The sequence below is a fragment of the Mytilus californianus genome, unplaced genomic scaffold (assembly GCF_021869535.1).
Source record: "Mytilus californianus isolate M0D057914Y unplaced genomic scaffold, xbMytCali1.0.p SCAF_6, whole genome shotgun sequence".
Lineage (NCBI taxonomy): Eukaryota > Metazoa > Mollusca > Bivalvia > Mytilida > Mytilidae > Mytilus > Mytilus californianus.
This window is the reverse complement of record NW_026262712.1, coordinates 51,784,387-52,023,302: the sequence shown is the minus strand read 5'-3', so window position 1 is coordinate 52,023,302 and position 238,916 is coordinate 51,784,387. Positions and strand designations below refer to the sequence as shown.

Below are 238,916 nucleotides of genomic sequence, written 5' to 3'. Positions count from 1 at the left end.
AAGTCATAGAAGATCTTAGAACAAAAAGTCACAGGACAAAACTCCAAGACGATATCGTAGGTCTTTTTTCTTTTTCTTTAACTTCATCTTATCTTACTTTTACCAAGAATTTATATAGTATGATATCTTACTATATAAATCCTTGCTTTTACCATGTTTACTTTTATATATATTGAATAACTTTGTACACATTTTTGTTATAAAGACAGATGATAATTTATTGTCAAAATTATAATATTTATCAAAAAATATTAAGTTAACAAGCCTGTCTTGTTAGATCTTGTTGATTGACTGGATTCGTTGTTCAAACAACTTGAAATCTATTATTTGAGTGATAAAACGAATTTGATAAATCATCATGTATCTATGCTAGTGAAATTCAATACTTTCTAACTGACTGAGTGTAAAATGAATATTTATCTTGAGCCAGCAAGCTGCATAATATGACTCTGTTAATCCTGGATGAATAGTATTAAATTTGTATATCTTTTTCAAGCTGTTTACCGGTTATTTATTTTTTTTAAATGGTTTGGGGCATAAAAGGGAGGGGACAGCTTGTCCTAATCGGAGTATCAATAAAGCTATGTAGAACAATGAGTCGTTATCTCAGTCTATCAGGTACTATGATCAATTATACTTGCTGGGATATTATTTCTCCAAACGAAAACAAAATCTATGATTCCTAAAAAAAATGGCTTTATAATTATTTAGCCGTTATCATTTGTAAGTTTTATTGCTTAAGGATGTTGATGTTCAAAGTCCAAAGCAGGGTTCATATTCATATCGCATTAAGAAGTTCTTCTCTTATAAATATGCATTTAATTTGTCACCGGACGTTAAACAGCCATCCATTATCAAACTCAGACAGTTGGTGACGTGTATTGAAATTTGAATTATAAAGTGTCTGATGAAAACTTTTTGAAAAGAGGGTTTACTTCCTCATACATAATATAACTAATGATGTTGATGTGCACGAATATAGCAGACTTTGTACATTTTTTTTCCTGGTCAATCGTGGACATCATGGATTCAGCTGCTTAAGGTTGTGCGTATATGTTTTTTTTTTATATTAACCTTTAGTAAATATCTTATCTGCGGGAAGTGAAATACAGCACTATATTTTATTGAGGCCCAACAAAATACATATATAATTGTTTCCTGTCTCCTGGCGGAAAAAAATAAAGGAAAGATAGGTAAGTAATATTATTTTAAACTTTAACGGTGCTTAACCGAAAATGCATATAAAATGTGTTAAGCTAGATACGGAAATTTACAGTAGGTAGGGAGGCAGGAAACAGGCCGGGATTTTTTTTTTGCCTGACATGCATGTAACAGCAACAACAAAATTATCAATATAGAAAAATAAAGAATCTTGATGATGTGCTATTTTTTGCAAATATGCAGATATGCTTTACTGAACGTGAAAGATCGTCTGGAAATTCAAAAAGCTTCCTGTTTTTTTTATGCCCCACCTACGATAGTAGAGGGGCATTATGTTTTTTCGGTCTGTGCGTCCGTTCGTTCGTTCGTTCGTTCGTCCGTCCGTCTGTCCCGCTTCAGGTTAAAATTTTTGGTCAAGGTAGTTTTTGATGAAGTTGAAGTCCAATTAACTTGAAACTTAGTACACATATTCCCTATGATATAATCTTTCTAATTTTAATGCCAAATTAGAGTTTTGACCCCAATTTCACGGTCCACTGAACATAGAAAATGATAGTGCGAGTGGTGCATCCGTGTACTATGGACTCATTCTTTCTTTTTTTCCTACATAAAAGTTATTGTTTAATACTGATAAATCATCAAAAAATAAGGTTCCAACTCAACAAGGCAAAGTTGACCTTATATTGATTTGGTTATTCTTTTAAGGTCTCTTTTGGTCATATAGCTCCTGACGTGTTCAGCCTGGTATTTAAATTTTTAGGTTTGTAGTTCAGTCACATGATTTGCGCTAAAAATATTTAAACAACGATAACATTGCAACAGATTTTGTGTCCGGATTATCATCTTTTTTATTATACTAAAAGCCTACCAAGATAAAAGTATTGGAAAATGATGAACTTGGGGTCAAATCAATGTTTTTTTAATGAAAAATTATTTTAAATATTCATATTATAAATGAAGCATCATCTTTTATCCCAATGTAACTTTATTTGAAACATCACAAATATTGTATAAGGAAACTGATAATATTTCCTTAACAGAAATTTGCATTTTGAGGCAAAACTAACTAAAGGTATTATTTACATGAAATCTCAGAAAAAAGGAAACCGGAAAATTTGTCAGATGTTATGCAAGATAATATAAATATTTTGTTAATATTTCCAAGAGTATATACTTGATAAATTTGAATTTTGTTTTGATAGTCCTTGATAAAAATATTGATATGCAAGTCAAAAACATCCTTATTTCATCGTGAAAAAATCATTGCAAGCAGGAAATTTGCATTATCTATTTAAAAAATAATGTCGCATACCTCTATGATTATATATATGTCAGCACACACTAAATAGAATGAAAATACCTAAACATAGTTCTAAAAGTTGTCAATGTATGCTTAATATGATATTATTACTATCTAGGTATAACCCAATCTCCGGTGACCTATTTGTGACATGAATAACACATGTGTAATCTCAATCTCAGCTGCGATCGATCGATAATATATAAGACCAATATGACATCTTATGTTGCACAATCTTAGTTAAGATATGAAAAGACTGTAATTTATTTAGATTTAACTTAATCAAACAAGATTTTTTTCTGGATACGGAATAAAAATTTGACCCTAGACGAAATATGAACTTGAGAAAACCAATTTTGAATAAACTGACCAACTATATTTTACATGTTTAAGTAAGCTATTATATAGATTTTAGCAATGACTTTTCAAATGTTACTAGATCACGCCACATAAATGATAGACAACAGTGATCTATTGTCGATTTAATAAATGAAATCCACGTTAAATTAGATGGGTTACTGGTATACAACTCAAAATCTATAAGCCTCTAGGTTTTCAAGTGAAGAATGCTGGAGTCTTCTGTTATAACTTGGTGATGGTGGTCATATATCTAAAATTTGATATTTCACAGTCTTATGTTGGAGGAGAATTATGTTCTATACTGACGTCTGATGCAACAGATGTTTAATGAAAATGAAATTAGTTTGTGTCTTTGTATCCATGTTCAGGGAAAAGATACAAAACTTTATGAAAGTGTTCATGTTTCACAGATTGTGCACTGAAGAATGGGTTATACTTTTTTGACACCCAAACTAGTAATTTTAAATCCTTAATATATAATAATAGCTTTTAACGGTGGTTTAATCATTTTATATTATATTTAAAGTGATGCCGGTTTACTGTTAAGAAATTAGATTGAAATCTGCTGCAATATTTTTATTTTTTTTTATAAATAGATACATTTTATTTGATTTTCCAGTTTAAGATGATTTTTTAAAGGAACTTTTTGACTAGGATATCAGAAATATTTTTGTCATAAGAGATTTTAAATATTTCAACTTATTCAGTATATATACTTTGGATAATACAGACAACAAAGTTGTTAACTTACATTTGACATAATTTTTCGGTTTCGATTTTGGGAGAATTGTGATACGAATCTAATAGCTTTTAGCTCTAAATGCTAATTTCTGGTCATGCAATTTTTCAGTTTCCTTATATAATCGAGTTTGGGATGTTTCAAATGAATTTTTCTGGTTTACTGTTTTCTGAGATTTTACGATACATATCATAGATTTTGCCTCAAAATACTTATTTCTGATCATGAAATTTTGTCGGGGTCCTTCTACAATCATGTTTGTGATGTTTCAAATAGAGTTACATTGTAATACAAGATGTTGCTCCATTTATATAACATAAATATGAAATTTCCCAGTTTTCATAAAAAAAAAATCTTATCAAAAACGATGATTGTAAACCCCAAATCATCAGTTTCCACCACTTTTATCTTTGTAGACTTTTAGTATAACGAATATGATGACAGCTTAGACACAAACACACTCAATTTTTTTTCTGTTGCAATTTTATGATGTCACAGCATTTTCTGCACTGTTTAAATGGGATATAATAGTATTTATGTGTCAATGAAACGCTGTCTTTTTTGAATAAATTAAAAGAGCATTTTTTTCTATATAAAGTAATAGCATAGCTTAATTCGAAGAGACTAGAAGCGTTGTCGACGTTCCTATCGACAAATTTCCACTTCTTTCGTTGTATGAAAAATTAAACCGTGATACCAATGACAAAAAATATAATCTGAAGAAAAGAAGACAACATCTTGGCATAAAAAACAACCATCCAGGCATTTAATAATACTTAAAAAATGTTATACAAATTTAAAAATGTTTATATTTCTAACAGGTGATTGATGGTGGTAAAGATGAAAAACAGCGTTCATGACTGAATATTTTGGGTCAAAGTTGTTCTTCAGAGGCTCTAAAGATTTATAATGACTTCACAACTTACAGAAGAAGAAAGAAACTTCGCCAGATTTTTCCTCATCAACTTTAAAGCATCACCCGACATTGCCAGGCGATTCTTTGATGGGGTTTTTCCGCCAACACACCTAGCCAAAACTATTAACAGTAGTATGCGTGCCATTATCAATTTAAACAAATCAAAAAGAATCAATGCGACCCAATTAGAAATATTAAGGTGTATCCCAGGAACAGTATGGCCATCCTATCTTCCTCCGATGACTGTTGGAACAAAAAGTAAATATTTATAATATAGTTGATAGTTTTTCTCATGCATTCACATTCCGTTATTAGATAGGCGTAAAATAGTGAGCCAAACTTATATGATTGTGAAAAAATAACCTTTGTTATTGTACCATAATAAAGAATCAGTACTTTTCTGTGTAGATCATATGAAATGTTATGATCTACTTAAGGTAAAATATATATACAATATATGTACATTGTCGGAAAATATAAGATTTATTTGTATGAGCTTTAGAAACAGGACGAAAAGCGAGGCTGGCCGAGCTTTTCTCCTGTTTCGCAGCGAGTACAAATACATTTTATATTTTCCGACAATGTACATATATTGTTTTTATCCTGAAATTTACACCCAACACTTGAAACTTTAGTTGTTAAAATTTAAACCATTGTCTCTAATTTTTCAAAGAAATCGACATAGTTTAAACGCGGACCGCGAAAGGGACCCCAAAATGAACTGGTACGCAAAAAGAAATATCCACATTACTGCTTGCTCAACATGGAAGAGGGGTAACAGGAGACTTTATTTGTACAAGTACAAATAAAGCAAAAATTTATTTGTGTACCTGTTATTTGTACAATAGTTGGCTGATTGGAGGATAAAAAAATATTGAAATATGGCTTGATTGCCAAAAAACAAATATCCACCAAAGATCAGATGAAAACGATATAACCATGCACTTACAGGTCACCGTATAGCCTTCAACAATAAACACAAAACATACCGTATAATAAACTATATAAAAGGCCCCACAATACCAGATTGCGAACCAATTCAAAAGAGAAAACTCACGGCCGAATTTAGGTAAATAATATTGAAGGAATCGGGATTTAGGACAGATTGCAACTAACTACAACCACTGGATTACCTGCTCCTGATTTTGGGATAAAGGCACACACACATTTTGGCGGGGTTCAACATATTAATGTCATAATAAAAAAAATGGCAAAGCAGTCAAAGTCTTATGGAAATTGTTATTAAGTGCCTGACATTAAGACCCGAGTTAGATGGAACAATCGCACATCATCAAACACACTGACAATAAACAAGAAGAAGAAGAAGATGTTTTAGTTTCCATTAAATGGACTCACGAAGAGCATATTACAATATTATTTTAGATAAAAAAAAAACAATAATCAAGTATACATGCAATGACGTTACGCACAATGTTGGTGGCGTTTTCTGATTTCATGTACCTTTGACAAAAAATCAGCTTTAAATAACAAAAATACAAGACAGATAATTGAATTTTGAGTATAAAACCTTTAAAGCACTTAAGAATTTAAATTACAGATGGCTTATTGTTTTTTATTCGGCTTTGTCAATCAGCTGTCCGAATACTAACGAGAAAAATCTTATATTTTCCGTGTAGACGGGTAACATACTAATGTTGTTCTTTGAGTATTCCTCCTATTTTCGGTTACTTATAAGTATATGAAATATAACAATGCTATACCACTTGGAAGAGTAAAATTAGGGCTTTGGGATAACATGTGTTTAATACGGAAAAACGCAATTTTCGAACTGAGTAGACCTTGAAAGAAGTCATTATTGATTGTAGACACCACTGACAGATATCACTCCCTTACCGCACAACAGTTCATAGTCCATGTATAGCGGGAGATTTATGTTATCAAATTCAGTATAGCGCATATCCTTTTGTAAAACAAGTTCGGAAAACTCTTCGAAAGCAAAGAAATCCAATGGAAAAGAGCAAATCCCATGAATACTTCGATATCATTACCAAAATCCTAGCCCGAAGTACACTGTCACAACAACGTTTAAAAAAACTGTTGTATTAAGAAATTATCAATATTGAGTAAAACTGTGCAAAACATTTCATGTAGTCAGAAAATTTAGCATGCCTCCTAATCTATAACATTTGAACAGCATTTATTCGGACGTCAATCTCATTTTTAGCATTAAACCAAGAAATACTAGGTATATGAATTCTCAAAGTCTCCCGTCACAAAACTTTTAACCAACGTTTAACGTTAGTAATTCCGGGGTGGGTTACAGAAAACAATGTAAAATAATGTGTTAAACATTTTAGCACGGAGAAATAAAACCAGTATGATAAATTCCAACTAAAAAAGAAAATATTAAATGCATTCAATTATATTTTTATCGATTAGTATCGAATATCAATGCGTTGAAAGGGTGTCTACCAAAATGTCACAATGCTAGCGTCATCATTTTTGCTTTGAATTATGAAGGACAAGTTATTACAAGTCTTCAAAAAAGAGTGAAAACAACATCAGTTGTTTGAAAAAAATAATCATAACATCAAATTCCTTTGCAAAAGGAACCTTTCGATATATTTGAAATAAAGATTAATGCATAAATCACCAAAATAAAGCGGTCACATGGTGGTCTACCAAAATGTCACAGCATCTCTAATTTGACGTTTTTGACGTTAACTATATAGGCAACGTATGTTCGCATTATGGTGTATTTGAAACGTATCTATACTAACAAAAGAATACCTAATGTATGAAATTAGAATATATATTTTTCATTTCACCTCGTTGAAATGGTTCCTCTTTTCAATATAACATTTATGTTTAATAAAACGTGATATGGGTACATTTCAATGAGACAGCAACTCAATACATATTTACTAAAATCTTCCAATTACCAAAGTAGAAATCAAATATTACTTACATCATATACAAAATGTAAGTATAATATTCATATTAATTCAAATGTTGATCGTTTTAACTTATAATAAATTAAGCCAAACTTGGGTACAACTGCAATAAATCAAATTCGGATTTTTTTTAATAACTATAACAAGTTACAGTAAAATTACAAAAAAAAACGTAATAAAAGATATACTAGTATTCCATACGTATTTGTTAGTATACAAATAGGCTAAACCCCGTACAGTGACCGTTTCCGTTGTGGATCGGAGCTGGAACTGCCGGGGAATTTGCAAATAGGCTTACGGTACATATCGAGTTAACATCGGTAAAATGCGTGTGGGAATACTATTATTCATTTATATATACGAAGAATGTTTTTTATTTTTTATGAGTTAAACTAATGAAAAAAATCTGCGAGACAACACCTAACTTCGCCCCCAACTTTCAAATAGTTGCCTAAATATCTTCAAAGTTAAATCACAAAAATACTGAACTCCGAGGAAAATTCAAAAAGGATAGTCCCTAATCAAATGGCAAAATCAAAAGCACAAACACATCAAACGAATGGACAACAACTGTCATATTCCTGACTTGGTACAGGCATTTTCTTATGTAGAAAATGGTGGATTGAACCTGGTTTTATAGCGCTAAACCTTTCACTTGTATGATAGTCGCATCAAATTTCAAGGGGACTTAAGTTAATGAAAAGTCGACATTTGACTTGATTTATCTGTAAACTTTTCTTAGAAAGAGACACAATGAATTTAACTGAAGAAGAAAATGATATAATTTTAGAATGTGCGAGTGTGTTGTACTGTTTCACCACTGTCCCACATTAAGGGAGGGTTTGGCATCAGCAAACATGTTTAACCCAGCCAGATTATATGTATGTGCCTGTCCCAAGTCAGGAGCCTGCTATTCAGTAGTTGTTGTTTGTTGCTGTACATCATATAAAATGTGTATTTGTTTATTGTTTTGTACATAAATTAGGCCGTTAGTTTTCTCGTTTGGATTGTTTTACATTTTCCATTTCGGGGCCTTTTATAGCGTACTGCGCGGTATGGGATTTGTTCATTTTTTATAACTTTTATAATTGTTGAAGGCCATGCATACGGTGACCTATAGTTGTTAACTTCTATCTCATTCGGTCTTTGGTAGGGAGTTGTCTCGTTGGAATCATACCACATCTTTTTTTTCCTGTTATTTCCGAGGCCTCGTTTGCTGAGCGATCTAAGAAGTTTATCTACAGTAATCAATAGCCTGTCAACATTGAGGTTGTTAATTCGATGAACCCCACTCGAAGCAATGGTGTTCTACTCCGATCCTTATTTACTACGATTGCCAGTCGGTCGGTTTTCTATCGAACGTCGGTTGTTTTTTCCGGGTACTCCGGCTTCCTCCACCAATTAAAAAAATGGACACCAATTTGGTTTTTTTTTTGTTGTTGTCTAAAATAATGCCTTATATTGTAATATACTCTTCTTTAAGCCCATTTGATGGAAATAAAAGATCGTCATCTGCTTCTATAGCAAATAGCACTGAGAGTGGCGTGAAATACCATCAATCAATCAATCAATATTCAAACATTTTCCGTTTTATCTCGTGTTACAGACAAAATGAGAGTACTTGCATATTATTCCTAGCAATACTGTTTATTAGTTTAAAAAGATAATTTTTTCAATATTTTACTCATCCGTTTACTATTTAATGAAGCGATTAAGCAATAAAATTGAGAATGGAAATGGGGAATGTGTCAAAGAGACAACAACCCGAACATAGAGTAGATAACAGCCGAAGGCCACCAATGGGTCTTCACTGCAGCGAGAAACTCCCGCAACCGGAGGCGTCCCGTTCAGCTGGCCCCTTAACAAATATGTATACTAGTTCAGTGATAATGGACGTCATACTAAACTCCAAATTATACACAAGAAACTAAAATTAAAAATGATACAAGACTAACAAAGGCCAGAGGCTCCTGACTTGGGACAGGCGCAAAAATGCGGCGGGGTTAAACATGTTTTTTGAGATCTCAACCCTCCCCCTATACCTCTAGCCAATGTAGAAAAAACAAACGTACAACAGTACGCACAGTAAAACTCAGTTTAAGAGAAGTCCGAGTCCGATGTCAGAATAGGAAACAAAAGAAAATAAACAAAATGACAATAATACATAAAAAAACCAGACTACTTGCAGTTACTGACATGCCAGCTCCAGACCTCAATTAAACTGATTGATAGATTATGTCTTCATCATATGAACATCAGGCACAATCCCTCCTGTTAGGGGTTTAGTATTATACCATCATAAAATATATGAGAAGAACACAACCCGTGTCATGCCAACAACTGGTTTTAGAATAAATATGTTTAATTCCGATGCAAAGACCCTATTGTATGCACTGCTTGCAATTTCAAGGCAAACTCAGTTATATTTTGTTAAACATAGTCTGCACTATATAACCTTCCCTTGTTTGAAAAATAATTCTTTGCTTATTCCGCACTCCCTTATTTAAAACATACTTATTCCGTACTGTGCACTTTGTATTTTTTTTTTCGATATTCGTTTTGGAAATACATGGTAAAATCCTAAAAAAACATATATAAAAACGCAAAAGTTTGAGCTCAAACTTCTACCAGTCTTCCATACAGCTTTGAAAAAACTGTGAATAAGTTTAAAAAAAAAAGAAAAAAAGAAAGTCAATTTATCCGAAAATTTCAAAATTAACGGCTCTACTTCTCTTCACTCTTCTCTTAAAAAATTATGTAAAATGAATGCCAGACCGTGAACTTTGATGTGCGTAAATATAGTTTATCCATGTCTATATTATAGTTCCACAATTGTTGGTGTTCGGACTCAATGGAAGAAGTACGTTCTTTTTGTCTTTATTCTATAACCATGATCTCCGGTACTCATATATTTTATAAGTTCTGACTTTCTCAAACACATATAAATCGGTCAGTCAAGATAAAAATTAAAAAAATATTTAATATAAAACTACGTTTAAAAAATACACTTCTTTACGGCTTTTAGAGTAGGATTTTCACAAACCATGTGTTGAAAGACGCAGCATTGCCTGAAGTGTAGTTGTTTGTTTGGTCATATTTTTTTCTTCAGTTATTTTTTTTTCTCCTGATGAGAACAAGTATTGAATTTATTTACAATTTTATTTGGTTGGAATATATAGAAAAAAAATTCGGACAAATAATAAAATGATGTGTTTATATCATCAGAAATTGGTAATTAATGTTTCACAACAAATATATTACCACTAAAACGTATGACAGTTCTGCTTCTATTGGTATTAGGTTAATTAAAATCCAACCAGAAATGGCCCCTCAATATTTTTTTGAAAAAAAACCACATCGATTTATACGAGATGTATAGCAAAATTTTTTAGGTGACGAATTCTTATGGCCATGTACTCACACGGTATATCCCACATATTCTTTCATTCAAAGAACACAATACGTATTCTATACATTTCTTTTTACTACAGAACACAAACTGTATACCTATAGCTTATTTTAATCACATAAAACAATGTATAAAAAAGATATACTGAAACGCAATATTACAACACGTCAATATTTATATGCTTTTTACGTTAACATTCGACGTTACCAAAAGTGACACCAATATCGTGCGTAACGTCAAAGCAGTTTGAAGATGTATACGTTTGCAAGTGTAAAAGCTCCTTCTGAGACACACCCCAACATGAAAAGTGCTTTTAATAATTGGCAATTTAGTTGATATGTAATTTAACTTCAAAAGCCACCAAGGGATGGTGCTGCTTGGCAAAGTGGAATATAGACGCACATGGTATACATGTATGTAGATAGACAATTTGGTTAAAATATTATGAGAAGTTACACATAACTGGCATGTCATCCTCGTGCCTAATGCAGTAATATAAGAACTCTTGGTTAAACCAAAGTAAGTTGCAACCTTAATGCGGTATACATATTTTATCTTTATCTGTCAGAAAAATTTATCACATTTAGAAAAAATCCTCTTTCTTCCCCATAAATGTTTACTTCAAATATTGCCTAGATTCAAGACAACAGTAGTTTTGTTTGACCCCAAGGCCAACTTTTATACGTTCCCAGTTTTTTAGTTATTTGGATTTTATCAAAGTTTTGGAATCAACTGTGTTGAAGTAACTAGAACAACTTTGGGAGTTTGGGACATATTTTATTGAGTTTAATTTTATGAGGGTCTGGGTGGAGTTTATAGAATAGAGAATAATGGGCCAATGCGGCAGAAAATCAGTGGTTCAAAAAAATAAAGAATAAAGAAAAAAAGGACAAAGATATAAAGAAAAAAAGAATAATGGTGCTAAAACATAAAAAAACAGAGAAAAATTACATAAAAATGAAAGAATACAGAAATGAAGGACCACCACCCATAAGTCTTGAAAACTCATTGATATGGTCATTCATAAAACATGATTTACAAGTAAGAAAAAACAAAATTTCTATTTTGACTTAAAAGCATTTCCAATCCCACCCGAATATGTTCTACTTAGTGGTCATCACTAGAAAAATACATTTTTCGGTATTCAACATTGCTGTTAAAACAATTTTGATGAAATACTACAAAATTTACATGGTTTAATTGTAAAATTTGGCTAAATGGAAGACACCCATACTTTAATGAATGAATTTGTTTTAGAAGGGCGATATAGTTACTTCCGAAACAAATTTTATTTGGTTAAGAATGTCCTCACGAATACTCGAAGTTTGACGAAAGCTTTTAAAATTGCAGTTTTAATCCATATTTAGTTGCATACAACCTAACTACATGTTCAGAAATACGAATTATGTTGTTACTACGTACCTCAAAATACATTTAATGGTGTGATACTGTAATTTATTTTTAAAGATAAACCATGGAGGTTCAGAAATCAAAATTTGCTTTCATTATATGTGTATGCCTTTTCTATTTCCATTTATTATTATTTGCATGAAACTGCATGTTTTTTATGTGATAGTCGGTTCAGAAATTAAAATTTGCTTTCATTATATTTGCATGCCTTTTTTATTTCCATTTATTATTATTTGCATGAAACTGCATGTTTTTTATGTGATAGTCGGTTAAAGAGCTCATTTTTTATATGATAGTCGGTTTAAGAGCTCATTAGAGCTCATGTTTTCTATGTTATTGTGTACATATATGCCGACGTGAAACAAAATTTACTTACTTAAAGACGAAGAACTTATTGAAAATGGCACAAGCATGACGAATGTGAAATAATTCCGTGATTATTGACCCTTCCTATTTTCGTCCTTCATTGTTTTATTTCTAGCTACCTCGTCTAAGGACTTTGATTTGACTATGATGATATGTCTGCTGCGCAATCTAGGAGGTTTATTAACACCCTCCAATGGATGGGATCAACTTCCGCATCCGAATGATACGTTACCAGGAGCAGCCTTGGCAACATTGAAGTGGTACAGAAATCAATTAGCCCATACGACTCTTACTTCTATGGACAACAATGAATTCACAGACAAATGGACTCGAGTTGAAAAGGTACATTCCGAAAATCAAAGCATTTGTTCAGATAATAATACTTGTAATTTAGACATGAAATTAAGTTTTGGAATACACAGGTGGCCTCAGCTGGTATACAAGTGGTTCAAGATTAAGTCATGTCCTGAGAAAATAAAATACCTAATATTCTTCTCACAGCTAAGGCGGTGGACTATAGACACACTGTGTGAAGTACCTGTGAGGGGTATAGATTCTGAAAACAATCTAATGATAAATTTATGTTAATTGTACATCTTGTATCATATATACAATACACTTTAAACAAGGTCATAAGAAACAAACAATTAGTTGATTCATCATAATTTACTAAATGGCAAACTGTAAACAATTCATCATACATATAGAAAATATGATTATTATTTGACAAGTTTTGGTCAATTTTAGCAATATTGTTTGAAAGAAGGGACATTTTGTTACACATTTATATGTTTATCAGTAGCCATTCTATTTTGAAATAGTATAAAATGACGGCAGGTGGCATATGGTGACTGTAGTTGTTAACTTCTATGTCATTGGGTCTCTGGTGGAGAGTTGTCTCATTGGCAATCATACCACATCTTCTTATTTTCATATTAACGTCACGAAGAAGAATAGTAGAATGGCTGATTTATGGATATACCTAATGTCTTTTCAAGTTACAAACACAAAATCTGTGTAATGAAATGTTTAAAAAGTCACTTGAGAGAATATATAATAATAAATTTTATTATACTTCATGTCAAATGATTTTGGCTGGTTATTATGAGGGAGATAATTTACTTTATTCCACTGTATGTAAATATTGATAATAAAAAGGATATTCGATTGGTTCAGACTATCCCACGTGACGTTGAACAAAACTTCATATTCCCTTCTGAGTATCATATTCCCCTTTGAATGTCGGGAATTCCTTGTGCGACGTTATCCGCGGTTAATGAACACAACGTTGTTTTTTTTATAGCGATAGTATAGTAATTTTCGTGATCAAAATTATTTCAGACATGAAAAAAAAATAGAAAGAATAATCAACTTTTGATCGGTACTGTTTATCAATGTTTATGTCGAGTTTAGTTATTAAAACAAGCGGATAAGAATTTATTTAAATTAATAATTTATGTTCGGATAATAGGCAGTGGAATAAAACATTCATTTCCCTTGGCTTAGGGAGATATGAAGTTTTGTTCACCCTTAAAAAGTCATATTTCCCTCGGGAACAAGACGTCATAGTTTATAACTTTGAATTTGAAATTTAATAGACAGCAATAACAGAACTTTCAGTATAATAAATTAAATAACACATATCTGAGAGGGTGATAGAGCAGATTGTTACCCCTCGAAAAGACATTGTCAACTTTGGCTTCACCTCAGTTGACAATGTTTTCACGGGTAACAATCTGCTCTATCACCCTCTCACTATGTGTTATTTATATAGTACACTAGCTCTTCTCATTTTAGGCATTGACATCTTTAAATAATGGTCAGAAACCACATGAGGTCACTGAAATTTTGAATTACGATCTTGCTGGAGAACAAGCAAAAACATTAGCAAACGCAGAACTGAAGCAACTGACAAAAGAATACCTAGATTGTGAAAAGGAAAAAGAACAGATAGAAAATGATTTCTCTCATTACAGGGAAGGAAATCTTCCCAAAAATATTGCAGGTTTGTTTCAATTTTATCAATAGAACCAGTTTAAAATTTGAAGTGACTAAACACAGGTTGGGATACAGTTCCATTCATTAATTGAGTATGCTTTTATATTAAAATTTCAACACGATCAGGATGTTAGGAGCTGTTGAACACTTAAATTTATAGATTTCTTATTTATTGTTTCAGATAATTTATAACCTGAATAATTTGGAAAATATCCTTATTTAGAGTTTCTGCTCAATACATCAATAACAATTATACTGATTATATGTAGAGATGGTTTTTTATTTACAGACGCGAATGCGACTTTTGTTGAAACATGGCTAAAAGATGACGAAAGTTTTTACGAGACAGAGGGATCGAAACTTGTTTATGGCAAAGTACAGGATTGCAATTGTATTCTGGTGACATCAAATTCAGGATTAGGAAAGACAGCCACCATCCGACATATCGCATTAAAATATAAACTGGAAGGCTATGAAATTGTTCCCGTAGAATCCCCAGAGGATATAATCAAATACAAAAAAAACAAAAAACAAGTGTTTATAATGGATGATGTCCTTGGTAAATACGATTTAAGTCCGACCTTGTTGGAAGAATGGGAAAGAATAAACGAAAAGCTAATGAATTGCTTTGAAACCGAATTAGATTCAAACAAAATATTGTGTACCCTGAGAATACAAATAGCACGCCATAAAAGATTTAAAAATGCATCGACAATTTTAAACAAAGGGGTGATTAATTTGGAGCACGAGTCTAATGCTCTTTCAAAAGAGGACAAACTGAAAATATTAATGAAACATCTTAAGAAAAATAACTTAGAAACGGAAATTAAAAGAGAGGAGGTTGAGATAATGTGTGAAACGAATTATGCGTTTCCCCTTCTTTGCAAATTAGTTTCAAATGACGAGGAAAGATTCAAAAACAGAATCGCATTCTTTAGGCAACCATTATTACTGTTAAGGAATGAACTTGACAAGATTTGTAATGAAAATAAGAAGCTATATTGCATTTTGGTGATATGTATGTTGTATAATGGTTCATTTAGTAGAAGTATATTTGATATTGACTCAGTTGAATGTGATGAAAAAATAGACAGAATAATGCAAACTTGCGGACTTCAAAGATACATGTCTAAGAAAGAACTTGAGGATAGCGCTGTGTCTGCTTTAGGATCTTATTTTGTTAAGGTCAGTGACATTTTCCGGTTTATTCATGATTCTCTTGAAGAAACTGTCGGCTATCATTTCTTTACGTTCGATCCCAGAGTAATTTTTTCAGACTGTGGTATCTTGTTTATAAGAGATCGAGTCAGAGTTCATCCCTATGAAAACATGAATGAAAATGTCGATGAAAATATCGTGATTATTCAGGAAGTTGAATTGAATGAGGATCATCTTACAGCGTTGTACACTAGAATGTGGACTGAATTAAACAATGGAAGATTTTCCAGTTTGTTGATGAGTCACCTTTTTAAGAATAGGAAATTTGTTCATATATTTGGAACCCATTTTAAAAATAATCAGAGTATTCTTGAATCAAAAAATACTTTTTGGAAGACTGTTAGTTCCGAGCGGAGAGAGAGCAGCAATCAGTCAGTGTTTGAAAATATGTTAAAAATTCTATCCAATCATGGATTAGAAGATAACAGAGATGCAATTAGTCGAGTTATAGATACTAATTCGACTTTCAGAAGTACATTTCTGTACTGGATTGTGGCCTTTGGCTGCTATGAGTTATTTCAATATGCATGGAGTAAGATGACAACTTTTGATCGTACTTCGATTCTGGGTATTGATTTTATATTCAATTCCTTACCCCCATGTGACAAGCTTAAGTCCTTCTTTCCTCTAGCTGTTCTAGGAGGTAGCTTAAATATTGTAGTACAGTTAATGCGTTCTGGTGCAGATGCTAACTGTTTTTCCGAATGTTGGGAAACACCTTTATATATAGCAGTTAAGTCAGGTCGCCTTGATTTGGTACGCTTACTTTTGAAAAATGGAGCACAAATAAACCTCCGAGGATGGTTTGGAATGAATATCCCAATTTCTGTCACTTCAAACAAACACCAATTAACTAGTTTAATTCTTGAATGTGATTTGAACCAGACTGAGCTTCATGAAGCAGTCCGACAAAACAACTTAGAAAAATTGAAATCAAATATTCAATCAGAGAATATTGATTATAAAACAAAGAGCGGATGGACAGTCCTGCATTACGCTGTATCATTAAACAATTTGGAAGCTGTGAAGGTTTTACTCCATGCAGAATTGTCCGAAAATGATGACTCCTATTTAGACTTTACGATAGATGACCAAAGAGAATTGGTGGGAAAAGAGCCGACACCAAATGTAAACATAGTTGACAATAATGGACTCACCGCTGTCCATCTAGCGGTTATAAACGATAATATCGAGATACTAACTCTTCTGCTTCGTAATAAAGCAGAAATAAATGTTCGTGATGTTTTACATAGAAACCCTTTACATTACATAAAGAGTGAAAGTGCAACACAATTATTGCTAACTCATAGCTCTAGAAACCAGTGTTTAGAGACTAATCCAAACGCAGAAGAGGATGGAGAGAATGTAAAAATACCAATGTCAGCTTTCAAGACCATGTGTTTTAATATTGCTCTACAAACTTCTCTCAGAAATGTTTGTCGTGACTGTGTAAACATGCCAGATAGAGATGGTAACACCCCCTTACATTCTGTTATAATCAGACGCCTTCTAAAAGAGTTAAACAGTAATTGTATAGATACGTTGCTTGCGAATGGGGCAAATCCTTATTTATTTAATTACCGTGGCGATTTAGCATTAGAGTTAATTGAAAACAGTTGTGATACAGTCAAATACATAAACAATAGTGCAAAACATAAACAATCAATCGAGAAGACTTATAAAGTATTTGCTTTATTCATGTTCTTCGTAATGGGAGTGACGTTTTGCCTATCAATACATCTTTCCTCTGTTATTAGAAAGGAAAGTCAAAATGCTTTTTTTTGCGTTGGACATGTCGCCGAATCTGGTAATATTACCTTGGTGCAGGTGACGAGAAGCATAAACGTTATATTACTCGCGATTGTACTTCTATGGGTATTATCAAGAACGTTTTACATGAGGTTTTCAAATCTGTTTTGGCGATATTTATATTTGTTTTTAGTATTGATACTTCTAGGGTGTGTTTTTTTAATAGTTTTTGGTCCATTTGCATACATTCAAATCATATACAGGGTGATGTATGCAATGATTTACGGTGGTGTTATGTTTTCGATATTGATAAAAATATTTGAAACATTTTTACATCTTAGAGGATATTTAGTTTTTCTTATGTTAGGTTTCCCTCAAATCCTTTGTTTTTTCTCACCGTTGGTTTTAAATTACACATCTACTGGTAACCTACTAAAATTCAATAATTTTAATTCCATGCCCAATATAAATACACTGAACAAAACAACTTCAAATTGTACAGAACTTAGTTCTGGAAATATCTCATGTACAAGTTTAGCCTTTAATATTACTTATAAAAATGGTGCCGATTTCTCTGAACAATGTCGTACTGACCCAAATATTACAAGTTATAATAGTACACATGGAACGCTTACAGTGATATCAGGACTTATAGACTGGCAAGAAATATGCCTCGTGTCTTTATTTTGCTTTAATCTTTCGTTACATGCAACATGTGCCTATTGTTTTTTACAGTGTATATTAGTACTTTTTATGAAAATATTCAAAGGGAAAAACACTTTCCTTTTACTTAATTTAGGGGCAATGGTTGTTTTATATTTTGATATATCTTTTCAAATTTTTAGGTAAGTTTTGTCTTGTGTTATGGCAAATGAAATAAAGATTGAAACAATAACTATAAGGACGATTTATAAATAAGTCATGTGTAGTACCTAGGAGTCAAAACTGGAAGGAGATAATAAGTGTTCCAGTAGTGTTGCATCATAACTTGCATAGGAATATTTACGAGAATAGTAGTATTAAAGTCATACTTCACCCCTCTCTTGACACGTTACAATTTTAAAACATCACAGGAAAATCCTTGTCTAACTAAAGATAAACCATGACATGTTTATATAACTGGTTAAACATCACAGGAGAATCCTAGTTTTACTAAATGTATACCTTGACATGTTTAACTGATTGGTTAAACATCACATTATGATCATTATTTCACTGAAGGTATAAAATGACATGTTTAACTGACGTGTATAACATCCCAGGAAAATCTTAGTTTCACTAATGGTATACCATGTCATGTTTAACTGACAGGCATTAAAATGAATATTAGTTACACTTAAAAGATACCTCCATATGTTTAACTGAATTGTAAAATCTGTGCTAACTTGAGGTATACCGTGACATGTCTAATAAACTGATAAAACATCACAGGAGAATCCTAGTTTCACTTAAGATATACCTTTAAGAGAAGCGCAGATACCAAAGGGATATTCAAACCCATAATTTGAAGACAATCTGACAACGCCATGGCAAAACAAAAGACGAAAAACGAGCAATAGACAAAACACAACATAGAAAACTAAAGACTGAGCAATATGAATCCCATCAAAACCGGGTGTGATCTCTGGTGCTGCGAAAGGGTAAGCAAATCCTCTTCCCGTCGTGTTGCTCATGTAAGTTAATATTCGGTAATGTTACATTCCAATGTGATGGTGGTTATCCTAATTTGAACACCCGTCGTCATCATCTGTGAAACAGATATTTCTATAACGGTCAACAAAGTAATCCGTAAAATGTTCGAAGGGATTACTTCAACTTCACTACTTGGAACCCTCGGTTGTATGCCTAGCATGTAAACAGCAACCAAGGAAATCATGATAGGAAATGCAACCTCTAGAAATCATATCAACTGGGGAGATATATACTCCATATGCAGGCGCTGCTGGTATGTTACTACATAGAAATGGAAAGATCGCAATTGGGAAGCTGAAATTATCTTTTTTGTCGTAAAGGTTTTACTCAACCGACACTCATTGTCAATTTCTAGATGTAAGTCAAGATATGAGGTATAAGTAACTGTATAGGAAAGCTGAGTTCAATACAGTCACAAAACTTTGAATCATTTATTTCTATATAGCTGAACGTGAAGTTAAAAAATAATGCTGGCTTCTTTTTGTTCTTCCAAATAAGATTCTTTTTGAAGTCTGCCTCATATGAACAAGTTCCTATAGTTTAACTAAAGATATACCATGACATTTTAACTAACTGGTAAATTTCACATGCGAATCGAAGTTTTACTTAATGTATACCCTGAAATGGTTACCTGACTGGTAAAACATCTGAAACATCACTAAACCCCTTCCTGTTTCTATCGGTACTCTCGATAGAAAAGAAATCTTTGTTTCACTTCAGATATGCCTTCAAACGTTTTGAATAATTGTAAGACATCACAGGAAAATCCCAGTTTAACATAAAGTTTACCCAAGAGAATCCTAGTATCACTTAAAGATATATCATATGTTTTGCTAACTGGTTAATCGTCACAATAGAATCCTAGTACTTTAGATATGCATTCAAATCTTCAACTGAAAGGAATAACATCAAAAAAGAATCTTACTTTCACTAAAGTTATACTATGACATCTTTAACTAATTAGTAAAACATCACAGGAGAATCATATTTCACTAAAGGTATACCATGACATATTTAACTTACTGATAAAGCATACAGGAAAATCCTTGTTTTACTAAAGGTATACCTTGATATGTTTAGCTGACTGGTAAAGCATCACAGGAAAATTCAGTTTTACTAATGGTATACCTTGGTATGTTTAACTGACTGGTTGAGCATCGCAGGGAAATTCTAGTTTAACTAAAGGTAAACCAAGACATATTTACACGGGTAGTTCTTAACGTCGTCATATCGATGTGCGTTTAGTATAGTGATTTTGTCATAGTTTTGTTAAGTTGGACATGATTGTGTTAAGTGTTTTTAATGACAAACAATGACACAATATAAACATTCTGATTTTTTACTAAAGGAACTTATGAACATAACTTCAAGCTGGTAAGTATCTTTGTTTATAGCTAATATGTTAGTACACTAAAATTTGTATCATATAGTTAATAATTTGACACAGAATAATGCTTGCGTATGTCAAATTTTCAAAAATGCTTATTCGTTTCTCATGCTTAAAAAAGTGATTTGATTTCTGTCTGTTACATTACATTACATTTTTCGTTATAATATAAAACTGCCGTCCATTATTCTGAAAAATAGTTACATTTGCACACAATTTGCGATTACTAAAAATTTGGTGTCATGGTTTGGTTCTTGTTCGACATGGTTCACTTCTGTGATTCCTGTCGTGTATGATGGAAGAGTAACGATCAAAATAGACGTTATACAACTATTGAAATACTGTTAAAAATAATTGTTGCCGATACTTTTTTCCCGCGTTTAACACATTCTATACTATTTCGAGGTAATATATTGTCTCCGTTTTCTAATGTTGTTGTTTTGTTCCCGTACGAGTAGATATACGTTTCACATATTAACGTTGATCTTCTACGTATATATATCGCTCGAGAAAATAAGTCGTCTACCGTAAATTTAAGATATTATCATTATAGTTATCTTTATAGAACACGCATGTATAAAGAAATCACGAGGATAATGTATTAATGCATTTCATTGGAAATTTTCTTTAAAAGTAGTTTATTTGGAATACAAAAGGACCTAAGAAACCACATAGTAATATATAATAAGTAGATATGGTATGATTGCCAATGAGACAACTATCCACCGGAGACCAAATGACGTAGATGTTATCAACTATAGGTCGCCGCACGGCCTTCAACAATAAACAAAACCCATACCTCTTAGCAAGCTATAAAAGGCTCCGACAAAATTAAATGTAAAACAATTCAAAAACCAACAGCCGGATTTGTGTTAAAAAAAATAAGCGAAAAACAAATATGATATACAATAACAAACGACAGCCACTGCATTATAGACTCTGGACTTGGGACAGGCACATTTACAGAATATGGCGGGGTTAAACATGTTTGCGGGTTCCCAACCCTCTCCTCGTCTTAACCTGGGCAGTGGTGTAACAACACAACAAAGAAGAACAAACTGTCAAAATCAATTGAAAAGGACTTGACTCATCAGATCGATAAAAGAGAAATAATCAAGTAACATAAACACCAAAGATACAAAGAACCGATCTGTGAGTGATCGCATTTACTGGAAGCTAGTTCCAAGCCAATAACAACTAAGAGAAAAGTCACGAATCCAAGACAAAAAGTAACTTTTTTTTTAAATTTCAGAATGGAATTCTGCTGCCAATATTCATCTTCATCCGTCTGATTCTCTGCTATTAAGAACGATGATTTCTTGTCTAGTCGGGTCAAAATTAAGGTCGTTCATAGTTTAAACGTACTTGTACCAAACAAAATAACGCGTGTATCTTGGAATTGTTTTCAATCGCTTCAAGTAATGTACAATTACTCATACTAAATACTAGATCGACAGAGCTTTTTCTGATATTATCGAACCTTTATTGCCTAAAAGAAAAAAGCTTAAACGGGTTAAGTGATACGACACAATACATTTATACAATACGACAAAAACATTATCATTTTTATTCATTCGTAATAATAATTGATAAAAATGGACATTATATCGACCTAATTCTAATTCGAAATTGTGATCTTTCATATATTTAAATTCGGAACGTCTTTAACCATTTGTCTAGTGACGCCGCTCACGATATCCCGGACAGAGTCCATCATGGACATACGAAGAAAAGATTCTAGTTGAAACAGAAGCAACGCTTTCAGTTTTTGTAATTTATTGTTAAAAAGAGCAGTGGCTATATAAATAATAAATTAGGATACACACGAAAAGTAAAAATCTTTAAGGTAGTGGTTTTATGCCGATTACGCCCACCAAATTTTTCACAAGCGCCTCCAGACAAACTATCACTATTAAGGTGAAACAAATATGTATTAATTTGGATCTAAATCATGACAAATTTGTTCAAAACCATGACGAATTTCTAGACACTTAACTGAACCATGTCAATCGCTTAACCAAACCATATCAGTTTTGATATTTTGCTTATTCTGCATTAATATCTTAAAAACAACAATTTCAATGTAGATCGTTTGAATTACAATATAGATTCAAAGATCGTACATGTATTTGCTTTATATTTGCTCATTTGAAAAGAACTGAGGCAATCGTTCTGGGAAGTAACCTAACTAAACCATGACCAAATTAACCACACTATGACTATATCACTGTACTAAACGCTCCTCGATATGACGACATTACTACCTGTGATTTAACTGGGTGATAAAACATCACAGGATAATCATAGTTTCACTAAAGGTATACCAATGCATATTTGACTGACTGGTAAAACATCACAGGAAAATCCTAGTTTCACCTAGGAGGTATACTTTACTTCCTAAATATTTTTTTTTTGAGAATCTACAAGTAATTACTTGGTCTTGTAGTCGATCAGTTCAAAAAAAGTTTCCAAGTGACAGTTACCTTTTGGAGTAGGGCTGTCCAATCAGCTTTGCAATACTACTATCCATCACAAAAGGCAGGTCAAGTAAAACTTTATACTTTTGTCGCAATATTACGTGTATCTATGGTTCTGGTCGGTAAATTAATTTAGATTTGAAATAGCACCATACATAATTGCATCATTATAACCTATCATGAAAAGAAAGTCAAGTTCGATTTTCATTTTCTCAATTACAAATCCGAGTTACGCCATTTTAATTGTCTCAGAAAAAGTGGTCTTTCAAGAATAACAAGTTTCTCAGCGCTATAGCTTATAATTTGTTGCATTATTGTGGAGCATGGAATTCGTTGCTTCGGAAGCATCTGATGGCTGTGCCAGCTCTGTGTATCAATAAACTAAGATGTTGAATACTAATACATCAATAAGACAGCAACCCAAGGCATGAATAAAATAGCCCACGACTTGATGGGTTGTATAGACATAAAATATGTGAAGTTCTGAATCGTCAGGTATAAACAAATTAAAATAAACAGATATGCCATCAACACTAGTTCCCAAAATAAAAAGAAAACGACCCAAAACCTGTTACGATCCGACCTAACACAACCACTGATGAGGCTCCTGACTTAAAGATAGGCATATTTAGTATCGTGAGATCTCAATTCTCCCCTTTTAATTTTGATCATAAAGTTAATAAAAGAAAGATTTTTTACAGTTTGTTCTTATGTTGTGCTGTTACACCACTGTCCTATGTTAGGGGAGGGTTGCTCACAAACTTTATTAACCCCGCCGCATTCTTTGTGTGCCTGTCCAAAGCCAGGAGCCTGTAATTAAGTGGTTGTCGTTTGTTTATGTCCGTCATGTTTGATTTTCGTTAATTGAATTGTTATAAATAGGAACATTAGTTTTCTCGTTTAAATTGTTTCACATTTTTCATGTCGGAATGGTGACCTATAACTAATTAAATTCACATCAATTGATCTCTAGCGGGTAGTTGTCTCATTGGCACTCATACCTACTCTCCTTATTTTTATATAAAATAAAAATCAGCACAAGAAAAGCACTTATCTCTGATGCGGGTTTGTTTGGGTGTGTTTGCTTTTATGACTATCATTGGTTCTAAGCCTTGAACTTGTTAAACGCATTTTATTTTCAAGAAAGAAAATGCTGTTTATTGTTAACCATTAGCTAAAAAAAATTCTTTGGATACAACACGTAAAATAATCTAAGAGGGAATATATTATGCTTAACAAACGTGACTATAGATTGAAAAATAATATTGTATAATTATCTTTGAAAAAAATTAAAACAACCAAAATACCGAACTTCAAAATTCAAAACGGAAAGTCCCTTAACAATTGGCAAAATCAAAAGCTCAAAACACATCAAACGAATGGAAAACAACTGTCATATTCCTGACTTGGTACAGGCATTTCCTTATGTAGAAAATGGTGGATTAAACCTGATTTTAAAGCTAGCTAAACCTCTCACGTGTATTACAGTCGCATAAAATTCCATTATATTGACAAAAATGTGTGAATAAAACAAACAGACATAATAGGTAAAAATGTCAAAAATAGGGGTACAGCAGTCAACATTGTGTTATAATGAAAGGCATGACTGTTACGTTTTCGTTTGCAACACGTTTGCTAAAACCAAAGTATTACAGGTATATGATAAATGTCAATCAAACAATATAGTATACATCGATGAAACACCAACCCAACAATTCCAGTTATTCAAAATAACTTTGATATAGACAAATAACCATATACAATTGACAGTGATAAACACACGCCTAAACCAAATGCTCAGCGCGAAATGGTCCTGAGTATGGAGAAGTGTAAATGCATTCACTACAGTTCCTAAGATCTAACACCAATACCATATTTCTAAATCAAGATGCTGATACAATCAATGATGGGTTTTGCTGATTTTGGTAAGCTACATAAACATGTGGTAGAGTTAAAATATTTTTAGAGAGATATATATATATTATGTGACAGCTGTGGATAGTAAACTAGGAATTGATGGTAAAAAGTAAAATCACAAAAAATACTGAAATCCGAGGAAAATTCAATCGGAAAGTCCCTAATCACATGGCAAAATCAAATGACAAAACACATCAAACGAATGGACAACAACGGTCATATTCCTGACTTGGTACAGGCATTTTCAAATGTAGAAAATGGTGGATTGAACCTGGTTTTATAGCGCTAAACCTCTCACTTGTACGACAGTCTTATCAAATTAAATAGTAAATACATATTATTTCTAGAATATTTATGTTAATGTAACATAGAAAAACGCTAAAAAAAATTTAAACAAAACAAAAAATAACGGATTAAAGGGAAAAAAAACAGGGAGGGCAAAAAATATTGTCCTGTCCCCAAGAATATATGTATAAAATGAGTCAATGTTGGTCATTGCAGCATCTGTACTTGAGTGGCATATTACAATTATGATTGAAGTAAAATTTCCCTCTTTGCTAAGTGGACTGTGAAATGATTATTACCGTTGTATACGGCATACTCAGTGCTGGATCCGGGGTCATAGAGGCTGTACGTTCCCCATTTGATCGCCCAAAAAATAAAAAAATATCATGTATTCATGATATATATTAATTTTTAGTATATAACCATACCAAAAAATGTCTATACGCTCCTCTTTCAAAAATCCTGGATCTGCCCCTGATACTGCATATTAAAAAGGTAACAATTGTTTGCCAACTAGTCATATCATGAGCAAGTATAAAACAAAAGAATGACTAAAAAACCTGTTTGACCAGTTTGGACATATATATTCAATAGCTTATAAGGAAAAAAGTATTAACAAAAATACGGAACTCCAAGAAAAATTCAAATGGGGGAAAGTCCATAAAACCCGACAAAATCAAATTCTCGACTATATCAACAAAAAAAAAAAAAACGAATAGAGAACAACTGTCCTGACTTGGTACAGGCTTTTTCTGAAGAAAATGGTGGGTTAAACCAATGCATAAAATGCATGATTCATATGACAAACAAGCAAACGTATGCATGAAGTACAGTATTATACATCTATTGAATAGTTATGAGGGTAATAGCAAGTTTGTTGTCCCTGAGATACCAACTATTGCAAGAGGCGAAGCCGAAGGCAATAGGTAGTATCAAAGGGACAACAAACTTGCTATTACACTCATAACCAGGCTTTAAGTGTTTTATTATACCGAACAAAACAACTTTCTGAAAAGACTACATACATCACTTGGAAAAAAAAAACAAATAGTCACATAAACATGCACAAGATGAACTATCAGGGTTTTTTTTTTGCCCATGTGATATTTTGTTTAAAAATTCCCGTGCATATAATAAACGCTAGCTAAAATATATTACCGAACATCAAAGCAATCACAGATTATGAAGACGACGACAGACCCATACCATACATTTGTTATGTTTTAGTTATTGAAATATGACGCGTATATTTTCTCTTTCTTTTTTAATTTCTTATGGTAAGTAATGTATCAATTTGAAATTATGACGACAGACACATACATATTATGCCGTTTACGATATTTCAGAGTTTAACGTTGCCAAGCAAAATAGTCAATTACGTCATTGTTGTCCAATGAAAAATTAGTATGAAAAAGTACGGGAAATATGTTTACAAGACTATTGAGCCTATAGTCTTTGAAACTATTGACTGGGAAATAGTCTGTGTAATGAAATATCACAAATATTTCATTCTTTTTTATATAGAAAAAACATACTGAGGTATAATATGGCAATATTATATATTTTACCAAAAACTATATATGTACACCAATAAAACTATGATATTTTCTTATTGAACACACAAAGAAGATTTAAGAAATAATTCTTTCATGCCATGCTCTATGCTCATTTTAACATGGAAAGGCATTATTTTTGTCAATTTCTTTACACCGAGCGTTAACGAGGTGTAAAATGTTGACAAATATAATGCCTACATTACAACGTACATCCAACGGACGAGTACCACATAAAACGGACACCTTACGGAAGCGTACCGGATAAAACGGATGAACAAGATAAGCGGAAAATTAAAAGCGATAATAATAATACATATCTTTCAGGACTAAAAATGATATTGCCCTCCTTCTCCTTTGATTTCTCCTCCTCCTTTCGACAAATAGTAGGTTTATATTTTCAATATTTAAGTTCAGTCGAACCTGAATAAGAGCTGCTTGATAGTGAAGACATGCTCTTACACCAAGATCCATCATGAGTAATAGACGTTCATGACACTCAAGAAATCTGACATATGTAATGTACCGACAGTAAATAGGTGAAATTAGGAATTACACGCAATTACTAAACAATTCATTAATACCTGTGATTACTTAATTGTCATTTTTACAGCTATTTACTGACTTGATATTTTTGTTTCAAAATTTTAGACATAATTCAAGAAACCAAATGAGAAACTAAAGGGGTAGGGATTGTCGAGCTTATTTTAGGGTTAAGGAATCAAAGATCCTTCAAGACTGCATGCTCTTTATTTACATTGTATTGAAACTGGAAAATGGCTGTTTTATAATTTTGAAACTCACTGAAAATCATTTGCAACATGCAATACAATGTAATAAATTCATGCAACGACAATGTTTAATTCACAAATTATCTCAACCAAACATGCATGTTGTCACCAATTGACATAGAATGAATGCCTATTTACACAATGAATGCAAATTACTTATCATGACATCATGAATAAAAAAAAATGAAAACTTTATTATAGGGAATATAACTAATACAAATTGTATTTTTTTTCATTGCAATTTTTAAGACATCTTGAGTTACACAAAACGTAAGACTTGACATATTTGCCGCATATCTTTCGTACACAACCTGTTTTGCATGCACACTTCACGAATTCGCATCTCCGACTGACTGTAGGCACGCTGCTTCCTTAACACTTTACTCGACCTTGTTATTTGCATCTTGCAAAGCCAACGATTGCTGAGAAATGAATAAATTCCTAGAGAAAGATCCACTTACAATTGAGCTTGAATTGGTCATTTGTCTGATCATGTTCCAAAACTAAACACAAAAGATTTCTTGGATCCCAACGTCCTCTATCGACACTAGGAATGGGAAAAGTGGGAAAAATTACGTAATCCCGGACTCAAACAGGTCGAAAATTTGTGCGATCTTCTACAGAGTCACTTTGAGCTTGTGATGTCAAGTAATGAGCCTTCTACATCAGAGGTCTGATTGTAATCTTCTCTTGTCTTTTTGTTGTTGTTGTTTCATTTTCAAACAAAATGTTCAATCTACTGATTATATTGTTCAGCTTCTCATTTGGCTTTAAGACTCTAAATACATTTTTTATTGTACAATTGGAAAAAACCTCCTCAGTTAATATTTTTTTCATCGGCCTTTCTCAACAAATATGTTTAAGACAGATTAACATCAAAGTATATTTAAGGATGATAACTTTTTAATATTACACCATTGTTTTAACGGTTAATAAATAGGTGTAAACATTCATTTAAAAATTACTAATTACTGGTAATAACTGGACAGTTTCAGGAATAACATTTAATTCCTAAATTTTAGTAATTACGAGTAATTCCTAAATTTAGTAATTACATGTACGAGTAATTTCCTAATTTCACCTATTTACTGTAACATATACACTACATCCAAAGACTAAATAATTTGAATGATACATCTATCATAATGTTATACAGATGAAAATATTTTTTTGACGATACCAGAGACATATAATACAACGTTTTATATGTCTCTGACGATACTAAATGAACAGATAATAAAGGAGTGAATATACATGTAGCTTCTTTCAAATATTTACTGTACTTACATTATTGTGATATATTACAGTTTTAACCTAATTTACAGGAAAAGAATGGTAAAACTGTGCATTTGTATCTACAAATTCAAAAGAGGGATTTATAAAAAAAAAATTGGATAGGAATTTAATATATTGCAAATATAGTCTATAGAAGTATATGTGGTAATTTTGTAGCCTGATTTATGTACAAAATGATAAACAAAAAAATTATATACAGCAAAAAACTACAACCACTGAATTCTTGGGACAGACACAAACAGAATGTGGCTGCATAAACAAGTTTGCAAGAACCCCTTGTTTTGAACTTAAAGCCAACTTATTGCTTTAACTCTATATATAGTATGCACAGTGTTGAAGTAGCAATCATCAGCTGCATGTAGTGTAAATGTTTTACCAGATGGAAATATAAACATTGAGCTTTGTATATAATTACACCATCATAAATAGGGGCACTGCTTCAGATTAAAAAAAAATCAATTCATATACCTTCAAATTTAAAGAACTCTTCTGTTATGCAAACAAAGTACTTCAATTCATATAACTTTATTAAAAAAAACCAATCACTTCAATTAAAAAAAAATAAGATTTTTGTCTCTGAGAGGCTTTATTGAGGAAAGCACTTTAAATAAAACCAGTTCATAATGTTTCTTTTTATCAGAAATAATACAAGGAACCTAAGACAATATTTGTGTTTATTTCCATATCAAACTTTAGAAAATATTTAAACAAAAAGTCAATCACATTCATTGCATTGCTATTTTATGTTCTTACAAGGATTGCATCCACATGTTCAGATTAAGTAAAAAAAATTTTAATAAACTAATTTTCCTTCAAAAATAGTTATTTGGTTCTCTAAGTTTAGTCAAACAAAAAACCCAAATTAACATCTGAAGGCTGATAAACTGGCATAAAATTATTCAATATACCATGTTTATCAAATATTTGTGCAGGAAAATCTATTTAGATAATTAAATAGCATACGGTAATGTCTGACAATTTACAATATATGAATAAAATATCAAAGTCATTAAAAGAAATGTCCTATCATTTCTTCGATTTCTTCTCCGTTCTCTTTGTTGTCTTATCAACTCCCAATAAAGTCCTTTCTTTCTCCTTAATTCATCATGTGTTCCTTGCTGAAATATAAAGTTGAAATAGCTGTTCAGGTGAATTAATATTCTACAACTTGATACTTTGTACAGTTTAATAGTAGCAAAAAGATAACCATACTCCTAAGACCAGGTAAATTCACTATTTCAGATAGTAAATAAACTCATCATAGATTATATTGTCTTACAAAAAATGAAATCTGTATCCTAACAAGAATTAAAATTTCACTCAATTTGTAGTAGCTGCATGTGGCCTTGGCTTTGTAATTATAGAGCTAAAAATCAATAGTGATCTCCCCCTCTTTATTTTACCATATATTTACTCAAAATTAATAGTGATCTTCCTCTCTTAAAATCAGACCATATATGTAAGTTTGGTTCTAATATGTGACCCGTCATGACATTTCCAGACTTATGGTGGTAAACGTCATAGTGAGAAAACGTCGATGTAAAACTCGTAATGTAATCGGGGCACCTGTTATAAAATGTCCAATTACATCATGCGGTAAAATAAAGTTTCGTTTTTTTCTTGACAAGTAGATATTTTACGTATAAATAATTTAGGTTAAAATCCCGTTTAGAATGGCGTTCGAATTTCGCATAATTTATCTTTTAAATTTCATTGTGTAAATCATTTTTTGCTGCATCATTCATATGTTTTTGATCATATACAAAACGGTTTAAATTATATCACCATTGCGATATATTATTTAGAAAAATAAGGTACCGAAAAATTATAACTGTCTTAAGCTGTGGTCACACCTTACCGAATAGCTCGAATGGACGCCGAACGGATGAAAAAAAAAGTTTACCGTTGACAAAATTTGTATCCGTTGGGTGTCCGTTGGTATACTGATCAAATAAAACGGACGGGTAACAAATGCCTAACGGACACTCACAGGATATGTAACGTACGAGAAACTGAAACGTACCGGACAGTACGTACATCCAACGGACGAGTACCGCATAAAACGGACACCTAACGGAAGCGTACCGGATAAAACGGATGAACAAGATAAGCGGAAAATTAAAAGCGATAATGATAATACATATCTTTCAGGACTAAGCAATGATCTTGCCCTCCATCTCCTTTGATTTCTCCTTCTTCTCCTTTCTACAAATAGTAGGTTTATATTTGCAACATTTAAGTTCAGTCGGACCTGAATAAGAGCTACTTGATAGTGAAGACATGCTCTTACTCCAAGATCCATCATGAGTAATAGACGTTCATGACACTCAAGAAATCTGACATATCATTGGTATTTATCCGTTTCACATTCGGTAGGTATCCGTTATCCTTCCGTTCATGTCCGTTTCCCATCCGTTCATCATCCGTTCTATCCGTTATACGTCTAACGGATAAGAAAGGACGTCTTACGGACACGAATGGATTGAAAGAAAGTTATCCGTTCGGCATCCGTTTGAGCTATCCGTTAAGGTGTGACCGAGGCTTTAATTTATTACAAATGCAGATTGCAGCATGAGACCCAAGTATTTCGAGTAAATCTCATTGTTTGTAAGGGAAAATATAAACAGTATGGACATATACCGGTACATGTAAATCAAGCTAGATATGCCTGCCCATTAGGATCCCAATAATGTCTCATCCCATGTTCGTTCCTAGGTTTCTTTTTATCTATGACTCTCTTAGAACTACCTAAACAAAATGCACGTGTTGCAGAAAGTTTTCTTACATCCCTTTCACCAATATGCCCTAATATATTTGATCTTGGTATTTGACTGTTTCATCTTACTCTGCATTAACATATTTTTGATTTATTCACTTTTTCAAAATACATGTACAAAATTTATTTACATTAAGATAATAGATGAACATAAGAAAAGCATATTAAATAATACACAGCCCCTTGATGGTTAATTATATATCTTGGTATTCATGTCTTAGCAGATTCCGGTCCATTGTTGTAATGGCAACCGAATGGTTAATACAGAAATAAAGTTATTTAGTTATTAAAGCTACAATTTCATTTCACTTCATCAAGAAAGACTAGAGCCCCCCCCCTTCCAAAAAAAAAATGACAAGTTTCAAAAATAACTATAATAGATGAACTCGAAATAAATTGAAAATTTCAGATAAAATCGAAACTAAATAAATGACCATAATTCTATTATTTTGCAAAATCTATCAAAATAAGATGCCAGGGTGTTTAGAACTATGTATGCTTCATAAAAATGCAAAAAAAACCTCATTTTTACCCTGGTACCTCCATAAGCCTGAAAATCTCATGGCTGGTCACATATTATGTAAGGTAATTCAGTTATAATCTATAACTCCATTCCTGTGCAAATTTAACTTCATTTTCAGTAACTATGACCTTGAACTTACTTCTTTGAAAAAATGAGTTTTAAAAGAAGCCAATATGTAGATAATAAATATCTTTATATTTTGATTTGAGCCCTTCACAGAATTCTTGATTCTGTAAATATGAGCAAACAAAGAAATTAAATTAAGAACTTATTTAGCATGTCACATGTCAGTTTGAGTAACACAGATTTATCCATATTGTTTGCATGTCAATAGTTAACAAAATTGAATTGCGGATTTTCTTTATACAGTCAATACTTTAATTAATCATCACAATGATGATTCCGTTTTCATCAGAGGTTGAAGTTAACCAAGTTATTTTCTTCATTTTACCAAAGGAACCAAATTCAAATTATGAATTTAATTGGTTCGCACGAAAACTTTGCAGGAGTATTTTCTGTTTAATTACATAAATCTTAGGTTTATAAGCTTGAAGTCGCAAAACACGTGTAACTGTATCAAAACTTAAATCAATAAAACTAACCTCAACAATTTTTCCATTAGAGACAACAGCTATAGCATCAGCATGCCACTATCAGGACAGTTCTACTTACAATTTACAATGCATTGTGGGTAAAAAATGTTCAATAAGAACAAAAATAATAATTTATAAAGTCATACTGTAAAAATATAATTCTATGATTACTATAGTTTTAATAACATTATTCAATGCCTCCTTTTCTATTCTTTCCGATTCAGCATCAAGTGCACTGAAACATTGCAAAAAAAAAAACAACATATGTATGTAAATAATCTATAATTCTGGATTACATATTGGGTAACATTATAATTGTATATATACATGAATTACTTACGGAAAGATTTTGCTAATTTTTTCGCATATTTTTCTTTTTCAGACAAACTTTCTTTGCTTTTATTCACAAATACATATTGTATGCACTTTTGAATTCTCAATTCTCCCAACAGTAGAATATAAGAAATTCTGTGACGTCACAAGTATTCATACTTGGTACTTGGAAGCATAGACAAATCCTATTATTTATGAAATTGCATAATATTTAGTTCTTTAACCAAAATATGATTTCCCCTGTATAAATAACCTAATTTACAATATCCTAATCTTGAAAAAAATAACTCATAAGTGTAATAACGTATACTGACTGACTTTAAAAACGCAACACTCATTTTGTTGATTTTTTTCCCACATCATGTTTGATTCCCATACAACTTCTATTAATGCTTACCATACTTCTTTCTCTTAAGAAAAAATCAACATCTGACTTACCTGTGGTTATTGAACATACCGGATTTTTGAAGTCGCACGAATTTCTTAAAGCAAAATTTGGAACCCATTAAAGATTTTTTCAGTTTGTTTTGCTTCGTGAAACAGTTCTTTCAATCCTTTGCCACACTTAAATCAGTTAAAAAATGTTGCATCTCCATATTGCCAAGACTGAGGAATAAAAAACTGAATCAGCCCATAAGAATACTGCAAACAGGAAAACGTGAACGTGCTGTAACCATACAGTTTGACTTCAGAAACTCGTCTTACTGTCCTTCCGACAACGATACAGGTAGACGGGTTTGTTGCTGACCATCAATGACCAGATCAACATGTAGTGACAATGCAACGTCTATAGAATTTGATTACACAACGTCATTTCAACTGCTTATCAAATTGCAGAAAGCCATTGCGCACAGATTCATGCCATAAATGTTTCCCATAAACTGAACTGCCAAAGAATCGACTGAAGAAAAACATTTAAAGCCCTGAAGTTTCAACCGCATAATTGCCAAAACCCATTGTAATGGGCGGAACAAACGCATATTCAGAAGGTGTAAGACAGAACCCAAAACATGTGGAACAGAATTGGTTGATCTTTCTGACAATCATTTTGGCATTTGTTACAGGCAGTTATTGCTTTTGACGGTGCCCCATTCATTCAAAAATTTAAAAAGAATAATCTAGTGTTGCGTTTCTAAAGTAGGTCAGTATATGTTACTAAAATAATCTCTTGATTGTATAAACATTTTAACCACTTTCCTGTAAAAAAAAAAAACATATCATGTGTAATTATCAGTTTCTGTCTACTTCAAATAAATAAGACAACAGTCATATCAATGAGCATTTTCCATTTAGAATTTATTTTTGCAGTGTTCCTTTAATGTTTTCCCTGTGTTACTTAATCTCAACATTTGTCCTACATTGTTTCAACTTTGTCTGACAGTAGCAAATGGTTATGTTAAAAATTGCATTTTATGAATTTTAAAACACAGCACATGGTAGACAACTCATGCCAGATTAAAATTTAAAAAAAGGTTTTTGCAATTAACAGTTTTATTTGTGAATTTTTTTGATAAAACCAAATACTGTGGATTCATTATAAATTCAGGACGGACGCACAAACGGACGGATGGACGCCCGGTATGTTCATGTCCCCCGCTAGGCGTTGCGCAAGAAACAATAAAGAGCTGCGCCATGAGCGCATGATACGCCCGTTGCTTTTTCAAAGAATAAAGTTCCATAACTCCCCAATGTCATATCAGAAATTTATAAACAAAGCTAAAGGGGGGTTATTGTAATAGATATAAACAATTCACCAAAGTTTCATGAAAACTGCTCAAAGCATTTTTGAGCTATTGTCCGAAAACTGGAAAATCCCTCTTTTTAATGAATAAAACCCCATAACTCGGAAACGTAAAATCTATTTATCAAAATCAAAAGGGAGCAAATTGGTTAAAGCGTTTTGGGGTTATTGTCCGACATGTTGACGACGGACGGACAACGGTATACCATAATACGTCCCGGAAACGGGTGTGTAAAAAGGGTTTCATCGGCCTTATTTTCTAAAATAAAAACACAAATTGTCCTATCAAATTCTGGGCCATGATGGATCCAAATCTTTAATATCTTCTCCATATAATGTAATCTTTCCTTGACCAACTTCATAAAACCTCAAGCATTTCAATATTATGTTTATTGATAAATAAACAGATTAATATAATATGGACACTTTAGTTCAGAAAGGTTACTTAGGATGTCACTTTGACCTCATAAACATGTCGAAATTTACATATTTGACCTAAAATGGCCATTTCACGCATCATTTTTGGTCAAGATATATATGAGCAATATTTTGCCTAAAAAGGTGTTTTGAAAACATTAACATCTTTGTGAAATAATTTTTTTTGGGCCGGGGGGGGGGGGGGGGGGGGGGGGGAGGGAGGGGAGGGGTAAAGCTGTTGCTCCTATCTAAATATCAATAAAAAGGTCTCAAATGAGGCAATTTTGCCAGTTTTTGTTGTTTTCCAATAGATATAAGAATAAAGACAACATTCAAAAATATAAATACTGATATCTGACATTCTTGCGAACATCTGAAGAATGTGATTTGATAGAAGATTTATAAAACTTATGGATTTTTCGAATTCTAGGGACCAGAAAAATTGTCTTATCATGCCATCTCCTTTCTTTATTATACAATTATTATATTAATGTATGCATTTGTAGATTTGGATCTATGTGGATCATCAAAGAAAAAATAACAACATTTATTTGACAATAGTTTGGGGTAATACTAGGAGGTAGCATTCTTGGAACAACCCCACTAAAAATTCAAATGATTTAGTTACCACAAATGTGAATATATTTTTCAAGATAGCTTCAGTTCAGTCTTCAGATCGCTGAACTGTTTGTACAAATAAATACAAATCTGATTTCATAAATAAAATGTAATCACTAATAACGGTTCAAAATTAATTGAAACATATGAATTCAGTTTCTTTGACTTTTACCCGATTATTGGGAGACTGATTTATTGATCTTATGCAAGACAGGTCACTTGTTAAAAAAATTATATAATGGACTTGACCAAACAATTTTCAGTTTAAACATATGATTACAGTTTCCCTGATTTTCAGTCAGTTTTAATCATTTAATTATTGGAGACTGATTTAATTTTACCTTATAGAAAAGAGGTCACTAATTGTTACAAACAGTTTATAAAATGAACTAGACCAATGTGGAACAACATTTTTTGTAATGGACTGGACAATAAAAAAACAACTCATTCTTGGCCATATATACCCTTTTTGAAATGGAATGGACTTTTATTTAATTAGTAAATATATTAAATTAAAATTCCGATAATTAGAAAAAAAATTATTGATCAGCAAATACAAAGTTAGACTCTGTTAAAACTCACAGACACTCATAGGCATTTTGATTACACCATAATAGGTACTTCTATAAGTAAACATGAAAATTAACTATAATAATTTGCATATCATATGATAATCTGGCCCAATACCTTACAGGGTAGCTGTCATCAATACAATTTAGCATAGCATAGTAATGGACTTTTAAAATGGGTTTAACCAGTATGAGCAAAATCTACACATTTTTAAACAAATAAACACAGTCAGATATAAAATTAATGAATCGCCCGATCAGCTTGAAACTTTAAACATTTCATAACAAATATTAAACTTATAAGGGGTCAGGACTTCCAATTGTTTGCATGTATTCCTAAGAGTGCCATATACAACTTAGTCATGTAGCGAACAAATTAGCAGAATGATAATTATTTTATCTAGATTAACCTAATTATATTCCTTTGTAACCCTGCCAAAAAAAAGACATGGTATTGTATGAACAAACAAGAAAAGACCTCAACAGAATATCAAAAGAATAAGTTTTTTTTCTAATTGATTTTTTTTTATTTCTTACATCTTCAATGGCCCAAAAATGATAAATGCCATGTGATCATATTTACATTACTGATTAAATCTTCACTATTACTACGGCAAGAATTAAAAAAAAATTATGGTAATATCACCTGAGGCTGAATCTGCTGAACCTGAGAAAAATTGATTTAATACTGAGCAAATATTAAATACAGTCAAACTTGCTATAAGGGTCCCTCCCCTCTTTTAAGGGTTAACATGTATCAATGATCATTTTACAAGTGGTTCCCATTTGACTGACACACATCTTTTGGAAATCACAAACTTTTAACATTTAAACTATGCAAAAGATTCAAAATCAATAAACCATGACTGAGGGTGAAGGTCCATATAATCTCTATTGATATATATAGATCTGTGCCATGAGTGCATGATTCGCCCGTCGCTTTTTCAGCGAATAAAGTTCCATAACTCTTCAATGTCATATCAAAAATTTACAAAGAAAACTAAATGGGAGTTATTTTAATAGATATAAACCAGTCACCAAAGTTTCATGAAAACTGCTCAAAGCGCTTTTGAGTTATTGTCCACAAACTGGAAAATGCCATCTCTTTTATGAATAAAATCCCATAACTCAGAAACGTAAAATCTAAACTTTATAAAAATCGAAAGGGAGCTTATGTTTATAGATATAAACAATTCACTAAAGTTCAAAGCATTTTTGAGTTATTATCCGGAAACTGAAAAATCACTCTTTTTTATGAATAAAACTCCACAACTCGGAAACGTAAAATCTAAAATTTATAAAAATCGAAAGGGAGCTTACGTCAATAGATATAAACAATTCATCAAAGTTTCATGCAAACTGGTTAAAGTGCTTTTGAGTTATGATCCGACATGTTGACGACGGACAGGCAGACGGACGGACAGACGGACGGACTGACGGACAACGGTTTACCATAAAACGTCCCGTAAACAGGCGTATGGAAAAGTGTTAATGCTAATACAACTGCAGACCAAATATCATTGACTTACCATTACCTTAGTACCATTGTACTGACATAATCACAAATTAAAACATTAAAACTAAGCAAAAGTTTCAGGCCAATAGATCTTGACTATGGAGGATGGGGCCAAAATAATCTCCATGGAAATGAGATGTGCCAATGATAATACAACATTATAACAAATAGCATGGACTTTAGTGGTTCCCCTTAAACTGGCTTAATCATAAACTTAAATATATTGTTTAAGTTGCCACTGCCCTGATATATCTGCTTGATATAGCAGGCCTAAATCTGAACTCAGAAATTTTGCTTAGGCGAAACACATATTGTCATTTAAATGCAATTACTCCAACAAGCAAATCAACTGATTGACTCAGTAATCCTAACTCGAATAATTCAGTCGTTATATTCCACTGCTCTACGATGGCTACATTAACACCTCGCGAGTGGGAGAGTCGATCACGGGGAGGGTCTGAATTATTCGGGTTACAGTAATCCTTGCCCAATTGTAAATCTTGTATTCATGTAAAACTATATATTTGCTCTTCCCAACTTTCACTTATGTATTCTAGTTACCATATACATTAGCCAAAAACATGAAAACTGGAAGAAATTTGTCATTTAAGGCCAATAATTCCTACAAGCAGACTTCTGATAAATTGGAGGAAATGGAAAGAATGTTGACCTTAACAATCACTTTTCTCTTTAGATAATTTATCTTTTTAGCCATGATGATCTTTTGGTCTTGTATAGATAGACAGAGAAAGCAGAAACTTTATACTAGATTTTCAATGGAACATTCAGCAAAGTTTATTGAAATTTATATTGCATGTTCTAGCAGTATGATTTTAAATTTATCGTAAAATCAGGTTTATAATAATATATTATATCTACAGGTATACATCATTTAAATTTTTATTGATTACCTGGATCGATTTATCAGGTATAAACATGTTCTAAATAACATCCTGCTATGGCAATATTATGGAGGAAGTGACAGAGAATAAAAAAGAAAGTACACAGATGAAGTGATATTTACCAAATAAAGAGGTACATAGTAGAAAAACACTTTACCCGTTTTTTAATTTATACTGTAAATGTTTGTACATGCTTGTTTATTACAACTAATATTCTGAGAGGGGTACCGGTTATATTCTTAATCTTAGGCAATAATCAAACAATCTCAGAAAGAAAATTGACCAAAACTCCTACAAGTACCTTTTTTGTATGGCAATACTCAAACAAGAGTGGACACACTAGAAAGTCATGTCGAGGAATAATAGACACCAATAATCCTTCAATAACACTTTTATTGTAAGGTCATATTAAAACAAGAAAGGACACATTGACATAGTATGTCTAGAAGGATAATATTCACCAATATTCCTTCAATAACACCTTTATTGTAAGGTCATACTAAAACAAGAAAGGACACATTGAAATGGTATGTCTAGAGGGATAATATTCACCAATATTCCTTCAATAACACTTTCACTGTAAGGTAATACTAAAACAAGAGAGGTAACATTATACAATTACTGTCTTTTGATGAGGTCAACGCCTGAAGTGAATGAACTCATCATAGATTTAGTTTTTCAAAAGTCAATTAACCACATACTGGCATATAACAAAGCAAAAGACAGTAGTTGTTTTATTCCATATTTAGACCGAGAGAAAACTGTACTTTTATGACAATTGTTATCCAAAACCAACTGTATATCAAAACTTTAACCATAATTGCAGTGTCTTATCTTCAAGTGAATATTCTGTTTTATTCAAATTTGTATAGAAAAACCTACAAAAAATATTTAATATGAAATATCCCTACAATAAACTTACAATGTATGGCAATACTAAACGAAGAGTGGACACACTTTAATTTCATGATGTCTTAGTGGAATCATACTAATAGTCTTTAAGATTAAGATCTTCTACAGACAGCACAAAAACAACATTGACTTGAATTTCTGAAAATGAGGTCAATGTTTGCTGAATCATATCAGGCATTAATATGCACTTCGCCATGATTCTATTGACCAAATATAGCTAACATATTACAAATATATAGTAACGCAGAAATGGACTTTAGCTACAAAACCTATTATAAGTTCATTGCTGAACCATTTAAAAAAGCTAAGCTCAAGTAGCTTTTGTAAGGTGGCCATGTATACTTTAAAATGATTCTATTGACCAAATATAGTAAAAAAAAATATTCACAAAAAAGGGGAGATTTAGAACATGACATATTGCAAGACAACTGTCTATAATGTGTAAATTTATTTTTAGATGTCTTTTCTTTTTTTATATAGCTGTCACATTCGCATTGATGTTTACCAAATACTAGTTTTATTCATATACAACATCTACATGGGTAGTTACACAACTTCTTTATTTAATACAAATGTGTCTCCGTAGGTCGCCTATCCCTACACGCACTATTGCATTCTATATTAAGTGAATGAGGAAATATGGGTCAAATTCTTAATTTGGTTAAACTTTTGGTTCTTTTTTATTATCAGCTTTTCAATATTGGTATAAGATTTGGACTTTCAAATATTTTGGCTTTAAGCATCACTGAACATACATGAATTGTATATCTAGTGCATTGAGATTGGTACTAAAATGTAATTTCTACCACTGATAAGATACCTCTGCTGGTGGATTGTTTGTCTCCACGGCTTCCAATAGCCCAGTAGCATGTACCTTAATACTGACAAGATCGTGAAAATATCAATAGTAATTTATTTGCTGTTACAAAATTTTGGAAATCTTATTTAGTTAGAAATATATTTCTTTCATGCTTACCTCTGATTCCTTATCAGGTTTTGGGTTAATTTTTCATACTTTTAGGTTTAATCAGTTCTTCAACATTTGTATTAGGTTTTGGATTTAAAAATATTTTGGCTTTGAAAATCACTGAAGAGACATTAATTGCTGAAATATGCATTTAGTGCAGTATAATTTTTGCTTTTAATGAAACTGGCATATATTTTAAATAGTTTATATAAATTTACAGAACAGACAGACAGTTAGACAAACAAATGAATGAATGAATTGATGGACTTATGATGCACAGATCAGAAAACTATTATTGTAAACAGGGCACAAGAATAAGGAGATGTAGTATAATTGGTATGATAATGATAAAATAACAAGATGTAACCAACAACAAGGCAATGCAGGAATCCAAAAATGTGCAAAACATATATCAATTACCATATATGGTAAGGAAGTGGACTCCAAACAGCAAAAATATTGATCATTGAATCATGATAAGACTACGTCGGATAGAAATCAACATTATGCATACATGTATAATACTTTTGATAGATTTTGAATATTCAAATACAAAATAAAAGATGAATTTTTGTCTGTTTTGAAAGGTTTTTATCACAACTTAACTTTCAAACAGCTACAGACTTACAAAGAGATTTTTTTCAACCTGAAATATTTTAACAGATGTATTCATATTCATTCGCATAAGGTCGATTTCTATCCAACACAGCTCATAAGATATCAGTGATGCAACTCCTGTTAGATCTACATTAACACCCTACAATGATTCCACATATGGCTTCTAGACTCAAATTTTATGGTTCCCTGACATAAACTCATGCATGACTACTACGATCAAAATTGTTTCATTATCAGGTCATTTTTTCTAACCCGTCCTTAGGTCTCTGATGGATAGTTGTCTCATTAGTGATCATACCACATCTCCAATACTTTTATATTATGTCTTCAAGTAAACAATGTAGACCTTCCCCATAAGGCACTATAATGTATGTATAAAGTATAAAGATAACTTGCATCAAGTCTTGAATAAACCGAATACCATTTTGAACCAGCCCATGAGGCAAAATATCTTATGATTTGTTTATATTTAGGTCATTGCTGAACCATGAGAACTGTGCCAAGCAAGCTGAATAACTTATGATTTATATATGCTTAGGTCATGGCATCCAGTAAACCTATACCATGTGGACCTTGTCAACAAGCAGCAGTAAACGTAAAGGCTGGCATCTGGTGTTACAACTGTGATGAAGGATTATGTTCAACATGTTTAAAACATCACAAACAATTCAAAGGAACACATGATCATAAGACAATTGATATAAAAAGTTATAAACCATCCATTGGAGCTATAAAAACAGAATGTGACAAACATGGTCAACAATTCAACTTGTATTGTCCTAGTCATTTAATGCCTTGCTGTGATGTATGTATTTCCATGACTCATGCAAAATGCACTGGAATAAAAAGTCTTGCTAGTGTAGTAGAGAATACCAAAATTGAAAAATCTAAGGAAATTGTAGAGAGAGACATAAATTATATCTTATCTTTTTTGAACAGATTAGGACGCAAAAAATCTAAAAACATAAGAACAGGAGAAAATCAGAATATAAGCATAAAGAAATCAATTGGAGAAATTCGAAAGAAAATAGATAAACATTTAGACCACCTGGAGAATAAACTATGCCAAGAAGCAGATACAATCTGGAATCAGGAAAAATCAAAAGCAACAGAATTCATCTCTGTAGTGAAAGAGAAAATGAAAACCATGAAGGAAATGAAAGAACATTTGCAAACAGTCACAACACATACTTCCAAACTCGAATCATTTCTAGGTGTACATCAGATTGAACATAGAGTACATCAATGTCAAGGATATGTCGACGATCTGGAAAATGATGAGAGGACCAACGAATTTGACATCACAATGAAGCAAAATGATGAAATAGAAAAGACACTTAGCAAACTAGTATCAATTGAATCTTTTGGAGAAGTAATGGTTGTTAGGACAGAAACAGACTTGAACAGAGTAGCAAGTGTCAGGAGGGAAGCACAAGTAGAATCACAAGAACAATCTAACATACAAAACATGACAATGAATATTGAGACAAAGATAGAGATTAACATAAAGAGGTTTATTAGAGACATGATTTGTCTGATGGATGGAAGAATTATAGTAGTGGAACAGAATGGTAAAGTTCACCTACTGAATGATGATGGAAAACATGAGAAACAGTTAAAAAGTTTAGTTGGAGCCAATAGTGTAACGCAGATCAATCATAACACTATTGCCGTAGCTTATCCTTCTGTGAAAAGTATTACGACCTTCAATATGGAGAATGAAAGATTTACCAACGTTATAACATTACACAAAGCATGCACATGTTTATCATTTTCCAATAATTCTCTTGCCATAGGTTTGAATCAGGATGAAATTTGTATTACAGACTTAGAAGGTAATACAATGAAGACAATCCAAGTTCAGAATTTGTCAAACATGTGTAACCTTGTTTACTGTAATGACAGAGTAATATATAGTAACTGTGATGGTAATGCAGTATACTGTTATGATGGATCAGGTAATAAGATCTGGCAATACAAACAGGATTTATTAGGACCAGAAGGACTTTGTACAGATACTTATGGTAACACTATTGTAGCAGACCATGGATCTCATAGAATAATAGTAATATCAAAAGATGGAAAGCACAGTAAAGTACTGATTAGTATGGAGGATGGACTGACGTCTCCTCAGTGTATTAGTTTTAAACACAATGAGTCTTCAGGTTTTATTTGCAATTACGCTGGCACATATTTGACAAAATTTAATTTATTTTATGTATAACATACACACTTAGAATTTTATGGCATTAATTGCCTATCCAATAATGGAGGAAATAACCAAGGCTCTGTGTTTAAGGCCGTACTTTGACCTATAATGGTTTACTTTTACAAATTGTGACTTGGATGGAGAGTTGTCTCATTGGCATTTATACCACATCTTCTTATATCTATATATATAGTGGTGATATTTTGTGTGAAGTTTGAAATGAAAGGAAATGTAGGCACGACTAGTGTATAGATGTATAGATGTATATATGTATTGTATTGTTGAATACTGTCTAATGAATGTCCACCTCACATATCCTGTATTTCTCAGCGGTGATATTTGATGTGAAGTTTGAATGTGAAAGAAATGTTGGCAAGTGTATAGATTTATGTTTTGAATATCTCTTTGGAATCTTCCACCTCCCACTAATTGTATTGTTCGGTTAGTGTTTAATAATGTCCACCTCACATATCAGATAAACCCAGACAGATTTTCATGTACCTGTTCTAAGCCATGAACCTTGTAAATGGCTGTTTATTTGTCATACCTTAATCGGTTATTTTTTTGATTTAGGTAATTAAGTATTAATGACTTACCTTTGACATTCTTCCTTGCATTTGCTTACAACATATCAAGACTTCAGCCATTTAGAGCCTGATATATCATTACATATCTGATATGACAATTGTCTTTGTTGAAGACTTCGTTGACCTCTAAATGTATTGTTTTAAACAGTTAGGAAAATAAACCACATTACTGTTTGACATCTTTGGTCTACATGAGTCTTTAAAATGATTTTCATATTTGTGGATTTAAAAAAAATTCAATGCAATTTATAGCATTATATAATTCTATTTTTACTTTCATTTAACTTGTTAATACATATCATAGCCTTTTATTTATTTATTTTTTCTAAATAAGTCATTGCTGGGTGGCAAGGGAGAATAACTCTATTATCATGATTATAGAATAGAAGAGCTTGATTTACCTTAGTATGTCGCTGTCTTCAAGTTAAGGCGTTGTAATAAGCATAACTTTAGAAAATAAAAACAGTAATGTTTAAAGTCACTAATATACAATTATATATCCCATATTCTTTGCCGTTCAAAAATAATTGTTTAATATTGAATGCCTTTAAATGAGGAGTTAAAGGAAATTCTAATAATTTGTAAATTTCACAGAAATATGCTTATAAATATAGCTTAAGGAGAATCATCGGTATATATTTCTTTAAATAGAATTTTCTTATCTTTGCCAATCTTTTTGCCATTACAGTATTACATATAATAAAACGTATGGGTCACAGTGTTAATTTTAAAGCTACAAGTCGTGCAAAATTCCCTAGTTTTGCATAGATTGTTCATGACAATACGCTTTTGTGAATAAAAAAAAATCTATAATATAGAATATTGAAATAAAATATGACAAGATAGTTTTTATCATATGATTTATGAAAAAAACTCAGAAAACATGGTATCACAGACCATGTTTTCTTGCTAACTGAAGAAAATGAAAATTTCATTAACATTCCAGGTAAAAAAAATTACCATAAGGCTACAATGAAAAATTGAATTTAACAAAATAAATATTTTGTATTTGTTATAACAGTCTAAATAATGCAAAATTCTCTTATTTCTCTTTATTTAAATAAACAGTGTTACACATTAATTACTAATTTGTCTAAAACTTTGCATATTTAAGCAAAGAACTAGACCGATTGTGTACTGCTTTATCACAAACCAATATGTCGGTATATAGTTAATCTACCTTAAATGCTCAGGAAATTTGTTTTATTGTGTTAAACACATGTATTTTTTTCCTATGAAATGGAAGTGTTACTATGTACCTCCCTTACAGGATGCCAAAATTATTTTTAGAACATACTCACCACTTTTATTTATTTAAGTTTTATCATTGTTTAAAAAAAGCAATTTTCGAAAACCTTAATTATCCATCATTATGTATGTTTTTTATTTAAATGAAGGATTTTGAAAAAAAAAAGGTTTTATTTTTACCTGCATTAGACAAGAACTCTTTTTTTTTATCCTTTTTTGTTCTCACAAGATTTATCTCAGTGCTACTTCATTCCATCTGTTGAAAACTTGAAATGACCATTAAATACAATTTATTGTAATGGTCGTTGGTCGCTAAAGTTAGATTTGATTTTTTAATTTTATTGTAGTAATTAAATCATATGTTAAGACGTCAATTTTTTTTAATTATTTATATATTTTGCTAAGAAATTTAGATTATTATTTATATTATTTAATATGTTTCAGAATTGTTTCCCTTTTAAATAGAAATTGTTTCATCCCAAGAAGAACAAGTCTTAAAGGGTATAATAGGTGTGTTAATGATGACATATTAAAAGTGTATTAAACTTCCTAAAATTTGAAAAAGAGCTTTATGATAAGTTTCTACAGATTGAAGGTTTCAACTATAAATACGTTATTTAATTTCATATATTTTAAAACTAATTGCTACTTGATAGTCAGTTATAAACATTTATTATTTTTGGATTTGGTCATGGTCAAATACAGATGAGAATCTTTAAAAAAAAAGAAAAAAAATGTTTTTTTTATGTTGCATAGAATTTCTAGTTACTAAAATTAGTTGGAACCTTCATAGCATTATTGTTGTGATAAGTAACTCGGTTAAGGGAGTAAGGGTTCAATCACTGAGCCCTCTGTCATAAAACGTGACTCAGTACTCAGAGTAAAAAATTACTCGAAACACAAAATCCAGTATTTTGATTGGCTAATTTCTGAGTCTGAGATCAATTTTCGTGCACAAAATTTTTATGACCACAAGGATGGTTTACAAAGCTGGAAAAATGGTGTATCATGGTTTCTTCATAAATACATTTGTGTGTACTATCCAACACTTCCATAATTTTATTTTGAACCACTTTTTCGACAGTGAAAATAGTACTAAAAGTGTGCTATAAATTCAACTGAGATTCATATAATATCATATACATTTTTTTTGTATATGCTATCAAAAATGAAATTGTGTTTAAAAATTTTGTAAATTCATTTGAAATTCAAATATCATATTACTATCAAAATTCTGTTTATTTCGTACAAATGAAGATGTATATACTATAGTTGTGTTTGAGGAATTTATTGCCACAAATTGATTTTATAAGACAATCCAACTGACTCCACGCTCTGTAAAACATTTATATTTGACCTCAATCCAAACTATTTTCAATTAATTGTGTTGTGCAACATAATACATAGTATCAATAATTTCAGTCTCAAACTGAAATGATTGTCCAGAAAGCAAAGCAACTGAACAAACAGTGCCAACATTTTGTTGGTCTAAAACCAATGAATAGTTGTTAGTATATACATGTACATGTATTTATCCAAAAATAGAAAAGACCCGAAATCACATTAATAACTATATTGTGGTCTAAAACCATAGTAATAGTTAAACTGCTGGGTATAGATACCATTTAAAATCAAAATTAAAATTAAAATTGAAATTCATTAAAATGAATTAAAATTAATATTAAATTTTTTTTTGCAATATTAATTTTCAGAAAGCTAAAGAAAAATAATGATAAAAAAACTAGTTAATCTTAAAATTAGTTAAATGAGATATTACAATTAATTTGAATCCTACAGTTCTTATTTTTAGGACACAGTTATATTTTTTAGGTTGTTAAATTAACGTCTTATTATATGATGTCAAACCAATTTTGGTATTAATTTTATTAATGGTATAATGTACAGTAAAGGTGGTACAAAATTGCACAATATTGTACAGGATGATATTTTTCAAAGACTGGTCACTGACTTCAACTTTAATGTTTTTATAGATACTTTTAAAACCTTATTGATGGACTTGAAATCGTAAGATGTTAAGAAAGTTGTTATGGTTAAGTTGTTCAATAGATTGAAACCAGGAGTTTCAATGTTTGTCTATGGATCCAGAAGAGTGAAGTTTTAAGATAAATATGGAAATTGTAAATTTGGCAAAAGGAAAATTTAAAGATTTCTTTCTGTATTACACCACAAAGAGATTCACATCTAAATTTGTATTGACAGAAGATGGCGTCCATTTAAAAAAAGGAAAATTTATATCATATTTATATTCCTTGTAACATGTGTAAAGAACTCTAAGACATGTTTGAATATAAATAAGATGTTTTGAAGTGGTGTATATTAATACTTTTGACATTTTTTTATAATAAAAAAGAGAGACTATTTTTTGTCACTTTGTATAGTTTGTTTTAAAATTTTAGTGTGGAGTGGTTGGTGGTGGTTGAAATATATTTTCATATCAATGTGGGGTAAACATTTTTTCTCAGCTTGTATAACTAGTTACTATATTTCAGGAGGGGAGATATTTATAATATTAGTTAGGACTACCAGGATCTTACACACGGGACCAAAAGGAAGTTTCGATAGTAGCGGGTTAACTTGCACATGGTATAAGTTAGATATGCGGACATATCTTTTTCAGTGGGAAGAGGTGATGTAACATTTTTGGTTCGTTAAAGTTAGGTTTGTTTTATCTATTTAATTAATATTTACTTAGTTCTAAAATGTAAGATTTATTATTTTATTACTTTGAGAATTTTTATTCGTCAATCTTGATGAGTGACGTAAAAAAAACTTGCATTAGCATTAAAAAAAGGTATCCACCTTCTCAACAAATCAGAGATCAATTAATTTCACGGGGAAATTTAGCTCGTGCAGTGATTATATATAATTATCTTCTGGGAATGATTCCAAGCTCAAATTTAATTTTTCATGTGTTTAGATGTATGTAGGTAAAGAGAGAAATTTCCACCATGTGCGTGATTTTTTTTAAAGTGGTCTCGGTGAGAAATCTGCCGGAATTTTTGTTTTATATTCAATGTATTTAAGAAAACGTGTATTTCAACATTTTCTAGGTAAGCAATCCCCTGATCAATTTGATGTATATTTTGGTTGACTAAGACTTAACACTTTTTGGTCAGTGTTTGCATTGAATTTAAAACGAAAACTTTGAATATTTAAATATTGAGGATGAGTTTATTTAAAAGGAATTCACTGATTAATTGAGTAATAATGAGCCCAGTTTAAATGTATTTTTTGAAACTCAATAAAATATGTCAGTCAACAAATAAAGAGATTCTTTTAACTGTTAAGCTTGTCAGCCATTTGGTGTAAAATAAATTATAGATCTGCTCGAGTTGATTAAAGATCAGGTTCATTATTTGTTGACATTTTCATACAAGTCTAAAATCTATGACTTGAACTACAAAGGCAGAAATTAAAAGGCTTGAAATAAAGTTTTAAATGGAAGCCCGGGGCAGAAAGTCAGAGTGAGTCTTGAAAGAAAATTACAGGTGTTGAATAATAAAACTTGCGGTCAGATATTTACTTGAGACATTGCAAAATTATAGACTGCTGGTGATTTGTCAATGAATTTACACCTGAAGTTATGATACTTAATATTTGTATTATTATCTTTATTAATATTGTGTTGTTTAATAAAAACAGTATTTTATGGATTTATTTCATAAAAGCCTTGTCCCTGGAGTAATTTTTTGTCTCGCCTTGACGGAGTCAAAAAGCGAGACATAGGTATGCTGTTTCCGGCGTCGACAGCGGCGGCGGCGTCAACATTGTATTAGTTTGTGATTAGGTCTAGTTTATGGTGAACCACTAGTGGTAGGTCAATGATATTTGGTATGCAGTTGTATTAGCATTGGCATATTTCATTTCCATGAAGATTATTTGGCCCCGCCCCTCAGTCATGGTCTATTGACTTTGAAACTTTTGCTTAGTTTTTATGTATTAGTTTGTGATTAGGTCAGTTTAAGGGGAACCGTTAGTGGTAGGTCAATGATAATTGGTATGCAGTTGTATAAGCATCAGCACATCTCATTTCAATGAAGAATATTTGTCCTTAATCCTCAGTCACGGTCTATTGGCTTTGAAACTTTTGCTTAGTTGTTATGTATTAGTTTGTGATTAGGTCAGTTTAAGGGGAACCGTTAGTTGTAGGTAAATGATAATTGGTATGCAGTTGTATAAGCATCAGCACATCTCGTTTCTGTGGAGAATATTTGGTCCTTACCCCTCAGTCACGGTCTATTGGTTTTGAAACTTTTGCTTAGTTTTCATGTATTAGTTTGTGATCAGGTCAGTTTAAGATAAACCACTAATGTTATGTCATTGATATTTGGTATGCAAATGTATTGGCATTTGCAAGTTTCATTTCCATGGAGGTTATATAACCCCACCCCTCATTATCGTTCATTGACTTTGAAACTTTTACATAGTTTACAAGTTAGTGTTTGTGTTTAGGTTTGTTTAAAGGGAACGACTTATGAAAAGTCAATGGTATATGTATTAGAATTGGCACATCTGATTTCCATGGAGACTGTTTAGCCCTGTACCTTCAGTCATGGTTCATTGACATTGAATATTTGCATAACTTACATGTTAAAGTATTGCTGATTTAATTTCAACATTTGCATTATCAAAATAACAAATATGCGAGACATATCTCTGTGTTAACAGTTTATGTGATTCAAGTAACCCCTGATTATTTCCCTTTGTACATAAATTATTCAGGACCTCATTTTTTTTTTGGTCTGATAGCTTTTTCTTGCACTTTCATAAAGTTGGGATTTTGATTTGAGAAACAGACACATATTTCACTATCAGTAGGTTGAGTTAGCTATATTTTGTCTGCCCGTCTGTTGCATCCTTTATCACTGTAGGAACTACAACCCTAGACTATAAAATTGAGGAGATGTGGTATGATTGCCAATGAGACAAATGTCCGCCAAAGTTCAAATGAAGTGGATGTAAGCAACTATAGGCAACCGTACGACCTTCAACAGTGAGAATGGTCGGCTTTAAAAGGACCCGACATGAAAAAAATGAAACAATTCAATTGAGAAAACTAAAGGCCTAATTTATAACAAAACAGTTTACGAAAAAAAATTATGACAAATATGAACCAACACTTGAACTACAGGCTCCTGACTTGGGACAGGCCCATAAAGGATGTGATGGGGTTAAACATATTTGTGAGCGCTCAACCCTCCCCTTAACCTGGGACATTGGTGTAACAGTACAACATAAGAACAAACTATAATCAAAGCGCGATGAAAAGGCAGTTAATTACAGGTTGTGTGTAATTTTAGTCCAGCATTATATGAAGGTGATTGTTCTAATTTGTTTATGAACTAGTGCTTTATGTCCAGTATGTACCCTGTTTATCTATGTTTATAGTCAAATTCTGTTTGATATAGTTGGGCATTTTCTTTTTAGGAATAAATACCAGTTATCAACTGTATTTTATTCAACTTTGCAAATGTGGTTTGTTACTAGTAAGCATGGATGATAGTTGTTTAATTGGCAATCATACCATATCTCCTTATTTGTATAATGATCTATATTCAACAACCTGAGGTACGAAAAAATAAATGTGAATAGTGTCCACATGTGGACACAGATGATGCCCCCGCTTGCATATCATATAGTTATACAGGGACATAACTGAAGAACGGTAAAAGTGACGCTACCCAAATTTGAACTTGATCTGAGTTTTGTGGTAATAAGCATTGTGTGTAAGTCTCATAACATTTGGTGGAGGCTAACTTAAGTAGAGAACAGAAACTAACAAACTAAAGTTAGAAAACGGAAACAAAAAAATTGTACTTGATCTTAGTTTTGTGGTAATGAATATTGTGTATAGGTTTCATAATGTTTGGTTGGGGCAAACTTAAGTTACAGAATGGAAACTAAAAATTTTGCAATCTTTCGATATATAAAGGGGCATAACTCAATAATGGTAAAAGTGACACTACCCAAATTCAACTTGATCTGTGTTTTATCAGTGGAAGTCAAAATTAAACATTGCATTGTATTAAGCATTGATTGTAGTTGATTCGACTATAATCATGAACAAAGGAATTTTAATCAAAGCGCGAAAGCGCTGTAAAGGCAGTTAATTACAGGTTGTGTGTATTTTTAGTCCAGTTATATCATTATCTTGCATAGTACAGTGTACTTATCAAAGATGGCTTTCAGTATTTAGGATTAAGAGTTTTCTATTGATATTGAACAAGTTTTATGAATGTCATATTCTGAGCACTATATGAAGGCGATTGTTCTCACTTGTTTATGAACTAGTGCATTATGTCCAGTTTGTACCTTTTTTATCTATGTTTATAGTCAAATACTGTTTAAAATAGTTAACATTTTTTAGTAATAAGTAAATGTTATCAACTGTATTTTATTCAACTTTGCAAATGTGGTTTTTGACTGGTAAGTATGGATGATAGTTGTTTCATTGGCAATCATAACACATCTCCTTATTTATATGATGATCTATATTCAACGACCTAAGGTACAAAAAAAATGTATGTAACTAAACTATGATGGGAAACTTTTGACTTCTTTCTTTTATATACACTTTTGATTTGGTACCATAGAACGTTAACTATGTAGAATAAATGTACATTGCAACATGTCAACTCTTTCAATGACAATACTTTTTTTAGAAACTATAACTCCAAGCAAAATTATATTTCCAAGTATAAAGTAATTTATGAATGAAAAAAGGAGTTCTTAATTAAGAAATAAACTGATTCGCTGAGTGCAGCTGGATACACCTGCAGAGGTCCAACCCTGAACAGTTGGGGCAAAAATTGACACAATATTCAAGCTTGATACAGGTATGAATTTGGATTGTAATCAAATATTTGACATATTATAGTTTCTGAATAAATGTAGTCAAAGAACTTGAAATCGGTTATATGAATTGAATTTATATTCAATTAAAGATTTCTTGCTGTTGTGCAATACACTGTGCTGTTGCGCAATACTTAATAAATCTGTTGCCAGACTATAAACAAATAAAGTTCAATTTCTTCTCAATGTCATATTTGAAATTTATGAAAATCAATAGGGAGATTACATCAATAGCTATAAATAATTCACCAAAGTTTCATGTGAACTGCTTAAAGCATTTTTGAGTCGTTGTCCAAAAACTGGAAATTCCCCCCTTTTTTAATGAATAAAAACCCATAACTCAGAAATGTAAAATCTAAAATTTATAAAATTCTAAAGGGAGCTTACGGATTAATAATTTAGTCTTAGATGCAAGATTTTTATATCAGTTGTTAGTGGCTTTGAACTACATTTTGTAGCTGTCAGTAACTCTCAGATCTGTACTTAGTGTCTGTTTGGATGTACAACTACCAGGCCACGTCCACTTGTATTTGTATTTATCCATCTGATGAATTAAGCCTCTTTCAACTGATTTTTATACGACCGCAAAATGATTTTGTGGTCGTATATTGGTATGACGTTGGCGTCGTCGTCGTCGTCCGGTGTCGTCGTCGTCGTCCGGCGTCATCGTCCGAAGACACATTGGTTTTCGCACTCTAACTTTAGTTTAAGTGAATGGATCTCTATGAAATTTAACCATAAGGTTCAATACCACAAAAGGAAGGTTGGGATTGATTTTGGGGGTTATGGTACTAACAGTTAAGGAATTAGGGGCCAAAAAGGGGCCAAAAATAAGCATTTTTGTAACTTCCAGTCATAACTTGTGTGTTAGTGTATGGATCTCTCTGACATTGTACCACAAGATTCCATATCACAAAGGGAATGCTTGGATTGATTTTGGGGGTAATTGCCTTAAAATTTTAGGAATTAGGGGCTAAAAAAGGGGCAAAAAACAAGCATTTTTCTAGTTTCATGACAATAACTTGTGTGTAAGTCTATGGATCGTTCTGAAATTGTACTACAAGGTTCCATATCACAAAGGCAAAGCTGGAATTGAGTTTGGGGATAATTGCCTAAAACGTTTAGGAATAAGGGGTCAAAAAGGGGCCAAAAATAAGCATTTTTCTAGTTTCCAGACAATAACTTGTGTTCAAGTGTATGGATCTCTCTGAAATTGTACTGCAAGGTTCCATATCACAAAGGGAATGTTTGGATTGATTTTGGGGATAATTGCCTCAAAATTTTAGGAATTAGGGGCCAAAAAAGGGGCAAAAAACAAGCATTTTTCTAGTTTCAGGACAATAACTTGTGTGTAAGTGTATGGATCTTTATGAAATTGTATTACAGGGTTTCATATCACAAAGGGAAAGCTGGGTTTGAGTTTGGGGGTAATTGCCCTAAATGTTCAGGAATATGGGGCCAAAAAGGGGCCCAAAAACAAACATTTTTCTAGTTTCCAGACAATAACTTGTGTTCCAAGTTAATGGATCTCTATGAGATTGTAATGCAAGGTACCATACCACAAAGGGAAGGCTGGGATTGAGTTTGGAGGTGATGAATCATAAGGGGGTTAAAAAAATTGGGGGGGGATTTTTTTTTTCCTTTACAATTTTCCATTTTAAATTGGTTATATCTGATTTATATATAAAAGCAAATAATAATGATATGGTTTGAATTGGTAAATTAAAAAATTTTAAGTTCTTAGACCACATTCATTCTGTGTCAGAAACCTATGCTGTGTCAAATATTTAATCACAATCCAAATTCAGTGCTGTATCAAGCTTGAATGTTGTGTCCATACTTGCCCCAACTGTTCAGGGTTCGACCTCTGCGGTCGTATCAAGCTGCGCCCAGCGGAGCATTTTATTATAGTTCGTTCTTATATTGTACTGTTACACCACTGTCCCAGGTTAGGGGAGGGTTGGGATCCCGCTAACATGTTTAACCCCGCCACATTCTGTATGTACATGTATGTGCCTGTCCCAAGTCAGGAGCCTGTAATTCAGTGGTTGTCGTTTGTTTATGTGTTGCATATTTGTTATTCGTTCATTTTTTGTACATAAATTAGGCCGTTAGTTTTCTTGTTTGAATTGTTTTACATTGTCATTTCGGGGCCTTTTATAGCTGACTGTGCGGTATGGGCTTTGCTCATTGTTGAAGGCCGTACTGTGACCTATAGCTGTTAATTTCTGTGTCATTTGGTCTCTTGTGGAGAGTTGTCTCATTGGCAATCATACTACATCTTCTTTTTTATATTTACATTAACAGATATAAACAATTCACCAAAGTCAAGGTGAGACAACAAAACTTAGTTGTAAGATCTCTGAAATTTTTTACCGGTACGAGTTTTTCTCATTGTTGGAGATTGTACGGTGACAGTAACACCTGTAACTGCTTAAACCCATTTCTTATGCACTTTGGTTCGATAAACTCACTGAATATCATACCACATCTCCTTATTTTTATATGCATTACAATTTACATGTGCATGTAGTTGTAAATATATATATATATATATATATCAGAACAAAATTCATTGCGTCACTTTTATTTATGCATCCTTTGGCACAATACAAGTTCTAAAATTACACAACATAAAACAACTAAATGTTATTTCAGATGAAAGTTTTGTTTCAGTTCCATTCATAGGATTTATTAGAATATTTGTATGTTTTGCCAAGTCCAATAATTCGCTCTATGTGCACGTGTTAATTGGAGACTTTTCTATCCCGTATAAGAGTTTTGGAACTAATTCTGTTTCTTTTTTTGAAAAAAGTTAGCAAACAAATCTTGCACATTTAAACCTTTGTCTGCCATTACATTGTCATCTGGATCACATAATTGAACTATTCTACTATTCTACATCTTTCAACTATTTCACAGTCACTGGTACAACCATCATATGCATTAGAGACATAGTTGACTAAACCACCAGGTGTCGAACATACAAGTATTTTCAGTGTTTCTGTTTCTATATGATGAAAAGGTTGCCTGAGCTCTAGGAGCTATAGGTTTTATCACGGGATATTCTGTGCTGTCAATAATAATCCAAGTTGTAGGAAACTTTAATTTGAAGTTGGATGGCGAAAAATGCCTGACTAAACCACTAGATGGCCAAGTGTTAGCCTCACACCACTGTTTAGACATAAAAACAATCCATGTATACACAATATTCTTAACACTAGATTCAATCTAGAATCTAGACAGTTCGAAGTTGGTTGTATAATGCCTCAATTTCATCAAAGTCATAACAAAACTGATTTTCAACTGACACCCTATCAATTTGAAAATATATGTATCTCAAACAATGTGCTGATGGACCAAGTGTGGTCAAAACAAATAAAAATTTAGTATACAACTCTAAACCGGTATAAAAATGCATGGCTGTGTCACGTGTCTTCATTTCAAAATTCTCTGCTGAAAACATAGACATTGATGGTGTTTGCGTAATTCCATCTGTGAAGCTCAACATTAGCTCGGCAGTTGCTGGTGGACAGTCATTAATCCTTTCTGCAGTATGAATGACTTCTTTAGGAAAACCAACTTTACAAACAAAACTTTCCTCTAGATTTCTACTACAATATTCATCAAGTTTAGTTCTTTTTTTCACAGGAAACTGCCCTGATTTTTCTTTTTGCGGACGATTCAGTCTCTTGCTTGGTCCAGGAAAATAGGCTGGGAATGGCCGTAGATTTAAGTCTCTGTATGGTGGGTTTGCGCCCTGAAAAAGGTTATAAAACATTAGTTTTTTTATAATTAAATGAACTTCCATTAGCAATGTATACTTTGTACTACCTGGCAAAATATTAACTAAGATTTATTCATTACAATGTGGATAAAACTATGTTTGCCTGATTCAATGTATGTTATGTAAATCCAAAGGACAAACAATGAGAGACTTATGCAACAAACGTACATTGTTTGTACCTAAATAACTATAATATAGATGAGAGCATGTCATTGTTTTGTTCCTGTTAACATTGCCATTGATATTTTTTTCAAGAAAGTCTATGAGGCATAGCTTATGCATTCCTGTCATTACTACATTAGCATAATTACTGCTAAAATAATTTTCAGTATGATATACATCTTGTAAGAAATCATTATAATTGTAGCAATCACCAAAAAATCTCAAACAGATCACATTGAATCGTAATCCAAAAAATTATGACGTTTTTTATTAACCACCCCCTTTTATTCTAAAATGATAATTGCGGTTGTAAACAGACTTTGGTTTATTCGCATGGCGATTACATATATAACTATATATTTCAAAAAGAAAATAGAGTTTTAGCATGAATAGTTTCCTGCACGTAGTCTTTTTCAGTAAAATGTGCCTTGCAAACAACAGCTGATTGAGATGGACTCCACGATTTCATCGTGTTCTCGTCCAATCTGCGTATGGGCCATGGCGTTGATCCAACTTTTCCTTCTTTTTAAGTCATTTGGAAATGCATGTCCTCCTCTTAAATGACATCCAGGTACACAACAACAAGTACTTGGCATCGTTAATTAAAAATGTAACTGGAATTGTTGCACTGTGCAGAAACCGGAAGTTGAGGAACAGGATCAGCTACCACGGTGCCACCTATTCAGGAACGATAATTTGCTACTTTATATAACTGCGAATAACAATAATGTTAGACGGGTTCACGTGCATAAACAGAAATGTGCTTTAAATTGTATAATATAATTCATTTTCAGTCGACCTTTAATTACTATATCAACGACTGAAATGATTTATAATCATCTAGATTGCAGATAACACTCGAAATTAACCCGACCTCTTTCCACACGGAATTCAAATAATTCTAGTTTGTCAATCGGTTTACTGCTTATAATGCAAAATACAAATATATCAAAAGTTTTTAAAACTAACAAAACACAATGATCGTTTCTTTATTTCCCAATGTAAATGAAATGAAAGAAAAAACATTTTATATCACAATAAGAAGAGGAGAGAATTCAACATTTCCGGATCTACTTGGAGCCTAATGACCCCCCAGGTAGATAAGTTGGATATCGCGGACGGAAAGATTAACCCGGCAACCAGAAAGGCATTAAAGCACTGCCTTTAAAAATTACTAGTTTAATTTGAAGAAAATAAAAATTTTGCAATTTTTCCATTTCTAAAGGGGCATAACTCTACAACGGTTAAAGTGACGCCACCAAAATTCAAACTTGATCTGTTTTTTGTGGTAATTAGCATTGTGTATAAGTTTCATTACATTTGGTTGAGGCAAACTTAAGTTAGAGAACGGAAACGAAAAATTCAGCAATTTTTCCATTTATAAAGGGGCATAACTCAAGAACGGGTTAAGTGACGCCACCAAAATTCAAACCTGATCTGTTTTGTGGTAATAAGCATTATGTATAGTTTTCATAACATTTGGTTGACGGCAAACTAAAGTTAGAGAACGGAAATGGTAAATTCAGCAATTTTCCATTTGTTAAGGGCATAACTCTAGAACGGTAAAAGTGACGCGCCTCCAAAATCCAAACCTGATCTGTGTTTTGTGGTAATAAACATTGTGTATAAGTTTCATAACATTTGGTTGAGGCAAAGTAAAGTTAGAGAACAGAAACCAATTTTGGGACGTACGTACGTACAGACGGACAAGGGCAAAACTTAATGCCCCCTCCGCTACGGCGGGGGCATACAAATATATGTCACTAAACATTGAAGGGAAACCTTTGACTTCTTTCTTTTATATAAACTTTTGATTTGGTAGCATAGAACTATGTAGAATACTCCTGTTGAACTTATCGTGCATAGATGACGTTGTCTATCTATCATTTTATATATGTATGATGGTATCTACCTGCTATCCTTGTATTCAACAGCTTTAAGAATATGGTGAACACTTGTTTATTTGCCATGTATATGCAATAACTGTTTGTATTTCAAAAAGAAAATAAAGTTTTACCATGAATATTTTCCTGCACGTAGTCGTTTTCAGTAAAATGTGTCTTGTAAACAACAGGCTGAACAGCTGATTGAGATTCGTGTTCTCGTCCAATCTGCGTATGGACCATGGCGTTGATACAATGCTTAATTCGACTATGGTGCCGTTTGAACAATATGAGTTCTAATCGGTTAAACAGAAAAGTTTTTATATGGGCAGACATTATGAGTATAAAACACAAGTGTATAAAAAATTAGAATTTTTATGTAACGAAAACATTTTTTGAGAGTAATGCAGAACATTTGTGTAACATTACAGAATATGTTCACAGTACCACAGTTGTCAATACTATTATGTCTAAAATGTTTAGAAAATATGTTGAACAGTGGCAGTGCAATTTACAGTCAGAGAAAGCTTTATCTGGCAAAGGTGGTAACAACTTCGAACATATAATTTATTTAATAACAGTCTTGAAACGGAAACTTATTGTACAATTCCAATGTCATTTTCACAAAGGAGTTCTTTTGTCAAATTTCGATGTGGTGTAGCACCACTAAGAATCGAAACAGGGAGATTTAAAAAATTACTTTTAGAAGAGCGAGTCTGTGATAGTTGTAAGGATATTTAAGAAGATGAAGCCCATGTTATTTTATCGTGTCCTTTATATGAAGATTTTAGAAAAAAAATATTTGATGAAGAAACACATTTTAATAGTGATTTTATGTCTTTTGATGATAAACAGAAATTAGTGTTTTTATTTACAGATGTAAATATGATTCGTAGCCCTGCTAAAGCCTTTTGTTAGAACTTTTTTTATATTTTCTACTATTAATATTTTCAAACTGTACATTGATGAAAACTAACTCGTTGGGTTTAATGGATATTTACCTGAAGTTAATTAGCATTATTTTTTGACAATCTAATTTGATGAATTCCTTGTTTATTCAACTATTCCTTCCATTCCTACATGGATTTCTTACAAATGACATACAAGATCTTAGGAGGAATAAACCATTTAATTGAATCATACCTTGCATAATCAGATGGCAATTAGAATTCAATCAATTGACAATTTTGTAAATAGTTGATTATTTTGAAATTTATTAACAGAAGTGGGAGAACAAAATTAATCTTAATAGTGTAATTGGCGTCGGTTAAATTCATCATGTCAACTTTTTATTATAGAAGAAGCCTTTTTTTTTATAGAAAAACATTTATTTATAGAAAATCATTTTTTTTTATGGAAAAACTTTTTCTAAATTGTTTTTAAAAGATTTTTATAAAATATAGTTAAGTATCTCAAAGGTCTCCAAATATAAAATAATTCTACCAAATAACAAAAAAGTTATGATCATTAAAGAAATTTATATCTCATCCGGTCAATCGTCCTGGCATTAGAATGATTAGTGTAGCCCGAATTATAAAAAATAATATAATTCTGAATTATTAGTTTTGAATTTTGTATAGTAATTCAATGTTCTGTGGTATATTTTAGTAGTTTTATTGTATTTTGTGTAGTTCGGTGGTATATTTTGGGTGTTCTGTGGTATTATGTGGTGTTCTGTGGTATTCTGTGATGTTCTGTGGTGTTCTGTGGTAAAAAGACGCTCCGATCGGTTGACTGCTAATAATGCAAAATACAATTATATCAAAAGTTTTTAAAATTAACAAAACACAATGATCGTTTCTTTATTTCCCAATGTAAATGAAATGAAACAAAAAACATTTTATATCACAAAAAAAAGAGGAGAGAATTCAATATTTCCGGATCTACTTGTGGTCCCACGTAGATATGTCTGATATCGCGGAAGGAAAGATTAACACGGCAACCAGAAAGGCATTAAAGCACTGCCTTTAAAAATCAGCTTTTTTTATGTGGAACCTTTACTCTGAGACTAACTGCAATGATTATAAAATTTGTTCTTTATATTTGAATAAGAAAAACACACAGAGAAAAATGACTTCAGAGATAAAGCTTTGATACTTGTGGCTTGGACACTGATGAGATATATAATTCACTGAAACTTGAACGAGTTCACTGATGTTGCGACATCACTTGTGATTTCACAAACTACCATCAGTAGCCTTTTGTTTTTAATATAGCAGGGTCTTGTTTTGTCCCTTGATTGTAATTAACAATATTTAATTATGAAATATTGGTATGGAAGAGAGGCGAAAAATACCGAATGGACATTCAAACTCATAAGTCGTAAATAAACTGAAAATGCCAGGGCAAAAAAAGGACCAAAAGACAAACAACAGCATACAAAATACAAACTAGAAAACTAAAGACTGAGCAATGCAAACCCCATTAAAAACCATGAATGAACTCAGGTGATCAGGAAGGGTACACAGATCATGTTCAACATGTGGCACCCGTCGTGTTGCTCATGTTAATTCAAATCCGTTGAAAAGACTAATTCGTAAGGTCACATTCGGGGAAAAAGAATATTAAGTGTGGTAGTCAGGATATAGCCAAATCAAAGGTTAACATTTGGTTATAAAGAGCTGACTAGTAACTCTATACATTAGCAGTTTGCTTAGTGTCCTGTAAAATGCATTTAACATAGAGGATACTAAGGTATTGGATCACACAGATATTTATATAACAGACACAGGATTAAAACACTTATTTGGTGGTATAAACAGGTAAATAACATATCTAATAAAGCTTTAAACTTTTAGAGACATAGGTAGGTATAAAGTCCTAGAGCAAACTCATAGGCCAGAACCAACCTTAGAATTAGAAATGTTGTTGGGTTGCTGTCAACAAGATACATGTATACAAAAACCCTATTGAAGGTGTGTAGACGATACCAACCATATTAAGGTTTATAAAATGCTCCGCTGGGCGCAGCTTGATACGACAAAGTTTAATGTTGGAACCTTTGGACATCAATATGACCAATTTAATAATGGGGTCCAAAATCAAAATATAATAACACGATTAGATTCAACATATTAAAGAACCCCAAGAATTCAAGACTTTAAATTAAACCTTATTGAAATCCTTCTAAAATAAGCAAATTATACAAAGTATTAGAAAAGTATTGTTTTTGGCCCCTTTTTCTTAAACATCAGAAGTCGTTACCTCCAAAATCATTCCCATCCTTCCTTTTTTTGTATGGAATCTTGTGGTACAATTTCGTAGAGATCCATAGAGACTTATACACAAATTATTGTCCGGAAACATGAAAAACAATCGTTTTTTGCCCATTTTTTGGCCCCTAATTCCTAAACAGTTTGGGCCATGACCCCAAAAAGCAATACCAACCTTTCTTTGGAGGTATGGAACCTTGTGGTAAAAAGTCATAGAGATCCATACACTTATACACAAGTTATTGTCCTGAAACAAACAAAATGCTTGTTTTTGGCTCCTTTTTCCTAAACAGCTAAAACAATAATACCCAAAATCAACCCCAGCCTACCTTTTGTGGTATGGAACATTGTGGTATAATTTCAAAGAGATCCATACACTTATAATCAAGTAATTATCTGGAAACCAAATGCAGACAACGTGATAACATTATACGAATGCAAAAATTTTGCGGTCGTATACAAAGTAATGTTTTTGCCTCTTTTTCCAAAACGGTTAGGGCCATAACCCCCAAAAACATTTCCAACCTTCTTTTTTTGCTATGGAACATTGTGGTAAATTTCATAGAGCTCCATAGATTTATATTCAAGTTAATTAATGTCTGGAAACATGAAAATCCTAGTTTGTGGCCCCTTATTCCTAAACGGTTTGGGCCAAAACCCAAAAAATCAATCATTTTGAGGTATGGAACCTTGTACTGAAAAAATTGAAACTAAAAGTAAATCACATTAATGGCATTGCTATTTTATGTTCCACATGTTCAGTTACACAACATTTTAATAAAATTATTCCTGCAATAACAGCAGGAAAATCTATCTAAAACCTTGTTTGTGCAATTAAAATAGCACATGGTAATTTTTGACAATTTTAAATATAAAAATGAAGTATCACAGTCTTTAAAAGAAATGTCCTTTCATTTCTTCAATTTCTTCCTCAATCTCTTTTTGCCGTATCAATTCCCAGTAAAGTCCTTTCTTTCTCCTTAATTCATCATGTGTTCCTTGCTGAAACATAAAGTTAAAGTAGCGGTCTCATGTATTAATATTCTACAAGTGACAATATTTACCTACACTTAGCCGTGTAACCATAGCTTTTATTGTCCTTATATTTTTTCTTGACAATTTATGGACCATAACAAATTGTCAAAAATATTAAAACGACCATAAAACCTACAGTTACATAGCTAACCAACACTATGCTTTGTACGGTACAGTCTACGTTAACGGATTACTTTACTCTAAATACCATTCATGTTCACTCGTTCAGATTGTTATATTTTCTTACAATCAAAGCGTAGATGCGCTGTAAAGGCTCTTACCTACAGGTTTTGTGATTACATTTTGTTATTTACACTCAGAAACATGCAATTGAATGTTAAGGGTCAATTTTGGTTTTCACTTTTTGTGGTTATTCACATTTCAAGTTTAAAAAAACATTCAAGTTTATCATGATGGCTTGGTGCAAATTGATTTCAAGTATGACACCAAGAAATGACCATGTCAGGTCACCAATTATTGTTTGTGATTGTCAATGTCCAACTCCGATAAAAAATGATTCTAGCATATTTTTGTTATGTATGAAAGTCTGGTAACTTTAGAAGGATGTCAACTGGCTTCAGATAGTGATTGAATTCAAAGTATGGTTGGATTATGAAAAGACCTATATTTGTACTAGTGGACGTATTTCCCCACTATGGATTTTACCATGTACTTAGGTTTACTTGAAAAATATATAAATACCAACTTCAATATTCAAGCCAAATAACAGTGATGTAATTTTGGTGGATTAAGTAAAATTACTTTTTTAGGACACAATTTCAGTTGAGTTATATACAAGGCTGAGCATGTCTTCATAAATATTTAGATCTAGGTTAAGGCGCGTCCAATTATGCCTGGATAGCAAGAGAGTCAAGACAGAAAATATAATTTTACGACAGAGATGGGTATACATGCCTGTGTTTGTGTAAGATGAACATTGTCTGGCATGTCAGCAATTCTACAGGAAAATGCATTGTATACTAGGTAACTAAATGCCCTAAAATAACATGCATATTCATATACTTCACATTTGTAACAGTTAGACTTGACCCAGTTTGGCATACATGCCTGCTGCAGTGGTTTGTGTTGTTCCCGTTGTTTAAACAATTATATAGTCAGGAAGTGGTAAAAACACATTAATTATTCATGAATGATTTGATCTTATAATTATGTAATTGTCATTTATTACACATCTCTGTACAAGAGATATTAAAAAATATTAAATATGGTATATCGTTCTTTTTTTTTCATTGGTTATTACGATAATGTGCAGTTCAAGGATTTAGAGAAAAAAAGGGGGGGTCTGGCACTGACAAGCCAACGTTTGGAGTGATACTTGTTTAAAGTCTATCCATTTATCATATATGAAGCTCTATAAGCCCCCTTTAAATCCGCCACTGTAAATTGATTTGAATATAAATGTTTGAAATATTTTTTCAAATGAATATCTCCTCTAATGAAATATGCATCAAAGGCACAATTCTTTATCGTCTTCTTTTGATATGTGTATTCATAAAATTATTTAATAATATTTGTTATTCTCGTCGGATTTTGTCAAATGTCTTAACGTCTTTTCTGTTATATTCGTGTGTTATGGTAAAGATAATTAATCACCCCCTTCGTTTATTAGATTTTAGTTTGGTTCAACGAAATTTATACGATATATTTGGTTTACAGTTTGATTCAGAAGAAACACCGACATAGCTAGATAATACAATTTATTATCTAATTACTACCACAATTTGATATTAATAAGTATTGTAATTTTCATTGTTACTAATAAATGTAATGTCAGTATTACAAATCTAATCTTGAATCAATCCTAATCCTATCTTATTTTTGGGAAATATTTTTACAAATTCAAATGAGACGTCACTTTGTGTGTTTTTTTTTAGAATTTCAAATGTGACGTCACTTTGTGCGTTGAGGCTTTGGCTAACTCGGCTGTGTATTTTTATGTGTTGGATTAAGTTGTTTTATGTAATGTATCCGTTTTTATTCTGTAGTTAGTCCCCACTTCGGTTTTATCATGTATATCTATTATATAGTCATTTTATAAAATTTACTGTTTGCAAAATTATAGATTATTCTAAATAATAAGGATGTTCTTGTCCCAGGCAGAAAACCCTGGCCGTGTTAGGCACAACTTTTTGGAAGTTTTGGTCCTCGGTGCTCTTCAGCGTTGTACTTGTTTTGGCTTTCAAACTTTTTCATCTGAGCGCCACTGATTGGTCTTGTGTGGACGAGACGCACGTCTGGCGTATTGAATGTTAAGCCTAGTACCTTTTGTTAGCTATTATTCATTTGTTTCTTTGTCCTATATGTTCTCCCATTTATTTGTATTGTGGTCCTGTCATGTGATGTTGTCGTTTTGGTGTTGTGTTTGACGTTGCCATAAAAGTGGGAGGTTTGGCATGCCACAAAACCAGGTTCAACCCACCATTTTTTTTCTTAAAATGTCCTGTACCAAGTCAGGAAAATGGTCATTGTTATATTATAGTTCGTTTCTGTGTGTGTTACATTTTAATGTTGTGTTTTTGTTGTGTCGTTGTTCTCCTCTTATATTTGATGCGTTTCCCTCAGTTTAAGTTTGTAACCCCGGATTTGTTTTTATCTCTATCGATTTATGAGTTTCGAACAGCGGTATACTACTGTTGCCTTTATTTGAAATATAAATCAAATAAGTATAATGTTTATCCCTTGTAAATATGTTTTTAAATTGAGGCCAGATCAATATGAAAGTCTTATTATATTTTCTTTCACTGCCTTACAAAAACTAAAAAAAAATCTTCAAACAAAGTGTATCACTACCATATACATGATGGACTCAGATCTGGTCAGGAGTTCAAACCTCAGATCAGTTGGTTTTTTTGTAAAAAATTTTGGGGTTTGGGGCGTAATTGTAACTGTCTAATGTCTAAATTGTATTTTTTCTTCAGTATAGTCGACCTTGCATTATTATTATCAACGACTGAAACAATCTTAAAAATATCTTAAGATTGAAATACCACTCGAAATAAACCTTAACGCTTTCACATGGATTTTTAAGTAATTCCGGTTTGTCAATTGGTTGACTGCTCATAACGCAAAATACAACTCTATCGAAAGTTTGAGAAACTAACAATAGACACTGATTGATTCTTAATTTACTGCCCAGCGTCAATGAATTACAATAAAAAACACAGAATATCACAAATAGAAGACGAAAGAATTCCACTGTTGAGGATTTTTATGATGACATATTTACTCCTCACGTAGAAACAAAATGGCTTTTGCCTGATACCATTAAAGCCACTAAGGCACTGCCTCTTAAAAATCATATCCAGTTGACAAAAATTTCCCTTAGTTTGTAGTTACTGTGATCTTGACTTTGAATATATAGAGCTTAAAATCAATAGCGATATCCCTCCCCTTCTATTACCATAATAATATTCAAATTTGGTTCCAATCACAAGCCAGGTCCTGGAGTTATCATTTATTATAAAGGAAACCGTTATTTTAGTTTATTAATAGTAACTATTTCCTTGACATATTGACCTCAGAATCTAATAGTAATATTCACTTCATTAGATGAGACCATATAATGCAAGTTCCGTCCACTTTTTAGTAAATATGACCTTGAAAAAGTACTTCATAAAGTGAGGTTTAAAAAGTAGCTTATATGTAGAAAATAAATATATTCATATTTTGATTTTAGCTCTTGACAAAATATTTGATTCTTTAAAATGTATTTAACATGTTACAACGTATTTTCTTCTTCATACTCCAGGTAAGGAACCAAATTCAAATTATGAATTTAATTAGTTCAATTTTACGGGAGTATTTTCTTTTTTTCCCACATAAATTTTAGGTTAATTAGCTTGAAGTCGCAATACATATGTAACTATAACAAATCTTAAAATCAATTAAACCAACCTCAACAATTTTTCCATTAGAGACAACAGCTATAGCATCAGCATCTCTTATAGTACTCAGTCTGTGTGCCACTATCAGGACAGTTCTACCTGTAATTTACCATGCATTATGGGTAAAATTGTTTAATTAGTACAAAAATAAAACAGTCTTTCATTGTCTTTCAAGACTAAAAAAGGAATGCCCACCCAGCAATAATATTAGTGAAATTTTATTATCTTACCCTTTAACCAATATGGGACCAGGATTACATTTATCAGGTAGAGTTCTACAAGTGTATGATGTTTCAACAATATATGTTTGGCCATTTTAGAGGAAATGCGCTCATACATGGACAGACGGAAAGAGCAGACAGACAGACTGGTGAATTTTATAATATATACCCCTCTCCCAATAATAAAAGATAATCATTGTTGCTGGGGTATAATATCTTTACAGAAGTTTTCAGTACACCAAACATAGTTGACTTACACGAATTAAACCAACCTAGTATAATATTTTTTTATCAATTAATTTAATTATCAACCAACATTTTGTTTTTAAAAGATAGGAATTTTTTTTTTTAAATGTTGATGTCTATTTCATTAAGGCAATGGTCTTCTGATAAATTTTGTTATATATCTGTATGCTCAATTTTTTTTAAAACATATTTTTATTCTAATGATTTATTATATCATAGTTACACATAAACAACATAGGATTCAGAAATTCTGAACAAGTGAAACTGCGAGCTACTGCTCACTGATGATGCCCCCGCCCAAATATTTCGGTAAACAGGAAGTTGTTAAGTGATGAAACGCATCACACATAATAGCTGACTTATATAAACCCTGAAACCAAATTTCAGAAATCCTTATGATGTAGTTCCTGAGAAAGCTGCGACGAAAACATATTCATGGGACGGATGGACGGACTGATGGATGGACGGACGGACGGATGGATGGACGGACAGACAGAGGTAAAACAGTATACCCCCACTTTTTTAACCCGCCCAAATATTTTGGTAGACAGGAAGTTGTTGAGTGATGAATCTGAAAACGCATAACACGGTATAGCTGACTTATATAAACCCTGAAACCAAATTTCAGAAATTCCTATGATGTAGTTTCTGAGAAAGCTGCGACGAAAAATAATATTCATGGGACGGATGGACGGATGGATGGACGAACAGACAGAGGTAAAACATTTTACCCTCACATTTTTAAAGCGTGGGTATAAACATTCAGTACAAAGCATATCAAACTGTCCTTTTTTAGCAGGTACAATTAACAATATAATGAACATAGCATGCAGTGTGACAACTATATGAATAAGAAAGACAACAATACAATACATTAAGGAGATAATATGAATTGCAAATTTATTCAATAGTGAATAAACAGATGCGCCAGGAGCGCATGATTACCCCTGAACGTCATAGCAGAAATTTATAAAAAAAACTTCAGGGAGTTTATTTTAATATATATAAACCAGTAACCAAAGTTTCATGAGAACTGCTGAAAGGATTTTTGAGTTATTGTCCGAAAACGGGAAAATTCCCCCTTTTTATGAATAAAATCCCATAACTCATATATGTAAAATGTAAAATGATAAAAATCGAAACGTAGTTCTTACATCAATAGATATAAACAATTCACCAAATTTTCATGAAAATAAGTCAAAGCGTTTTTGAGTTATTGTCCAACATGTTGACGACGGACGGACGGAGGTATAAAAATAGTTAAGTCAGTAAAATATTGCAATAAAAAAAAAATGTTTTCTTTTACAAAAATATCTGTTGTTCTGTTCTGATATTAAAATTTCTGTCCCAAAAAAATCGATACCCTGAGATCTAAGATCTGAGATGTTTACTTTCTTATCAAGTGGTTTTTGGTTTTTAGTTGTCTCATTGTCGCATAATTTTCAGTTTATTTAAAGCTAATTATAATAAATATAAATTGCTTATGACTTTTTTTCTCCTTCAATATAAGAATAAGGAGATGAAGTATGATTGCCAATGAGACAACTATTCACCCAAGTTCAAATGAAGTTGATGTAAGTAATTAAAGGCAACTGTACTGCCTTCAACAATGAGAAAAACCCAAACTGTATAGTCGGCTATAAAAGGCCCGGACATGAAAAATAAGAAACTGTTCTATTGAGAAAACCATGGAAGTAATATGAAAATAACGGCCTGATTTATAACAAAACAATTTACGAAAAAAACAAATATGACAGACATGAACCAACAACAACCACTAAATTACAGGCTCCTGGAAAAAAAATATGACAGACATGAACCAACCGCAACTACTAAATTACAGGCTCCTGACTTGGAACAGACACATAAAGGATATGGCGGGGTTTAACATGTTTGTTAGCGGTCAACCCTTCCTTAACCTGTGACCTTGGTGTTACAGCACAACATAAGAACAAACTATAAAAATCAGTTGAAAAGGCTAAACTAATCAGATTGATACAAAGCAGAAAAATATCTATCAAAAACACAGACCAGACGTGGCAGGGTCTTCATATATCCATAACAACAAAAATAACAAAAAGTAAGATCTGAGAGTACTCGCAGTTACTGACAGCTATTTCAAAGCCAATAACAACTAATAAAAAAAAACATGTACCTAAGGCTAAAACATCAATCAGTACACATCCAACATCCAATGGATTTAGTGTAGATGTCATTAAAAGTTAGAGAAAAACATGATCTTGTGCAATAACAAAATATATATATCGACATATTGTAGGACCGTGAAAGTGTATACGCAGTACACTACAACTTACTTAGGGTGCCCATGTTTAATCTGGGTATTTAAATTTTAACTGACAAAAACATTTCTTCCAGAAGGGACAGTTTTCATTTGTTATTACTGGGAATTATGATAAATAAATTCGTAAAAATTTATAATCTGTACTGTTTTTAAATTATTCACATTTCGTCTTTTTCTCAATTTATAAAGTCATACTGTAAATAGATAATTTTATAAAAACTTTACCTTTAATCATATTATTCAAAGCTTCCTGCACTATTCTTTCTGATTCAGCATCAAGAGCACTGAAAAAATGAAGAAAACAATATATGTTTGTATATATTTTAAAATTTTAATAACATATTTGATATAAAAATATCAATATATATATCTATAATAGTAATAGAATAATTAATAACATATTTGGTATAAAAATATCAATATATATCTATAATAGTAAAGGAACAAATTTATTGATTTTCTAGCATTACTAATTTTTCCTCTTATAGAATGTATAGACAGAATTTCTTTGTGTTGATTTTCAAATGCATATTGAATGCACTTTTGAATGCCAAATTCTCCAAAGAGAAAAATAATCTTGAACTCTTTATTTTGTCATGTGATCTGTTTCATGACCAATCCTTTTGCTCTGAGAGTTGGTTCAGCCAAGATTGTTTAGTGTAAACAAAGGTAATGGTACTTGCATGGATGCTCATTGAGATCATATCGTCATATGTAGATAGAGCGAGTGTTAGTAAAGTAAATGAGGATCTCTATCATGCTTTATAATAAAAATCATTGAAATCATTGAAATCATTGAAATTCTAATTTACTAACAGTAATCGATAACCTAGCTCCTATTGGGTTGAATAAATGACTAACAGTTAAACAGGTTGTGATGATCAACCTTAGATTATATTTACATAACAGTGCAGGCAATGTTGAAATATTTTAATGTTCCAAAATCAACACCATCCTCAGCGGTTTCAGAATCTGATGCATTGTGGAGAATGAAAATCTAAATCTTATTGATGAAAATTGTTATGTTTTTGCAGATAATTATTTTTAAAAAATTTGAATCTGAAATAATCTTCATTTATTTTGATTTTATACAAGACAATTATACATTGTAACACACAAGGAACATGTGCGCTTGAAACTGACATATATATATATAATTTAAATTGCCTTTAGACTTGCATTAAGTATCAGTCAACACAACAAAATAAGTGTCTAAGAAAAACCTCCATCAATGAAAATCCTTGGTAACTTTGACATGACCAAGTAAAAAATACTAACTTATAGATTGCACTTTGTAAATACAGCTGTTTCACAAACCATGCCTCTTTTGGGGAGATATATAATATTCATAGATATTTTGTTTTGTTTACCTACTGGTTCCCGGATGTGATTTCTATGTTTCATCTTGTAGATATTTTACTTTGGAATGTTACCAGTATAAATACACATGGATAGCAGCTAGATTGAATTCTAAGGAAGACCCAAAGTGAAGGGAGGGGTAGTACAGAATTTTGATATAAGTTTAAGCTTTTAGAAGTTCAAAGCATACAAAGTTGAAAATATGCTGCAAAGCCCTATATTTTGACCTTTGAAATAATTAGTAGTGCATATGAACTTTCCATTATAGGATATGATTTTTTACGAAACTTCATAGTAAAAGTGGAACAGTTTTTGCCTTAAATGAGTTTCTATGGGAAATTGCATTGTCTATATTTACAGAAGTGCAACCTATAAAATTCAACCTTTTCTTCCACCATTGTAAACTTGCAGCAATGGAAAAACGTATTAGCAGCATACAATTTTACCTTGTAGCTTCATCTAGTATTAATATTGATGGATTTTTAATGAGAGCCCTGGCTATGGCTATCCTTTGTTTTTGACCTCCCGAGACAGTGACACCTATTTCTCCCAGTACAGTTTTATATCCCTCATGAAACACTGTGATGAAACTGTGAGCATTGGCAAGATCAGATGCCTCAAAAACCTGTCAATATGTAAAACATATTAAAGAGCACATTCATTATAGACTCTCGTTAGCTAGTTTCTTTTCTGTAACAGAATATTTCAAACAATAGGTAACTACTTTATTCAGCAATTTGTTGTCTTTATCCTACTCTATTAAAATCATTGTGAGCATATACTGTAAATTCAGAAACTATTGCATGCATTTATTATTGTGAATTTTTAATAGAGGACAAAAAGCAAGATTAGGAAAATCTTCATACAGAATGAGATATATGTATCGTTTATCAGAATGCAAGTTCTTATTATTGCGATACTCACACAGTTGCAATATTTGCATTATCATAAAAACCACACAATAATTTCTGAATTTACAGTGCGTAACAGCTGTGATATTTAAAATATTAAGTTTCTAACTTCTACTTCATTTGGTTTGTGATGGAAAGTTGTCTCATTGGCAATCCTACCACATCTTCTTTTTTTATACATGTTTTTTTTTTATTACAGAACCATTGGCCTGTTTGACATGATTCTGCTTTCCCAAACGTTGACATCTTTTTAATCAAAATTTAATCAGCATTCAGAACATGTAGCCATTTATTTCTGTGGCGAAGTTTTCCAGTGGATATTTTTCAATAAAAAGGAAACTGGAAGGTAAGTTAGAGCACCTGAGGAGATTTAAAGTATCCTTAAAATCATAAAACAGAAAACCTTTCATCAACAAGTCCAGTAAATTCACAAATTAATGCAATGCTTTATTCAATGCGAAAAAGTCAACACAATGAATGAACACTGCAATCACCAAAATGTGTTTAGCTAATAATACTGTGGATTAATTAATATTCGTTGGATACCAATTTCCTTGGATTTCGTGGGTACAGTATAACTACGAATTTTAATATTCAACGAATTACAAATTTTCTAAAAGAATGTAGTCAGTTATTGCCAAAACAACAAAATTAAATATCCATGTAAATGCTAGTTTTCCTCAATCTACGAAAATTGGTACCCACGAAAATAAATGAATCCAGAATAGACTACTGTAATATGTTCATAAATAATTGTTTAAATGTCTGTAGACAAACATTCAAACCAGTACATAAACGAAATAAAATCTGAATTATACCACAAGAGGTGACAATTAGAAATTTATATGATAAAACAGAATACAAAAATGTTTAAATGCTTTGAAACTTTTTGTTACTGGTACTTAAATAATCATTATTATGCCAATACCTTTAAGTCTGTAGCATCTGGTCTCCCATATCTTATATTCTCCATTACACTGGTGGCAAATAATACTGTTAAAAGTGCTTATGGTAAACTTTTTATGATTTCACTATATTCATTTAAAGCAAAGCTGTGTCAAATATATACCTCAATCTGGATTTTTTAAGCCAAATTCAACATAGATTTAACTTGTCACATTTCATACAAATACTGAGACATCTTGATGTACTGGTATATTGTGTATATTTTCAAAGGTATAATAAAAATATGAAAACTCTTTTATCAAGCAACAAATGTCAGCCTTTGAAGAAGTTATTCCCCAGTCATTATATAAAAAGCACATAGCTGAGAGGGTGATAGAGCAGATTGTTACCCCGAGAAAAACATTGTTTACCACTGCGAAGTTAATGTTGACAATGCCTTTTCGAGGGGTAACAATTTACTTTATTATACTGAATGTTCTTTTATTACTGTCTGTTTAATTTCAAATTCAAAGTAATAAAATATGACATCTTGTACATAACACTCATCCATATTTAGTAAAGCGCACACATGATCAAGATTCTCTGTGATGGGTAATAGAGTGTTTGCCATGGGATAGACTAAATTGTCTCCCGCATATCAACCAATCAGAACCTCATCTTGACATTGAAGAATAATAATTCATATTATCCCTTGATTTCTTCCATACATCATTTGTTCCTACATGTTATTAATGAGTATCGACCTTACATTGATACTTTAAGCTAACTTGATATAAATGTATTGTTTTTACTGCCTAGTTCAAGGTTGAAAACTTTTCAAAAATGTGATAAGAGACCTGTTCCTTTGACACTAGCTTATTTCCAGTCTTTCGCTGTATTATTATATGTGGTATACGTTAATCATATATACTGTAAAAGCAGAAATATTCGTTAAAGTTTTTATTTCGTTTATTTCGTGGGTATATAATATCCACGATATTAAAACCCCCCACGACATTTAATTTAGCCTACATAGAAAAATACATTTACAAACTAGAAAACTATAAAAATCAATCTCAATGAAATCCATTTAGAGACGAAACTACAAAAAAACATTAGTGGTTTTACAGTACATTCAAATTGTATCCTATAGATGCATGTATACCTTTTTTTTTTAAAGGAGGTAACTATAAACAAGTACGAATGAACAAAGAAGACCAGGGGTATAAGTTAATGAGATAGCAACCCAAGGCGAAAAATAACGAAATGAAATTAGTATATTTTATGTTATATTGAAAGAAGAACAGCAATGAAAACACTAGCTGTTCCTTTTATAAAAGGTTGTTTCCTTGAACGTTATTTTGTCTCATGTTTGTGAGGTCATTGGTGAAAATTATCATTTGTTGCTGCTCTGCTAAGTATGTCACTTAATTATGACAGCATTAAAACCTACTTGATTGATAAAGCCTATAGCTCTGCCTCTGAGCCATGATGGATCCAAATCTTTAATATCTTCGCCATCTAATGTTATCTTTCCTTGACCTACTTCATAAAACCGTTCTAACAGTGCAGCAACTGCAGATTTATCTAGATAAAAATAATATTCAAGGCTCATGATATTGATAACAACTTATCAATCACATTCTTTGAAAAGCATCTATATGTCTAGTTGAGTTTACTCCCTTGTCATACAGGTTACTTTGCTACCCATAACGCCAGTAGACATGTAAAGATGTTTTCTGTGTCAGAATTCGGCCACTAAAATTAAGACACATTTTATGCACAGATTTTCATGATTTGTTTTGTAACTGGTATCAATGTACAAACAGCTGTGGTAACATATATTTTCACTTATCTATCTCGTCAACAAACAATTTAAAAAAAATTTATCATAAATTTTCAGTAAAATAACTAAAACTCCAGATTCTGAGTCTTTTTTTTCTCCTGAAAACTATCAAAATGCTGTTTTCAAGTTGAACGTTTGCATAGATGTCAATTTTACAGATTTTTGGGACCATATTTTTTTAACTATGAAAGGAGGAAGTATGATAAGAGCCATACATTGGACCCTAATATCACAAAATAGTAAACTCATTCAAGCCTTTCAAAATTTTGTTTATTGATAAATGAACAGATTATTATGTGGAAACTTAAATTCAGAAAAATCACTTGGGATGTCACTATGACCTAATAAACATGTCGAAAATGCATATTTTACCTAAAATGCATTTTCACACATAATTTTTTGGTGAAGATATATATGAACAAGAGCTTTACCCAAAAAGGTATTTTGAAAACATTAACATCATTATAAAACACATTTGTTTTTGTTGGGGGGAGGGGGTTAAGCTGTTGCTCTTATCTAAATATTTATGACAAGGTCTCAAATAAAGGCAACAGTAGTATGCCGGTGTTCAAAAGTCATAAATCGATTGAGAGAAAACAAATCCGGGTTACAAACTAAAACCAAGGGAAACACATCAACTATAAGAGGAAAACAAAGGAACAACAGGAACACTGAAGTGCAACAAAAACAAACGCCAACATACATAGAAACGAACTATTTGATAACAACTGCCATATTCCTGACTTGGTACAGGACATTTTAAGAAAAAAATGGTGGGTTGAACCTGGTTTAATGGCTAGCCAAACCTCCCCCTTCATGACAATGTTAAAAAATATCGCAAAAATGACAACACTACGTGACAGAAATACAGCACCAACACACGTCAGAACATTCATCACAGAGAAATGCACAAACAAATGATATAATAGTCGACACAACATGCAAACCGCAGAACAACAACGAACATATTCCATCAACGACAGACACCACAGGATATCAAAAACAGTGACGCGCTTACGTAACTAACATGCAATCTCGAACTTTATACAATTATTTTCACTATACTCGTCCTAACAATTTTCATGACAATGATGGTATTGAAAGGCAATTTTATAATTATTTGGACTACAAACGACAAGACATAACACATTATCCAACTGAAACCATAACAGAAACATCAAAAATAAATACATGAATGTTGAATGTACAAAACACCGAGACACGTCGTATAGCAATGCAAATTAACACTCGGTTTAACAGTCATATTCGGGAATAGGTCACGTTCGGTACTTAGCAGACAGACAACATAGATGTTAAACCACAATCTAAGACGTGGTGAAAATGTCATTCGTTAGTTTAGACACAGACACATCGTATAGATCAACCAATTAGTGATGGTGTCCATAAAATTTACGGAGTGTCATTTTTAATCTTTTCCCCTCATAACTCTGTTGGAGAAGTTTCTGCGTAGGGAGCACACTCCTGTATATGAAGTCCTTATAGTGTGAACATGCACGAGCATAACGTATCAATTGAGATATGTAAAAACCATACGACGGAGCAGAGGGTATGTTACTGCTGAAAAATGGGAAATTGATGATTGGGAAGTTGAAATCATCCCGTTTGTCATAGATTTTAGTGTGGAGTCGTCCATCTGTGTCAATATTGAGGAAAAGATCAAGGTATGAAGCAGTCCTTCTTGTATCAGTAGTATCCTTAATTTCATGTTCACTGGGATATATGAGATGCAAGTACTGACTGAAATATGGGTTATTCAGTGATAGGACATCATCGATATATCTGAAAGTAAAATTAAAGAATTTTGCAAGGTGCTTTTTCTTTTTGTCTTTTAGAAGGTTCTGAATGAACTCTGTTTCATACGAGTACAAAAACAAGTCGGCCAGAAGGGGTGCACAATTAGTACGCATTGGAATACCGACTGTCTGTTGAAATATCAATCCTCCAAACTCAACAAATATATTGTCGATTAAAAAGTCCAGCATTTTGATAATATCATTTCACTGTATTTGCTGATAGAATCAGTGTGGTTCTTCACAAAATAAGAATTATTATAACTCAAAACAAGAAATTTATATCTACGATTCCCATTTTTATAGAAAAAGCTCTGTTTAATGAGATGATGAAGTCGATCTTTCAGTTGAGCATGGGGAATAGTTGTGTAAAGCGTAGAAAAATCAAAGGTCTTGATGTTGCTTCAAAATTGCAGAGATTGTGATCCGAGATTTAGCAGTAGATCGTTAGAATTTTTTAGAATCCACATCTGATTGACACCACTGGTGAAAGAAAAGTAGTCAACCCTTTAGAAAGATGTTTAGTCGAACATCTTGATGAACCAGCTATGTATCGTTCTTTATACGGAGTTTTGTGAAGTTTTGGTATCCAGTATAATGACGGTAGATTTTCTTCGTTTTCTTTGATGTTAATACCAAATGAAAGATTTGTGATTTTGTAAAATTTCATCCTTTGTAAATGATGTTAAGGAATATGTAGGATTACCAGTTGTACTGTTTATTCCAAGCTCTTTTGTGAGACATTGCTAATAATGGTTTTTACATACGAGGACAATATTATTCTCAAATCAGGCTATTTTAAATTTTGGCAGCTTAATATAAGAAGTTAAAAGCCTTATGCCAAGAGGTAAGACAAAATGCAACAAAGAGCTGCGCCATGAGCGCATGATACGCCCGTCGCTTTTTCAAAGAATAAAGTTCCATATTTCTTCAATGTCATTTCAGAAATTTATAAAAAAAAAACTTAAGAGAGGTATTGTCCGAAAACTGGAAAATCACCCTTTTTTAATGAATAAAACCCCATAACTCTGAAACGTAAAATCGAAAGAGAGCTCACGTCAATAGATATAAACAATTCGCCAAAGTTTCATGCAGATTGGTTAAAGCGTTTTCGAGTTATTGTCCGACGTGTTGACGACGGACAGAAAGAATGACGAACGGACAGACGGGCGGACGGACGGACAGACGGACGAATTGACAACGATATACCATAATAAGTTCCGTAAAAGGGCGTATAAAAATATAAATACTGATATCTGACCATTGGCAGATCCAAGGAGGGTGTTCCGGGGTTGCAATCACCCTATTATTCGATTTAATAAAGAAATTTAAATTACGATTCATGGTGTGCCCGGGTTGAAACCCCCCTTTTCAAACTGGCTGGATTCTCTTCTGACGACAGTCTTGTGAACATCTGAAGGATGTGATTTGATAGATGATTTGTAAAACTCTCTGATTTTCAATTTTCAAGGGGCCAAACAAATTTGCCTTATTGCACCTTCTCCTTTCTATCTCAAGTCCAAATATAAATATTATATCAATGAATAACTATGCAGATGTGGATCTATTTGGATCATCAAAGAAAAAATAACAACATTCATTTGACAATATATTAGGGTTATACTAGGAGGTAGCATTCATGAAACAAGTTATCAAAAATAAAATGATTTAGTACCAGAAATGTGAATACATTTTTTAAGATAGCTTCAGTTCAGTTTTCAGATCGATGAACTCTATGTACAAATAAACACAAATCTGTAATCACTAACAACGGGTCAAAATTAATTGAAATCATTTTCAATTCAAACATTAGTTTCTTTGACTTTTATTTAGCTCTAAATCATTTTATTATTGGAGACTGATTTATTGATCTTATAGAAAAGAAGTCACTTGTTAAAATATTTATAAACTGGACTTGACTAATAAGGAGCAACACTATTTTTAATGGACTGGACCATAAACTGTTGACACAGAGATATGTCTCGCCTTTTTGTAATTTTAATAATGCAGATGTTGATATTAACAGAGCAACACTTAAACATTTAAGTTATGCAAATGTTCAAAGGGATTGAAGTTAAAATTTTGGCATGGTAGCCCACAGCCAATATATATAGTTCAATACAAGAAAAGCAGAAATTTTAGTAGCCCACATCAAATTTTAGGGGTCCAAAATGTCCAAAGTCAATGAACCATGACTGAAAGTACATGGCTAAACAATCTCCATAGAAATGAGAAGTGCCAATGCTAATGCAACTGCATACCAAATATCATTGACTTATATTAAGTCGTCCCTTTAAAACACACCTAAACACAAACATTAACTTGTATACTATATAAAAGTTTCAAAGTCAATAAACCATGATGAGGGGGTGGGGCTATATATAATTTCCATGGAAACGAGACTTGCAAATGCTAATAAATTTCAAACCAAATATCATTGACTTAACATTAGCGGTTCATCTTAAACTGATCAAATCACAAACTAATACATGTACACTAAGCAAAAGTTTCAAAGTCAATAGACCATGACTGAGGGGGTGGGGCCAACTATTCCCCATGGAAATGAGATTTGCAAATGCTTATACAACTGCATACCAATTAACATTGGCCTAGCACTACTGACTCCCCATAAACTGGTCTAATCACAAACTAATACATGTAAATTTCATTTACCTACTACTAGTGGTTCTCAATGAACTAGACTTAATCACAAACTAATACATTGTTGACGCCGCCACCGCTGCCGCCGACGCCGGAAACAGCATACTTATGTCTCACTTTTTGAACCCGTCAAGCGAGACAAAATAGGAACAGCCGATTCTTGGCCAGATATACTCTTTTTCAAATGGAACGGACTGTCTTCAATTAGTAAATATACTAAATTAGAGTTGTCTCATTGCAATTATACCACATCTTCTAATTTTTATAAAACTAAAATTCAGATTGTTTTTTCTTTATTGGTCAACAAATAAATAGTAAGACTTGAAAAAAACTCACAAACAGACAATCAAAAACATTTTGATTATACCATAATAGGTACTTCTATAAGTAAAGTTTGTTTTTCTAATTGATTTTTTTTATTTCTTACATCTTCATGCAATGGCCCAAAAATGATACATTCCATGTGATAATAATCACAAACTAATACATGTAAACTAAGCAAAAGTATCAAAGTCAATAGACCATGACTGAGGGGGCAGGGCCAAATAATTTTCATGGAAATGAGATGTGTTAATATAACTGCATAACAAATATCACGGACTTAACATTAGTGGTTCCCCATAATCTGACCTAATCGTAAACTTAAAACTAGATATGGACGATGCCCCCCTCTGCTCTGCCACATGCATGAGTATAGTTCCACATGCTTTAGATTTGACAAACAGCGTTGTTGAAGTACAAATTGAAATTGTTGTGCCGTCTGTAAGACACAAATGATGTCCTGTCTGACTATTAGGAATTATAAATTTAACACTATGTATGATAATTTTTTATTTATATTCTGAATGTCTACACTTGCAGGACTCAATGTCCAGCCAAAAGGCTTCAACTTTCCAGTTTCAGTAGTCACCAAGTTCAACTTTCTATTTCCAGTGTTCACCAAGTTCAACATCCCTGTATTGATTAAATATTTGACAATACTAAAATATGTTATTTATTGCATTAGGGACATTAAACTGTAGAAGTATAAACCATGTTTTCAAATGTATAGCAAGTGAGAAGGAAGAAGTCCAACTACCGATTTTTGTGAATATGTAACATCCTCCTTTCTGACTTTTAGTACAAGAAAAATGACTAAGTTTGAGACTAGGCTTGTAAACGGAAAAAATGGAGTGAAAATTTGATCGGTTTACTTCCGTTGATGGTTACTACCTTACATGTAATGAAATGTTATATGAAATTTTAACTGTAGTATTGGACAGGATAAAACATCACCCATTCCAAATATTTCTTCATTTGAAAAAAAACAAACTGCACATTTTTTTTTAAATGCCAATTTAACAAAGACTAGTAGGGAAAAACAATGGTGGAACATGTATTACTCCTCAAAACCCTATTTATTTTTGTTCCTTTTTTATTTTATTAGCTCTTCAATATTTATATAAGATTTGGACTTTCAATTTGTTTGGCTTTAAGTATCACTGAATATACATTAACTGTCGAAATTTGTATCTGGTCCAGTAAAATTAGTACCGTAAATATCATTAATACCATTGATAAGATACCTCTTCTGGTGGACTGTTAGTCCCCATGGTAATCATCAGCCAAGTAGCCAGTACCTTGATACAGGTATGAAAGATCATTAGAATATGAATATTGTTATATTGAAATTTGCTGTTACACACAAAAAATGCATAAAATTGTGGAGTTCTTTTTTAAATATAATTCCCTCATGCATACCTCTGATTCCTTATGAGGGTTTGGGTTTACTTTTAGTACTTTTTTGTTTAATCACCTCTTCAACATTTGTGTTAGGTTTTAGTTTTTAAAATATTTTGGACTTGAACATTACTGAAGAGACATTAATTGATGTAATGTAAATCTAACACAGCAAAATTATTGCTGTGAATGAAACTGTCATATATATCAAACAATTTACTCTATAATGAAAATATGTACTAAGTTTCAAGTTAATGTGGCCACAATCAACCTTAAACCAAAACTTTTCCTGATATAAACAAACGGACAGACAAATGGAGGAATGAACGAATGAATGGATGGACAAATGGCACAAAGACCAAAAAACAGAAAATAAAAGAGTTCTAATGTCCCCGCGTAACACATATTTTATCTGTCAAAGGGCAATAACTAAAAAAAACAACTTTTTGTTTGTTCTTTAAAATGTTTATGAATATCTTAGAGAAATGAAGGCTACAGAGCAAATGCAATGCAATTTCTGATATAATAAATATTTCCTATCAGGATTACTCTTTTAAAAGTATTTGTTTTGCACTGATTTTTGTTTCCAAGACATTGCTGATATAAATTTGTACAAATCTTGCATAAATGATACAGGTGAGAGTGCTTACAATGCAATTTCCATCTAATCAATATTTCCGAGGGACATAACTCTTCTGAAATTATTGATCAGCACTGATTTTCAAACTTGTTCCAGACATTGCTGATATAAATCTATGATATAAACTTCATAAAAATCTGGAAAGAATTGTTCACATAAGAGCGCTAACAACGCAATTTTCCATATAATCCAAGGGTCCTTACTCTTTTTAAATTGTTGATCAGCACTAATTTTCAAACTTCTGCCAGAAATTGATGATAAAATGTGTAAGGGGTTCTACAGAACCCGATGTCTCGCCTACGATTGCTGCTTAGTGTTAAAGTGTAATGTTGACTTAAAAAGGGAGTCCATTTATCAGTAAAATACAGAATGTTAAAAAAGATTCAAACTTTCTCTTTAGATACTATTTCTTGGTCTTTAAGATTAGCTTCTGTCCAAGTTTTATAACAATCCATGAAGGTTAAAAAACAAATAATGTCCAAAAAAAATTAATCCCAGACTGTCAGTAAATGTTAAAACTGTAATAAAAAGTCCATCTATCAGAAAAATAAAATACGGTAAAAATGTAAATAAATATTTTCAACATTTTGCTCTGGATACTGTATTTTTGTCATAAACAAGCTTCAGTCCAAAGTTCATCAAATTCCGGTACCAGACAGATGGGTGCCCGGTATTTCTATGTCAGTCTGCATCAGACCACCATGTACTATAAAATGATTCTACATATGGGATATGTCAGTTGTTCTCGACTAAAATTTTATGGTTAATTTACATAATAATGCATGACGGAGATCATAATTTTTCCTTTTCAGGTCAGTTATTTTAACTCATCCAATTGGTCTCTGGTGGTAAGTTGTCTTATTAGCGATGATACCATATCATCTCCTTACTTTTATATTAGGTCATCAAATAAACCATGTCGACCCTCGGAACAAGGCTATATAATATATGCATACAGTACTAGTACAAAGACAATTTGCATCAAGTCTTCAATAAAAACAAATACCATTTGAAACCAGCCTAGCAAGAGTAATGCTCTAGGAAATACTATTATATCAGGAAAATGTACATGTATTACGATTTTTTCATATATAGATAATTGGTGAACTATGAGGACTGGGCCAAGCAGGCTAAAATAACTTATGATTTATATATGTTTAGGGCATGGCATCTAGTAAACCTATACCATGTGGACCTTGTCAACAAGCAACAGTTAACATAAAAGCTGACGTCTGGTGTTACAACTGTGATGAAGGATTATGTTCAACATGTTCAAGTCATCATAAACGGTCCAAAGGAACACGTGATCATAAGACAATTGATATAAAAAGTTATAAACCATCCGTCCGAGCTATCAAAACAGAAAGTGACAAACACGGTCAACAATTCCTCCTGTACTGCCCCAGTCATTTAATGCCTTGCTGTGATGTATGCATTTCCCTTAGTCATTCAAAATGCACTGGAATAAAAAGTCAAGCAGGTGTAGTAGAGACAACTAAAATTGAAAAATCTAAGGGAACTGTAGAGAGAGACATTAATTCTATCTTATCTTTTTTGGACCAATTAGTAAACAACAAATCAAAAAACATAAAAACAGTAGAACATCAGAATATGAGCATGAAGAAATCACTTAGAGACATTCGAATGAAAATAAATAAACATTTAGACCACCTGGAAAAGACATTATGCCAAGAAACAGATACCATTTGGAATCAGGAAAAATCAAAAGCAGTAGATTTCATCTCTGAAGTTGAAGCGACAAAGAAAAACTTGATGGAAATGAAAGAACATTTGCAAACAGTCACAACAAATACTTCAAAACTTCAATCATTCCTAGATGTACATCAGATTGAAGAAAAAGTTCATCAATGTCAAAGATATGTCGACGATCTGGAAAATGATGAGAGGATCAAAGAATTTGACTTCAAAATAAAGCAAAATAATGAAATAGAAAAGATACTTCGCAAACTAGTATCAATAGAATCTTTTGGAGAAGTAATGGTTGTTAAGACACAAACAGACTTGAACAAAGAAACAAGTGTGAGGATGGAAGCACAAGTAGAATCACAAGAACAATCCAATATACACAACATTACAATGAATATTGTGACAAAGATCAAGTTGAACATTATTAATTTTATTAGTGACATGATATGTCTGATGGATGGAAGAATTATAGTATTGGAAGAGAAGGGTAAAGTTTATCTACTGACTCCTAATGGAAAACTTAAGAAACAGTTAAAAATATTAGATAAAGCCATCAGTGTTACACAGATCAATCAAAACACTTTTGCCTTAACTTATCCTGATGAGAAAGCCATTAAGATCTTCGATATGGAGAATGAAACATTTATCAAAGTTATAACAATACACAAAGAATGCAGAGGTTTATCATTCTCCAATAATTCTCTTGCCATAGGTTTGGATCAGAATGAGATCTGTATTATAGACTTGGAAGGGAATACACTAAAGTCAATACAAGTTCACAGTATATCAAACCTGTTGAACCTTGTTTACTGTAATGACAGAGTAATCTATAGTGACTATCTTGGTAAAGCAGTATACTATTATGATAGATCAGGTGAACAGATCTGGCAATACAAACAGGATTTATCAGGACCAATGGGACTTTGTATAGATACTTATGGAAACACTTTTGTAGCAGACTATGTATCTAATAAAATAATAGTAAGATCAAAAGATGGACAGGACAGTAAAGTACTGATTAGTGAGGTGGATGGACTGATGTATCCTAAGTGTATTAATTTTAAACATATAATGAGTCTTCAGGTTTTATTTGTGATGACACTGGCAAATACTTGACCAAATTTGATTTATCTTATGGATGACATACACAATGAGAATTTTATGGCATTACTTGCCTATGAAACTATTAATATATAACCAGTGGTGATATTTGGCGTAAAGTGTAAGGGAAAGGAAAGGTAGACAAGTGTATAGATGTATATATGAATTGTTGGGTTACTGTCTAATTAATGTCAACCTCACATATCATTATATTCCTGAGTAGAGATATTTGATGTGAAGATTGAATGTGAAAAGAAATGCAGGCAAGAGTATAGATGTATGTTTTAAATATCCCTTTGGTATCTTCCACCCCTCAATTAGTGTATTGTTCAGTTACTGTATACATAAGAAATGACCACCTCAAATATCATTATATATAGAATAACCATACATGATACATTGTCTCGAAATATAAATTTAATTTGTACAAGGCTTAGAAACAGATAGAAAGCGAGGCTTTGCTGAGCATATCTGTCCTGTTTTGATCCGAGTACAAATAAAATTCATATTACAACACTTTTGAAATTTTAAAAGAAAAGAGTCTTTTTTGTCACTTTGTGTAGATTTTTTTCAACATAACTTTTCGTGTGGAGTGGTTGGTGGTGGTTGAAATATATTTCATAATTTTTGTGTTACATTCAGTGAATTTTAAGAAAATGTGTATTTCAACATTTTTTAGGAAAGAAATCTCCTCTCCAATTAGATGTATATTTTGGTTGATTAAAACTCGCTTCTCTTTGATCAGTGTTTACATTGAATTTTATAGCATAACTTTGAATAGTTATATATTGAGACATAGTTTATTTAAAAGGATTCACTAGCTATTTGAGTAATAATGAGCTGAGTTAAATTTGTCAGTCAGCGGATAACAAGATGTATTTTACTGTTTAGCTTGTGAGTTGTTTGGTGTTTAGTTAATTATAGATCTGCTGGAGTTAATTAAAGATCAGGGTTATACTTTGTTGACCTTTTCATACAAGTCTTAATGTAGGATTAAATATTGTCCGCCATGAAATTATGTGCACCAGACATTTTTTCACAGTAAAATGTGTCCACGGACATAATGTAAATTATGAAATATCGCCCGGACGATATTTACCTATGAAATCATGTCCATAGATGTGAAAAAGTGTCCTTCAAAGAAAGGACAATATGAAAAAGTGTCCTTCATAGAAAGGACAGTATTTCATGTGAAAAAGTGTCCTTCAAAGAAAGGACAATATGAAAAAGTGTCCTTCATAGAAAGGACAGTATTTCATGTGAAAAAGTGTCCACTCTCAATACCTAGGCTACAAAATGTATACATAGCTTCAGTTCTTTATCTTAATTGAAGTTTTAAAATTAGCATGGGGGTTTTGTCTCAATCATGTACACTGGAGTATTGAATTCATACAAAATGTGATCATCACTATAGTGTTATTAAACAGTAATACATTTAACAGAACTTAATATGAACTATGTGAATAATAATACATGTAATTCATTTCAATTTACAAAATCATGCAATATTCAAGAATAGTACTCATAAATACTTTTCTTCCTACATTTGACCTGTCTTGTTCTTTTAACAGGGTTTGGGACAGGAATATAAATGCTTTGAAATTCAACACCTTCCATTTTTGTTTATATCAAATTATAACTGGTTTTTAATTGGTTTGTTTTAGTATTAGAAAATTAAATATAGCTAAAACATTTCAATTACTTTTTTATTATCTCCCTTTAAGAAACACTTTTTACTGTGAAAGAGTGTCCTCTTATTGAAAATCAACCTTTACAGGACATAATTTAATAGTATATTATGATGAAATTATGTCCGATTGAATGGATACTTTTTCATAGCATCGGACACATTTAAATATACCTTTTCTGTGAAAAAGTGTCCTGGTGGACACTTTTTCACAGGACACTTTTATGGCTCACATTAAATCTATGACTTGAACTAAAAGGCAGAAATTTAAAGTCTTAAAATATAGTTTTATATGCAAGCCCTGAGACATTGCAAAATTATAGACTGCTGGTGATTTGTCAGTGAATTTATTCCTAATGTCATGAAACTTAATATTTGTGTTTTTGTCTTTATTGTGTTGTTTAATAAAAATCTTATTTCATGGATTTATCTAATTACATATAAAAGCCTTGTCCCAGGTCTAAGTTAATTTTTGTGATTAAAGGTATCCCTGATTATTTCCCTTTGTATGGAAATTATTCAGGACCACTTTTTTTAGTCTGATATCTTTTTCTTGCACTTTCATAAATTTGTGATTGCAATTTGAGTTGCAAAAACATATTTCACTATCAGTAGGTCGGTGTTGGGCAAGCTACATTTTGTCTGTCTGTCTGTTGCACCCTTTATCACTGTAGGAACCACAACCCTAGACTAGTTTACATGTGGAAGCTCTCCTCTAAAACTTACTGTAAAGATAGATTGAAATGGAATATTCACATTTGAATAAGAACTAAACACACAAAGAAATATGACATCTGAGATATAGTTTTGATACTTGTGACTAGATAACTGATGAGATAGATAATTTACTGAAACTTTGAACTAATACACCAGATGTTGTGATATCACTTGTGATTTCACAAACTACTATCAGTAGCCTTTTGTTGTTAATACAGCGCTGTCTTGTTTTGTCCCCTGGTTTTAATTAAACAATTCGTAATTATCACATATTGGTATAGAAGAGAGGCGAAAGATACCAAAGAGACATCCAAATTCATTAGGAGAAAATAAAGTGACAATGCCATGGCAAAAAAAAAGGACCAAAAGAAATACAACAGCATACAAAACACAACATAGAAAACTAAAGACTGAGGAACACGAACCCCATCACAAACTGTGAATGAAATCAGGTGCTCAGGAAGGATAAGCAGATCATGCTCGACATGTGGCACCCTTCGTGTTGCTCATGTTAGTTCAAATCTGGTGATAAGTCTAATTTGGTAGGTCACATTTGGGGAAAAGGAACAAGTGTGATACTCTGAAAGTCAGAATATAGACTAAGTCAAAAGATAACATCTAGTTATAAAGAGCAGACTTATAACTCTATACATTAGCAGTTTGCTTAGTGTCCTGTAAACTGCATTTAACATAGAGGATAATAAGGTATTGGATCACGCAGATATTTATATCGTAAACAGACACAGAATTAAAACACTTATAAGCTGGTAGTTGAAGCAGTAATTAATAACACACATAATAAATCTTTAAACTTTTCGAGACATATGTATATAGGTAGTGATAAAGTCCTACAGCAAAATCATAGGCCAGAACCAACATTAGATTTTGATTATAAGAAATGTTGTTGGGTTGCTGTCTACTAGATACATGTATAAAGAAGCCTATTGAAGGACGTTTCATTACATCCCTTTTATTAACCATGTTAACACTTTAAAGTGAACTCATATTAAGGTTTGATAAAATGCTTCACTGGCCGCAGCTTGATACTACCGCACAGGGTGAACCCTGAACAGTTGAAAGTATGGACACTACATTCAATCTTAATAAAGCTTAATACAGCTCTGAATTTGGATTGTGATTAAATATTTGACACAACATACCTTTCTGTCACAGAATGAATGTGGTCGAAGAACTGAAAAATTTGAAATTGGATTTACCTATTATGGTCCAATATCCAAAATTAAAATACACAATTAGATTAAGCATATTCAAGTACATAATATCCAAATACACCAAAAATTTAATTAATTTATTTATAAATGGACAATATAAGCGAAGTTTTTAAAAGGGTTCACTTCATAAAAAAAATATATATAGCATTCTGAAAACAAATTTATACATCATAACAAATTAAACTACCATAAAGTTATTCAAAAAATTTTTAAAAAAAATCAATTTTCAAAATATCATTAAAAAATCGGAAAAACTTACCTTTATTTTTCAAAATATCTACTAATGAATAGTAAATTTCAAACTATATTTATACATATTTTCTAAATTTAAAATATGATGCGGTATCTATTTTTAATTATGAGTCTACTTTTAATATCTATTAATTTTGCAATACAATTCTGAATTTGGATTGTGATTAAATATTTGACATAGCATAGGTTTCTGACTAGAAAATGAATGTGGTTTAAGAACATAAAAATTTGAAATTGGACATATACCTTTTATAGTCCAATATCTAAAATCTAAATAGATGGTTAGATTCAGCATATCAAAGAACCACAAGAACTCAATTTTTGATGAAATCAAACAAAGTTTAATTTTTGAATCTTTGGACCTCAATGTGGAAAATTTGATAATGGGGCCCAAAATCAAAAATATGAAAACATGGTTAGATTCAGCATATGAAAGAACCCAATATATTCAATTTTTGTTGAAATCAAACAACGTTTAATTTTGGACCTACTTGAAAACAGGGCCCAAAATCAAAAATCTACATACATGTTTAGATTTCACATATCAAAGAACCCACAGAATTCAATTTTGTTAAAATCAAACAAAAAGTTTAATTTTGGACACTCTGGACCTTAATATGAACCAATTTGAAAACCTTGCTCAAAATCAAAATTCTAAATACATGGTTAGATTCAGCATATTAAAGAACCCCAAGAATGCAAGACTTTGAATTAAACCTTATTGAAATGTATCAAAAATAAGCAATTTATACAAAGTATAAGAAAAGGGTTTTTTTTTTGCCAGTTTTCTCAAACATTAAGGGTCATTACCCCAAAAATCCATCCCAACCTTCTTTTTTTGGTATGGAACCTTGTGGTACAATTTCATACAGATCCATAGACTTATACTCAAGTTATTGTCCGGACACATGAAATCCTAGTTTTTGTCCCCTAATTCCTAAACAGTTTGGGCCATGATCCCCAAAAGCAAAATGAACCTTTCTTTGAAGGTACGGAACCTTGTGGTTAAATTTCATAGTGATCCATATACTTATACACAACTTATCGTCCTGAAACAAGAATAATGCTTGTTTTTGGCTCCTTATTCGTAATATATATATAGACAATTGGTAGAGCTCAACATTTTAAACATTTTTGCTTCAGTCAGATTTTCTCTATTTATAATGGTTTTCAAAATATTAGACAAAACTTGTATTTTACCCCTATGTTCTATTTTGAGCCATGTCTCCATCTTGGTAGGCAGGCGGGGTCATCGTTCACAATTTTTATACTAAATAACCCAATGATGATTGTGGCCTAGTTTGGTTAAATTTGGCTAAGTAGTTTCAGAGATGAAGATTTTAATAAAAGTTTACTACTAAGGACTACGACAATGACGGACAACGAACGCCAAGTGATGAGAAAAGCTCACTTGGCCCTTCAGGCCAGGTGAGCTAATAATAAAAATCTCCGACACGATTTTTGTTTATTTCAATACAAAAAATCAGAAAAAAATTGAAATAAAAAGTAAATCACATTTATGCTAATGCTAATTTATGTTCCACATGTTCAGTTACACTTTGATAAAATCATTCCTGCAATAACAGCAGGAAAATCTATCTAGAACCTTGTTTGTGTAATTAAAATAGCACATGGTGATTTTTGACAATTTACAATATATAAATAAAATATCACAGTCTTTAAAAGAAATGTCCTCTCATTTCTTCAATTTCTTCCTCGATCTCTTGTTGTCGTATCAACTCCCAGTAAAGTCCTTTCTTTCTCCTTAATTCATCATGTGTTCCTTGCTGAAACATAAAGTTAAAGTAGCTGTTTCAGGAATTAATATTCTACAAATGACAATATTTACTAACACTTACCTGTGGAACCATAGCTTCTATTGTCCTAATATTTTTTGGACAATTTATGGACCATAACAAATTGTCAAAAATTAATATATGGACCATAAGACCTACATTTACATAGCTAACAAACACTGTGCTAAGGTACGGTACAGTTTAAGTTAACAGATTACTATACTCTAAATACCAGGCAAGTTCACTCTTTCAGACTGTTATATTGTCTTACAATCAAAGTGTGAATGCACTGTTAAGGCAGTTACCTACAAGTTTTGTGATTTTATAGTCCAGATTGATTATAATCAAACATATTCCTTTTCAGGAGAGGCTAACAATTACAGATATTTAGACATTTTTCAATTATTATGGCATGTAAATGGTAATGCTAAATTGCATTTCCAAAGAACATATCATATTATGAGTATATTAATGCACTTATGTATGTAAGTCTGGTAACTTTAGAAGAATGTAAAGTTGCTTCAGATAATGATTCAAAGTACGATTGGATTATTAAAAGATCTATATTTGTACTAGTGGATGTATTACCCTACTTTGGATTCTCCCATGTACTTAGGTTTTCTTAGGAATATATAAATACCAACTTCAATGTTTAAGCCAAATTAAAGTGATGTAATTTTGGTGGATTAAATAAAATTACACATTTTCAGTTAAATTATATACAAGGCTTGAGCAGGTCTTCCGAAATATTTACTTTATTTGAAAGATCAAGGTTAAGGCGCTTCTAATTATGCCTGAATGGCAAGAGAGACAGGACAGAAAATTTAATTTCATGACAGAGATGGGTATACAGGCATGTGTTTGTGTAGAAGGAACATTGTCTGGCATGTCAGCGATTCTAAAGGAAGAGAGTAGGGTAAATGAATTGTATACTAGGTAACTTACTGCCCTAAAATTAAAGAACCTTAGTGAGCGCGCTCACATACCCCACGTCCCCACATTGTCATTGGAGAAATAAAATAAGTGTAAGAAAAAAAAATTTAATCATAATTTCCTGTCAATATGCACATCTACATAGTATGTCCTTATTATCTACAAAGTTTCATGAAATTCTGTTGTGTGGTTTCAGAGGAGTTGCGATGACAAACTGTTGCAGTAGTACATTAAAGCAAATAAGTTCAAAGGGGCACAACTCCTAGAAAAAAATTGAATCATAATTTCCCGTCGATATGCACATCTACATAGTATGTCCTTATTATCTAACTAGAGGCTCTCAAGAGCCTGTCTCGCTCACCTGTATTTACTGATGCTTTAATTTGGAAATCATGTAAAATAAGGTTAAAATCATCATTAATAGTATTAGATATTAGATATTATAATGATATCTAAGATAATAACAAAAAACTGCAAAATTTTTGTAAAATTACTAACTCAGGGGCAGCAACCCAACAACGGGTTGTCTGATTTGTCTGAAAATTTCAGGGCAGATAAATCTAAATCTGATGAACATTTTTGCCACTATCAGATTTGCTCTAAATGCTTTAGTTTCAGAGATATAAACCAAAAACTGCATTTTACCCCTATGTTCTATTTTTATCCAAGTCGGCCATGACGGTTGGAAGGCGGGGTCATCGGACAAATTTTTTAAACTAGATACCCTAATAATGATTATGACCAAGTATGGTTTAATTTGTCTCAGTAGTTTCAGAGAAGAAGATTTTTGTAAAAGATTACAAAAATTTACAAAAAATTGTTAAAAATTGACTATTAAGGGCAATAACTCCTAAAAGGGTCGACTGACAATTTTGGTCATGACAACTTATTTGTAGATCTTACTTTGCTGAACATTATTGCTGTTTACAGTTTATCTCTATCTATAATAATATTCAAGATAATAACCAAAAACTGCAAATTTTCCTTAAAATTACCAATTCAGGGGCAGCAACCCAACAACAGGTTGTCAGATTTGTCTGAAAATTTCAGGGCAGTTAGATCTTGACCTGATAATCAGTTTCACCCTTTGTCAGATTTACTCTAAATGCTTTGGTTTCAGAGATATAAGCCAAAATCTACATTTTACCCCTATGTTCTATTTTTAGCCAAGGTGGCCATCTTGGTTGGTTGGCGGGGTCATCGGACACATTTTTTAAACTAGATACCCTAATGATGATTGTGGCCAAGTTTGGTTAAATTTGGCCCAGTGGTTTCAGAGGAGAAGATTTTTGTAAAAAGCTAACGACGACTGACGACGATGACGACGACGACAACGACGGACGACGGACGCCAAGTGATGAGAAAAGCTCACTTGGCCCTCCGGGCCAGGTGAGCTAAAAAGGTTTCATGAAATTCTGTTGTGTGGTTTCAAAGGAGTTGCGATGACAAACTGTTGCAGTAGTACATTAAAGCAAATAAGTTCAAAGGGGTGCAACTCCTAGAAAAAAAATTGAATCGTAATTTCCTGTTGATATGCACATCTATAAGTATGTCCTTATTATCTACAAAGTTTCATGAAATTCTGTGGTGTGGTTTCAGAGAAGTTGCTCTGACAAACTGTTGCAGTAGTACATTGAAGCAAATAAGTTCAAAGGGGCGTAACTCCTAGAAAAAAAATTGAATCGTAATTTCCTGTCAATATGCACATCTACATAGTATGTCCTTATTATCTACACTTTCATGAAATTCTGTGGTGTGGTTTGAGAGGAGTTGCGATGACAAAAGGTTGCAGTAGTATATTGGGCAAATAAGTTCAAAGGGGCATAACTCCTGGGAAAAAATTGATTCGTAAATTCCTGTCGATATGCACATCTACATAGTATGTCCTTATCATCTGAAAAGGTTTCATGAAATTCTGTTGTGTGGTTTGAGAGGAGTTGCTATGACAAGAAACAGGACTGCCGCTGACGGACAGACAGACGAACGGACGGGTCAAAAACATTATATCCTTTGCAAAAAATTTGCGTGGGGTATAATAACATGCATATTTATATACTTCACATTTGTAACAGTTAGACTTGACCAAGTTTGGCATTAAAGCCTGTTGCAGTGGTTTGTGTTGTTTCCGTCGTTTAAACAATTTTATAGTCAGGAAGTGGTAAAAACACATTAATTATTCATGAATGATTTGATCTTATAATTATGTAATTGTCATTTATTACACATCTCTGTACAAGAGTTATAAAGCCTGAATTATATTTTATTCACTGCCTCTGCTCCTGTTTACAAAAACTAAAAAAAATCTTCAAACAACGTGTATCACTACATGATGGACTCAGATCTTGTCAGGAGTTTAACCTCAGATCAGTTGGTTTTTTATAGAATTTTGTTGGTCGTAAATGTAACCATCTGATGTCAAAATTGTATTTTTTCTTCAATCTTCCATCTGAATGTAATATATTAATGTGTTTACAGTAGCATTGTAGCCTGTCTATTTGAATGATATCAGTGAAAAGAATTAGTGAGAAGATTTTGTTTCTGGTTTTGTTTTTGATAGTTGATTGTTGACTGCTCGTAGATAATGTTCTATAATTCAACCTTTCCTTTGAGTAAAAAGAGAAAATTAAAGCATAGGTTTTTATTCATGCCTCCATCTTTTTTATTTTTATTCATTGTCATTGGCATAGATATATGAGAAAGAAAGATGCTATACATTTACAACATGATAAATAGATAAAAAATTAACAAACAATAACATTAGTTATGCTTGGTTTTTAAGCATTATTAAAGTCATTTTTCTAGAAAACTTAAGACTGTCATTGTTTCAAACACTTTAAAATATATTAGCTATAAAAGCACTGTCTTTATTATGGAGCAGGATCTCTTCCGGAGCACCTGAGATCACCCCCAGTTTTTGGTGGGGTTCGTGTTTCTCAGTCTTTGGTTTTCTATGTTGTGTACTGTTGTTTGTCTGTTTGTCTTTTTCATTTTTAGCCATGGCATTGTCAGTTTATTTTCTACTTATGAGTTTGAATGTCCCTTAATTTGGTATCCTTTGCCTCTCTTTTACATTGACCAATGTTATTTAATAGCTTAAGCATTGCTCTTGTAACACTGTGTCATGTAAGAAGTACAAGTCAACTTGGCTGCCTTTAATATACTAGACTCTGTACTAAAGTAATCCTGATCCTTGTAACAGTTTGTGTAACTATTTATCTAAACACTGTGAATTGTCAGTTCGGGGAACTTCTTAAGCATGCTGAAGGTCCTTTGATGACCGCATTGGAGTGTGAAATAGTGAGCATTTCTTTGCTGATTTGAAATTTTATTAAATGCTTTTTCGGCTATCAAAACCTTTCGATCAATGTGTTGACAACAACATACCACTTTTCGATCCGCTATTTACTTAAATCATCTTTGGTGTGTGCCATAAACAGAAGCCAAATCGAGAAATCAATATTCGAACACCTGTTGATTGTTCAATCAAACTATTATCACTTGTTAATTAAAAGCATTGGACTAGGGTAAAAATCAACACAAGTTGCGTAATGTCAGTTAAACCGGATACGTTCGATACACTCGGGTTTATACATCTTCAAGTTATAGAGGTAAAACCAAAGTGTATCGAATTTTTCACTGATTCCCTGGTGTCAACTTTGGCACTGATTGTTTCAAAATTAAAGAAAACTTTTATCAGACCTAATAGATCGAAATTGTTTACCTGACAAAGGGTCTGACATGATAGCTAAGTCGGAACAGTCAGACAATTTTCAACAGCTCTTTTTTTGATAATTTCCAGATGGATTTTGATAATGGCTATTACCTGATACCATTAAAGGCACTTAGGCACTGCCTTTAAAAATCAAATCAAGATGACAAAAATTTGACTAAGATTGTATTAACTGTTATGTATAGAGCTTGAAATAAATAGTGGTATCTCTCCCCTTCTATTACCATAATAATATTCAAATTTGGTTCCAATCACAAGCCCGGTGTCATATGGTTTTTGAACCCCATGGAAAATTGACACCGGGGTCAAAATACCGCTATGGTAAATTGAACCCCCCTGTTTTTTTTATATTTTAGATAATTATTAGACCATTATACATGATTTTAAAGCTTATTGTAGATTGAAAATCAGACATACAAAAAGGGGAAGTCAATTTTCCATGGAAGGTATATAAAAAATACCATGGCTTGGTATAAGTGCTCTGAAGTCTTTACCAACAAAATTTCATTCAAAATACTTATTAAAGCATTATTAACTAGACCATGTAGCTTGAATGCTTTGATTATTTGAAATCTTAACATATAAAGGGAGTTAAATTTTTCATGGTAAAAAAGGGGGAGGGGGTCAAATTACCATGGATCAGTTAAATAGTCAAAATAGTCTTTACAATATGTTTTATAAGTACCATATATTTATTAGAGTATAAAAACTTTGAAAAGTAGTTTGAAATAATTTGATTTTTGAAATTGGAGGTGCATAGACAAGGGGGTTCAATTTATAATGGCAGGAGGGTCAAAATACCATGGCTAAGAAAAAGTGTTAACAGATCTTTTCCAACATGTTTCATATATACCAAATACTAGTTACAGCATTATAACTATGTAAAATAGTTTGAATAGATATGATTTTTGAAATTGGAGGTGTATAGTAGGGGGTTCATGCATCAATATACCATGGCAGGGGGGGGGGGGGGGGGTCAAAATACCATGGCTAATGAAATTTTCCAAACATCTTTTCCAGCATGTTAAATACATATCAACTACTTATTGGAGTATTTTTACTACTGATGATTCATTTATTGTCATGGATACCAATTTTCGTGGATTAAGGGAAAATTGCATTTTCGTGGATATTTAATTTCGTGGTTTTGCAAAATTGTGTATCAATGCCAATAGAAAATTCGTTCTTCGATGAGCATTTAATTTCGTGGTTTACCTATACCAACGAAATCAAAGAAAAATTAGTATCCAACGAATAATAATGAATCCACAGTATGTAAAGGAGTTATTATTTATTATAAAGGAAACCCCTATTTTGTTTTATTATTTGTTACTATGTCATTGACATTTTGACCTTAGAATCAATAGTAATATTCACCTCATTAGATTAGACCATATATGCAAGTTTCCATCCAATTTTTAGTAAATATGACCTTGATAAAATACTTCATAAAGTGAGGTTTAAAAAGTAGCCAATATGTAGATAATAAATATATTCATATTTTGATTTTAGCTCTTGACAGAATTCTTGATTCTGTAATATGAACAAACAAACAATTAAAAACAAGTTGCTTTCTTTAAAAAAAAGAAAAGCAATATGTGAACCCGAGACAGCTGACTTGTCACCAAAAACATGTTGCTGATTTTTTTTTTTTTGGCTTTAGATTTGAAATAATTGACTGAATAGAATAAGGTACTTATGATGTTAAAACATCTTTATTGAAAATTTGTAATTGTGTGTAGATTCTTACACAATTAAAAACATTGTTGGATTTTAGTTGTAAACAGAAAAGTGTATACAGCTACTATATGAATTTACATTTTAAGGCTTGACTATTTTATTTATTACTTGGGAGTGTACACCAGTTTTTCTTCGTGTTCAATATACATACAAAGTCCTAATCCTATTCAATTCTTAGTTTCTGCAAACTGAATGTATAAAGCAAATTGCACAGACCAATCGCAATATAAATTTAAGCACTCAGTTTGCTAAAATAATCTGGATGTATTCATTTCATCTGTCATATCTTCATATTTTGTTTCATTGGTCGCTTTAATTATTCTTATAATCATTATTGAAGCTGTCGTCTTTACTCAAGGTAGATTCTGTATAAAGAGAAATAGAAAGTCCAATTTCCATGTGAAGTGTAACTCTGTGGCATGCAACTTATAAGACGGTTTTGTATTTTGTTTTTGAGAGTAACACACCAGCTCCATTGGAACCTCTTATATACTGACAATTATTTTGGTCTTTTAAAACATCTCAAATTTTAAGGATTTCCTGAAGTTACTTTAATCAATCAAAATATTCTAAAGGAAAAAATTAGTTCTGAAGAAGTTTTATGAATTCCTGAATATGCTCTCAAAAAAAACAATTAGTATAAAAAAGATATGTACCCTATGTAGATATATAGATTGTATAGATACCAGGATTAAAATGTTTTACGCCTGACGTGCATTTCGTCTACAGAAGACTCACCAGTGACGCTCGAATAAAAAATATTGAAAAGGCCTAATAAAGTACGAAGTTGAAGAGCATTGAAGACCCAAAATTTCAAAACAAAGGTTTTGCCAAATACATCTACGGTAATCTATTTATTCCTTGGGAAGAAAATCTTTGGTATTTCGAACATTTCAAAGTTTATAGTAGGACAGTCACTCAAAAAAAAAAAGAAAATAAAAAAGAGAAACAGCTAGTGGTCAGAATAGCGTAACTTATGATGACCATGATTCAATGTCACATGTCCAGCTCTTACTACCATGTCCTGAATTTAGATAAGAAAGACAAAAATTTACAGTCCGCGAGTGAAATTAATATTTATGTATGCACATGGTTTTCTTGCGCAGCGCAAGCAATAGTAATTGGAAAGCATACGCACTGATACCGTCTGGATTATAATATGCATTTGCGTCATCACGTATATTTATTCTAGGCTGAAATCTAATGCTAGTTGAATTCGGATGTTAAACTTCCTACCTCAAGTGGTTTCACTCTGGATTCATGGGCATTTAATCCGAAATTTATGTAAACGCAAAAAGATGTTATATAATGAAAATAAACCGAGACGGGTGTATGAAAGCTGGTCAACACAATGAATACACAATTTTCAAAATCGCACCATATTGAAAAGATTAAGATGCTATAAGATCAAACTATTAAAAACAAAACAAAAAGAATTGAAATTTAATCAACATACATTCCTGTTAATGAATCATTTCCGAAATTTTTAAAATATAATATCAATAAAAATAAACATCAAGTATTTACTGATGGACATTTTATATATTAAATCAATCCCTTCTTCAACTCTATATATTTCCATTATATGAATATATTGCTATACAAAATATAAGCAGATACTTATAAAACCATATTAAAACGAAATTATAAAATTAAAGGGAAAGTCCGCGATTTTTTACTTATCATCTAAATATGTTCATCTTAACATAAAAAACACATTCACAAAGTTTTAAATTTATATTTTTTCTAATAACGGAGAAAATCAAGTATTTGTAACTTTTTTGGTTGACCTACGTCACTGGGTTGTGACGTTTTAACCCGATTTGTTGAATCATGGGAAAAAATAAAATATGTTAGTCTTAATTGCTTATCAGAATTTTACGTAATTAAAAGCGCACAGATGACCATTGGTCGTAGTTAATAACCACAATATAAGAATGAAAGAAAATGAATATGTGTGTACCGTTTTGTATTGATTGAAAAAAACTTCCTATATGAAGTTTTCTAAATATAAATATTTTCGAATTAATTTCATAAATTATTGAGATTTTTTCATAAAATATCTAAAGAACATTTTTACTGATATTGAACAGAAAATATTTTAAGTTTTATTTACCGTTATAACTTTGATAACCATTTCAAAGCAAAATATTTGTGAACAGAGTGTGTATACTATTTTGTAAAGTCATTGTTTATTTCTCGATTTGAGGAGAATTCGTTTGAACTTTACCTTGCAGCAATTTAGCCTCAGGCGTACACAGGTGTGAATTCAAGCGTACACAGGTGTGAATATTGTCATGTTGAATGGATTAACAGACAGAGTATAGCGTGTTTAATATACCCAGATGAAATACCCGATAAGAATAGAGAAACAATAATTAAATTGCATAAATTAATTAAAATTTAACCTTCAACTTTTAATTCCGGAAGTGTTACAATATTAAAATGGAACAATTTTCGGTTACGTTCTATGCAATTAGCATAAAGTTAAGATATGAAGTTAAAAGAATAGTACTTTTAATCTTAAAAATTAAATGTTACATTTCCCAAATAATAATCATTGCACATCTGTTTAATTTACTTTTCCGGAATTCTTTAACTTGTATTTAAATCTGGCGATGTTTAAATGCTAACAATCGTAAAACTATCGCAATTTTAAAGTTTTTAATTGAAAAAATACAACAGTACAACATGCATGATTTTTTTTAATTTTCTTATTAACATTTCATTCTTACATAATTAAATTCATTTGACAATCACTTAGACAAATTATTTGTGAAAAGAATACCAATTATCGTTTATTTCATTAATGAATATACATACATTATAAATCTAAGCTAATACATTAATGTGTTTGAGCATTTTTTTAGGATAGCCGTCATTAATCCAAATTAGTAATACAGTTGTTGTAATTGAAGGCATATCTTAGTAATGTATTACTGATATTGACGATTTTAGAACAGTTCCTCCCAACTTCGTTGTTCTTAAAACAATCTTTACTAGTATACTTGTAAGTTTCCTGACGTATAAGCGCCATTGAGGATGAGCTCCAGAGATAGCAGACTAGTAGCGTATTTGTTTGTTGGGGCAGGAGAGGCCATGCAACCACTTGTACAGATAAACAAGTTTATGTTGTCAACACTATCAGAAAGAGTTCCCATCGTCGGATGGGGTATATGAAGGTTCCAAGAATGAACTATTGACATGTCTGACTCTGAACAGTTAGTAAACGGACTTAACAATGATATATAGACATCGACCGCTTGTTCTTGATATTTGAAACTGCATGCATATATACGTTTATGAAAGTGATTATTTATCTTGTGTCTGACGAAAACTAAATGCCTGCATGGTTATATCTTGCCATACGTTTGTATTGGTTTGGTGGGTGTTCACTCAAAATCGTAATTCAAAATTTGTGTTTGTGAGATGTAGATTCACTTCAATACCGAATTTCGTCTATATATTTCACAAGTGTATACCACGGAGAAGATCTGAAGGTATATTACTCCCATTTTGTTTGGGTGTGAACCATCGATGTTTACAGCAATATTTAATGAATAAGATGATGATGGTAGAAAGAACTATGATCGTCATGTGGCTAATATTACATGCATGTCGGACCATGAGTTGTCAATCTGTATGAAAAGATTTCCAATACAACCATATTGAGTAGGAATTTTTACATGCTATACTCTCGTACTCGTATTACAGGGTTCTTGTGTCGTTTAACTCAGACACACATCTTTTACTTTAAGATGTATGAAATGTTCTAAATATATATATATATCTTAAATGTAACAATAATCAAACGCCTATAGGCAATCACTTAAATGGTATGAAGTTTTTATACAGATTTATTCTTATTTACACAATCATTAACAAACTAAATAAATTTAACAAAGTAACACCGTGACACTACGATATAACAAATGGGATACTAATTATTTTTAACCATGCTATGCAGAAACTTAACACATCAAGCAGGAACATATTTATTAATATACTGTTCCCAGCATCAAGTTAGTGCACGTGAATACCAATTAGGAACACGATGTGTGATTTTGTATAGCTAAAAATATCAAAGCGAGCAATAACTTTGCCAAGCAAACATTTTTTTTCACTATGCCTCTCTTTATCTCCGCTCCTTTACAAAAACTATTTCGCTTTTCGTCGATCATTCTCTATATTGTTCTCTATTCGGTTATTTTTTTTCACTATGCCACTCTATCTCCGCTCCTTTTTCCCTTGTCGTCCTAATCCTTATAAAGATAGGGACATTAGACATAGAAGGGGCTCTCTTATCTTCAATGAATTAATATTGATAGTGACTATAAGTGCTGCATTACTTTATATATCTGCATGTTTGCCAATCGACAAAAGCTTGTATTTGCTTGAAGAATTTTTTTTTCTCAAAAATATGCTCCAGAATCATGACAAAACAATATTCATTTCACAAAAATGTTCAAAGGTCATGTTTATAATTTTTTTTAAACTTATTATCAGCAAAAATAGTGGATAATATTATTATCAGCAAAAATAGTGGATAATATTATTATCAGCAAAAATAGTGGATAATATTATTATCAGAACATCATTCATTAAAAGGTGGAATTATAATTTCAAACACACACAAGATAAACAACGTTAGACACAAATATATGGTTCAATAAATGTTACCTGTCCACACCGGGTACCTCAATAAAGAGGCCATGCATGAACCTGTATTATATAATTGTGTAATACGAATTTTTAGTTGACAGGATGTCACTGGAATACCCAGGGACGTGTATCTAATATACGTCCTTGGAATACCTAACTGAATGTGTCGCTCTGACACGACATCTATCAATAATTCTGACATACCTATTATCAATTCGGGAGGAAGCCAAAATATATATATAATAAGATAACGTAAATAAAATTTTATAAGAAAAAAAAACTATAAATTTTTCACCCAACATACCAGATAGAGTCACACATTTAACTGTAAAGCTAAGTGTCTTTATAAGTGACCGTTACGAATTGATCCCGTATCAATTTGATATAATTTAAAGATTAGTTAAAAAAAAACCACTTTTAATAAAAAAAAATTGAGATGTCCGATATTTCGATATTTACATATCTATAACCTGGGAATATTATACTATATCAACATATTATGTCCCAGCTAAAACCTCTTCCTGACATTGCTCCTTGTCAATAGCCGTTAAATATCATAATTAAAAAAATGTTATTTTATATCGTATAACTTTATTAATTGAAAAATTATCTTGTCTAAATACAGAACTATTCTTTAAACAAATCAATGCACTTTATATAAAAGAGGCATACTAATGAATCTTCTGTAAATCAGTGATTGTTACAAGAACACTGCATTTGTCTTTCTTATAATTGAAACTGTTCTTCCTCATCAAATCTATATTTTTTTATTCAACGAGATCTTATCATATAAGGATTCATAGGCGGATCCAGGGGCTGGGGGGTCCCGGGCCCTCCCTTTCGTGGGAAAAATTTGGTTGATTATATAGGGAATCACTGATGCATGACTGGAGCGGGCCCCCCCTTAGGTCAGTCAGCGGGCCCCCCTTCTGAAAAGTTCTGGATCCGCCACTGGGATTTGATAACTATAGCTATCAGAACTGCTAGGTTATTTTGTTATTAAAAAAGGATAATTACCATCGAATCTCCCTCGAAACAATATTGTTCAAAATGGTCTTCACACACCAACTTGTGCTTGCTATAGATGCAACTATTTGCTGTTAGTTTAAGGTTGTACAACCATGTCTGATACAATTCTTTCTTTTTTGTGGGATTGGGAAAACTATGTAGACTTTTGTCATAACCTTGTCTGACACAACAACCGTACGCTTGACAAGACATTTCGACACTGAATAACCGTCTACGGTAATCCCCAATTGATGATGGGAGTTAACGCACGGTCGGTAAATCCCCAATTCTTTTTGTTCTTTGTGGTTTATAGATATCACGTGACTTTTTAGATCGAACATGCCGACAAGATGGCGATATGTCGAGCACTGATAGTGAATTTCAAAAATCGATTTTGATCTCTTTACATAGAGAATAAAAGTTTTTTATTTATGAACATGTGGTTTTTTATGCTTAAAGAACAAAATATCAATTTTTCATTTTTTTGCGGAGTTTCCCTTTAACATAGTAATTAAATGATTATTGTAAAATATTTTGATACGTTTTTCGTGAGATGCAAGGATTTAAAATCGTTGTGAAGTATTTTTTTCATTCATTAAAATTTATATTTAACTAACTTGTGTGTATGCATCCCTGATAATTGGTGCTCATAAGTTGGATAAAATTTTCATAATGCATTCACTGTTCAGACATGTCGGACATAATATAACATTATACATTCAGAGCTCCAGATAAGAATTCACAAATTGGGGTGTTTACCCACCATTTTCTTATTTAATTGGGTGATAAAGTTTTTTAATTGCATTATCAATTTCAATTCACCCCTCAAGTTGATATCAAATTGGGTTTTTCACCACCAAGCTCATTATTGTATTGGGTTTTTTCATCCACACAATATTGAATATTTAAGCAATATCAACCCCAGATGTTTTTCAATCTTAAATACATGTGTATGTTCCTTTCTTTGTATATGTGCTATAGATGTTTCATTAGGTTTATTCACTGACGAGCGATTGTAGGTTTAATTTGTGTCCTGTTTCAAACGTCTGCCAGTTTTGTATTTTGTCACAACTTATATAAACTGTAAAAAACGGATATGTGTATTCACAGACACTCGTCTCAGATTCCCCCCACCCCCCCTATATACCTTTATATAAAAAATTCTGAGACGAATGCATGTGTGTGTACTCACTCATTAAATGTAAAATGGAAGAAATATATGATATAAACTGTATACTTGAATGTTTTTGTTTAATTTAATTTATATAAATCTGGGTCAAGCTGTCCCTCATTAGAACTTTTGGTTTCCGATGTTTTCCAACTACAATATTGGCCTTTCACTTTTTCCAACTGATTTTGTTTTTGACGAAACCCCGTGTTAATTAGCAATGTTCTCGATAAGGTACGCATAAACACCCGTGCGTTCTATGGAAGCTTCCTAATAACAATGGCTGAGTCTTGATGTCATCATAAATTTCACTTAGCTATTCAAAAGAAGCTGAAAACATGCTTCTATTCAATATTTCTACCGGACTTTCACTTTTGTTTTAATTCAATGTATGTTATGATAAATCCCGAGCAATTCGAAAAAAATATGATAATCTACAGAGCTCCAGATAAGCTGCGTATTTGCGTGATCACGCAATACAAATTGTAAAAAACCCAATGCAATTGACCATTGCAGGGTTCAATAACCCAATTGATTCAAAGGAAAACCCAATTATATGCCAAAACCATGAGTTCTCAACCCTTTTTTTGGCTACCGTTTGCGTTATTTACCCTTATCTGTTTACAGTCGTCGCGTAAATCTATTTTTATAATAATTGGAAATTTCCTTTCGTTCTTAAAATAGATCTCTGCATCAAGAAGCTGAAATGGGTCCCTGTTTAAATTTTCCGTTGCTCAAAAGGTACACGTGGTTTTGAAAACATTTCGATCTTCTCGGCGTTTATCCAATTAGTGTGTGTCATGTTATCATATTTTTTCGAATTGCTCGGGATTTATCATAACATACATTGAATTAAAACAAAAGTGAAAGTCCGGTAGAAATATTGAATAGAAGCATGTTTTCAGCTTCTTTTGAATAGCTTAGTGAAATTTATGATGACATCAAGACTCAGCTATTGTTATTAGGAAGCCTCCATAGAACGCACGGGTGTTTATGCGTACCTTATCGAGAACATTGCTAATTAACACGGGGTTTCGTCAAAAACAAAATCAGTTGGAAAAAGTGAAAGGCCAATATTGTAGTTGGAAAACATCGGAAACCAAAAGTTCTAATGAGGGACAGCTTGACCCAGATTTATATAAATTAAATTAAACAAAAACATTCAAGTATACAGTTTATATCATATATTTCTTCCATTTTACATTTAATGAGTGAGTACACACACATGCATTCGTCTCAGAATTTTTTATATAAAGGTATATAGGGGGGGTGGGGGGAATCTGAGACGAGTGTCTGTGAATACACATATCCGTTTTTTACAGTTTATATAAGTTGTGACAAAATACAAAACTGGCAGACGTTTGAAACAGGACACAAATTAAACCTACAATCGCTCGTCAGTGAATAAACCTAATGAAACATCTATAGCACATATACAAAGAAAGGAACATACACATGTATTTAAGATTGAAAAACATCTGGGGTTGATATTGCTTAAATATTCAATATTGTGTGGATGAAAAAACCCAATACAATAATGAGCTTGGTGGTGAAAAACCCAATTTGATATCAACTTGAGGGGTGAATTGAAATTGATAATGCAATTAAAAAACTTTATCACCCAATTAAATAAGAAAATGGTGGGTAAACACCCCAATTTGTGAATTCTTATCTGGAGCTCTGTAACATGACACACACTAATTGGATAAACGCCGAGAAGATCGAAATGTTTTCAAAACCACGTGTACCTTTTGAGCAACGGAAAATTTAAACAGGGACCCATTTCAGCTTCTTGATGCAGAGATCTATTTTAAGAACGAAAGGAAATTTCCAATTATTATAAAAATAGATTTACGCGACGACTGTAAACAGATAAGGGTAAATAACGCAAACGGTAGCCAAAAAAAGGGTTGAGAACTCATGGTTTTGGCATATAATTGGGTTTTCCTTTGAATCAATTGGGTTATTGAACCCTGCAATGGTCAATTGCATTGGGTTTTTTACAATTTGTATTGCGTGATCACGCAAATACGCAGCTTATCTGGAGCTCTGTACATTATATTCCATTAATGACGAATTAAGTCATAGTTTTTACATAATAATGTTAATGAATATTTTTTAGGTCTGTTAGTGTATCTTAATGAAATTAAATATTTTGACAGAAATATTGTTTTGTTTAATTGTAATTATGCTTTCCGACCTAAGATAAATATTTATAACAGAAATATCGTTTTGTTAATTTTCTTCCAGCTTGCTTTTACATAATGTCATGAGGTAACCGTTTAGAAATAATCAGTTTATTCTGAGACATAATAGATTAGTATACTATTTCCAGGTTTATTGTTGCAATGCTCAATACACAATATCACATTGTATTAAATACTAAACGCACAACGCGCCCAGGGGCTGTCTCAAAGCATGAATTATATAATTGCGTTATCATTATACTTGATATTTGATAAACATTCTGATTATCTCGCATTATTAATTACAAACACATATATGTTCTGCCAAAAGGCAAATACGTGTTAATATCTTAAAGACTTTTTTACCACAATCAAGTTTTTATTTTTTTTTTTTAATATTACGATCTACAGATGAACTTGTCTTCGATTGTTGAACTATACAATGTCACGTGGTAGCCTATTCATAGAGGGACCGTATCAAAGACATAAACAACTACTGTTTAAATGATCAAAACTTTTCGAGACGTTCCGATTATCTTGTTTCCGAGGATATCGAATGGCCCATAGAAGCTTCCAAAACTCGCCAATATATAAGTGTGAACCCCTTAGGGGTTCACTCAAAAAGAACTTATTTAGCATGTCACATGTCAGTTTAAGTAACATAGATTTTTCCACATTGTTTGCATTTCCATAGTTAACACATTCAATTACCATCTTTTTATAAAGTCAATACTTTAATCAATCATCAAAGTAATGATTCAGTTTTCATCACAGGTCAAAGTTAATCAAGGTATTTTCTTCTCATACTCCAGGGAAGGAACCAAATTCAAATTATGAATTTGATTGGTTCGCACGAAAATTTTACAGGAGTATTTTCTGTTTGATTACATAAATCTTAGGTTATTTAGCTTGAAGTCGCAATACATATGTAACTTAATAACAAATCTTAAATCTATAAAACCAACCTCAACAATTTTTCCATTAGAGACAACAGCTATAGCATCAGCATCTCTTATAGTGCTCAGTCTGTGTGCCACTATCAGAACAGTTCTACCTACAATTTATAATGCATTGTGGGTAAAAAATGTTCAATAACTACAAAAATAAAACAGGAACTGTGAATGAACTAAACTAGAGGCACTCAAGAGCCTGTGTCGCTCACCTGTATTTACTGATGCTTTGGAAATCATGTAAAATAAGGTTAAAATCATAATTAATAGTATTAGATATTAGATATTATAATGATATCTAAGATAATAACAAAAAACTGCAAAGTTTTTGTAAAATTACTAACTCAGGGGCAGCAACCCAACAAAGGGTTGTCGGATTCGTCTGAAAATTTCAGGGCAGATAAATCTAAATCTGATGAACATTTTTGCCACCTATCAGATTTGCTCTTAATGCTTTAGTTTCAGAGATATAAACCAAAAACGGCATTTTACCCCTATGTTCTATTTTTAACCAAGTCGGCCATGATGGTTGGAAGGCGGGGTCATCGGACAAATTTTTTAAACTAGATACCCTAATAATGATTATGGCCAAGTATGGTTAAATTTGTCTCAGTAGTTTCAGAGAAGAAGATTTTTGTAAAAGATTACAAAAATTTACAAAAATTGTTAAAAATTGACTATTAAGGGCAATAACTCCTAAAGGGGTTGACTGACAATTTTGGTCATGACAACTTATTTGTAGATCTTACTTTGCTGAACATTATTGCTGTTTACAGTTTATCTCTATCTATAATAATATTCAAGATAATAACCAAAAATGCAAAATTTCCTTAAAATAACCAATTCAGGGGCAGCAACCCAACAACAGGTTGTCAGATTTGTCTGAAAATTTCAGGGCAGATAGATCTTGACCTGATAATCAGTTTTACCCTATGTCAGATTTACTCTAAATGCTTTGGTTTTTGAGATATAAGCCAAAATCTACATTTTACCCCTATGTTCTGTTTTTAACCATGGCGGCCATCTTGGTTGGTTGGCGGGGTCATCGGACACATTTTTTAAACTAGATACCCTAATGATGAATGTGGCCAAGTTCGGTTAAATTTGGCCCAGTGGTTTCAGAGGATAAGATTTTTGTAAAAAGCTAACGACGACAGACGACGATGACGACGACGGACGCCAAGTGATGAGAAAAGCTCACTTGGCCCTTCAGGCCAGGTGAGCTAAAAAAGAAGGCCCACCCAGCAATTATATTAGTAAAATTTGATTATCTCCCCTTTAACATGTGATTTGATTTGATTGATTGCATTGGTGTTTAATGCCACTTTCAACACTATTGTGCTATTTCATGGCGGTCAGTTTTTATTGGTGGAGATTGCCAGAGTGCCCAGAGAAAACCTCCTTTAACATGTGGGACAGGACTATATTTACCAGGTGAAGTTTTACAAGTGTATAATGTTTCATCAATGTCTGTCTGGCCATTTAAGAGGAAATGTGCTCACACATAGACAGATGGATAGACAAACAAACAGGGTGATTCCTATCCTATATATCCCCCCTCCTAATAATAATAATAAAAAAAATGATTGTTTGCTGGGGGTATAATAATTTTCCCAAAAGAAGTTTTCAGTAAACCAAATATAGTTGACTTACACAAACCAACAAGGTATAGTACATTTTGTATTTCTATCAAGCAATTTAATAATCATGAAACATTTTTTTTTTCTAAATCATGGGAAGTTTTTAAATGTTCATGACCATTTCATAAAGGCAATGTTCTTCTGGTTAATTTTATATATGTTTGTATGTCTGTATGCTGAATTTTTTAGACATAATTTTATTCCTTAAAATTACATTTAACGTCACAGTACCAAAATTGCACTGAGTACCCAAATTGCACCTATTCAACAAAAATAGCTGCGGAAATCTTACAAGTTTTCTTTGAGACTAAAAAATTTGTATTTTTATGATTTGACATACAAATCTTTCAACATTGGTAAATATATACAAAACGTTCACAGTATATATCAACAGATGAAGCATTTACTGGAAAAAGTAAAATCTACGGAAACTTCGCCATGAAATGAGCAAATAAAATATGCTACAAGCATCCATTTCTTAAAAAATTAATAGTAAGCATGGACTAATGTCAAATTGTTCTGAATATTTGAAGAAATAAAACAAAACATCTGTTATTCGATGTTTAAGGATGTGAATTTAAGCATGCATGCAATTTGGGTACTCCTCATTACAGAATCATGGATCGTTTGGAGGTCGGTTCAAACCTATTTTTCTATGATTCAATATGGACTTAAAATTAAATTGGTGTAACTATATAGTCAATAAGGATACATCTACAAAATAAACACAGAACGGAAGCTTTTGTCTGGATCATAAAAAAACGTAGATGAAAAAAACTGTCAAAATAGGTGTAAATTGGGTACCCTCACGTTACATGTATTACAGCGTAATTAACAACAAGTGTGCACACGCTGAAATGTCTCGCCTTCTTTACTAATCATTGATATTATGTTGATAGTCCTAAATATAAAGCTTTATTACAACTGTCACATAAACTTAACATTAACCAAGTAAACTAAACATTGACCAATGAACCATGAAAATGAGGTCAAGGTCAGATGAACCATGCTAGGCAGGCATGTACAGCTAACAATTCTTCCATACAACAAATATAGTTGACCTATTGCTTATAGTTTAAGAAAAACAGACCAAAACACAAAAACTTAACACTGAGCAATGAACCTTGAAAATGAGGTCAAGGTCAAATAAAACCTGTGTGACTGACATATAGATCATAAAATATTTCCATACACCAAATATAGTTGAACTATTGCTTATAGTATTAGAAAAAAAGACCAAAACTCAAAAACTTAACTTTGACCACTGAACCATGAAAATGAGGTCAAGGTCAGATGACACCTGCCAGCTAGACATGTACACCTTACAATCATTCCATACACCAAATATAGTAGACCTATTGCATGCAGTATTAGAAAAAAAGACCAAAACTCAAAAACTTAACTTTGACCACTGAACCATGAAAATGAGGTCAAGGTCAGATGACACCTGCCAGCTAGACATGTACACCTTACAATCATTCCATACACCAAATATAGTAGACCTATTACATACAGTATAAGAAAAACAGACCAAAACACAAAAACTTAACTATAACCACTGAACCATGAAAATGAGGTCAAGGTCAGATGGCACCTGCCAGTTGGACATGTACACCTTACAGTCCTTCCATACACCGAATATACTAGACCTATTGCTTATAGTATCTGAGATATGGACTTGACCACGAAAACTTAACCTTGTTCACTGATCCATGAAATGAGGTCGAGGTCAAGTGAAAACTGTCTGACGGGCATGAGGACCTTGCAAGGTACGCACATACCAAATATAGTTATCCTATTACTTATAATAAGAGAGAATTTAACATTACAAAAAATCTTAACTTTTTTTTCAAGTAGTCACTGAACCATAAAAATGAGGTCAAGGACATTGGACATGTGACTGACGGAAACTTCGTAACATGAGGCATCCATATACAAAGTATGAAGCATCCAGACCTTCCACCTTCTAAAATATAAAGCTTTTAAGAAGTTAGCTAACGCCGCCGCCGCCGCCGGATCACTATCCCTATGTCGAGCTTTCTGCGACAAAAGTCGCAGGCTCGACAAAAACAACATAGCTTTCAGAAATTTTAAAACATTCAGTAAAAGTTCATATTAATATAAGCCATTGAATTCCAGTTAATAATACAATAAACATATTATAAATTAGGCTGTTTGAATTGTTAAGCATATTTTTCTGTCTGGGCCTTTTATAGCTGACTATAAGGAATGGGTTTTTCTCATTATTGAAGAACGAAGGTTGACCTATAATTGCATTTATCTTTGTCATTTGAACTCTAGTGTATAGCTGTCTCATTGGCAATCATACCACATCTCCTTATTTTTATATAGCATGCAGTATAAAAATAAGGACAAAAAATATAAAGAACAATACAATACATTAAGAATATTAATATGAAATGCAAATTTATTACAATAGTGAAAAATAATCCAGGTTCAAGTTGTAAAATTTTGCATTTATAAAATGAGTTTTTGTATTTATACAAAAATATCTGTTCTGTTCTGAAAGAAAAACTTCTGAAGGAAAAAGAAAATCTTATCCACTGGTCTCTAATAGTTAGTTGTTTTATTGGCGCATAATCCATCATATTATGTATAGTTAATTATGATAGGTTTTGATGTGACATAATTTGAGTTATTTCCCTTGACCACCATCTAGGAAAATGTAAATGTTTAACATTCTTATTTGACTAACCAAAATTCAAACATGTGGTATAAACCAGGCTGACTAAGGTGATGAATAAAGCAAGGCTAAAATAAATTAAAATTGTTAAGAAAAGAACTTTTTCTTAAGTCTAGTGGCTGATTTATGAATGAATTTGTCCAAATAGATCTCCAACATAGTGACAAAAGGGTAGTAACTCTTGCTCAAATTGCAGTTATTCTTATGATTGTTTTTTGCACTTTATTTTGAATAAATACATTATTAGTGTCCTGCAGACTTTAACTTTTATTTAGGGTGTTTTTGTTTTTCAATATACAAAACAAAAACCCTTTGTAAAGTTAAATCTTAATGTAAATATATATTACTTTATGATTACTTTACCTTTTATTACATTATTCAATGCTTCCTGTACTATTCTTTCTGATTCAGCATCAAGTGCACTGAAAAATTTCAGAAAAACAACATATGTATGTAGATTTTGATTACACCTTTGGTAACAATATCCATAAATATCTATAATAATAAAGGAATGAATTTGCTAACATTCTACCCAACCATTTGAAAGTTTCCTCTTACAGAAAATTTTTCATTGTGTACATTTGCAAATACATATTATATGCACTTTTGATTGCCCAATACTCCAAGCAGTAGAATATTCTGGTATTCTGTTACTCACAAATATTCATACGAGGTACTTTCATGCAAAGATGTATCATATTATGTATGAAAATTGATTGATTGATTGATTGATTGATGTTTAATGCCACTTTCAACACTATTGTGCTATTTTGTGGCGGTCAGTTTTTATTGGTGAAAGAAGCTCGGAGAGAACCACGACCTTGGGTAGGAAAACTGACAATCCTAGTCAATTAAGATTGTAGTCGAGTGCAAATGCCCCGTACGGGATTCGAACTCACAACCTCAGTGTTGACGTGCTAGTGATACAGTAATTCAACTACTTAGACCACTCGGCCACTGAGGCCCCTGTATAAAAATTGAAGTGAATAAATAAATAAATATTTCAATATTGTAAACATGGTTCTCCACAAGGAGCTTTATTGGTTGTGGTTTTATGAAATATGTTTGTTGATTCATTATAAATTTGCTGCCACCAGACGTGAAGCAAACAAAAATCAATCAATCATTATAAATTTGTGACAAATTTTTGTTGGATTTCATGAGCAAGGGGGAACCATGAATTTAAGTTTTCATCAAAATAGACTTGTAATTTGTCAAAACAACTAAATCTGGTATCCAAGAAAATACAATACTTCCTCAATCCATGAAAATAAACTAGAGCAGCAAGTAAAAAAAAAATCCTAGAAACATTTACTTTTTTTTAGCCTTTATAAACTGGTGGCAATGGAAAAAAGTATCTACACCATAAAATTTTACCTTGTAGCTTCATCTAGTACTAATATTGATGGATTTTTAATGAGAGCCCTGGCTATGGCTATCCTCTGTTTCTGACCTCCCGAGACAGTGACACCTCTTTCTCCTAGGACAGTTTTATATCCATCAGGAAACCCTGTGATGAAACTGTGAGCATTGGCAAGATCAGATGCCTCCAAGACCTGTCAATAAATAAGAAATATTAAAGAGCACATTTATGTAGATTCTCTTTTTTTAACAGAATGTTTCAAACAATAGGTCAAGTTACTTTTTTCAGCAATTTGTTGCCCTCAACCAAACCTATTTAAGATTTTTTGGACATATGGTCTGGGAAAACTTTTCGTTGTCTACAATATAGTCCCTAGTGTGGACAGTGTGTTACTTGTAATTTTTTTTATACCCTTTCCAAACTTATTTCTTCGTTTTTTATGCCTCAAATAGCAAATAGGGAATGAAATTACACTGTAAAAAAATTTAGGTCATGATTTTTGAAAGTATAGTAGTGATTTGGTTCAGCTAAAAAAGATTAAAAATTCGGAAGCTGTCAAAAGAATTCAAGACTTCCTTAACATAAAATTGTCCATATTTTGAGGTAGAGCTGATGAAGTTTTCTATAATTTTGATATAATTTGTCCCAAAAGTAGTACACCACACTGAAAAAATATTATTGAGAAAGCGCAGGTGGGTTTTTTTAATTTTCATTTATTGTCTAAATGAAATGCACTACGAAATAACTGTGTTCGCTGGTCATATACTGTAAATTCAGAAACTATTATGTTCATCTATTACTATCATTTCTAAGAAAGGACAAAAATGTGAGACTGATTATTGTAATTTCAGGAAAATCTGCATACATCTATGTATCGGATATCCGAATGCAAGTTCTTATTATTGCGATACTTACCCAGTCACAATATTCGCATTATAATAAAAACCTCACAATAATTTCTGAATTTACAATAAGTAATAGCTGTGATATATAAAATTAATAAAATTGGTACATCATTTGATCTCTGGTGGAAAGTTGTCTCATTGGCAATCATACCACATCTTATTGTTATTTGTCTTTTTATTGCAGAAACAAAGAACTGTTTAATAATGACTCTGCTTTTCCAAAGGTTGGCATCTTTCTTATTTTTATTGAGATATAATAAGCATTCAGAACATGTTGCCCTTCACTTCATAGTGACATAAAAAAAACTTTATCTGTGAGAAAGCTCTCCGGGAAGCTGAAAGGAAAGTCTTGGCACCTGACGGAATTTTGAAGTATTCTCAAAATGAAGCCCTTTTGGGAACAAGGATGTAAATTTAGAAATTAACTCAATGTTTGATTTAATGTGAAAAACCCAACAGGATGAATGCTACAATCACTGAGACTTGCATTTCGACTTTTGGTTGTAGGACATCTCTTGCCCAATTCTGTAATTGACCCTGTGATTAGAGATCCATTTGTACAATTTGTTTCCTTTCAGAGGGACATGAATTTTCATTTACAATGAAGAGCTAGCGAAAAAAGAAAAATTTATCTGTAAGCAATGTGTATTATCTTTAAGTTTAAGTTTTTAAAATCTCTTAATTACACTTAATCTTTTGTTAAACTAAACACTTTTGATATCAATAGTTATTTTTATTGAAAATTGGTTAAAACTTCTATATAGGTGTCAGACCACCAATTCAAAATCCCAATCTATTCAACCAAATTTTGCAAATTTCACAGCTTTCTAAATTTTATTACCCTAAGTTTTACTTCATAGAAACCAGGTATATCCTTAATTGTATATGTTTCATCTTTCTACATGCCAATTTTCAACTTATGTTTAACGTCTTGTAAGGAAATACTAACATTCGGAAGACAAGTACTGCTAAAGTAAAACCCTGGTGTTATGGAAATCTTAAATAAGTATACTATGATGAATGAATCCTCAATTTTTAATGCAAACTCATGGACAAGTAAATTTTGGCTCAAAATGGTCTACCAGTACATATATATTTCTCTTTCAACAAAAGTTTCATTTCTGCAAATTTGTTGGTTAGTTAACAATGACATCAAAAGCACTAATTTTTGTCAGGGAAGGGCTTCTTTTACATACATTCTAAATTGGAGTGGGTGAATTGGTGGTCTGACACCTATATCACTTTCAACTTATTACGCTTTGCTTTGACATCAGTCCATTTTGTTCATTTTAGAACCAGTCTTTAATGGTCAAAGGGAAACAACTGGTCTAAGTGTGTAATAACTGAATAAATTCGGTAATATGCAAACAGACCATTACAGCGCTTTGTTCATGAATTACCTTAATGATACTGGTCAAATATATACACCAATGTGTAAACTTAATAAAATCTAAATTTACCACTTCTAGTAATTTAAATGAAAATACATCTTTTAGTGCTTTCAAACTTTTGTTATCAATATGAATTAAAACTTAAAAATCATTATTATAACAATACCTCTAAGTCTGTAGCATCTGGTCTCCCGTATCTTATATTCTCCATTACACTGGTAGCAAATAAAACTGGTTCCTTAAAGAAAGTGTGTATAGTAAACATCTTATAGACTATAGTTAAATTAAATGTGTATTTCTATATTCATTTTAAGCAGAATTGCATCTAATTCATTACCTCTATCTGGTACATGTTTATTTTAAAGCATATTCCACATTATTTTCGTAAACATTCCATACATATGTGTATATTGTGACAGTACTTTGATACTGTGTATATCATTGAAAGAATACATTTTTTGTCATGCAACAAATAACAGCTTTTGTAAGAAATCTTCTCCTGTCATTTCATGTAATTCATCAAATTTCTCATATTTTTATTCTCTAAGGCAGGTGTAAATATTGTCATTCAATATCAATATCAAAGAGAATGTTGACAACTTCATTTTAGTGTATTGTTTTAGCTGCTTAATTCATTGTTGACCCCCCTCCCCCTTTTCCCCCAAACAAATAATCAAGATGAAAAACACCAATGACAGGATTTTCCCCTTTGGAATATCCAAGTTTTTTGTTTGATTTTTTGTCTATGGTATAATAACGCTATATATCTTCATTCAAAGCATATCCTGTAAATCTTATTGTATAGAAGATAATGATAAATAAGTAAGTGCATGTTATGTAATATTTTAAAAAGTAAAAACACTGACTTTTGACAAACTGTTGTTGTCTTGTATTAAATGTGATTTTGTCTCATGGGTTAAAATTTGTATTTGCTTCTCCAATAAGTATACACATATGAGAGTCTGCTAGAAGATAAAATATTGTCCTGTCAACTAGGACTTTCACAAATCTATTTCAGCATGTTGGTGTTGTAAAAAGCAGAGTTAATTGCTACCACATTTACATGGTCTTGTCTTAAACATTGCTGAAAGATTGCTTAGCAGATGTTAAATATTTATTTGTAGACGTATTGAACAAATTATCAGTTGATATCAAGATTGCTCTAGGGCCAATTATCAAGTAAAATCTTCTAAGGTTAGGTCACCTGAATCAATTTGTTTCACCTAAGCCATAAAGAAATAACTCTTACATGCCATTCTCTATGCTAATTCTTAGAACACGGGTAGTCATTAAATTTGTTAATATCTTTTAACATAGTGTTAACAAAACCTATACCATTTAGATTTGATGAAACAAACTATTTCAGAAAACCAACCCTTTTACAACTAAAGTGCACAAATACAAAGATTTATTTACTAACAGATTTTATTGATTTCCTAGTGAGCAACACCCAACTTGATATCAATTTTAATCTCTGGCATTGTTGCAAGTTTCTCATGTCACGTATGTGTACCCAAAGTTTTATTGGAAATGGAACATGGCTTTATTGACAAAGTGAAAAAATATCATTATACTGTGGATTCATTATTATTCGTTGGATACCAATTTTCGTGGATTTCGTGGTTATAGGTTAACCACGAAATTAAACTTTCAACATATGGCAAATTTACTATAGGCTTGTATGCAGACATTGTCAAAAACCACGAAATTAAATATACACGAACATGTAAGTTTTCCTGAATCCACGAAAATTGGTACCCACGAAAATAAATGAATCCACACTATTAGAATATTGATTTTAATATCTATCAATCTTATCAATTTTTCGTCATAATTTGTAAACTGTACTAACAGTTGCAAGAAATTTTAATCACCTAAAAGGTTATTTGCAGTAAATAGAACATTACAAGACATGCAGCAGTTATCAATTTAAAAGTATCCAGTAATAATGTATGAGGGTCTTAATGGAGTTGATAGAATAGAGAATAATGGGCCAGAAAATTAAGAATAAAAAAAAATGGATCAAAAAAAGAAGAATAGAATAAAATTGGCAAAAAAATAAGGAAGCTAAATAAATAAGCATAAATATTAAAGAAGATAGAATTAAGAACCCCCATCCAGACCTGCATGTATCTATGACTACATTAATACCTACTTGATTGATAAAGCCTATAGCTCTTCCTCTGAGCCACGATGGATCCAAATCTTTAATATCTTCTCCATCTAATGTAATCTTCCCTTGACCTACTTCATAAAACCGTTCTAACAGTGCAGCAACTGTAGATTTACCTGCAAAAAACAATCAAGGTACATGATATTGATAACCATATATTAATCACATTATTTGAAAAGCAGCTACTTGCGTAGTCAAACCTGCTTTTAATAGGGGCCAGCTGAAGCCCGCCTCCAGGTGCGGGATTTTCTCACTGTGTTGAAGACCCATTGGTGGCCTTGGGCTGTTTTCTGCTCTTTGGTCGGGTTCTTGTCTCTTTGAGACATTCCCTTTTCCATTCTCAAATTTATTCCTTGTCATGCAGGTTACTTTGCTTTCCACATGATGTTTTGTGTTGGAATTCTGACACAAACATTTGCACATATTTTGTGTGGGGATTCTTAGGATTTTGTTTAATACACTTTTATGCCACAGTTTTCAGCAATTGATTGATTGATTGATTATTGTGTGTAACACCACTTTCAGTCCGTTTCTATGTATGTTGACGTTTGTTTTTGTAGCAGTTCAGTGTTTCTGTTGTTCTGTTGTTTTCCTCTTATAGTTGATGTGTTTCCCTCGGTTTTGGTTTGTGACCTGGATTTGTTTCAGTTGAATCGATTTATGACTATTGAACAGCGGTATTATTACTACTGTTGCCTTTATTCAGCACTACTGACTAGTTTTTATCAGAGGAGAAACCTGGAGTGCCCTGAGAGAATCTTCGACCGTTGGTAGGAAAACTGGCAATCCTAGTAAATTAAGATCAGAATCATTTCATCTGTGGTCACCTATTCTGGATTTTTATGCTGCATGGTTACAACAGATTGAAATTGGTTAGAAAACATGGGGAGATGGCCCTCAAGCGTTAGAATTTACGGTTTTAATCGTCGATATTTTACAACCAAAATTTAAAACTAGTGCAAAAACTTCTCTGAATAGTCAATCTTCTAAATCAGCTATATATAAAAAAGAAGATGTGGTATGATTGCCAATGAGACAACTCTCCACAAGAGACCAAACGACACAGAAATTAACAACTATACGGCCTTCAACAATGAGCAAAGCCCATACCGCACAGTCAGCTATAAAAGGCCCCGAAATGACAATGTAAAACAATTCAAACGAGAAAACTAACGGCCTAATTTATATAAAGTATTACAGTAATATTTAAAATAAAACAGAAAAGTAAACTTTCCACTTCTATGGCCAGGAGTATAATATAAAAAAAAATAAAGAATTTCTTTAAAAAATAATTTAAAATTCATCTTTAAATGTTAGATTATAATAATATATTATAACACAGGTATAGGTCATTTAAATATTTACTGATTACCTGGATCAATATATCAGGTATAAACATGTCTAAAAATAACTTAACTAGTATGGAGACATTTTGATGAAAACGTCTGAGAAGATTCAAATGAAGTGATATTTACCTTAATCAAGAGGTACACATTAAAAAAAGATTAAACTTTTATTTATAGTATAATATACTGTACATGTTTGAAAAACTAATAGAGGATTATTGTAACCTCATTGGAATATGTTGTACATAGCAAAGTATATATACTAGTATATATTGTTCATGCTTGTTAGTACAACTAATATTCTGAGAGGAATAATACTCCTAAAATAATTCTTTTAATCTATATATATTAAGGCAATACTCAAACAAAAGATGTCTCGTCTAAGAAAGATTAGTCACCAATAATCCTACAATTGCATTTTTTGTAATACTGAAGAAAGTACACATTAAAATGTCATGTCTAGAGGGATAGTATTTAACAATATTCCTACAATAACACTTTTATTGTAAGGAGATACTAAAACATGAGTGAACACAGTGAATTATCTTATCTAGAGGGTAATACTTCAACAATAACCCATTTTTATTTAATACAATTCACAAACAACAAGAGTGGACACACTAAAATGTCTTATCTGGAGAGATAATATACTCCAATATTCCTTCAATAACAAGGCAATACTTAAACAAGAGTGGACACACTGAAATGTCTTGTCTAGAGGGATAGTATTCACCAAATTTCCACCATTAACACTGTTATTGTAAGGCAATACTAAAACAAGAGTGAAAACATAGAAATGTCTTGAATAGAGATACTGTGGATTCATTTATTTTCGTGGGTACCAATTTTCGTGGATTGAGGAAACTTCCATTTTCGTGGATATTTGAATTCATGGTTTTGCTTTAGGCAACATATATTTCTATGGAACATTTGTAATTCATTGAACATTTAAATTCGTGGTTTCCCTGTACCCATGAAATCCACGAAAATTGGTATCCAACGAATAAAAATGAATCCACAGTATAACATTCACCAATATTCGTAAAATAACACTTTTATTGTGAGGCAATACTAAAACAAGAGTGAACACATTGAAATGACTTGTATAGAAGATAATACTTCAACAATAACCCTTTTCATCTAATACAATACTCAAACAACAAGAGAAGACCCACTTGTTTAGATAGATATACCATACATAGATCACCATGCATTGCACCCACTATCACGTTTCAATATTAAAATAATCAGGAATATGGATCAAAACTCTAATTTGGTTTTACTTTTGGTCCTTTTTTTTTTATTTAATCAGCTCTTCAACATTTGTATAAGATTTGGACTCTTTAAGCATCACTGAATATACATTAATTGTTGAAATGTGCTTTGTTTCAGGTAATAGGTAACTTAAATGTTAGTTATACCATTGATAAGATACCTCTGCTGGTAGAATTGTAAATATCAAAGGCTATCCCCAGCCCATTAGCAAGTACCTTGATACCGACATGAAAGATCATGAAAATATGGATATTATTTTATTGATATTGTAGTTATAAAATTTTGGAATTGTTATTTAATTAGAAAATTATTTCTCTCATGCCTACCTCTGATTCCTGGTCAGGGTTTGGCTTAATTTTGGTACTTTTTGGTTTTTCAGCTCTTCAACATTTGTATAATGTTTTGAATTTTAAAAATATTTTGGCCTTGAGGCTATTGAGCATCACTGTAGACACAAGCAGACGGACCCTTCACTTTTTTTTGCTTTTTTAGTTTCTTTATCTATATACTTTTTTTTCTTTTTTCAATTTATAACAGTCTTTTAATAAACAGCTTTGCCTAGCGCAGCTGGATACGACCGCAGAGGTCCAACCCTGAACAGTAAGGGCAAAAATGGACACAATATTCAAGCTTGATACAGGTCTGAATTTGGATTGTAATTAAATATTTGACACATTATAGGTTTCTGACACAGAATAAATGTAGTCAAAGAACTTGAAATTGGTTATATGATTTGAATTTATATTCAAATAAAGATTTCTTGCTTTTGTGCAATACACTGTGCTGTTGCGCAATACTTAGAAAATCTGTTTAAATAAATTGTGACCCCCAATTTTTCTTTGGAAAATTAACAATTTCTTAAATCTTGAAGATAAAAAATTGACCCCCCAAAAAAAAGATTGTTTTGACCCCCCCCTTTTTATAAAAAAAAAAACAGTTGAAGAAATGTTCTATTTGTAAAATGTGGTACAATTTAAAAAAAATCGATACACTTAAACACAAGTTAATGCCTGAAAATTAAAAAAATGCTTGTTTTAGACCCTTTTTGGCCCCTAATTCCTGGACGGTTTGGGCAACTACCCCCAAAATGAATCCTAACCTTCTACTTGTGGTATTGAACCTTGTGGTACAATTTCAGAGCAATCACAATACTTAAACACAAGTTATTTTCCTGAAACTAGAAAAATGCTTGTTTTGGGCCCCTTTTGGGCCCCTAATTCCTAAACGCTTATGACCATCACCCCCAAAAACAATCCCAACCTTCCTTTTGTGGTATTGAACCTTTTGCTTAAATTTCATAGAGATCCATACACTTAAACTAAAGTTATTGTCCAGAAACCAAATGTCTTCGGACGACGACGACGACATGATAGCATTATACGACCCCAAAATTTTTTTGCGGTCGTATAAAAAGCTTGTTATTTTAAAACAGAGTAGCGAACATCCTTAAACCAAAACTTTCTCCTGATACAGGACAAACGTCTACTATCGTAAACAGGGCATAGGAATAAGGAGATGTGGTATGATTGGTACGATAATGAGATAACTCTCCATCTAGAAACTAGGAAACCAAATTTAAGCAACTACAGGGCACTGTTTGGACTAAAATAATGTACAAAACACATACCATATTGTAAGGATTAGGACTATGAACAGCAAAAAATATCAATTATTGAACCATGAAAAGATATCACTCAGTCATGTAACTCTTATTAGAACACCATGTACCATACAATAATCCTACATATGGCATATGTCAGTTGTCATAGACTAAAATTTTATGGTTCATTGACATAGTAATGCATGACTGAGATCATAATTGCTTCATTATCAGGTCAGTTTTTTAAACCCGTCCTTTGGTCTCTGGCGGAAAGTTGTCTCATTAGTGATCATACAATATCTCCTTACTTTTATATTAGGTCATTAAATAAACCATGTAGACCCTCACCACAAGGCCATATAATGTGTGTATACAATACAAAGACAATTTGCATCAAGTGTTAAATAACACAAATACCACTTGGAAAGAGCCCATGAGGCAAAAAATCTTATTTGTTCATATTTAGGTCATTGCTGAACCATGAGAACTGTGCCCAGCAAGACTAATAACTTATGATTTATATATGTTTAGGTCATGGCAGCTAGTAAGTCTATACTATGTGGACCTTGTCACAAAGGAAAAGTAAACATAACAGCTAACATCTGGTGTTACAACTGTGATGAAGGATTATGTTCAACATGTTCAGGTCATCATAAACGATCCCTAGGAACGCATGAGCATAAGACAATTGATACAAAAAGTTATATACCATCCATCCCAGCTATCAAAACAGAATGTGACAAACACAGTCAACAATTCCTCCTGTACTGCCCTAGTCATTTAATGCCTTGCTGTGATGTATGTATTTCAATTACTCATTCAAAATGCACTGGAATAAAAAGTCTAGCTAGTGTAGTAGAGACAATCAAAATAGAAAAATCTAAGGAAACTGTTGAGACTGATATACACTCTATCTTATTGTTTTTGGACCAATTAGTAAATAACAAATCAAAGAACATAAGAGCAGGAGAACATCAGAATATAAGCATAAAGAAATCAATTGGAGAAATTCGAAAGGAAATAAATAAACATTTAGACCACCTGGAGAAGACGTTATGCCAAGAAGCAGATACCATTTGGAATCAGGAAAAATCAAAAGCAACAGGTTTCATCTTTGAAATTGAAGAGCAAAAGAAAAACTTGAAGAAAATGAAAGAACATTTGCAAACAGTAACAACACATACTTCCAAACTGCAATCATTTCTAGGTGTACATCATATTGAACAACAATTACACCAATGTCAAAGATTTGTTGATGATCTGGACAATGATGAAAGGACCAAAGAATTTGACATCAAAATGAAGCAAAATGATGAGATTGAAAAGATATTAAGCAAACTAGTATCAATAGAATCTTTAGGAGAAGTAATGGTTGTTAAGACAGGAACAGACTTCAACAGAGGAACAAGAGTGAGGAGGGAGGCACAAGTAGAATCACAAGAACAATCCAACATACACAACATGACAATGAATATTGAGACAAAGATAAAGATTAACATAAATAAGGTAATTTGGGACATGATTTGTCTGATGGATGGAAGAATAATAGTAGTGGAAAAGTATGGTAAAGTTTACCTATTTACTACTGATGGAAACCATAAGAAACAGTTAAAAATATTAGATAAAGCCTTCAGTGTTACACAGATCAATCAAAACACTATTGCCTTAACTTATCCTGATGAGAAAGCCATTAAGATCTTCAATATGGAGAATGAAACATTTATCAAAGTTATAACATTACACAAAGAATGCACAGGTTTATCATTCTCCAATAATTCGTTTGCCATAGGTTTGAATTCAAATGAAATCTGTATTATTGACTTGGAAGGAAATATATTGAAGTCAATACAAGTTCAGAGTATATCAAACCTGCGTAACCTTGTTTACTGTAATGACAGAATAATCCATAGTGACTATTATGGTAAAGCAGTATACTGTTATGATGGATCAGGTAAACAGATCTGGCAATACAGACAGGATTTAACAGATCCAGTAGGACTTTGTACAGATACTTATGGAAACACTATTGTAGCAGACTATAAATCTCATAGAATAATAGTTATATCAAAAGATGGACAGGACAGTAAAGTACTGATTAGTAAGGAGGATGGACTGATGTCTCCTAGGTGTATTAGTTTTAAACACAATGAGTCTTCAGGATTTATTTGTGATATTGATGGCAAATACTTGGCCAAATTTGATTTATCTTATGGCTGATATACACAATGAGATTTTTATGGCATTACATGAATCGATGAAGGTAATATACATATAACCATTGAGGATATTTCGTGTAAAGTTTGAAAGTGAAATGAAATGTAGACAAATGTATAGATGTTTATACATGTTATATGAATTGTATTGTTGGGTTACGTCTAATTAATGGCCACCTCAAATATCCTTATATTTCTAAGTGGTGATATTTGATGTGAAGTTTGAAAGAATTGTAGGCTATTGTATAGATGTATGTTTTGCATATCCCTTTGGTATCTTCAGCCTCTATATTGTTTGGTTACTGTCTAATTAATGACCACCTCAAATATCATTTTATTCATTAAATATATATAACCAGTGGTGATATTTGGTGTAAAGGTTGAATGTGAGAGGAAATGTAGGCAAGTGTATAAATGTATACAACTGATTTATACAGTGTGTTCTTATGTTGTGCTGTTATACCACTATTCCTGGTTAGAGGAGGGTTGAGCGCTTACATACATGTTTAATCCCTCAACATTCTATATGTGTCTGTCCCGAGTCAGTCATTGGTTGTTGTTGGTAGCTGTCTATCATATTTGTTCAAAGTTAGATAAAGTTATACAGGGATTCCTTTATTTTCATGGGTGTTAATTTTAAGTAGATTGAGGAAAACTTGCATTTTCGTGGATGTTTAATTTTGTGTTTTTGGCAAAGTCTCTTATAGACAGCATACAACCTTATAGAAAATGTGTCATACTTTGAATTTTTTAATTCATGGTTCACCTGCATCCACGAAATCCACGAAAATTGGTATTCAATGAATAATAATGAATCCACAGTATTTAAAGTCAATTACTGTAAATTCAGAAACTATTGCGTGCATTTATTATTGCGATTTTGTCATTTTAGACTAAACTGCGATTTTAATTTTTGCGATATTGAGAAAAATCATGTTTAATTCATATAAAAAATTTCAAAATGCGAGTTTAAATTATTGCAATTATAACCCTGTCGCATTTTTCGCAATAATAAAAACATCGCAATAATTTCTGAATTTACAGTATTATATATAAGAATATCATGTATATATCCCATATTTCTTTGCTGTTAAAAATCATAATCATATGGAATCCATATAACTGAGGAATTAAAATAAATTCTAAAAATTTGAAATTACACAGGCTTATAAACATGGCTTTGATGATCATGAAATTTGATGTTAATACATGGGAATAGAATAGTAGAGCCAGTAACCTCAATAAACGGCCCTGAAAAGATGTTTTTTTTTTTAACTTCTACTATATGAGTAAATCTAAAGTGTACGTATTAGTAATTATATTATTTTTGAGAGAATCATAAGAAAAAGTTGTATATTCGGAAATCGCAATAGATTTCATTTTACTCAATTTCTCTAGAAATTTGTCACCTTCTTCCACCTTATTTCATGATTTCATATGTGGCGCCACGCCTTGCATCACCTCGCCCATTAAAATTTTTGTTTATAAGCAAGGAATATAATATATAAAGAACGTTTCAGTGAAAATATTTGTAAGAGAGGAGTGGCACCATGGTTAATCTTTCAGACAAGAGTACACACGCTGAAATGTCTCGCCTTCTTTACTAATCATTGATAGTATGTTGATAGTCCTAAATATAAAACTTTATTACAACTGTCACATAAACTTAACATTAACCAAGTAAACTAAACATTGACCAATGAACCATGAAAATGAGGTCAAGGTCAGATGAACCATGCTAGGCAGGCATGTACAGCTAACAATTCTTCCATACAACAAATATAGTTGACCTATTGCTTATAGTTTAAGAAAAACAGACCAAAACACAAAAACTTAACACTGAGCAATGAACCTTGAAAATGACGTCAAGGTAAAAAAAAACAACCTGCGTGACTGACAAATAGATCATAAATATTTCCATACACCAAATATAGTTGAATTATTGCATTTAGTATTAGAAAAAAAGACCAAAACTAAAAAATTTAACTTTGACCACTGAAGTATGAAAATGATGTCAAGGTCAGATGACACCTGCCAGCTAGACATGTACACCTTACAATCATTCCATACACCAAATATAGTAGACCTATTGCATACAGTATAAGAAAAACAGACCAAAACACAAAAACTTAACCATAACCACTGAACCATGAAAATGAGGTCAAGGTCAGATGACACCTGCCAGTTGGACATGTACACCTTACAGTCCTTCCATACAATATACTAGACCTATTGCTTATAGTATCTGAGATATGGACTTGACCACCAAAACTTAACCTTGTTCACTGATCCATGAAATGAGGTTGAGGTCAAGTGAAAACTGTCTGACGGGCATGAGGACCTTGCAAGGTACGCACATACCAAATATAGTTATCCTATTACTTATAATAAGAGAGAATTTAACATTACAAAAAATCTTAACTTTTTTTTCAAGTAGTCACTGAACCATGAAAATGAGGTCAAGGACATTGGACATGTGACTGACGGAAACTTCGTAACATGAGGCATCCATATACAAAGTATGAAGCATCCAGACCTTCCACCTTCTAAAATATAAAGCTTTTAAGAAGTTAGCTAACGCCGTCGCCGCCGCCGTAGCTGCCACCAGATCACTATCCCTATGTCGAGCTTTCTGCGACAAAAGTCGCAGGCTTGACAAAAACCAGGGGTGATCTCAGGTGCTTCGAAAGGATAAGCAGAACCTGCTCCATATGTGGCACCCGTCATGTTGCTCATGTTAGTTCAAATGCAGTAATAAGTCTGATTCAGTGGGTCACATTTGGGGAAAAAGAATTAGTGTGGTACTCTGAAATTCATAATATAGACATGGTCAAAGGTTAATATCTAGATATAAAGAGCAGAATAGTCACTATATATAGTAGCAGTTTGATTAGTGTCCTGGAAACTGCATTTAACATAGAGGATACTTAGGTATTGGATCCAACATATATTTATATTGTTAAAAGACATAAGATTAATAGAGAATGTTATATGGCTTTTTCAATATCACATCTGCATCAACCCGAGACACCAATATAATCCCAAGAGCTCTGAGGGTTGATACGGTGTGTGATTTTGAAAAAACCATATCATATACACTTTATTATATATCTCAAGTAGATGTTTTTTCATGTGACGTGACATCATACAGATAAGGGGTTTGATTTCTTTGCAACAGAAACTGATGTCGATGACGTGACGTCATACAGATTAAGGGTGTGATAAAGCCTTTGCAGCTGTGACTGATATCGATATCATCACGGATGGTTGATACAGCATGATTGCCATTGATTGTATTAAACATACAATTTACATAATTTACTACTAAGTATATAATAAAAACACTTATAAAGTGGTGTTATAAACTAGAAGGTAAATAACATACTTCATAAAACTTTAAACTATTCGAGTATAGCTGTAGTGTGAAAGTCCTAGAGAGGAAGATTTTAGGCCGAAACCTACTGTGGAGTTAGACTATAAGAAATGTTGTTGGGTTGCTGTCTACATGTATACAAAACCCTATTGAAGGTCTGAAAACAGTACCAACTTCTTTCCATTACATTCCTTTCATTAACCATGTTAACAATTTAAAGTGAACTCATATTAAGGTTTGATCTTAAATAACTATGGGAAAGGAAAAATTTGTAATGAAGCTAGAAGGTGTGAATATGTTCTAAATTGGTCAGACAATACTTGGTAATATTTTATGAACATTTCAAGCCCAAGTCTTAATGTTCGTAAAATATGACCAATGTTGACTTATCTATAAGTAAGCTATTTAATATGGGATAACAATATAACCAATAGAAAAACAAAGTTAATTCCATCCATATTACTGAAATACAAAACTATTTCCATCATCACTTTGACTGAAAAGAATAAAAATAAAAAGATAGGAGATATGGCTTTATATCAGCATTAATGATAATCAAAGACATAAGTTCACTATCATATGTTTCAGTAGTTAATTCACATTAAGAATAATTACTGTTCAAGTTCTGTTTGATTTCATATCTATCTATAATTTCGTTCACAAACAGTGTTCTCGATAAATGAAAAGAGCTCAGGATTTTGTGAACAATCTGATATCATAGGTATGAATATCTTCATTGTTAACTGTTCAGTTTTAATTAAATTGATAAGTTGATTGAACACATGAAGACTTTTTATTAGCTTCTTTTAACTTTTACTTTTTTCTTTAAAAAATGTTCTCATTCATGTAAGATAGTACAAATCTACCTGTTTTAAAATGGACTGGACTGAAAAAGTGGGATAAACCATTCTCATAGACATTTTTAAAAATGAATTCATCCATCATGGGATAATCCATTTTACAAAGCTATACAAATTTACCTTTATAAAAATGAACTGCTCTGGTATGGGTAGAACAATTCTAACCCACATAATTCTAAATAATTTTAAAGAAAAAAAATTTCTTCCTTTTTTTAAATGAATTAAAATAAAACAATGATTTTGAAGTAAATATAAAAACGATTAATAAGATTATGTGTCAACATGACCAAAATGTTGATTCATGTCAATTTTTATTTGATTTTTAGTTAAACTCTCTAATGAACAAATAGCAAATTGCCTTCACTAAATAAAAAAAAAGCAAAACAACAAATTTTGAACTTACTGATTTATCGTTTCAAAATTCAACCTGAGACAAAACTTTTGTGGACTTCAAAAAAAGATTAGTGACACTTTAAGGAAATTGTATGTGAAGTAAATGAATAAATATATGACTACATTCCAATTTCTACTTGCAATTAGCCATAATCTAGAGGAACATAATTTTTTTATTGCATTCAACATCTTGATATCATTGAAAGCCACTATATGTGTGACTTGAATAAATTATTTATAATTTAGATAATGAGAATTTCATTTTATTCTATTTGGGTTATTTTTTCAATCATTCATTTTTTCATCATTTAAAAAAAATATCAAACTAGCCTAACAATGCACAAAGTTTCAAGTCAATACATAAAAACTATGGATGAGGAGTTGTGCTGAAAAGGTGAGTATTTTCTAAAGTTAAAGGGGCATATTTTTTGGGGAGAACCATCTATTTTTTATATATTTATATCAAATATAAAGCTTTTAAGAAGTTAGCTAACACCGTCGCCGCCGCCGTAGCTGCCACCAGATCACTATCCCTATGTCGAGCTTTCTGCTACAAAAGTCGCAGGCTTGACAAAAACCAGGGGTGATCTCAGGTGCTTCGAAAGGATAAGCAGAACCTGCTCCATATGTGGCACCCATCATGTTGCTCATGTTAGTTCAAATGCAGTAATAAGTCTGATTCAGTGGGTCACATTTGGGGAAAAAGAATTAGTGTGGTACTCTGAAAGTCATAATATAGACATGGTCAAAGGTTAATATCTAGATATAAAGAGCAGAATAGTCACTATATATAGTAGCAGTTTGATTAGTGTCCTGGAAACTGCATTTAACATAGAGGATACTTAGGTATTGGATCCAACAGATATTTATATTGTTAACAGACATAAGATTAATAGAGAATGTTATATGGCTTTTTCAATATCACATCTGTATCAACCCAAGACACCAATATAATCCCAAGAGCTCTGAGGGTTGATACGGTGTGTGATATTGAAAAAACCATATCATATACACTTTATTATATATCTCAAGTAGATGTTTTTTCATGTGACGTGACATCATACAGATAAGGGGTTTGATTTCTTTGCAACAGAGACTGATGTCGATGACGTGACGTCATACAGATTAAGGGTGTGATAAAGCCTTTGCAGCTGTGACTGATATCGATATCATCACGGATGGTTGATACAGCATGATTGCCATTGATTGTATTAAACATACAATTTACATAATTTACTACTAAGTATATAATAAAAACACTTATAAAGTGGTGTTATAAACTAGAAGGTAAATAACATACTTCATAAAACTTTAAACTATTCGAGTATAGCTGTAGTGTGAAAGTCCTAGAAAGGAAGATTTTAGGCCGAAAACCTACTGTGGAGTTAGTCTATAAGAAATGTTGTTGGGTTGCTGTCTACATGTATACAAAACCCTATTGAAGGTCTGAAAACAGTACCAACTTCTTTCCATTACATTCCTTTCATTAACCATGTTAACAATTTAAAGTGAACTCATATTAAGGTTTGATCTTAAATAACTATGGGAAAGGAAAAATTTGTAATGAAGCTAGAAGGTGTGAATATGTTCTAAATTGGTCAGACAATACTTGGTAATATTTTATGAACATTTCAAGCCCAAGTCTTAATGTTCGTAAAATATGACCAATGTTGACTTATCTATAAGTAAGCTATTTAATATGGGATAACAATATAACCAATAGAAAAACAAAGTTAATTCCATCCTTGTACGACTTTGCCCCCCGCAGAGCTATAGAAAAACAGTACATTAACGGGTGTTACACGGACTCTTTTTAGATGATACACGGACTCTTTTTAGTTGTTACACGGACACTTTTTATGAATAGATTCACTTGTGCATGATCAGTGAGTTCATGGGCACTTTAACTTTCAATTAGATTTGAACTTTTTGGTTCACCGACATATTTCCTGTCTTTTTATTAAACAAAATATTTACGTTAGCATCAATATCTTTTTTCAAACGTTTTCAGTAAAATACTACTCATATCAGTACACTAAGGGATTAGACATTTAACTTCAAAAAGGAGGGGTGTATGGTTTTCTCCTAAAAAAAGATATTTTGATCCCAAATTTTATGAGAAAAAATTTACTATGGTCAAGCAGATGACAAATTAATGTTCTGCATGATTCCTGATTTTCCGAATACCGTATAGTGCTAATTTAAACAAAAATATTTGGGTGATGGCGTTGAAAAGTAAATAGTTAATATACTCAGAAAAGAACATACCGCCCCATTTATGAAGCAAAATAATCGGTCAATAAATGTTTTCTTCAATATATGGACATGAATAGTATTTTGGACAATGCTGAAAGTAAAGAAATGATGATACCGACGTTCATATTTCAATAAAAATAGACAGGAAATAAGTAAATAAAAATCAAATCTTATCAAAAGATAAAATCCCTATCAACTCACCAATGCACGATTGATCCTATAAAAAAAGTGTTCATGTAATACACGTCCAAATAAGCAGCAAATCTAGAAGAAAATCATTCAACTTATGTCATCAATTTTGGACGGTAAGCTGCGATTGGATCATATAGTAACACGTGTTTAATCCCGATCAACACTTGCAGATCTAGAGACGAGCATGAATTTAAAAAAAAAATCAAAGTATATGCCTGAATATATATAATATTAAGACAAAATCCATTTTTTCATAACATTTCATTCACTAATGAAGTAGGAAATTCATTCTTTTGATACATTTATATTGTTATTGAATTTATATGTACATATATATCAGTTGCGGATCCAGCCATTTTAAAAAAGGGGGTTCCCAATCCAGGACAAAACAGGGGGGGGGGGTCCAACTATATGTCCCCATTTAAATGTATTGATCGTTCAAAAAAGGGGTGTTACAACCCCCGGGACCCCCACCACTGAATATTGAATTCATGTATTTGGCAACAAACGTGCGATTTTTACGATTTTTTTAAAGGGGGAATGGGGGGATGGAATGGCACATTCTGCATTTTTTCATCAAAATAAAGATCACAGTCTGTATATTCTAAATTAAATTAGGCCCCCCTCCCCGCTTTCCGTTTCATTCATAAAAATCAAACGTCAGCTTACTTACCACTAAAATATTTCTTTAATATATTACTGTTTTACGAAGTTGCATTTTAAAAAGTCTTAAATGTGTACAACATTCATCTTTTACTTGAAATGGTTCTTTTTTTATCAAATTATTAGATTCCTGATTTTTTTCTTGAAAAAAACTCTCGGTTGAAGGCAAATGAAAAAAAAAATGTGTTTATACTATAATTTACATTTACTGCTTTATGGCTATCTAAGTTTCTCAAATGTTTAGTCTTGCAAAATGTATTATTATTTTCTTGAAACGTCGTACAAGTCAGATACAAAACAAAAGTAACAAAAAAACAGGCCGGAAACAACCTGCCGTATAGTTTTTCTGCACTTGTAGTCAGGTCAAGGTCCTCGGCTATCGCCTCGGACCTTGACCTGACTACTCGTGCAGAAAAACTATCCGGCAACGGTTGTTACCGGCCTATTTCTTTGTTACCTTTGTATTGTATCTAATACATATTACTGAAATACAAAACTATTTCCATCATCACTTTGACTGAAAAGAATAAAAATAAAAAGATAGGAGATATGGCTTTATATCAGCATTAATGATAATCAAAGACATACGTTCACTATCATTTTAAATGTTTCAGTAGTTTATTCACATTAAGAATAATTACTGTTCAAGTTTTGTTTGATTTCATATCTATCTATTATTTTGTTCTTAAACAGTGTTCACTATAAATGAAAAGAGCTCAGGATTTTGTGAACAATTTGATATCATAGGTATGAATATCTTCATTGTTAACTGTTTAGTTATAATTAAATTGATAAGTTGATTGAACACATGAAGACTTTTTATTAGCTTCTTTTAACTTTCACTTTTTTCTTTAAAAAATGTTCTCATTCATGTAAGATAGTACAAATCTACCTGTTTAAAAATGGACTGGACTGAAAAAGTGGGATAAACCATTCTCATAGACATATTTAAAAATGAATTCATCCATCATGGGATAATCCATTTTACATAACTATACAAATTTACCTTTATAAAAATGAACTGCTCTGGTATGGGTAGAACAATTCTAACCCACATAATTCTTAATAATTTTAAAGAAAAAAAATTTCTTCCTTTTCTTAAATGAACTAAAATAAAACAATGATTTTGAAGTAAATATAAAAATGGTTAATAAGATTGTGTGTCAACATGACCAAAATGTCGATTTATGTCAATTTTTATTTGATTTTTAGTTAAACTCTCTAATGAACAAATAGCAAAGTGCCTTCACTAAATAAAAAAAAAGCAAAACAACAAATTTTGAACTTACTGATTTATCGTTTCAAAATTCAACCTGAGACAAAACTTTTGTGGACTTCAAAAAAAGAATCGTTTAATAGGATTAGTGACACTTTAAGGAAATTGTATGTGAAGTAAATGAATAAATATATGACTACATTCCAATTTCTACTTGCAATTAGCCATAATCTAGAGGAACATAATTTTTTTATTGCATTCAACATCTTGATATCATTGAAAGCCACTATATGTGTGACTTGAATAAATTATTTATAATTTAGATAATGAGAATTTCATTTTATTCTATTTGGGTTATTTTTTCAATCATTCATTTTTTCATCATTTAAAAAAAATATCAAACTAGCCTAACAATGCACAAAGTTTCAAGTCAATACAAAAAACTATGGATGAGGAGTTGTGCTGAAAAGGTTAAAGAGGCAGTACTGTATTAGTACATTTAATTTTGCTGAAGTCATGGTGACCTACGAGGAATTCTTGAAATTAAATTCTACAGATTTGGAAATTTTTGAATGTTTTTATTATTGTGAAAACCGTGGCAGAAGAGGTATCGCAAAAAGAAACCTTCACATTAAAATTTTGAAAGCATTATTTGTGCACAGAACTTACTGTAATCTCAATAAATAATCTCCCATTTTTGTCAATTTTCTTCAAAAATTTGTAAGGGTCCGCAGAACCCAGTGTCTCGCCTACTTTTGCTGTTAGTCGCAGGCTCAACAAAAATGGGGAAAAAATTATTAAAAATTTTCCTCTAGATACTATCTTTTGATTGTAAGAAGCTTCTATCCAAGTTTGGTAAAAATCCAGGATGGATTATGAATCTAATAAATGTTTTAAAAACTTTAACTGCATACTGTATGTAATGTTAACTGGAAGAAAAACTAAGTCCATTTATAAGTAATATACGGAAAACAGGAAATAAATTTTTACAAAATTTCCTTCTAGATACTAGCTTTTGATCATAAACAAGCTTCTGTCCAAATTTGGTACAAATCCAGGATAGTTTAAGAAAGTTAAAATTTGAAAAACTTTAACCACAGAGTAAATATTTGTGGATGCCGCTGCCGCTGCCGCCAACAACGACGGAATGTAGGATCGCTATGTCTCGCTATTGCAACAAAAGTCGCAGGCTCGACAAAAATGGCATTTATGAATGCATTTAAAAATTTCTATATTTAAAAAAAACTAGAGGCTCTCAAGAGCCTATGTCGCTCACCTTTATTTACTGATGCTTTGGAAATCATGTAAAATAAGGTTAAAATCATAATTAATAGTATTAGATATTAGATATTATAATGATATCTAAGATAATAACAAAAAACTGCAAAATTTTTGTAAAATTACTAACTCAGGGGCAGCAACCCAACAACGGGTCGTCGGATTTGTCTGAAAATTTCAGGGCAGATAAATCTAAATCTGATGAACATTTTTGCCATCTGTCAGATTTGCTCTAAATGCTTTAGTTTCAGAGATATAAACCAAAAACTGCATTTTTGCCATCTGTCAGATTTGCTCTAAATGCTTTAGTTTCAGAGATATAAACCAAAAACTGCATTTTACCTCTATGTTCTATTTTTAACCAAGTTGGCCATGATGGTTGGAAGGCAAATTTTTTAAACAAGATACCCTAATAATGATTATGGCCAAGTATGGTTAAATTTGTATCAGTAGTTTCAGAGAAGAGGATTTTTGTAAAAGATTACAAAAATTTACGAAATATTGTTAAAAATTGACTATTAAGGGCAATAACTCCTAAAGGGGTCGACTGACAATTTTGGTCATGACAACTTATTTGTAGATCTTACTTTGCTGAACATTATTGCTGTTTACAGTTTATCTCTATCTATAATAATATTCAAAATAATAACCAAAAATGCAAAATTTCCTTAAAATTACCAATTCAGGGGCAGCAACCCAACAACAGGTTGTCAGATTTGTCTGAAAATTTCAGGGCAGATAGATCTTGACCTGATAATCAGTTTTACCCTATGTCAGATTTACTCTTAATGCTTTGGTTTCAGAGATATAATCCAAAATCTACATTTTACCCCTATGTTCTATTTTTAGCCATGGCGGCCGTCTTGGTTGGTTGGCGGGGTCATCGGACACTTTTTTTAAACTAGATACCCTAATGATGATTGTGGCCAAGTTTGGTTAAATTTGGGCCAGTGGTTTCAGAGAAGAAGATTTTTGTAAAAAGCTAACGACGACGGACGACGACGACGACAACGACGACGACGACGGATGACGGACGCCAAGTGATGAGAAAAGCTCACTTGACCCTGCGGGTCAGGTGAGCTAAAAATGAATTACCTCCTCCTGATAATCCAACAAGTGCTACTACTTTTCCTGCTGGGATTGTCAATGAAAAATCTTTCAATACTTCCTGTAAAAAAAAAGAAACATCATTCAGTTTTATTTTTTTTACCCTAGAATTTCCAGAAAATAACTGCATTGTATCTGAGTACTTGTCATTTATACCATGAACTGGTTTTTCTCTCACAAAGTTGTGAAAAAATGAAATGGTATTTTTATCAATGACAATCAATGAAAAATGAAGATTTCAGTGCTTTAACAATATACTTTACATAGACCCAATATCTACTTTCATTTATTTTCGATCTTGTTTGATTTATAATTTAAACAAGAGTGCACACGATAAAATGTCCATGAATCCTGATCCTAGAAAAAAGGACAAGGTCAGATAAACCAAGCTAGAAATACATGTACACCTTACAATCATTCCATACACTGAATAAAGTTAACCTATTGCTTATAATTATAGCATACAAGAAACAGACCAAACCATTAAAACTTTATATTGACCAATGAACAATGAAAATGAGGTCATGGTCAGATGAACCCTGCCAGACAGACATGTACATCTTACAATCATTCCATGGATCAAATGTAGTTGACCTATTACATAAAGGGCCAAAAAAAATATATGTCTGTTTACGGTTACCCGACCGACCGTACTTTTGAGCGCCGACCCAGTCATTTTATTCCCGTCATAAAGTGAAAAATTAACTGAACTTGTGTCAAAAGTGAAGTTAGAGTTGCCAATAAAATAAATCCATTGCCTGATACATCTAAATGTTCAAATCGTGAATATGACAGCTGTTTTAAGAAACTCGTGTCACGTGTGATGAAATAATCACTTTGCCGCCATTTTGACGGCACAACTCAAAATCATATCACAAAAAATAAAATTTAAAAATTAAAAAAAATGGAAATACCTACCCTATTTTTTTTAATGATGTTACCTTAAACAGACATATATTTTTTTTTAGCCTAGTATCTAACAAAACAAACTTAAACAGGAAAACTGAACATTGACCAATGAACCATGAAAATGAGGTCAAGGTCAAATGAATCCTGCCAGACAGACATGTACACCTTAGTCATTCCACGGATCAAATATTGTTGCCCTATTGCATATAGTATCTAAGAAACAAACTTAAACAGGAAAACTTAACATTGACCTGAATAAACCATGAAAATAAGGTCAAGGTCATATTATACCTGCCAGACAGACATATATACCTTACAATCATTCCATACACCAAATATAGTTGACCTATTGCTTATAGTTTAAACAAAACCAGACCAAAACACAAAATCTTAACATAAACCAATGAACTGTGAGGTCAAGGTCAAATAAAACATGCCATACTGACATGTACATCGTAAAATATTTCCATATTCCAAATAAAGTTGACCTATTGCATATAGTATTAGACAAGAATGCACACGCTGAAATGTCTCGCCTTCTTTACTAACCATTTATTTTATGTTGATAGTCCTAAATACAAAGCTTTACTACAAGTAACACATAAGCTTAACAGGATCCAAGAAAATGAGGTCAAGGTCAGATAAACCAAACGAGAAATACATGTACACCTTACAATCATTCAATAAACCAAACATAGTTGACCTATTGCCTATTGTTTCTAAGAAACAGTCTTAAACAAGATAACTTAACATTGACCAATGAACCATGAAAATGAGGTCAAGGTCAGATGAACCATGCCAGACAGACATGTACACCTTACAATCAATTTAGGCATTAAATATAGTTGACCTATTGCTTATAGTATCTAAGAAACAAACTTAACCATGAAAAACTTAACATTGACCAATGAACCATGAAAATGAGGTCAAGGTCAGATGATACCTGCCAGACAGACATATACACCTTACAATTCTTCCATACTTCAAATATAGTTGATCTATTGCTTATAGTTGAAGAAAAACAGACCAAAACACAAAAACTTAACACTGAGAAATGAACCGTGAAAATGAGGTCAAGGTCAAATAAAACCAGTGAGACTGACATGTACATCATAAAATATTTCCATACACCATTTATAGTTGACCTATTGCATATAGTATTAGAAAAAAAGACCAAAACTCAAAAACTTAACTTTGACCACTGAACCATGAAAATGAGGTCAGATGACACCTACCAGTTGGACATGTACACCTTACAATCATTCCATATACCAAATATAGTAGACCTACTGCTTATAGTATCTGATATATGGACTTGACCTCGAAAACTTAACCTTGTTCACTGATCCATAAAATGAGGTCGAGGTCAAATGAAAATTGTCTGACGGGCATGCTGACCTTGCAAGGTACGCACATACTAAATATAGTTATCCTATTACTCATAACAAGAAAGAAAATAACATTACAAAATATATTGACTTTTTTTTCAAGTAGTCACTGAACCATGAAAATGAGGTCAAGGACAATGGACATATGACAGACAGAAACTTTGTAACATAAGGCATCTATATACAAAGTATGAAGCATCCAGGTCTTTTATCTTCTAAAATATAAAGCTTTTTAAGAAGTTAGCTAACGCCGCCGCCGCCATAGGCGGATCACTATCCCTATGTCGAGCTTTCTGCGACAAAAGTCGCAGGCTTGACAAAAAACAGACAAAACACAATAAATTACTTCGCCGAGCACAGCTGGATAGGATCGCAGTTGGGGCAAAAATGGACACAATATTCACGCTTGATACAGGTCTGAATTTGGATTGTAATTCAATATTTGACACATGATAGGTTTCTGACACAGAATAACTGTAGTCAAAGAACTTAGAATTGGTTATATGATTTGAATTTATATTCAATTTTTTGCTTTTTGTGCAATACACTATGTTGGTGCGAATTGATCTCCCCTCCTTTTTTTCAAAAAAAAAAATATTTGAATTTTCTTTTTGATTTCTGAAATTTTTTAATTTGCCCCTAATTCCTAAACAGTTTGAGCCATAACACCCCAAAGCTAATCCTAACCATCCCTTTATGGTATGGAAACTTGTGGTATAATTTCAGAGAGATCCATACACCATTCCACAACTTATCATGCTTATTGTCTGGACACTAGAAAAATGCTTATTTGGGCTCCTTTTTGGCCCCTAATTCCGAAACTGTTGGGACCATAACCCCCAAAATCAATCCCAACCTTCCTTTTGTGGTTATAAACCTTGTGTTTAAATTCACTAATACTAAAGTTATTGTCTTGAAACCAAATGTCTTCAGACGATGCGGATGACGATGACGACAACGTGATACCAATATACGAATGCAAAATTTGCAAAAATTTTTGCGGTCGTATAAAAACTTAACTATAACCACTGAACCATGAAAATGAGGTCAAGGTCAGATGACACCTTCAAGTTGGACATGTTCACCTTACAATCATTCAATATACCTAATACAGTAGACCTATTGCTTATAGTAACTGAGACATGTACTTGACCACAAAAGCTTAACCTTCTTCACTGATCCATGTAATGTGGTCGAGGTCAAGAGAAAACTGTCAGACAGGCATGAGGCTCTTGCAAGGCATGCACATACCAAATATAGCTATCTTATTACTCATAATAAGAGAGAAATTAACATTACAAAACATCTCAACTTGTTTTTCAAGTAGTCACTGAACCATGAAAATGAGGTCAAGGACTATGGACATATGACAGACAGAAACTTCATAACATAAGACATCTATATACAAAGTATGAAGCATCCAGGTCTTCTACCTTCTGAAATATTAAGCTTTTAACTAGTTAGTTAACGCTGCCACTGGATCACTATCACTATGTCTGGCTTTCTGCGACAGAAGTAGCAGACAGGACAAAGAAATGTACTTCTGTGTTCTTTCCACCAAAGTGTATTGTTAATAACTATATGTTTATGACAAACTAAATTAATCTAAATCTAATGTAAAAGCAAAATTTTTTAGAAAGGTATTATGCATGAAACCTCCATGAAAAAATTTGCCTTTGAAGAACTATTTTCTTTGAACTGGAAACTACAATAATTAATCTCACAGAATTGAAACTTCATGCAAAACTATTAAAAATCAAATGTGCAAAAAAACAGAAGAGTGAAATTGAAAGACTTTGGATTGGCTGGTTCATAGATTTTTATATTGATTTTTCTAATGTAATGAGGACTTCTTCCTACATAACAAAAAATTTCCAAACCTGTTCTGCTCTAGTAGGATAAGAAAATCTAACATTCTGGAACTTGATATCCCCACGTAGAGAATGGAATGGTATTTTCTTCCCTCCAGATAATGGAATAGTTGGTGCAGCGTTGATAAATTCAAATACTCTTGCTCCTGCACTAAGGCCCCTTACAACATTACCAAATAACAAAGACAATTGGGCTAATGATCTGAAGAAAAACAAATCAATATCATAAAGATGACTTCTTTATAACTATATATTGGGATGAGTTACAAATTCTATGTATGTATTAATGAATTTGCATAAAGAGGATTTTCAATTTCATTGTTATGGTACTGGTATATATATTTTAAAAAATATCTTAAAAAACAGGCCACAATCACTGACCAAATATAGTCGGCCTTTGACTTAAAGTAACTAAGAAACGTACCTAATTACAAAAACTAAACATTATGTATGCTGCTTCACCACTGTCTCATGTTAGAGGAAGGGTTGGGTGCCCCCAAACATGTTAAACCTATCCACATTCTTTATAATCCGGTTTCAAGTCAGGAGCCTGTAATTCAGGGGTTATCAGATGTTGCTGTACTGTGAATTCATTATTATTCGATGGACACTAATTGTTGTGGATTTCGTGGGTATAGGTGAAACATGAGTTCAAATGTTCAATGACCTACAAATTTTCTAAAGGCTTGTATGCAGACTTTGGCTAAACCATGAAATCAAATAACCATGAAAATAGACTTTTTCCTCAACCCATGAAAATAAATAAATCCTAAGTATATCATATTTGTTTTCCGTTTGTTGTTCCGTAAATAAATCAAGTTGTTGGTTTTCAGGTTTGAAATGTTTTGTTTTCTTATGTCTGGGCCTTTTATAGCTTGCTATGCAGTATGGGTTTTGCTCATTGTTGAAGGCTGTATGGTGACCTATAGTTGCTTACGTCTACATCATTTGGTTTCTGGTGGATAGTTTTCCTATTGTAATCAACCACATTTCCTCATTTTGTGGGATAGCTGTCTCATTGGCAATCAAACCACATTTCCTCATTTTGTGGGATAGCTGTCACATTGGCAATCATACCACATTTCCTCATTTTGTGGGATAGCTGTCTTATTGGCAATCAAACAACATTTCCTCATTTTGTGGGATAGCTGTCTTATTGGGAATCATACGGTATGATTCCCAATAAGCCAAACTAAAAATAAGGCGTAGGTACTTAAATTCAATCATGACCCCGCGATGATGCAGGTGTGTTCTAGTGTCATCTATATTTAGAAGAATAGAATCATTTCAAGGCATACAAATCCATGTCATGACTCACCTGATGTTCACCTTTATTTTGTTTTATTGATCATAGATCTATATAAGATGAGGAAATATCCATACCATATTTCCTCATCTTATATAGATCTATGATCAATAAAACAAAATAAAGGTGAACATCAGGTGAGTCATGACATGGATTTGTATGCCTTGAAATGATTCTATTCTTCTAAATATAGATGACACTAGAACACACCTGCATCATCGCGGGGTCATGATTGAATTTAAGTACCTACGCCTTATTTTTAGTTTGGCTTTTTAGTATTTGTATTGTCATCTGATAAAGTCATGCTGATTGTAAGGTGCAGAGTTTTCACTGCTTTCAAAATTTTTCTGTTTGAACTCAGGGGTGTGGAAATGCTATACACGACTCGCCCAACTCATAAATTTGAACAGATGGACAAGTTAATTTTTTTATCTAGTGTACCAGTGGATAAGTGAAAAAATACACTAGACAAAATTCAATTTAATCAAAAATATGAAATTATTTTCACAGTTTATTAAGATGTATTACTTTATGTAAAAGAAACCAATGATAAACACATGAAAACATATATTTAAGTCAAAACATCATTGTTCATGCCAACAAGTGTTAACAAGAGTGCACACGCTGAAATGTCTCGCCTTCTTTACTAATCATTGATATTATGTTGATAGTCCTAAATATAAAGCTTAATTACAACTGTCACATAAACTTAACATTAACCAAGTAAACTAAACATTAACCAATGAACCATGAAAATGAGGTCAAGGTCAGATGAACCATGCTAGGCAGGCATGTACAGCTAACAATTCTTCCATACAACAAATATAGTTGACCTATTGCTTATAGTTTAAGAAAAACAGACCAAAACACAAAAACTTAACACTGAGCAATGAACCTTGAAAATGAGGTCAAGGTCAAATAAAACCTGCGTGACTGACATATAGATCATAAAATATTTCCATACACCAAATATAGTTGAACTATTGCATATAGTATTAGAAAAAAAGACCAAAACACAAAAACTTAACTTTGACCACTGAACCATGAAAATGAGGTCAAGGTCAGATGCCACCTGCCAGCTAGACATGTACACCTTACAATCATTCCATACACCAAATATAGTAGACCTATTGCATACAGTATAAGAAAAACAGACCAAAACACAAAAACTTAACTATAACCACTGAACCATGAAAATGAGGTCAAGGTCAGATGACACCTGCCAGTTGGACATGTACACCTTACAGTCCTTCCATACACCAAATTTACGAGACCTATTGCTTATACTATCTGAGATATGGACTTGACCACCAAAACTTAACCTTGTTCACTGATCCATGAAATGAGGTCGAGGTCAAGTGAAAACTGTCTGACAGGCATGAGGACCTTGTAAGGTACGCACATACCAAATATAATTATCCTATTTGATAATAAGAGGTAATTTAACATTACAAAAAATCTTAACTTTTTTTTCAAGTAGTCACTGAACCATGAAAATGAGGTCAAGGACATTGGATATGTGACTGACGGAAACTTCATAACATGAGGCATCCATATCTTCTAGCTTCTAAAATATAAAGCTTTTAAGAACTTAGCTAACGCCGCCGCTGCAGCCGTAGCTGCCGCCGGATCACTATCCCTATGTCGAGCTTTCTGCGACAAAAGTCGCAGGCTCGACAAAAACCCTGATAGATCGATAACCCAAATAAAAAAAATAAGTATGTAAATCAGAGTCTCATAAACATTGCGATGTTTTTCTCCATTGACCCGAGATAGTCGATAAGGTTTTATCCGCCATCTAACGGAAGTGTTATTTAATTTTTCATGATTGATTTTTATCAAGATGGATAAAAACACCATGACTGGGTGTAATCAAGACAAAAAGAAACAGAAAATGCAGGCGGAGAAAGACAGTGAATACAGCAACGAGAATTCCAGACATCGTGGATTACAAATTTCACCAGGCTCTCCAGTTAGGAAACCTCTAAAAATAATTTAAATTGTTTCACAACTTGTAGGAAACACCAAAAACTTGCTGATCAAAGTCTAACTCATTTGTTGGCAAATTAATAGATAGAAGGGACACTTTGGTAGTCCACCAAGCTTGTCAGATGAAAGAAAACAGTAAAATTGAACAGGTGTCTGGGGAAATGGACAAAACATTAGTGGCTTTCTAAGACTTTTTTTAGTTGTTTTGCTTTTGGGTTTCTGTCTCATTGATGTTAACCCTATACCTCATTTTATTTATAAACATGAACAAATATCAGAAACATCATTTATATTGCGATACAAAACAGTTTTAAGAATCATACAAGCTTACAGTAAAAAACTTCAATATTCATTGGGAAATTCAGGGCAAGTTTTTTTTTTTCCGGACAAGTAAAATATACAGTTTAACTTGCCCAGGGACAAGTGCTCACAACAAATATTTCCACACCCCTGGAACCCGTCCTTTATTTTTCTTACTACAATAAACTTACTATAAACTAAATTTAATTTTTAACTAATTAAACAAAATAAATAGTGGTATTGATGTGGAAGAAAACAGACTTGTTAAATAGTGTACTATAGTGTAACATATATAAAAAACAACCACTGGAAGAATTCCAGGTTCTCCTGATAGAGGAAAGATTTCCAGAAGGGAACAGGTAAACAGAAACTACATGTGACATGTACTATTGGTATCAGTATTGAATTCAACCCGGACTTGTTAATTATTTGCAATATTAATTATGAAGAAAACAAAAGGACCTGGGGTTGTGTAATTTTTAAACAACACCATTGTCCTATATTAGTAATATATAAAGTTGAATTCTTTGATTCGTCATTTTTACATCATGTCAACTAACAAATTGGACCTCGTTATTTTAGTATAGATATTATTCACATTAACTTAGAAACTAATCTAAGCACAAAAAATTAAAATTATTCACTGAACTATGAAACTGAGGTCTTAGACAATTGACGATAGAAAGATTAACAAGTAGGTGATGATTCTATAGACAATACAAAGTTGACTATTTACCTTAAGTAATAAAAAATCTGATCTAAACTGAAAATTTAATGTTGATCAATGACCCATGAAGATCAGGTCAAGTAAATCCTGTCAGGTGGACATGTAGTCTCTACGACCATTCTATAGACTAATTCTATAGACTCAAAAAAACTGACCAATAAATTATAGATATTTAAAGAACTGACTTGACATGAAGACAACTTAATTTTCAATTAAAGAAAATGCTGAACCATGAAAACTGACATATGCAATACAGAAACTAAAGGTCAAAAGCTATCTGTCTTCTGAAAATAAAACTTTAGACAAATAACTAACACTGCAACCAACACCAATGGCAGCTGACTTGCATACTCACCTATATAAACATTCATCACAGGCAAGAAAGAACTAAAGGTAATTATGGTTGCATCGAGTGAACCAACACCTTCTAACGGTACAGGCTGGTAAAGAGTAATCAGGATGGATACCCGGAGGTATGCTGGGGTTGTCTTAAAACCTCAGGAAAATAATGCTACACAAAGACAACAACATCGTAGATTACTGCAAGGAAAATCTTTATTATGGTCTACATGTTTCGCCACTTACGGTGGCGTCTTCAGGACAATTTAAACATAGAAAACAAATACTGAAGTACTTAAAATGCGGTGCATATGGGGTTACAAAGGTTAACAAGACGTAACGTCACAATAATTGATTTGACGACGTTAAAATAAAAGTGAAAGTAAAAGTTAATAATGAATTGTCAGTGTCTTTTCCAAAATGGACAACACCTCACAGGACATTCCGTACCATTCCAAAAGGCTTCACTCGGAAAGAGGTACTACTTCCAATTGCGTCGGGAATGTTGAAAGATCTATGGTAGTCGCACATGTAGGGCATGGTGGAAGTTGTTGTGAATTTGTTACATTTTGCGGTTGTGGTACACTATCCATGTTGCAAGTTTATTTCAACAATGATCGTGCGGTTCTGCGGTTCTGTGGTTCAGTACGTTTTGCAGTGGTCTTCTTTTGATCTTGAGTGGTAGTAGTTCATTTGTTGACTTTCTAGAATAATTCGGCAATCTCGGAAGGGGTCGATATTGTCAATGCGGTGTGGTTGTAAAATACAATGCTGGTTTGGCAAAGGTGGATCGTCTAGATGCAGGGATTGTGACGTTACGTCTTGTTAACCTTTGTAACCCCATATGCACCGCATTTTATGTTCTTCAGTATTTGTTTTCTATGTTTAAATTGTCCTGAAGACGCCACCGTAAGTGGCTAAACATGTAGACCATAATAAAGATTTTCCTTGCAGTAATCTACGATGTTGTTGTCTTTGTGTAGCATTATTTTCCTAATGGTAATTATATTCATTTGTTGAAGACATATGCCAATCAGTCTATGTCCTTGCTTCTACCGCCATCAGATTAGGTTTTTGATGTCTTGCCTTCAGTGACTTTCATAACAGGCGACAAGACAATGTTATATTTGCTAAAAATAATCATTTACATGCATACTTGTTTACCTTTCAATAGTTTGTGTTGATACTAAAAACGACATTAAATCCCCAGCAGATATTTCATCCCTCGTCATCAATCTACCACCAGCAAACATGGTTCCTAATACAATTCCTGAAAAAATAAATATATGTACAGCATAAATCATCTGTCACCAACAAACGTGCTTCCTAATACAATTCCTGAAAAAATAAATATATGTACAGCATAAATCATCTGTCACCAATGAACGTGCTTCCTAATACAATTCCTGGAAAAATAAATATATGTACAGCATAAATCATCTGTCACCAATGAACGTGCTTCCTAGTACAATTCCTGGAAAAAATAAATATATGTACAGCATAAATCATCTGTCACCAACGAACGTGCTTCCTAATACAATTCCTGGAAAAAATGAAATGATTTTTAAATATACCATAAATCATCTGTCACCAACGAACGTGCTTCCTAATACAATTCCTGAAAAAATAAATATATGTACAGCATAAATCATCTGTCACCAAAGAACGTGCTTCCTAATACAATTCCTGAAAAAATAAATATATGTACAGCATAAATCATCTGTCACCAACAAACGTGCTTCCTAATACAATTCCTGGAAAAAATAAAATGTTTTTTAAATATACCATAAATCATGTGGCTTCCAACAAGCATGCTTCATAATACAATTCCTGGAAAAAATAAATATATGTACACCATAAATCATCTGTCACCAATGAACGTGCTTCCTAATACAATTCCTGGAAAAATAAATATATGTACAGCATAAATCATCTGTCACCAATGAACGTGCTTCCTAATACAATTCCTGGAAAAAATAAAATGATTTTTAAATATACCATAAATCATGTGGCTTCCAACAAGCGTGCTTCATAATACAATTCCTGGAAAAAATAAATATATGTACAGCATAAATCATCTGCCACCAACGAACGTGCTTCCTAATACAATTCCTGGAAAAAATAAAATGTTTTTTAAATATACCATAAATCATGTGGCTTCCAACAAACGTGCTTCCTAATACAATTCCTGGAAAAAATAAATATATGTACAGCATAAATCATCTGTCACCAACGAACGTGCTTCCTAATACAATTCCTGGAAAAATAAATATATGTACAGCATAAATCATCTGTAACCAATGAACGTGCTTCCTAATACAATTCCTGGAAAAATAAATATATGTACAGCATAAATCATCTGTCACCAACAAACGTGCTTCCTAATACAATTCCTGGAAAAATAAATATATGTACAGCATAAATCATCTGTCACCAACAAACGTGCTTCCTAATACAATTCCTGGAAAAATAAATATATGTACAGCATAAATCATCTGTAACCAATGAACGTGCTTCCTAATACAATTCCTGAAAAAATAAATATATGTACAGCATAAATCATCTGTCATCAACGAACGAGCTTCCTAATACAATCCCTGGAAAAATAAATATATGTACAGCATAAATCATCTGTCACCAATGAACCTGCTTCCTAATACAATTCCTGAAAAAATACATATATGTACAGCATAAATCATCTGTCACCAACAAACGTGCTTCCTAATACAATTCCTAGAAAAAATAAAATGTTTTTTAAATACCATAAATCATGTGGCTTCCAACAAGCGTGCTTCATAATACAATTCCTGGAAAAAATTCATAATGTACAATATAAATCTTTATGCCACCAACCAATGTGGTTCTCAATACAATCCCTGGAAAATTAATTTAAATAATTGATTCATATGCCGCATACAAACATGGTATATACATGTATCATAATTCTTCAAAAATAAGTTAATTCATCAACAAATAATACAACATAACTCAGCATGCAACCAAAAAAAAATGTCCACAATTTCTAGGAAAATGATAAGCAAATTTTAAAGGCATAAATAAATCGTCTTTACACTTTAATCTGATATGTTATTACATTGATGTATTCTCTCACTTTTTTTTGCCTTTAGATGTTTTAAGAGTTTTTGCATTGTTAGGTTGATGTCTTATGAACGTATAACCCACTTATTTTGTTCATGATCATATTTTCTAGATTCCTGAAATTTTTTTTTGAAAACAACATATCCTTTGTGAGTTTAGTAGAAACTACAAACATGGTATCAGGATTTAGTTTTGCATTCAATTTAAATGGACAAAACTTATTACAAAAAGACTGAAGATAAACAATATGTGTGTTTACGAAAAAAGCAGTATTCAAAATTGGAAGTTTTACTATGCGTCTTTTTTACTTTATCACATTCACCCCAAAAAATAAGAATAAAGTAAAAAAAGCATGAAATGTGCTCATGAAAATTTTTTTGAGTTTTGAAAATTTAGTAAATATATAAGAACTGGCAACTTTTACCTATCTTTCATTCTATCTCATTAAAAAAACTAATAAGTATAAAAATAAGTAATATTCAACTCTCAGGTGAATATTATCATAATCATTTTGCTATGAATTCATCCCCCCTTCTTGTTGATTACAGACTATGTTTTTTTCTAAGTTCAATTAATTTTATGTCCATCTGAATAATTTGTATAGAACTTTTGGAGGAAAAAATTGATATGGACATTTAGAATTAATAAAAACTTTTCACAGGTAGCAAATTAGTTAAAATTCTTAAGACAAAACAATTTAAAGTATGTTATTGAATTATAATACATGTAATATGTATCTATCACCTTCGCTTAATTATTAAATCGACAAAATGTTATTTTCCTGAGGTCTTTTTGTTGTAGAATATTTTCTATGTCCGAATCAGAACTGCAACATAATCTTGTGACTGCTGCATTATTTACCAGACAACAACATTTTTTTCAAAATGCAAAAGTGCACCAAATTTAAAAAGGTTATTTTTACTACATGCACATTACGTATACAGAACAGTTATTTTGCCGAACCCCATTTTTAGGCTGAAAAAAGGTTATTTTAGTTTTTTATTTTTTCAGTGGCAACTAAAGTTAAGTCTAATAATCTAAGCAGTTCTAAAATCCATGTTTACTTTTTAGCAGATACAGCTTAAAAGAGAAACAGAGAATTCAATTAAAACGAGAATGCACACACCACCACTTGTAATTCAAAATATCAGAAAACAGGCAATCAGTGTCTGACATATCCTAAAAGCACTTAAATGCTACAACTCATCACTGCCAAGTTGCTGCCAAAATATGAAGTCATTCTGTTCAGTGGTACTGGAAAAATGCATGACAGATTATGAGATATATTTGTTGGACGAACAGATGGGAAAGAGCGGATGTATTTGTTGGGGAACAGGTTGAAAACAGAAGAGAATCTAACGAAAAGATGTATTACTGCTTTTAAAACTTAGTTATATTATAGCAATAACTTTAAATGTTTATCATTAATGTTTTAATTTATAATAAATATATTGGACCTTTTTATAACACAAGGTACCCATCTCACATATTTGAGAAATAAAACTTGTGTGTTACGATGTTAATTTGCATCCGCGGAATTAAAATTTTGAAACTGAGTGTCATTTCTCAAATATGCAAGATGAGTACCTTAAGTTTTATAAAGGTATATAGGTTATCTTTTTAGAGACAAGTGCCTCTGTTTCTAATGCGTGCCTATGTTTCTGATGCAATAATTTAATCTATCTTTTATTCTCACCATTCAATGCAATATTAGCCAAGCACTGGAATGCTCCTATACCAAGACCAAGTTCAATATTTAACTTCCTTGAACTCTCTACTTCCTGTCCAAACATTCTAAAAAAAAAGACATAATTCATCTAATCAAATCATACTTTCTCAATATTTCAAATGCTATAGGCTTTTTAGGAAGTTATCTTCCCTTGTCATTAACATGCAGATTGGATAAGATAATACCATTTCAAAAATAAACCAGAGGGCTACCTCATATATAGATGCAAGACCATACCAACTTATCCTAAAGAGTCAATACCTGTACATGTAATACAACTATCTCAATAGTGTTTGTTCGATTTGTTGTGTGTCCTTTTTCTATTTTATAAGATTTTAAAAGATTGAAGCAAGATTATGTCTGGCATTTTTTTATAAATACATCAACTTGAAAGTCTTCACTTTTTTTAGTATGCTCACTAAATTTTTTAAGTATTTTCCTAGCACCTGACTGTATCATTTTGTTTTATATTAAAGTATACTGCATTAAAAACATTAAGGGGTAAATTGCCCCACACAAATAAATATAGAATAATGGCATTTTTGCTTTTGATACTGACTTTATCAGCAAGTATATCAAGTGAGTCAGTATCAAAAAATAAAATGCCATTTTTCTTTTTATCGGCAATTTGTCTTAACAAAATGTTTTTTTGGTTGAGAATATGAAATAAACTGTTAACACAGAGTAAGTCTCGTCTTTTTGTAATTTTGATAATGCAAATGAAGAAATTAAAATAGCAATACTTTTACATGTAAGTTATGCAAATATTCAAAGTCAATGAACCATGATTGAAGATACATGGCTAAACAATCTCCATGGAAATGAGATGTGCCATGCTAATTAAAACTGCATACCAAATACCATTGACTTATCATATAAAGTCGTTCCCTTTAAACAAACCTAAACACAAACATTAACTTGTAAACTATGTAAAAGTTTCAAAGTCAATGAACCATGATGAGGGGGTGGGGTTATATAATCTCCATGGAAATGAGATGTGCTAATGCTTATACAACTGCATACCAATTAACATTGGCCTACCACTAATGGTTCCTCTTGAACTGACCTAATCACAAACTAATACATGTAAACTAAGCAAAAGTTTCAATGTCAATAGACCATGACTGAGGGGGCGGAGCCAAATAATCTAAATGGAAATGAGATATGCCAATGCTTATACAACTGCATACCAAATATCATTGACCTTCCACTAGTGGTTCCCCATAAACTGACCTAATCACAAACTAACACATGTAAACTAAGCAAAAGTTTCAAAGTCAATAGACCATGACTGAGGGGGCAGGGCAAAGAATCTCCATGGAGATGAGATGTGCCAATGCTAATACAACTGCATACCAAATATCATTGACCTATCACTAGTGGTTCACCATAAACTAGACCTAATCACAAACAAATACATTGTTGACACTCCCGCCACCACCACCGCCGCCAACACCGGAAACAGCTTACCTATGTCTTGCTTTTTGACTCCGTCAAGGCGAGTCAATAAAATGAATTTGTTAGTAAAACTACTTTTACGCGTACAAAGCGTTGTGATAGTTGTTCGGTTGTATGAATGAAGTTGCTTGCATTTCATTGCTAAATTGAGGCGAATGGACATGTTATGTGACGTCATTGCCTAATGTTTTCAATATCAGGTCCTGTCCATAATATATATATAGAATAATGGCATTTTTGTTTTTGATACTTACTTTATCAGCAAGAATATCAAGCAAGCCCACTAGGGTGAGCTGATATTCGAGCTGATGAAGTCAGTATCAAAAAATAAAATGCCTTTATTTTTTTTATCGGCAATTTGTCTTAACCGTATATTCTTTTTGGTTGAGAATATGAAGTAAAATGAAATAATAAGTAAAACTACTTTTACACATTCAAAATAAGGGATAGTTGTTCGGTTGTATGAATAAAGTTGTGTGCATTTTATTGATAAATTGACGCGGATGGACTTCGAGTACGTGACGTTGCTGCACTGATACATGACGTCATTGCCTAACATTTTAGAGTATCAAGTCCTGAAAATGATCTTAAAATTATTAGGCAGTAAGACCAAAGGGAAAATGTACAAGTTGCCAATAAAATGCTGTCTTTCCCAAAACTTTATACTCAATTATGTACAGAAACCTGTTGATCAATGGTTGTTGTTGTCCTCATGTTAAAGTTTTTATTTTATGTTTATAAGCTAAATGAAGATATTAGTTGTCCCTTCTTCCGCGGATAGTTTTTCTCATTGGCATATCTTACAACACATTTTGTTAATTCAAGCCCCAAAAAACACAACTTCTTACTAAAGGTTCAGAAATCATTGAGATGTTTTTATAAATGCAAAAAAAATGCAGAGTATCAGGTTTGCAATAATAAAAACTATCCTTTATATAAATTTCAGTAGCAATTTTCCTTCATATAATTTTTGCATTCACATTAATTATGTTTTGTATTTTTTTTACAGTGGTCAACAATTCGCAATAATGAATACATGCATTATTTTATTAATTTCAGTATCGTTTTAATAAAGCAAATATATTCTTTAATTGTATGTACAAACTCATTTTCTTTAGACTCCATGGCAAAAGCTCTGACTGTTCTAACATTTCCTATGGCTTCATCTGCTACTGCTGTTGATTTTGATAACTGAAAATAGAACATGTAACTTATTATAGACAATTACCGGAATAATGAAATAGTAAAAGAGATGTTAACGTCTCTTTCATTATGTGGATATACACCAAAAGTGAATCATAGTGCATTAGAAAGAGAGATGCGGAATCTTTGTAGAGACAGATATGACCCATAAATAATTCTTACTCAACTCCAAACTTTTCAACAATGAAAGTGAAGCAAAATTTTTTTTTAAAAAACATCATCCAAATTGATATAAAAGACAAAAGGGTAAGATGACATTTAAAGTTTTTACATAATGGGAACATTAAATTATTGTAATTGTCAAATGGCTGTGTGGTAAGTTTCATGAAAAAAAATTAAAAAAACAAAACAAAACAAAACAAAAACCCCCAAAAGTATATTGTCAGCTAGATAACTGTAACATGTTAATCAGGGGAGATAATAGAAGTCCTCAGTCATAAAGGTGATCATTCAACCACATTATTGGAAGAATATTTTTTTATTATTGTTATGATTTCAATCCATTGTACTTTATGAATTGAAAGTTTTATTATGACTATCAGAAAAAATGAAAAAAAAACTCTATATGCATATTTTTCATTAATTTGAATTGCTGGGGTGCTGTTTCATTTACCTGCTTTTATTCATATAAATGCTCTCACAAACTGTAAATGTATGCCTAATAAAAAAATTCGTAAGGGTTCCGCGGAACCCAGTGTCTCGCCTACTTTTGCTGTTAGTCGCAGGCTCAACAAAAATGGGGAAAAAATTATTAAAAATTTTCCTCTAGATACTATCTTTTGATCATAAACAAGCTTCTGTCCAAGTTTGGTACAAATCCAGGATGGTTTATGAATCTAATAAATGTTTTAAAAACTTTAACTGCAGACTGTATGTAATGTTAGCTGGAAGAAAAACTAAGTCCATTTATAAGTAATATACTGAAAAACAGGAAATAAATTTTTACAAAATTTCCTTCTAGATACTAGCTTTTGATCATAAACAAGCTTCTGTCCAAGTTTGGTACAAAACCAGGATAGTTTAAGAAAGTTATTAAAATTTTAAAAACTTTAACCACAGAGTGAATGTAATGTTAACTGGCAGAAAAACTAAGTCCATTTATAAGTAAAATACGGATAAACAGGATTTTTTTTTTACAAAATTTACTTCTGGATACTATCTTATGATCATAAACAAGCTTCTGTCCAAGTTTGGTACAAATCCAGGATAGTTTATGAAAGTTATTAAAATTTCAAAAACTTTAACCACAGAGTGAATGTAATGTTAACTGGCAGAAAAACTAAGTCCATTTATAAGTAAAATACGGATAAACAGGATTTTTTTTTTACAAAATTGACTTCTGGATACTATCTTATGATCATACTGGATACTATCTTATGATCATACTGGATACTATCTTATGATCATACTGGATACTATCTTATGATCATACTGGATACTATCTTATGATCATACTGGATACTATCTTATGATCATAAACAAGCTTCTGTCCAAGTTTGGTAGAAATCCAGGATAGTTTAAGAAAGTTATTAAAATTTCAAAAACTTTAACCACAGAGTCAATATTTGAGGACACCGCCGCCTACGACGACAGAATGTAGGATCGCTATGTCTTGCTTTTGCCAAAAAAAGTCACAGGCTCGACAAACATTATTCCTTTTTGCACAGGTCTTCACTACACGCAATTTAACCAAGATTAATAAAAATGGTTGTAACCAAAACATGTTCTACACATTTGTTTGAGTCCTTTATAATACTTTCACAAAAAAATAATTAGCCTCAATCTGAAATAAATTGAAGTTCAGGCTAATGCACTGCATTTAACTAATGTTCAAATGAGGTGCCTGTAAGGGTTTGTACTTATCTTCATGTAGAGTATGAATTCTTCCAATTACCGTAAAAATGAAGAACAATGATAAAAGCAAGATGAAAAACAGTAATAAAAGCACAGTTCCTTGAATATATATTAACTTTATATAACTTATATGTGGGGTATGTTGTCTCATATAAATCCATCTTATTTCCTAATAACAGTCCAAGTCCTTACTATCAAATATTCAACTGAGTCTTTCCTGATAAGGAGATTGTATGGTTAGGGTTGTATTTTTTCAATATATCTGCAATACAAAGCTTACATATACAGTAAAAAAGTTTGGCATAAATGGTGATAAAATATAAATGTAGAATCCTTTTACTTTTGATGTTACAAGTTTGAAAAAGTATGGAACCAATTCCAAACATGGTCATTTTGACCCCAAAACCTACCTTCTCCTTCTGAAATAAAGTCCACATTAAAGTGTCCAGTACCTATTATCTCACCTGTGATTGGGCCTTTTTAGATAATTTCCTTAGGCCAGACCCCATAAGAGTCCCAGTGCCTATAATAGCTGGTACAACTGTGATCATTAGTCCAGTTAATTTTGGAGATATGGTATACATAGTCCCAACACATCCTATTGTCTGAAAAAAATAGATAAAACAGCCATTAATTACCATTATCATAGTAAACTTAGGACTTCGAAAATAGATTTTCATTTGTCTAATCATTTATCCCTCCAATCCCCCTGCCCATTCTCAGAATATATGATAAATTGTTTTGGCATGAAAAGCTTCATATAAACTTGTCATAAAATTTCTATGATATACGTTGAGCTTTGTGACATTGTCAAATACAGTAAATTCATTAATATCTGTCACGTTTTAATTTTGCTATGGGATCATCATGGGTTTAGCAAATAAACTGCTTCCCTGAGCGCAGCCAGATACGCCCGCAGAGGTCCAACCCTGAACAGTTGGGGAAAAAATGGACACAATATTCAAGCTTGATTCAGGTCTGAATTTGGATTGTAATTAAATATTTGACATATAGGTTTCTGAATAAATGTAGTCAAAGAACTTGAAATTGGTTATATGAATTGAATTTATATTCAATTAAAGATTTCTTGCTGTTGTGCAATACTTAGTAAATCTGTCTATAAACAAATAAAGTTCAATTAATTCTCAATGTCATATTAGAAATTTATGAAAATAAAAAGGGAGCTTACATCAATAGATATAAACAATTCACCAAAGTTTCATGAGAATTGGTGACAGCATTTTTGAGTTATTGTCCGAAAACTGGAAAATCACCCCTTTTTTTAATGAATAAAACCCCATAACTCAGAAATGTAAAATGTAAAATTTATAAAATTCTAAAGGGAGCTTACATCAATACATACAAACAATTCACCAAAGTTTCATAAGAATTGCTGAAAGCATTTTTGAGTTTTTGTCCGAAAACTGGAAAATCCCCCATTTTTTTATGAATAAAACCCTGTAACTCGGAAACGTAAAATCTAAAATTTATAAAAATAGAAAGGGAGCTCATGTCAATAGATATAAACAATTCACCACAATTTCTTGCAAGTTGGTGAAAGCATTCTTGACTTATTGTCCGAAAACTGGAAAATCCACCTTTTTTTAATGAATAAAACCCCATAACTCGGAAACGTAAAATCTTAATTTTATAAAAACCGAAAGGGAGCTCACGTCAATAGATTTAAACAATTCACCAAAGTTTTATGCAAATTGGTTAAAGCATTTTTGAGTTAATGTCCGACATGTTGACGACAGACAGACGGACAACGGTATACCATAATACGTCCCGTAAACGGGCGTATAAAAAACTAGAGGCTCTAAAGAGCCTGTGTCGCTCACCTTGGTCTATGTGAATATTAAACAAAGGACGCAGATGGATTCATGACAAAATTGTGTTTTGGTGATGGTGATGTGTTTGTACATCTTAATTTACTGAACATTTTTCCTGCTTACAATTATCTCTATCTATAATTAACTTGGCCCAGTAGTTTCAGAGGAGAAGATTTTTGTAAAAGATTACTAAGATTTACGAAAAAATGGTTAAAAATTGACTATAAAGGGCAATAACTCCTAAAGGGGTCAACTGACAATTTCGGTCATGTTGACTTATTTGTAGATCTTACTTTGCCGACATTTATTGTTTTTTACAGTTTATCTCTATCTATAATAATATTCAAGATAATAACCAAAAACAGCAAAATCACCTTAAAATTACCAATTCAGGGGCAGCAACCCAACAACAGGTTGTCCGATTCATCTGAAAATTTCAGGGCAGATAGATCTTGACCTGATAAACAATTTTACTTCATGTCAGATTTGCTTTAAATGCTTTGGTTTTTGAGTTAAAAGCCAAAAACTGAATTTTACCCCTATGTTCTATTTTTAGCCGTGGCGGCCATCTTGGTTGGTTGACCAGGTCACGCCACACATTTTCAAAACTAGATAACCAAATGATGATTGTGGCCAAGTTTGGTTTAATTTGGCCCAGTTGTTTCAGAGGAGAAGATTTTTGTAAAAGATTACTAAGATTTACGAAAAATGGTTAAAAATTGACTATAAAGGGCAATTACTCCTAAAGGGGTCAACTGACCATTTCGGTTATATTGACTTATTTGTAAATCTTACTTTGCTGAACATTATTGCTGTTTACAGTTTATCTCTATCTATAATAATATTCAAGATAATAACCAAAAACAGCAAAATTTCCTTAAAATTACCAATTCAGGGGCAGCAACCCAATAACGGGTTGTCCGATTCATCTGAAAATTTCAGGGCAGATAGATCTTGACCTGATGAACAATTTTACCCCCATGTCAGATTTGCTCTTAATGCTTTGGTTTTTGAGTTATAAGCTAAAAACTGCATTTTACCCCTATGTTCTATTTTTAGCCGTGGCGGCCATCTTGGTTGGTTGACCGGGTCACGCCACATATTTTTAAAACTAGATACCCCAATGATGATTGTGGCCAAGTTTGGTTAAATTTGGCCCAGTAGTTTCAGAGGAGAAGATTTTTGTAAAAGTTTACGGACGACGGACGACGGATGACGGACGCAGGACGACGGACGCAGGACGACGGACGACGGACGCAAAGTGATGAGAAAAGCTCACTTGACCTTTTAGGTCAGGTGAGCTAAAAATATACCAAAGTCATTGAAAACTTCAGAAGCATCCAACAAGTGTGACTACCTGAAATATTTAAGAAGGAGTGAATGTGAAATTTTTTCTCAGTCATCCCATATTCCTGAAATTTGCTGTTCACAAATGTTAAATAGTTATCTTTATTTTGCCCGAAATGCCTAAAAAAAAACTTCAAAACATGACAATCCAATTGATCTATAAAATATGCTTATTGCTGTATTATTTCTATTTGAAGATAAGAACTTACAGTTATCTAAAAACTTGATGCCATGGAAGATAAAATTAATATACATAAGTATTTTACCTGTGCTGTGGCCCTTAGTCCTGATGATATGCAAAGTTTAAAAGAACTTTTGAAGTCTTGGATATCTGAGGTCAATCTGCAATAGAAAAATATTCTTTAAAACTATTCCAATTCCATCTTTTTGCAATTGTTATTGAACAAATTCAGTTCTGTTGACCTAGAATATGTGGCGATTTCTAGATATGAATAAAACAAGATGTAGAAAAGTATTAACAAGACAGCAATCCAAAAATGAAGATAAACAAACAAGCCATCTACAGGTTAACAAATGGTCCTAAAAAAACAAATGAAAAACAAGTGTTTACCCATATGTCAAGCTCAAAATCACCATCAGATGTTTGTTTTTGGTTGTGAAAGCTGTTTGCTGACCGCCTGAAACCTTGACACTTTACCAATACCTCTTTCATTTACAATTCTTAAAGCAAATTAGAATTTTGAATGTTCAGAGAACTACTATCAAGTTGTAAGCATAGCTAATTTTGAAAGAGTATAAGTATTTTTGTATTTCAAAATTTCAACTTACTTAGAAAAGCATTTTAATGCCTTTAATAAAGTTTGTTATAGTAATAAAGGTTATGTTGATGGAATTTATTGATGTGTGAACTTGGATGACTCATTCACAAACTAAATAATTTTCAAAAGGATTTTATTTTATTAAAGTATGAGAGTGAAAAGCTGAGTTTCCAAATCAATGAAATCTGTCAAAATAAAATTTAAGATGATGTACAACCTTAGAATTATTTCCCTGTTAAACGTTTCATAATTTAGCATTGTGTTAATTTTTGTGATTTAGCATGCAATTTTTCCACTATGCAAAAAGCCAAACAACTAGTAATCAACAAATTACAATTCAAAACAAAGGGAGATAATTACATCTTTGCAGAATACTTGTGTGGTACATCTACCAATTTTTGTAAACTTTGTGTTGAAAAAAACCCTCAGATATCAATACCCAATGAAAGGCCTATATCTTAATATTAATTTAATGTTTGATACATGTATTTTTAAACCGATATATCAAAATAGCTACCTACACATTTTTGTAATTAACCATATAATTGCATAGGATATTCTCCATGAATGATTTTTTTTTCAATTAATAATTTATATGACCAATCCAAATAACTCAAATAAGAAAAGAAGTGAATGTGATATCTGACTGTGAGAAACAAAATGAGAAATTGTACTTATATAAGATCTTTTACTAATTTACAAAATATCTTGAAATGTATTTTAGAAATAATAATGTAAGGATAGCTTCCAAAACTGTTTATTAAAATTTTTCAAATTTTCTATTTAAAAATATATGTTATATAATTAGCTCCATGTCGCAGATCTTCTAGAAAATGCCACGGTGATACACAGCAAAGAAATTCTTCTGCTCCTTAGATATAAAAAATCTATCAACAGTATTTAAGAGTCAAGGCCATTTACCTGTCTACTAATTCACCAGTTTTATTTCTATCAAAGAATTCTATATCTTGTCTGAGGTACGCATCAAATAGCTGTTTACGTAAACTAGTGGCAACATTTTCTCCTACAGTTGTAAGCAGTGATATATAACAGAATGTCAACAAACCCTGTAATACAAAACAACATATTTAAAAGTACACATTGCAAAGTGGATATACACCACATATACAAAAGTTTTAATTCTTTGCTAACACAAACCCATAATTTTTTTTAGCAAATGGTTAGTTTTACTGGCACATAGAAACCAAAACTCTTGTAAAATACTATTTTTGAAAATTGGAATTTGGAGGGAAAGCAGTGTTTTATTCATGTTTATGAATAATATTTAAAATTTCTCTTAACTGTTAATCTTTTCAGAATAATGTAAGCATCCACTTCATTTGAACTCTGGTGGATAGTTGTCTCTTTGGCAATCATACCACATCTCCTTATTTTTATAATGAATGTAAAAGTGGTATGTCAGGGGACTCAAGCCACACAAAAAATGTAATACATATTATAGCTAATTCATTGATATACATACCACCATGTAATGATTCTGATTAATAAAACTGTTTACTTGCAAATCAAACATTGCTCAGTAATAATACCCCCACATTCCCACATAAGTATTAGGTAGATACATGTAGTTAGTTGGTGAGCAATGGATGTGATAACTCATTACAGGGAATAACATGATTACATGAAGCTTGATATCAAATTTTAGTTAGCTCTGATTTGCAATTTCATGAAACTTTCAATATTGATGGACAGGTTGATAAAGGTAAACCAGTATACCTCCCTCCTTTGTCTTACTGTAAATATTGTAATGCAATCTTTGACATTTATTTCTTCACAACAACTTTGTAAACTACAAAGGACAGTGCATTTTCAGAAATCCAAATTTTTTCAAAAGAACAGGTTTTGTAAATAAAACAAACTGTAAGATTAAAGTATTTAAACACTAATATTAAACATAAATACATAAAATTTCTAAATTATTCTACCTGTATGCAATAATATTTAACTAATTTTAAAGCAGGTTTCTTGATTTCATCTAAAATATTCTGAGCCTCTTCTCTGGAAAAATTTGACAGGACATTTACCAATTCACCAAGAACTATTGGAATTTTTATATTTATAAAGGCAGCAGCTAAGGCACTCTGAAAATAAAAAACAATTGAATTAAAATTGAGAATGAAAATGGGGAATATGTCAAAGAGACAACAACCCGACCAAAGAGCAGACAACAGCCAAAAGGCCACCAATGGGTCTTCAACGCAGCGAGAAAATCACGCACCCAGAGGTGGTCCTCAGCTGGCCCCTAAATAAAATTGTGTACTAGTTCAGTGAAAATGGACGTCACACTAAACTCCAAAACATATAAATGAACTAAAATTAAAAAACATACAAGACTAACAATAGTTTACTTATATTATACTTCACCTGATATTAATAAAAAGGATGACATCCCTTGCTGAACTACAGAAGTGTTTTTTTTTTAGTTCAATGCTGTGTCTTGATAAGTTGGCAATATTTTTCTCATGATTATTCTGACTACATGTAAAAACCTTTTTTTTTTGCCAAAGTACATGACTAATGACTCAAGTTTGTATATGAAATGTCAAAACATAAACTCTGTCTATGTCATGGTAAGTTCATGTATAGCTGTGTTTGCAATAGTTTTAAAAATTTTTTTGGAACCTATTGCATTGAACCTTTCAAAATGATGCTCCTGAGAAATAAATATTAGTTCATTCACATTTAAACTATTCCTATAATTAAATGCTAAACGTTTGCAGTTTGTAAACTTGAAAAAAGGAGACTATATCAAGTTTGTATATGAAATGTCAGAAGAACATAAATTAAATTATGACTATACAATGAATGGAAAATAATCTTTGGCTTAAATGATGCATTTCTTTCAATTGGCACAATAAACAACAATATAATATCTTTCAGCATTGGCAAACATGTTGCACAAAAATATCCCTTTATGTCTTTAAAATATGCAATTCTCATTAAATTTCAGCATTTGCAAAACTATGTGATCAATTATTCATATCTCATCTATAAATGTACAATTACTTACTATTATTGCTGCTATTAAATACCCTAATTCTGGAACTAATAATTTAAAAAATCCTGACCAATCAAATTTAGCATCACTCTTTACATCTGCATTATCTAAATGGTCCAGTCTTGATTTGATCACATTTGTTTTACAATGTGCCACTGGACAGTGTTTTATAGCCATTGTTACACAACCACACATTCCTGAAAGTCCTAAAATCCATTTTGTGGATCTCTGGGAAGTTTTCTTTGATGATGAATTTAATGCTGTGTTAAAATGGGTCCTAAGTTTTATTTTACATGTTTCTATGTTCCTTCCAAGTGCCAAATTTTGGTTACATCTGTTGAGGATCCTATGAAAAGATTAAGATTTACAACGTTTTATGTTTAACAATCATTTGTAAAATACTTAAACAGAACTTTGCGTAAACAAATATACTGTATTTTGTATTTGGCTAATTTTTATTACTCTGACAAATATAACGCAACAGTTCTGCGGTAGTTCATCAATGTTCAAAACTAAAAAAAACACTAGTAGAAGAAGACCGTTTGCGTCGAAATGTTAAGCATCTCCTGTTATGTTGCTACCACAACTTTTTTACTGTTCATTCCTTACCACCACTCTTGCACGGGATCAGAAGTGATCTGCTTAAAAGTTTTGGTCCTTACCAAATGTCTCTTTATTTTCCACAATATTATTGTAAAGAAGACAGTTTACTTAAGATGGCTCAGCCAGTATGAGTAACACACATACAGGGTAACAAAGACGTTTAAACACATGTAAATTCAAAAACATAAAGAAATAGCAGGGAAAAAGTGTGTGTGTACATGACCACTGTGTCATGTAGCAGACCCAGGTAATTTGGCAAGACAGGATTATCTCAATTCATCATGTTCATAAAAACTTCTCTCCAACCAAGGTTACAATTTAGCCCCATTAATCACAATGGAGCAAATGTGATTTCTGTATTCAAATAAAGTGATGTCTATCTGCTACATGTATTTCTAGGAAACATATTGGGAAATCTAATTAGAAATATCATACATAATTTTTCTGTTTAATTGAGAAATTTATTACATGTTGTCATTTTTAATCAAAATTTCTTTTTTTTAAACAATTTGAACTTTATCTGAATAATTCTCTAGTCACCCCTCTATTCTTATGAAAATAATAAATTATAATAGACAGGCAGGCCTAATAAGTAGCATGAACCACACACAGAAACCATACATGTTTAAAAAAAAATAACAGCAGAACTGGGGATACAATACATCAACATAGCTGTAAGCAACATTATCAATACAACTGGATGGCCTAAAATCAGTATAGCCACTTTTAAAACTAGAAGCAGTCGTTTATTTCATCAACCAAATGGAAAGGATGATCTGAACCACTTCAACCTCAATCTTAAGAGCAGGCAAACCAAAAAACTCAGAGAGAAGATTGAGAATTGAGAAACTACTGAAATCATCCCTTCAAAAATTTTAAGGATGCCATCACAAATTGGTTGACTGCAATGGAATCTCTGTTTCACAGATGATGATGGATATGTTCTAGTCGTCATAACTACAATCCTGTCCTCCTTTTCCTCAAATGTGACCTCCCGAATTAGACTTATCACCTGGTTTGAACTAAAATGAGCAACATGGTGCATGCTACATGTGGAGCAGGATCTGCTTACCCTTCTGGAGCATCTGAGATCATCCCCTTTTTCGGTGGGGTTTATGTAGCTCAGTCTTTATTTTTCTATACATGTATTGTGTTTTGTATACTGTTATTTGACTTTCTGGTCCCTTCTTCTTTTTTTGCCATTGCATTGTCAGTTTGTTTTCGACTTATGAGTTTGAACTTCCCTTTGGGATCTTTTGCCTATCTTTTACTAGTATTGATAGGTTTTGATATGATGTAATTTCAGTTTGAGTTATTTCCCTTGGCCGCCATTTTGGAGGGGGAAATGGTTGATGACTTTTTTTTTTGACTATAGTAACCAAATTGAAACATGCAGTACAAATAAGTCTGATAAGAGATCCTTACTACATTAGATCCTAGCGATTAAATCAAGCAAGGCTAAAAGAAATTAAAATTTTCAGAAAACAATCTTTCCTAAAACTATACATTGAATTTGGCTGATTTAAGAAGAAACTTCTGCATATAGACCGCCAAAATGACGAGAAAACTCTTGCTCAAATTGTGGCAATCAAAACCTTTCTATTGTAAGCTTAAGGCTGTATGGCATGATGGATAAGAGCAAGAAAACATTCAATAAGGTAAAATATTATAAAGTCCTCAATCAACATTACGAAAATCAGTTAATAAAAAATAGATATACTGAAGCTAAGAATCCCAAATCCTTCAATTGTTTTAACAACGTCTGCACTTGAGCATATCCTTGTACTACATGTACTATGGGTTTTCGTGCTTTTTAGAATGCATTGTGCCGTCACATTTTCAATTGAAAAAGCATGCATAGTACCAATTCATATGACGTACGTAAACATATGATTATTACAATAATTTTCCTGTTGACAGATGCTGCCATGTTGTAAACTAAAACGGTTAAACCCCATAGAATTTCTGGCAAATTTGTATAACAGAGTACCAAAAAGTATCATTAACATAATACAGATTTCATTCTCTTTACAGGAAACACCTGTCTCAGATCAAAGAATTTTAAATAAACTTAGAAAAAGATCATCAAATTAGGGGGGTCCATGTCCAAAGTGCCACTGTTGGAAAGTAAGTTAAAGTATTGGCCAAGGTTAAAGACATAGCGTATGACCCAAAGTTTGCCATTTACAAAATATGTGTTTTACCTAAATGCAAATGGTTTGCCGAATGATCTTTGTATTTGAACGAAAACCATTTTGCACTCATTCAAATAAAAAAATCAAAATTTCTGAATTTTTATATTTTCTATGGGGGCAGCCATGTTTATAAAGTGTGCACGTAAAGTTTCGTATTATCCTTGATATATATCATAATTGTACAAGAGAACTTTTAAAATGTGTCTTTATAATATTAAGTGATTAAAATGATTAATAGATAACTGATTAGGCCTTAATCACATGAAAATGCTATCGGATGATTTACTTTCGTAAGATAAGATATTTAACTTCCGGTTTCACAATCGTTTGATTTGTTGTGAAGTATCCAATCAAGCATTTAAGTTTCCTGATATTTGAGATGAACGAAAGTTCTAAAGAAAAATCGAAACAAACGACGATGGGAAATTACTTTACACGTCAATCTAAAGATAAAGAAAAAGACAAGAAAGAAAAAATGGAAGAAGATAAACCCACAAATTATATTGATAGGGTACATAAATTTTTTACTTTCGTTTTCCTCAAATTGCAATTAGTCATATTTTGTTCAAGTTTTAAGGTTCACTAAGTATGCAGCTGATATCAACCAGAAAAATAACCCCAATTTTATTCATTTATCTTGCTAGTAATAAGAGGCAGATGCTCAGGGGCTCGTATCATAGACATTTTTGGTCTATAGCATGCACATGTTTCAAACCCATAAACATCAATGACACAATTACAAACTTCTTTGACAGGTGTTACAGGTTAAAAGCTCATTACTAAATTTCTCAAAATTTAGATTGATAAAATAATTAGGAATGTAATTACTCAGGCCATCAATTATTTTTTTTCTTCGTATAATGATGTTACAGAAATGATTTAAAAAATAATTAGCATATTTTTGAGTGGAAATACCCTAGTCATTGGCCCTATGTGTGTAGCCTGAACAATAAAACAATAAAAGACCAAATTTGCCTTATAAATCATAAATTTCTTGCATAATCTGAATTATGATTTACATGTATTCTGTTGACCCGTAAATTGAAATACAGAAATGTCCCTGATGTAGGTCATACATTTAATACTTTAACATGCTTAATTAAAAATCTTATAATTTATAATAATTATACCTGAAAATGATGAAGAGGCATGTAGGTGTGTTGTGAATCAGTGTTGAAGTTGAACAAAAATCTGCATTATTTATCAGATAAATTTTCCCTGAAGACTCATTTTGTTGGGTTGTTCTAAAATAAGAAACGAAATGGAAATGCTATTTAACAAAACAAAACAAAAATGAAATGACTAATTGAAATGAAATGAAATATGTGACATTTGATATCTAGATAACTACAAAAAGGTCTCAAACGTAAATGGAATGTGACTTGATGATACTCCAAGAATTTAATGACTTGCAGTCAAACTCTTTCTTAGGTCACACATTTCTAATAAGTTTGAACCTTAAAACAAACTGAGAAACGAAATATTTCTAGGACAGACAAACTAAACTTTTAAAGAACAAATCTCATTCTGTTATGTTAACAAAATATAAAAACAAAATACTTTAGTGATTTACAGCTCCAAGCTCAGTCACACACAATCCTGAGAAATTCTAAGGTACTGAAGGTGTAAAAAGCACACTTAATAAAAGTACTGACAATAGGAATTAGGATTATCATTCTATTATTCTCTCAGGCCTCTACAATAACTTTTTTTTCAACTTGTCCAGTAGGACAAGTACATACCAAAACTTACTTGTCCGAATGAAATTGTAACTTGTCCAAAAACAATCTTATTGATAACCGTTTTTATACGACCGCAAAAATTGAAAATTTTTTGGTCGTATATTGGTATGACGTTGGCGTCGTCGTCGTCGTCGTCGTCGTTGTCGTCGTCGTCTGGCGTCGTCCGGCGTCGTCCGAAGACACATTGGTTTTCGCACTCTAACTTTAGTTTAAGTGAATGGATCTCCATGAAATTTTACCATAAGGTTCAATACCACGAAAGGAAGGTGGGGATTGATTTTGGGGGTTATGGTACCAACAGTTAAGGAATTAGGGGCCAAAAAGGGGCCAAAAATAAGCATTTTTGTAACTTCCAGACAATAACTTGTGTGTAAGTGTATGGATCTCTCTGACATTGTACCACAAGGTTCCATATCACAAAGGGAAGGCTGTAATTGATTTTGGGGGTAATTGCCTCAAAATTTTAGGAATTAGGGGCCAAAAAAGGGGCAAAAAACAAGCATTTTTCTAGTTTCAGGACAATAACTTGTGTGTAAGTGTTTGGATATTTCTGAAATTGTACTACAAGGTTCCATATCACAAAGGGAAAGCTGGAATTGAGTTTGGGGGTAATTGCCCGAAACGTTTAGGAATTGGGGGCCAAAAAGGGGCCAAAAATAAGCATTTTTCTAGTTTCCAGACAATAACTTGTGTTCAAGTGTATGGATCTCTCTGAAATTGTACTGCAAGGTACCATACCACAAAGGGAAGGCTGGGATTGAGTTTGGGGGTGATGAATCATAAGGGGGTTCAAAAAATTTGGGGGGGGGGGGATTTTTTTTTCCTTTTTTTTTTCTTTTAAAATTTTCCATTTTGAGTTGGTTATTTCTGATTAATATTTAAAAGCAAATAATAATGATATGGTAGGAGATACACACCAAACAGGATGTGTAAATTATTATATAATAAGTATTGTGCAATAGCAAGAAATTTTCAATTGCACAGTATTGCACAATTGCAAGAAATCTTCAATTGCACAGTATTGCGCAATAGCAAGAAATCTTCTATTGCGCAATAGCAAGAAATATCCAATAGCACAATATTGCGCAATAGCAAGAAATTGTCAATTGTACAGTATTGCACAATAGCAAGAAATATTCAATTGCACAGTATTGTGCAAAAGAAGATACTTCGTATAAATTGCTTATTTCTTGATCAATTTCAATGGGGTTTTATTCTTGAATTCTTGGGGTTCTTTAATATGCTGAATCTAACCGTGTATTAAGTTTTTGGATTTTGGGCCCCGTTTTTAAATTGGTCCACATTGAGGTCTAAAGGGTCCAAAATTTAACTTTGTTTGATTTCATCAAAAATTGAATTATTGGGGTTCTTTGATATGCCGAATCTAACCGTGTATTTAGATTCTTAATTTTTGGTTCCGTTTTCAAATTGGTCTAGATTAAGGTCAAAAGGGTCCAAAATTAAACTTAGTTTGATTTTAACAAAAATTGAATTTTTAGAGTACTTTGATATGCTGAATCTAAACATGTATTTAGATTTTTGATTATGGGCCCAGTTTTCAAGTTGGTCCAAATCGGGGTCCAAAATTAAACTTTGTTTGATTTCAACAAAAATTGAATATATGGGGTTCTTTGATATGCTGAATCTAACCATGTATTTAGATTTTTGATTTTTGGGCCCCGTTATCAACTTTGTCCACATTGAGGTCAAAAGGGTCCAAAATTAAACTTTGTTTGATTTCATCAAAAATTGAATTCTTGGGGTTCTTTGATATGCTGAATCTAACCATGTATTTAGATTTTTTGTTGTGGACCCGCTATCAAATTGGTTCATATTGAGGTCAAAAAGGTCCAAAATTAAACTTTGTTTGATTTCATCAAAAATTGAATTATTGGGGTTCTTTGATATGCCAAATCTAACCGTGTATTTAGATTTTTAATTTTGGGTCCCGTTTTTAAATTGGTCTACATTAAGGTCCAAAGGGTCCAAAACTAAACTTAGTTTGATTTTAACAAAAATTGAATTCTTGGGGTTCTTTGATATGCTGAATCTAAACATGTGTTTAGATTTTTGATTATGGGCCCAGTTTTCAAGTTGGTCCAAGTTGGGGTCCAAAATTAAACTTTGATTGATTTCAACAAAAATTGAATATATGGGGTTCTTTGATATGCTGAATCTAAACATGTATTTAGATTTTAGATTTTTGGCCCAGTTTTCAAGTTGGTCCAAATTGGGGTCCAAAATTAAACTTTGTTTGATTTCAACAAAAATTGAATATATGGGGTTCTTTGATATGCTGAATCTTACCATGTATTTAGATTTTTTATTTGTGGGCCCACTATCAAATTGGTTCATATTGAGGTCAAAAGGGTCCAAAATTAAACTTTGTTTGATTTCATCAAAAATTTAATTATTGTGGTTCTTTGATATGCCAAATCTAACCGTGTATTTAGATTTTTAATTTTGGGTCCCGTTTTTTAAATTGGTCTACATTAAGGTCCAAAGGGTCTAAAATTAAACTTAGTTTGATTTTAACAAAAATTGAATTTTTGGGGTTCTTTGATATGCTGAATCTAAACATGTGTTTAGATTTTTGATTATGGGACCAGTTTTCAAGTTGGTCCAAGTTGGGGTCCAAAATTAAACTTTGTTTGATTTCAACAAAAATTGAATATATGGGGTTCTTTGATATGCTGAATCTAAACATGTATTTAGATTTTAGATTTTTGGCCCAGTTTTCAAGTTGGTCCAAATTGGGGTCCAAAATTAAACTGTGTTTGATTTCAACAAAAATTGAATATATGGGGTTCTTTGATATGCTGAATCTTACCATGTACTTAGATTTTTTATTTTGTGGGCCTGCTATCAAATTGGTTCATATTGAGGTCAAAAGGGTCCAAAATTAAACTTTGTTTGATTTCATCAAAAATTGAATTATTGGGGTTCTTTGATATGCCAAATCTAACCGTGTTTTTAGATTTTTATTTTTGGGTCCTGTTTTTTAAATTGGTCTACATTAAGGTCCAAAGGGTCCAAAATTAAACTTAGTTTGATTTTAACAAAAATTGAATTTTTGGGGTTCTTTGATATGCTGAATCTAAACATGTGTTTAGATTTTTGATTATGGGACCAGTTTTCAAGTTGGTCCAAGTTGGGGTCCAAAATTAAACTTTGTTTGATTTCAACAAAAATTGAATATATGGGGTTCTTTGATATGCTGAATCTAAACATGTATTTAGATTTTAGATTTTTGGCCCAGTTTTCAAGTTGGTCCAAATTGGGGTCCAAAATTAAACTTTGTTTGATTTCAACAAAAATTGAATATATGGGGTTCTTTGATATGCTGAATCTTACCATGTACTTAGATTTTTTATTTTGTGGGCCTGCTATCAAATTGGTTCATATTGAGGTCAAAAGGGTCCAAAATTAAACTTTGTTTGATTTCATCAAAAATTGAATTATTGGGGTTCTTTGATATGCCAAATCTAACTGTGTTTTTAGATTTTTATTTTTGGGTCCTGTTTTTTAAATTGGTCTACATTAAGGTCCAAAGGGTCCAAAATTAAACTTAGTTTGATTTTAACAAAAATTGAATTTTTGGGGTTCTTTGATATGCTGAATCTAAACATGTGTTTAGATTTTTGATTATGGGACCAGTTTTCAAGTTGGTCCAAGTTGGGGTCCAAAATTAAACTTTGTTTGATTTCAACAAAAATTGAATATATGGGGTTCTTTGATATGCTGAATCTAAACATGTATTTAGATTTTAGATTTTTGGCCCAGTTTTCAAGTTGGTCCAAATTGGGGTCCAAAATTAAACTTTGTTTGATTTCAACAAAAATTGAATATATGGGGTTCTTTGATATGCTGAATCTTACCATGTACTTAGATTTTTTATTTTGTGGGCCTGCTATCAAATTGGTTCATATTGAGGTCAAAAGGGTCCAAAATTAAACTTTGTTTGATTTCATCAAAAATTGAATTATTGGGGTTCTTTGATATGCCAAATCTAACCGTGTTTTTAGATTTTTATTTTTGGGTCCTGTTTTTTAAATTGGTCTACATTAAGGTCCAAAGGGTCCAAAATTAAACTTAGTTTGATTTTAACAAAAATTGAATTCTTTGGGTACTTTGATATGCTGAATCTAAACATGTGTTCAGATTTTTGATTATGGGACCAGTTTTCAAGTTTGTTTAAGTTGGGGTCCAAAATTAAACTTTGTTTGATTTCAACAAAAATTGAATATATGGAGTTCTTTGATATGCTGAATCTAACCATGTATTTTGATTTTGGACATTGGACCAGAATAGGTAAATTAAAAAAATTGAAGTTCTTAGACCACATTCTTTCTGTGTCAGAAACCTATGCTGTGTCAAATATTTAATCACAATCCAAATTCGGAGCTGTATCAAGCTTGAATGTTGTGTCCATACTTGCCCCAACTGTTCAGGGTTCGACCTCTGCGGTCGTATCAAGCTGCGCCCAGCGAAGCATTTTATTGCATTTTAAGTTGATTCAAGGAACAAAATGAATTAAAACAATAGAACAGAATTTGATTTATATCTTTTGAAATACTTTTCAAAAATATGAGTCGATAACAACTGAATCTTGTCATGTCACAGGACTTAGGTTCTAGCTTTCTTCAATGCCAAAGTCTCATCAGACTCTGCACATGAGGCACCGTCTGATAGGCCTGTCAATGTACACTCATTGGATTTGTATCTTGATTTTTAAGTTGAAAAAAGTTTTTTCAATGGCAATCAATAAAAAAAAGAAGATGATCGAGGTATGATTGCCAATGAGACAACTCTCTGCAAGAGACCAAATGACACAGAAATTAACAACTATAGGTCACCGTATTGCAAGTGTTGTTTTTTTCTACATATGATCAAATATGATTTTGTGAATTTTATGGTAAATAATTTCTTCATTTTTATTTAAAAAATATTTTTTGTTAAAAAAAATTACAGGTATGATATTTATTATAAAGCAACAGAATAAGGTCGGAAAACGGAAAACGAGGTACTGATTTGTCTTGGTCCCGAAATGAAATGTTTCCTGCGTTGCCAAACTGTCTATTAATCATGTCTATTAAATATGTCTCCTACGGTGCCAAACTGTCTATTAAATTTGGTGCCAAATCGTTTCCGAGCTGGTGACCAACTGTCTTGAAAAGTTACCTTATCTACAAAGCGCATCGCTGATTCGGATCAGAAAAAATGGTTTCTGAGAAAAGTATGCCTTTTACCTCTTAAACAGTACCTGACAAAGAACCAGTTTTAAAGTATCGATTGCAAGTAAACATGTCAAATTAATACTTGTTTTTATCTTCTTTTCTTGTTTTTTGTTTATAATTACTTTGTTCATCAAAGTTGGATTAAATTTATTTTCTGCAGAATAATTTTACTTGTCCCGTCGGACAAGCTTGATATAGCTTTTACTTGTCCGACCTTTTTTTCCTCTGGTACCGGACAATCGGACAAGCGTTATTGTCAAGGCCTGTTCTCTCTTTCAATATCAAATATCTCTAATAAGAATTAAAAAAAAATTATGAGGAAATGGAAAGAAATTTATTGTCCACCGCGTAACGCGTTGCAGGGGACAATAAATCTTATACCTGAATTTTACAATTTTTAATGCAAAGGGGAAGGTCATTTATAAATAAGACAAATAATAGAGGACCTAGTATAGATCCTTGGGGGACACCAAATTTCACATCTTTTTTATCAGAATTAACATTGCAAATGTTTACTTGGTGTGTTCTATTACTTAGGTATGACCTGAAAAAACCTACTGCAGACTCACTGAATCCATAAATAGCAAGCTTTAAGCAAAGAATGTCATGATCTACAAGATCAAATGCTTTTTTGAAGTCCAACAGTATTGCTAGGTTTAAATTACCATCATTCATTTCTTGCAGACATTTGTCAATGATATCAATAAGTGCAGTTTGACAAGAATGATGTGACCTGAAACCTGATTGTGTAGGATGTAAAAGTTTAAATTTAGACAAGTACTTGTACATGTTATTTGAGACATGCCTTTCTAATACTTTTGATAGAGATGGAAGAACAGATATGGGTCTGTAATTTGTTGCTAAAACCTTGTCACCATCTTTGTAAACTGGTGTTACCTTATCGTTTCTCAGTAATGAAGGATATATACCAGTATATTAGCAATGTCTTGGACAAAAATCAGTGCCAATCAATTATTTTTAAAAGAGTTATGCCCCTTGGAAACATTAATTTTATAGAAAATTGCATTGTTCAGTCAAGAATCTAACTTAAATAAGTTATAAGAGAAAAATAACATACATTTGCTGTTGTTGACTAAAAAATCCCAAAACTGGGATAACATATGCATGTTACATGTTTCAAAGGGGCAGTAAACGTCCTTTGTTTTGTTAAAATATATACAAGTTCTATTGATATTATTATTGTCTATATGCATTCTAAACTTTAGAAAGATATAGTTTGCCAATCATGCATATTACATCTGTGTTATTACAGAAAAAATATACCTGTTATAACTAAAGGGTGTTATTACAGCTATTCTACATCACTTCAAAGCCTTTGCTCAGACATCTATCATGCTTAATCACAATGTATTTTGATTTATTGTAATGAATAATAATCAGAGCATAAAATGAGGTACTGCACAAACTTTCAAGTACTTCCAAAGTTTCCCATTCTGAATTATATGCCTGTAAAATCTAAGCCTTGTTATTACAGCTAAGTTTATCACTTAAAAGCCTTGTCTCATTGATTTACCATGGTTGATCAAAAATGATTTTATTTAATTGGAAAATGAGTTATCCAGTCTATGCATTAGGTTTCTACGCAAAGTTTCAAGACTTCCCAAGTGCCCAATAAAAAGTAAAATATTAAAGCTTTGTTTTAACAAATAACAAACATATGTTACTATAGATTAAGAACATTTTAGGAATTAAGAGTAGACAACTCATGAAAGCATCCATAATAACATATGTATGTTATTTTTCTCTAATAACTTATTTAAGTTAGACCCTTGACTGTTGTTAGGGCTCTCATGTATTGAATTCTTGCCAGATTTTTATGAAACTTATATCATAGGTTTATATAAGCAATATCTTGGATGAGTTAGAAATCAGTGCAGATCAATACTTCTTAAAAGAGTTATGCCCCTTGGAAATATTAATTATATGGAAAATTGCCTTATGAGCGCTCTAATGTGTACAATTCTTGCCAGATTTTTATGAAATTTTTATTATAGGTTTACATCATCAATGTTCTTGAAGAATTCAAAAATCAGTGCCGATCAATTATTTTCATACGACCGCAAAAAAAATTTTGTGGTTGTATATTGGTATGACGTTGGCATCATCGTTGTCGTCGTAGTCGTCCGAAGACACATTGGTTTTAGCACTCTAACTTTAGTTTAAGTGAATGGATCTCTATGAAATTTTACCAAAAGGTTCAATACCACAAAAGGAAGGTTTGGATTGATTTTGGGGGTTATGGTACCAACAGTAAAGGAATTAGAGGCCAAAAAGTGGCCAAAAATAAGCATTTTTGTAACTTCCAGACATAACTTGTGTGTTAGTGTATGGATCTCTCTGACATTGTACCACAAGGTTCCATATCACAAAGGGAATGCTGGGATTGATTTTGGGGGTAATTGCTTCAAAATTTTAGGAATTAGGGACCAAAAAAGGTACAAAAAATAAGCATTTTTCTAGTTTCATGATAATAACTTGTGTGTAAGTGTATGGATCTTTCTGAAATTGTACTACAAGGTTCCATATCACAAAGGGAAAGCTGGAATTGAGTTTGGGGGTAATTGCCCTAAACCTTTTAGGAACAAGGGGCCAAAAATAGCATTTTTCTAGTTTCCAGACAATAACTTGTGTTCAAGTGTATGGATTTCTCTGAAATTGTAGTGCAAGGAACCATACCACAAAGGGAAGGCTGGGATTGATTTTGGGGGTAATTGCCTCAAAATTTTAGGAATTAGGGGCCAAAAATAAGCATTTTTGTAACTTCCAGACATAACTTGTGTGTTAGTGTTTGGATCTCTCTGACATTGTACCACAAGGTTCCATATCACAAAGGGAATGCTGGGATTGATTTTGGGGGTAATTGCCTCCAAATTTTAGGAATTAGGGGCAAAAAACAAGCATTTTTCTAGTTTCATGACAATTACTTGTGTTCAAGTGTATGGATCTCTCTGACATTGTACCACAAGGTTCCATATCACAAAGGGAATGCTGGGATTGATTTTGGGGGTAATTGCCTCCAAATTTTAGGAATTAGGGGCAAAAAACAAGCATTTTTCTAGTTTCATGGCAATAACTTGTGTGTAAGTGTATGGATCTTTATGAAATTGTACTACAAGGTTTCATATCACAAAGGGAAAGCTGGAATTGAGTTTGGGGGTAATTGCCCAAAACGTTTAGGAATAAGGGGCCAAAAATAAGCATTTTTCTAGTTTCCAGACAATAACTTGTGTTCAAGTGTATGGATCTCTCTGAAATTGTACTGCAAGGTACCATACCACAAAGGGAAGGCTTGAATTGAGTTTGGGGGTAATTGCCCAAAATGTTTAGGAATAAGGAGCCAAAAAGGGGCCAAAAAACAAGCATTTTTCTAGTTTCCAGACAATAACTTGTGTTCAAGTGTAAGGATCTCTCTGAAATTATACTGCATGGTACCATACCACAAAGGAAAGGGTGGGATTGATTTTGGGGGTAATTGCCTCAAAATTTTAGAAATTAGGGGCCAAAAAGGGGCAAAAAACAAGCATTTTTCTAGTTTCAGGACAATAACTTATGTGTAAGTGTATGGATCTTTATGAAATTGTACTACAAGGTTCCATATCACAAAGGGAAAGCTGGGTTTGAGTTTGGGGGTAATTGCCCTACATGTTTATGAATATGGGGCCAAAAAGGGGCCAAAAAACAAGCATTTTTCTAGTTTCCAGACAATAACTTGTGTTCAAGTGTAAGGATCTCTATGAAATTGTACTGCAAGGTACCATACCACAAAGGGAAGGCTGGGATTGAGTTTGGGGGTGATGAATCATAAGGGGGTTCAAAAAATTTGGGGGGGGGGGGATTTTTTTTCCTTTTTTTTTCTTTAAAATTTTCCATTTTAAATTGGTTATTTCTGATTTATATATAAAAGCAAATAATAATGATATGCTTTGAATAGGTAAGTTAAAATTTTTTAAGTTCTTAGACCACTTTCATTCTGTGTCAGAAACCTATGATGTGTCAAATATTTAATTACAATCCAAATTCAATGCTGTATCAAGCTTGAATGTTGTGTCCATACTTGCCCCAACTGTTCAGGGTTCGACCTCTGCGGTCGTATCAAGCTGCGCCCCAGCGGAGCATTTTATTTTTCTTTAAAATTTTCCATTTGAAATTGGTTATTTCTGATTTATATATAAAAGCAAATAATAATGATATGGTTTGAATAGGTAAATTAAAAAATTTTAAGTTCTTAGACCACATTCATTCTGTGTCAGAAACCTGTGCTGTGTCAAATATTTAATCACAATCCAAATTCAGTGCTGTATCAAGCTTGAATGTTGTGTCCATACTTGCCCCAACTGTTCAGGGTTCGACCTCTGCGGTCGTATCAAGCTGCGCCCAGCGGAGCATTTTATATTATATATTATAATCTTATAATCTAATCTATTTCACTGATATTTCTTTTGTTTGCACCATCTAAGGAGTGCAAGAAAGGTTCATATAAAAACTACTACTTGTACTTCTAAAAAAAAGTACCTGGGTGAACATTGAAAAAATATGGACTCTGTTGGACAGTTGTCTCATTGTCAATCATGCAACATCTCCTTCTTTTATATGGTAATAAAAATAATATACTTTCAACAAAGATTGTACTTTTTTTGCTTACAGAAAACCAGATTTAAGAACAGTTCAACCACTGATGAATGGTCATCTGGATGGTCAACCGGATGGAGTTCTGGTGACTGGAAAAAGAAAGATACAGAGGATTATCGAAATGGATATCCTGTAAGTTTTCTTGTGATAAGGTCAGGCATCAATGTTTGTTCATTAGAGATAGGATTTTTTTCAACATACCAATTATAAAAGGAGAAAATGGCTATAAATTAGAAGAAAATATATAACATGTATAAAAATCACCATTACGATACTTTGACAATGTTAAGAACAAGGATTTTTTTTATTATTTCATTTCAGTCTGAAAGCCATGGTTTTTGTCTCGCCTGTGACGAATGTCGCAGTATGTGAGGCATAGGTATTACTATTCGGCGGCGGCCGTGGTAAACTATTTGTATAAAGCTTTATATTTCAGAAGGTAGAAGACCTGGATGCTTCATATCTTGTATGCAGATACCTTATGTTACGAAGTTTCTGTCTGTCATATGTCCAATGTCCTTGACCTTATTTTCATGGTTCAACGACTGCTTGAAAAAAAATTTGAGTTTTTTAGTCATGTGAATTTCTCACTTATTATGAGTAAAAGGATAACCATATTTTGGTATATGGGTTCCTTGTTACGTCTACATGTCTGTTAGACAGGGTTCACCTAACCTCGACGTCATTTCATGGAACAGTGATCAATGTTAAAGTTACGTGATTAGGTCTGTTTCTCAAATACTATAAGCAGCAGGTCAACTATATGTGGTGTATGGATGATTGTAATGGGTACATGTCAGTCTGGCAGGTTTCATCTGACCTTGACCTCATTTTAATGGTTCATTTGTCAGTATTAAGTTTTTAACCGATTTTCGAAGGAAAAATCGGTTATTGATTTGGGGATGTTCGGCGGGCGGGCTGCTGCCAAACAGTGTCCGTTCATTAACATGAAACCGCTTTTACAAAATCTTTTCAAATTTAGATATGTTGTTTCCTGTGACTACAGTTGATGTTTTTATATTTAATTATTGATTGACTAACAATAATTTGTATATACTAAGGACTTCAACAATAAGTATGAATAAAAAAATTGTTTATGAATTAAACAGAAACTATCAAAGACCTGCCATCAATGCCTAATTCACCAAATAACAAAAATCATATAACATAATAACATACAGCAAACAATCAAAGATCTGCCATCAATGTCTAATTCACCAAATAACAAAAATCATGTAACATAATAACATACAGTAAACCACCAAAGATCTGCCATCAATGCCTAATTTACCAAATAACAAAAATCATGTAACATAATAACATATGACAGTAAACCATCAAAGATCTGCCATCAATGCCTAATTCACCAAATAACAAAAATCATGTAACATAATAACATATGACATTAAACCATCAAAGATCTGCCATCAATGCCTAATTCACCAAATAACAAAAATCATGTAACATAATAACATATGACAGTAAACCATCAAAGATCTGCCATCAATGCCTAATTCACCAAATAACAAAAATCATGTAACATAATAACATATGACAGTAAACCACGAAAGATCTGCCATCAATGTCTAATTCAACAAATAACAAAAATCATGTAACATAATAACATACAGCAAACCATCAAAGATCTCCCATCAATGTCTAATTCACCAAATAACAAAAATCATGTAACATAATAACATATGACAGTAAACCATCAAAGATCTGCCATCAATGCCTAATTCACCAAATAACAAAAATCATGTAACATAATAACATATGACAGTAAACCATCAAAGATCTGCCATCAATGCCTAATTCACCAAATAACAAAAATCATGTAACATAATAACATATGACAGTAAACCATCAAAGATCTGCCATCAATGCCTGATTCACCAAATAACAAAAATCATGTAACATAATAACATATGACAGTAAACCATCAAAGATCTGCCATCAATGTCTAATTCACCAAAAAACAAAAATCATGTTACATAATAACATACAGTAAACATCAAAGATCTGCCATCAATGCCTAATTCACCAAATAAAAAAAATCATGTAACATAATAACATACAGTTTACCATCAAAGATCTGCCATCAATGCCTGATTCACCAAATAACAAAAATCATGTAACATAATAACATATGACAGTAAACCACGAAAGATCTGCCATCAATGCCTAATTCACCAAATTACAAAAATCATGTAACATAATAACATATGACAGTAAACCACGAAAGATCTGCCATCAATGCTTAATTCACCAAAGAACAAAAATCATGTAACATAATAACATATGACAGTAAACCACGAAAGATCTGCCATCAATGCCTAATTCAGCAAATAACAAAAATCATGTAACATAATTATCTATGACAGTAAACCACAAAAGATCTGCCATCAATGCTTAATTCACCAATGAACAAAAATCATGTTACATAATAACATATGACAGTAAACCACGAAAGATCTGCCATCAATGTCTAATTCACCAAATAACAAAAATCATGTAACATAATAGCATACGACAGTAAACCATCAAAGATCTGCCATCAATGCTTAATTCACCAAAGAACAAAAATCATGTAACATAATAACATATGACAGTAAACCACGAAAGATCTGCCATCAATGTCTAATTCACCAAATAACAAAAATCATGTAACATAATAACATATGACAGTAAACCACGAAAGATCTGCCATCAATGCTTAATTCACCAAAGAACAAAAATCATGTAACATAATAACATATGACAGTAAACCACCAAAGATCTGCCATCAATGCCTAATTCACCAAATAACAAAAATCATGTAACATAATAACATATGACATTAAACCATCAAAGATCTGCCATCAATGCCTAATTCACCAAATAACAAAAATCATGTAACATAATAACATATGACAGTAAACCATCAAAGATCTGCCATCAATGTCTAATTCACCAAATAACAAAAATCATGTTACATAATTACATATGACAGTTAATCATCAAAGATCTGCCATCAATGTCTAATTCACCAAATAAGAAAAATCAAGTTACATAATAACATATGACAGTAAACCACCAAAGATCTGCCATCAATGTCTAATTCACCAAATAACAAAAATCATGTAACATAATAACATATGACAGTAAACCATCAAAGATCTGCCATCAATGTCTAATTCAACAAATAACAAAAATCATGTAACATAATTACATATGACAGTTAACCATCAAAGATCTGCCATCAATGCCTAATTCACCAAATAACAAAAATCATGTAACATAATAACATACAGTAAACCACCAAAGATCTGCCATCAATGTCTTAATCACCAAATAACAAAAATCATGTAACATAATTACATATGACAGTAAACCACGAAAGATCTGCCATCAATGCCTAATTCACCAAATAACAAAAATCATGTAACATAATAACATATGACAGTAAACCATCAAAGATCTGCCATCAATGTCTAATTCAACAAATAATAAAAATCATGTAACATAATAAGATATGACAGTAAACCACGAAAGATCTGCCATCAATGCCTAATTCACCAAATAACAAAAATCATGTAACATAATAACATATGACAGTAAACCACGAAAGATCTGCCATCAATGCCTAATTCACCAAATAACAAAAATCATGTAACATAATAACATATGACAGTAAACCACGAAAGATCTGCCATCAATGCTTAATTCACCAAAGAACAAAAATCATGTTACATAATAACATATGACAGTAAACCACGAAAGATCTGCCATCAATGTCTAATTCACCAAATAACAAAAATCATGTAACATAATAGCATACGACAATAAAAGATCTGCCATCAATGCTTAATTCACCAAAGAACAAAAATCATGTAACATAATAACATATGACAGTAAACCACGAAAGATCTGCCATCAATGTCTAATTCACCAAATAACAAAAATCATGTAACATAATAACATATGACAGTAAACCACGAAAGATCTGCCATCAATGCTTAATTCACCAAAGAACAAAAATCATGTAACATAATAACATATGACAGTAAACCACCAAAGATCTGCCATCAATGCCTAATTCACCAAATAACAAAAATCATGTAACATAATAACATATGACATTAAACCATCAAAGATTTGCCATCAATGCCTAATTCACCAAATAACAAAAATCATGTAACATAATTACATATGACAGTAAACCACCAAAGATCTGCCATCAATGTCTTATTCACCAAATAACAAAAATCATGTTACATAATAACATATGACAGTAAACCATCAAAGATCTGCCATCAATGCCTAATTCACCAAATAAGAAAAATCAAGTTACATAATAACATATCACAGTAAACCACCAAAGATCTGCCATCAATGTCTTATTCACCAAATAACAAAAATCATCCAACATAATAACATACAGTAAACCATCAAAGATCTGCCATCAATGTCTAATTCACCAAATAACAAAAATCATGTAACATAATAACATATGACAGTAAACCACCAAAGATCTGCCATCAATGTCTTATTCACCAAATAACAAAAATCATGTTACATAATAACATATGACAGTAAACCATCAAAGATCTGCCATCAATGCCTAATTCACCAAATAAGAAAAATCAAGTTACATAATAACATATCACAGTAAACCACCAAAGATCTGCCATCAATGTCTGATTCACCAAATAAGAAAAATCAAGTTACATAATAACATATGACAGTAAACCACCAAAGATCTGCCATCAATGTCTAATTCACCAAATAACAAAAATCATGTAACATAATAACATATGACAGTAAACCATCAAAGATCTGCCATCAATGTCTAATTCACCAAATAACAAAAATCATGTTACATAATTACATATGACAGTTAATCATCAAAGATCTGCCATCAATGTCTAATTCACCAAATAAGAAAAATCAAGTTACATAATAACATATGACAGTAAACCACCAAAGATCTGCCATCAATGTCTAATTCACCAAATAACAAAAATCATGTAACATAATAACATATGACAGTAAACCACGAAAGATCTGCCATCAATGCTTAATTCACCAAAGAACAAAAATCATGTAACATAATAACATATGACAGTAAACCACCAAAGATCTGCCATCAATGCCTAATTCACCAAATAACAAAAATCATGTAACATAATAACATATGACATTAAACCATCAAAGATCTGCCATCAATGCCTAATTCACCAAATAACAAAAATCATGTAACATAATAACATATGACAGTGAACCATCAAAGATCTGCCATCAATGTCTTATTCACCAAATAACAAAAATCATCCAACATAATAACATACAGTAAACCATCAAAGATCTGCCATCAATGTCTAATTCACCAAATAACAAAAATCATGTAACATAATTACATATGACAGTAAACCACCAAAGATCTGCCATCAATGTCTAATTCACCAAATAACAAAAATCATGTTACATAATTACATATGACAGTTAATCATCAAAGATCTGCCATCAATGTCTAATTCACCAAATAAGAAAAATCAAGTTACATAATAACATATGACAGTAAACCACCAAAGATCTGCCATCAATGTCTAATTCACCAAATAACAAAAATCATGTAACATAATAACATATGACAGTAAACCATCAAAGATCTGCCATCAATGTCTAATTCACCAAATAACAAAAATCATGTTACATAATTACATATGACAGGTAATCATCAAAGATCTGCCTTCAATGTCTAATTCACCAAATAAGAAAAATCAAGTTACATAATAACATATGACAGTAAACCACCAAAGATCTGCCATCAATGTCTAAATAACAAAAATCATGTAACATAATAACATATGACAGTAAACCATCAAAGATCTGCCATCAATGTCTAATTCAACAAATAACAAAAATCATGTAACATAATTACATATGACAGTTAACCATCAAAGATCTGCCATCAATGCCTAATTCACCAAATAACAAAAATCATGTAACATAATAACATACAGTAAACCACCAAAGATCTGCCATCAATGTCTTATTCACCAAATAACAAAAATCATGTAACATAATTACATATGACAGTTAACCATCAAAGATCTGCCATCAATGCCTAATTCACCAAATAACAAAAATCATGTAACATAATAACATATGACAGTAAACCACGAAAGATCTGCCATCAATGCCTAATTCACCAAATAACAAAAATCATGTAACATAATAACATATGACAGTAAACCACGAAAGATCTGCCATCAATGTCTAATTCACCAAATAAGAAAAATCATGTAACATAATAACATATGACAGTAAACCACGAAAGATCTGCCATCAATGCCTAATTCACCAAATAACAAAAATCATGTAACATAATAACATATGACAGTAAACCACGAAAGATCTGCCATCAATGCCTAATTCAACAATTAACAAAAATCATGTAACATAATAACATATGACAGTAAACCATTAAAGATCTGCCATCAATGCCTAATTCACCAAATAACAAAAATCATGTAACATAATAACATATGACAGTAAACCATCAAAGATCTGCCATTAATGTCTTATTCACCAAATAACAAAAATCATCTAACATAATAACATACAGTAAACCATCAAAGATCTGCCATCAATGTCTAATTCACCAAATAACAAAAATCATGTTACATAATTACATATGACAGTTAACCATCAAAGATCTGCCATCAATGTCTAATTCACCAAATAACAAAAATCATGTAACATAATAACATATGACAGTAAACCACCAAAGATCTGCCATCAATGTCTAATTCACCAAATTACAAAAATCATGTAACATAATAACATAGAGTAAACCGTCAAAGATCTGTCATCAATGCCTAATTCACCAAATTACAAAAATCATGTAACATAATTACATATGACAGTTAACCATCAAAGATCTGCCATCAATGCCTAATTCACCAAATAAAAAAAATCATGTAACATAATAACATAGAGTAAACCGTCAAAGATCTGTCATCAATGCCTAATTCACCAAATTACAAAAATCATGTAACATAATTACATATGACAGTTAACCATCAAAGATCTGCCATCAATGCCTAATTCACCAAATAAAAAAAATCATGTAACATAATAACATATGACAGTTAACCATCAAAGATCTGCCATCAATGCCTAATTCACCAAATAACAAAAATCATGTAACATAATAACATACAGTAAACCACCAAAGATCTGCCATCAATGTCTTATTCACCAAATAACAAAAATCATGTAACATAATTACATATGACAGTTAACCATCAAAGATCTGCCATCAATGCCTAATTCACCAAATAAAAAAAATCATGTAACATAATAACATACAGTAAACCACCAAAGATCTGCCATCAATGCCTAATTCACCAAATAACAAAAATCATGTAACATAATTACATATGACAGTTAACCACCAAAGATCTGCCATCAATGCCTAATTCACCAAATAACAAAAATCATGTAACATAATAACATACAGTAAAACACCAAAGATCTTCCATCAATGTCTTATTCACCAAATAGCAAAAATCATGTAACATAATAACATATGACAGTAAACATCAAAGATCTGCCATCAATGTCTAATTCACCAAATAACAAAAATCATGTTACATAATAACATACAGTAAACCATCAAAGATCTGCCATCAATGTCTAATTCACCAAATAACAAAAATCATGTAACGTAATAACATATGACAGTAAACCATCAAAGATCTGCCATCAATGCCTAATTCACCAAATAAAAAAAATCATGTAACATAATAACATATGACAGTTAACCATCAAAGATCTGCCATCAATGCCTAATTCACCAAATAACAAAAATCATGTAACATAATAACATATGACAGTAAACCATTAAAGATCTGCCATCAATGTCTTATTCACCAAATAACAAAAATCATGTAACATAATTACATATGACAGTAAACCATCAAGAATGCCATCAATGTCTAATTCACCAAATAACAAAAATCATGTAACATAATAACATATGACAGTAAACCATCAAAGATCTGCCATCAATGCCTAATTCACCAAATAACAAAAATCATGTAACATAATAACATATGACAGTAAACCATCAAAGATCTGCCATCAATGTCTAATTCAACAAATAACAAAAATCATGTAACATAATAGCATACGACAGTAAACCACAGAAAAAGTTTCTGATTTGTGGCAGGGATCAGTTTAGTTAAAAGAAAACTCAAGGTTGATGATGGTCTAGTATAGGTTGCATTTCTGTAAATATTAACAATTTCCCATAGGAACTCCTTTTACGGCTAAAACTGTACCACTTTTACTATGAAGTTTTGAAAAAAATCATATCCTAGAATGGAAAGTTCATATGCACTACTATTTTTTTCAAAGGTCAAAATATTGGGCTGTGCGGCATATTTTCAACGTTTATATGCCTCGAACTTCTAAGAGTTTAAACTAACACTAAATTTCTTAACTACCCCTACCTTAACTAGGATTACCACAGATTTCAATATAAACAATATGCATATGTATATTTACTGGTAACATTCCCAAGTTATGTCTCTATGAGATGAAACATAGAGATCATAACTGGGAACCAGTATGTAAACAAAATTAATTATCTATGAATATTCTATATCTCCCCAAAAGAGGCGTGGTTTGAGAAACAGCTGTATTTACAAAGTGCAACCTTTAGGGGGTCTGTAACAAAAACTGCATCTACCACATTTGACAGTTTTATTTCTTGTTCGATAAACCTTTTCATATTTTTTTTTCAGGGTAAAAGTGATAGACTAGATCAAAAGGATAACTTGAAGTTTTACAAGAATGATTTAAAATCTTATCCTGATGGTAAGTATATAGTTTTACTAAGAATGAATTGAGATTAGTGAAATCTGGTTAAATTGTGCCAACCCTATGTCATGCAACAGAAACATATTGAAGTTATATCTACACTTGTACAGTCATGACAGTTGTATGAATAAAGGGTGATGAGGTCTAAACATCACAGACACAGCAACCCAATTATAAAACAAAAACAACCAAAAGACAACTCCAGTTAACTTACAATTTCATCAGTGCTCAAGTGTCTTTACAATATTTAATTAGCTGCAGACTACATTCGTTAACAAATTGAAGAGAGATAATCAAAGATCTGACATCAAAACCAAATTCCTTAACTGAAAAAAAAACAGAAAAATATTGTAATAAAAGACAATATAGTTTTCTGAGTTTGAACCAGCACATGACAATGTGGCAGGGTTAAAATAATTTTCAGAATTTAGCTTATCTCCCTTTAAATAGCAATCAGTTGAATAACAAGCAGTAACAAAAGCAGGAATACTATTAGATCAGTACTTTTGTCATTTTTATACGACCGCAAAAAAATTTTTGTGGTCGTATATTGGTATGACGTTGGCGTCGTCGTCGTCGTCGTCGTCTGGCGTCGTCCGGCTTCGTCCGAAGACACATTGGTTTTCGCACTCTAACTTTAGTCTAAGTGAATGGATCTCTATGAAATTTTACCACAAGGTTCAATACCACAAAAGGAAGGTTGGGATTGATTTTGGGGGTTATGGTACCAACAGTAAAGGAATTAGGGGCCAAAAAGGGGCCAAAAATAAGCATTTTTGTAACTTCCAGACATAACTTGTGTGTTAGTGTATGGATCTCTCTGACATTGTACCACAAGGTTCCATATCACAAAAGGAATGCTGGGATTGATTTTGGGGGTAATTGCCTCAAAATTTTAGGAATTAGGGGCCAAAAAGGGGCAAAAAACAAGCATTTTTCTAGTTTCATGACAATAACTTGTGTGTAAGTGTATGGATCTTTCTGAAATTGTACTACAAGGTTCCATATCACAAAGGGAAAGCTGGAATTGAGTTTGGGGGTAATTACCGAAACGTTTAGGAATTGGGGGCCAAAAAGGGGCCAAAAATAAGCATTTTTCTAGTTTCCAGACAATAACTTGTGTTCAAGTGTATGGATCTCTCTGAAATTGTACTGCAAGGTACCATACCACAAAGGGAAGGCTGGGATTGATGATGGGGGTAATTGCCTCAATATTTTAGGAATTAGGGGCAAAAAAGGGGCAAAAAACAAGCATTTTTTTTAGTTTCAGGACAATAACTTGTATGTAAGTGTATGGATCTTTCTGAAATTGTACTACAAGGTTCCATATCACAAAGGGAAAGCTGGGTTTGAGTTTGGGGGTAATTGCCCTAAACGTTTAGGAATTTGGGGCCAAAAAGGGACCAAAAAACACATTTTTCTAGTTTCCAGACAATAACTTGTGTTCAAGTGTATGGATCTCTCTGAAATTGTACTGCAAGGTACCATACCACAAAGGGAAGGCTGGGATTGAGTTTGGGGGTGATGAATCATAAGGGGGTTTAAAAAAATTTTGGGGGGGGGGGGATTTTTTTTTTTCCTTTTTTTTCTTTTTTTCCTTTTTTTTTTTCTTTTAAAATTTTCCATTTTAAGTTGGTTATTTCTGATTTATATTTAAAAGCAAATAATAATGATATGGTAGGAGATACACACCAAACAGGATGTGTAAATTATTATATAATAAGTATTGTGCAATAGCAAGAAATTTTCAATTGCACAGTATTGCACAATAGCAAGAAATCTTCAATTGCACAGTATTGCGCAATAGCAAGAAATCTTCAATTGCACAGTATTGCGCAATAGCAAGAAATCTTCAATTGCACAGTATTGCGCAATAGCAAGAAATATCCAATAGCACAATATTGGGCAATAGCAAGAAATTGTCAATTGTACAGTATTGCCCAATAGCAAGAAATATTTAATTGCACAGTATTGTGCAAAAGAAGATACTTCGTATAAATTGCCCAGTTTTCAAGTTGGTCCAAATCGGGGTCCAAAATTAAACTTTGTTTGATTTCAACAAAAATTGAATATATGGGGTTCTTTGATATGCTGAATCTAACCATGTATTTAGATTTTTGATTTTTGGGCCCCGTTATCAACTTTGTCCACATTGAGGTCAAAAGGGTCCAAAATTAAACTTTGTTTGATTTCATCAAAAATTGAATTCTTGGGGTTCTTTGATATGCTGAATCTAACCATGTATTTAGATTTTGGATATTGGACCATAATAGGTGAATGTCCAATTTAAAATTTTTAAGTTCTTAGACCACATTCATTCTGTGTCAGAAACCTATGCTGTGACAAATATTTAATCACAATCCAAATGCAAAGCTGTATCAAGCTTGAATGTTGTGTCCATACTTGCCCCAACTGTTCAGGGTTCGACCTCTGCGGTCGTATCAAGCTGCGCCCTTCGGAGCATTTTATTAAGAGTTGCAGCTTTCAGTAACTGTTAATACAATTAGATCAGTACTTTTGTCAAAAACATTTTTATGGGATGCAGCTTTCAGTAACTGTGAATACTATTAGATCAGTACTTTTGTCATTTTTATGGGATGCAGCTTTCAGTAACTGTGAATACTATTAGATCAGTACTTTTGTCATTTTTATGGGTTGCAGCTTTCAGTAACTGTGAATACAATTAGATCAGTACTTTTGTCATTTTTATGGGATGCAGCTTTCAGTAACTGTTAATACTATTAGATCAGTACTTTTGTCATTTTTATGAGATTCAGCTTTCAGTAACTGTTAATGCTATTAGATCAGTACTTTTGTCATTTTTATGGTTGCATTTTCAGTACACTGCGAGAACTCTTACTCTTAGATCACAAAATGATGCAGCTTTCAGTAATTGCAATTACTCATAGATCGATACTTTTTGTCTTTTATTTGTTGTATTTTTTCACATTTTGTTGTCTGGTAACGTTTATAGCTTACTAGAAGATATGGTTATTTCTCATTGTTGACTGTGGCAATAAAAGTCAGTACAGTATACTAATACTGGTATATTACATTGTAGATAACAAAAAAAACAACAATACAAAAACAAGAAAACAAAAATGCATATTAAACATTCAAGATTTATAAAGTTATTAAAAACATGTTCAACAAAAGATTTTCAAGAATATTATAAAAAAATAAGTGACTAGGTCTTGCAAATGTCTGAGTTGTAAAATTGAACTCTAGCATATCATTTGACACAATATTCATGGGTGTATGAAACAGCTAAATCTGTAAGATTTAATTTATGTCTTAAATTGCAAAAAAATAAGAGCTTGACTCATGGTATAGAAAACGACAGTGTGTTGCTTTTCCTGTGAATGTCTTTTTCCTGGTTTTATTGTGTTTTAGAGTTGTTGTTTCATTAATTGCAAATAAAGCATATTCAGAATAAGAACAAATTAACATTTGATAAAACAGCATGATTAGGTAGGTACTGCCAAGTTGGTTGACCTGGATAATGGATGAGAAATTTTATTGTGACTGGATAGTGATGATATGTTGAATATGGCCAGACCTTTTACCTTGCAATGAGCTACCTATGGATATCTTGTAGTTGTTGCAAGAGTCTTATAGAGTGCAGAGAGTGTGGCACTCTTTTCCAGAGGCATCTGTCCAGACGTGGCTTGGTAATTATATATTCCATACAAACAAATAGATGCTCCTTTAGCATGGGTTTTAACTGCCAGACGAGAAATCCAAGGGATGACTATATTTCTATACCCCAAAACTCTTGTGGTGCTTTTATTTTTATGTAAAAATTTGCATTATAGATATAGAAATTTCTTTTTAGTCATAGATTTAATTAAACACTGTATAAATGAATGCTGTTATTTTTTTATTTACAGGTGATTATATAGACACAATTCACAAGAAATGGTGGGGTAACTACAAGTTACTTGAAAGACATCATGGCTATATCCAATGGTAACGATTTTTTAAATGCTTAAAAATTTGACATTCATGCAACAAATAATGCAACAAATATATATATATTTGTTTATTTTATGAGAGCACTTTTTAAAGCGGTTTTATTCAGATGGATAACACACCAACATCAAATATGATATACTGCAACAAACAACAACCACTGCATTACAGGCTCATGACTTTCTTTGCCTGGTTCAGCATTGTCCTTTAATATTCAAATATCAATCCATTTGGAAGGGGGGCTTCATTCACAGGGAATATGTTTTGGTGGACATCTGTGGTTTTAGTATTTTCAAACAATTTGGAAAGAACAATTAATACCCTGAAATGTAATTTTTCATATACTGTCATATATATGTTGGTGTCAAAACTTTTGGTTTGGAAGGTTAAGGATTGTGTGTAAAGAAATAAGGCATTATTAATTATTTTAAAATTTGAAAAGAATTACAAATTTATATTTTCGTTCTAAAGTGATTCATTAATTTGTAAATGAAAAATGAAAATGTACTTGTATTATAATGATTATGTTAATAATTTATTACTTGAAAGTTAAGTATTTCAATCGCCATTGCAGAATCTACAGAACTTTTGGTACTTTCATTGTTTGTTCTCTAAAATAAAAACTGGTTGAATTTCTATTTTCTAGGACATTGAAAACTAGTCATATAGTTTTAGTGTTGTTTTTTTTTTTTTAAATTTACCAAGAAAGCCGTAGATTCTGAAATGAAGAAAAAGTACTTGATATTTTCCCATTTTTTCAATGTTTTCTTTATAAATTACAGTTGTTTTTAGTAAATTTTCCTGGTAAGACATTGCATATGAATACCTTTATGGTAGTATTAGAGTATCAAATTTTTGACCTCACATGACAGCCATTTTTATATGAATGATGACAATTACATGTTTTCTAAAAAATCAGAAACATACAATACATGAAATGATATAATTCTATATTTTTAAGGTTGTTTCCTATAAGAGAATCCGGGATGAATTTTCATGCACAGGTGTTACAAAAACATGAAGCAGACGTAAGTCAATTTTGCCTCATATTTTCATATATATGTGCTTGTATAGACACTATACTAAAATTTAGGAGATACTTAATATTTCCCTGTGTCTGTATCACTTTTCCCAGCTCAGAGCTCTTTATAAAATTGCATATTATGGCTTCTTGATGGCAATTGTGCATGACACAGCCTAAATATCTTTGACACAGACTTATCATCAACTTAACAGTGTTTAAACCTATAAGTTGACCCACAAATTTTTTATAGTCTGAAAAAAAACTTGAGAAAAACTATTGTTTATATAAAACACAAAAATACAATCTGATAAATTCATTATGAGATTTTCATCATGATATTAGTCGACACAATATAAAGCCATTTTTATAAGACCACAAAATTTTTGCAGTCGTAATATGTTATGACATCTCCATCGTCGTCATCTGAAGACATTTGGTTTCCAGACAATAACTTCAGTATAAGTGCATGAATCTCTATGAAATTGTACCACAAGGTTACATAACACAAAAGGAAGGTTGTGATTGATTTTGTTGGTTTTTGTCCTAACAAAATTAGGGGCTAAAAAGGTTCCAAAAACAAGTATTTTTCTTGTTTCAGGACACCTTGTGTTTACGTGTATGGATCTCTATGAAATAGTATCACAAGGTTTCATACATTAAAAGGAAGGTTGGGATTGATTTTGGGGGTTATGGCCAAAACCTTTTAGGAATTAGGGGCAAAAAACTAGGATTTTCTGGTTTTTATACGACCGCAAAAATTAAAAAATTTTTGGTCGTATATTGGTATGACGTTGGCGTCGTCGTCGTCGTCGTCGTCGTCGTCGTCCGGCGTCGTCCGAAGACACATTGGTTTTCGCACTCTAACTTTAGTTTAAGTGAATGGATCTCCATGAAATTTTACCATAAGGTTCAATACCACGAAAGAAAGGTTGGGATTGATTTTGGGGGTTATGGTACCAACAGTTAAGGAATTAGGGGCCAAAAAGGGGCCAAAAATAAGCATTTTTGTAACTTCCAGACAATAACTTGTGTATAAGTGTATGGATCTCTCTGACATTGTACCACAAGGTTCCATATCACAAAGGAAAGGCTGTAATTGATTTTGGGGGTAATTGCCTCAAAATTTTAGGAATTAGGGGCCAAAAAAGGGGCAAAAAACAAGCATTTTTCTAGTTTCATGACAATAACTTGTGTGTAAGTGTTTGGATATTTCTGAAATTGTACTACAAGGTTCCATATCACAAAGGGAAAGCTGGAATTGAGTTTGGGGGTAATTGCCCGAAACGTTTAGGAATTGGGGGCCAAAAAGGGGCCAAAAATAAGCATTTTTCTAGTTTCCAGACAATAACTTGTGTTCAAGTGTATGGATCTCTCTGAAATTGTACTGCAAGGTACCATACCACAAAGGGAAGGCTGGGATTGAGTTTGGGGGTGATGAATCATAAGGGGGTTCAAAAAATTTGGGGGGGGATTTTTTTTTTTCTTTTTTTTTCTTTTTTTCCTTTTTTTTTTCTTTTAAAATTTTCCATTTTAAGTTGGTTATTTCTGATTAATATTTAAAAGCAAATAATAATGATATGGTAGGAGATACACACCAAACAGGATGTGTAAATTATTATCTAATAAGTATTGTGCAATAGCAAGAAATTTTCAATTGCACAGTATTGCACAATAGCAAGAAATCTTCAATTGCACAGTATTGCGCAATAGCAAGAAATCTTCAATTGCACAATATTGCGCAATAGCAAGAAATATCCAATAGCACAATATTGCGCAAAAGCAAGAAATTGTCAATTGTACAGTATTGCGCAATAGCAAGAAATATTCAATTGCACAGTATTGTGCAAAAGAAGATACTTCGTATAAATTGCTTATTTCTTGATCAATTTCAATGGGGTTTTATTCTTGAATTCTTGGGGTTCTTTAATATGCTGAATCTAACCGTGTATTAAGTTTTTGGATTTTTGGCCCCGTTTTTAAATTGGTCCACATTGAGGTCCAAAGGGTCCAAAATTTAACTTTGTTTGATTGCATCAAAAATTGAATTATTGGGGTTCTTTGATATGCTGAATCTAACCGTGTATTTAGATTCTTAATTTTTGGTTCCGTTTTCAAATTGGTCTACATTGAGGTCCAAAGGGTCCAAAATTAAACTTAGTTTGATTTTAACAAAAATTGAATTTTTAGGGTTCTTTGATATACTGAATCTAAACATGTATTTAGATTTTTGATTATGGGCCCAGTTTTCAAGTTGGTCCAAATCGGGGTCCAAAATTAAACTTTGTTTGATTTCAACAAAAATTGAATATATGGGGTTCTTTGATATGCTGAATCTAACCATGTATTTAGATTTTTGATTTTTGGGCCCCGTTATCAACTTTGTCCACATTGAGGTCAAAAGGGTCCAAAATTTAACTTTGTTTGATTTCATCAAAAATTGAATTATTGGGGTTCTTTGATATGCCGAATCTAACCGTGTATTTAGATTCTTAATTTTTGGTTCCGTTTTCAAATTGGTCTACATTAAGGTCCAAAGGGTCCAAAATTAAACTTAGTTTGATTTTAACAAAAATTGAATTTTTAGGGTTCTTTGATATGCTGAATCTAAACATGTATTTAGATTTTTGATTATGGGCCCAGTTTTCAAGTTGGTCCAAATCGGGGTCCAAAATTAAACTTTGTTTGATTTCAACAAAAATTGAATATATGGGGTTCTTTGATATGCTGAATCTAACCATGTATTTAGATTTTTGATTTTTGGGCCCCATTATCAACTTTGTCCACATTGAGGTCAAAAGGGTCCTAAATTAAACTTTGTTTGATTTCATCAAAAATTGAATTCTTGGGGTTCTTTGATATGCTGAATCTAACCATGTATTTAGATTTTGGATATTGGACCATAATAGGTGAATGTCCAATTTAAAATTTTTAAGTTCTTAGACCACATTCATTCTGTGTCAGAAACCTATGCTGTGTCAAATATTTAATCACAATCCAAATTCAGAGCTGTATCAAGCTTGAATGTTGTGTCCATACTTGCCCCAACTGTTCAGGGTTCGACCTCTGCGGTCATATCAAGCTGCGCCCTGCGGAGCATTTTATTGTAACTTCCAGACATAACTTGTGTGTAAGTATATGGATCTCTCTGACATTGTACCACAAGGTTCCATATCACAAAGGGAATGCTGGGATTGATTTTGGGGGTAATTGCCTCCAAATTTTAGGAATTAGGGGCCAAAAAGGGGCAAAAAACAAGCATTTTTCTAGTTTCATGACAATAACTTGTGTGTTAGTGTATGGATCTCTCTGACATTGTATCACAAGATTCCATATCACAAAGGGAATACTGGGATTGATTTTTGGGGGTAATTTCCTCCAAATTTGGGGAATTAGGGGCCAAAAAGGGGCAAAAAACAAGCATTTTTCTAGTTTCAGGACAATAACTTGTGTGTTAGTGTATGGATCTTTATGAAATTGTACTGCAAGGTTCCATATCACAAAGGGAAAGCTGGGTTGGAGTTTGGGGGTAATTGCCCTAAACGTTTAGGAATTAGGGGCCAAAAAGGGACAAAAAAACAAGCATTTTTCTAGTTTCCAGACAATAACTTGTGTTCAAGTGAATGGATCTCTCTAAAATTGTACTGCAAGGTACCATACCACAAAGGGAAAGCTGGGATTGAGTGTGGGGGCGATGAATCATAAGGGGGTTCAAAAAATTTAGGGGGGGGATTTTTTTTTCCTTTTTTTTCTTTAAAATTTTCCATTTTAAATTGGTTATTTCTGATTTATATATAAAAGCAAATAATAATGATATGGTTTGAATAGCATACATGTGAACCTCCCGACAGGAGTACAATAATCCTGTTTTCAGGAGTCTCCTCCCGACCTCCGGTTGAAGAGGAAAATTATAATCCCGTGTATGAAATTTTTCATGAATGAAAAATTTCTGCCCAACTTATCATCTCAGGCATCTGGTGTAACTCACATTACCTGAAGTTATATTTTACCTGTAAATCAATTAACATGCATAATTATATGACTTCACTTGTCAGCTTAGGTGTCAAACATACTGGTAATCAACGATTTTTTACCTCAGGCTAACTGCCGTTGTGTAACAAAAACTGTGTATTTATTGGGTTACTTCCCTTGATTTATCCTGTTTTAAGTTACTTTCCTTTTAATAATGAAATTTTTTAAAAGAATATAAATAAAATATAAATTGAACAAATAATCATAAAAGGATGGTAAATAAATGATTTTAAATGTCTTAGGACAAATAAAAAAATAATAATTTGAAAATTATTTGAGGATTCTATACTTCCTTTCAAGGCTTAAATTGAAATTTATATAATAACTATGACCCTTGTTTTACAGTTAGAATGATTTTCTGAGTATGCAAACAAAAGCTATTTGCAGATAGTTAAACAAATGTTCTGGTTGCAATAAATGTTTTATAGAATATGAAGTAAAAAATTTAAAGAACATACTGAAAAAAAAAAAATGTTAGATTGAACATGTAAAATATAAAGATGGAGAAACTTTATAAGTACAAGGGTACTATAAACATAATAAATTGGATGGAAAGTTGAAGAAAACACACTTTAAAAGACCATTTTTACAGCACACGGTTACATTTACGACAAAATTTATGTCGATTAAAAACCTCCTGATCTGAGTCCTAATCTCCTGACCAAAATTTCCCAATCTCCTGATCTGAGTTTCACAGTCCATCACATATATGAATAGGTAAATTAAAAAATTATAAGTTCTTAGACCACTTTCATTCTGTGTCAGAAACCTATGCTGTGTCAAATATTTAATTACAATCCAAATTCAGTGCTGTATCAAGCTTGAATGTTGTGTCCATACTTGCCCCAACTGTTCAGGGTTTGACCTCTGCGGTCGTATCAAGCTGCGCCCCAGCGGAGCATTTTATTGGACAATAACTTGAGTATAAGTCTATGGATCTCTATGAAATTGTACCACAAGGTACCATACCAAAAAAGGAATGTTAGGAATGATTTTGGGGGGTTATGACCCTAACCATTTTGGAAAAAAAGGGCCAAAAACAATACTTTTCTAATACTTTGTATAAATTGCTTATTTCAATGGGGTTTTAATTCAAAGTCTAGAATTCTTGGGGTTCTTTAATATGCTGAATCTAATCATGTATTTAGATTTTTGATTTTGGGCCCAGTTTTCAGACTGGTCAACCATTTGTCAACATTAAGTTCCAAAGAGTCCAAAATTAAACTTAGTTTGATTTCAATAAAAATTGAATATTTGGGGTTCATTGATATGCTGATTCTAACTGTGTATTTAGATTTTGGATTTTGGTCCCCTATATAAAATTGGTCCACATTGAGGTCCAAAGGGTCCAATACTAAACTATGTTTGATTTCATCAAAACATGAATTCGTGGGGTTCTTTGATATGCTGAATATAACCATGTATTTAGATTTTGGATATTGGACCATTAGACCAAATTCATTCTGTGTCAGAAATCTATGCTATGTCAAATATTTAATCTCAATCCAAATTCAGAGCTGTATTGCACAATTAATAGAAATTGTAAGTAGATTCATAGGTAAAAATAGATACATCATCAATTTCTAATTTTAGAGAAGAAATCATGTTTAAATATACTTTGAAATTTACTGTTCATAATTAGATATTTTGAAACATAATTAAAGGTAAGTTTTAAAGATTTTTTAAAGACATTTTATTAATGATGAATGGTTTTTTTGTAAAATTTTTGAAGAACTTTGTGGTAGGTTTGTTTGTCATTTTGTATAAATTATTACAGGCCATAATCTTTCCGGCGAAATTACAATTTAAGTCGCCAAAGAATTTTGAAAATCCCTAATCTCACCGTCCGACTGACTTCATAACGAAGTCAAGTTGCTATCAAAATCGGTATAAGGAAGACAACTTGTGATTTACAAGTCGCTCAGGTAAACAAAAATGGCTACTGACAAGGAAAATCAGGATTTTCAGAACAACCAAGGACTAATTTACTGTCGACGATCAAATGAAATAAATACAAAGACGACTTTGAACATCCTCTGATTCAACATTCACAACTATTAAAATGGGAAACTTAGCGTCTGTTTGAGATCATTTTACGATGATTTTCATCTGAGGATGTTGCGTAATCACTCAGCTGATTTGTTTTATTTTTATTTCTAACGAGTCGATCAGTTGTACTATTCGGAAGGTTAAGGGTGGGAATTAATGGTAGATTTATTATATTCATTGAATAAAAATTGAAATATAAAAGGTAGAAAGACAGCTGATGGATAATGTGATTGCAAACGTACTACACATGGCCAGCTTGTGATCAGCATTGGATTTTTTTTACAACCAATTCGTTAATAAGGAAGATATCTTTTATAAAAAAAAATGATAAAAATAAGCTCTTTATCGGTTAATTAATATGTGGTTGACAGATATCTTCATTTACAGGCTTACAATCTTTCACGAGATTCTCAATTTACAACTGACATGATGTCCTAGACATTCAATAATGTTTTACAAAATTATGACAAGTGGTGATATACATTAAATTGCCCAGTCATGTAAAATTCATCAGATAAACTGGGAGTCATATTTTTCTGGACTTTTAAAAATAAATTGAGGCAGATGCACATGAATTAATGCATCATAATATTACTAGGCTACTCCCTAGCAACAAATTTTATTTAAACTTAAATTCAAGTTGACAGTACAAATGGTATGAATAAATAAATAACAACTATATTGTCTAAACCTTTTTATTAAGAATTTTCAATATATACATTTTGTACAATATCATATGAAAAAACTGCAAGTATATTTTTTATTGCATATATAAAACAATTTCCTTAGTGATAAGCATGAAAACATTATGCAACCGAAACAGTAATGGAATTTTACTTCTCCAAGAACTTGACCACTTCTCCCTACTCTCTAATGGAAGGAGAAGTCACTTCTCCCTCTCCAAAATCCTAGACTAGGCTCTGAATTAATTTTCAGACTGCTATATATATATGTATTTTTTTTATGAAGCAAACCCCTTTAAAAACTTAGCTAGTATTGTCCATTAATAGATGAACAAATTAAATTCTTGGTGTACTTGGATATGCTGTATCTAACAGTGTATTTGGATATTGGACCATAATAGGTAAAAATCCAATTCAAATTTTTCAGCTCTTTGACCACATTTATTCTGTGTCTGAAACCTATGCCTTGTCAAATATTTAATCACAATCCAAATTCAGAGCTGTATCATGCTTGATATTAGTGTTCAGGGTTCGACCTCTGCGGTCGTATTAAGCTGTGTCAGCAGACTATTTTATTTAACTTATTCGCAGCTCTCACTTGTCAAAAAGCTTCATGTAGTGACTCAAAGATAATACTTCACTGTATCTGCATGATCAGTATGCAGAAAGCCTGATAATCTATACTTTATACTATGTTGTTAACCTTATATTTTGAACTGTAAAATTTTCATTTAAATCTTCAAATATGGAAATATTTTCTTGCTTTAAAAAATAAGAAATTTTTTCCTTAGCTTAGATTCATTATTGAGGTTGATGCTTAGAGTAGACACATATTTTCCAGGGAATAATAAGTGATGAAAAGGCCCATAAAAGAGTTTTAAAGTCTTATAAGATGATGTTAGATTTTTATGGTATGCAAATCAAAGATGAACTCACAGGAGAGATAGGAAGAGCTGAAAATTGGAAGGAGAGATTTAGTCATCTAAACAGGTATGATATGGAATATCAGAATAGGTAATGCCAAATCTGATTTTGATATTACCTGTATGTGTAGTCTGCTTGAATTTAATGCAATGTACTAACAAGATGGGGGACTCACCATGAAGCAATTATGTCCCACCTCCTTTTTTTCCTACCACCAAACTGAATTTTACTGTGCGTATTGTTATGCGTACTTTTCTACATTGGCTAGAGGTATAGGGGGAGGGTTGAGATCTCATAAACATGTTTAACCCCGCCACATTTTTGCGCCTGTCCCAAGTCAGGAGCCTCTAGTCTTTGTTAGTCTTGTATTATTTTTAATTTTAGTTTCTTGTGTACAATTTGGAGTTTAGTATGGCGTTCATTATCACTGAACTAGTATATATATTTGTTTAGGGGCCAGCTGAAGGACGCCTCCGGGTGCGGGAATTTCTCGCTGCATTGAAGACCTGTTGGTGACCTTCTGCTGTTGTCTGTTCTATGGTCGGGTTGTTGTCTCTTTGACACATTCCCCATTTCCATTCTCAATTTTATTTGCATTATAAACATGATAAAAGTTAAGATCTATTTAAAGCCTTATTTGACAAAATCTAAAAAAAAAATAAAACAGTGCCATATAGATAATATAAAGTACAAAGAAACATATGGTATCATGATTATTTTGTCTAAACCCAGTTCTAGCATTGTTGCCATTGAAATTGGTACACGGCAGTCACATAAATTGGATTATTGTATCTATTTTCTATACTATAAATGTTAGCCAATATAGTAAGAAATACCAATGCCAAAGTATAAGATGAACAGTTTTCGTCAAGTGCAATTGCCTTTTGTTCCATTTGTTTGTAAGATTTGCCTTTAACATCCATTTATGACTTCATATTGGATCATACAGTCTTTAACAATAGACAGATGTTTATATACAACATATCAAGCCCAAAGTTGCCTCTAGTCTAGAAAAGTTATGTAAATATACAGTCCATTAATTTATTTACAAGTTTTCATGGATTGACGGATAAATTGTATTTTCGTTGATAAATGATTTGTGGTTTTGACCAGTTCTTTTATCAAGCTTATAAAAAATTGAAATTTTGGTGTACTCTGTGATACTTTCTCGACCTATAACCACAAAAGAAAAGTTGTGAATAAATATACTGTCGATTTGTTTATTTTCATGAGTACAAGTTTTCATGGTTTGACAGATAAAATTGTATTTTTGGGATAATTGATTTGTGGTTTAGACCAGATCTTTTAACAAGCCTATAGAAAATTGAAATTTTGATGTACTTTTAGATACCTGCTTCATCTATAACCACAAAATCCATGTAAATAATTAAGTACCACAGGAATAGTAATGAATCCACAGACTAAGTCTCATACCGTATAGCGGGTTATTTTCACGGGTGTAAAATTTCGCGATTTGGGGGCAACAAAGTATACGAAAAATTTTGGCAGTGTTTATTTTGGTGGATTCTTAAATCCCAATTAAATATTTTGGTGGATCCTGAAATTGTTGCAGTTAAAAAGTTGTAAAACTTGACAAACAAGTGTCTATTGTTATGGTTGATTAATTTTTTTAGCTCACCTGACCTGAAAGGTCAAGTGAGCTTTTCTCATCACTTTGCGTCCGTCGTCCGTCGTCCTGCGTCCGTCGTCCGTCGTCCGTAAACTTTTACAAAAATCTTCTCCTCTGAAACTACTGGGCCAAATTTGACCAAACTTGGCCACAATCATCATTGGGGTATCTAGTTTAAAAAATGTGTCCGGTGACCCGGCCAACCAACCAAGATGGCCGCCATGGCTAAAAATAGAACATAGGGGTAAAATGTAGATTTTGGCATATATCTCTGAAACCAAAGCATTTAGAGCAAATCTTACAGGGGTAAAATTGTTTATCAGGTCAAGATCTATCTGCCCTGAAATTTTCAGATGAATCGGACAACCCGTTGTTGGGTTGCTGCCCCTGAATTGGTAATTTTAAGGAAATTTTGCCGTTTTTGGTTATTATCTTGAATATTATTATAGATAGAGATAAACTGTAAACAGCAATAATGTTCAGCAAAGTAAGATCTACAAATAAGTCAACATGACCAAAATGGTCAGTTGACCCCTTAAGGAGTTATTGCCCTTTATAGTCAATTTTTAACCATTTTTCGTAAATTTTTGTTATCTTTTACAAAAATCTTCTCCTCTGAAACTACTAAGACAAATTTAACCAAACTTGTCCACAATCATCATTAGGGTATCTAGTTTAAAAAATGTGTCCGATGACCCCGCCCGCGAACCAAGATGGCCGACATGGCTAAAAAAATAGTACATAGGGTAAAATGCAGTTTTTGGCTCATATCTCTGAAACCAAAGCATTTAGAGCAAATCTGATGAGGATAAAATTGTTCATTAGGTCAAGATCTATCTGCCCTGAAATTTTCAGACCAATCAGGCAACCCGTTGTTGGGTTGCTGCCCCTGAATTGGTAATTTTAAGGAAATTTTGCCGTTTTTGGTTATTATCTTGAATATTATTATAGATAGAGATAAACTGTAAACAGCAATAATGTTCAGCAAAGTAAGATCTACAAATAAGTCAACATGACCAAAATGGTCAGTTGACCCCTTAAGCAGTTATTGCCCTTTATAGTAAATTTTTAACCATTTTTCGTAAATTTTTGTAATTTTTTACAAAAATCTTCTCCTCTGAAACTACTAAGACAAATTTAACCAAACTTGTCCACAATCATCATTAGGGTATCTAGTTTAAAAAATGTGTCTGATGACCCCGCTCGCGAACCAAGATGGCCGACATGGCTAAAAAATAGTACATAGGGTAAAATGCAGTTTTTGGCTCATATCTCTGAAACCAAAGCATATAGAGCAAATCTGATGAGATAAAATTGTTCATTAGGTCAAGATCTATCTGCCCTGAAATTTTCAGACCATTCAGGCAACCCGTTGTTGGGTTGCTGCCCCTGAATTGGTAATTTTAAGGAAATTTTGCCGTTTTTGGTTATTATTTAATATTATTATAGATAGAGATAAACTGTAAACAGCAATAATGTTCAGCAAAGTAAGATCGACAAATAAGTCAACATGACCAAAATGGTCAGTTGACCCCTTAAGGAGTTATTGCCCTTTATAGTCAATTTTTAACCATTTTTCGTAAATTTTTGTTATCTTTTACAAAAATCTTCTCCTCTGAAACTACTAAGACAAATTTAACCAAACTTGTCCACAATCATCATTAGGGTATCTAGTTTAAAAAATGTGTCCGATGACCCCGCCCGCAAACCAAGATGGCCGACATGGCTAAAAAATAGTACAAAGGGTAAAATGCAGTTTTTGGCTCATATCTCTGAAACCAAAGCATTTAGAGCAAATCTGATGAGGATAAAATTGTTCATTAGGTCAAGATCTATCTGCCCTGAAATTTTCAGACCAATCAGGCAACCCGTTGTTGGGTTGCTGCCCCTGAATTGGTAATTTTAAGGAAATTTTGCCGTTTTTGGTTATTATCTTGAATATTATTATAGATAGAGATAAACTGTAAACAGCAATAATGTTCAGCAAAGTAAGATCTACAAATAAGTCAACATGACCAAAATTACCGGGCCAAGTTCATTATAGATAGAGATAGTAGTAAGGAGCAAGAATGTTCAGTAAAGTAAGATCTACAAACACATCACCATCACCAAAACACAATTTTGTCATGAATCCATCTGTGTCCTTTGTTTAATATGCACATAGACCAAGGTGAGCGACACAGGCTCTTTAGAGCCTCTAGTTTTTATCAAAATGACCTCTTATTTATTGATTAGTTTCTGATACAGTTAATCATTAGAATACCGCTAACTTAGATAATTATTTGTTACAGGTATTCAAACGTCTTGTAAATTTTACGATTGATTAGATTTGACCGGACCTTTGATGTACTTACTCACTGGCAATTAGGTTACAAAATTATCATGAGTGTTTACAACTCTTATATAGTTTGACACTAATTAATATGGGGTAATTACCTGATAAGAGTACCTTACACTCTTATTCTAATTGACACTTATTAATAAGGGTATACACACCTGACAGTCATTTTATAAAATACATTTATGTACAATGCCCTTTGGCATTTATTTTGTTAAAACTAACATATACTGTTATTGACCTGCCAACAGGGAAAAATAGATCGATTACAAAATCCTTTCACAATGTTAACTTCGAAACTTCTAAACGTATGCATAAATTTTCGCGGAATTTATTTTCACCATTTTCGTTTATCCGCCAAAATAAGCGAAAATAAACACCCCGCGAAAATAACCCGCTATACGGTACTTCCATTGGGGGCCTTGTTGGCTGAGTGGTCTAAGTAGTCAATATACTGTATCAGTAGCCAGTCAACACTGAGGTTGTGTAGAAGCCTTGGTGGCTGAGTGGTCTAAGTAGTCAATATACTGTATCACTAGCCAGTCAACACTGAGGTTGTGTAGGAGCCTCGGTGGCCGAGTGGTCTAAGTAGTCAATATACTGTATCACAAGCCAGTCAACACTGAGGTTGTGGGTTCGAATCCGACACTGGAAGTTGCGCTCGACTACAATCTTAATTGACTAGGATTGTCAGTTTTCCTACCGAAGGTCGGTGGTTCTCTCTGGGCACTCCGGCTTCCTCCACCAATAAAAACTGACCGCCACGAAATAGTACAATAGTGCTGAAAGTGGTGTTAAACGCAATTCAATCATACTTGCATTGCAGTGATGGTAGGTAGCTAGAATGAAAATCTGTAAAGATGTCACTTGTCAACCCATACTGTAGTAAAATGTAGTAAAAAATGCAACAGGACTGTCTTTACTTTCATGGATACATGTATTCCAAGATATACATTCCTATTTGCTTCCTTTTAAACAAATTAGGAAAACAATACAATATTGGTACAAATTGATTTTTGTTTTACAGTACTACATATTATTAGCCAGGATGTCTTTGACTCTGGAGGTTATATGTGGTCATGAAGCCTTGGCTTTAATAATCAAACTTCAATCTGAATTTTGACTTTAACAGTGTTTTGGGAGGGGGTGGTCTTCCAAACCCGAGAAACGCAAACCCTTGGATACGGGTATGACAACTTAGGAAGCAGAATAAATTTTATTATTATCAAGTCAATGTTATTCACTGCATCTGATCATGCTGAATTAATCTAACATCTTGCATTAGATAGTAAGATGATTGAATGTTTACTGGTATAAAAGCGTTTTGATAAAAATTCTGTATAGTGTATGACTTAAGTATAATATTCTGATACTTTCAAATAAAATGTATCAAACATGTCATACTGGAATTAATCATGAAATACCAAGCATGGTGGATAGTTGTCTCATTGACAATCATATCACATCTCCTTATTTTTATGAAAACTAACTATAATAGTCATAATATATTAATTTTTTATGAAAACCTAAAGTCAATTTTAAAAGTTTTTGTCGAGCCTAGAAGACCTGGATGCTTAATACTTTGTACATAGATGCCTTATGATATGAAATTTTGTCTGTCATATGTCCATTGTCCTTGACCTCATTTTCATGGTTCAGTGACTACTTGAAAAAAAAAGTTAAGATTTGTTGTAATGTTAATTTCTCTCTTATTATGAGCAATAGGATAACTATATTTGGTATATGCATAACTTGCAAGGTCCTCATGCCTGTCAGACAGTTTTCACTTGACCTCAACCTCATTTCGTGGATCAGTGAACAAGGTTAAGTTTTCATGGTCAAGTCCATATCTCAGATACTATAAGCAATAGGTCTACTATATTTGGTGTATGGAAGGGTTGTAAGGTGTACAGGTCCAGCTGGCAGGTGTCATCTGACCTTGACATCAATTTCATGGTTCAGTGGTAAAAGTTAAGTTATTGTGTATTGGTCTCTTTTTCTAATACTGTATGCAATAGGTCAACTGTATTTGGTGTATGGAATGATTGTAAGGTGTATATGTCTGTCTGGTAGGTATCATCTGACCTTGACCTCATTTTCACAGTTCATTGGTCAATGTAAAGTTTTTGTGTTTTGGTCTTTTTCTTAAACTATAAGCAATAGGTCAACTATATTTGGTGTATGGAATGATTGAAAGTTGTATAGGTCTGTCTTGCAGGTATCATCTGACCTTGACCTCATTTTCATGGTTCATTGGTCAATGTTTAGTTTTCCTGGTTAAAGTTTATTTCTTTAATACTATAAGCAATATGTCAACTATATTTGATGCATGGAATGATTCTAAGGTGTACATGTCTGTCTGGCAGGGTTCATCTGACCTTGACCTCATTTTCATGGTTCATTGGGCAATTTAAAGTTTTCATGGTATGGTCTGTTTCTCGTATACTATAAGCAATAGGTCAATTATATTTGGTGCATGGAATGATTGTGAGGTGTACATGTATTTCACGCTTGGTTTATCTGACCTTGACCTCATTTTCTAGGATCATTTTTAATATCATGTTAACGTGATACTTGTAGTAAAACTTTATATTTAGGACTATGAACATAATATCAATGGTCAGTAAAGCTGGCAAGACATTTCAGTGTGTACACTCTTGTTGCAAACATTTAACAGAATCTAGAAACAATTGGAATTTCGCTAATATACCCCCTCAAAAAGGCCACTTTACCCCTCCTTAGCGCTGGTACCTAAAAATAATATCATATATTTGAATACATAAGAAGTTTCTTGATGCTAAAAGCTAAATATTTGAAGGACAGATGTAAGTTATTCCACTTGACCTTAAATTTGGAGTATATTTAATCTAGTCATATCTTGTCCTTTTCAAGGAAATGCAATTGTGAATCAGTCAACACTGTCAGTAGTTGTCAAATACAAATATGCAACTGTCATGAACTCAGCTGTTGATATACATTTATATACCATAAAGTAAATTGTTTGTCCTTGACATGCATATATATGTGCAAATGTGAATGGCAATACATGTAATTATTTAACGAATGCAAATATGCTCTGATTTAAATGACAAATATCATGTAATGCACAGTTTGAACTTTTATTAACATTTACAAATAAATACTTTAGACTAATTTAATTTTTAAGGTGACTGTCATATTGAAAACATATTTGTTTGGAGGAAGTTATAATGCAGATATTTCCTTAATAAAATATTGATATATGGATTGCAGGTCAAATAGATAGATAAAGACTAAGGCTCATACCTGTCAGTCACATGACCTTTACTGCCAATTAAATATAATTATCATTTCCATTTGTAAAAATGTTTAATATATTTTTATACGACCGCAAACATTTTTTTGGGATCGTATAATGGTATGATGTCGTCGTCATCTGCGTCGTCGTCCGAAGACACATTGGTTTCCGGACAATAACTTTAGTTTAAGCGAATGGATCTTTATGAAATTTTTTAAGAAGGTTCAATATCACAAAAGGAAGGTCGGGATTGATTTTGGGGATGATGGTCCCAACCATTTAGGAATAAGGGGCCCAAAAAGGGGCCAAAAACAAGCATTTTTCTAGTTTGAGGATAATAACTTGTGTATAAGTATTTTGATTGCTCTGAAATTGTACCACAATGTTTAATACCACAAGTAGAAGGTTGGGATTCATTTGAGGGGTTATGGGGCCAACAGTTTAGGAATTAAGGGCCAAAAAGGGGCCAAAAACAAGCATTTTTCTAGTTTCCAGACAATAACTTGTGTGTAAGTGTATGGATCTCTCTGACATTGTACCACAAGGTTCCATATAACAAAGGGATAGATGGGATTGAGTTTGGGGATAATTGCCCCAAACATGTAGGAATTAGGGGCCAAAAAAGGGCCAAAAACAAGCATTTTTATACGACCGCAAAAAAATTTTGTGGTCGTATATTGGTATGACGTTGGCATCGTCGTCGTCGTCGTCCGAAGACACATTGGTTTTCGCACTCTAACTTTAGTTTAAGTGAATGGATCTTTTAGAAATTTGACCATAAGGTTAAATACCACAAAAGGAAGGTTGGGATTGATTTTGGGGGTTATGGTACCAACAGTTAAGGAATAAGGGGCCAAAAAGGGGCCAAAAATAAGCATTTTCTAGTTTCCAGACAATAACTCTGGAACGGTGGATGGATCTCTCTGAAATTATACTACAAGTTTCAATACCACAAAGGGATGGTTAGGATTTGCTTTGGGGGGTTATGGCTCAAACCGTTTAGGAATTAGGGGCAAAAAAGGGGGAAAAACAAGGTTGTCCTGGTTAATGGACAAATACTTTAGTACAAAACATAATTTAAAACAGTGTAAGGGAGATAAATCAAATACATCATTGAAATTATCTCCCTTACACTGCTTTTAAATTATGTATAAAGTAATGGTTAATGAACAATAAAGATAATTTAAAACAGTGTAAGGGAGGTAATCCAAATACAACGTTTTGGTTACTTCCCTTACACTGCTTTTAAATTATGTTTAAAGAAATGCATATTTATAAAGGAAGACCAGTAAAAATATCTGCAAATGTTGCATCTTTTTTTTTTACAAAAAAATCCATATGAAAGATTTGACACTATATTTTTAATTCTATTATAAAATAGATTAAGTTAGCACTATGGTAAATTTAAATGGGTAATTATGGTTGCCAACTCCATTGGAAATTTGAATTGAGATTATGACCATATCTTGAGGGAAAGAATTTTTTGGGGGAAAATAGAGGGGGGGGGGGACAAAAAGAAATTGTGGGGGTCAATTTTTTCTCATTTCAGATTTCAGAAATTAAAAAGAATTATTCTTCAAATATTATTTTTTTTTCAAATTTCAAATATTGAAAAATTTCAAGAAGTAATCTTTAATTGCACAGTATGGCGCATTAGATTTGTAAAATCTTTGATCACATTTATTTATTTGTTATGCCGAATCTAACAGTGTATTTAGATTTTTAATTTTGGGTCCAGTTTTCAAATTGGTCTACATTAAGGTCCTAAGGGTCCATTTAGATTTTTAATTTTGGGTCCAGTTTTCAAATTGGTCTACATTAAGGTCCTAAGGGTCCAAAATTTAACTTTGTTTGATTTTAGCAAAAATTGAATATATGAGGTTCTTTGATATGCTGAATCTAAACATGTATTTAGATTTTTGATTTTTGGCCCAGTTTTCAAGTTGGTCCAAATTGGGGTCCAAAATTAAACTTTGTTTGATTTCAACAAAAATTGAATATATGGGGTTCTTTGATATGCTGAATCTAACCATGTATTTAGATTTTTTATTTGTGGACCCCGTTATCAAATTGGTTCATATTGAGGTCAAAAGGGTCCAAAATTAAACTTTGTTTGATTTCATCTAAAATTGAATTATTGGGGTTCTTTGATATTCCAAATCTAACCGTGTATTTAGATTTTTAATTTTGGGTCCTGTTTTTTAAAAATTGCTCTACATTAAGGTCCAAAGGGTCCAAAATTAAACTTAGTTTGATTTTAACAAAAATTGAATTCTTGGGGTTCTTTGATATGCTGAATCTAAACATGTGTTTAGATTTTTGATTATGGGCCCAGTTTTCAAGTTGGTCCAAGATAGGGTCCAGTATTTAAACTTTCTTTGATTTCAACAAAAATTGAATATATGGGGTTCTTTGATATGCTGAATCTAAACATGTATTTAGATTTTTGATTATGGGCCCAGTTTTCAAGTTGGTCCAAATTGGGGTCCAAAATTAAACTTTGTTTGATTTCAACAAAAATTGAATATATGAGGTTCTTTGATATGCTGAATCTAAACATGTATTTAGATTTTTTATTTGTGGGCCCCGCTATCAAATTGGTTCATATTGAGGTCAAAAGGGTCCAAAATTAAACTTTGTTTGATTTCATCAAAAATTGAATTATTGGGGTTCTTTGATATGCCAAATCTAACCGTGTTCCTAGATTTTTAATTTGGGTCCCGTTTTTTAAATTGGTCTTCATTGAGGTCCAAAGGGTCCAAAATTAAACTTAGTTTGATTTTAACAAAAATTGAATTCTTGGGGTTCTTTGATATGCTGAATCTAAACATGTGTTTAGTTTTTGATTATGGGCCCAGTTTTCAAGTTGGTCCAAGATAGGGTCCAGTATTTAAACTTTCTTTGATTTCAACAAAAATTGAATATATGGGGTTCTTTGATATGCTGAATCTAAACATGTATTTAGATTTTTGATTATGGGCCCAGTTTTCAAGTTGGTCCAAATTGGGGTCCAAAATTAAACTTTGTTTGATTTCAACAAAAATTGAATATATGAGGTTCTTTGATATGCTGAATCTAAACATGTATTTAGATTTTTTATTTGTGGGCCCCGCTATCAAATTGGTTCATATTGAGGTCAAAAGGGTCCAAAATTAAACTTTGTTTGATTTCATCAAAAATTGAATTATTGGGGTTCTTTGATAAGCCAAATCTAACCGTGTTCCTAGATTTTTAATTTGGGTCCCGTTTTTTAAATTGGTCTTCATTGAGGTCCAAAGGGTCCAAAATTAAACTTAGTTTGATTTTAACAAAAATTGAATTCTTGGGGTTCTTTGATATGCTGAATCTAAACATGTGTTTAGTTTTTGATTATGGGCCCAGTTTTCAAGTTAGTCCAAGTTGGGGTCCAAAATAAAACTTTTTTTGATTTCAACAAAAATTGAATATATGGGGTTCTTTGATATGCTGAATCTAACCATGTATTTAGATTTTTTATTTGTGGGCCCCGCTATCAAATTGGTTCATATTGAGGTTAAAAGGGTCCAAAATTAAACTTTGTTTGATTTCATCAAAAATTGAATTATTGGGGTTCTTTGATATTCCAAATCTAACTGTGTATTTAGATTTTTAAGTTTAAGTCCCGTTTTTTAAATTGGTCTACATTAAGGTCCAAAGGGTCCAAAATTAAACTTAGTTAGATTTTAGCAAAAATTGAATTCTTGGGGTTCTTTGATATGCTGAATCTAAACATGTGTTTAGATTTTTGATTATGGGCCCAGTTTTCAAGTTTGTCCAAGTTGGGGTCCAAAATTAAACTTTGTTTGATTTTAACAAAAATTGAATATATGGGGTTCTTTGATATGCTGAATCTAACCATGTATTTTGATTTTGGACATTGGACCATAATAGGTAAATTAAAAAAATTCAAGTTCTTAGACCACATTCTTTCTGTGTCAGAAACCTATGCTGTGTCAAATATTTAATAACAATCCAAATTCAGAGCTGTATCAAGCTTGAATGTTGTGTCCATACTTGCCCCAACTGTTCAGGGTTTGACCTCTGCGGTCGTATCAAGCTGCGCCCCAGCGAAGCATTTTATTCTAGTTTCCAGACAATAACTTGTGTGTAAGTGTATGGATCTCTCTGAAATTTTACTACAAGGTTCCATACTACAAAGGAAAGGCTGGGATTGAGTTTTGGGGTTATTGCTCCAAGGGGGGTTTCAAAAAGTTGGTGGGGGGATATTTTTCCAAATTTTTTTTAAGGGATTCATATTTTTTTTCAAAATTTTTTAAATTTCGAATTTTTGAAAAGTTTCAAGAAGAAATCTTCAATTGCACAGTATTGCGCAATGGATTTATAAGATCTTTGACCACATTTATTTTGTGTCAGAAACCTATATTATGTCAAAAATTTAATTACAATCCAAATTCAGACAGTATCAAGCTTGAATGTTGTGTCCAAATTTGCCCCAACTGTTTAGGGTTCGACCTCTGCGGTCGTATCAGGCTGCGCTCAGCGAAGCATTTTATTATTCTCTAGATAATAGAGAAATACCATTCAAATCGATTTAGAATTTTTTTCCAATACTGTGGATTCATTTCTTTTCATGGATTGATAAAAACTCAAGTTTTCATGGATATAAGATTTCCTGGATTTTTCCAAGTGTATACATATATGCCTTCAGAAAATGTTTACCTATATCCATAAAATCCACAAAAATTAGTATCCCTTGAATAATAATGAATCCGCAGTATTCATTTGGTCACATCTGTAAACATTTTTTTATTTTCAGAATGTTAAATTTTACAATTTGAACATTTGAAATTTGATTTATAAAAAATGCTTTTATCATCTTCATGACTTTTTTTGCCATTTTCATATTGATATGTAAAAAATCTGACAGCTAATTTTATGGTAAAATGGAAGAGGTCGTGAGTTTTGACCCATCTCTCTAAATACCCAATTTGGTTTGAGAAATTTCACCTCTTTTATACTGGTACTTTTTAAAATGAAGAAAAACATGTGATAATTTATCACAGTTTTTTTCCAATTTTATTGAATACTTTAAACTTTAATCTCCAACAGTTTAATTGAAGTTATCAAAATCAGTCTTAAGATCAGATTATTTTTATAAGATAAGATAATAAGATTTTTATACATCTCCATTTTTTTCCTTCATAAGGACAAAAGTTACAGTGTGGACTTCACAAACAAATGGTGATATAATTTAAACAGTATTAAACTGTTAATTCTTTTTAGAATGAGTGATGAGTTTCAACTGTTCATCTACTAATATTTTTTCTGTTCACTATAGTGAGTGAACACAAATCTTGTGGTTTGTTTTGAACAATCTGTTATGTTAAGTGATTGTATCTGTTTATTAATGTAATCATTGAAAATTAAGACATAAAGTTGTGAATACTGTTCCCCTGATCACTTACTCATTTTGAGTAATTTATATTGCTCTGAAATAAATGGACTTGACCATTTTTGGCCATTCCATTCTGTGTCAGATTTACCTATTTTTGAAATAAATCAATCCATTCATGGCATAATTTACCCTTTTCTAGAATGGATTACACTATTAAGAAAAACACAATTTATAAATATTATAAATTAGTTAAGTGTTTAATTTATAAAAATACATTTTAAGTTAGCCAGAGTTTAGTATAAAATTGGTCCTAAGAATCATACATACATTTATGCAGCGGTATATATAGAGCAGAAGTTGATGCCTATACAAACCTTTCCATTCAAGATGGATAGAATGAATCTTATATGCTTGTATATTATGCATGTGTATACATCAATTTATAATTAACCACAAGAGTTGACTGGGGTATAGAAATAAGGTCAGCCTTCAAGGTTTTACTCTGACAGGCAATGGATCATCTGTTAAGCTTTGGTATAAATTCACAGCCATGTCTGGTTGCAATGTGGATGTTAGATCTGATACCTAGTTTAGAGAAAGTGCCACACCCTCTGCGCATTTAAGAATCATGCAACACCTCTCTGAGGGGCCTGTTGTAAGGCAAGATTTCTGTCCCTATCCAAGATGTCTTCATTTTACCACTTTCATCCTGCTCAACCCCTACCCTGCAGAAACTTACTATTGTATTTATTGTCAATTTGTTTTTGGTCATGAATATACTTGAAATATTTGCCACTGGACATAACACAAATATCATTCAATTAATTAATATTGCAGTGAGTGGAAGGGAGAGTCTTTATCTTTGTTGTACATTATAGGCATTGTCCTTGTTTTGGTATTTTTCTGGATAAATTTTAAGCCTTGTTTACATATTATTTCCAATTTTACATTTTGAGACATTCTTTATTCACCCATATGGTGTAATCTCACACTGAAATAGAAACCATAGTGTGTAATCTCAAACTGAAATAGAGACTATAGGGTGTAATCTCACACTGAAATAGAGACCATATGGTGACCATAGGGTGAGCTTCTGTTGTTTATTTGTTTGACTATTTTTATAAGTACTCTATTAGAGTTGTTGTTTCTTTACGGTAAGATACCTGTACTTTCATTTTTAGGCTGGTTAAGTTAATTACTTGTCAAAAAATCTTTCTTATGTTAGACATTTATTTTGGTTGCAGTTCACCACATAGGATTTTCCACTGCTATGCAACACCTTTTTCTTTAAACTAATGTTAGATTGTCTTTTGTCCATTTTCAGAAATGCTAGCTTAAAAGATTTTAAGATTGTTATTATTTGATCATCCTGACCTTTTTTTTCTCCCGACAGCAAAACTTATATTATTTGTGATATGATTGCATCATTGTATGTTTAACCAAGTTTCTTTTCATGTTATTGATCAATTCTTTGTTTAAAAATGCTTAATGGGTATATCAGGAATGAACCATCTTCATGATAAGTGTAAGAGGCAGGGATGAACCATTTGTCTAGCCAAAATTGAAAAGGAAAGCCATAGCTGCATTGTTGTTATCTCCCTTTGACCACACACTCCTGGTAGTACTAGTGCAATCCCTGTTTACAGTGCAATTTTCGATGGCATATCCATAATAAAATATATTATTTTTTACAAAGCAAAAACTTAAAATCTGATTTTTCAATCCCCTGGGAGTAAATAGCTCTCCACCCCAACTAAACTATTTACATCAGGGGTAAAATTTCACCAACATTCACCAAAATTTGCTTAAGTAACAAATAACAAAATATTTCCCAAAAAATTAGATTTTGCTTAAGTTCTTTTAAAAAATAGATTTTGCCAAAATTCCAGATAATAAATAAGTTATATTTAACTGGTGTTGTAAATTCTTTACATTCCTTATTACACCAAGATAACTTATAATATCATGCATATTAAAATCATTATGAATGCATTTGTATTTAAGGAATGACTGTAATATTTTTTCTGTCTATTCGAAATAACATAAAAAATGTGGTGCACACTTTAAAATAACCCGCGGCTATAATTTAATTCTAAATTCCATTTTAAACCGGAATAAACCATAAAGAACGTTGATGACGTCACGGTCACATGACAAAATTATGTCTATGAGCTGATAAACATAACAACGTCAGCCAATCAGAAGAAGCGTTACATCCAAAATTAAATTATTGAACTTTGAACATAAATGAGTGTAGTATATAAAAGACTTCCAATTCCTATAAACACAGGCTTTTTCTATTTGATCAGTCAATACAATTGTAGCAATGTTCAGACAATAAAATGTGTTTGAAAAGACCTCCTGTCAAAACAACCCAACCCTTTTGTAGGCATGAAGACAATGAGATGTGTGATACAAGTACATATATAGGTGAGGCAGCAAACCAACCACACAAAAACAAAGTCACCTCTTTTATTGTACATTAAAATGTGGGAGCCTTATGTATTTCAACACTCAAAATTTAACCCCCCCCCCCCCCCCCCCCCCTTCTTAGTAAGACAAAATTCTATTTTGTGAAGTATTGGCCCTATAATGTAATGAGAATACTTTATGGTTTTTCTCTGTCAGATGAGGCCGTCCTAATTAAAAGGGCCTCTATACAATGTTCCCACAATCACTAAAGATCCACCTAATTTTAAGCAGTCATTTCTGCTGTTGAGGGGTTGCTTGTTGTGTCATGAAATAGATTTCCTTCATAATACAAGTTCCAAGTGGAAGAAATATTCTGTATTATTATTTCCACTGGAACAAATGTTTTTTCCTAATGGATCAATTGGAATAAAGGGTATAGAATATTTGTTCCAACAGGAACAGATATCATGGCATTGCTTATAACAAAGTTTCCAAGTGAACTTTGTTAAGGCAGAACAAATATGTGTTGAAAGATGAAAGGGGGGTTTCTTAATTGTATTTACATCACCATAGGCTGCCGATTGTATATGGGCCCATCAGAGATTATCTTTTATATATATCAGTGCCCAATTAAAAACATTGGATTCTTTTAGGAATTTTTTCTACATCAGATGTTTAGTAGTTGTCTTTTCTGCACTTTATAAACATTGTCATTGTTTTTGATATTTTATAAGTTAGATTTTCAGTCTTGTTTACTGTAAATTCAGAAATTATTGCAAAAAATCACGACAGTGTTGGTTTCGCAAAAGTAAAATCTTGCATTTAAAATTTGATACGATTATTAGTATCCCTCACTTATTCCCAAATCCCAGTTATTGACCTGTATTTTATCCTTTATTCAACAATCTCAAATAATAAAAGCACACAATAATATCTGAAATTACAGTACATGATTTTTCTTTTGCAACATTTTGAGGTGATCTTTAGACTTACATATCTTTTGAATTATCACACCTTATACTAAGCATTAGGGCTTATCCACAGTTGTATATTTGTGAGCTTTTTTATTTAATTTTTTAATTGTCACATTTTAAGCATGCCAAGTACTTTCAAATTTCATTCAATATGTGCATCATCATTGTCTTGCATGTGGCTTAATTCTTACAAAACTGCATTAAAATTCTGTGATAGATATAAGTCAATATAAAACACTTGCAGGATAAACAAAGATATTAAGCAAAGAATGTATACAAATTTAAAAACAAATCCTCAAAAATAATTCTTTCCCATGCTCTTACAGACAGATCTATATGAAAAAACTGCCATCTCATCTGGTGAATAATTCGGGAAACATTTTAATGGACAAGTCAGGGTTAACATCCCATACTTGTGACATTCCCCCTGTGAAGTCATATCTCTCCAAATTTTTTAAATGATCTTAAAAAATCAAGGCCTTTAAGGAACTCGTTTCTTTTTTTACCAAAAGTATAAATACTGTGACAAGATTTTCATAATTTGTAATTTATTCCATATTTCCTACAAAATTGGTAGTTTTACTACTAATTGTAAATAAGAAATACATGGAATTATGATAAGTAATTGCTAAATGAGAGAAAATGTGACAATTTCTCCTCAACAGGGCCTCGTATTAAAATCTGTGTTGAAGATTTTATAAGATGGATTTTGTAAAGAGTGCATTTGAGAAAGTCATCATTGTTTTAGTTGATAAGAGTCCATACTAATCCATCTCTGATCCATTTACAAGCAAAAAGTGGTCAGGTTTCTCATTAGGGGATAATGTCATTTTACCAACTCACAGCTCAACTATGCAGTGAGGATTGTTGATCCTTTCAATTTCTAATCGTATGATTATAGTTATTAAAGCATAATGTTAGTTTCTGGATTAAAATTTTTATTTTTTCCATAAGAATTGAAAGTTGATCTAAAATGGAGAATTACTTGGTACACATAATTTGTGAGATATCAACTTTGAATGACAGTTTTGATTGAATAATTGATTTAAAAGTGAAAAGTTGTACACAAAGTATGATAGAGTTATGTACTATTAAAATGTTAAAAAATAGTAGAGTTTACTGATACTGTTGAAGAATTATTATTTAGTGGGAATCAGGGGTCTTAGATTTAGTGTTGCTATTAAGCATGAAATTAAACCAATAAAGTGCATATTTCCACTGAATTTTTAGGTGCAGAGTATTAAAACAACAAAGTCAAAACTCATTAGGATAAATTTTTGCATCAAAACATCCACAGTTAAAAGAATTTTCATAATCTATGGATTTTTCTCAGTCTCGCATCAAATAATACTTCATAGAGATTGTTTATGTAAGCAGATGAACAATTAATTACAGTGACCATAAGTCCTGTAGTTGTTAACTACTATGTCATTTGATCTCTGATGGAGAGTTGTCTTATTGGCAATTGACGTGTCTAAGCTCCCTTTCGTCTTTTAATAAATTTTAGATTTTAAGTTTCTGAGTTTTGGGGTTTTTTCATTAAAAAAGGGGTATTTTCCAGTTTTCTTACAATAGCTCAAAAACACTTTCACCAATTTGCAAGAATCTTTGGTGAAATGATTATATCTATTGACATGAGCTCCCTTTTGATTTTTATTAAATTTAGATTTTACGTTTCCGAGTTATGGCGTTTTATTCATTAAAAAAAGGGGGATTTTCCAGTTTTCAGACTATAACTCTAAAATGCTTTCAGCAGTTTTCATGAATATTTGGTGAATTGTTTATATCCATTGACGTAAGCTCCCTTTCAATTTTTATAAATTTTAGATTTTACATTTTCGGAGTTATGTGATTTTCCAGTTTTCAGACAATGCTTTGAGCAGTTATCATGAAACTTTGGTGACTGGTTTATATCTATTAAGATAACCTCCCTTTAGAGTTTCATGAATTTCTGATATGACATTGAGAAGTTATTGAACTTAATTCTTTGAAAAAGCGACGGGCGTATCATGCACTCATGGCGCAGCTGTTTATTTTTTATAATAGCATGTACTTGCTCTGTAAAAGTCTCTAGATTTATTCATATTACAGGTTCATGATCCAGGATTTTTTTTTATAGATGCCATTGTTAAATTTAGGACATGAAAAAGAAATTCCCAACTTTAACACAGAAATATTGAAAATGTCACTTCTTATTATGCCCCCGCCGTAGCGGTAGGGGCATTAAGTTTTACCCTCATTTGTCTGTACGTACGTCCGTACATCCCGAAATTGGTTTCCGTTCTCTAACTTAAGTTTGCCTTAACCAAATGTTATGAAAGTAATACACAATGCTTATTACCACAAAACACAGATCAAGTTTGAATTTGGGTTGCGTCACTTTTACCTTTCAAGAGTTATGCTCCTTTACAAATGGAAAAATTACTGAATTTTTTGTTTCCGTTCTTTAACTTAAATTTGCCTCAACCAAATGTTGTGAAACTAATACACAATGCTTATTACCACAAAACACAGATCAATTTGCATTTGGGTGGCATCACTTTTTACCTAGAGTTATGCCCTTTACAAATGGAAAAACTGCTGAATTTTTCGTTTCAGTTCTCTAACGTAAGTTTGCCTCATCCAAATGTTATGAAACTTATACACAAAGCTTATTACTCAGATCAAATATGAATTTGGGCAGTGTCACTTTTATAGTTCTTGAGTTATGTCCCTTTATAACATTATATGCAAGCGGGGGCATCATCTGTGTCCAATGGACACATTCCCTATTTATATTTCTCTTTGATGGTTCTGTTTTTAGAAGATTGCATAATAAATCCTTTCACTGCCCCCTTTTAATTTTGAGTCTTAAATTTCTAGAACCTACTGGGCAGTTAGGGCCCTTTCAACATACAAACTTTAAATTAAAAAAATTGACTTCAGACCACAATTATTTCCCTTTGTTTGTGGTTTACAAATATAGTTCCCAAGTAATATCGTGTATTTCTGCACAAATAATCAAAAGACATCTAGAAGTCTATATCATTACGTAGATTAACCTATAAAATATTCAGGTTATGCGTTTAATTGCTAAAACTACATTTATCAAATCTTTATGTTGTTCAAGTCCTCCTATACTGAATGACTCAGCATAATTTGATCATGGGCGGGCTCTGAGATTCTTCATACATTTGAGGATTTTAAATTAATCCGATAGCTATCAGTTATGAGAGGTATTAGATAGATATGCCCGTAAATCCATTTTAACTGACAATATTTCTCCAGTTTCGTATAATTCCAGAGATACATATTGCACAGAGTCCTAATGAATCTATAACTTTTATTTGTTTTTATCAACTCTCCTAGAATTTATCAATTTCTCTTAATTTCTAATTTCTGAATTTGGAAAGGAATGTTGTTAATTAAACCAACTTATTTTTCATGTTTATTTTTTTTGCATTAATCCCTGTTTTAAGCAAGCTTCAAGTCTACTTATTATTTGCAGTTTCCTTACTTTGTCCTTGTATGAGAGTCTGAATTGGGTTTACAGAATATGGGTCAAAAGTGTTGAATAAGGGCAAAAAATATAAAGAAAAGAGAAAAATGTGGTGCTGAAATATAAAGAATAGAGAATAATGGGGGCTGAAATATAAAGAATAGAGAATAATGGGGTGCTGAAATATAAAGAATAGAGAATAATGTGGTGCTGAAATATAAAGAATAGAGAATAATGTGGTGCTGAAATATAAAGAATAGAGAATAATGGGGTGCTGAAATATAAAGAATAGAGAATAACGGGGGCTGAAATATAAAGAATAGAGAATAATGGGGTGCTGAAATATAAAGAATAGAGAATAATGGGGGCTGAAATATAAAGAATAGAGAATAATGGGGTGCTGAAATATAAAGAATAGAGAATAACGGGGTGCTGAAATATAAAGAAATAGATAAGGGTAAAAATAAATACAGAATAGAGAAAAAGGGTCTTAAAAGTTAAAGAATAATGAAATGAAGGAACCCCATCCAGACCCTCTTATATTCAAACAAGAGAAGATCCAATTTGACAAATTACTGTGGATTCAATTATTTTTCATTGGTACCAATTTTCTTGGAATGAAGAAATATGCTTAATTTTGTGTATGTTTGATTTTGTGGTTTGCCAAATTCTGTATAAATGCCAAATAAAATTTGAACTTTTTTAAACATTTAAATTTGTAGTTTATACCCATGCAATCTAAGAAAACTGGTATCCTACGAATAATTATGAATCCAGAATAGCAAGGATGTCATTGTTTTTCTATTGACAGGAGTAAAGTTAATAAATCACTTGTGAAAATAAGTTAATGTTCAGTATCAGTTTTGATTTATTTTAAATGGATTCCTGTCATAAATGAGGGTCTGGATACCAGGGTTTACAGAATGGGCAAAAAGAGCAGAATAAAGGGCTAAAAAATAAAGAATGGGCAAAAATAGGCCCAAAAAATAGCAAATAGAGAACAATGAGGTGTTAAAATGTGAAGAATAGAGAATAATGGGCTAAAAAGATAAAGAATAGAGACAAATGGTCTAAAAAAAGAAAGCATAAAGAATTGAAGGACCCCCATTGAGACCCTCTGTCATACATGTTTCAAAACGAATGTTGAGTTTTATGTTTTTAAGATGATTATGCTGTTATTATAGTAAGAAAAATAAAACTTGACAGAAAATAGATTAATAATATGAAAAAAATGAAAGTAGAAACTAAAGTTAATTTCTAACAGCATTGTTAGAAGAGTCTGAAATTACATGTACTTTTTTGGTCCTTAACCCAACCCATATCAAATACACTGGTACATAATGATAACAACATTTATAGATCAACTGTACAAGATATATATCCCAGTTTTAAAAAAAAAAACTATGCCATATTCTATTATACATAACAAAAATAACATTGCCCCATATTCATAACTGTAAATTATCTGTCTTTAATATTTAACATTGAATTCGATACAGTCGTTATCAAACAGGGTTATTTTAACACCTTGTACAAAGCATAATAGATTAGACATAGAATATAAAAGTGAAAATGAAGACTTTTTATGATAACGATAATTAAGATCAAACATAGGCCTAAAATATTTACCATACATCATCTAGAGTTTGTAGTGCCATTGTTCATTTGGTCAGAAATTGAAAATTATTTTTTTGATATCGTATATTATATCAAAAACTTTTGATGAAAATGTATGATATATCTTTGTATAAGTCGTTAAATCAGGGTGTTAAAAATATAAAAATAGCCTAAATTATTTAAATATTGCTGAATAATAGCCTAAATTTGTGTTAGAACTATGTTTATGACCATCTGCTGAATATATATGATTTAGATTGGAAAAAAATGTATTTTTCGGTCACAGTTTTAAGACCTATTTGAACATGAAGTCATTGTTATAGATTTATATAATGTTTGCAACTTTGAATTTGATTTTTTGGATATGAATCAAACATTTTTCGGTAAAATTTTGTTTCCATGAAAATCATCTTAAGAATTTGGGGTATATGTCAATGAGACAGCAACCCATTGACAGAAATAACAAATAGACATCAACATCTCAATGATGTACACCACATTGACAGAAATAAGAAATAGACATCAACCTCTCAATGATGTACACCCCATTGACAGAAATAAGAAATAGACATCAACCTCGCAATGATGTACACCCCATTGACAGAAATAACAAATAGACATCAACCTCTCAATGATGTACACCCCACTGACCGAAATAAGAAATAGACATCAACCTCTCAATGATGTACACCCCACTGACAAAAATAACAAATAGACATCAACTTCTCAATGATGTTGACAGAAATAACAAATAGACATCAACCTCTCAATGATGTTGACAGAAATAACAAATAGACATCAACCTCTCAATGATGTACACCCCACTGACAGAAATAAGAAATAGACATCAACCTCTCAATGATGTACACCCCACTGACAGAAATAACAAATAGACATCAACCTCTCAATGATGTTGACAGAAATAACAAATAGACATCAACCTCTCAATGATGTACACCCGACTGACAGAAATAAGAAATAGACATCAATCTCTCAATGATGTACACCCCACTGACAGAAATAAGAAATAGACATTAACCTCTCAATGATGTACACCCCACTGACAGAAATAACAAATAGACATCAACCTTTCAATGATGTACACCCCACTGACAGAAATAACAAATAAACATCAACCTCTCAATGATGTACACCCACTCAGGCCCACTGACAGAAATAACAAATAGACATGACGTTACCTCTCAATGATTTACACCCCACTGAGAGAAATAACAAATAAACATCAACCTCTCAATGATGTACACTCCACTCAGGCCCACTGACAGAAATAACAAATAGACATGACAACCTCTCAATGATGTACACCCCACTGACAGAAATAACAAATAGACATGACAACCTCTCAATGATGTACACCCCACTGACAGAAGTACCAAATAGACATCAACCTCTCAAGGATGTACACCCCACTGACAGAAATAAAAAATAGACATCAACCTCTCAATGATGTACACCCGACTGACAGAAATAACAAATAGACATGACAACCTCTCAATGATGTACACCCCACTGACAGAAATAACAAATAGACATGACAAACTCTCAATGATGTACACCCCACTGACAGAAATAACAAATAGACATCAACCTCTCAAGGATGTACACCCGAATGACAGAAATAACAAAAAGACATCAACCTCTCAATGATGTACACCCGACTGACAGAAATAACAAATAGACATGACAACCTCTCAATGATGTACACCCCACTGACAGAAATAACAAATAGACATCAACCTCTCAATGATGTACACCCCACATTTCCTTTTATTCATACTTAAAGTTAAGATATCAAAAGTAAATGTTAATAAAAATATGTGAATTAATTCTCTAGAAAATTAGCTAATTTGTAGATATTTGCAAGAGACAGCAATGAAAGCTGTTTTTGTCGTTCAGCTTTTTAAAAATCTTGTTAATCAATAAAACTTGCAGAAGTTTTAAATAAATTTTAAGCATCCACAAATGACTTGTGATATCATCTATAAAGTAGAACAAGTGGTCAATCAGTACTTTTGTTACAACCTTCAGTTCAGTCATGGTATTACAAGATACTTGATGCATTCATCATTTGGGTGGATTAAGATAAAACAAGATTAGGTTTTAAAAACATACAGATTAAGGCCTAGCATGAATTACTTAGTATTTTAACACTTTAGATGCTATCATAAACTGATGTATTAATGTTTTGAATAGTTTAGAGCAATTTGTTTGTAGTTAATACACTTGTTTTTGATTTATAATGGTAAAAATGTTTATAGATTCCTCGTGTTACACAACACCTCCTTGACCAAAATGTGTAATGTGTTTTCGAGGAAATTCATGTCACAAATTTTTATAATCATCTCAGGAAAATATTTAGGATGCATATATGGAAACTAGTTTCTGACAACTGGATCCTGGTCTCATAAACAGATATCTCTATTAATGTAAGAATTGTTTTAAGAGTTGTCTCCCATTAAGCAGGTTTAAACATTAAAATTGTATTTTTCTTTATATAAAGATATTGAAACTACAAACCCTGAAATAGTCGGTATTGTATTGTTATAGACTTTTTTGACATATTTCCCCCTGGAAATAAATTAATTTTTGGCTCAAAATAATAAAAAAATCTCTAAAAACACACAGCTTTCTGATATTTATTTGATACAACTCAGCTATACATGAGGAACTTCTGTAAGACGAAACAAATATAGAAACAAATATACGTTGGCAATTAAACAAATAAAGACAATAAGATTTTAATTTTTGAGTGACAATATTGACATTATCGTGATAAATCTTGCAATAGAAATGAACAGTTCTGCAGACTGTAACTTACAATCTATTTTATTGGTTAGATTTTTATTCAATAAAGATACCAAGTTCAACTCGATCAAGAAAATTTCCGTCATAAAAACACTATTGGAAAAGCAGATTTGTAATTTACTGTATTCGGCTTTAAAATTAATGTTCAATAAGATAAATATTAGCAAACAAATAACTTTTATCATAAGGGGGCTTCACCAATAACTTTGAAAAGATTTATAAATTTACGCACAAGAATCGTGGTAAATAAAGATATATTAAAAAGGTTTTAGTTATAACTCACAGTGCACTCTTGTTAAGATTTTTAAAATGATTAATATATTAATAGATTTATTTCTGATTTAGACCCTTTAACAACCGAATTATCTTGAATTAAATATTTGTCCTTTACTTGTAAATCATTAAATATTATCTCTTATTTTACGTGCAATTCGTAGATACAATTGTACAATTTTATTATTAGTTACGACACCCATGTTAATTTTCTCACTGTTGGCACAAAGAACAACTATCATAGACTTGAAAATTAAACTCTTATCAAGCTATAAATTACCGTTAATCAGATATGGGCAAATATTCTTCTTTGGTTAACTTGAGAATGTGCAGTACTTTAAATATACAAATAAGCCTTGTGGCTCCATAAGTTGACGCAATTGTAAAATGTTTTGTCCGTTACAGAATTTGGAATGATTGTTTTAATATATTAATGTGTTTTAAGTCAGTAAAGTTAAAACAAAAATTTATTTGTTTTGTTCCTTTGTATGATATATATAAAGAAATGTAGGTGTAAAAAGGTCATGATCATTTAACCATACTAGGCTTTGATACAAAATAAATTGCAATGACTTTAGACCTTGTATTATGTAATAATGAAATGTATTTATACTATTGACTGTAATTATTTTTCATTCCAACATGGTGCAAGGACAAACACATGATAAAGTTTATGTAAACACTGATATTTTCAGTTGAATTACTAAACGTGTTGTCTATTGAGGATTGAGAAAAATAAAATAGGGAGTTAAGAATGGACGGGAAAGATTTAGAGATTCTTTTACATATTTTGACTATACAATGCAATTCATACTTCAAATTGATTGAAGGTAATAAAAAGAGAAACTCATCGAAAAATATTATTGTATTTTCTTTTGATATTGACCGTATGTTGAATATTTACTTCTTGGAAAACAGTAAAAGGGGTAGAGATTGGTTAAAAATTATAAAAAGTTACCAGTCACAACTAAACTTGTAGTGAGAAAGATATTATTATACATTTGTACATTGTTTACTGAAACATCCTCACCTTCCAAAAACCCAAAACTGCTAATTTTACTGAAAAAGAGAGGTTTAAATATTTCGAGACACACAAAATTATAAATCTGTATTAAAGATTGAGCTGATAATTTTATTCATATTTAAATTATCAGTGAAAACACCAGGTTGGATGCATCCTTCCCTTCCCTCCCCAACCTGAAAACCAAAAATACCATTAAAGACTACTTAAGTTGAGATTCAGATTGAAGTTTGATTATTAAAATCAAAGCTTCATGTACCTAAAAACCTCCCTCCTCCTTGAGAGAGGTCCTAGCTACGGGCCTGGTGCAGAAACTTTATAATATACCTCAAAGATTGTCCTAAATAGTTGCTATTGATAATTTGATACATTTTCTTTCATTTTCAGGTCATATCACAATTATTTAAGAATAACCAGAATTCTTAAATGTCTTGGAGAACTTGGATATGAACACATGAAGGTCAGATTTCTAGAATTTGTTATAGAAGAAGCATTAGAGAAGAAAACATTGAAAAACTGTTATGAGAGCTGTAAAGACTATTGGGTAGAGACATTACGAGCTGACGATGAAAGAAAGAGACTTCAAGATTACATGAGAAAAGTTGAAGAAGGTTATGAATCAGGTGATGACAAGTATGGTCACCATAGTAACAAGGCAGACCACAGCAACATGTCAAATTTAGTATCTACCCATAATGATGTTGATATGGACGATGACTCACAAGAAATGAAGCATTATGCAAAGGAAGCTGAGGAAGGATCAGAAAATGTACCAACGCTTGAAAGTCAGATGTCACTAGATAATATTGTTGATGAAGGAAAATCTAATGTGGACAATAAATGTGATGAAGGTGGTCAAATCCATGATTCAGATGTAATGGACACTGAACAGGGACAAAAACAAGAAGAGAATTCGGGAAAGGAGCAAAATAAAGAAATAGGGCAAAATCCAGAGAAGAATTCAGAAACAGAAACCAATAAAGACTTGTCGACGTCACAAGCAAAAAGTAATGCACAAACAGACAGTCAAGACACACAATCATATAGTTTACAGAATGTCTAATGTATTCATGTGTAACCTTAAACCTATTCAATAGTTGTGATATTTTCATATGTGTTACAAAAAAAGGGCAAAGCTACAAAAAATTATGGAATTTAAATATTTCTAGTAATTATAATTCTGGTTTGTGGATAGGTGTTATTATACTCCCACGCAACAAAGTTGTGTAGGATATAATGTTTTTTTTACCTGTCTGTCAGTCATGTTCTTGTCACTGCAAAAACCATGAAACTTTGAAGATAATAAGAACATACTATGTAGATGTTCATATTGACAGAAAATTATGAATCCATTTTTTTCTTGGAGTTATGGCCCTTTGAACTTAAGAATTTTGGCCTAAATATACTTTTATAACATCTTGTCATCAAAACTCCTCTCAAACCACACAACAGAATTTCATGTAACTTTCTAGATAATAAGGAGATACTATGTAGATGTGCATATCGACAGGAAATTATAATTCATTGTTTTTGCTAGGGGTTATGCCCCTTTGAACTTAAAATTTTGCCATGATATACTACAGCAATGGTTTGTCAGCGCAACTTCTCTGAACCAGTAGATATTTAGGACATATTATGTAGATGTGCATATGGACAGAAAATTATGATTCAATTTTTATACGGCCGCAAAAATTTTTTTGCGTCATATAATGCTATGATGTCGTCTTTGTTCAAAGACACATTTGGTTTCCTGACAATAACTTTAGTTAAAGTGAATGGATCTCTATGAATTTTTACCAGAAGGTTCAATACCACAAAAGGAAGGTTTGGATTGATTTTGGGGGTGATGGTACCAACAGTTTAGGATTTAGGGGCCAAAAACAAGCATTTTTGTAGTTTTGGGGTTTTATTCATTAAAAAAGGGGGGATTTTCCAGTTTTCAGACAATAACTCAAAAAAAATTTCACCAATTTGCATGAAACTTTTGTAAATTGTTCATATATATTGATGTGAGCTCTTTCGTTTTTTATAAATTTCAGATTTACCGTTTCCGAGTTTTGGGGTTTTATTCATTAAAAAAGGGGGGATTTTCCAGTTTTCAGACAATAACTCAAAAACAATTTCACCAATTTGCAAGAAACTTTGATGAATTGTTTATTTCTATCGACATGTGCTCCCTTTTGATTTTTATAAAATTCAGAATATATATTTATGGGGTTTTATTCATTACAAAAAGGGGGATTTTCCAGTTTTCGGACAATAACTCAAAAATACTTTGAGCATTTTTTTGAGACTTTGGTAAATTGTTTATATCTATTTTTGTAAGCTCCCTTTTGATTTTTATAAATTTTCCATTTTACATTTCAGAGTTATAAGATTTTATTTGTTTATAGTCTGACAACAGATTTACTAAGTATTGCGCAATAGCACAGTGTATTGCACAACAGCAAGAAATCTTTCATATAACCAATTTCAAGTTCTTTGACTACATTTATTCAGAAACCTATAATATATCAAATATTTAATTACAATTCCAATTCAGACCTGTATCAAGCTTGAATATTGTGTCCATTTTTGCCCCAACTGTTCAGGGTTGGACCTCTGCGGGCGTATCCAGCTGCACTCAGCGAAGCAGTTTATTCTAATACTGTATGCAAATAGTCAGCTATATTTGGTGTATGGAAATATTTTAAGATGTACATGTCAGTCTGGTCAGGTTTTATTTGACCTAGACCTCATTTTCACGGTTCATTGCTTATGTTAAGTTTTTGTGTTTTGGTCTGTTTTTCTTAAACTTTAAGCAATAGGTCAACTATATTTGGTGTATGGAATGATTGTAAGGTGTACATGTCTGTCTGGCAGGTTCATCTGACCTTGACTTCATTTTCATGGTTCATTGGTCAATATAGAATTTCCATGGTTTGGTCTGTTTCTTTTATACTATAAGCAATAGGTCATCTATATTCTGTGTATGGAATGATTGTATTAAAGGTGTACATGTATTTCTGGCTTGGTTTATCTGACCTTGACCTCATTTTCTTGGATCATAAATGTTAAATGTGATACTTGTAGTAAAACTTTATATGTAGGACTATCAACATAAAATCAATGGTCAGTATAGTAGGCAAGACATTTCAGTGTGTGCACTCTTGTTGTTAAGGCATTTTTAGTTTATAATGAAAATAATGTTAATATTAGTAAATATATGGAATGTCTACAATACTTTTGTATTAAAAATCCAAAGTCATATATATATATAAATATATATACAAAATATTACACAGAAATAAACTAATAAAATGATGTTTCAAAATGTTACAGAGGTAGTCCGAAGTTACCCCAAGTAATGGTATGATATTATGAATTTTAAAAGCTATTGTTTATGTAAAACAACCAATTTTTGCAAGCGATTTACTTTTTTTGCAACTTTCCATTATTGTTGGGTTATTGCTTGAACTAGGTTGAAATTAAATTGTTGATGAATATGTATGGCTGTTGATTTTTGTAATAAAAAGAAAGCACTTTATTCTCTGTTTGCTGATTCTCGAGTCTTTCAGATATGTTTTGAGATGATTGTCTGGCAATAGATGATAATGTTTTAGGGTGACTGTTTACCACAATTTTTGTTTTCATTTATTGGTTATTCAGTATATTAGAAGAAGAAAAAAATCCTGCTTTGTAAAAATAACAAGATGTGGTAGGATCAGCCAATGAGACAACTTTAAGCCTTCACAATTAATTTTTTTATCTGAATGAAAAGCGCTATGTATTTTTTGCATGTTAATGGTTAATACAAATTCTTGATCAAATGCTTGTGATAAATGAGTTATTTTCCTTTATTTTTCAGGTAGTAGGTTGTTTTTGATTTGTTTTTCTTTTATGTAAAATATTTTTCATAGAGAAATCAAAAGTTGGATGCTGATTTATCTGAGTTGATTTTCTACAATAAACCCATTCAGAATTCCTGGTTTATTAAAAAAGCACAAAAATCAATTCACTTGGTATGAACTCTCAGTCTGGTTGTCAAAGAAAAGATTTCATTTTACAGTATGGTTGTCAAAGAAAAGATTTCATTTTACAGTAACCATACCATTGACAAGAGCAACATTCATATTGTCTGTACTAATTATACCCCCGCTTTAAAAAAGGGGGGTATACTGGTTTACCTCTGTCTGTCCTTCCATCAGTCCATCCGCCAGTCCGTCAGTCCATCCGTCCGTCCCATGAATATTTTCGTCGCAATTTTCTCTGGAACTACCTGACAAGGATTTCTGAAATTTGGTTTCAGGGTTTATATAAGTAAGTTACACCGTGTGATGCGTTTTCAGATTCATCACTCATCAACTTCCTGTTTACCGAACACTTGTATTATTTTACACATGATAGCCAAGTTGAAAATTTTCGTCACATTTTTCTCAGGAACTACTTGACAAGGATTTCTGAAATTTGGTTTCAGGGTTTATATAAGTAAATTACACCGTGTGATGCGTTTTCAGATTCATCACTCAACAATTTCCTGTTTACCGAAATATTTCGGCGGGGGTATCATCAGTGAGCAGTAGCTCACAGTTTTACTTGTTTAAAGATGGGAGTGAAAACATTCTCATTGCTGTCTACATAATGTATGAGTCAGGACATTCCCACTACAGTATACATAATGTATGAACCAGGACATTCTAAACGTAGTAACCATAATGTATGAATGATGACCCTCCGACTGCAGTATACATAATGTTTGAGTCAGGACATTCCAAGTGCAGTATACATACTGTATGAGTCAGGACATTCCGACTGCAGTATACATACTGCATGAGTCAGTACATTTCGACAGCAGCATACATACTGTATGAGTCAGGACATTCCGACTGCAGTATACATAATGCAGGAGTCAGGACGTTTCAACTGCAACATACATACTGTAGGAGTCAGGACATTTCGACTGCAGTATACATAATGCAGGAGTCGGGACATTCTCACTGGTCTACATAATGTAGGAGTCAGGACATTCACACAGCAGTCTACATAAGGTATGAATAGGGACATTCTCACTGCAGTCTACATAAGGGAGCTACCATTTGATTTTTATGGGGGGGCTAGGATGAAAAATTTTGTCCTGCATTTTTTTTTTTAGTTGTAATCTCTGTCCTGCCTTTTTATTTTTCACTCTATCTGGTCCTGCATTTTTTTTTAAAGTTTATCCTGACTTTTTTTTACCTAAATTGACATCCTGACTTTTTTTTTGCAAATGTCTCATCCTCCCTTTTTTTTAACTCAAAACTCCTGTCGTTCCTATTTTTTTCAAATTTCATCCTAGCAGCCCCCCCCCCCCCCCCCCCCCCCCCATAAAAATCAAATGGTAGCTCCCTAAGGTACAAGTAAATTAACATTCTCACTGCAGTCTACGTTCAGTATGCGTCGGTATTTCCTCTGCTGTCTACATGAGGTATGAGTCAGGGCGTTCTCTCTGCAGTCTACATAAGGCATGAGTAGGGAAATTCTCCTTGCAGTCTACATAAAGTATGCATCCGCATTTCCACTGCAGTCTACATAAGGTATGAGTAGAGACATTCTCACTTACTTCTCCATTAGGTATGATACTGCAGATTACATAAGGTATGAGTAGGAACCTCTAATTGCAGTCTACATTAAGTATGCGTGATCATTCCCACTTCTCTATACATAAGGTATGAATAGGGACGTTATCACTGCAGTGCACATTAAGTATGCATCAGTATTCCCAATGCAGTCTACATAAGGTATGAATAGGGACATTATCACTGCAGTGCACATTAAGTATGCATCAGTATTCCCACTGCAGTCTACATAAGGTATAATTAGGGACTCACTGCATGCAGTCTACATATGAATAGGGACATTTTCACTGCAGTCTACTTTAAGTATGCGTCCGCATTTCCACTGCAGTCTACATAAAGTACGAGTAGGGACATTCTCACTGCAGTCTACATTAAGTATGCGTCCGCATTTCCACTGTAGTCTACATAAAGTATGAGTAGGAACATTCTCACTTACTTCTTCATTAGGTATGATACTGCAGATTACAGTCTATACATAAGGTATGAATAGGGACGTTCTCACTGCAGTGTACATTAAATATGCGTCAGTATTACCACTGCAGTCTACATAAGGTATAAATAGGGACGTTCTCACTGCAGTGCACATTAAATATGCGTCAGTATTACCACTGCAGTCTACATAAGGTATAAATAGGGACATTCTCACTGTAGTGCACATTAAATATGCGTCAGTATTACCACTGCAGTCTACATAAGGTATAAATAAGGACATTCTCACTGCAGTCTACATTAAGTATGCGTCCGCATTTCCACTGCAGTCTACATAAGGTATGAGTCGGGACAATCCACTCACTTTTTCATAAGGTGTGATACTGCAGATTACATAAGGTATGAATAGGAACCTCTCATTGCAGTCTACATTAAGTATGCGTGCTCATTCCCACTGCTCTATACAAAAGGTATAATTAGGGACATTCTCACTGCAGTGCACATTAAGTTTGCGTCAGTATTCCCACTGCAGTCTACATTAAATATAATTAGGGACATTCTCACTGCATTCAACATAAGGTATGAAAAGGAGCATTCTCACTGCAGAATACATTAAGTATGCGTCCGCATTTCCACTGCAGTCTACATGAGGTATGAGAAGGAACATTCTCACTGCAGTCTTCATTAAGTGCAAGTATGCGTCGACATACCCACTGCTGCGTGTATACATAAGGTATGAGTTAAGATATTCTCACTGCAGTCTTCATAAGACTGATACTGCAGTCTACTTAAGGTATGAGCCAGGAAAGTTACACTGCTGTCTTAATAAGGTATGAGACAGGACATGCTTACTGTAGTCTGCATAAGGTATGAGTCAGAGCATTCTCGCTGCTGTCTACATGAGGTGTGAGCAGGGACATTCTCACTGAAGTCTACATAAGACATGAATAGGGACATTCTCACTGCAGTGCACATTAAGTATGTGTCAGTATTCCCACTGCAGTCTACATTATGTGACCTTGTGACACTGCAGTCTACATAGGGAAATTCTCCTTGCAGTCTACATAAAGTATGCATCCGCATTTCCACTGCAGTCTACATAAGGTATGAGTAGAGACATTCTCACTTACTTCTCCATTAGGTATGATACTGCAGATTACATAAGGTATGAGTAGGAACCTCATATTGCAGTCTACATTAAGTATGCGTGATCATTCCCACTTCTCTATACATAAGGTATGAATAGGGACGTTATCACTGCAGTGCACATTAAGTATGCATCAGTATTCCCACTGCAGTCAACATAAGGTATGAATAGGGACATTATCACTGCAGTGCACATTAAGTATGCATCAGTATTCCCACTGCAGTCTACATAAGGTATAATTAGGGACTCACTGCATGCAGTCTACATATGAATAGGGACATTTTCACTGCAGTCTACTTTAAGTATGCGTCCGCATTTCCACTGCAGTCTACATAAAGTACGAGTAGGGACATTCTCACTGCAGTCTACATTAAGTATGCGTCCGCATTTCCACTGTAGTCTACATAAAGTATGAGTAGGAACATTCTCACTTACTTCTTCATTAGGTATGATACTGCAGATTACAGTCTATACATAAGGTATGAATAGGGACGTTCTCACTGCAGTGTACATTAAATATGCGTCAGTATTACCACTGCAGTCTACATAAGGTATGAGCCAGGAAAGTTACACTGCTGTCTTGATAAGGTATGAGACAGGACATGCTTACTGTAGTCTGCATACGGTATGAGTCAGAGCATTCTCGCTGCTGTCTACATGAGGTGTGAGCAGGGACATTCTCACTGAAGTCTACATAAGACAAGAATAGGGACATTCTCACTGCAGTGCACATTAAGTATGTGTCAGTATTCCCACTGCAGTCTACATTATGTGACCTTGTGACACTGCAGTCTACATATGGAAATTCTCCTTGCAGTCTACATAAAGTATGCATCCTCCGCATTTCCACTGCAGTCTACATAAGGTATGAGTAGAGACATTCTCACTTACTTCTCCATTAGGTATGATACTGCAGATTACATAAGGTATGAGTAGGAACCTCTAATTGCAGTCTACATTAAGTATGCGTGATCATTCCCACTTCTCTATACATAAGGTATGAATAGGGACGTTATCACTGCAGTGCACATTAAGTATGCATCAGTATTCCCACTGCAGTCAACATAAGGTATGAATAGGGACATTATCACTGCAGTGCACATTAAGTATGCATCAGTATTCCCACTGCAGTCTACATAAGGTATAATTAGGGACTCACTGCATGCAGTCTACATATGAATAGGGACATTTTCACTGCAGTCTACTTTAAGTATGCGTCCGCATTTCCACTGCAGTCTACATAAAGTACGAGTAGGGACATTCTCACTGCAGTCTACATTAAGTATGCGTCCGCATTTCCACTGTAGTCTACATAAAGTATGAGTAGGAACATTCTCACTTACTTCTTCATTAGGTATGATACTGCAGATTACAGTCTATACATAAGGTATGAATAGGGACGTTCTCACTGCAGTGTACATTAAATATGCGTCAGTATTACCACTGCAGTCTACATAAGGTATAAATAGGGACGTTCTCACTGCAGTGCACATTAAATATGCGTCAGTATTACCACTGCAGTCTACATAAGGTATAAATAGGGACATTCTTACTGTAGTGCACATTAAATATGCGTCAGTATTACCACTGCAGTCTACATAAGGTATAAATAAGGACATTCTCACTGCAGTCTACATTAAGTATGCGTCCGCATTTCCACTGCAGTCTACATAAGGTATGAGTCGGGACAATCCACTCACTTTTTCATAAGGTGTGATACTGCAGATTACATAAGGTATGAATAGGAACCTCTCATTGCAGTCTACATTAAGTATGCGTGCTCATTCCCACTGCTCTATACAAAAGGTATAATTAGGGACATTCTCACTGCAGTGCACATTAAGTTTGCGTCAGTATTCCCACTGCAGTCTACATTAAATATAATTAGGGACATTCTCACTGCAATCTACATAAGGTATGACAAGGAGCATTCTCACTGCAGAATACATTAAGTATGCGTCCGCATTTCCACTGCAGTCTACATGAGGTATGAGAAGGAACATTCTCACTGCAGTCTTCATTAAGTGCAAGTATGCGTCGACATACCCACTGCTGCGTGTATACATAAGGTATGAGTTAAGATATTCTCACTGCAGTCTTCATAAGACTGATACTGCTGTCTTGATAAGGAATGAGACAGGACATGCTTACTGTAGTCTGCATAAGGTATGAGTCAGAGCATTCTCGCTGCTGTCTACATGAGGTGTGAGCAGGGACATTCTCACTGAAGTCTACATAAGACATGAATAGGGACATTCTCACTGCAGTGCACATTAAGTATGTGTCAGTATTCCCACTGCAGTCTACATTATGTGACCTTGTGACACTGCAGTCTACATAAGGTATGAGATATGACATTCTCACTGCAGTCTACGTTAAGTAATTGTCAGCATTCCCACTGCTGTCTTCATAAGGTATGAATAGGGACATTCTCACTACAGTCTTCATAAGGTATGAATAGGGACATTCTCACTGCAGTGCACATTAAGTATGCGTCAGTATTCCCACTGCAGTCTACATTAGGTATGATTAGGGACTCACTGCATGCAGTCTACATATGAATAGGGACATTCTCACTGCAATCCGTACATTAAGTATGCGTCAGCATTCCCGCTGCTGTCTACATTAGGTATGAAGCAAGACATTCTCACTGCAGTCTACATTAAGTATGCGTCAGCATTCCCACTGCAGTCCTCATTAGGTATGACACTGCAGTCTACATAAGGTATGATACCAGACATTCTTACTGCATTCTGCATAAAAAAGAGGCGAAAGATACCAAAGGGATATTAAAAGTCATAAGTCGGAGACACACTGACACTACCATGCTAAAAACCGAAAAACAAAAGGAAAGACAAATGACAGTACACAAAGCACAACAAAGAAAACTTAAGACTGAGCAACACGAAAACCACAAAAATAAGGGGTAATTTCAGGTGCTCCGGGAGGTAAAGCAGATCCTACTCCCATGTTGCACCTGTCGTGTTGCTCATGTAAGTACAAACCCGGTGATAAGTCTTAATCGGTAGGTCACATGCATAAGGCATGAGTCGAGAACATTATCATAGCAGTCTACGTAAGGAATGAGGCATAATGTCGTCAAAGATTAGATTGTGATGCAAAATTTTTGGGAACATGTGTGATTTTAAGTAATGGCCATCACGTTTGCATACAAGTGTAAATACATCTATTTAAGGAATGACTGTAATATTTTGTCTGTCTATGAAGAAATAACATCAAAAATGGGGTGCACACTGAATAACCCGCGTAGCGGGCTATTTAAAAGTGTGCACCACATTTTTTAGGTTATTTCGAATAGACAGAAAAAAATATTACAGTCATTTCTTATAATTTAATTCTAAATTCCATTTTTAAGGAGTAAATTTTGAAAAAAACGTTGGTGACGTCACGGTCACATGACAAAATTATGTCTATGAGCTGATAGACAAAACACTTTCAGCCAATGATCAGAAGACGTGTTACATCCAAAATTAAATTATTTAAAAGTACTACTTTTGATGAGCTCATTTTTTGTTTATGATTTATCTCGTGCTTTGTAACAGGAATAGCAAAGATTTCCACAACAAATTCAGCGTTTGAACCATGGAATGAGAATGGATAGCATAGGTGAAGGAGTGAAAAAAACTAATCATTATTAGGCTTATAATTTTGTACGTCAGACGCGTTTCGTCTATATAAGACTCATCAGTTACGCTCGAATCAAAATAGTTAAAGGCCAAATAAAGTACGAAGTGAACGGTGGTTGTAATTTGCATTGGACATTGTCGTGTGTAAAGTAACCACTGACGCAATAAGTCATGTTCTCGTCTTCCAAACAAAAGGAATTGTGCTATTGAAGTTTTCTACTTGAAAGCATCCAAAGTTAAGCATTGTCCATTTTTAGTACCGAAGACATCCTCTTGTTGTTTTTAAATGTACTTTATGGACGTATTTACACTGGTATGCAAATTTGCCTTTCATATAGTGTTTTAGGAAAATAGTAATATATAACCTGGGTTCCTTTCTCACAACAGCTAGATATATCGATCTTGAACTCAAGTTTGTACATTTTTAGGGTTATAGTCTGTGCATTTTCTAAATAGGATTAAAAACTAAACGAAAAATCTACCATCAACATAAAATTCCTCAAGTGGACAAAACTTCTACGAAATAGCAAAAGCAATCAATGAGAGGATTCCCGTACGGTAACCTTTTGTTGTTAATTTCTGTGTCACTTGGTCTCTTGTGGAGAGTTGTCTCATTGGCAATCATACCACATCTTCTTTTTTATAATTATCAAGATTTTTAAGTGCTCCACGCTCACCCTTTTCTATCTCACTTTCAGCAAAAATACATAATAGAAATCTTTAGACCCCTCATAGACATACATAATAGGGAGTTCAAGGGGAATCTTGGCAAACATCTCTAGATTATGCCTATATATTGTATTGACCACAGTCTACGGCAAAGTATATCTCTGTTATGTAACTGTTGAGGCATAAGATGCAACCGCATGAAGGAAATCTATACTAACAGTCAAGTTTAACAACAAGTTCTTTTGGAGGGTTTAGGGGACGACCAATTGATATATTGGGGTATTTTTTTTCTGACGGAATATAATTTTCACCTTTTACCAGTCTAGCTTATTTATTTTTACTTTTTGTACACATTAATTTCATGAATTTTCTTGGTCCATATATCTATTTTCATCCTGTTGTAGGCAAGGTAAAAAATTTCATACGTGTTGACTACATAATTTTGAATACTGAACGGCTGGAAAAAGTGGTCATTTAATGAACACAAATCTAAAAGAAAATATCACCACTGGAAACTGTTCAATGATAACAGTTTTGACTTGTACTAAGATCTTGCAATCAGTGAATACTGATAGATTGGTTCTTAATAACGGTTGGTTCTGAAGAACGGTTACCATTGACCTGTGGGATATACCACTATGTTAGGTCTTCCCATTATACCATAGACTGGTTCTGAAGAACGGTTACCATTGACCTGTGGGATATACCACTATGTTAGGTCTTCCCATTATACCATAGACTGGTTTTAAAGAACTGTTATCATTGACCTGTGGGATATACCACTATGTTAGGTCTTCCCATTATACCATAGACTGGTTCTGAAGAACGGTTACCATTGACCTGTGGGATATACCACTATGTTAGGTCTTCCCATTATACCATAGACTGGTTTTAAAGAACTGTTACCATTGACCTGTGGGATATACCACTATGTTAGGTCTTCCCATTATACCATAGACTGGTTCTGAAGAACGGTTACCATTGACCTGTGGGATATACCACTATGTTAGGTCTTCCCATTATACCATAGACTGGTTCTGAAGAACGGTTACCATTGACCTGTGGGATATACCACTATGTTTGGTCTTCCCATTATACCATAGACTGGTTCTGAAGAACGGTTACCATTGACCTGTGGGATATACCACTATGTTAGGTCTTCCCATTATACCATAGACTGGTTCTGAAGAACGGTTACCATTGACCTGTGGGATATACCACTATGTTAGGTCTTCCCATTATACCATAGACTGGTTTTAAAGAACTGTTATCATTGACCTGTGGGATATACCACTATGTTAGGTCTTCCCATTATACCATAGACTGGTTCTGAAGAACGGTTACCATTGACCTGTGGGATATACCACTATGTTAGGTCTTCCCATTATACCATAGACTGGTTTTAAAGAACTGTTACCATTGACCTGTGGGATATACCACTATGTTAGGTCTTCCCATTATACCATAGACTGGTTCTGAAGAACGGTTACCATTGACCTGTGGGATATACCACTATGTTAGGTCTTCCCATTATACCATAGACTGGTTCTGAAGAACGGTTACCATTGACCTGTGGGATATACCACTATGTTTGGTCTTCCCATTATACCATAGACTGGTTCTGAAGAACGGTTACCATTGACCTGTGGGATATACCACTATGTTAGGTCTTCCCATTATACCATAGACTGGTTCTGAAGAACGGTTACCATTGACCTGTGGGATATACCACTATGTTAGGTCTTCCCATTATACCATAGACTGGTTCTGAAGAACGGTTACCATTGACCTGTGGGATATGCCACTATGTTAGGTCTTCTCATTATACCTATTTGTAAAATGAAATTAACTTTCTTTGGATAAAGAACTACAAGAAATCAGTAAAACATGCAGATGGACTAATCCATTCAGATATGATTGATTGATTGATTGTTGGTTGCTTAACGTCCAGTGGCAAATGTTTCATGCATGTTCAGGACGAGAACAAATTAACAATGAATACAATAGGTAGGTCCTGTAATATAGGCCGTCTGAGATGAAGGTCGAGGAAATTTGGACTGCCACGGGAAAATGAGGGTATATTGGTTAGGGACAGAATTTAGCCTTACAACAGGCCACCTACGGATCCCTCAAAGAGTTGTTGCAAGGGTTCTTAACGTGCAAAGAGCATGGCACTCTCTTTACACGAGGCATCGGATTTAACATCCCCATTATGACCGGACGTGGCTGCGAACTTGTACATCCCGCACAGCCAAATGTATTCCCAACTTTGTCGAGGGTTTTACTACCGGTCGGAGGAAGACCAATGGTGACCATATGCATATTCCCCAGTCACCCTTGGGGGCATTCAGATATGAAATCCCTAAATTATTCTTAATTACCAAAAATGGTATTACCGGTTGTAGAAGATATCTACATCTATATCTATACGTCAGTTGGGGGTCCAGAAATTTTCATAAGGGGGTCCCACTGACTGTCATAAGAGGGGGCCAACTCCAGTGATTCTCTAAATAATCAACCAATTTTTTCCAACAAAAGGGGGGCCCAGGCTTATTTTCAGATTTGTATTATGTCAAGAACATCTTTATAAGCATTGCCATTGAATGTTTTTTTCCTAAATGATGGAAAAGCAACCAGAAGAACGAAAATCGAGATACAAAATAACACGATGATGATCGTAACTTTTATTTATTTTTATCAACGATGATCGTAACTTTTACTTAAGATGATCGTAGCTGTCTGTTCCAACGAAGCATTTTCTGATAAATATATACCGGTATGTCAGATTGAGCTCTCCTTTTGCATGATATTTTTCTGGTTTGGCAGTTTATATGGATTAATTAAATGCCCATCATCAAAGTGTGATGTTTAAGATTTTAATAACTAAGCAATTATAGTTTTAAAAAAATATGGAATTTATTTAATCTAATATGAACGCGTATACCATTTATTTCAACTTTTCCTTCATTACATAAAGAGCCTACCCGTGGTAAATATAGGCAACAGTAGTCTACCAATGTTTAATAGTCATAGTTTGATTAAGAAAATACAAAACCAGGCAATAAGCTAAAACCGAGGGAAACACATCAAAATAAAGTAACTTCATGCCTACCCTTACTTATTTCTAAAATATTTTATTAATATTCAGTAAAAGTTTTGCCCTGCAATCTTAGACTGTATCATGAGGATGATATTTATATTTACTTCATATAAACGTATTCCATTTTGAATGTTAACTAAATTACTAATTAGAACAAAAATATTGATAACATTTACAAAAAAGCCGGCTAATTCCCCCTTATGTCATTTCTTTTTGACAAATTGCGGTGTTCATTAACGCTCATTTTGTTCAGTTTTAAAATCTTACTATTTTTAGTGATACCAATATATCGTGACTGCTAAATAGGATGTTCATTTAAAGAAGAAACACATAGTAAATTTTGAGTTACGATCATCTTTTTATAAAAACAAGTCAAAGTTACGATCATCATGATGTTTTTTTTTTTGTATCTCGATTTTCGTTCTTCTGGTTGCTTTTCCATTTAGGAAGAAAACATTCAATGGTAATGCTTAAAAAGATGTTTCTTGACATAATACAAATCTGAAAATAAGCTGTTAAAGTGGAGAAATCGGCCTTATAAAATTTACCTGAATTTATGTCCGCCATATTGGGATGATCGTAATTGCAGTTACGATCATTGACATTGTACATATTTTAAAAAAGTTACAAGATAAAAGTACAAAACTGATATTTACAATATGTAGTGCAAATCCATTACTTTAAAATCATGGTACTAACATAGTACCGTAATATGGAAGTACTACATCAGTACCACATTATTTAGGTACATTTTCAGTTCTTCCGGAATTTAGTGTTAAAGAAGTACCCGTAAACCGATACTCTAGTTGAATTTTGACTCAGAGCCGAACAGCCTTTCTTCTTACTCCATAATGCCGCATGCTTTGCAAAGTATCAACAAATACCATTTTCAAGTTATTGGTTAGACACTGCCAGGGATCGAACTCACGACCTCCATCAATGATCAAGGCGAGCGAGCTACTATACGAGACTACCGACGCTGTTTAGACATATCTAATCAGATATGTGGCATATATAACTATGATAACTGTTTCTTCTGTCCAGGTGCAAATAATTAGGGGCGGGTTAAGCGTTCCCAGACATGTCTGTTTAACCCGCCACTTTCGTGTGTGCCTGTCCCAAGCCAGCAGCCTGCAAACCGAGTGGCTGTGGTTTTGTTTGTTGTCTGTCCTAATTAATTTTCGTTTTTTTTTTTAGCATAAGTCAGGCCGATTGTTATCTCTTTTGAATTGTATATCATTTTGTCATTCCAGGACCTTTTATGGGTTACTATATGAGAAACTCCATGCCAAAAGGTAAAAAAATTGTTTTTTATTTTCTGTACAGGACACGTTGTTTAAGGATGTATTCTTCTGATTTTTCAGTCTCGTTGAAATCTCGTTCTGGAATTATTTCCAAAACAGGTGATTCAAATGGAAAATATCAATGAATTTAAAAAATATTATAATCAAACTAAACTATGTGAAAAAATTGTGTACTTATAATAAGTAGTTTTTGAGTAATAAAATTTTCAATTTTTATAAGCAATCCGGTCAGTGTCATCAGCCAAAGTGTTGAGAAAATGGGTGAAGTGTACAAAGAAATGATTTTCCAAAAATATGTATATCCCATATCAATGTATTTTTTTCAATCATTCAAACTAAGAAGTGGATATAATATGCTTTTTGTTCTAAAAAAAAAGAGAAAAATCCCAAATTTACAAAATTTACAGCATGATCAATTTGACACAAAAAAGCAACAAAATTGTATAAAACTTTCTTACATTAACCCCTACCTATAGTTTTTTTAAGTTAAATTTATTCAGATTGGTCCACTTCATATTTAGTGAAAGTATGAACAAAAGTTTAATTGTGAAACTGATTTTTTTTTTTTCATGATAATAACCCAAAAATGGGTAAAAATTGATGAAAAATGGGAAAATCATAAAAATGGGGTACTTTCAAATGGCCGTAGCAAAACAAATATGATATTTTCTTCATCAATTACTTTCTTACAGACATATAAACCCAAAAAATCAGGTTAAGAAAAAAAGTTTAATTCCAGAAATGTTTGGCTCCTCGGAGGTGTACATACTTAAGTTCGTTAAAATATTTTTGAAAAAATGAGTTTATCCGTAAAAATTGGAATTATTGTAAACATTCATGAAATTGTCAATTCTGTCCCGAATTTGTCTCTTAAAACAGAAAAAAGTAGAAATATCTGATTTTTAATTAAGCAAGTGCAATATCAATTGTTGTCCGAAACCATGTTATACTCTTGACAGTCGAAATAAACCCATTTACGAAACTTTAGAGAGAAAATGTCAGCAATTTTCATCATCTCTACCTGTGCATTAAGAAACGAATACAACAGTAAAACGTAAGGCAAAATGAAAAAAAATTGTTTTATGACAATTCTGGTACCGATTAATTATGCAAACTTTTTTTTAAATTTCTTTAATTTTTCGTTTTTGTACCTTCTTGCATGGACTGGCCCATATGGTATGAGTTTTGCCCATCGTTGACAGTGCACTATAGTTGTTTAAATTTTCGTATTTTGCATCTGGTTGATAGCTGTCTCATTGATGGGCAATCAAACCACATCTCCTTATTGTTATACTGCTTGTCAAATATTCTTTACTCAGTCTTCATGATAAACTTTTGAATCTACAGGCCCGTAGCTGAATTTAATTTAACGAAAATTCTAGTTAGATTCTATTGGCCTGTAGAGACGATATTTACAGGCCCAAATCATTTTTATTAGCCTGGGCTGGTTGACATGTGGTTGAGCGTGAAGACTGTTTACAAGTATACTCGATTTGCAGGATTTGATATATTATAATAGATTATCGGGTTTGATGTGTATTGATATCGTAGTATGCGAGACACAATGTAACTTTTTAGTGAGAATAAGCACAACAAACAAAAAGTTTCACATTTTGTCAACCGGTTGATCTTTTTTACGATTTCAATCCACGGCAAACCCGGTAATCTGTTTATCGTACTATTTCTAGCGTCTAGACTGTTTTACATTTGGTTGTCCTAACGAAAGTAAGCTTAATATTAAAGTTCTGCTCTCATTTTGTGACGTCGCGTCGTTAACTTCTCTTCACACATTGGGACGTCGCTGATACGTTCTGCTCACGTCTCAGAGCCGTAATACGAATTAAACATGGTGCTATAGGCACAATGAACTACGATAAAGCTGTAATATTAGCCATTGTACCAACTACAAAAACCAGGTTAATCAAATATCTTATGCAATATGAAAATGGGGTTTGACATAACATTCACAAACAGCTTGAAATTAATAGTTTGTTATGTGACATGGTAGTGTTTCTACTTTTATATGTAAAAGGAAACGTAAGGTACTCGTCAAACAGACCCACATATGTAAAAGGAAACGTAAGGTACTCGTCAAACGGGTCTGTACATAATGTGGGTCTGTTTGACGAGTACCTTACGTTTCCTTTTACATATAAAAGTAGTCATTTGAAAAAAAAAACGTATTCAGGATGTCAAACGACGTACCATATTTTCGGCTGTACACCGTAATATTATTAGTACAAAAGTAAATTTCCATAGCGCAATTGTTTCACACATTTTTTTATTAAGTAAACAGAAGACGGTTGGACGCCATGTGATGAAAATTGTTCTCGCCAGCTCTTTATAACGTATACTAGTATATAAAAATATAAGATGAGGGTTTGGATACCATAAGTCTAATAATAATCGACACCATTTACTTCTGCGTAAATTCTTACAATTCGTATTAGATCGTCTCCCTTTTTTTAAATATATCTTGGTTGTATTTTTGAGTCTGAATTGGTTTCTTGTGCGTTTGAGCGGTTACACAATAATTTATATTAGTTATCTTTCCTCACATCACTTTTGATTTTCACAGTACGTGTACGGTGTTGAAAAGGACATCAACTAAGTTAACCAGTCTCTTATATGTGAAGTCAGTAAACTGGTTTCATTATGACAGGAGATATAGATATCACTGTGTCTAAACTACCCCGGCAAAAAATGTTTGGACTCGATGGTATCTAATATCCGGCACGGTGATGGAACATCAATAGACAGAGAAAAGGTAGTTTTCTGTTTATTTATTTGTTATTGTTATGATATCGAAGAATATTTATACATATATAACTGTTTTCTATTGTGAGATGTAATATTTTCTACAACCGTTCTAGATTAACGGAGAAATAAGTAAAAGTGCACGTCAAAATGACGAATTGAGTGAACCTTGCCTCGA

The 238,916-nt window shown here is 32.4% G+C and overlaps 4 protein-coding genes and 1 long non-coding RNA gene across 9 annotated transcripts; 4 read left to right on the top strand and 1 right to left on the bottom strand.

Moving 5' to 3' along the window:
- Positions 1 to 894: 894 nt before the first annotated feature.
- On the top strand, positions 895 to 19,140 carry LOC127704792 (uncharacterized). The gene is made up of 5 exons (XM_052209002.1): positions 895 to 1,042; positions 4,382 to 4,734; positions 12,692 to 12,918; positions 14,374 to 14,581; positions 14,864 to 19,140. Exons 2-5 carry the CDS (start codon positions 4,470 to 4,472, stop codon positions 18,388 to 18,390), a joined length of 4,227 nt encoding a protein of 1,408 aa, XP_052064962.1. The 5' UTR covers positions 895 to 1,042; positions 4,382 to 4,469; the 3' UTR covers positions 18,391 to 19,140.
- Positions 19,141 to 62,277: 43,137 nt separating this feature from the next.
- LOC127705222 (mitochondrial potassium channel ATP-binding subunit-like) lies at positions 62,278 to 161,833 on the bottom strand. Of its 5 annotated transcripts, none has more exons than XM_052209538.1 (17): positions 161,700 to 161,825; positions 158,905 to 159,238; positions 157,820 to 157,975; positions 156,795 to 156,940; positions 155,361 to 155,436; positions 152,380 to 152,520; positions 149,964 to 150,049; positions 147,368 to 147,465; positions 143,737 to 143,842; positions 137,921 to 138,113; positions 133,732 to 133,804; positions 115,954 to 116,087; positions 113,965 to 114,036; positions 111,517 to 111,695; positions 110,503 to 110,561; positions 105,811 to 105,899; positions 62,278 to 62,387 (listed from the first exon to the last, which is right to left on the bottom strand). In XM_052209538.1, exons 1-17 carry the CDS (start codon positions 161,747 to 161,749, stop codon positions 62,280 to 62,282), a joined length of 2,100 nt encoding a protein of 699 aa, XP_052065498.1. In that variant the 5' UTR covers positions 161,750 to 161,825; the 3' UTR covers positions 62,278 to 62,279. The 5 variants fall into 5 exon arrangements, with proteins under 5 accessions (XP_052065498.1, XP_052065499.1, XP_052065500.1 ...); XM_052209539.1 differs by lacking the exon at positions 105,811 to 105,899 and adding an exon at positions 66,336 to 66,424; XM_052209540.1 differs by lacking the exons at positions 105,811 to 105,899; positions 110,503 to 110,561 and adding exons at positions 66,336 to 66,424; positions 69,320 to 69,378.
- LOC127705224 (uncharacterized) lies at positions 81,768 to 122,529 on the top strand. Its single transcript, XM_052209542.1, has 2 exons — positions 81,768 to 83,345; positions 121,982 to 122,529. Exons 1-2 carry the CDS (start codon positions 82,091 to 82,093, stop codon positions 122,407 to 122,409), a joined length of 1,683 nt encoding a protein of 560 aa, XP_052065502.1. The 5' UTR covers positions 81,768 to 82,090; the 3' UTR covers positions 122,410 to 122,529.
- A 161-nt stretch (positions 161,834 to 161,994) lies between the features above and the next one.
- LOC127705226 (opioid growth factor receptor-like protein 1) lies at positions 161,995 to 223,617 on the top strand. Its single transcript, XM_052209547.1, has 7 exons — positions 161,995 to 162,201; positions 173,335 to 173,451; positions 182,115 to 182,187; positions 186,081 to 186,159; positions 187,124 to 187,190; positions 194,789 to 194,937; positions 220,479 to 223,617. The coding sequence occupies exons 1-7, from the start codon at positions 162,070 to 162,072 to the stop codon at positions 221,152 to 221,154; spliced, it is 1,293 nt and encodes a 430-aa protein (XP_052065507.1). The 5' UTR covers positions 161,995 to 162,069; the 3' UTR covers positions 221,155 to 223,617.
- LOC127705227 (uncharacterized) lies at positions 187,924 to 190,853 on the top strand. Its single transcript, XR_007983752.1, has 2 exons — positions 187,924 to 189,579; positions 189,977 to 190,853. It is a non-coding gene; the product is annotated as an uncharacterized LOC127705227 (long non-coding RNA).
- Positions 223,618 to 238,916: the final 15,299 nt, after the last annotated feature.

Coding starts and splice junctions, on each gene's coding strand:
- LOC127704792 (XM_052209002.1), top strand. CDS start 4,470: ATGACTTCACAACTTACAGAAGAAGAAAGAAACTTCGCCAGATTTTTC. Junction 4,735..12,691: donor GATGACTGTTGGAACAAAAA/GTAAATATTTAT, acceptor TTTTATTTCTAG/CTACCTCGTCTAAGGACTTT. Junction 14,582..14,863: donor TCTTCCCAAAAATATTGCAG/GTTTGTTTCAAT, acceptor TTTTATTTACAG/ACGCGAATGCGACTTTTGTT.
- LOC127705224 (XM_052209542.1), top strand. CDS start 82,091: ATGGCATCTAGTAAACCTATACCATGTGGACCTTGTCAACAAGCAACA. Junction 83,346..121,981: donor CAATAATTCTCTTGCCATAG/GTTTGGATCAGA, acceptor CGTTTGCCATAG/GTTTGAATTCAAATGAAATC.
- LOC127705222 (XM_052209537.1), bottom strand. CDS start 161,749: ATGGTTTTCGTTCAAATACAAAGATCATTCGGCAAACCATTTGCATTT. Junction 143,843..147,367: donor GGCTAATATTGCATTGAATG/GTGAGAATAAAA, acceptor TTATTTTTTCAG/GAATTGTATTAGGAACCATG. Junction 89,410..105,810: donor CTAATGGAAAAATTGTTGAG/GTTGGTTTTATA, acceptor TTTATGTTTCAG/CAAGGAACACATGATGAATT.
- LOC127705226 (XM_052209547.1), top strand. CDS start 162,070: ATGAACGAAAGTTCTAAAGAAAAATCGAAACAAACGACGATGGGAAAT. Junction 182,188..186,080: donor TTTAAAATCTTATCCTGATG/GTAAGTATATAG, acceptor TTTTATTTACAG/GTGATTATATAGACACAATT. Junction 187,191..194,788: donor TACAAAAACATGAAGCAGAC/GTAAGTCAATTT, acceptor CATATTTTCCAG/GGAATAATAAGTGATGAAAA.